General features: G+C 45.6%; 4 protein-coding genes across 7 annotated transcripts; 3 read left to right on the top strand and 1 right to left on the bottom strand.

The window, feature by feature from the left end:
* The first annotated feature begins 41,512 nt into the window (after positions 1–41,512).
* LOC141097756 (alpha-crystallin B chain) lies at positions 41,513–99,235 on the top strand. Of its 2 annotated transcripts, none has more exons than XM_073585142.1 (3): positions 41,513–41,560; positions 97,724–97,846; positions 98,889–99,235. In XM_073585142.1, the coding sequence occupies exons 2-3, from the start codon at positions 97,724–97,726 to the stop codon at positions 99,090–99,092; spliced, it is 327 nt and encodes a 108-aa protein (XP_073441243.1). In that variant the 5' UTR covers positions 41,513–41,560; the 3' UTR covers positions 99,093–99,235. The 2 variants fall into 2 exon arrangements, with proteins under 2 accessions (XP_073441243.1, XP_073441242.1); XM_073585141.1 differs by lacking the exon at positions 41,513–41,560 and adding an exon at positions 93,924–94,318.
* A 1,809-nt stretch (positions 99,236–101,044) lies between these two features.
* Positions 101,045–122,820, bottom strand: CFAP68 (cilia and flagella associated protein 68). 2 transcript variants are annotated; one of them, XM_073585145.1, is made up of 4 exons: positions 122,712–122,820; positions 105,575–105,779; positions 104,510–104,579; positions 101,045–101,656 (listed from the first exon to the last, which is right to left on the bottom strand). In XM_073585145.1, the coding sequence occupies exons 2-4, from the start codon at positions 105,776–105,778 to the stop codon at positions 101,547–101,549; spliced, it is 384 nt and encodes a 127-aa protein (XP_073441246.1). In that variant the 5' UTR covers position 105,779; positions 122,712–122,820; the 3' UTR covers positions 101,045–101,546. The 2 variants fall into 2 exon arrangements, with proteins under 2 accessions (XP_073441246.1, XP_073441245.1); XM_073585144.1 differs by lacking the exon at positions 122,712–122,820 and adding an exon at positions 122,588–122,700.
* FDXACB1 (ferredoxin-fold anticodon binding domain containing 1) lies at positions 122,793–140,672 on the top strand. The gene is made up of 6 exons (XM_073585140.1): positions 122,793–122,885; positions 123,601–123,777; positions 125,352–125,508; positions 134,477–134,680; positions 135,697–135,843; positions 137,201–140,672. The coding sequence occupies exons 2-6, from the start codon at positions 123,612–123,614 to the stop codon at positions 138,267–138,269; spliced, it is 1,743 nt and encodes a 580-aa protein (XP_073441241.1). The 5' UTR covers positions 122,793–122,885; positions 123,601–123,611; the 3' UTR covers positions 138,270–140,672.
* A 1,397-nt stretch (positions 140,673–142,069) lies between these two features.
* ALG9 (ALG9 alpha-1,2-mannosyltransferase) lies at positions 142,070–234,056 on the top strand. 2 transcript variants are annotated; one of them, XM_073585139.1, is made up of 15 exons: positions 142,070–142,370; positions 144,039–144,177; positions 153,023–153,157; positions 153,294–153,364; positions 154,511–154,599; positions 155,208–155,343; positions 156,465–156,552; positions 175,320–175,425; positions 184,741–184,863; positions 185,516–185,670; positions 190,395–190,524; positions 190,916–191,063; positions 191,745–191,874; positions 215,784–215,911; positions 229,847–234,056. In XM_073585139.1, the coding sequence occupies exons 1-15, from the start codon at positions 142,264–142,266 to the stop codon at positions 229,968–229,970; spliced, it is 1,809 nt and encodes a 602-aa protein (XP_073441240.1). In that variant the 5' UTR covers positions 142,070–142,263; the 3' UTR covers positions 229,971–234,056. The 2 variants fall into 2 exon arrangements, with proteins under 2 accessions (XP_073441240.1, XP_073441239.1); XM_073585138.1 differs by having other exon boundaries at positions 142,071–142,370; positions 185,513–185,670.
* Positions 234,057–258,678: the final 24,622 nt, after the last annotated feature.

Here is a 258,678-nt window from a genome sequence, read left to right as displayed (position 1 = left end):
TAAGGTGCGAGACTCAGCCGAGTTTCTCGCATGTGAGTATGAGTCCTTAACGTGCCAGAAGTTCCCCAGACTGTGACTCCTGCTGTGAAGTCAATAGTGCCAACGACTGTCACGTTGCTTATCCAGGAAGGTCCTGTAGGATCTGTCTTCTGGCGGCAACGGTCGGTCTCCGGTACCTTCCACTGAGCCCCTAGTCCATAAGCTGATGCAGCCGAGGCAATTAAGGCTGCAGTGCTGTCCGAGTCCAACATAGAACGGCAAGTATCAACTGGCAAATCAGGGTGCGTGTCTGTCCCGTACCCGATTTCTCCTATGTGGCACGTGCTCTGTACAGACACGGAACGTACAGCACCTTGCTCTCTGGTAGTCACTGGGCACCCTGCACCTCTCTCTCAAGTCCCCTCGATTGGCGTCAGGGGTTAACGGACGCAGGCCAGCGCAGCACCAATGCTCTGGGAACGGAGTACTCCTGAGCCTGCTGCACGCCGCTTGCCCGTGCCAAAACTGTCTCTAGGCCACCGGGTCTGTCTGCTTCAGGTGGTACGGGGGTGAAGCGCGCTGCCTGCTCTGCTGCTCGCATGTGGACGGCGGGGGCTTCTCTGCAGCTTCGCGCGCTTTCTACCTCAGCTTCCGGCCTGGTTCTCTCACCAAACCTCCCCCTCTTCCTGGGTCATGAGGCCTGTCCGGTTCCCTATTCCTTCCCCCAGGAAACAGGGAAGGCAGCCTCAGCAGTTCCGATCCCGGCAAGCAGGTACCTGCAGCCAGGTCTTCTCCCTTACACAGCAACACTGGAAAGAGGCGACGTGGGAAAGAGGCAGCCAGCAGCTCTGGACTATTCTCGTCTCCAGCTATGATCCCCAACTGGATATTTAAACTATACCTTCAATGACACACCGGAGCGTTTCAGAGACATATACCTGATAGTAATCGTGCAGCTGAGCTTTGATCCAAGCTGTCACTAGTTTGGGCAGCACAAAGCAGCCCAACATCTCCCTTTAAATGGGAATCTGCAGGTTCTTGCGGCCCGCAGTTAGGGGCCCCGACTACCATAAATTACTCTGAAGCAAATGTGGCAATTCCAAGAAAACAACCCCCCCCCCCCCCCCCGATTAATCATCCGCAGTTAGCTCAGAGCGACTTTTTTTGTCTTGTTTTATTCGCTGACTTTTCTTGGCGTCAAATTTCTCAAATTGCGCACGTAAGTTGATGACGTTTTCCAAAAGAAACAATCGTTTACTACTTGTTTTTTTATCTCTAAGATGCTCTTCTTTTTTCCCCATTCTCATTACCTTTTTTTGCAGCAAAAATCCTTTAAAATATTGCACGTTAATTTTCAACTGCCTAAAAATAAATCAGAACGATTTTCCATTCAGATACCCGGAGTACAATTGCACAAAAATGAAAAGTCGCAAACAAATTAGGATAAAACATCCAAATAAGTAATAGTATGGTCACCTCATCAAAACAAAAAAAAAGAAAACTTGATTTTTTTTCTCCCTTTTATCTTAAAAAAAAAAAAAAAAAAAGCCACAAATTAACCAGCGGATAAATAGAAATGACGATTAGAACCAGGTGCAAAAACAATGATGAATCAGGGCCATTGTGCAGCACTTGGGGAGCAGTGGCCATTAGGTGGCGCTCCTCACATTTCTCCCTACCCAGCGACTTCTTCTATTAGTGTATACAGATAAACCAGTCAGTCAATCATGCCAAGCAGGGCGGGGAGAAGCTATACGGCGACACCCAGCAAAAAATTATTTGTCGGCACTTTTTAATGCCTGTGTTTTGTTCCTTCTAATAAGATACAATTTAGACATGATATGAAATAAATCTGCAATCACAAAGGAGAAATTAGGAATGAGATATTTTATAAACACATACAGACAAATCTCCATACTCCTGTTCCCTTTCATGAAGGCTCTCGTCTTGGGTTGTATCATTAGCTTGTAAGCCGGTTATATAGATTATGCTTCATAAGGCATTTACACTGTCTGTAAACAGCTATAATCCGGTGCCAGAATACAAGACTTTACTCTTAGATTAAGTGCCGTTTACATTGTTTCCTTCATTATTAATCTCAAAGTTTATTAAAAAAAAAAAAAAGGTAAAAGAATCACAAAAATAACATAACTTTATAGATACAAACTGGAGGGATAATACACTGCATTGATGCGCGCATTGATTTAGTGCATAAAGATTACAGATCAAAAACTGAATATACAAAGTGCAGAATTAGGCCACATTCACAACTTGATCCAATCGTGGGATCTCCTGACCTCAGCTGAGTGCCTCATACGCGGTCAAGCTGGTTTTTCCGATCCATGAACATAGTGTGACACTGGCCTTATCCATAGGAAGCCCAGTTAGTTATAAAGACAGCATTTTTTAGCTAAAATTATTTTTGCATTATGGATTTCATTAAAGTGTAGATTATTAATAATTTTACAGCCTCTATGCATCAGCAGTCTGCAGAATGTACCACGTTCATTGACACATAGAGGCAGTAGAATGCAATCTGTCCAAATTTTTTTAATGAAAATAAAATAATGTCATTATTTAGCTTCTACAGCCTCAATGTATCACAGTACCCAGATTCTCAAATAGAATATGGTCACTAGATTCTACAGCCTCAATGTATCACAGTACATCGCAAACAGCAGAATGTACTACGGTATATACTGTGATACTCAGAGGCTTTAGGAGACATAAACCCCAAATTTTTAATGAAACTTTATTCTAAAATAGATTGTCACAATTTAGATTCTACAGCCTCAATGTTTCACAGTACATAGCAGTAGGGTTGATCAAATAGCTTCGGATAAGTGCTTATCTGAATAGCTATAGCGCTTATCGAATAGCTGCATCGGGAACCTGGAGCGCTCCTGATGACCAGCTGTTATGATGCCGCAGTTGCATGTGTCGCAGCTGTGTGACAGTCACAACACATGCATGGGAGAGCTTGTGTGTTGTGACTGTCACACAGCCGTGACACATGCAGCTGCAGCGCCAAACAGCTCATTATCAGGAGCGATCCAGGTATCCAAGATACCGAGGCAGCTATTCGGTAAGTGCTATAGCTATTCGGATAACCTCTTATCCAAAGCTATTCGTTCATCCCTACATAGCCGTCTGCAGAGTACCATTTACCGTGATACACAGTAGCTGTAGAATATGAAATGTCCACATTTTTAATGGAACCTTATTCTAAAATAAAATATGGTCACTACTTAGATTCTACAACCTCAATGTATCACAACACGTAGCAGTCTGCAGAATGCACCATTTACCGTGATACACAGAAGTAGAAGAGAAAATGTCCAGATTTTTCATGAAACACAATTCTAAGATAAAATATTATCGCTATTTAGATTCTACAGCCTCCATGTATCATATTACATCGCAAACTACAGGATGTACAACAATGCATAGAGGCTGCAGAAGACAAAATGTTCACATTTTTAATGAAAACCTATTTCAAAACTGTCACAGAGTATTGTCACTATGCCCAGGGGCTGTTTTTATGTACTGGCCCCCTTGCACTACAATTTTACATTTGTGTGTGTATTTTTTGGGGGGACAGTGGTTCAGTAATCATCAGGATGTAAATCCCAAATCTAGTCCCTTGGCATCAACCTACTTATACAAGTAGGGGAGATCGACGCATGGAGAATCAGGTCTGCTCAATCACATACTACCAAAATACCAAGATGTGAAATGCTCAACTAGATCTTATATCATCAAGGATCGCCAGTGGCTGATAACAGAGAATAACAGTTCAAAGTAGTGTACATATAATCACAACAACATAAAGGTTACTATAAATCTTCAGCCCTAGTTACACAATGACACCCAAATCATGTATTACAGGTCTGTGCCCATAAACGTGGGGATACTGCGGCAAAGGTCTACAACAAAAAATCTAAACGCTTGATTTTAAGGCACTTCTATTTCTAATGACGCTACAACGCTCAACATAGCCAATTTAGAAAAACCTTGTATTCCCCATGAAATAATAATTCTAATTGGTTTCAATGGGAAAACCTAAACTTTTAGAATTTTCATACATTTTCCCAGCGCAAAAACATCGTGCAACCAAACGGGAAGCCTGACCTGGGGCTTACTGAAGATGAAAGGGCTCCATTACAGAAGAGTCAATCCATTTGGACCTCAAATCGAATTTGCTACGAATTTCCCCCTAAAAAATTTAGATTTGCCAGAATCCAATTTTTTTTTCGGAATTCGATATGCAGAAATTCCAGCAAATTTCCAGTGGCCGACCTGCAGTTGCGAGGGGCATGACGCACATCACTGACGACCATGATGTACGTCGCACCACATGTGGGTCCCAGCAAATAACAGAAGCGCCGGAAATTGGAAAGAAGGTAATAGAACATCTGATGGAAGGACAGCCCTGTGAAATAAGTCACAAAATCTCAGTCAGGCCTAATAAAACCATGCATAAAAGTGTCTGAAGTCCTCAGAAGTCCTTGGGGCGGTGTTTAAAGGGGTCGTGTACCTTGTAGAACATTTTTTTTTTACCCAAGTATGTATTTGGGGCTAAAGGTTTTGCATCTGTTTTTCGGGTGCAGAATGAGTTATTTGAGCATCTGTCAGTGAGCCCGCAATGACGGCCTGTCAAAGTTTGTAACTTTTATCTGTCTTGTTTTCCGACTTCTTCTCAGCTGATTTATGACCACAGCAAAGTTGAAAATAAAAAGCCTATAAAAGCAAAATGGTGCAAAAGTTAAGAAAACCCAATTGCAAAACTAAGTTTTAGTCTTAAATACATGCATTTAAGTAAAAAAATAAAAAATGTCACCAAAGGTGGACAATCCCTTTAAATGTCCCAAATTTTTCAGATCACTCTATGGCAGATACAAAAAGATCAGTATGTCCACAGCACATAATGCCAACAGTCTTGGGCAATTTGGCGGTGTACCTTGGACGTTTAGGCTTCTACGTTTCAAGTCTTTGCTCTAAATATCGGCACGTCTGTGAATGTCCAAGTGTGCACTAAACAAGACAGAACCATCCAAGTCCTCCAGCTCCGCCACCTGCTATCCAGTCCAGCAGTTTCCGCTACACCAAGGTGCCATTGACAGAATTGTATCTCCGATACGGTGGTGCCTGCCCAGCATAGCCGCCATCATGGACAGGTTTAGGTGGAGGGAGATTGGCTCGTTTCCTGGCGGTCTCCTGTGGGATAAAGTTTATGGTAGCGTATTCGGTCACTTCCGGGTCTTGCCGGCCAGCGACTTTCTTCTGGGATCGGCTGTACATTGGCCGCCGCACCACCTCGATTTCCGCGTACTGCACATTGTCATCCGCCGGGATATTTCGTTTCCGAGTCTTGTCCACAACTGAATAGACTGGCACATCCGCTACCGTGTCGTACATTGGGGCTGCCTGAGGCGCGCTCTAAGAGACAAGAACATTAGATACGGGCATTATTACAGGCACCCCGGCATTACTGACGACCCCTGACGTTTATATGGCTGGGCATCTTCGCTTACATTTACACGTCTGACCTTCGATTTCTTGCTCTTTAAATCTGAAAAAAAAGACATTTTTTGACTGCTCTGTTTTACTGGTACTTTAACAAGATTTGTTCAGGTTGTTAAAGGGATTTTCCTATTCCTACTGTATTGTGAATGGTGGATCCAATGTTATCAACTGCATACAGAGGTGTTATCAGTCATTATACAGGAGGAGGTGAGCTGTGACAACACCAATTGTGAATGGTGGATCCTGTGTTATCTACTGTATATAGAGGTATTTATTATCAGTCATTGTACAGGAGGAGGTGAGCTGTGACAACACCTATTGTGAATGGTGGATCCTGTGTTATATACTGTATATAGAGGTGTTATCAGTCATTGTACAGGAGGAGGGGGGGAGCTGTGACAACACCTATTGTGAAGGTGGATCCTGTGTTATCTACTGTATATAGAGGTGTTATCATTCATTGGACAGGAGGAGGAGGTGAGCTGTGACAACACCTATTGTGAATGGTGGATCCTGTGTTATCTACTGTATATAGAGGTATTATCAGTCATTGTACAGGAGGAGGTGAGCTGTGACAACACCTATTGTGAATGGTGGATCCTGTGTTATCTACTGTATATAGAGGTGCTATCAGTCATTGTACAGGAGGAGGAGGGGAGCTGTGACAACACCTATTGTGAATGGTGGATCCTGTGTTATCTACTGTATATAGAGGTGCTATCAGTCATTGTACAGGAGGAGGTGAGCTGTGACATCACCTATTGTGAATGGTGGATCCTGTGTTATCTACTGTATATAGAGGTGTTATCAGTCATTGTACAGGAGGAGGGGGGGAGCTGTGACAACACCTATTGTGAATGGTGGATCCTGTGTTATCTACTGTATATAGAGGTGTTATCAGTCATTGGACAGGAGGAGGAGGTGAGCTGTGACAACACCTATTGTGAATGGTGGATCCTGTGTTATCTACTGTATATAGAGGTGTTATCAGTCATTGTACAGGAGGAGGGGGGGAGCTGTGACAACACCTATTGTGAATGGTGGATCCTGTGTTATCTACTGTATATAGAGGTGTTATCAGTCATTGTACAGGAGGAGGGGGGGAGCTGTGACAACACCTATTGTGAATGGTGGATCCTGTGTTATCTACTGTATATAGAGGTGTTATCAGTCATTGGACAGGAGGAGGAGGTGAGCTGTGACATATCGCATTCATACTCAGATTATAAATATTCTTATTCATGTTCTTTTTTTGTGTGCTGCAGTTGATATTAGGTTATTAAATTGCATAAAACATTCTGGGTCCCTTCTGACTTATGCAATCAATTCAGTCATTGTACAGGAGGAGGTGAGCTGTGACATCACCTATTGTGAATTGTGCATCCTGTGATATCTACTGTATAGAGAGGGGCCACCAATCTTGATAGTGATGATAATGAGACTGCTGAGAAGTGTAATATCAGTCCTAGTGACCAGTATGAAAATTGCAAGACGACTTCTTTGTTATATGTAATAAAAACTTGACAGTAAGATCATTCTCTGATAACACATTACCTTTATTTTAGATGCTAGGACACTGACCCTACAGTATGAGTATTGGTAACAGTGAGGTTATTATCCCTGTTAGTTATGGATGGTGACAGTCTCTGTACAGTGCGCTGGAATATGTTGGTGCTACAGTATATTGGTAACAGGAAATAAAATAAGTTCTCTATTCACTTCCAAAGCTTGCCAAGCACATCAGAAATCGGAGATAATTACTGTACAAATTATTTACCAAATGTAAAAACTGACAGTAGAGAGTATTTTAACCATGAGATAGATTTGTCAATGGTTTCGTGTCCCTTACAGCTCGTTTTCCACATACGGCCATAGCGCTATATCTTTACAGGAGCTTTTCCCTTCCAATAAAAATGACACCATTTTTTGTAAAGATCCAATGTGCCAATCATGAGAAACCTGGCTTAGAAGCTTTATGTAAAACAGGCTGGGAGTGCACTGGGGGCGTGACAATGAATTTCTTCCAACTGCAGTGACACGCCCCCAGTGCACTTCATTCCCAATTTGCATATAGTTTCTATTCTAGATTTCTCATGACTGGCACATCGGAGCTCTATTAAAATGGTGCCAATTTTATTGGGAGACAAGCTGCTACACAATTGGATGGAAAAATGTGCCGATGTGATTCATTAGAGGGAACCGCTCTGTGCACAATATGTAGAAGGACCAGAACAATGTTGCTAGGGGCAACTCATGGCCACCAGCCAAAAAGGAAGCAGAGCTCTGATTGGCTGCCGTAGAGAGCTAGGTTGTATGTGTATATGGGCGCATCTATAAGAGAAGCTATTCACCTTACCTTTCTTCTTGTTCTCCTTTTTAAACAGTTTTCTGTAAAGAAATAAAAATAAAATTAGCAAAATATTGAGAGGCAATGCATCTGGTGCGGGATTCATTTTCCTTCCTTTGCCATTTAATACCTTGTAAATAGCATGGACATATTGCGGAGCACAGTATGGATCAGTATAAATCTAATCTCAAATATCATATTCGCCCTCTCTCTTACGGGTATTTGAAGGGGTTTGGTTAAAAGGTCTGCAGTAGTGATGTCCGGTCCACAATATGTGACCACTGCGGACAATCACTGCTCATACGAGCCTAGTGAGAGACTGCAGCGGTCACATGTTGCAGACACGACATCACTGCTTGAGATAAGATCACAAAAGCTGTCAGGGAGCATCGGAGATGGAGCAGTAATATCTATATTGCCATTGTAAACCAATACCTTCCCATGGGCTCAGTTTTGGTTTATTTGGACAAACCATTTAAACTATAGTGTAATCAGAGACAAAATGAGCAAAACTGATCACTGTCTTACTGTGGATGTAACCCCGTCACGCTCCATGTATACATATATATCCGTCATGGTGCAGATGTATGGAGCTGGCGTTGTAACAGAGGCTGCACCACACAGGGCGTGGCTGCTAAACTGCTTAATTGCTTCTGTCAACCTCTGACAGCGGCTTTAAAGTGGCGCAATCCTAATGGAAAGACCGCCGATCTTCATACCCGCGACACAATCACAGGGTGCCGAAAGGATGTGATGCCTGCAATGGATTAATGCATGCACAAAATACGTACATTGGATGCCATAGATGGATGCATACATAAGATACCTGTAATGGATGCATGGATTGCCTGCAATGGATGAATGCATGCATGGAATCACTGCGATGGATGGATGCATGCATGGGATGCCTACAAGGGATACATGCATGCTTATGATGGATTGATGCATGCATGGTATGCCTGCTATGGGTGCATGATATCATATGTCATCCCCTGAAGAAGTGGCTTTTCACTTTGAAACGCGTTGGGAATAAAGAGTTAAAAAGATTCTCATGTGGTGACTTTATCTTAGTCTCAGCAGCGTACATTAAGCCTAAATATTTATCCAAAAGGAACTATGCTATGGGTGCATGGGATGCCTGCGATGGATGTATGCATGGAATGCCTAAAAGAGATGCCTACATGCATGGAATGCATAGCAGCCAATGACTAGCTGAAAATTCCTCTCTTGTGAAATCCGGCCACATGATGAGACATAGAAGATTGTGATTCTGTTTTTTTTTTTAGTACATAATGCAATACTGAAATATATATTGCAGGTGAAAAAAAATTTAAAAAGTATATATATAATGTTGTAATATATTTTTATTTTCCTATTCATTCTATATTAGAAATACTTGGCCTGAAAGGGATTAAAAATATGTTTGAATTTTTTTAAAATGTAGTTTTGGGAGAGAAATAAAGTGCACACTAGAGAGTAGGGACTGGACCAAAGGCTAAAGTACCATAATAGAAAGTGCAGGAATGAAGAGTGCACTGGTGCCCTCTACTGGCTCCACTGGAAATTGGAATGGTCAAGGATTAGGTAACCAAAATACACAAGATAAAGACAGAAATACATAAAAAATGTTAGCTATATGTTTATTGTTTAAAGGAATCATATCCCTGCTATCACAATTCAGACAGAATTTACTGTTCTAAGGGAATGTATAACCATTATGGAAAAAAAGTATATATACCGTACACATTAATAATATATATAATAAAATCCCACTGTCTTCTCTCCTCTACAGATTAAGCTCTGACGTTCCGGCGTTCTTCCTGGTCACTGTTCACAAGCGGTCAGCATCAGCGGCCATGAAAGTAGTATACCGCCCATTACCGCTGCTGCAGCGATCACATGATGACCAATTGTAAATAGCGACTATGGGACGGCTGGAGCGCTAGAGCTGGATCTGCGGGGAAGAGAAGAGGCAGGCTGTCCAAATGTTGGGTGAGCATGTTAGGCCCCAGCTTTTTGCAACCATTCTCCGCTCTAACAGATGATCTATAATGCGGTTTAACCCATTGGCCCCCACAAATAAGTAGCACTGGTTTGGGGATTTCTGGAACTCTCGGACTGGCACCAAATGCTTTTCGGTTAACATAGGTACTCCCAGTGACGGGGTACTTTCAGCTGCTGTAATATAACACCAGTTGCTTTTGCATTTATTGTATTTCGGGTTATATAAAGAATGAGGAAGTAAGCGGAGGATTAAATAACAAGTAACAGCTGAGGATTAAGAAACGAGCGACAGTGAAACCAGTCTGATGTACGGCCTGAAAAAAAAAATCCAAATGTTTTTGAAGTGACACATTTCTCTACCAGTTCCAGCATATACAGGTGCTTGGTACAAAAGTAGAATATCACAAAGTTAATTTATTTCAGTTCTTCAGTACAACAAGTGAAACTCATATATTATGTAGAGTCATTACACACAGAGTGATCTATTTCAAGTGTTTATTTCTGTTAATGTTGATGATTATGTACAGCCAATGAAAACCCAAAAGTCATTATCTCAGTAAATTAGAATAACAAAACACACCTGAAAAGGCTTCCTAAGCATTTGAAAAGGTCCCTTAGTCTTGTTCAGTAGGCTCCACAATCATGGGGAAGACTGCTGACTTGACAGATGTCCAGAAAGCAGTCATTGACACACTCCACAAGGAGGGTAAGCCACAAAAGGTCATTGCTAAAGAAGCTGGCTGTTCACAGAGTGCTGTATCCAAACATATTAATGGAGAGTTGAGTGGAAGGAAAAATTGTGGTAGAAAAAGGTGCACAAGCAACCGTAAAAACCGCAGCCTTGAAAGGATTGTTAAGACAGGCCATTCAAAAATTAGGGGAAATTTACAAGGAGTGGACTGCTGCTGGAGTCATTGCTTCAAGACCACCACACCACACACAGATGTATCCAGGACATGGGCTACAAGTGTCACATTCCTTGTGTCAAGCCACTCATGACCAATAGACAACGCCAGAAGCGTCTTACCAGGGCCAAGGAGAAAAAGAAGTGGACTGTGGCTCAGTGGTCCAATGTGTTGTTTTCAGATGAAAGTAAATTTTGCATTTAATTTGGAAATCAAGGCCCCAGAGTCTGGAGGAAGAGTGGAGAGGCACAATCCAAGCTGCTGGAGATCTAGTGTGAAGTTTCCACAATCAGTGATGGTTTGGGGAACCATGTCATCTGCTGGTGTAGGTCCACTGTGTTTCATCAAGACCAAAGTCAGCGCAGCCGTCTACCAGGAAATTTTAGAGCACTTCATGCTTCCTTCTGCCAACAAGCTTTTTGGAGATGGAAATTTCATTCTCCAGCAGGACTTGGCACCTGTCCACACTGCCAAAAGTACCAATGACAGGTTTACAAACAACAGGATCACTGTGCTTGATTGGCCAGCAAACTCGCCTGATCTTAACCCCATAGAAAATCTATGGGGTATTGTCAAGAGGAAGATGAGAGACACCAGACCCAACAATGCAGAAGAGCTGAAGGCTGTTATCAAAGCAACCTGGGCTTCCATAACACCTCAGCAGTGCCACAGACTGATCGGCTCCATGCCACGCCGCATTGATGCAGTAATTGATGCAAAAGGAGCCCTGACCAAGTATTGAGTGTATTTACTGAACATACATTTCAGTAGGCCAACATTTCAGATTTTATAATCATTATTAAAGCTGATGTTAAAGTATTCTAATTTACTGAGATAATGACTTTTGGATTTTCATTGGCTGTAAGCCATAATCATCAACATTAACAGATATAAACACTTGAAATACATAACTCTGTTTGTAATGACTTTTTGTATTGAAGAACGGAAATAAATTAACCTTTTGATGATATTCTAATTTTGTGAGAAGCACTTGTATACTGTATCACCCGTTTTTTCTTACTAGAATATTATTGTTTGTTTTGTGCCTTTAGCAGATATATTCTGCAGGCAGGTTCACTTTTTCTTCCATATTCCACAGTGATCTCTATCTGCACCTCATCCCTAGGGCCACTCTTAGATGTCAGGCTCCACAATAGATGCTGTGAGAGTGATATACACGAATAACTGGGGTAATTCATGAATTGCTATTTGCAAGAAAACTGGCATGAAAAAGTCACAAAATATAACATACTCCACCTTTGTGCCATAATTTGCGGCTTATTCCTGCTTCACGCCTCTCTAGACAACTTTTTAAAAAGTGGATAAGTAGTAGCATGGCATCCAGGGGCTTAATACAGTAACTATAATTCACACCTGAAAGCGGCCCGTCATCTGAGCTAGACCATTTACTCTATGGTGGTCTCAGCGTAACTTAACAGTAACGTAAAAGGGATTTTTCTACTTAAACAAAAAAAAAAAAAAAATGATTCCTGTAATATAAAACAACAAGGACTGGTCCCCATCACTGCTCTTTTCTGGGTGCTTTGGCTGCAAAGATGACGTCACGTCACCGCAGCAGACAATCAGGGAGCTCAGCGGCTTGTGCCATCCATATTGGTAGAGCCCCTGAGCTCAGTGACTGGCTGCAGCCAAAACAGAGACCGAAGCAGCAGAGGAGAAATGGCATTGGAATGGGGAAGGAGGGCAAGTACTATTTACTTAACATTACAGAAAACTTATTGGGGTCCACTCTTCTAAAAATAGAAGCCCCCTTTAAGCTAACAATGTCAGCCCCATAGATTTAAAACGGCAGTGCACATGTGCTACCTTTTCACCGGATGGTTCAAAAAAGTGGCTCGTTTGCGCTCCGGCGTTGCAGCCCCCAATGATCAGACATCAACAACCTGTCTTGCTGAAAATCCCACATTTAAGGGTAATTTCTTTTTATGCAAATCTTTTTTATTAAGTCAGATTTGATAGAACAGGGGCACACGTTAGGACTTTGGAATGCAATCGTTCTGCTTTTGTTTAGATGACGTTTCCGCAAAACATCACTAATATCCTGATATGAAGAGAGCCTTTTAATTATGCTGAAAGAATGGCTCATATGTTAAGTCGGGCTCGGCCCTCACAAAGGGCTGCATTGAGCAGAGCCACTCCTGCTGTCACACATCCAGGCTCGGCGTACCCTCATGGCTTAGTGAGGAAGCAGACTGCACAGTTTCGACTGAAAGAAACCAAACAACTTCACTTCCATTCACTGACTGACCCACCCCCGGAGAGCCGGAAATATCAGTTCTGCAAAAATTCACCCCAACATGGCAACTGCACCAAGCATGGCATGATGTGTGCAGGAAGCTGCAGGGAGGATGGTGATGCCCATGGATCGGTGGGGTCTGTGACATTGTACAAAATGCATCTCTAAGGACCAATCATGGCATCTCAACCAGTAAGATGGTGTGAAAGACAGTGCTGTAATGTCAAAAACCGTCCAAGAGAGGATATGGCAGGAAGGCTGATCCTTCCTTTGCCAGATTTAGGTAGGTAAAATCTAGCTAGCAACGTACCCGGTAGAACAGTCGCCTTTAGCCCTTAGTCGCCTGTTTGAGTTGCCGTGACTATAATTGTATATAAGGAAATACAAAAACGAATTGCCACATATCCACACTCCTAGGCACCCCTAAAAGCATGCACGCTCAATTTGACAAGGCATGCATGTTTCATTTCAATAGGATAAGAATAAAAACCAATGACAGACGCTTTTCAAAAGTGGGCATGTCCGATTCAACATGCCCGACTCTAGTCTCCGCAACATCAGACAGTCAGTGGTTGCTCCCATCATAGGAGCTTAACATATTAAGTATAAGGTCACCATCTCGCCTGCCCTCTCCCTTACACCATCAAGATGTAACACACGTCGTACTAATATCCAACTAATAAGATGGTAAAGTTTCTACAAGGTGTAACTAAAAACACAACTAAAAAGTAGCAGGTATTCTACAGGCCCTAAAGAGAAATGTGAAGCACGAAAAAGGACAGGTACAGCCGGATATGAAGCAGATGGGTGTGCAGCATACCACGACTAAGGGCTTGTGAGATAATGGGGTATGGACAGGTGTAACACAATAGGTAGCACCAACTACAACTAAATTATAGTTTTGCAGCTAAGGCCATTGCAAACACATCCTAACCAACACAACATAACAGCAAAAGAGTCATTGCCACCTCCTCAGTAATCTGCACACTAATCTCCTGCTGCTGTGAAGTTGTAACGCCACTCGGCTTCACACTAGATGAGTGCAGCACAAAGTGCCATGATTACTAGGGCTGCGTTCACACAGTCAGGTTTTTATATGCCGTTTTTGAAGGCAAAAGCCAGATCTGAATTCAAGATAAGGAAAACTCTTTGCATTTAGGACCCATTCCTGCCTAACAAGTCGTTTGGGGCAAATTTAAAGGCCATTTTTCATGGCTTGCTGCAATATATACAGGGATGAATGATCGGTCCCTGTACAGTTTCCACATTATTTCTTCAGGTGACATAAGTGATTGGCTATTTGCATGAAAGGGGCTTTGTAAGATCTATCTCATTGGCACTATACAGTACCTCTGATGGTATTTGTGCGCCCCTTTAAGAAGGACTTGGGCACATTGGGGCGTTTTTATGGTAGCTGTCGAACGTTGGGGGTTTTTAATGAGGGTCTAAGTCAGGACTTATTGAGTGAGGCGGTGATACACAAAGGGGTCAACGAGAGAAAAAGACACAAACTCTTGAGACAAATGGAGGGCAGATTCTTCACCGGGGGCCACCGCTCAAAACGCTCAGTTATGTTGGCGCTCGTCGCACCATGAACTTGTCACCCAGATTCAAAGAGAAAAGCATGACCATCTCTCTGCAGCCGCAGCCAACTCACACGGCTGGGATCCAAAATGGCATCTGCAGCCCGGGCAACCAGCCTGGCAGCCAAACAATAAGGTCTCATCTCCCAGGGAAAAGGGCGCTAATCCCAGCACTGGGGGAACAGCATTCTTGGCACCAGAATCCGACATTTTGGGAAGTTTTTTTTTTGGGGGGGGGGGGGGGTAAGTGATAAGGAGACAAAAAAAAAAAAAAAAAGCTAAATCTGAGGCAAAAGCGACGCGTACTAGGCGGAGACGCTCAGATATTTCTTATGGCCCCTAATACTTAAATGAGTCTGATCATGGACGCCAATGTCTGGACCAAGCTCCTCAGCTTCATAAGGGAGACTGATTTTGGTTTGAAGACCCTCGGTCATTCAAGATAACACGGTCTGAACACAGACCATAAAAGAGGATTGTGTGAATGTGGCTTTTAATAATTTTACACGCAATTTTGGGGCAGATTTATTAAAACGGTCTAGCGCCACAGTTGGTTTTGTTGCCCATAGCAACGCAGCACGCAAGAGGCTGACGAGTTCAGTTTAGGGGGACTCTTAGTCGGTCCGGACATCGTGGTCTGTGCTCAGACCGTAATATATGGATGTGTGAAGCCGACCGTTAATAATGTTGCACAAACTTTTGGGGGCAGATATATCAAAACTGTTAATCTGTCTTTGTTCCCCTTAGCAACCAATCACGGCGCTGCTTTCATTTTTCCACAGCAGCTTGAGAAATGAAAGCTGTGCTGTGATTGGAGGCAGATTCAGAGTAAGCAAGACTTAACAAATCTGCCCTAATAAAAAGACACATTTGCCGCATTTTAGATCCAAAACCAAAAGTGGATATATAATGACTTAGTATTCCTCCTCCCTTTATACCTTCCTTTCCTTTTTTTAACTCTTCACCTTCTAAGGGCTATAATGGGCCAGTTATGCATACAGCGAAACCAAATATGTTAAAAGAGTTGTCCACTACTCGGACAACCCCTTCTCAATCCCTGATTCTCCCTGGTAATAATAAGACTTATACTCCCTCCAGTGTCGGCGCCATTGAAGCGTTGTCAGCACTGGCTCTCCCTGGGATCGCGTGATATTGTTCCCCACGGCCAATCAGCGCTGGCTTCACACTTCCACTTAGGGATTGAGGAGTTTTCCCGAGGAGTGGACAAACCCCTTTTTTTTTTTTTTTTTTTTTTAGATTTTATTTACTTTTATCCACTTTATATTTTAAAAATATTAAGAAACGTTTTTATATCTTATTGTAGTTGAACATGTGATCACTTGATCATCTATATAAGATTACTGATCTACTATGAAGCCCACCATGTGCAGCAACATTTACAAAAATAAAAAAGAAACACTATATCAACCTGTCCTCCTTCTACTATCAAAGTGGTACTGTCCAGGATGTATAACTATGAAATGAGAATTTGCTGACGTTCTGGTACGCCCTCGCTGTAGAGAACAACAGAGGCATGCTCCACAGTAGACATGTACCCTTAAAATGGGATGGCCATTATTACTTTTAAAAAACGTGGGGGGGGGGGGGGGTGTCTAGGAATCAAGGAAATATATATATATATATATATATATATATATATATATATACACACTCACTGGCCACTTTATTAGGTACACCTGTCCAACTGTGTGTTAAGACTTAATTTCTAATCAGCCAATCACATGGCGGCAACTCAGTGCATTTAGGCATGTAGACATGGTCAAGACAATCTCCTGCAGTTCAAACCGAGCATCAGTATGGGGAAGAAAGGTGATTTGAGTGCCTTTGAACGTGGCATGATTGTTGGTGCCAGAGGGGCTGGTCTGAGTATTTCAGAAACTGCTGATCTACTGGGATTTTCACGCACAACCATCTCTAGGGTTTACAGAGAATGGTCCGAAAAAGAAAAAAAATCCAGTGAGCGGCAGTTCTGTGGCCGGAAATGCCTTGTTGATGCCAGAGGTCAGAGGAGAATGGGCATACTGGTTCGAGCTGATAGAAAGGCAACAGTGACTCAAATTGCCACCCGTTACAACCAAGGTAGGCAGAAGAGCATCTCTGAACGCACAGTGCGTCGAACTTTGAGGCAGATGGGCTACAGCAGCAGAAGACCACACTGGGTACCACTCCTCTCAGCTAAGAACAGGAAACTGAGGCTACAATTTGCACAAGCTCATCGAAATTGGACAGTAGAAGATTGGAAAAACGTTGCCTGGTCTGATGAGTCTCGATTTCTGCTGCGACATTCGGATGGTAGGGTCAGAATTTGGCGTAAACAACATGAAAGCATGGATCCATCCTGCCTTGTATCAACGGTTCAGGCTGGTGGTGGTGGTGTCATGGTGTGGGGAATTTTTTCTTGGCACTCTTTGGGCCCCTTGGTACCAATTGAGCATCGTTGCAACGCCACAGCCTACCTGAGTATTGTTGCTGACCATGTCCATCCCTTTATGACCACAATGTACCCAACATCTGATGGCTACTTTCAGCAGGATAATGCGCCATGTCATAAAGCTCGAATCATCTCAGATTGGTTTCTTGACCATGACAATGAGTTCACTGTACTCAAATGGCCTCCTCAGTCACCAGATCTCAATCCAATAGAGCATCTTTGGGATGTGGTGGAACGGGAGATTCGCATCAGGGATGTGCAGCCGACAAATCTGCGCCAACTGTGTGATGCCATCATGTCAATATGGTCCAAAATCTCTGAGGAATGCTTCCAGCACCTTGTTGAATCTCTGCCACGAAGAATTGAGGCAGTTCTGAAGGCAAAAGGGGGTCCAACCCGTTACTAGCATGGTGTACCTAATAAAGTGGCCAGTGAGTGTATATATATATATATATATATATATATATATATATATATATTATATACACACACACACATATGCACACACTAACATACTGGACCTTTGCCATTTTTCTGCGCCTCTGCATGTGTTCCCCGCTAATCTATTTGGTCCCTCATCTAGTGGGAAACATCACATTAGCAGCCACTGATTGGCTGCAGCGGTGACGTTCCATCCAAGAGACAGTCTCAAAGGTTTGACTCACGGATCACGGATCCGATGGACCGGAGCCAATCATTCACATTGATTGCAGCGATCACGTGACATCACCCGCTGGAAGATAAATCAAAAAGATCTATGAGTGACATCAGCAGCAGTATGGAGGGGCATCAGGCGTCCCTTGGGAGAAAATGTGTTTTCTTTTTTAATATTTTGCAATAACGACCCCATTGATCATAAAGGTAGCACAAGACACACCCGGTCAAATCTCAATATTACACCCCAAGATGAAAAAAAGAGTAGTTGACCTGGAGTTGTCTAATCAATGTTTAACAATAGGAGAAGGAAGGAAAAGGGGAGAAAAGTCATAACCGGTACGGAATTCTCGAATGATCTCCCAGTCACATTGCACAATGGCGTAACAGAGAGCAGAATGCATGATTGTCCTTCGACCCCTTCAGATCTTCTGTACGGATCGTTAGAAAGAATGAAAAGAGTACACTCATCAGACCTGTCTAACCAGGAGTGAAAGTGATCGGCCTCTCCACATCGATCAGATTTTGCATCTATATGGAACACATTTTTCTGACGTTTGACAAATGGGTCAATCCTGCATTTAGATTAGGACAGCAGGAAACTAGGGCACTTCCTTCTGCACGTCTTAGTTATTGATGAATGAATGACCAAAACTTGGGTAAAGTTCACAGGGACAAGAAGATATTAGAACCTTTGAGATTTAGAGGCTATAGACATGGGGCAGCATTACAGCACTGGGTCCTGTATGCCACCATGAACGACAACTGCATGTTTCTCCCCGTGTTTGCAGGAGCTATCCTCAAGGTGCTCTGCTTTTCTCTCCAGTTCAGTGAATGTTGCTTTCTACTTTTATTAAAGAGATCCAACCGGGTCAATGATGTTTGGGGGAAAAAAAATCAGCTCCCACAATCCCTCTCTCCTGACCCTGTAGTGTGCCCTATATATGTAGTAGTTGCTAAGGGGAAGCACGCAAGCATCCCATAAGCAAAGCATCACAGAAGATAAGCATCCAGCAAAACGGCAGTTATACATGGCAGTTAGTCAGGGCAGGAGTCAGGTAACCCACACTTTGCCTTCCCCTTTAACCATGTGCTTTATTTTTATCCTCCTGTGTTCCCTTGCCATCCACATTCATCACCCTATCCCCCCTCCATCACGACTCATACACATCAGCCCCTCTATACTTCCTTCTCCCATGTACAGCTCCCACACACTCCTCACCTTCCTGAGAAACCTCAGCCCATCTTGCCCAAACACATCGCAGAAAAAAAACTACTTACAATTCCAACAACTATTGGCTCTTTATCTTCCTTCTCCTACTGATTTCAGGGGACATCTCCCCCAACCCTGGTCCACCATCCCCCAACCTCAACCCCTACCCTACCTCATATCGAAACCACAATAATCTGATTAACATTACTTGCACTCCCTCATCTCAATCTTTTAATTGTGCCCTCTGGAATCCACGGTCTGCTTGTAACAAGCTTCCTTTCCTACACAACTACTTTCTGAACAACTCTCTTAATCTGTTGGCCCTCACTGAAACCTGGATTCAGGATTCTGACACTGTCTCTCCTGCTGCCATTTCCTACGGTGGCTTACAATTCTCTCACTCCCCGAGACCCACAAACAAACCTGGTGGTGGAGTTGGCATACTCCTGTCCCCACAATGCACTTTCCAGGTCATCCCCCCAGTCCCATCACTCTTATTCCCTTCTTTTGAGGTCCACACCATCAGGCTCTTCCGTCCCCTCTCCCTCAGGGTAGCGGTCATATACCGGCCCCCAGGCTCACCCACCCACTTCCTTGACCACTTTTCAGCCTGGCTGCCACACTTCATGTCCTCAGAACTACCAACCCTCATCCTGGGAGACTTCAACATCCCCATTAACAGCCCTAATTCCACATCTGCATCCCAGCTTCTATCACTAACCACCTCTCTAGGCCTCTCACAGCTTTCAACCTCTGAGACACATAAGGACGGTAACACCATTGATCTGGTCTTCTGCCGGCTCTGATCAATCTCCCACCTAAATAACTCACCGCTTCCACTCTCTGACCACAACATTCTCTCCTTCACGCTCACAAATCCTTGCCCACCCCAGCTCACTCCTATCTACCACACAGTCAGAAATCTACAAGCTATTAACCCTCAGACACTTTCAGATTCCCTACACTCATCTCTGTCCCCAATCTCCTCTCTTTCCTGTCCTAATCTGGCTGTTCATCACTACAATGACACTCTTAGAAGCACCCTTGACCAAGTAGCTCCCCTCACCCTCAGAACCTCCAAACACAGAGTAAAACAGCCCTGGCTCACATCGCAAACTCAACTTCTCCAGCGATGCTCCAGGAGTGCTGAACGCCTATGGAGAAAAACCCGCACACCAGAAGACTTCATCCACTTCAAATTTATGTTAAGAACCTATAACGCTGCCCTTCACCTTGCCAAACAGACCTACTTCACCACCCTGATCTCCTCACTAGCCAACAACCCCAAGAAACTTTTTGACACTTTTCACTCCCTCCTCAGGCCAAAAGCACAAGTCCCTATCACAGACATTTGTGCTGATGACCTGGCCTCCCACTTTACAGAAAAAATAGATAATATCCGTCAAGAAATCTGCTCCCAACCACCAAGTGCTGTGACTCCCATCCCTTCCTACATCTCCCCTGGCTCACTCTCCACATTTGATCCCATCACAGAAGAAGAAGTCTCCAGACTCCTCTCTTCTTCTCGTCCGACTACATGCACTACCGACCCCATTCCCTCACATCTCCTCCAATCTCTCTCTCCAGTCGTCACAACCCACCTAACTACAATCTTTAATCTCTCCCTCTCCTCGGGCATTTTCCCATCCTCCTTCAAACACGCCATCGTTACTCCATTACTAAAGAAACCTGCTCTCGACCCATCCTGCACAAACAACTACAGACCAGTCTCCAATCTCCCCTTCATCTCTAAACTTTTAGAACGCCTAGTTTACTCCCGCCTTACCCGTTACCTCTCCATTCACTCCCTTCTAGACCCTTCACAGTCCGGCTTCCGCCCCCTACATTCGACTGAAACTGCACTCATCAAAGTGACCAATGACCTTCTGACAGCAAAACGTAACGGTGACCACTCTCTGCTCATTCTTCTTGACCTATCTGCAGCTTTCGATACTGTTGACCACCATCTCCTACTCTCTAGGCTCCAGTCACTAGGCATTAAGGACACTGCACTCTCCTGGTTCTCTTCCTATCTCTCTGCCCGCTCCTTCAGTGTTTTGTTCTCTGGCTCCACGTCATCTCCTCTTCCTCTTGCTGTCGGGGTACCTCAGGGCTCAGTCCTTGGCCCCCTTCTTTTCTCTCTCTACACGGCCCCAATTGGACAGACCATCAGCAGATTTGGCTTCCAGTATCATCTTTATGCTGATGACACACAACTATACACGTCTTCCCCCGACCTTACCCCCGCTGTACTACAGAACGCCAGTGACTGTCTGTCTGCAGTCTCCAATATCATGTCCGCTCTCTATCTGAAACTCAACCTCTCCAAAACTGAACTTCTTCTGCTCCCGCCGTCTACTAACCTCCCTAAATCTGACATTTCCCTCTCCGTGGGTGGTACCACAATAACACCCCGGCAGCAGGCGCGCTGTCTGGGTGTTATGTTTGACACCAATCTCTCCTTCACATCCCATATACAATCCCTTGCCCGCTCTTGCCGCTTACACCTAAAGAACATCTCTAGAATCCGCCCTTTTCTCACTATGGAAACAACAAAAACCCTCACTGTTGCATTGATCCACTCTCGCCTGGATTACTGCAACGCTCTATTAATTGGCCTCCCCGTCACTCGACTACCCCCTCTCCAGTCCATACTTAATGCAGCGGCCAGGATCGTCTATCTGGGTAATCGGTACTCGGACGCGTCCGCTCTTCGCCAGTCCTTACATTGGCTGCCCATTCATTATAGGATCCAATTCAAAGTACTTGTTCTCACCCACAAAGCTCTCGACAGTGCGGCACCCCCTTACATCTCTTCTCTCATTTCTGTCTATCGGCCTAGCCGATCGCTGCGCTCTGCAAACGACTTTCGACTAACCTCTGCACTAATCCGTACCTCCCACTCCAAGACTTCTCCCGTGCTGCTCCTATCCTCTGGAATGCTCTACCCCAAGAAATCAGGACTATCCACAATTTGCATAGTTTTAGGCGCTCCCTCAAAACACACCTGTTCAGAGCGGCCTATCACATTCACTAATCAAAGTCATTCTCTGTGTAAGTGTGCGTGTGTAGCCCATTCACTATCTCCATCCATCCTTCACTCCCGCAAGATGGCTGGACCTTCATTGTAAATACACCATTGTAAATACACACCTGTACTCTGTATCTCCCTCACCTCATTGTAGATTGTAAGCTCTCACGAGCAGGGTCGTCTTATTTCGTCTTATTTTGCTTTAATTATTGTATTGTTAGCGTTGTTACTTATGACTTGTGTTTTGAAACTGTTAAACTGTAAAGCGCTGCGGAATATGTTGGCGCTATATAAATAAAGATTATTATTATTATTATTATTAAAATAAGCAAAGTAACTCATATCAGCCAAACCAGAGACCTATCTGTAGACAGCACCGTTTCACATTGATTACTATCAGCGCCCCCCCTGACGCGATTGCATTGTGCCGATGGGTTGTCATTAGAAATTGCATATAAATTTGCAGGCCCAGGTCACGTGGCTACGTCACCGTTCCGTGGTTGCTGGATGAGAGCCCTGCGAACCGTCCCCTACCTACCAGAATGTGAGCATCATGCCGTAATGATGGCCTACAGATCAGCAGAGGAACCAGGAATACCATGTAAGGTAAGAGGTTCACATGGATCCCTTTGGGCGGTTACTAATCAGACTTGACTCCTTGACCAGAATCATACCAATTAATCAACTGTATTTCTCACAACAGTTGGTGGTCTCCAGAAAATCCTTGTTGCTGCCATCATGGTCCTCTGACCTGATAGAAGCTACCCTTTGGCTAGACTTCATGGTAGAACATCAATATCTCTATATATTGCAATACTACAGTAATGCAGACTATAGCACAAATGATCAAACAATTGAAGATTCAGTTTCCCCATCAGAAAACAAAACGATAAAAACAAAAATGATAAAAAAAAGTAAAAAAATATATATCAGCATTTGAGTCACCCTCCATTCGCCCAGTTTAAAAAAAAATATATAAAAATATTAGGTATTGCCACATGTTCCACATCCGTAAAAATGTTGGTGGGGGTAATCAAACTTGGGCACAATGGAAAATGGTTAAACTTCTGCTTGTTTCCTGAAGCCTAGGAGTCCGGCGGGCTGAGCTGCTGAAGCCTAGGAGTCCGGCGGGCTGAGCTGCTGAAGCCTAGGAGTCCGGCGGGATGAGCTGCTGAAGCCTAGGAGTCCGGCGGGATGAGCTGCTGAAGCCTAGGAGTCCGGCGGGATGAGCTGCTGAAGCCTAGGAGTCCGGCGGGCTGAGCTGCTGAAGCCTAGGAGTCCGGCGGGCTGATCAGTGATTTACAAGTTTAAACTAATAAATGACGAGTTCTACCAAATCATTTCCTACAAAGCCATCACCTGCTGCTCATGGATCAGACGCCTGTGTGAGGTGCCACGTTCCCTTTAATTTGAGTAGTTCATGTTGTACCAGTTGCCTTTTTTGCATTTTGCACAGGCCAATACACCAAAACCATCCCAAACACATGTAACCAATAATAAAACATCGCTGATGTCTGGAAATAGTCTTCACGCAGTTACTGGAAAACATTTGGATTCATTACATAGACAGGCAGAAGGGGAGACAATCAGAAAGGCTAAAAATAAAACCGCAAACGGACACAAGTTTTCGCTTTTTTTTTTTTCCCCATACGTGAAAATTTTTTTTTTTTTTTTTTTTTTACTATATGCATTAATAATAAGAAAGTCTCCGCTAAAGGAAATACAAATGACGGAGAAAACTGAGCAACAAGTAAAAGTATTCATCCCACACCGAGGAAACCTCCCGAAAAATCAACAAGCAGGCGTTACTGTATCTGAACATGCCAAACAATAGAAGTGTTACACAAGCAATTCGCCGTGCTTTAGACTTTCTTTTGACAAAAGAACACTTTTTATGGAGATTTTTTTGGTTTAGTTTTTGAGCCAGATGTAAGTGCTTGTGACACTTTTGTGGTCAGAAGTCGAGGGCAACAGAAAGACAGATCCGCTCGTTGTCAAAATCAAAGGTGTCCCTACTTGTCCGGACCCCCATAACTCACCCTGTATGGCCTGTCTGAGCTCATTTACACAGCACCTCGATGGGAGGTGGGGGGCACATGTGGATTACACCCATTGAATGGGTCTGATCTTCACGCAACCCCATGGCTCAGACAGGGTCAGACTGGTGAGAAACTTGCACGTGTCTCAATACCCGGCACTGCCGCCGGCACTCGGACCGGAGCGCTCAGCTGCATAGAAATACATGGAGCCGTATGCTCTGGTCCTGAGTGCTGGTGGCAGTGACGGGTATTGAGACCCAAGACTCGTGCAAGTTTCTCACAAGTGTGACCCCGGCCTAAATCTGCTGCAGTAACAATCGGGTCGACCTTGGATTTCAACTACAGATTCTCTTAAAAAAAAAAAAAAAAAACACAACAACGTTGTTTTTTTCCGACAAAGTCCAAAGGATGGGGGATCCACCTGGGAATGATGAGGGTCCCCATCCGGATAATCAGGAGAATTAGGATGGGGTCCCATGTAGTGTTCAGAGAGCTGCTAAAGAGACGCTTAAGGTAGTAAATAGCCATTTTTATGTGGCACAATTATGAGTGGTATTTTCTTGGCATTGTTTCATTGTAATATAGAGCGTTTGAGACTTTGGGCAGCCACATCTAAAATCCATTTGTAACATATATGTGCTCTTTGGCACAACAGGTGACACATTTTTAGGGCGTTATTTTCCCTCTCGTTATTTTGTGTTTTTTACGCATCTTTACGCCGATTGGAAACTGATGTGAAACTTCCAAGTGTTGGAGGAGGAGTTGGAGAGCATGAGCGCAGCGTCTGCTCCAAACGGTCCTCAAAACCCGTAAGCTGTGCACTCCCCTAGAACACACGGTCAGGGTCCACTCAGGATTTTACCTCCGTGTCTGGAAGTGAAAACCCGGAGAGGAGAAGTCACCGCTTCTGCATCATCCCCGCTCCAGGATGCTTCTGCATCATCCCCGCTCCTGGCTTTGGCTACAAATCCTGAGTGTGAACGTGGCCTTACTATGGATTTGGATGCAGTTTTTGGCATTTTACCATGTTCGGGGGGAGCTTTCTTAATGCAGTTCTTCGCTTGGCTTCATCCCATCAAGGCATTTTCTTTGTGGCTATTGATCGCTTTTCGTGTTTTTTTCACCGTGGTTTCTGAGGCAGGCTTTAGCGTGGGTTTCGGCAAGGCTTTTGCACTTTTTGATGCGTTTTTTATCGTGGCTTTCTATAAGTTCACACATTTTTAGCTTGGTTTATGAAGAAAAATCTTCACCAAAAACCCCCCGAAAAGCAACGGAGGAGAACGAGCTATAGACCCATGAATCCGCCGCATACACCTGTGCTCGGGCTGTCTCCATCCGCGGGCCGGCCCCAGTCACAACTCTCCGGGAACAGGTGCCGGAGCTCCTCCCGCTCCGCGCACACCGAGTCCGGGGCTACTTACTGCGGCCACATGGGCTTCCCCCCGCCGCCACTGCTGCTGCTGTTCCCCATCTCGTCCCGGACTCCTCCATGGAGCGCGGCTGCTTCCTGGTCTGCGCTGCGCCCGGCACGGAACGAGTGGGCGGAGCCTGGCAGGTGGATGGAGGCGGGGATAGGCAAATGACCTCATAGTGAGCGATAGGAGGGCGGCGCCTGACGAGTGGCCGTGGGCGGGGATTCGCAAAAAGTTTATACTTAGACCAGAGCTGGAGACAGGTCAGAGGCGGGGATATGCAAATGAGCTACATCAAACAGCAATCTGATCGCGATAAGGGCGGGGATATGCAAATACACATTCATTTTTAACCCCTAAGGGGATCATTTTTTAAAACTTCAGAACGCAGCACTGTTGTCTTATTATGGAGAAGGCAGATTTTTATTTTTTTCTATTTTCTTAGGTGCATCTATTGAATTGACTTTTTTTATTATTATTATAAATTAGCAACTTATTTTGTATTAATATTTGCAATAATATTAATTTTATTAAAAAAAAATTGATTTGAATTAATTTGATTTTGGCTTTTTTTCGGGGGGGGGGGGAGAGTGGGTGAACATTGAGCTTATTATTTTTTTTAATTCTAATTATAGATTAATTTTATTTTAATTTTATTTTCATTAATTTTATTTTAATATTTCATTATTTTTGTATTTTTATTCCTATTAAGAATGACTGTACATTTTATTCATTATATTTCTTTTAACTGACTTTTTTATGGCCCCATTCTGAGGGACATTGAGCTTATTAATTATATTAATAAGAACCAACGCCCACCGGACCGGACTGAGGATATTTACATACAGCGCGGGAGCAATATAAAAGGTTTTTATGGGGGAGTCAGGGGGTTTCACAAGTAGTTGGGGAATGTATGGCTCACACTCTATGAGATGATATTTTTAGTTGATAGGCCAAACAACTGGTGACAGATTCCCTTTAAGGGTAGAGCAAAAGGGAATTTAGTCAGTTGGGGCCAGGGTGCCCGAAGTGTCCACATGGGCTATAGGCCCAGGACGGCTCGGCAGCCATGTAACGTTAAGCAGCTGTAGCCCACGTTATCCACGGCCACTGGACATCATTGCAGTGGGCCAGTACAGTAGGAAGAAGATGTGGTGACTCATAGCCTGGGCGGACGCCTTCAGGGAAGGAGTCGATTGGAGTGAGGAACAGAAGGAAGTTGGAGCTTTGCAGGGAACGGTACAGATGGCCCAGATGCTTTTCCAGAGGCAACCAAACCAGGTGGCAGATGATTTCGAGTCTGGGGCGAAACAGGCAGAACGAATTGTCATCATGGCGAAGTTAGGCCAGATAGGATCTGGGGAGCAGTCTAAGACGGTGTGGTCCGGACATGTGCCGCACAGAAGCGTCAGCAAAGTAGGGAAAGCTGAGGAAACAAGTGGTTGAATGTGAATTCCATGATGTGCCAACTGTGGATATATTGTGCGAAGTTCTAAGTAAAGAATACGTTCAAGTTATCCTGGACTGTGTCTCCATTACTGGAAGAAGGGCCGACGCCGCCTGGGAAGTGCCTGGGGGGACCTGAACCTGGAGACAGAGGTATGCTGAGCGATGGATTACAGGTTTCTGTGAGGGAAGGTCGGGACACAGATGCTTCAGTATCTCTGGCCATGACTACAGTCCTCGCTGACCCTTACAAAAACAAAGTTGTGCTGTGATTGGTTGCTGTGATAACATGAAAGCTGTACTGTGATTGGTTGCTGTGATAACATGAAAGCTGTACTGTGATTGGTTGCTGTGGTAAAAAGAAAGCTGCACTATCATTGGTTGCAGCCTGTGGTAAAATGAAGATCATGTTGTGATTTTGTTTAACCTTTGCAGTATGCGGCCAGACCCCGTAATGTTGGTGTAGGAAAATAGAGTGTCCCTGCGGGGTGCAGTGACATAGTGGTGGGCAGCCCGCCTGGACCTGATAGTATGGGCATCATTAATAGGCGAGTAGACACACCACTCTTTAGGCCATGTTCACACCTCGTCTTTTCGGTACCTGCGCTCTCCATTATTTTTGCGGATCGATGCGCCTTTTCATGTGTCCTTGAAAACAGAGAAAAGGGAGACACGTCCTACTGTGGTCCGGATTGTCACTCGCACTATTGCTAAATACTAAATTCAGAAGAAATTCACTGAAAGATGGATGTAATTACACTGTGTTCCAAATTATTATGCAAATGATATTTTTCTCTGATTTTCCTAAATAGTCGGTACAAATGACAGTCAGTCTAATAAAAGTCATCACCCGTTAGAGTATGCATCAAATTTTATTGAAGAAACCTCCCAATGATAACAATATAATCTCCAAAATGAATAAAAACTCAAATTGCACTGTTCCAAATTATTATGCACAGTAGAATTTCTAAACATTTGATGTTTTAACCCCTTCGTGACCGGGCCAATTTTTTAAATTCTGACCAATGTCACTTTATGTGGTCATAACTCTGGAATGCTTCAACAAATCCCAGTGATTTTGATACTGTTTTTTCGTGGCACATTATAATTTATGGTAATAGTAAATTTAGATTTATAAATAAACACAAAACATATCAAAGTATCAGAAACTTGACAAAAATGTAAAAAAAATTGCAGTTTTCAAACTTTGAATGATTATCCCTTTAATCCAGATAGTCATACCACAGAAAAACATGAATAAACCACATTTCCCACATGTCTGCTTTACATCAGCACAATTTTTTAAACAGTAATTTATTTTGTTAGCCTTTTAGGAGGTTTAAAAATGTAGCAGCAATTTTTCATTTTTTCAAGGAAATTTACAAAATTTATTTTTTTGAGGGACCTATCCAGGTTTGAAGTGACTTTAGGGGTGCTATATATTGGGAAACCCCAAACGTGATACCATTTTAAAAACAGCACCCCCTGACATATTGAAAACCGCTGTAAGGTAGTTTATTAACCCTTCAGGTGATTTTTAGGAATTAATGCAAAGTGGTATAGCCGGAATGAAAAAGTGTTTGTTTACCACCTAAATGTCGCTAACTTCTGAACTGACCGCTATAGCCGGGAGACTCTAAGGCCGCTATTTGGCCATGAACAGCTATGGCAAACATCAGGACCACACAATCATGATCTCGGTGTGTCAATTAGATTAAAGTGCAAGCCCCCACAATCTTTTAACCATTTATTTGATGTAGTCACTTTTGACAGCAGCAACTAAGGGGTTAAACAGATATGGACGGTGTCAACACCGATAATTTGTGATACGGCAAGTTGTCAGATATAGTGGACAGCCGAAAACTGCTGGATTGTCACCTTTATGGGGATGATATTCTCTTATATCTCAGGTCAGTATATATACGTATTGCAGTCTTGAAGAGGTTTTAAAGAACTGAAAATGCTCATTTGTGGAATTTGCAGCATTAGGAGGTCACATTCACCGAACAAAAAAGCTATTTAACTCCAAAACATCCTAACAGGCCAAGTTACATGGTAACATAGGAACCCTTCTTTGATATCACCTTCACAATTCTTACATCCATTGAACTTGGGAGTTTTTGGAGAGTTTCTGCTTGGATTTCTTTGCATGAAGTCGGAATAGCCTCCCAGAGCTGCTGTTTTGATGTGAACTGCCTCCTAGCCTCATAGATCTTTTGTTTGATGATACTCCAAAGGTTCTCTATAGGGCTGAGGTCAGGGGAAGATGGTGGCCACACCATGAGTTTATCTCCTTTTATGCCCATAGCAGTCAATGACTCAGAGGTATTCTTTGCAGCATGAGATGGTGCATTGTCATGCATGAAGATGATTTTGTTCCTGAAGGCATGTTTCTGCTTTTTATACCATGGAAGACAGCTGTCAGTCAGAAACTCTACATACTTTGCAGAGGTCATTTTCACACCTTCAGGAACCTTAAAGAGCCCTACCAGCTGTTTCCCCATGATTCCGGCCCAAAACATGACTCCTCCTCCTCCTTGCTGACGTCGCAGCCTTGTTGGGACATAGTGGCCATCCTCTACTCCATCCATCGGGACCATCCAGGGTTGCTTGACACTCATCAGTAAACAAGACTGTATGAAAATTAGTTTTCATGTATGTCTGGGCCCACTGCAACCATTTCTGCTTGTGAGCACTGTTTAGGGGTGGCTGAATAGTAGGTTTATGCGCCACAGCAAGCCTTTGAAGGATCCTACACCTTGAGGTTCGAGGGACTCCAGAGGCACCAGCAGCTTTAAATATCTGTTTGCTGGTTTGTAATGGCTTTTTAGCAGCCACTCTCTTAATCCGATGAACTTGCCTGGCAGAAACCTTCCTCATTCTGCCTTTATCAGCACAAACATGTCTGTGCTCAGAATCAACCACAAATCTCTTAACAGTACGATGATCACGTTTAAATTTTTGGGAAATATCTAATGTTTTCATCTCTTGACCAAGGCATTGCAGTATTTGGTGCTTTTCAGCAGCAGAGAGATCCTTTTTATTTCCTAAATTCCTTGAAACCTGTGCCCTGCTTAATAATGTGGAACATCATTCTTAAGTAGTTTTCCATTAATTGGGCTCACCTGGTAAACTAATTATCACAGCCGTTTGAGATTGATTTCAGTGATCCAAAGAGCCCTGATACACAATACCATCTATGAGTTTATTTGAAAAACAAAAAATTACATCTTTAGGACACTTAAATCCAATTTGCATAATAATTTGGAACACAGTGTAAAGAGATGCAGAGACAAACCCACAGCCGCACTTACCCACATCATGGATTAAGTGCAGGGTCTCGCACACTAGTGCTGGGAGGCGATGCTTCATGCAGTGATTATATCTACTTGCTGCACGCGGTCATGTTTTGCTGTGTGCAGGCCGGGCCCTTCAGGGGTGCTGGGCAATGTAGGGGGTCAGTCCTATGCGGGCACATGGGGCCCTGGGCAGCTGCTTGATCTAATAGGGGTGTTAGTTACAGGCTGGGATCCGGATAAAGGCCGGGGTCACACATGCGAGAAACATGGCCAAGTCTCGCATGTTAATACCCGGCACTCGGGAGTGCGGCCACATAGCAATACATGGAGCCTCACACTCAGCTCCCAAGTGCCGGGTATTAACATGCAAAACTCGGCCGTATTCCTCGCATGTGTGATCCCGGCCTAACAGTGCACCTCCCACAATGGTGTGAATGGCGACCTATGCAAGCCTGCGTGCGTTGACTACTAGGCAACTGCTCGTATTGTGGTGGGTTGGCATATGGATGTTTTATCAGTATTTTGTACTGTGCTGCCTCCATATTTATCATGGGGCTGCTGCATCCTGGAAACAGACCTCAGGCAAAGCGGATAAATCTGCCCCATTATGTTATGTACCCAGATCAGAAACCGCACAGGGCAAGAAATACATAATAATGGACACCAATAAATCATGACTCAGTAATTTATGAGAAGCAATAAGGACACTTGGATGATTAGCGAGTGTTTATTATTCAGCTTATGGTGCAGGTTATGGCCAATTAGGTTTTTAGGTGTCATTATCATCCGTGAACCACCTTGCTGACTGTTTCCATCTACAGCTCCATGGTCGTCTAGGTTTGTATTGGGGGATATAACAGGATGCTGGTGACCTCTAGTGGCAACAAATCAGTACAAGTTCGTAAAAACCGCATCCTATGTTTCATGCTTGGCGCGGTTAGTACGCACTGATTTCTGAACTGAAATCTGCTGCAGTTCTCCACACTTAGGCTAGGTTCACATTAGCGTTTGAGTACGCAGTGTATCATCCGCATGCACAATCACATGCAAAACACATGTTTACACAGCCTTTTTATGCGCATCATCTTACGCATGACGGGAACAACGCTGCGTGTGCATGCATTTGTATGCGTTTGCGTTGTTTATGCTCATGCGTTTGATATGACATCAGACAAAAATGGGCGTTTCTCATGGGATTTCTGTATGTATTTTGAATAACGCATGCATATCGAACGCATGTGTACGCATGTCCTCGCGCACGCATACATTCCCATAGACAGTAAAGCGCTTTTTTTTTTACGCACTCATCCGGATTTTTGTCCAGGTAAAAAAAAAAATTACAAATTTCTGACAAGTGACAGGTCCCCTTTAAACCATGGAGAGAAATAAACGTAGTACGGCCCCGGCGCTGCCGTGGAGAAATTGCCACAGGATCCCAGTAGGCTTAGGGATTTTATGGGACTATGCGTTTTAGGGATGATTCGTCCCCTTTAAGAGTGACCACCATAATATACATCGGAAGTGTCATCGCTTTGTATATACCTAAATATATGAGTGTAATGTAAGGGTTTCGGGTAGGTGTGACTACAATGTAAGAATGCTTTCAAAAATAGAAGTGTTAAAGGCAATCTGTCATCAAGTTGGGTTTTTGCCAAGAAATCTGAGAGCAGAACTCTTGATTCCAGCGATGTGTCACTTACTGGGCTGCTTGCTGTCGTTTTGATAATCTCCTGCTGATAAAACAGTAATTTTATCACTAGAGGATAAGTAAACCTGCTGCCAGATAGTTCTCTAAACTCATAAACTCTGTATCGGCACTGACTGGCAGCTTTCTGAGTACACTGTGCATAGTCAGAAAGCTGCCTATCAGTGATGTGGGCGGAGTTATACAGAGCTCAGCATTCAGAGAACTGCTCGATCTGCAGCAGAGAAGACAGTTATTTTATCAAAATGACAGCAAGCAGCCCAGTAAGTGACACATCACTGTAATCATGGTCTCAGCCCCTACAGCATGCTGCTCTCAGATGGGGAAGAAAAAACATGGTGACATATTCCCTTTAATTGCTTATTTTCATCAATTAACAAAATGCAAAAAGTGAATGAATAAAAGAGAAATCTATTGATCTAAATCCATCAATATTCGGAGTGACCGCCCTGTACCTTCAAAGCAGCAAGACAGCATCTATGCTGCTAATTACACTTCTACATAAAGTAACACCCATCAGGAGGCGTCTGATCAGCTCCAAATGTATTCTGCATCCGCACGACACCCAACGTCCAGCCAATGTCTCTAAGAACGATGAGTCCTGGAAGTGATGATGCAGCCCCGCAGAGCCCTGATCCCACATCATCCCGTCTGTCTGAGATCACATGAAGAGCTAAGGCACAGAAAAAACACACAGCATGACAAACGTGCATAAATACTCTGTTGTAAAATATATGTAACAGTAAGCAGCAAGTGCTAATAAAAGATGTTAACAAAACCAGGGTATTTTGTTGATACTTTTTTTTGCAAAAAAATGTACGCTAAGCCACTCCACCACGTCACGGTATACCCTTCTCGGAGCAGTCCTATCTAATATATTTAAAACCTGAACATGTGAACATTACCTTCATGAGCAGGATTCAGAAAGGTCCTGCCCGGTATGGGCTCGCTGGGCAAAATGGCTTTTTATGTGCATGTCCCAAAGAGAGAGGCAGGGATCTCCCAAAGCTTGCATAAGCAAGAAATCAATAGATTCAGAACACATGACACATGCACAAAAACTGAACGGGTCAATAAGACCCTGTTCACACCACCCAAGAACTAAGACACAGAAACAGAACACAGTATGACAAACATGCATAAATACTCTGTTGCAAAATATATGTAACAGCAAGTACTAGTAAAAGATGTTAACAAAACCAGGGTATTTTGTTGATACGTTTTTTTGCAAAAAAATGTACGCTAAGCCACTCCGCCGCATCACGGTATACCCTTCTCGGAGCAGTCCTATCTAATATATTTAAAAACCTGAACATGTGAATAATACCTTCATGAGCAGGGTTCAGAAAGGTGCTGCCCGGTGTGGGCTCGCTGTGCAAAATGGCTTTTTATGTGCATGTCCCAAATGAGAGAGGCGGGGATCTCCCAAAGCTTGCATAAGCAAGAAATCAATAGATTCAGAACACATGACACATGCACAAAAACTGAACAGGTCAATAAGACCCTGTTCACACCACCCAAGAACTAAGACACAGAAACAGAACACAGTATGACAAACGTGCATAAATACTCTGTTGCAAAATATATGTAACAGCAAGTACTAGTAAAAGATGTTAACAAAACCAGGGTATTTTGTTGATACGTTTTTTTGCAAAAAAATGTACGCTAAGCCACTCCGCCGCATCACGGTATACCCTTCTCGGAGCAGTCCTATCTAATATATTTAAAAACCTGAACATGTGAATATACCTTCATGAGCAGGGTTCAGAAAGGTGCTGCCCGGTGTGGGCTCGCTGGGCAAAATGGCTTTTTATGTGCATGTCCCAAATGAGAGAGGCGGGGATCTCCCAAAGCTTGCATAAGCAAGAAATCAATAGATTCAGAACACATGACACATGCACAAAAACTGAACAGGTCAATAAGACCCTGTTCACACCACCCAAGAACTAAGACACAGAAAATACTCTGTTGTAAAATATATGTAACAGTAAGCAGCAAGTGCCAGTAAAAGATGTTAACAAAACCAGGGTATTTTGTTGATACGTTTTTCACATGTTCAGGTGAAAACCTGAAAAAAACAGTGGCTTAGCGTACATTTTTTTGCAAAAAAAGTATCAACAAAATACCCTGGTTTTGTTAACATCTTTTACTGGCACTTGCTGCTTACTGTTACATATATTTTACAAAAGAGTATTTATGCACGTTTGTCATACTGTGTGTTTTTTCTGTGTGTTAGTTCTTGGGTGGTGTGAACAGGGTCTTACTGACCTGTTCATTTTCTGTGCATGTGTCATGTGTACTGGATCACATGAAGAGGCAGAAGGATCCGCACAAAATTCAGATACAGAAGATCTGGGGTCATGTCTCCAAGATGTCTGGCACAACTTCCTGACGGATTTTAAAAAACTGTGTGCAAGTGACCGAGAAGTGACAGAGGCTGCTGGCGGTCACCAGATACTGATGATGAAGGCGACGAGCGGTCACCAGATACTGATGATGGAGGCGACGAGCGGTCACCAGATACAGATGATGGAGGTGACCAGCCGTCACCAGATACGGATGATGGAGGTAGCGGGCGGTCACCAGATACTGATGATGGAGGCGGCGGGCGGTCACCAGATACTGATGATGGAGGCGACGGACGGTCACCAGATACAGATGATGGAGGTGACCAGCCGTCACCAGATACGGATGATAGAGGTAGCGGGCGGTCACCAGATACTGATGATGAAGGCGGCGAGCGGTCACCAGATACTGATGATGGAGGCGACGAGCGGTCACCAGATACTGATGATGGAGGCGACGAGCGGTCACCAGATACGGATGATGGAGGTGACCAGCCGTCACCAGATACGGATGATGGAGGTAGTGGGCGGTCACCAGATACTGATGATGGAGGCGGCGGGCGGTCACCAGATACTGATGATGGAGGCGACGGACGGTCACCAGATACGGATGATGGAGGTGACCAGCCGTCACCAGATACGGATGATGGAGGTAGCGGGCGGTCACCAGATACTGATGATGGAGGCGGCAGGCGGTCACCAGATAATGATGATGGAGGCGACCAGCCGTCCCCAGATACTGATGATGGAGGTGGCGGGCAGTCATCAGATAATGATGAAGGCGACCGGCTGTCATCAGATACTTATGATGGAGGCGATGGGCGGTCACCAGATATGGATGATGCAAGCGATGGGCGGTCACCAGATACCGATAATAGAGGCGATGGGCAGTCACCAGATGTTCATGATGGAGGCGATGTGTGGTCACCAGATATCGATGATGGAGGCAACGGGTGGTTACCAGATACTAATGATGGAGGTGACAGGCGGCATTTTTTCTACACTTGCCTGGGACTTCTACACATTCCTGTATTTGCACCTTCTGCACAGTCCTGTAATTGCACCTCCTGCACAGTCCCGTATTTGCACCTTATGCACAGTCCCGTATTTGCACCTTTTACCCAGTCCCGTATTTGAGAACACAAAGACAAACTGCGACCAAAGATTCCAATACTATATAAATATATGCAAAAATCAATGCTTTATTAAATACAAGGGTATCTAGAGGGGAAGGGGTCCACGAAATGACACATGTTAAAAGGGAAGTTCACCGGACATCGGGATGGTGATCATATTAATATGCACATACATATATCCATTCTTAGGGAACCACAAATAAGATAATATTCATCTAATCAAAGAATGTATTGCACATATCCCATATGGCCTAAGAGGAACTAAGAAGGCATGTAAACCCCGCATAGATAATTAATCATCCTTATGTAATATTACCAGATTATTGAGCGGGATTATGTCCAGGAACGTCCCGTATTTGCACCTTCTGCACAGTCCCGTATTTTCACCTTCTGCACAGTCCAGTATTTTCACATTCTGCACAGTATTGTATTTGCACCTCCTGCACAGTCCCATATTTGCACCTCCTGCACAGTCCCGTATTTTCTCCTTCTGCACAGTCCAGTATTTTCACCTTCTGCAGTCTTGTATTTGCACCTTCTGCACAGTCCTGTATTTGCCCCTTCTGCACAGTCCTGTATTTGCACCTTCTGCACAGTCCTGTATTTTACCCCTTCTGCACAGTCTTGTATTTGCCCCTTCTGTACAGTCCCGTATTTGCACCTTCTGCACAGTCCTGTATTTTACCCCTTCTGCACAGTATTGTATTTGCACCTTCTGCACAGTCCTGTATTTGCCCCTTCTGCACAGTCCTGTATTTGCACCTTCTGCACAGTTCTTTATTGGCATCTTCTGCCGTCCTGTATTTGCCCTTTCTGCACAGTCCCCTATTTGCACCTTCTGCACAGTCCCGTATTTGCCCTTTCTGCACAGTCCCGTATGTTCACCTTCTGCACGGTCCCGTATTTGCACCTTCTGCACGGTCCCGTTTTTGCACCTCCTGCACGGTCCCATTTTTTGCACCTCCTGCACAGTCCCGTATTTGCACCCATCTGCACAGTCCCGTATTTTCACCTTTTGCACAGTCCCGTATTTGCACCTCCTGCACAGTCCCGTATTTGCACCTCCTGCACAGTCCTGTATTTGCACATTCTGCACAGTCTAGTATTTGCACCTTCTTCACAGTCTTGTATTTGCACCTTCTGCACGGTCCCGTTTTTGCACCCCCTGCACGGTCCCGTATTTGCACCCCCTGCACGGTCCTGTATTTGCCCCTTCTGCACGGTCCTGTATTTGCACCTCCTGCACAGTCCTGTATTTGCACATTCTGCACAGTCTAGTATTTGCACCTTCTGCACAGTCTTGTATTTGCACCTTCTGCACGGTCCCGTTTTTGCACCCCCTGCACGGTCCCGTATTTGCACCCCCTGCACGGTCCTGTATTTGCACCCCCTGCACAGTCCCGCATTTGCACCTTCTGCACAGTCCCGTATTTTCACTTTCTGCAGTCTTGTATATATGCGTTGGTGAGATGAGTTTCGTGATCATATGATTCATGATTATATGTATGTAACTGTATCAAGTTTGATGGAACTGTGAATATTTTCTATCAAGGATATTTTCTATATTTATGTGTCCTTTTTCATGAATCTTGAAAATTATGTGTGATATCGCCAATGTATGTATGTGCTGGTGAAATGAGTTTTCGTGGTCACATGATTCATGATTTTTTATATATATATATGTAATTGTATTTTGATAGAATTATGATCATTTTCCATCATGGATATTTTCTATATTTATGTGGTCTCTTTTTGTATATTTCATGTGCAAAAATTTAAATATTTTTTACAAATTCGTTGTTTGTCTCAGTTGTACTGTTGGAACAGGACCTTCCATTCATGTGACTTTATCAAACTCCTGATTGGTTTCCGTTCCTTTTTAACCTGTGTGTGATTTTGATATGGTAGCTTTGATAAAGATCGCATGTAGCGATCAAAACGCGTCGCTTATGTCGCTCCTGTGTGAGCTGATGCAGTCCTGGAGCTGATTTGTACTTTGTCTTTATTGGAATAAATCCGAAAATCGATTTTCTCGTGGAGCTGGATTTATTTCCTTTTCTTCGTTGAATTAACCACTGCAGGATGGTGATCCGTGCTCCCACGGAAGTCGGTGAGCTGGCTTATACTCTTTGAGTCTTGTATTTGCACCTTCTGCACAGTATTGTATTTGCACCTTCTGCACAGTCCTGTATTTGCACCTTTTGCACAGTCCCGTATTTGGACATTCTGCACAGTCCCGTATTTGCACCTTCTGCACAGTCCCGTATTTGCACCTTCTGCACAGTCCTGTATTTGCACAATCTGCACAGTCCCGTATTTGCACCCCCTGCACAGTCCTGTATTTGCACCCCCTGCACAGTCCTGCATTTGCACTTCCTGCACAGTCCCGTATTTTCACCTACTGCACAGTCCAGTATTTTCACCTTCTGCACATTATTGTATTTGCACCTTCTGCACAGTATTGTATTTGCACCTTCTGCACAGTCCTGTATTTGCACCTTTTGCACAGTCCCGTATTTGCACATTCTGCACAGTCCCGTATTTGCACCTTTTGCACAGTCCCGTATTTGCACCTCCTGCACAGTCCTGCATTTGCACCTTCTGCACAGTCCTGTATTTGCACCTTCTGCACGGTCCCGTATTTATCCCTTCTGCACGGTCCCGTATTTACTCCTTCTGCACGGTCCCGTATTTGCACCTTCTGCATGGTCCCGAATTTACTCCTTCTGCACGGTCCCGTATTTGCACCTTCTGCACGGTCCCGAATTTACTCCTTCTGCACGGTCCCGTATTTGCCCCTCCTGCACGGTCCCGTATTTGCACCTCCTGCATAGTCCTGTTTTTGCACCCCCTACACAGTCCTGCATTTGCACTTCCTGCACAGTTCCGCATTTGCACCTTCTGCACAGTCCCGTATTTTCACCTTCTTCACAGTCCAGCATTTTCACCTTCTCCACAGTATTGTATTTGCACCTTCTGCACAGTCCTGTATTTGCACCTTTTGCACAGTCCTGTATTTGCACCTTCTGCACAGTCCCGTATTTGCACCTCCTGCAAAGTCCCGTATTTGCACCTCCTGCACAGTCCTGTATTTGCACATTCTGAACAGTCCCGTATTTGCACCTTCTGCATGGTCCCGTATTTGCCCCTTCTGCACGGTCCCGTATTTACTCTTTCTGCACGGTCCCATATTTGCCCCTCCTGCACGGTCCCATATTTGCACCTCCTGCACAGTCCTGTTTTTGCACCCCCTGCACAGTCCTGCATTTGCACTTCCTGCACAGTTCCGCATTTGCACCTTCTGCACAGTCCAGTATTTTCACCTTCTTCACAGTCCAGCATTTTCACCTTCTACAGTATTGTATTTGCACCTTCTGCACAGTATTGTATTTGCACCTTCTGCACAGTCCTGTATTTGCACCTTCTGCACAGTCCTGTATTTTCACCTTCTGCACAGTATTGTATTTGCACCTTCTGCACAGTATTGTATTTGCACCTTCTGCACAGTCCTGTATTTTCACCTTCTGCACAGTATTGTATTTGCACCTTCTGCACAGTATTGTATTTGCACCTTCTGCACAGTCCTGTATTTTCACCTTCTGCACAGTATTGTATTTGCACCTTCTGCACAGTATTGTATTTGCACCTTCTGCACAGTCCTGTATTTGCACCTTCTGCACAGTCCTGTATTTGCACCTTTTGCACAGTCCCGTATTTGCACCTTTTGCACAGTCCAGTATTTGCACCTTCTGCACAGTATTGTATTTGCACCTTTTGCACAGTCCCGTATTTGCACAGTCCCGTATTTGCACAGTCCCGTATTTGCACCTCCTGCACAGTCCTGTATTTGCACATTCTGCACGGTCCCGTATTTGCACCTTCTGCATGGTCCCGTATTTGCCCCTTCTGCACGGTCCCGTGTTTACTCCTTCTGCACGGTCCCGTATTTGCCCCTCCTGCACGGTCCCGTATTTGCACCTCCTGCATAGTCCTGTTTTTGCACCCCCTGCACAGTGCTGCATCTGCACTTCCTGCACTGTTCCGCATTTGCACCTTCTGCACAGTCCCGTATTTTCACCTTCTTCACAGTCCAGCATTTTCACCTTCTGCATAGTATTGTATTTGCACCTTCTGCATAGTATTGTATTTGCACCTTCTGCACAGTCCTGTATTTTCACCTTCTGCACAGTACTGTATTTGCACCTTCTGCACAGTCCTGTGTTTTCACCTTCTGCACAGTCCAGTATTTTCACATTCTGCACAGTCTTGTATTTGCACCTTCTGCACAGTCTTGTATTTTCACCTTCTGCACAGTCCGCATTTGCACCTTCTGCACAGTCCCGTATTTTCACCTACTGCACAGTCCCGTATTTTCACCTACTGCATAGTCCCGTATTTTCACCTTCTGCACAGTCCAGTATTTTCACCTTCAGCACAGTCCTGTATTTTCACCATCTGCACAGTCCTGTATTTTCCCCTACTGCACAGTCCAGTATTTTCACCTTCTGCACAGTCCAGTATTTGCACCTTCTGCACAGTATTGTATTTGAACCTTCTGCACTGTATTGTATTTGTACCTTCTGCACAGTCCCGTATTTGCACCTTCTGCACAGTCTTGTATTTTCACCTTCTGCACAGTCTAGTATTTGCACCTTCTGCACAGTCCTGTATTTGCCCCTTCTGCACAGTCCTGTATTTGCACCTTCTGCACAGTCCTGTATTTTACCCCTTCTGCACAGTCTTGTATTTGCCCCTTCTGTACAGTCCCGTATTTGCACCTTCTGCACAGTCCTGTATTTTACCCCTTCTGCACAGTATTGTATTTGCACCTTCTGCACAGTCCTGTATTTGCCCCTTCTGCACAGTCCTGTATTTGCACCTTCTGCACAGTTCTTTATTGGCATCTTCTGCCGTCCTGTATTTGCCCTTTCTGCACAGTCCCCTATTTGCACCTTCTGCACAGTCCCGTATTTGCCCTTTCTGCACAGTCCCGTATGTTCACCTTCTGCACGGTCCCGTATTTGCACCTTCTGCACGGTCCCGTTTTTGCACCTCCTGCACGGTCCCATTTTTTGCACCTCCTGCACAGTCCCGTATTTGCACCCATCTGCACAGTCCCGTATTTTCACCTTTTGCACAGTCCCGTATTTGCACCTCCTGCACAGTCCCGTATTTGCACCTCCTGCACAGTCCTGTATTTGCACATTCTGCACAGTCTAGTATTTGCACCTTCTTCACAGTCTTGTATTTGCACCTTCTGCACGGTCCCGTTTTTGCACCCCCTGCACGGTCCCGTATTTGCACCCCCTGCACGGTCCTGTATTTGCCCCTTCTGCACGGTCCTGTATTTGCACCTCCTGCACAGTCCTGTATTTGCACATTCTGCACAGTCTAGTATTTGCACCTTCTGCACAGTCTTGTATTTGCACCTTCTGCACGGTCCCGTTTTTGCACCCCCTGCACGGTCCCGTATTTGCACCCCCTGCACGGTCCTGTATTTGCACCCCCTGCACAGTCCCGCATTTGCACCTTATGCACAGTCCCGTATTTTCACTTTCTGCAGTCTTGTATATATGCGTTGGTGAGATGAGTTTCGTGATCATATGATTCATGATTATATGTATGTAACTGTATCAAGTTTGATGGAACTGTGAATATTTTCTATCAAGGATATTTTCTATATTTATGTGTCCTTTTTCATGAATCTTGAAAATTATGTGTGATATCGCCAATGTATGTATGTGCTGGTGAAATGAGTTTTCGTGGTCACATGATTCATGATTTTTTATATATATATATGTAATTGTATTTTGATAGAATTATGATCATTTTCCATCATGGATATTTTCTATATTTATGTGGTCTCTTTTTGTATATTTCATGTGCAAAAATTTAAATATTTTTTACAAATTCGTTGTTTGTCTCAGTTGTACTGTTGGAACAGGACCTTCCATTCATGTGACTCTATCAAACTCCTGATTGGTTTCCTTTCCTTTTTAACCTGTGTGTGATTTTGATATGGTAGCTTTGATAAAGATCGCATGTAGCGATCAAAACGCGTCGCTTATCTCGCTCCTGTGTGAGCTGATGCAGTCCTGGAGCTGATTTGTACTTTGTCTTTATTGGAATAAATCCGAAAATCGATTTTCTCGTGGAGCTGGATTTATTTCCTTTTCTTCGTTGAATTAACCACTGCAGGATGGTGATCCGTGCTCCCACGGAAGTCGGTGAGCTGGCTTATACTCTTTGAGTCTTGTATTTGCACCTTCTGCACAGTATTGTATTTGCACCTTCTGCACAGTCCTGTATTTGCACCTTTTGCACAGTCCCGTATTTGGACATTCTGCACAGTCCCGTATTTGCAACTTCTGCACAGTCCCATATTTGCACCTTCTGCACAGTCCTGTATTTGCACAATCTGCACAGTCCCGTATTTGCACCCCCTGCACAGTCCTGTATTTGCACCCCCTGCACAGTCCTGCATTTGCACTTCCTGCACAGTCCCGTATTTTCACCTACTGCACAGTCCAGTATTTTCACCTTCTGCACATTATTGTATTTGCACCTTCTGCACAGTATTGTATTTGCACCTTCTGCACAGTCCTGTATTTGCACCTTTTGCACAGTCCCGTATTTGCACATTCTGCACAGTCCCGTATTTGCACATTCTGCACAGTCCCGTATTTGCACCTTTTGCACAGTCCCGTATTTGCACCTCCTGCACAGTCCTGTATTTGCACCTTCTGCACAGTCCTGTATTTGCACCTTCTGCACGGTCCCGTATTTACCCCTTCTGCACGGTCCCGTATTTACTCCTTCTGCACGGTCCCGTATTTGCACCTTCTGCATGGTCCCAAATTTACTCCTTCTGCACGGTCCCGTATTTGCACCTTCTGCACGGTCCCGAATTTACTCCATCTGCACGGTCCCGTATTTGCCCCTCCTGCACGGTCCCGTATTTGCACCTCCTGCATAGTCCTGTTTTTGCATCCCCTACACAGTCCTGCATTTGCACTTCCTGCACAGTTCCGCATTTGCACCTTCTGCACAGTCCCGTATTTTCACCTTCTTCACAGTCCAGCATTTTCACCTTCTCCACAGTATTGTATTTGCACCTTTTGCACAGTCCTGTATTTGCACCTTTTGCACAGTCCTGTATTTGCACCTTCTGCACAGTCTCGTATTTGCACCTCCTGCAAAGTCCCGTATTTGCACCTCCTGCACAGTCCTGTATTTGCACATTCTGAACAGTCCCGTATTTGCACCTTCTGCATGGTCCCGTATTTGCCCCTTCTGCACGGTCCCATATTTACTCTTTCTGCACGGTCCCATATTTGCCCCTCCTGCATGGTCCCATATTTGCACCTCCTGCACAGTCCTGTTTTTGCACCCCCTGCACAGTCCTGCATTTGCACTTCCTGCACAGTTCCGCATTTGCACCTTCTGCACAGTCCAGTATTTTCACCTTCACAGTCCAGCATTTTCACCTTCTGCAGTATTGTATTTGCACCTTCTGCACAGTATTGTATTTGCACCTTCTGCACAGTCCTGTATTTGCACCTTCTGCACAGTCCTGTATTTTCACCTTCTGCACAGTATTGTATTTGCACCTTCTGCACAGTATTGTATTTGCACCTTCTGCACAGTCCTGTATTTTCACCTTCTGCACAGTATTGTATTTGCACCTTCTGCACAGTATTGTATTTGCACCTTCTGCACAGTCCTGTATTTTCACCTTCTGCACAGTATTGTATTTGCACCTTCTGCACAGTATTGTATTTGCACCTTCTGCACAGTCCTGTATTTGCACCTTCTGCACAGTCCTGTATTTGCACCTTTTGCACAGTCCCGTATTTGCACCTTTTGCACAGTCCAGTATTTGCACCTTCTGCACAGTATTGTATTTGCACCTTTTGCACAGTCCCGTATTTGCACAGTCCCGTATTTGCACAGTCCCGTATTTGCACCTCCTGCACAGTCCTGTATTTGCACATTCTGCACGGTCCCGTATTTGCACCTTCTGCATGGTCCCGTATTTGCCCCTTCTGCACGGTCCCGTGTTTACTCCTTCTGCACGGTCCCGTATTTGCCCCTCCTGCACGGTCCCGTATTTGCACCTCCTGCATAGTCCTGTTTTTGCACCCCCTGCACAGTCCTGCATCTGCACTTCCTGCACTGTTCCGCATTTGCACCTTCTGCACAGTCTCGTATTTTCACCTTCTTCACAGTCCAGCATTTTCACCTTCTGCATAGTATTGTATTTGTACCTTCTGCATAGTATTGTATTTGCACCTTCTGCACAGTCCTGTATTTGCACCTTCTGCACAGTACTGTATTTGCACCTTCTGCACAGTCCTGTGTTTTCACCTTCTGCACAGTCCAGTATTTTCACATTCTGCACAGTCTTGTATTTGCACCTTCTGCACAGTCTTGTATTTTCACCTTCTGCACAGTCCGCATTTGCACCTTCTGCACAGTCCCGTATTTTCACCTACTGCACAGTCCCGTATTTTCACCTACTGCACAGTCCCGTATTTTCACCTTCTGCACAGTCCAGTATTTTCACCTTCAGCACAGTCCTGTATTTTCACCATCTGCACAGTCCCGTATTTTCCCCTACTGCACAGTCCAGTATTTTCACCTTCTGCACAGTCCAGTATTTGCACCTTCTGCACAGTATTGTATTTGAACCTTCTGCACTGTATTGTATTTGTACCTTCTGCACAGTCCCGTATTTGCACCTTCTGCACAGTCTTGTATTTTCACCTTCTGCACAGTCTAGTATTTGCACCTTCTGCACAGTCCCGTATTTGCACCTTCTGCACAGTCCCGCATTTGCACCTTCTGCACAGTCCCGCATTTGCACCTACTGCACAGTCCCATATTTGCACCTTCTGCACAGTCTAGTATTTTCACCTTCTGCACAGTCTAGTATTTTCACCTTCTGCACAGTCTAGTATTTGCACCTTCTGCACAGTCTAGTATTTGCACCTTCTGCACAGTCCCGTATTTGCACCTTCTGCACAGTCCCGTATTTGCAACTTCTGCACAGTCTTGTATTTTCACCTTCTGCACAGTATAGTATTTGCACCTTCTGCACAGTCCCGTATTCGCACCTTCTGCACAGTCCCGTATTCGCACCTTCTGCACAGTCCCGCATTTGCACCTTCTGCACAGTCTTGTATTTGCACCTTCTGCACAGTCCTGTATTTTCACCTTCTGCACAGTCTTGTATTTTCACCTTCTGCACAGTCTTGTATTTTCACCTTCTGCACAGTCCCGTATTTTCACCTTCTGCACAGTCCCGTATTTGCACCTTCTGCACAGTCCCGCATTTGCACCTTCTGCACAGTCCACTATTTTCACCTTCTGCAGAGTCTAGTATTTGCACCTTCTGCACTGTCCCGTATTTGCACCTTCTGCACAGTCCCGTATTTTCACCTTCTGCACAGTCTAGTATTTTCACCTTCTGCACAGTCTTGTATTTTCACCTTCTGCACAGTCCGCATTTGCACCTTCTGCACAGTCCCGTATTTTCACCTACTGCACAGTCCCGTATTTTCACCTACTGCACAGTCCCGTATTTTCACCTTTTGCACAGTCCAGTATTTTCACCTTCTGCACAGTCCTGTATTTTCACCTTCTGCACAGTCCCGTATTTTCCCCTACTGCACAGTCCAGTATTTTCACCTTCTGCACAGTCCAGTATTTGCACCTTCTGCACAGTATTGTATTTGAACCTTCTGCACAATATTGTATTTGTACCTTCTGCACAGTCCCGTATTTGCACCTTCTGCACAGTCTTGTATTTTCACCTTCTGCACAGTCTAGTATTTGCACCTTCTGCACAGTCCCGTATTTGCACCTTCTGCACAGTCCTGTATTTGCACCTTCTGCACAGTCCCGCATTTGCACCTTCTGCACAGTCCCGCATTTGCACCTACTGCACAGTCCCATATTTGCACCTTCTGCACAGTCTAGTATTTTCACCTTCTGCACAGTCTAGTATTTTCACCTTCTGCACAGTCTAGTATTTGCACCTTCTGCAGTCTTGTATTTACACCTTCTGCACAGTCTTGTATTTGCACCTTCTGCACAGTCCCGTATTTGCACCTTCTGCACAGTCTTGTATTTTCACTTTCTGCACAGTATAGTATTTGCACCTTCTGCACAGTCCTGTATTCGCACCTTCTACACAGTCTCGTATTCGCACTTTCTGCACAGTCCCGCATTTGCACCTTCTGCACAGTCTTGTATTTGCACCTTCTGCACAGTCCTGTATTTTCACCTTCTGCACAGTCTTGTATTTTCACCTTCTGCAAAGTCTTGTATTTTCACCTTCTGCACAGTCCCGTATTTTCACCTTCTGCACAGTCCCGTATTTGCACCTTCTGCACAGTCCCGCATTTGCACAGTCCACTATTTTCACCTTCTGCACAGTCTAGTATTTGCACCTTCTGCACAGTCCCGTATTTGCACCTTCTGCACAGTCCCGTATTTTCACCTTCTGCACAGTCCCGTATTTTCACCTTCTGCACAGTCCTGTATTTTCACCTTCTGCACAGTCTTGTATTTTCACCTTCTGCACAGTCCTGTATTTTCACCTTCTGCACAGTCCCTTATTTTCCCTTACTGCACAGTCCAGTATTTTCACCTTCTGCACAGTCCAGTATTTGCACCTTCTGCACAGTATTGTATTTGCACCTTCTGCACAGTATTGTATTTGCACCTTCTGCACAGTCCCGCATTTGTACCTACTGCACAGTCCCATATTTGCACCTTCTGCACAGTCTAGTATTGTCACCTTCTGCACAGTCTAGTATTTTCACCTTCTGCACAGTCTAGTATTTGCACCTTCTGCACAGTCTTGTATTTGCACCTTCTGCACAGTCTTGTATTTGCACCTTCTGCACAGTCTTGTATTTTCACCTTCTGCACAGTCCCGTATTTGCACCTTCTGCACAGTCCCGTATTTGCACCTTCTGCGCAGTCTTGTATTTTCACCTTCTGCACAGTATAGTATTTGCACCTTCTGCACAGTCCCGTATTCGCACCTTCTGCACAGTCCTGTATTCGCACCTTCTGCACAGTCCCGCATTTGCACCTTCTGCACAGTCTTGTATTTGCACCTTCTGCACAGCCCTGTATTTTCACCTTCTGCACAGTCTTGTATTTTCACCTTCTGCACAGTCCCGTATTTTCACCTTCTGCACAGTCCCGTATTTGCACCTTCTGCACAGTCCCGCATTTGCACCTTCTGCACAGTCCACTATTTTCACCTTCTACACAGTCTAGTATTTGCACCTTCTGCACAGTCCCGTATTTGCACCTTCTGCACAGTCCCGTATTTTCACCTTCTGCACAGTCCCGTATTTTCACCTTCTGCACAGTCCTGTATTTTCACCTTCTGCACAATCCTGTGTTATGAATGAGTCACCGTAGGAGGCAAAAGCAGAAATACAAGCTAAGTCCAGAAAACCAGAGAAGTTGGCAACTATCAGATTGCAGACCCCTGAACCTATCAACACAACTAGCAGTAGCCGTGGGGGGTTCCTACTATGCCCTAGACCCCTTGATCACAGCCGGAGAAATACATAGGCCTAAAGAAAGAAAGGGCAAATCTAAACTGCCCCAGAGCAGACCCCAAAGCAATAGGCAGCCCCCAACATATAATGACGGTGAAGCAAGATGAAAATACTAACACAGACAGAAAGATAGACTGAGCAAAGACGGGGCCCCAAAACTACCTAGATAGGAAAGGACAGGAAGGCTGCTGTCTGCAATCTGCCAAAACCCTATCAAAGACATAAGCCAACCAGCTGATATGAAAAGGCCCTGAAGCAGCTAGGCTTCAAAACCTGAATCAGCACTCAGGTATTTTCAGAAGACAGAGCTAAATGAATTCAGCACACCCCAGCAGGGAATGGCCGAAATCCAGAAAAACAAAGCAAAAAACAAAGTCAAAGCACAAAAGCAAAAGGCCGAGCAGCAAACTTAGTTTTGGAGGAGCAGGAATTCAGACTGGTCTCTAAGGATCCCACAGAGAAATCACCCGCAGGGCAGAAGGGCGTCGGCAGCATTATATCCAGTCCGTAACTCCACTCAGCCAGTCACAATCATCAGCCTCAGGTGTTTGACAATCGGCTCACTACCTTTCTTTACCAAAAGAGGGAGTTCCTCGGGCCTCAGTAATGAAGGGGAAAATGAACTCACAACAGTACCTCCCCCTTGAGGAGGGGTCACCGAACCCTCAACTATGCCACCAGGGCGATCAAGGTGAGCCCGATGAAAGGCACGCACCAATCGTTTGGCATGAATATCAGAGGCGGAGACCCAGGAATTATCCTCCTGACCATAACCCTTCCACTTAACCAAATACTGGAGTCTCCGTCTAGCCAGACGGGAATCCAGTACTTTCTCTACCTCATACTCCATGTTACCTTCAACCAATACAGGGTCTGGAGGTGCCACCCCCGGAACAACAGGTTCAACAAACCTCTTCAACAAAGATTTATGGAACACATTATGGATTTTAAATGTGACAGCAAGAGCCAAACGAAAAGAGACCGGATTAATAATCTCCACAATCTTGTAAGGTCCAATAAATCTAGGCTTAAACTTTGGAGAAGCCACCTTCATAGCAATGTTTTTTGATGATAACCACACCATATCACCAACCTTAAACTGGGGACCAATGGTCCTATGTCGGTTGGAAAACCGCTGGGCCTTCTCCTGGGAGAGAGATAACTTATCCACCACTTGGTCCCAGATCTGGTGCATTCTCTCCACCACAGTGTCAACACCTGGGCAGGCAGAGGGCTTCACCTGCCCTGAAGAAAATCGAGGATGAAACCCAAAGTTACAAAAAAAAGGTGACATCAAAGTGGCAGAACTAGCTCTATTATTCAAAGCAAATTCGGCCAAGGGCAAAAATGAAACCCAATCATCCTGATCAGCAGAAATAAAACATCTCAAATATGACTCCAAGGTCTGGTTTGTTCTCTCTGTCTGCCCATTGGTCTGAGGGTGAAAAGCAGAGGAGAAAGACAACTGAATTCCCAGCCTGGAACAGAAAGTTCTCCAAAATCTAGACACAAACTGCACTCCTCTGTCAGATACAATGTTCTCAGGAATCCCGTGCAAACGAACCACCTGTTGTAAAAACAGGGGCACCAACTCAGAGGAAGACGGCAACTTAGGGAGTGGTACAAGATGAACCATCTTAGAGAACCTATCACAAATCACCCAAATAACAGTCATCCTCTGAGAGACAGGCATATCAGAGATGAAATCCATTGAAATATGGGTCCATGGCCTCTTGGGGACAGGCAAAGGCATCAACAACCCACTAGAGCGAGAACACGATTTAGACCGAGAGCACGTCCCACAGGACTGCACAAAATTCCTGACATCACGAGACAAGGAGGGCCACCAAAAAAACCGACTCACCAGATCTCTAGTACCAAAAGTACCTGGATGACCAGCCAAAGCAGAGCAATGAACTTCAGACATCACTCTCTTCTTCCACTGGTCAGGAACATACAACTTTCCACTGGGACAACGCTCAGGTTTGTCCTCCTGGAACTCTTCCAGAGCACGTCTCAAATCGGGCGAGATGGCAGAAAGAACTACCCCATCGCCTAAGATGGTAGCAGGCTTGGTCACCACAGGAGAATCAGCAAGGAAGCTCCTAGAGAGGGCGTCTGCCTTGACATTCTTTGTTCCAGGAAGAAAAGAAACCACAAAATCAAAACGTGTAAAAAACAAGGCCCACCTAGCCTGTCTAGGGTTCAAGCGCTTAGCCGACTCTAGGTAAATCAAATTCTTGTGGTCAGTGAGGACCACGACTTGATGCTTAGTTCCCTCCAACCAATGTCTCCACTCCTCAAATGCCCATTTCATGGCCAACAGTTCCCTATTCCCCACATCATAGTTACGTTCAGATGGAGAGAACTTTCGGGAAAAGAAAGCACAGGGATTCATTTTAGATGTTACAGGATCCTTTTGGGACAAAACAGCTCCTGCACCAATCTCGGAAGCATCCACCTCTACCTGGAATGGAAGTGAGACATCAGGTTGCCGCAAAACCGGGGCGGAGGTGAATCTTCGCTTCAACTCCTGAAAGGAAGAAACAGCCTCCGGAGACCAATTTAACACATCAGCACCCTTTTTAGTCAAATCAGTCAATGGCTTGGCAATACTAGAAAATTTTGCTATAAATTTCCGATAAAAATTAGCAAAACCCAAAAACTTCTGGAGGGCCTTCAAAGAAGTGGGCTGAACCCAATCGTGAATGGCCTGTACCTTGGCCGGGTCCATTTCAATAGTTGAAGTGGACAAAATAAATCCCAAAAAAGAAATCCTCTGTACTCCAAAAAGGCATTTAGATCCCTTGACATACAGGGAATTCTCCCTCAAGATCCAGAACACAGTCCCAATATGTTCCACATGAGAATCCCAATCCTTGGAGAAGATCAAAATATCATCCAGATAGATAATCAAAAATTTATCGACAAAATCTCGGAAAATATCATTCATGAAGCACTGGAAGAGAGAAGGGGCATTAGTGAGCCCAAAAGGCATCACCAGGTACTCAAAATGTCCCTCCGGGGTATTAAACGCCGTCTTCCATTCATCCCCATGCTTAATGCGAATAAGATTATACGCCCCCCTGAGGTCAAGCTTGGCAAACCAGCAAGCACCTTTAACTCTGGAGAATAGATCAGAAATCAGGGGTAACGGATACTGATATTTAACAGTAATTTTGTTGAGGGTACGATAATCAATACAAGGTCTTAATGATCCATCCTTTTTGGCTACAAAAAAAAAACCGGCACCTAAGGGTGATGAGGATGGTCTAATATGACCCTTCTCCAATGCCTCCTTAATATAGGATCGCATAGCCTCGTGCTCGGGTACAGATAAATTGAAGAGCCGACCCTTGGGAAATTTACACCCCGGGCTCAGTTCAATTGCACAGTCATAACTCCTATGAGGAGGCAGAGACGCAGACTCATTCTCACTAAATACATCATAAAAGTCCGCCAAATAATCAGGAACATCATGCGACTGAGGAGAGGTGGAAAACACCGGAGCCTCACTAAAGGCACACCGACAACCCCAACTCACCACAGACACAGATTTCCAATCCAAAACTGGATTATGAATCTGTAACTAGGGAAACCCCAGAACAACAGTATCATGCAGATTATGCAACATCAGAAATCTGCACTTTTCTTGATGGTCTGGGGCGACCCGCATTACCACCTGGGTCCAAAACTGGGGTTTATTTTTAGCCAAAGGAGTAGCATCAATTCCCCTCAAAGGGATAGGCGTCTGCAGAGGTGTCATCGGAAATCCACAACGTTTAGCAAAATCCAAGTCCATTAGGTTTAGGGCTGCTCCCGAATCCACAAACGCCTTGGAGGAAAATGTGGACAGGGAGCCGATCAGAGTAATAGCCAGAAGAAACTTAGGTTGACCACCCCGAACAGAAAACGTGTGTGCAAAGCGTTTCTCTCGTTTGGGACAGACAGAAATAATATGCGAGGCATCTCCACAGAAAAAACACAACTTATTACGCCTTCTGAACTCCTGACGCTGCTCTCTGGAAAAAACTCTATCACATTGCATAGGTTCAGACATTTGTTCAACAGGTGGCAACACCTCTCGTGCAGCTTTGCGTTCGCGCAAACGCCGATCAACCTGAATGGCTAATGACATAGAATCGTCAAGACCAGAAGGAACAGGAAATCCCACCATAGTATCTTTTACGGCTTCTGACAACCCCTTCCGAAAGAGAGCAGCCAAGGCATTATCATTCCAGGTAGTAAGTACTGCCCACCTTCGGAATTTTTGACAGTACAATTCTGCAGAATCACGACCCTGGCTCAATGCCAGCAGGGTCTTTTCAGCCTGATCAATAGCATTAGGTTCGTCATACAACAACCCCAAAGCTTGAAAGAATGCGTTCACATTAGTCAGAATAGGATCATCTGGTTTCAAAGAAAACGCCCAATCCTGGGGATCGCCACGCAGCAAAGAGATGACAATTTTAACCTGCTGCGTGGAGCTCCCTGACGAGTTAGGCTTCAAGGCAAAAAATAATTTACAATTATTTTTGAAATTCAAAAATTTAGACCGATCCCCAAAATATACATCAGGTGTAGGAATCTTTGGTTCAGCAGCATGTGAATGAGTAAGGTAGGCGGAAATTCCCTGCACTTCCGCAGCGAGCTGCTCCACACGATCAGACAATTGCTTTATCTCCATTAAGAGAAAAAAAAAATTCCCCCTACGGCCTCAGAGATATAGAGGAAAAAATATACACACTTTTTTTTTTTTTTACAATTCTTTCCTGCTATTGAGTACCCTAGAATCTGCGGTAAGGCGGGTGATTCTGTTATGAATGAGTCACCGTAGGAGGCAAAAGCAGAAATACAAGCTAAGTCCAGAAAACCAGAGAAGTTGGCAACTATCAGATTGCAGACCCCTGAACCTATCAACACAACTAGCAGTAGCCGTGGGGGGTTCCTACGATGCCCTAGACCCCTCGATCACAGCCGGAGAAATACACAGGCCTAAAGAAAGAAAGGGGAAATCTAAACTGCCCCAGAGCAGACCCCAAAGCAATAGGCAGCCCCCAACATATAATGACGGTGAAGCAAGATGAAAATACTAACACAGACAGAAAGATAGACTGAGCAAAGACGGGGCCCCAAAACTATCTAGATAGGAAAGGACAGGAAGGCTGCTGTCTGCAATCTGCCAAAACCCTATCAAAGACATAAGCCAACCAGCTGATATGAAAAAGGCCCTGAAGCAGCTAGGCTTCAAAAACTGAATCCGCACTCAGGTATTTTCAGAAGACAGAGCTAAATGAATTCAGCACACCCCAGCAGGGAATGGCCAAAATCCAGAAAAACAAAGCAAAAAACAAAGTCAAAGCACAAAAGCAAATGGCCGAGCAGCAAACTTAGCTTTGGAGGAGCAGGAATTCAGACTGGTCTCCATGGATCCCATAGAGAAATCACCCGCAGGGCAGAAGGGCGTCAGCAGCATTATATCCAGTCCGTAACTCCACTCAGCCAGTCACAATCATCAGCCTCAGGTGTTTGACAATCAGGCTCACTACCTTTCTTTACCAGAAGAGGGAGTTCCTTGGGCCTCAGTAATGAAGGGGAAAATGAACTCACAACAGTCGTGTATTTTCACCTTCTGCACAGTCTTGTATTTGCACCTTCTGCACAGTCCCGTATTTGCACCTTCTGCACAGTCCCGTATTTGCACCTTCTGCACAGTCTAGTATTTGCACCTTCTGCACAGTCTTGTATTTGCACCTTCTGCACAGTCTTGTATTTGCACCTTCTGCACAGTCTTTTATTTTCACCTTCTGCACAGTCCCGTATTTGCACCTTATGCACAGTCTTGTATTTTCAGCTTCTGCACAGTCTAGTATTTTCACCTTCTGCACAGTCCTGTATTTTCACCTTCTGCACAGTCCCGTATTTTCCCCTACTGCACAGTCCAGTATTTTCAGCTTCTGCACAGTCCAGTATTTGCACCTTCTGCACAGTATTGTATTTGCACCTTCTGCACAGTATTGTATTTGCACCTTCGGCACAGTCCCGTATTTGCACCTTTTGCACAGTCCCGTATTTGCACATTCTGCACAGTCCTGTATTTGCACCTTTTGCACAGTCCTGTATTTGCACCTTCAGCACGGTCCCGTATTTACCCCTTCTGCACGGTCCCGTATTTACTCCTTCTGCACAGTCCCGTATTTGCACCTTCTGCACAGTCCCGTATTTGCAACTTCTGCACAGTCCAGTATTTGCACCTTCTGCACAGTCTAGTATTTGCACCTTCTGCACAGTCTTGAATTTGCACCTTCTGCAGTCTTGTATTTGCACCTTCTGCACAGTCTTTTTTTTTCACATTCTGCACAGTCCCGTATTTTCACCTTCTGCACAGTCCTGTATTTTCACCTTCTGCACAGTCCTGTATTTTCACCTACTGCACAGTCCTGTATTTTCACCTTCTGCACAGTCCCGTATTTGCACCTTCTGCACAGTATTGTATTTGCACCTTCTGCACAGTATTGTATTTGCACCTTTTGCACAGTCCCTCATTTGCACATTCTGCACAGTCCCGTATTTGCACCTTCTGCACAGTCCCGTATTTGCACCTTATGCACAGTCCCGTATTTGCACCTCCTGCACTGTCCTGTATTTGCACATTCTGCACAGTCCCGTATTTGCCCCTCCTGCACGGTCCCGTATTTACTCCTTCTGCACGGTCCCATATTTTCCCCTCCTGCACGGTCCCATATTTGCACCTCCTGCACAGTCCTGTTTTTGCACCCCCTGCACAGTCCCGTATTTTCACCTTCTTCACAGTCCAGCATTTTCACCTTCTGCAGTATTGTATTTGCACCTTCTGCACAGTATTGTATTTGCACCTTCTGCACAGTCCTGTATTTGCACCTTCTGCACAGTCCTGTATTTTCGCCTTCTGCACAGTATTGTATTTGCACCTTCTGCACAGTATTGTATTTGCACCTTCTCCACAGTCCTGTATTTTCACCTTCTGCACAGTATTGTATTTGCACCTTCTGCACAGTATTGTATTTGCACCTTCTGCACAGTCCTGTATTTGCACCTTCTGCACAGTCCTGTATTTGCACCTTTTGCACAGTCCTGTATTTGCACCTTTTGCACAGTCCCCTATTTGCACATTCTGCACAGTCCCGTATTTGCACCTTCTGCACAGTCCCGTATTTGCACCTTTTGCACAGTCCCGTATTTGCACAGTCCCGTATTTGCACCTCCTGCACAGTCCTGTATTTGCACATTCTGCACGGTCCCGTATTTGCACCTTCTGCATGGTCCTGTATTTGCCCCTTCTGCACGGTCCCGTGTTTATTCCTTCTGCACGGTCCCGTATTTGCCCCTCCTGCACGGTCCCGTATTTGCACCTCCTGCATAGTCCTGTTTTTGCACCCGCTGCACAGTCCTGCATCTGCACTTCCTGCACAGTTCCGTATTTGCACCTTCTGCACAGTCCCGTATTTTCAGCTTCTTCACAGTCCAGCATTTTCACCTTCTGCAGTCTTGTATTTGCACCTTCTGCATAGTATTGTATTTGCACCTTCTGCACAGTCCTGTATTTTCACCTTCTGCACAGTCCTGTATTTTCACCTTCTGCACAGTCCTGTATTTTCACCTTCTGCACAGTCCTGTATTTGCACCTTCTACACTGTCCCGTATTTGCACCTTCTGCACAGTCCCGTATTTGCACCTTCTGCACAGTCCCGTATTTGCACCTTCTGCACAGTCTAGTATTTTCACCTTCTGCACAGTCTTTTATTTTCACCTTCTGCACAGTCCCGTATTTGCACCATCTGCACAGTCTTGTATTTGCACCTTCTGCACAGTCTTGTATTTTCAGCTTCTGCACAGTCTAGTATTTTCACCTTCTGCACAGTCCTGTATTTTCACCTTCTGCACAGTCCTGTATTTTCCCCTACTGCACAGTCCAGTATTTTCACCTTCTGCACAGTCCAGTATTTGCACCTTCTGCACAGTATTGTATTTGCACCTTCTGCACAGTATTGTATTTGTACCTACTGCACAGTCCAGTATTTGCACCTTCTGCACAGTATTGTATTTGCACCTTCTGCACAGTATTGTATTTGTACCTTCTGCACAGTCCCGTATTTGCACCTTCTGCACAGTCTTGTATTTTCACCTTCTGCACAGTCTAGTATTTGCACCTTCTGCACAGTCCCGTATTTGCACCTTCTGCACAGTCCCGCATTTGCACCTTCTGCACAGTCCCGCATTTGCACCTACTGCACAGTCCCGCATTTGCACCTTCTGCACAGTCTAGTATTTTCACCTTCTGCACAGTGTAGTATTTTCACCTTCTGCACAGTCTAGTATTTGCACCTTCTGCACAGTCTTGTATTTGCACCTTCTGCACAGTCTTGTATTTTCACCTTCTGCACAGTCCCGTATTTGCACCTTCTGCACAGTCCCGTATTTGCACCTTCTGCACAGTCTTGTATTTTCACCTTCTGCACAGTCCCGTATTTGCACCTTCTGCACAGTCCCGTATTTGCACCTTCTGCACAGTCTTGTATTTTCACCTTCTGCACAGTATAGTATTTGCACCTTCTGCACAGTCCCGTATTTGCACCTTCTGCACAGTCCCGTATTCACACATTCTGCACAGTCCCGCATTTGCACCTTCTGCACAGTCTTGTATTTGCACCTTCTGCACAGTCCTGTATTTTCACCTTCTGCACAGTCCTGTATTTTCACCTTCTGCACAGTCTTGTATTTTCACCTTCTGCACAGTCTTGTATTTTCACCTTCTGCACAGTCCCGTATTTTCACCTTCTGCACAGTCCCGTATTTGCACCTTCTGCACAGTCCCGCATTTGCACCTTCTGCACAGTCCACTATTTTCACCTTCTGCCCAGTCCAGTATTTGCACCTTCTGCACAGTCCCGTATTTGCACCTTCTGCACAGTCCCGTATTTTCACCTTCTGCACAGTCCCGTATTTTCACCTTCTGCACAGTCCTGTATTTGCACCTTCTGCACAGTCTTGTATTTGCACCTTCTGCACAGTCTTGTATTTTCAGCTTCTGCACAGTCTAGTATTTTCACCTTCTGCACAGTCCTGTATTTTCACCTTCTGCACAGTCCCGTATTTTCCCCTACTGCACAGTCCAGTATTTTCACCTTCTGCACAGTCCAGTATTTGCACCTTCTGCACAGTATTGTATTTGCACCTTCTGCACAGTATTGTATTTGTACCTACTGCACAGTCCAATATTTGCACCTTCTGCACAGTATTGTATTTGCATCTTCTGCACAGTATTGTATTTGTACCTTCTGCATAGTCCCGTATTTTCACCTTCTGCACAGTCTAGTATTTGCACCTTCTGCACAGTCCCGTATTTGCACCTTCTGCACAGTCCCGCATTTGCACCTTCTGCACAGTCCCGCATTTGCACCTACTGCACAGTCCCATATTTGCACCTTCTGCACAGTCTAGTATTTTCACCTTCTGCACAGTCTAGTATTTGCACCTTCTGCACAGTCTTGTATTTGCACCTTCTGCACAGTCTTGTATTTTCACCTTCTGCACAGTCCTGTATTTGCACCTTCTTCACAGTCCCGTATTTGCACCTTCTGCACAGTCTTGTATTTTCACCTTCTGCACAGTATAGTATTTGCACCTTCTGCACAGTCCCGTATTTGCACCTTCTGCACAGTCCCGTATTCGCACCTTCTGCACAGTCCCGCATTTGCACCTTCTGCACAGTCTTGTATTTGCACCTTCTGCACAGTCCTGTATTTTCACCTTCTGCACAGTCCTGTATTTTCACCTTCTGCACAGTCTTGTATTTTCACCTTCTGCACAGTCTTGTATTTTCACCTTCTGCACAGTCCCGTATTTTCACCTTCTGCACAGTCCCGTATTTGCACCTTCTGCACAGTCCCGCATTTGCAACTTCTGCACAGTCCACTATTTTCACCTTCTGCACAGTCCAGTAGAGTTGAGCGAAACGGGTCGAAAAAATTCAAAAGTCGCCGACTTTTGGCAAAGTCGGGTTTCATGAAACGAAACCCGACCCTAGGATGAGGTCGGCCACGAGGTCGCCGACTTACGCGCCAAAGTCGCGTTTCAAAAGTTTGTTTTGCTCTCTTTTTCAGCCAATCAGGATCCACGGACACTGTGGGCAACGTGATGACCTAGGCACGGGTCACCACCATCTTTCAGAAGGGCATGCAAGTGATTGGCTTGCTTTGGTGGGCGTCACAGGGGGTATAAAAGGGCGTGCACGCCGACCGCCATCTTACTTCTGCCGATCTTAGTATAGGGAGAGGTTGCTGCTGATTCGGTAGGGAGAGCGTTAGGCAGGGAAGAAGACAAAAAAACTGCTTCTGCTGCTAGCGATTTGGCCTGCACAACACACAAGTCACTGTGTGTGCAGTGCAAGGGGAGGCTATATTGTGGTGTATCAGTGGTGTTGGTTGTTGGGCTGCCTTTTAAGGCTTCCTGACACGCTGGCATTGCTGTTTACCCACTGCTACGCAAACTGCTTTTTTAAAAGCAATCCAATCTCCGTTATCCTCTAGTCACTTTTGTCACAGCTGTGCCATCGAGCGTGTCACATAGCGCTCAGATATCAGTGGGCCTCACACAATCCACAAGTGTCCAGTGTCCAAAAGTGTACGCAGAGATTCAAAATCTCCATTATCCTCTCGTCACTTTGGTCACAGGCAGCTGTGCCATCGAGCGTGTCACATAGCGCTCAGATATCAGTGGGCCTCACACAATCCACAAGTGTCCAGTGTCCAAAAGTGTACGCAGAGATTCAAAATCTCCATTATCCTCTCGTCACTTTGGTCACAGGCAGCTGTGCCATCGAGCGTGTCACATAGCGCTCAGATATCAGTGGGCCTCACACAATCTACAAGTGTCCAGTGTCCAAAAGTGTACGCAGAGATTCAAAATCTCCATTATCCTCTCGTCACTTTGGTCACAGGCAGCTGTGCCATCGAGCGTGTCACATAGCGCTCAGATATCAGTGGGCCTCACACAATCTACAAGTGTCCAGTGTCCAAAAGTGTACGCAGAGATTCAAAATCTCCATTATCCTCTCGTCACTTTGGTCACAGGCAGCTGTGCCATCGAGCGTGTCACATAGCGCTCAGATATCAGTGGGCCTCACACAATCCACAAGTGTCCAGTGTCCAAAAGTGTACGCAGAGATTCAAAATCTCCATTATCCTCTCGCCACTTTGGTCACAGGCAGCTGTGCCATCGAGCGTGTCACATAGCGCTCAGATATCAGTGGGCCTCACACAATCCACAAGTGTCCAGTGTCCAAAAGTGTACGCAGAGATTCAAAATCTCCATTATCCTCTCGTCACTTTGGTCACAGGCAGCTGTGCCATCGAGCGTGTCACATAGTGCTCAGATATCAGTGGGCCTCACACAATCCACAAGTGTCCAGTGTCCAAAAGTGTACGCAGAGATTCAAAATCTCCATTATCCTCTCGTCACTTTGGTCACAGGCAGCTGTGCCATCGAGCGTGTCACATAGCGCTCAGATATCAGTGGGCCTCACACAATCCACAAGTGTCCAGTGTCCAAAAGTGTATGCAGAGATTCAAAATCTCCATTATCCTCTCGTCACTTTGGTCACAGGCAGCTGTGCCATCGAGCGTGTCACATAGCGCTCAGATATCAGTGGGCCTCACACAATCCACAAGTGTCCAGTGTCCAAAAGTGTACGCAGAGATTCAAAATCTCCATTATCCTCTCGTCACTTTGGTCACAGGCAGCTGTGCCATCGAGCGTGTCACATAGCGCTCAGATATCAGTGGGCCTCACACAATCCACAAGTGTCCAGTGTCCAAAAGTGTACGCAGAGATTCAAAATCTCCATTATCCTCTCGTCACTTTGGTCACAGGCAGCTGTGCCATCGAGCGTGTCACATAGCGCTCAGATATCAGTGGGCCTCACACAATCCACAAGTGTCCAGTGTCCAAAAGTGTACGCAGAGATTCAAAATCTCCATTATCCTCTCGTCACTTTGGTCACAGGCAGCTGTGCCATCGAGCGTGTCACATAGCGCTCAGATATCAGTGGGCCTCACACAATCCACAAGTGTCCAGTGTCCAAAAGTGTACGCAGAGATTCAAAATCTCCATTATCCTCTCGTCACTTTGGTCACAGGCAGCTGTGCCATCGAGCGTGTCACATAGCGCTCAGATATCAGTGGGCCTCACACAATCCACAAGTGTCCAGTGTCCAAAAGTGTACGCAGAGATTCAAAATCTCCATTATCCTCTCGTCACTTTGGTCACAGGCAGCTGTGCCATCGAGCGTGTCACATAGCGCTCAGATATCAGTGGGCCTCACACAATCCACAAGTGTCCAGTGTCCAAAAGTGTACGCAGAGATTCAAAATCTCCATTATCCTCTCGTCACTTTGGTCACAGGCAGCTGTGCCATCGAGCGTGTCACATAGCGCTCAGATATCAGTGGGCCTCACACAATCCACAAGTGTCCAGTGTCCAAAAGTGTACGCAGAGATTCAAAATCTCCATTATCCTCTCGTCACTTTGGTCACAGGCAGCTGTGCCATCGAGCGTGTCACATAGCGCTCAGATATCAGTGGGCCTCACACAATCTACAAGTGTCCAGTGTCCAAAAGTGTACGCAGAGATTCAAAATCTCCATTATCCTCTCGTCACTTTGGTCACAGGCAGCTGTGCCATCGAGCGTGTCACATAGCGCTCAGATATCAGTGGGCCTCACACAATCCACAAGTGTCCAGTGTCCAAAAGTGTACGCAGAGATTCAAAATCTCCATTATCCTCTCGTCACTTTGGTCACAGGCAGCTGTGCCATCGAGCGTGTCACATAGCGCTCAGATATCAGTGGGCCTCACACAATCTACAAGTGTCCAGTGTCCAAAAGTGTACGCAGAGATTCAAAATCTCCATTATCCTCTCGTCACTTTGGTCACAGGCAGCTGTGCCATCGAGCGTGTCACATAGCGCTCAGATATCAGTGGGCCTCACACAATCCACAAGTGTCCAGTGTCCAAAAGTGTACGCAGAGATTCAAAATCTCCATTATCCTCTCGTCACTTTGGTCACAGGCAGCTGTGCCATCGAGCGTGTCACATAGCGCTCAGATATCAGTGGGCGTCACACAATCCACAAGTGTCCAGTGTCCAAAAGTGTACGCAGAGATTCAAAATCTCCATTATCCTCTCGTCACTTTGGTCACAGGCAGTTGTGCCATCGAGCGTGTCACATAGCGCTCAGATATCAGTGGGCCTCACACAATCCACAAGTGTCCAGTGTCCAAAAGTGTACGCAGAGATTCAAAATCTCCATTATCCTTTCGTCACTTTGGTCACAGGCAGCTGTGCCATCGAGCGTGTCACATAGCGCTCAGATATCAGTGGGCCTCACACAATCCACAAGTGTCCAGTGTCCAAAAGTGTACGCAGAGATTCAAAATCTCCATTATCCTCTCGTCACTTTGGTCACAGGCAGCTGTGCCATCGAGCGTGTCACATAGCGCTCAGATATCAGTGGGCCTCACACAATCTACAAGTGTCCAGTGTCCAAAAGTGTACGCAGAGATTCAAAATCTCCATTATCCTCTCGTCACTTTGGTCACAGGCAGCTGTGCCATCGAGCGTGTCACATAGCGCTCAGATATCAGTGGGCCTCACACAATCCACAAGTGTCCAGTGTCCAAAAGTGTACGCAGAGATTCAAAATCTCCATTATCCTCTCGCCACTTTGGTCACAGGCAGCTGTGCCATCGAGCGTGTCACATAGCGCTCAGATATCAGTGGGCCTCACACAATCCACAAGTGTCCAGTGTCCAAAAGTGTACGCAGAGATTCAAAATCTCCATTATCCTCTCGTCACTTTGGTCACAGGCAGCTGTGCCATCGAGCGTGTCACATAGTGCTCAGATATCAGTGGGCCTCACACAATCCACAAGTGTCCAGTGTCCAAAAGTGTACGCAGAGATTCAAAATCTCCATTATCCTCTCGTCACTTTGGTCACAGGCAGCTGTGCCATCGAGCGTGTCACATAGCGCTCAGATATCAGTGGGCCTCACACAATCCACAAGTGTCCAGTGTCCAAAAGTGTATGCAGAGATTCAAAATCTCCATTATCCTCTCGTCACTTTGGTCACAGGCAGCTGTGCCATCGAGCGTGTCACATAGCGCTCAGATATCAGTGGGCCTCACACAATCCACAAGTGTCCAGTGTCCAAAAGTGTACGCAGAGATTCAAAATCTCCATTATCCTCTCGTCACTTTGGTCACAGGCAGCTGTGCCATCGAGCGTGTCACATAGCGCTCAGATATCAGTGGGCCTCACACAATCCACAAGTGTCCAGTGTCCAAAAGTGTACGCAGAGATTCAAAATCTCCATTATCCTCTCGTCACTTTGGTCACAGGCAGCTGTGCCATCGAGCGTGTCACATAGCGCTCAGATATCAGTGGGCCTCACACAATCCACAAGTGTCCAGTGTCCAAAAGTGTACGCAGAGATTCAAAATCTCCATTATCCTCTCGTCACTTTGGTCACAGGCAGCTGTGCCATCGAGCGTGTCACATAGCGCTCAGATATCAGTGGGCCTCACACAATCCACAAGTGTCCAGTGTCCAAAAGTGTACGCAGAGATTCAAAATCTCCATTATCCTCTCGTCACTTTGGTCACAGGCAGCTGTGCCATCGAGCGTGTCACATAGCGCTCAGATATCAGTGGGCCTCACACAATCCACAAGTGTCCAGTGTCCAAAAGTGTACGCAGAGATTCAAAATCTCCATTATCCTCTCGTCACTTTGGTCACAGGCAGCTGTGCCATCGAGCGTGTCACATAGCGCTCAGATATCAGTGGGCCTCACACAATCCACAAGTGTCCAGTGTCCAAAAGTGTACGCAGAGATTCAAAATCTCCATTATCCTCTCGTCACTTTGGTCACAGGCAGCTGTGCCATCGAGCGTGTCACATAGCGCTCAGATATCAGTGGGCCTCACACAATCCACAAGTGTCCAGTGTCCAAAAGTGTACGCAGAGATTCAAAATCTCCATTATCCTCTCGTCACTTTGGTCACAGGCAGCTGTGCCATCGAGCGTGTCACATAGCGCTCAGATATCAGTGGGCCTCACACAACCTACAAGTGTCCAGTGTCCAAAAGTGTACGCAGAGATTCAAAATCTCCATTATCCTCTCGTCACTTTGGTCACAGGCAGCTGTGCCATCGAGCGTGTCACATAGCGCTCAGATATCAGTGGGCCTCACACAATCCACAAGTGTCCAGTGTCCAAAAGTGTACGCAGAGATTCAAAATCTCCATTATCCTCTCGTCACTTTGGTCACAGGCAGCTGTGCCATCGAGCGTGTCACATAGCGCTCAGATATCAGTGGGCCTCACACAATCTACAAGTGTCCAGTGTCCAAAAGTGTACGCAGAGATTCAAAATCTCCATTATCCTCTCGTCACTTTGGTCACAGGCAGCTGTGCCATCGAGCGTGTCACATAGCGCTCAGATATCAGTGGGCCTCACACAATCCACAAGTGTCCAGTGTCCAAAAGTGTACGCAGAGATTCAAAATCTCCATTATCCTCTCGTCACTTTGGTCACAGGCAGCTGTGCCATCGAGCGTGTCACATAGCGCTCAGATATCAGTGGGCGTCACACAATCCACTAGTGTCCAGTGTCCAAAAGTGTACGCAGAGATTCAAAATCTCCATTATCCTCTCGTCACTTTGGTCACAGGCAGTTGTGCCATCGAGCGTGTCACATAGCGCTCAGATATCAGTGGGCCTCACACAATCCACAAGTGTCCAGTGTCCAAAAGTGTACGCAGAGATTCAAAATCTCCATTATCCTTTCGTCACTTTGGTCACAGGCAGCTGTGCCATCGAGCGTGTCACATAGCGCTCAGATATCAGTGGGCCTCACACAATCCACAAGTGTCCAGTGTCCAAAAGTGTACGCAGAGATTCAAAATCTCCATTATCCTCTCGTCACTTTGGTCACAGGCAGCTGTGCCATCGAGCGTGTCACATAGCGCTCAGATATCAGTGGGCCTCACACAATCTACAAGTGTCCAGTGTCCAAAAGTGTACGCAGAGATTCAAAATCTCCATTATCCTCTCGTCACTTTGGTCACAGGCAGCTGTGCCATCGAGCGTGTCACATAGCGCTCAGATATCAGTGGGCCTCACACAATCCACAAGTGTCCAGTGTCCAAAAGTGTACGCAGAGATTCAAAATCTCCATTATCCTCTCGTCACTTTGGTCACAGGCAGCTGTGCCATCGAGCGTGTCACATAGCGCTCAGATATCAGTGGGCCTCACACAATCCACAAGTGTCCAGTGTCCAAAAGTGTACGCAGAGATTCAAAATCTCCATTATCCTCTCGTCACTTTGGTCACAGGCAGCTGTGCCATCGAGCGTGTCACATAGCGCTCAGATATCAGTGGGCCTCACACAATCCACAAGTGTCCAGTGTCCAAAAGTGTACGCAGAGATTCAAAATCTCCATTATCCTCTCGTCACTTTGGTCACAGGCAGCTGTGCCATCGAGCGTGTCACATAGCGCTCAGATATCAGTGGGCCTCACACAATCCACAAGTGTCCAGTGTCCAAAAGTGTACGCAGAGATTCAAAATCTCCATTATCCTCTCGTCACTTTGGTCACAGGCAGCTGTGCCATCGAGCGTGTCACATAGCGCTCAGATATCAGTGGGCCTCACACAATCTACAAGTGTCCAGTGTCCAAAAGTGTACGCAGAGATTCAAAATCTCCATTATCCTCTCGTCACTTTGGTCACAGGCAGCTGTGCCATCGAGCGTGTCACATAGCGCTCAGATATCAGTGGGCCTCACACAATCCACAAGTGTCCAGTGTCCAAAAGTGTACGCAGAGATTCAAAATCTCCATTATCCTCTCGTCACTTTGGTCACAGGCAGCTGTGCCATTGAGCGTGTCACATAGCGCTCAGATATCAGTGGGCCTCACACAATCCACAAGTGTCCAGTGTCCAAAAGTGTATGCAGAGATTCAAAATCTCCATTATCCTCTCGTCACTTTGGTCACAGGCAGCTGTGCCATCGAGCGTGTCACATAGCGCTCAGATATCAGTGGGCCTCACACAATCCACAAGTGTCCAGTGTCCAAAAGTGTACGCAGAGATTCAAAATCTCCATTATCCTCTCGTCACTTTGGTCACAGGCAGCTGTGCCATCGAGCGTGTCACATAGCGCTCAGATATCAGTGGGCCTCACACAGTCCACAAGTGTCCAGTGTCCAAAAGTGTACGCAGAGATTCAAAATCTCCATTATCCTCTCGTCACTTTGGTCACAGGCAGCTGTGCCATCGAGCGTGTCACATAGCGCTCAGATATCAGTGGGCCTCACACAATCCACAAGTGTCCAGTGTCCAAAAGTGTACGCAGAGATTCAAAATCTCCATTATCCTCTCGTCACTTTGGTCACAGGCAGCTGTGTCATCGAGCGTGTCACATAGCGCTCAGATATCAGTGGGCCTCACACAATCTACAAGTGTCCAGTGTCCAAAAGTGTACGCAGAGATTCAAAATCTCCATTATCCTCTCGTCACTTTGGTCACAGGCAGCTGTGCCATCGAGCGTGTCACATAGCGCTCAGATATCAGTGGGCCTCACACAATCCACAAGTGTCCAGTGTCCAAAAGTGTACGCAGAGATTCAAAATCTCCATTATCCTCTCGTCACTTTGGTCACAGGCAGCTGTGACATCGAGCGTGTCACATAGCGCTCAGATATCAGTGGGCCTCACACAATCTACAAGTGTCCAGTGTCCAAAAGTGTACGCAGAGATTCAAAATCTCCATTATCCTCTCGTCACTTTGGTCACAGGCAGCTGTGCCATCGAGCGTGTCACATAGCGCTCAGATATCAGTGGGCCTCACACAATCCACAAGTGTCCAGTGTCCAAAAGTGTACGCAGAGATTCAAAATCTCCATTATCCTCTCGTCACTTTGGTCACAGGCAGCTGTGCCATCGAGCGTGTCACATAGCGCTCAGATATCAGTGGGCCTCACACAATCCACAAGTGTCCAGTGTCCAAAAGTGTACGCAGAGATTCAAAATCTCCATTATCCTCTCGTCACTTTGGTCACAGGCAGCTGTGCCATCGAGCGTGTCACATAGCGCTCAGATATCAGTGGGCCTCACACAATCCACAAGTGTCCAGTGTCCAAAAGTGTACGCAGAGATTCAAAATCTCCATTATCCTCTCGTCACTTTGGTCACAGGCAGCTGTGCCATCGAGCGTGTCACATAGCGCTCAGATATCAGTGGGCCTCACACAATCCACAAGTGTCCAGTGTCCAAAAGTGTACGCAGAGATTCAAAATCTCCATTATCCTCTCGTCACTTTAGTCACAGGCAGCTGTGCCATCGAGCGTGTCACATAGCGCTCAGATATCAGTGGGCCTCACACAATCCACAAGTGTCCAGTGTCCAAAAGTGTACGCAGAGATTCAAAATCTCCATTATCCTCTCGTCACTTTGGTCACAGGCAGCTGTGCCATCGAGCGTGTCACATAGCGCTCAGATATCAGTGGGCCTCACACAATCCACAAGTGTCCAGTGTCCAAAAGTGTACGCAGAGATTCAAAATCTCCATTATCCTCTCGTCACTTTGGTCACAGGCAGCTGTGTCATCGAGCGTGTCACATAGCGCTCAGATATCAGTGGGCCTCACACAATCTACAAGTGTCCAGTGTCCAAAAGTGTACGCAGAGATTCAAAATCTCCATTATCCTCTCGTCACTTTGGTCACAGGCAGCTGTGCCATCGAGCGTGTCACATAGCGCTCAGATATCAGTGGGCCTCACACAATCCACAAGTGTCCAGTGTCCAAAAGTGTACGCAGAGATTCAAAATCTCCATTATCCTCTCGTCACTTTGGTCACAGGCAGCTGTGACATCGAGCGTGTCACATAGCGCTCAGATATCAGTGGGCCTCACACAATCTACAAGTGTCCAGTGTCCAAAAGTGTACGCAGAGATTCAAAATCTCCATTATCCTCTCGTCACTTTGGTCACAGGCAGCTGTGCCATCGAGCGTGTCACATAGCGCTCAGATATCAGTGGGCCTCACACAATCCACAAGTGTCCAGTGTCCAAAAGTGTACGCAGAGATTCAAAATCTCCATTATCCTCTCGTCACTTTGGTCACAGGCAGCTGTGCCATCGAGCGTGTCACATAGCGCTCAGATATCAGTGGGCCTCACACAATCCACAAGTGTCCAGTGTCCAAAAGTGTACGCAGAGATTCAAAATCTCCATTATCCTCTCGTCACTTTGGTCACAGGCAGCTGTGCCATCGAGCGTGTCACATAGCGCTCAGATATCAGTGGGCCTCACACAATCCACAAGTGTCCAGTGTCCAAAAGTGTACGCAGAGATTCAAAATCTCCATTATCCTCTCGTCACTTTGGTCACAGGCAGCTGTGCCATCGAGCGTGTCACATAGCGCTCAGATATCAGTGGGCCTCACACAATCCACAAGTGTCCAGTGTCCAAAAGTGTACGCAGAGATTCAAAATCTCCATTATCCTCTCGTCACTTTGGTCACAGGCAGCTGTGCCATCGAGCGTGTCACATAGCGCTCAGATATCAGTGGGCCTCACACAATCCACAAGTGTCCAGTGTCCAAAAGTGTACGCAGAGATTCAAAATCTCCATTATCCTCTCGTCACTTTGGTCACAGGCAGCTGTGCCATCGAGCGTGTCACATAGCGCTCAGATATCAGTGGGCCTCACACAATCTACAAGTGTCCAGTGTCCAAAAGTGTACGCAGAGATTCAAAATCTCCATTATCCTCTCGTCACTTTGGTCACAGGCAGCTGTGCCATCGAGCGTGTCACATAGCGCTCAGATATCAGTGGGCCTCACACAATCCACAAGTGTCCAGTGTCCAAAAGTGTACGCAGAGATTCAAAATCTCCATTATCCTCTCGTCACTTTGGTCACAGGCAGCTGTGCCATCGAGCGTGTCACATAGCGCTCAGATATCAGTGGGCCTCACACAATCCACAAGTGTCCAGTGTCCAAAAGTGTACGCAGAGATTCAAAATCTCCATTATCCTCTCGTCACTTTGGTCACAGGCAGCTGTGCCATCGAGCGTGTCACATAGCGCTCAGATATCAGTGGGCCTCACACAATCCACAAGTGTCCAGTGTCCAAAAGTGTACGCAGAGATTCAAAATCTCCATTATCCTCTCGTCACTTTGGTCACAGGCAGCTGTGCCATCGAGCGTGTCACATAGCGCTCAGATATCAGTGGGCCTCACACAATCCACAAGTGTCCAGTGTCCAAAAGTGTACGCAGAGATTCAAAATCTCCATTATCCTCTCGTCACTTTGGTCACAGGCAGCTGTGCCATCGAGCGTGTCACATAGCGCTCAGATATCAGTGGGCCTCACACAATCCAAAAGTGTCCAGTGTCCAAAAGTGTACGCAGAGATTCAAAATCTCCATTATCCTCTCGTCACTTTGGTCACAGGCAGCTGTGCCATCGAGCGTGTCACATAGCGCTCAGATATCAGTGGGCCTCACACAATCCAAAAGTGTCCAGTGTCCAAAAGTGTACGCAGAGATTCAAAATCTCCATTATCCTCTCGTCACTTTGGTCACAGGCAGCTGTGCCATCGAGCGTGTCACATAGCGCTCAGATATCAGTGGGCCTCACACAATCCACAAGTGTCCAGTGTCCAAAAGTGTACGCAGAGATTCAAAATCTCCATTATCCTCTCGTCACTTTGGTCACAGGCAGCTGTGCCATCGAGCATGTCACATAGCGCTCAGATATCAGTGGGCCTCACACAATCCACAAGTGTCCAGTGTCCAAAAGTGTACGCAGAGATTCAAAATCTCCATTATCCTCTCGTCACTTTGGTCACAGGCAGCTGTGCCATCGAGCATGTCACATAGCGCTCAGATATCAGTGGGCCTCACACAATCCAAAAGTGTCCACTGTCCACAAGTGTGTGCAGAAATTCTAAATCTCCCCTGTCCTATAGACACCTTGTACCTTGTTTTACATTACTATATAGTTTGTTGGATTTTGTCTACATTTCTACCAAAAATGAGGAAGGCTGGTGGAAGAGGCCGTGGAATTGGGCGGGGGTTGGCAGCTGGTAATGATGGTGTTGGTGGTGGATCTGATGGTAGTGGCAAGAGCAAAATAGGACCGAATGCAGGAGGTGCTGACCCTGCGTCATCGTCTGGCTACATAAGGCCTCGAACGCTTAGTTTTCTAGGAGTTGGCAAACCGCTTTTAAAGGCAGAGCATCAGGAAAAAGTTTTGTCTTACATTGCTGACTCAGCCTCCAGCTCTATCGCCTCCTCTTCTTCAGTTGTAAAAAGTAAAAGCACTGAGTCGTCATTGGAGGCTCATGTTCATGAACCACACCTTTCCTTGTGTCCTTCACCCCAACCAAGATTGAAGGATGACGCAGGCCATACTACTGATTACTCCATGGAGCTGTTTTCACATACCATGCCTGGATTATCAAGTCAAATGGTGAATTACCCAGGCCAAGATGAATCTGACATGGAGTGCACTGATGCACAGCCGCTGATGGATGATTCTGCTGGTACATTCACTCAGAGCACTACATTGTCCTCGCAGTGTACAGAGCCAGATTTTGACCCTGATGAGACTCAGGTGCCCCTTCCCGCACACTATACCACCATACACGGTGACACAGAGAAAGGTGCACATGACATAGAAGAGGAGGTGATGGATGACCCAGTTGTTGACCCAGATTGGCATCCATTGGGGGAAGAGGGTGCTGCTTCCAATAGCTCAGATGAGGAGCATCCACAGCAGACATCGACATAGCAACAGCTGTTATCTGGCAGGCCCGGAGCACTCCAAAGACAGGTTCCAAACATCAAAAGAGTTGCTGGACAGCTTGTCCAGAGGGTCAAAAGATCACAGCGTGCTAGGACGCAAAATGTCTGCCAAAGTAGGAAGAGTGCAGTGTGGCACTTTTTTGAACAAAATCCTCATGATCAGGCCAAGGTTATCTGTAAGAAGTGCGCAAAGACCTTTAGCCGAGGGAAAAATCTGAAAAATTTGAATACCAGTTGCATGCTTAGACATTTAACCAGCATGCACTTGCAAGCGTGGACACAACACCAAACCTCAAGTGCCACATGTGCAACTGATCACAACGAAGGTAGTCAGCAACGCTACATTGTTTCCCCCACTGTAAGCCCACCGGTTAGCACAGCAGCAAATGTTGAGGTGTCGTTGCAAGGCCACAGCAGTCAGGGAATCCCACTGTTATATCAACGAAAGACTGATTCTAGGCCATCAGAAAGAACACCAACTCCATCACCATCATCAACCCTCTCTCAGTCCGCCCTGTCCACCGCTACTTCCACCATATGCAGCTCTCAAGTGCAGCTCACCCTCCCAGACACTATGAGTAGGTCAAGAAAGTACTCAGTCTCTCATCCGCGTACACTGGGTTTGAACGCCCACATTGCCAAACTAATCTCGTTTGAGATGATGCCCTTTCGGTTGGTGGAAAGCACAGCTTTCCGCGAACTCATGGCCTATGCAGTACCACGCTATGACCTACCCAGTCGCCACTTCTTCTCTCGCAAAGCCATCCCAGCCCTCCACCATCATGTGAAAAGACCGCATTGTCCATGCACTCAAGCAGTCAGTGAGCGGAAAGGTGCACCTCACAACTGATGCATGGTCCAGTCGGCATGGCCAGGGCCGTTACGTGTCCATCACTGCGCACTGGGTTAATGTGGTGGATGCAGGGTCCACAGGGGACAGCGGTGGTGGGACAGTGCTGCCTAGCCCACGGTATAGGAAACAGTTGGCTGTAGGCGTTCGACCCTCCTCCTCCTCCTCCTCCTCCAGAAGCGAAAGCTCGTCCACAGAGCGCAGTCGTACGAGCACTCCATCTGCAGCTGCCACTGTTGCACACGATGTGTCAAGCAGCTAGTGGAAAGCGTCAGCAGGCTGTGTTGCAGATGATGTGTTTGGGCGACAGACACACCGCCGAGGTGCTGGCCGAGTACCTGAAGCGACAAAACTGAGTCATGGCTGGGCAGTGTACATCTTGAGGCAGGCAAGGTAGTTAGTGATAACGGCCGTAATTTTGTGGCAGCCATAGCCCTTTCAAAACTCAGCCACATACCTTGCTTGGCTCACACCTTGAACCTGGTGGTGCAGTGCTTCCTCAAAAATTATCCGGAGTTAACAGCCCTGCTCCAGAAGGTGCGAAGACTGTGCGCGCACATCCGCAGGTCGCCTGTACACTCCGTTCGTATGCAGAAGCTGCAGCGATTGCTCCACCTTCCCAACCACCGCCTCATTATCGACATTGCAACAAGGTGGAACTCCACCCTGCACATGGTGGAGCGGCTGTGCGAGCAGAGGCAGGCCATAATGCATTTGTGGGAGGATACACGGCCAGGCACTTTGAGAGCAGACATGGAGTTGACAGGCGTGCAGTGGTCGAAGCTGAAAGACCTTTGTAAAGTCCTTCAGTGTTTTGAGGAATGCACACGGCTGGTAAGCGCAGACGACGCCATCCTAAGCATGAGCATCCCACTTATGCGTCTGCTCATGCAAACTTTGACGCACCTTAAGGAGCAGGCGTCTGCAGCCAATGTTGATGAGGAGGAAGAGGAGGAGGGAATCCTTGATGACATTCAGCCATTGTCTGCTCAGGGACCTCTCCTGGACGAGGTGGAGGAAGAAGAGGAGGAGGAGGAGGAGGATGATGGGGATGATTACTTAGGGGAGGAGGATGCATCTCGTGGGGCAAGTGAAAATGTTGGCGTGGCAAGGTCTGGTACAGGGTTTGTGCGTGACTGGAGGGATGTGGATTTGCCAGAAAGTGCTCCTCCACCCAGCACTCGCAGTGCATCATTGACACCGGGAACATTGGCCCACATGTCAGATTATGCCTTGCGGATCCTAAAAAGGGACCCCCGCATTGCCAAAATGATGAACGATGACGACTACTGGTTGGCCAGCATCCTGGATCCACGCTATAAAGGCAAATTACAAAACATCATGCCACAGGAGAACCTTGACCTAATATTGGCTAATAAACAAGCAACTCTGGTAAATCGGTTGCTTGAGGCATTCCCAGCACACAGCAGCGGTGATGGTTCTCACACGAGCCGTACGGGCCGGGGGCAGCTTGGCAGAGGTGTTCGTGGTGCACACAGCAGAAGTGGCGTTGGAGACAGGGGTTTCATGACAATGTTGTGGACTGATTTTTCAAATACCGCTCACACAACTGGTAATACTGCATCGATGGAAAGTGACAGGAGACAGCAGTTGTCAACTATGGTTACAAACTACTTTTCCTCCCATATCGATGTTCTCCCACACAGGTCATTCCCCTTTGACTATTGGGCCGCTAAACTGGACACCTGGCCTGAATTGGCCCAATATGCCTTACAGGAGCTCGCTTGCCCAGCTGCAAGTGTGCTATCGGAAAGAGTTTTCAGTGCAGCTGGATCAATCCTGACAGAAAAAAGGACCCGTCTGTCAACCCAAAATGTGGATGATCTAACCTTCATTAAAATGAACCACGCATGGGTTTCCAAGGATTTTGTCCCACCTTCCCCTGATGACACATAGGGTGACAGAAAAATGGCTTGCTTTGGTCCACCTCTTCCTGGTACTTCACCTATTTCGCCTTTTGCATCAGCTGAATGTCCAACATCAACATATGCCACTTTCTAAAACTCCCTAACTGTGCTGCCTCCCCCCCATGGCCGGGGTAACCACCTAGCGCACGACACCGTGCGAGTGCCTTTGCCCTGGACAGGTGGGTAGGCTGACTCTTGGGCGCGGACTCTGGCACAGGGTCCCTCATAGTGCAATCAAGTGTCTCTGACGGTGGTGGTGCACACCCGCCGTCAGACACACCGCTGTACTATGAGGGGCCCAGTGCCAGTACCGACGCCCACGAGTGGGCCCCCCTTGCTTGGGCAGGGCCCCAGCATTTGCAATCTTTACCTCTCCCTGCTCCTCCGCTGTGTAATCTGGGCCGTCAAATCCATACTGTGCCTGACACCGTCTGAGCCTGCCTCCTGAGACATATATTTTGAATGTGTACGCTATCCATACATGTTATCCGGGGATACGGTACCCTTTCTAACCTTTGTGCAATCACGTGCAATCCATACTGGGCCTAACACCGTCTGAGCCTGCCTCATGCTGTATAGACATATATTTTGAATGTGTACGCTATCCATACATGTTATCCAGGGATACGGTACCCTTTCTAACCTTTGTGCAATCACGTGCAATCCATACTGGGCCTAACACCGTCTGAGCCTGCCTCATGCTGTATAGACATATATTTTGAATGTGTACGCTATCCATACATGTTATCCGGGGATACGGTACCCTTTCTAACCTTTGTGCAATCACGTGCAATCCATACTAGGCGTGAGAACGGCTGGCGAGCTGTTAAGCAAGCTACAGCACCTGTCCAGACAAGTACAGGGATTCCCTAGCGAGGAGACTTATTTGATTGTTTTCAATGTTGGGACAGCAATTTTTGGGGAGCACTATACTCTGGAGAATGATAGATGGGGCCCACCATACACTGGAACATTCCAAAGGTGGACATCAGACACTGGAGCAGCATTTACAGGGCCCATTATACACTAGAGCATTAGAAATGGGGCCCATTATGTTTGGAGTATTATTTGGGCCCATAAGACAGTGGAGCTTCATCCATGGGGACCAACATATACTGTAGCATTATGTGGAGCTCATCATATACTGTTTCAAACATTATATGGGACCAATGATTCTGTATGGAGAAATAGATGGGCCTCGTCATGAGATGTAAAAAGTGAGGTATTTTTCATTGTACTATACCGCTATTTATCTGCCGTATCGGAGCATGATGAGTTGTGGTATGTTAAAGGGGCGCTCTTTCGCCCAGGGCACATGAAAACCTGCAGCCAGCCCTCCCCCCCCACAACTTTAGCCAAATAACCCCCATTTTTCAGTGCGTAACTTATATTATGAAGTTAATTAAGGTTGACAAGCTTAAGTAAGAAGAATTGATGCTTTTGGCATTCAAATGGGCACTGTAGGTGTGTTTCCTGTCCTCCTCTCACTGCCGACTTTTATTCCCCATTGACTTACATTGGGTTTCGTGTTTCGGGACGACCCCGACTTTTCCCTATAATCGGACGATCTTGCTTTTGGAAAAGTCGGGTTTCACGAAACGAAACGCGACCCTAAAAAACCAAAAGTCGCTCAACTCTACAGTCCAGTATTTGCACCTTCTGCACAGTCCCGTATTTGCACCTTCTGCACAGTCCCGTATTTTCACCTTCTGCACAGTCCCGTATTTTCACCTTCTGCACAGTCCCGTATTTTCACCTTCTGCACAGTCTTGTATTTTCACCTTCTGCACAGTCTTGTATTTTCACCTTCTGCACAGTCCTGTATTTTCACCTTCTGCACAGTCCTGTATTTTCACCTTCTGCACAGTCTTGTATTTGCACCTTCTGCACAGTCCCGTATTTGCACCTTCTGCACAGTCCCGTATTTGCACCTTCTGCACAGTCTAGTATTTGCACCTTCTGCACAGTCTTGTATTTGCACCTTCTGCACAGTCTTGTATTTGCACCTTCTGCACAGTCCCGTATTTGCACCTTCTGCACAGTCTAGTATTTGCACCTTCTGCACAGTCTTGTATTTGCACCTTCTGCACAGTCTTGTATTTGCACCTTCTGCACAGTCTTTTATTTTCACCTTCTGCACAGGCTAGTATTTTCACCTTCTGCACAGTCCTGTATTTTCACCTTCTGCACAGTCCCGTATTTTCCCCTACTGCACAGTCCAGTATTTTCACCTTCTGCACAGTCCAGTATTTGCACCTTCTGCACAGTCCAGTATTTGCACCTTCTGCACAGTATTGTATTTGCACCTTCTGCATAGTATTGTACTTGTACCTTCTGCACAGTCCCGTATTTGCACCTTCTGCACAGTCCCGCATTTGCACCTTCTGCACAGTCCACTATTTTCACCTTCTGCACAGTCTAGTATTTGCACCTTCTGCACAGTCCCGTATTTTCACCTTCTGCACAGTCCCGTATTTTCACCTTCTGCACAGTCCACTATTTTCACCTTCTGCACAGTCTTGTATTTGCACCTTCTGCACAGTCTTGTATTTGCACCTTCTGCACAGTCTTTTATTTTCACCTTCTGCACAGTCCCGTATTTGCACTTTCTGCACAGTCTTATATTTGCACCTTCTGCACAGTCTTGTATTTTCAGCTTCTGCACAGTCTAGTATTTTCACCTTCTGCACAGTCCTGCATTTTCACCTTCTGCACAGTCCCGTATTTTCCCCTACTGCACAGTCCAGTATTTTCACCTTCTGCACAGTCCAGTATTTGCACCTTCTGCACAGTATTGTATTTGCACCTTCTGCACAGTATTGTATTTGTACCTTCTGCACAGTCCCGTATTTGCACCTTCTGCACAGTCCCGCATTTGCACATAATGCACAGTCCCATATATGCACCTTCTGCACAGTCTAGTATTTTCACCTTCTGCACAGTCTAGTATTTTCACCTTCTGCACAGTCTTGTATTTGCACCTTCTGCACAGTCTTGTATTTGCACCTTCTGCACAGACTTGTATTTTCACCTTCTGCACAGTCCCGTATTTGCACCTTCTGCACAGTCCAATATTTGCACCTTCTGCACAGTCTTGTATTTTCACCTTCTGCACAGTATAGTATTTGCACCTTCTGCACAGTCTAGTATTTGCACCTTCTGCACAGTCTTGTATTTGCACCTTCTGCACAGTCTTGTATTTGCACCTTCTGCACAGTCTTGTATTTGCACCTTCTGCACAGTCTTTTATTTTCACCTTCTGCACAGTCCCGTATTTGCACTTTCTGCACAGTCTTATATTTGCACCTTCTGCACAGTCTTGTATTTTCAGCTTCTGCACAGTCTAGTATTTTCACCTTCTGCACAGTCCTGCATTTTCACCTTCTGCACAGTCCCGTATTTTCCCCTACTGCACAGTCCAGTATTTTCACCTTCTGCACAGTCCAGTATTTGCACCTTCTGCACAGTATTGTATTTGCACCTTCTGCACAGTATTGTATTTGTACCTTCTGCACAGTCCCGTATTTGCACCTTCTGCACAGTCCCGCATTTGCACCTAATGCACAGTCCCATATATACACCTTCTGCACAGTCTAGTATTTTCACCTTCTGCACAGTCTAGTATTTTCACCTTCTGCACAGTCTTGTATTTGCACCTTCTGCACAGTCTTGTATTTGCACCTTCTGCACAGTCTTGTATTTTCACCTTCTGCACAGTCCCGTATTTGCACCTTCTGCACAGTCCAATATTTGCACCTTCTGCACAGTCTTGTATTTTCACCTTCTGCACAGTATAGTATTTGCACCTTCTGCACAGTCTTGTATTTGCACCTTTTGCACAGTCCCTCATTTGCACCTTCTGCACAGTCCCTCATTTGCACCTTCTGCACAGTCTTGTATTTGCACCTTCTGCACAGTCTTGTATTTGCACCTTCTGCACAGTCTTGTATTTGCACCTTCTGCACAGTATTGTATTTGCACCTTTTGCACAGTCCCTCATTTGCACCTTCTGCACAGTCCCTCATTTGCACCTTCTGCACAGTCTTGTATTTGCACCTTCTGCACAGTCTTGTATTTGCACCTTCTGCACAGTCTAGTATTTGCACCTTCTGCACAGTCTCGTATTTGCACCTTCTGCAGAGTCTCGTATTTGCACCTTCTGCACAGTCCCGTATTTGCACCTTCTGCACAGTCTTGTATTTTCAGCTTCTGCACAGTCTAGTATTTGCACCTTCTGCACAGTCTTGTATTTGCACCTTCTGCACAGTCTAGTATTTGCACCTTCTGCACAGTCTTGTATTTTCACCTTCTGCACAGTCTAGTATTTGCACCTTCTGCACAGTCTCGTATTTGCACCTTCTGCAGAGTCTCGTATTTGCACCTTCTGCACAGTCCCGTATTTGCACCTTCTGCACAGTCTTGTATTTTCAGCTTCTGCACAGTCTAGTATTTGCACCTTCTGCACAGTCTTGTATTTGCACCTTTTGCACAGTCCCTCATTTGCACCTTCTGCACAGTCCCGTATTTGCACCTTCTGCACAGTCCCGTATTTGCACCTTCTGCACAGTCTAGTATTTGCACCTTCTGCACAGTTTTGTATTTTCAGCTTCTGCACAGTCTAGTATTTGCACCTTCTGCACAGTCTTGTATTTGCACCTTTTGCACAGTCCCTCATTTGCACCTTCTGCACAGTCCCGTATTTGCACCTTCTGCACAGTCTAGTATTTGCACCTTCTGCACAGTCTAGTATTTGCACCTTCTGCACAGTCTTGTATTTGCACCTTCTGCACAGTCTTGTATTTGCACCTTCTGTACAGTCTTGTATTTGCACCTTCTGCACAGTCTTGTATTTGCACCTTCTGCACAGTCTTGTATTTGCACCTTCTGAACATGTAAGTTCTCTGGAATCTCCTGACTTCCCAGTCTCTGCCCATTTTGGTGTCCGCGTAAATAAATGAGAACCTGTGTAATCTGTGAGTCCCAGCATCATTGCCAGGGAGGCGAAACAAAAGCAGAGCAAGTCGTTTGCTTAGCAGCACCAGGGACAATAAAGAGACTATGAACACTGGCAGGAAAATGGGACATTTGGCCCGACACCTGCATTCCTACCATTTACAGAAGAAAAGAGGGGCTCCAGTCTGGATCTTTAACATGCTCAGTCAATTATCATTTCTGCTTAGAAAGCACGGGGGGCATCGAGGCTGGCCGCATGGGCTCGGACTTGGCGCTCTGATAAAAGGCTGTAAGATTAAATAGGATAACCCAACTCATTATTCCGTGGAATTCCTAAACGGTAGAATAGACGGCCTCTTCCTAATATCTTACTCCCGTGTGGTCCCGGCCTTGTAGTTACATCTCACTTTTCATATTTTTGTCCTTTCATGGCGTCAGGGTTGCTTTGATAAAAGCTTACACTTTGCACAGTAAGCGCCGCCTTCGTGCTGCAGGTTGCGTCACATTTGCTCTTGTTTTTCCAGAACACATGTTGTAAACAGGGATCCAGTAAGGGACACGAGGATACGGCAGCGGACGGAGGCAGGATTGTTCTAACGTCGCTCGTCCTCTAAAGAATGCAAAGTCATCTCAATAAAATGTCACTGCCCCGGCTCGCTCGATGCCAGCGGACAATCGGAGCCCAAACAGCTGCCTGACTATTAATACTCCTCTACCCCGCAGCAGGTACTGGGCCAAACAGACAAGCATCTTGTGTCAAGGGAAGCAAAAAGATTTGCAGGGGATGCAGATTTTTTTTGTACAAAACCATGAATACTTCTCCCAATATGTAACAGACTGAACTGTTACCATTTATAGCAATGACAATAGACATGTGATTGGGTGATAAACTTACACGGTTGATGTTTTCAACAAACTTCACGTAAGTTATAAGTACAGGCGAATAAAAAAAAATTGTAACATATCAAAGAAAATTAGCTTATTTCTCATCTTATAAGCCATTTCCTATCCCCCCGCCGACTCCTGAACTCTTCATCCACTCTGAAACCTGATAAAATCTGTCTTGCTCAAAGTAAGACATACTGCCAGATGACATAAGGGGAAGCAGGATAGAGAAGAGTGAGAGAGGGACAGAGAGACACACACAGATTATGCTGCTACTTTCTAGTATCTTATCACACTTCCAGAGCTTGAATCACATCTACACTGCTCAGTTCTACTGTCTAATATTTCTGTTGTATCAGAGCCTGAATTACATCTACACTGCTCAGTTCTGCTGCATAATATTTATGTTGAAAAACCAGGAGGAGCAAAAAGAGCATAAAGTCACATAATTGTAATAAAATATCAAAATTCTTTATTTAAATATCAACAATACAATACAGATCATAATGAGGTGCTCATGAATAAATATGGACATATATCCCAGGGAAAACCCCCTCAAACTCCCCAAGTTGGAAAAAACCCGGCAAGTATACAAAAAATATATATATAGATATAGCACGACGCCCCAAAAAGGGTCCTATTACCATATTAGTCACCAGAGGACTGAGTCATATCAAATCAGTAACAGAAATGGGGCTTTAGTGCTACCTATTATAAGAGCATAGTGGCAATAGATCATAGAAAATGCTCATAAAAGTTTTCACAAGAAGCCATGTGGCAACTTACCAGGAAGGGGAGAAGAGGGAGAGCCCAGCGTAGGTACCCCCGATGCGCGTTTCGCGACGTCCCCCGTCGCTTTATCAAGGAGGCGATAACGCTAAGTGTCCCAGTAGGGCCTTAAAATAACCCCTAACCCCGATCATGTGACCGATATCGGCCAATCACAATGGCGCTTGCGGCGCATGCGCCATGACGTCTGCAGGTCCTGCCCTGCAGCCTGGCGTCAGACACAGTGCGCACGCGCCGGGAAGACCCAGAGCAGTGCACACCATGTAAAGAGACACCGGCCACAGCGCGGAGCCGCAGATAGCATGGCGATGCGCTCGGCCATGAGGGCACAAGATAGTAAGGATGTAGGCACAATACCACGGATCAAGGAGAGAGAGGGAATTACAGTAATATATTTAATGGCCTTCTACCACCATGTAGGTCTATATGCCAGAGTAAAATTCATCTCGATAAGATATATAATTTAACCCTCTATCTTCCTACAAAAAATGGAAACCACCACAATGAAAAATAATATGACACATATGCAATGGGATCATTAATATAATGCAGACTCAATAAGCATATAATAGTGCCCATGGGTATACACAAAAGGAAATGAATACATTCAATGAACCTATAAACAATTCCATACAACATCCTAATTTAAGTGCACCCCAAATACAAAAGCCTACATCCCCATATTTACATAGAACATGGGGAAAGCATATAATCAGTTGACAAAATACATAATAAATTCCATAAGGTGTTTGATTGCAGTAGATGATGTATCAAATCCATGATAAGGTGCCACTTCAAGAAAGAACTGGGACACGCCAAATAACAACTGTAAAAAGGTAAGATGAGGAAAAATGAGAAAAATATAAAAACAATAAAAAATTAAAAACAACCACCGCTAAGCGGCCTGGGAGATATAGGGTCATGCGAGAACAATAAACAAGGAAAAAGCAGGAAGATGTCAATATATACAAATATATATACCTGCATATCAAGCTTAGTTAGAAAACATAATAATGTAATGGAAATCTGAAAAAAATGCCCTCGACCCTCTGGGGCGCCCTATTGTGTCGGGGATTGGTGGCATATGTGAACCCGTATGTCGATTTATCGACTTTTATTTAAAACCGTTAGTTGAGACATTACCATCTTATATTCGGGACACAACGGACGTCCTGGCTCGGGTCGATGGCATCCTTGTGGAACCTTCCACTCTTTTTGTTACTGCTGACGTGGAGAGTCTCTACACGTGTATCGATCATTCGGTGGGGTTGGATGCTGTTCGCCTGTTTTTGAGGGGCTCCGACCTGGATGGCCCTCTATGTGAGTTGGTCCTAGAGCTGGTCGACTTTATCGTAACTCACAATTTTTTTGTTTTTAAGGATCAGTTTTACTTACAGAGGCGGGGCACGGCCATGGGGGCGGCTTGTGCGCCCTCGTACGCCAACCTGTTCCTGGGCGCTTGGGAGAGGAACTTGTTTGGCGACGGGGGCCCGCGGGACATCTCCCATGTGCTGTGCTGGTACCGCTTCATAGACGATATTTTATTTCTGTGGGATGGTACTGTCGACCAGCTCGGGGATTTCATGAGGTCCTTGAATGACAATAATTTTAATATTCATTTGACATACAAGTATGATGATAGGAGTGTGGATTTCTTGGATGTCCGTCTGGAGGTCGACTCTTGTCGGCTTATCCAGACGGATGTGTTCAGGAAACCCACCTCCGTAAATGTTTTATTGCATGCCTCATTGGCCCATGATCCGGCCACGGTGAGGGCCATCCCGGTCGGACAATTCCTCCGCATGCGACGCATATGCTCCACCGATGATCGATTTGAGAGACAAGCCCATGACTTGAGTGATCGCTTCTCAAAGAGGGGCTATAGCCATAGGTGTATCAAAAGGGGCTATAATAGAGCGAGATACACCCCACGCAGCAGTCTTTTACAACCAACAAAGAGGAGTGGTACATTAAGTAGAGATGGACCTATACGGTTCATTTCTACTTTTAATCATGAATGGCGCAATATGCGTACCATCTTACAAAAATATTGGCCTATTTTGGAGACAGATCCATCCCTGAGGTCCGCTCTGGGGTGCTCCCCATCCATGATGCCACGTCGCTCAAAGAACTTGGGCGACCTTCTTGTACGGAGTCATTATGTACCCGCTCCTCAAAACTTTTTTGGATCCAGTGGTCCAATCTGTGGTTCCTTTCCATGTGGGCACTGCATGGCCTGCGCCAATGTCCTACGCTGCTTCACCTTCAGCTCCTCGGATGGTATGAGGAAATTTGAGATCAAGCAAAGAATATCATGTGGCACGACTAATGTCATATACTATGCCACATGTCCGTGTCCCAAAATTTATGTTGGCCTTACCACCAGGGAGCTGAGGGTGTGAGTACGTGAACACGTGCGGGACATTGGCGCAGCCAGGGCTGCATCTGACCCTTTTGAACTTAAGACTATCCCTCGACATTTTCGGGCACATCACAATTGTGATGCGGGATTGTTAAAAGTTAGGGGTATTGATGTGCTGCACATGGGGATAAGGGGAGGTGATTACAAAAAGGTTCTCGGGCAAATGGAGGTCAGATGGATTGTCCAGTTGGACACTATGAGCCCGAGAGGCCTTAATGAGTCTTTAAGTTTCACCCCATTTTTGTGACCCATTGTGCAACCTGACTTTGGACCCATTTTTTTCAGATTTCCATTACATTATTATGTTTTCTAACTAAGCTTGATATGCAGGTATATATATTTGTATATATTGACATCTTCCTGCTTTTTCCTTGTTTATTGTTCTCGCATGACCCTATATCTCCCAGGCCGCTTAGCGGTGGTTGTTTTTAATTTTTTATTGTTTTTATATTTCTCTCATTTTTCCTCATCTTACCTTTTTACAGTTGTTATTTGGCGTGTCCCAGCTATTTCTTGAAGTGGCACCTTATCATGGATTTGATACATCATCTACTGCAATCAAACACCTTATGGAATTTATTATGTATTTTGTCAACTGATTATATGCTTTCCCCATGTTCTATGTAAATATGGGGATGTAGGCTTTTGTATTTGGGGTGCACTTAAATTAGGATGTTGTATGGAATTGTTTATAGGTTCATTGAATGTATTCATTTCCTTTTGTGTATACCCATGGGCACTATTATATGCTTATTGAGTCTGCATTATATTAATGATCCCATTGCATATGTGTCATATTATTTTTCATTGTGGTGGTTTCCATTTTTTGTAGGAAGATAGAGGGTTAAATTATATATCTTATCGAGATGAATTTTACTCTGGCATATAGACCTACATGGTGGTAGAAGGCCATTAAATATATTACTGTAATTCCCTCTCTCTCCTTGATCAGTGGTATTGTGCCTACATCCTTACTATCTTGTGCCCTCATGGCCGAGCGCATCGCCATGCTATCTGCGGTTCCGCGCTGTGGCCGGTGTCTCTTTACATGGTGTGCACTGCTCTGGGTCTTCCCGGCGCGTGCACACTGTGTCTGACGCCAGGCTGCAGGGCAGGACCTGCAGACGTCATGGCGCATGCGCCGCAAGCGCCATTGTCAGTATTCCGGGTTTTCTAAATCACCTTGTGAATGAATTTGCCCTTTGTTAAGATGGAGGTTGCTGTTTTTGTGTGCCCTACTTCCTGTTCATGTGTATAAAACCGGCTCAGGTGCTACCTTTCCTTGCTGGAGTATTCTGCTTCCTTCAGCTGTGCTGCTGGTTTCTGAGTGTGCTTCTGCTGTGGCTCTGGGCATTCTCTGTTCTCTGTAGGAAAGCTGCGATCTTCTTTGGAACTTAACCCTTGGTTCATGGTATTTGGTAAGAACTGTGTTCCTGAACTATGTGTGGTTCTTAACCCTTCACTCTTCCTCAATGAGAGCAGTTGGAACTATCACCTACCGTATGCCTTAATGTGAACCTGTTTCTGGACTCACTTGTGTTCATGCAGCTCCAGGGATCAACGGGTGAATCAGCTTTTGGACTTTCCTGTGCTCTTGCTGCATCTGGGATTTACCTATAGACTTGTTCTGGACTTCCCTGTGCTTGCTACATACCTGATTGGACTCTCTCTGCATCACTACGTTGTGAACTGCACCACATCACCTGAGTGTTACACTCACCTGGGATCACATGTTTATGAGGACTCTGTTTTAGGAACTTTACTGAATTGCTATATAGCTTTAGGACTTGTCTCATTTCAGGTTATCAGCATATTGTTTTTGGGTGTCACTGCTGTTATAAAATACACTATTGCACTAAAGTAACCCGCTTCTGTCTGTTCATTGCCCCACGCTATCAGAATCCTCGAGTTCCTACAATAATATTACAGCCATTGTGATTGGCCGATATCGGTCACATGATCGGGGTTAGGGGTTATTTTAAGGCCCTACTGGGACACTTAGCGTTATCGCCTCCTTGATAAAGCGACGGGGGACGTCGCGAAACGCGCGTCGGGGGTACCTACGCTGGGCTCTCCCTCTTCTCCCCTTCCTGGTAAGTTGCCACATGGCTTCTTGTGAAAACTTTATGAGCATTTTCTATGATCTATTGCCACTATGCTCTTATAATAGGTAGCACTAAAGCCCCATTTCTGTTACTGATTTGATATGACTCAGTGCTCTGGTGACTAATATGGTAATAGGACCCTTTTTGGGGCGTCGTGCTATATCTATATATATATTTTTTGTATACTTGCCGGGTTTTTTCCAACTTGGGGAGTTTGAGGGGGTTTTCCCTGGGATATATGTCCATATTTATTCATGAGCACCTCATTATGATCTGTATTGCATTGTTGATATTTAAATAAAGAATTTTGATATTTTATTACAATTATGTGACTTTATGCTCTTTTTGCTCCTCCTGGTTTTTCATATCAGTTGCAGAGCTTATGTTTATGGTGTTGGAGCAGGGTTGTCCCTTGTATCCACACCATTTATTTCACCTATGGGATTTTTGTTGCTAATAATATTTATGTTGTATCAGAGCCTGAATCACATCTACACTGCTCAGTTCTGCTGCATAATATTTATGTTGTATCAGAGCCTGAATCAAACGTACACTGCTCAGTACTGCTGCATATTTATGCTGTATAAGAGCCTGAAACACATCTACACTGCACAGTTCTGCTGGCTAATATTTCTTTAGGTAGTGAAGTGAGGAAAGACGGTAAATCGCAAGTTTCTAAGATTAAAAATGAAATCTTTATTATTACTATGACATTGTAAAAGAAAATTTTTAAAAAAAATTCAAGCTATGGAACACGAGGAAGCATGCTAACACGGAAATTAATCATTAAGAATGACCATCAGGGCCGGACTGACCATCTGGCAAATGCCAGAAGGGCCTGTCTGGTGGTGGGCCACCTTGTCTGCTATGTTGTTAACAGAATCGGTGTTCTCAAGATACCCATACTGCTAAGAGTTGTAACAGAGGTATCATTAGAAATATTGGTCTTGTAGTAAATCTTGCTTTCCTCCATCCAGGGTAATATTAGTATTATATTCCCATCTGATGCTTGAGGACGGGGACAGCATGGGCCTGTGTGATTTCAAATGTCAGGGCTGAATTTTAGCTCCAGTCCGTACCTGATGACCATGGTTGCACAATTATGACTCTGATGCTTATTCAAAGCAAAGAATGTGAAAATATTGCAGACTGCACTCAGAATATATGGAGAATGTAATGTCCGTTTGCTGTGTAAATCTCAAGAGTATAAAGCATAAGTGATCCACAATATAAATATAAAGTGCAAAGTGTGTATGTAATAATGTGGACCACTAAATTGCCACTATAAATATCCCAGCAAATATGTAGAGCTGTGTTTTAAAAGTGACTGGTGCAGGTCACAAGGTAGAGCATAGTGCAAAAAAAGCATAGAGTGTGTGGGGAAATAAAGTTTTTCCAAGGTTCAAAGATAGTACTTACAAAGTGGCATGTGCATGATTCCTGGGTGCTGCGTTCTCCTACCCCGACAGCGCCATTTTGCATATGTGATTCTTCCAAAGAGGGCTGCTCTGTTCTGCTGCACAATATTTATGTTGTATCAGGGCCTGAATCACATCCACACTGCTCAGTTATACTGTATAATATCTATGTTGTATCAAAGCCTGAATGACATCTACACTGCGCAGTTCTGCTGTCTAATATTTCTGTTGTACCAGAGCCTGAATCACATCTACACTGCACAGTTCTACTGTTCAATATATGTTGTATCAGAGCCTGAATCACATCTACACTGCTCAGTTCTGCTGTATATTTGTTGCATCAGAGCCTGAATCACATCTACACTGGTCATTTCTGCTGTACAAGATTTATGTTACAGTCATGGCCAAAAGTATTGACACCCCTGCAATTCTGTCAGATAATACTCAGTTTCTTCCTGAAAATGATTGCAAACACAAATTCTTTGGTATTATTATCTTCATTTAATTTGTCTTAAATGAAAAAACACAAAAAGAATTGTCCTAAAGCCAAATTGGATATAATTCCACACCAAACATAACAAAGAGGGTGGACAAAAGTATTGGCACTGTTCGAAAAATCATGTGATGCTTCTCTAATTTGTGTAATTAACAGCACCTATAACTTACCTGTGGCACCTAACAGGTGTTAGCAATAACTAAATCACACTTGCAGCCAGTTGACATGGATTAAAGTTGACTCAACCTCTGTCCTGTGTCCTTGTGTGTACCACATTGAGCATGGAGAAACGAAAGAAGACCAAAGAACTGTCTGAGGACTTGAGAAACCAAATTGTGAGGAAGCATGAGCAATATCAAGGCTACAAGTCCATCTCCAAAGACCAGAATGTTCCTGTGTCTACCATGCGCAGTGTCATCAAGAAGTTTAAAGCCCATGGCACTGTGGCTAACCTCTCTAGATGTGGCCGGAAAAGAAAAATTGACAAGAGATTTCAATGCAAGATTGTGCGGATGTTGGATAAAGAAGCTCCACTAACATCCAAACAAGTTCAAGCTGCCCTGCAGTCCGAGGGTACAACGGTGTCAACCCGTACTATCCGTCAGCATCTGAATGAAAAGGGACTGTATGGTAGGAGACCCAGGAAGACTCCACTTCTTACCCCGAGACATAAAAAAGCCAAGCTGGAGTTTGCCAAAACTTACCTGAAAAAGCCTAAAACATTTTGGAAGAATGTTCTCTGGTCAGATGAGACAAAAGTAGAGCTTTTAGGGCAAAAGCATCAACATAGAGTTTACAGGAGAAAAAAGAGGCATTCAAAGAAAAGTACACGGTCCCTACAGTCAAACATGGCGGAGGTTCCCTGATGTTTTGGGGTTGCTTTGCTGCCTCTGGCACTGGACTGCTTGACCGTGTGCTTGGCATTATGAAGTCAGAAGACTACCAACAAATTTTGCAGCATAATATAGGGCCCAGTGTGAGAAAGCTGGGTCTACCTCAGAGGTCATGGGTCTTCCAGCAGGACAATAACCCAAAACACACTTCAAAAAGCACTAGAAAATGGTTTGAGAGAAAGCACTGGAGACTTCTAAGGTGGCCAGCAATGAGTCCAGACCTGAATCCCATAGAACACCTGTGGAGAGATCTAAAAATGGCAGTTTGGAGAAGGCACCCTTCAAATATCAGGGACCTGGAGTAGTTTGCCAAAGAAGAATAGTCTAAAATTCCAGCAGAGCATTGTAAGAAACTCATTGATGGTTACCGGAAGCAGTTGGTCGCAGTTATTTTGGCTAAAGGTTGTGCAACCAAGTATTAGGCTGAGGGTGCCAATACTTTTGTCTGGCCCATTTTTGGAGTTTTGTGTGAAATGATCGATGTTTTGCTTTTTGCTTCATTCTCTTTTGTGTTTATTCATTTAAGACAAATTAAATGAAGATAATAATACCAAAGAATTTGTGTTTGCAATCATTTTCAGGAAGAAACTGAATATTATCTGACAGAATTGCAGGGGTGTCAATACTTTTGGCCATGACTGTATATCAGAGCCTGAATCACATCTACACTGCTCACTTCTGCTGCATTTTTATGTTGCTGCTGCTTCTGAACACGTTTTATAATAACATTATAATCCTGTATGACAAAAGAATCTGCAGCTTTGTACTATACTTTTCCTTTAGTTTCATATTGTTTTCAGTAGATTTGCTGTCAGTAAATGAGAAAATTCCTGTTTACATCCAGAGGCAGGAAACCCATGAAAAAAAAATTAATTAACCCATGAAAAAAAAATTAATTAAGCTTCCATCTGATAAGCATGATGGCATTCAGTCTAGATACCTGTCTGTAAAGCCAATACATCAGCACAATTCTATTAAAGTTGCGTATCACTGAAGATGCATAGCATAGACTGGAAACATAGTTTAATAGCCGCCGGAGACTGAGACCCAGAGGAGACTAGTCGGATGGGCAGGTCCCTGGTGGCTTCTCCCGAATTGCCCCGCTGCTAGTGACTGACAAGTCTCTCGCTACAGGCACAAACAGGGAGAAGCCATGGTCTTATATGTGCCGCCCGTGGATCAAGCAGCATGTATCAGCTGTCAGGTTGTCTTTAATATCATTTTAAAGGGGTCTGTACCAAGTTGATATGGAAGAGAAACAGAAACAAACGAACATGTGAAACAGAGCCTAAGTAATACAGAGGCTTGCTGGGGGTCCCACCACTGATAAGATGCTGATGGGACCGCCAGTGCAGGCCATCTAAATTCCGCCAACATTGATTGACAGCAGCATTTAAATGGCTAAACAGAAGCAATGAGAGCAGCTCCAATCGCTGTAGTTATAGGCGGATACTGGCTTTACGGCACACCAGCATCTGCCCACTATAATGCGGGCTCAACACCTGAGCCTGCTCTGTACTCCGAGCACCCAACCTGCGACCAAAATGTACATCACTGGTCAGTAAGCGGTTAAGATAAAATCTTCCAAGGTGCTATTGAACAGGTCAGCATTACTGGATAAATTAGATAGGTTTACAAGGAGGCACACTGGTTTGTTTCCCAAAAATCAAGCAAAAATCAACAAATGATGCCACAGCATATATTAAGTGACAGCTCGATATACAGGTGTATGGCTGCGGCCCAGGGTCTATATATAAAAAAGCCTGTGCAAGAATCTAACATTCCTGTCTCTTTATAGTTCGTTCTGGCACAATGTCCGATCCGCTCTATATAACACCACAATAGCTGTAGCTTTGGAATCCGCTGCCCCACTTACACATACCAAAACTCGCAAAATCAACAGACAGCCCTGGCACACCAGCCTGACCAAAGAGCTGAGGCGAGCTTCCAGGGCTGCTGAGCGCAGATGGAAAAGATCCCACTCCAACGAGCATTTCATCGCATTCAAACAGTCCCTCACTACTTTCAAGACCACACTCGCCACAGCTAAACAAACCTACTTCTCATCTCTCATATCCTCCCTGTCTCACAACCCTAAACAGTTATTCAACACCTTCAATTCTCTCCTCCGCCCCCCAGCACCTCCTCCCTCCCCACTCATCTCAGCTGAAGACTTTGCCTCATTTTTCAAGCAGAAAATTGATAACATCAGGGACAGTTTTGGTCAACAACCCCCAGAGCCCTTCCTCCCGACTTCCCAGCCCTCCACCTTCAAAACCAACTTCTCCACCATTACAGAAGATCGACTCTCCACTCTACTCTCAAGATCACATCTCACCACCTGTGCACTCGACCCGATCCCATCCCACTTCATCCCAAACCTCACCACAGTCTTCATCCCAACCCTAACCCATCTCTTCAACCTATCACTAACAACTGGTGTTTTCCCCTCAAGCTTTAAACATGCCTCCATCACACCTATCCTCAAAAAGCCCTCTCTTGACCCATCCTCTGTATCTAGCTATCGCCCTATATCACTTCTCCCATACGCCTCCAAGCTACTGGAACAACACGTCTACCTTGAACTGTCCTCCCATCTCTCTTCTTGCTCCCTCTTCGACCGCTTACAATCTGGCTTCCGGTCACACCACTCCACTGAAACTGCCCTTACTAAGGTCACCAATGACCTCTTAACTGCCAAGAGCAAGCGACATTACTCTGTCCTCCTCCTCCTGGACCTGTCGGCTGCCTTTGACACAGTGGACCATTCCCTATTATTACAGACCCTCTCATCCCTCGGCATCACAGACTTGGCCCTCTCCTGGATCTCATCATACCTAACAGACCGGACATTCAGCGTCTCCCACTCACACACCACCTCCTCACCTCGCCCCCTATCTGTCGGAGTCCCACAAGGTTCAGTCCTAGGGCCCCTGCTGTTCTCTATTTACACCTTTGGCCTGGGACAGCTCATAGAATCTCATGGCTTTCAGTATCATCTTTATGCTGATGACACACAGATCTACATCTCTGGACCAGATATCACCTCCCTACTAACCAGAATCCCTCAATGTCTGTCCACTATTTCATCCTTCTTCTCCACTAGATATCTGAAACTCAACATGGACAAAACAGAATTCATCATCTTTCCCCCATCTCACGTGACCCCCCCTACGAACCTATCAATTACAGTAAATGACTGCCCACTCTCCCCAGTCCCACAAGCTCGCTGCCTCGGAGTAATCCTTGATGCTGATCTCTCCTTCAAACCACATATCCAAACCCTTTCCACTTCCTGCCGACTTCAACTCAAAAATATTTCACGCATCCGTTCATTCCTCACCCAAGAATCTGCAAAAACCCTAGTCCATGCCCTCATCATCTCTCGCCTTGACTACTGCAACCTCATGCTCTGCGGCCTCCCCTCAAACACTCTCGCACCCCTCCAATCTATTCTAAACTCTGCTGCCCGACTAATCCACCTGTCCCCCCGCTATTCCCCAGCTTCTCCCCTCTGTCAATCCCTTCACTGGCTCCCAATTGCCCAGAGACTCCATTACAAAACCCTAACCATGACATACAAAGCCATCCACAACTTGTCTCCTCCATACATCTGTGACCTCGTCTCCCGGTACTTTCCTGCACGCAACCTCCGATCCTCACAAGATCTCCTTCTCTACTCCCCTCTTATCTCCTCTTCCCACAATCGCATACAAGATTTCTCTCGCGCATCTCCCCTACTCTGGAACTCTCTACCACAACATATCAGACTCTCACCTACCATCGAAACCTTCAAAAAGAGCCTGAAGACCCACCTCTTCCGACAAGCCTATAACCTGCAGTAACCACCGATCGACCAAACCGCTGCACGACCAGCTCTACCCTCGCCTACTGTATTATCACCCATCCCTTGAAGATTGTGAGCCCTCGCGGGCAGGGTCCTCTCTCCTCCTGTACCAGTTATGACTTGTATTGTTTAAGACTATTGTACTTGTTTTTATGTATACCCCCCTCACATGTAAAGCGCCATGGAATAAATGGCGCTATAACAATAAATAATAATAATAATAATAATAATGCTCGAAGCCAGCGGCTGGAACGGTGACCACATTTTCTGCATATTTGTCTCAGAAATCTGTTATAGCACAAAAGCGTCCATTCCTATAAATGATACACACAAAAATGATTGAGGATTAAAACAATGAAAACGCAAAAGATATAAAGATTCAAAGAAATCTTTATTGAAGATTAAACGCATAAATAAATTAAAAAAAATTTAACATGATCAAGCTATAGGAACAAAAGAGAAAAGGAGCATGGGAGCACGCCCCCACAGAAGAAGCATTTGCGAAACGGCGCTGTCGGGGTGGGAGCACCCTTGGTGATTTTGATGCACGGGCCATGTGCAACACTGTTCTACTAATGAGGGCTAACCCTGGTGTTTCTGTCTACTCCTGAAAGTCGTTATGTCACATTTATATTTTATATTGTATTCTAATAAAAATTGAACTTTTTATTCACCGGTGCACTCCTTATTCTCCTAAATGTTTCCATTTCTTTGGAGTTGGTGTATATTGTAATTGTGGGTGGACCACCACGGTGTGGTACCACCCTGCATATAGCATGCAACTGAGGTTCTTGTTTGCAATTATACGGACATTGTATGTTTCCCTACGTGTGAAAATGACAAACTTCTCAGGGAAACTAAAGTGATCACACGACCTTGGGATGTTTCTCCACTTGGAATGCGCTGCGGGAACAGAAATAAACACGGGCAACAGAGGAGACATTGTTTCCTGCCAAGATCTGGCACATTGAGCCAAACTTGTACAAGTTGTTCAACTTTTACTATTTTTTTTTAAACAGCTGCCAATGTAATAAGATAATAAAAAAAACCCACTATTGACCTCCAGGGGGAGTGAAGGGTGACCACAGGGTCACCAAATACTAACACTAGGGATTCACTGTATGAAAGTGTTAAAGGGGTGATCTAATCACAACAGCCCTATGCAAATTGAGAGCTGTTTTTATAGCGGCTCTACACTCTGGGGGTCCCCTATGACATCTATATCCCCTAATAAAGCAAATATTAAGGGGTTGTCCTGGCCTAAAGGATCTATGAGCACTTACTCTGTACTATCCAATGCTGTACATTATCCATTACCACCATTGGTTTATTCTGTAACTTCCAGATTAAATTTGTGCCTCTGCTTCCAGCTGGATCTCTGGGATCATTCAATGGCTTTGTGTCTTTCTTCTTGGTTCTGCAAGGCAATCTCTTCTCTTAACTTTTTGGACCACCCACAGATATTATTGGCCTGGAGACCATTTTACATGAGATATTGGCTAAGGTTACTCAGGAATCAAGACACTGGTGTCTGGCTATGCATAATTTTTGCATCAGGTGATAAGAGCCAGAGGGGCAGCAGGTCATACCAGCCAGAGGGGAAGCAAGTCATAACAGCCAGAGGGGAAGCAAGTCATAACAGCCAGAGGGGAAGCAAGTCATAACAGCCAGAGGGGAAGCAGGTCCTAACAGCCAGAGGGGAAGCAGGTCATAACTAGAGTTAAGTGAATTTGTTCGGGTTCCCTCTCATTCGGCAAGCTGTAGCGCTTACAGAATAAGCTGCAGGGGGAATTCGGATTCCTGGATGGCTGATCAGCTGATCGGCGCCACAGCTGCATGTGTCGCGGCTGTGTCACAGTCACAGCACATGTATGGAGAGCCCAACAAACAGGCTCTCCATGCATGTGCTGTAACTGTGACACAGCCGCGACACATGCAGCTGTGGCGCCAATCAGCTGATCAGCCGTCCAGGAATCCGAATTCCCCCTGCAGCTTATTCGGTAAGTGCTATAGTTTGCCGAATAAGAGGGAACCTGAACAAATTCACTCAACTCTAGTTATAACAGCTAGAGGAGATCTACTAAGATACTGAATAATCCTGAACGAGTAAATTTAGCATTTTGTGCTGAATTTGGAGAAAGCACTGGTTATATTAGTTGTGTCGAGCGATTTCCATTGTTTTATTGCAAACATCAGAAAGTTGGCAAATTTTGCTAATAAAGCTGAATAATTTGGTTTGCACTGGTATAATAGTTGTAATTATCTCAGGTCTTATATAAAGATCACTTCAAAAGAGACACATTAATAAATATGATACACACAACCTAAAAAAATTGTTGAGGATTAAGACGATGAAAATGCGGGACATGTGCAATACTGTTATACTAATGAGTGTTAACCCTGGTGCTTCTGTCTACTCCTGAAAGTCGTTATGTCACATTTATATTTTATATTGTATTCTAATTTATATTTTATATTGTATTATAATAAAAATTGAACTTTTTTTATATCCGTGTAATGCAGCTCTCTGTGCATATACTGCTCATGCTGAACACACGGATCTAATGGCGGTAACCGCTAGACATCACAATGGTCAATTCCATAGGGTTAGACTGAGGAATAGTATCCTGTGCTGCATTAACCTTTGGAGAGAGCTCAGGAGCTGCGCTCTCTCCACAAGCCTTTGTATATTACATAGCTTGCATGTGTATCCGAGCTCCAATCGCATCTCTGACATTGGCATCTAAATGACGCCATTGCCACCAGCTTCCATTGGCCATCTGAGATGTAGCTGATGAATTACTTTGGAAGGCCACCGTCACTGCCATCTTGGTCCTTCAATGAAGCTCAGCCACAGGCAGGACTTCATGGAAGAACAGTGACTTCACTATGCAGTATACTGCAACACTGAGATATTTCATTTTATAGTATGAGATCAAACGATCGAAGGTTCAAGTCCCCTAAGGAGACTTATAGGTAAAAATAGAAAAAAAAGTTTAGAAAAAAATATATAAAAGTATAAATCGCTCCTTTAATAAAAAATAAACATGTTCGGTACTGCCATGTGCAAAATGTCAGATCAAAAAATAGCAAATGATTTAATCCATAAAAAAACAGAATTTTTTCAGTCTCTGCTCCTCAAAACTGCAAAAAAAATGAGATAAAAAGCTATCAAAAAGGCACAAATACCAATAAAAATGTAAAAAATACGGACCTCAGAAAACGGTGACCAATTTCAGAAAAAAATGTTTACCACTAAGATGAAAAAAAAGTGTGGTTCATAGAAGATCCATAACTATTAGCATATACTGCAATGTTGAAGCAATGCAATATATACTGTAACATAAGTAATGCTACAAATATAGAACGAAAAATATAGGAAAATGTAATATAGATGGTTTCTGAAAATATATAAAAAAAATCAAGTTTGAATCACACCCTCCCCCTTTTCTACATCCAAAAATAAAGAGATTAAATTAAAAATAATACTTGTTCAATATAACAGTGTCCATAAAGTTTGTCTATGAAAATCTGAAATTAAACTATAAAATAACAAAATCCAAAAACTCAAAATTGCCATTTTTTTGGCTGCCGAACTGCTCCCAGGAATACAATGTAAAGTGATTAAATATTGCCAATAAAAACTATAGCTTGGCATGCAAAACACAAGCCCTCAAATAAAAAGGTACGGGTCTCAGAAAATATTGACACAACCCATTATATTTTTCATTTTCAAAAATTTGTTTAAACCACTAAAATAGTAAAAAAAAAATAAAAGTTCTAAAATAATAATAATTTTTCAAAAAAGTTTGGTATCACTGCAATTGTACTCATCTGGGGAATCAGATTACCAGGTCAATTGTACCGCACAATGAATGGCGTAAAAATGAAACAAAAAAAATGGAGGAATTGTTTTTTGTTTTTTCTCACCATTTTCTCCCACCTGGAATTTTTTTTTCTCTATTTTTCAGGACATTATATTTAAAGCTGCAACTGCAAATACAAATGTTCTGACTCTTGGAAAAAGGGGAGAAAAAAAAAAGCAGAAAAATGAAAATTGGCCGAGCAAGTGTATGGGACCGTAGTGGGGTCCGTACCCGGACGCTCGCACTATATCACACAGGTGGTATTAATGTTACAGCTATTATGTAACAGTAATGTGACACACAGTAATACAATTCGGCATGTTGTATGCTGACGGAGATGGCGGAGAGGTCACAATACATATTTCTTCATCCCACTTCATAAGACGTGGACCCACAGAAGGGCAGTGGGCCAGAGCTGGATTATTCAGGTCTATGGCAGGAGGAATACGCTGCTCTCTGCGGCTGGGATCACATTATCAGCTGTCAGATCTCAGAATGAACTCATCCCTTGTCATGTCGCAGTACGGTAGCTGAAATGATCCTGCTGTCCGCTAATCCAATGTGCACAGAGATAATCAGCATCTCTATTACTTGCTGATCCAATGACTTGTCCAGAGAACAGAAGATTTGTCTTTTCTCATATCCTCCGTCTATCCACTGAATGGGGGCAGACAGGCGTGCTGGGATAATGAAACCATCTGACAGCACTTTTCCAGAAAGTTCAATGTTGGGGTGCCGGGGAGGAGCACAAGAGCCGCCACTCTGTATATAAGGCCATTGGATTTTGGTGGGTGAATCAAACACTGAACAGTTCTGTCTGACAGCTACCACCAAACGCCTGAAGAACATGGATGTGACAATCCAACATCCCTGGTTTCGCCGCCAATTTGTCTCCTTCTTTGGCCCAAACAGGATCTTTGAACAGAGTTTTGGAGATCACCTTCAGGAGTCTGAACTCTTTCCCACCATGCTGTCCCCTTTCTACTTCAAATATCCTTTCCTTAGACTTCCATCCTGGATAGAAAGTGGCTTCTCAGAGGTAATTCTCTACTTGTTTTGTTCGTTTCATGTAGTACAATCTATAGGGACTGCGACTCCTTAGCTGTTGTGAGATTACAACTCCCAACATGTTCTGTTAATTCATCCAGGATATGGGCTAAAATTATGAAAAAAAAAGTCAGAACGTCGTTGTGGGAAGTCAGTAGATGAAGCTTTTAACTGTTTAGGTTCCAGAGGGTATAGCGGTAAAATATATGTTACTATTTGGGAGTAAAATGGCAATTAATCTTATAATAAAGGGACAAGGCGGATAAAAAGAGGAGGGACTGAGTGTAAATACTTGCATTTTTGGTTTTGTAATGCATGCTTAGGAAAAGGTTTTTGAGTAATTGTTGGGTCATCTCACATGGGATATCCACTACATCTAAGGACTGTAAGCTATGACCATTCTCTGCCCTGGAGGAATCACTATGATAGAGGAACAATATCTGATATTCCAGTTGTATCTTTCTGTATGTGAATGGATTTTTATTAGGAACTATAGGGGTGCAACGTAAAACCCGACAGTATTATTTAAGAGCATATGGCGGTATTATGCTGGGAATTATAGGGCAGTATTGCTTTTGGCTTAAAAAACATATATTAGGATGGGGTTTGCATAACCATAAAGATGTGTGTGTGTTTTGATGGAGGTTTTCGGTCACGCATCTTTGCACATTTTGGGAATGAGTCGTACGTGATGTTGGACATACAACACTCAAAAAAAAATTAAATTGCAGACAATTCGCAAGGGAGTCCTAATCACAGTCATGTGATTTACAGTAACGTCTAAGCTGGCAAAGGTGCAACCAAAAATCTTGCAGGTTTGCAGCTGCATTATATGATGTCTTGCAAACTGACCGCATTCGCAATCAGCGCTTGCAATGTTGTAATGTGACGCTCATGTGGCGTTTTGTTACGTGGACGCTATATGGTGTCAGTATTTGGATCGTATATTGTAGTATTATCAAGACACGATATGATATGAGCTTGGGAGGCATAGCCTTTCATGCTTTAAAGTGCTAAAATCTGTCATGATCACAACTAAATGGACTGCCAGATCACTGAGGGATTAGATTACAGCTGTTTACTGAAGTCTATGGAGAGTGAGGGCAGATAGTAAGAGCAGAACAAAAATCAAAAAGACATACACAGACTCTGATGCTTCTTTTTATTAAGTGCTTTATCTCACTTTCCATAGTGTTACACACCTGTCCCAGGTATCCCAGGCTCCACTTCCTTCCTCTGGGTTCGCTGCCCTCTGCTGTGCTCGAAGTTGGGTTTTGCAGGTAGCCCGTAGTGGATCAATGATATCATCTCCCTAGACCTATTTAAGATACATTTAGACACATGTGAGTTTTGGGATTCAGACTCTAGTAGATCCTTGTTTGGTTTACTCCATTACTTGTGCTTGCTGTGTTTTCAACTTGCATTCATCCTTGCTGGATTCCACTTTGTTCGTCTTCCTTCTCCTGAGATTCCTATGTGTGCCCAGTCCTCCCTGCCCACGTGCCTTCCTGCTTGCTGCATAAATGCCCAGGGTCTGTGTGCTCACTTGGACATGAGGCTTAGAGGATCCACTTTACCTGTGGATTCAACTCAGAGCAGGATTCACAGCTACACTGCTCAGTACTGCTGTATAGGTCTCTATACTGATGCTTCTGGACGTGCTACATAGAAACAAGTGAACAGAAATCCCTCATGTCCCTCATACACATCACACACAGACATCAGAATGGCTACTCTCCTCGCACTAGCTCAGAGAAATCTGAAAATTAGAGCTATATTCTGTATTTTCACCAGTTTTCCCTCTTTCACTAATTCAGACTTTTTAAAATAAAACCAAAATTGTTTCCCCTAAAGATCACTGATGATATAAGGTGTCTTGGTTTGGTCTCTGTGTGAGATCACAAGTACTGTACATTCTTGCCCCACAGTAATAAATCAGTTGGCGCAAAGAGATTCCCTTATTAATACGTACATATCCTCTTACAGTACAGACATGTAGTCAACAGCTCTCCTTGACATGTAATTCGTTTTCCTTATGAAATGCAGAAACACGAGCCGTCGTACAGTGATGTTATGGGAGATTGAGTTATGCAATCATGTTTATTTTCGAGTTCTTGTATTTCCTCTTGAAGCAGATGGTATTAATTTGGGATCTTCACTGGGGTTGCATTAATACCAATACTATCCTGGTCCATCTCCTGCCAGTCGTTAGCTGTCCCGCAGTGGTGCCGTTCTACCTACATGACATCAGCGGTCATGCACCACCATCATGGCTAATACCACGGCTAGAGCAGTCAGATGACTATAGTCGGGACAAGGCAACCATGAATGACCAACATGACCACCAAAGCGGCAGCACGGGAACTATACTTATGACTTTATTTAGGAAACCATCTGAGGGATGACCTAATGTTCCTGGTCATGTTGAAAGGCTAACACATTGCCCTTCAGGGTAGCTACTTCCAAATCGATGACACTAGAGAAGTTCCTTTTGTTCCAGGAGAGAGAGAATGGATGATTACCAAAAAAGACTCAACTTCTTATTAATGGGCCCAGGGAGGTGGGAAAAAATTAGAAAAAAACCTGTTACTTACCTGCCGGACTAGAGGTGCTCCACCGTACACAGCATTGTCACTTACCGATCTGTTGGGATCAACATTTGTCGGGGACGTTACGTGAGCTCTAAAGCCTCCTAGCGGAAGAAACAGTATTGATGGTGATCCAATCTGTCTGGCAGGTCACGTTATGCTGAGTACAGAAGAGTGGCGCTGGTATAAGGGGTTTTCCAGTAATGGACAACCCTTTAAAGAGTGAGTACCTATAAGGCAGAATCGAAGGTATCTTATTTAGACAGCCAACCCTGCACTCATAAAGAGGCAATGAATGCCTGACTTGGCTAATATCCCTGGTCATGTTACAAAGCTCAGTGAAGGGTCGGACATTGACTTACAGAGTAGCTGCCTCCAATGGGAGTATCGTTTTCTTTCCTTCCAGTCTAAGCCTTAATATTATATCAACTGGACAACCCTGCAAAGAGATGTAACCAGGCAGGTAGACACAGCAGGACTTAAATTATGCCTAAAAACAGACTCAATTATCCTGTACATTTTCGGGAACCAGACTGTAAAAGCAATGAAGTCTTGCAAAACCATATCTGAAACTTGGGCTTTTCAGGGGCTTTCCTGGGAGGAGGTTGGGGCGTTGGCTTAGATGTCCTCAATATTGGTGTACATTGTGGTAAGTACAGTATGATTCAAATATGTTTTAGTTTTATGTTCTCAAATGTCAAGATACATTTTGGAGGAGAACCTCCATATTTAGGTGGTTTTCTAGGACCACTATAGTGATGGCCTATCCATTCTACCACAGTTATGACACGCTCTATCGTCTTCCACAGATGAGAATGGAAAAGGACAAGTTTTCTGTTAACCTCGATGTGAAACATTTCTCCCCAGAAGAGCTGAAAGTGAAAGTGATGGGAGATTTCATTGAAATCCATGGAAAGCACGAGGAGCGTCCGGTAATAATTGGGATCCTCCTATTGGACCCTTCTTTATTTGGCTTTGATGCCACTTGCACTACATTACTCTCCATTTTGATTTCCGTCAAGCTTTGTTGTATATTAGCTGTATTATTGCTGTCAATTTTAGCCAAATCAAAAAAAGTCAATCATTTTTCCCCGGGAGTCCATTTGGAGCCATTATAAAGATCTGCCACCACATTTGGTGCTTGTTGTCCTTCTGTAAGCAATTCCTTCTTTCCACCAAGTGACCCACCTGTCATGTGAGGCAGAAAAAAACTGAAGCAAGACTTTTCCCAGGGTTTTTTGGTGCAATGAAATCCATAATTCTGTAGTATTTAGCTTGGTAAATGCCTCTGGAATTACTAGTCTACAGTTGGTAGCTATAGCACACGACCATCCTTAGTATGGAGGTCCCTTGACCCCAGCCCATTTATCTTGGTCTAGACGCATCATGCCTTTTTGTCCATTCCCAATAATGGATCATCTTAGCTTCACGTAGTAGAAACTTTCTATATGAGATGGTTTCTGAAGGTTTCAGAAGCTCCCGGAAGATCTGCAAATTCCTCCAGGAGGACCGAAGTTCTTCCCTTTTCCATGAGGCTTACAGATGTTCCAGGAAAGTTAATAAGTTTGCTAATTACAGATAGCAGACTAAATAAAAGTGGCCTTACATTTTCAAGTTCCCAGCTTAAAGCTATTCCCATGGCTTAGACATATGCCATACATATCTCCCTTAAAAACAAAAGGATTGGGCATGTTGACTTGTAACATGCATGATTCTTTTCTCCTCTTGAAAGTCAGCTGAACTTTGAAGCTTATGAACCCCAAGGCAAAATGTCCAACAGTGCCCCCAAATATTACAGATCTTCAATAGTGCAAGTCTTCTTCTTTTGGTCCCCTCCAAGGCTCCAGGATTGGGTGAAACCGCCACTTTTACACCCCCAATAGATGGCAGGTCTTGCTGAAATCTAATATATATGGTCACTATGCGTCAACGTTATCCATTAATCTTACAACTGGCTATTCTCTCACTTCCCAGGATGAACACGGCTATGTTTCCAGAGACTTCCAGCGTAGATATAAAATCCCTGTGGATGTTGATCCTCTCTCCATCACTTCATCCTTGTCCTCAGATGGAGTTCTGACCGTAATTGGACCAAGAAAACTGGCTGACGTTCCTGAGCGCTCCATCCCCATCACCCGTGAAGAGAAGGTGGCCATCGGTGCTGCTCCCAAGAAGTAGAATCTCTCAGCATTTCCAGCTAGAGAAGACACCTTTCCACCCTGCCAGAGAGAGTGCGCGCGTACTACACTGCTACATGTATTTATTTGTGCTGTCCTGTGACCAAACCAAATTACTAATGAGAATAAAGATAAAGAGAAGCATCTGCAAGTGGATTATTACCGATGAAATCATTACATAAGTCAGAAGGGACTCAGAATGTTTTATGCAATTTAATAACCTAATATCCCACTCAACTGCAGCACACAACAAAAGAACATGAATAAGAATATTTATAATCCAAGTATGAATGTGATATGTCACAGCTCACCTCCTCCTCCTGTACAATGACTGATAACACCTCTATATACAGTAACACAGGATCCACTATTCACAGTAGGTGATGTCACAGCTCACCTCCTCCTCCTGTACAATGACTGATAACACCTCTATATACAGTAAATGATCCGCCATTCACAATATGTGATGTCACAGCTCACCTCCTCCTCCTCCTCCTGTACAATGACTGATAACACCTCTATATACAGTAGATAACACAGGATCCACCATTCACAATAGGTGATGTCACAGCTCACCTCCTCCTCCTGTACAATGACTGATAACACTTCTATATACAGTAACACAGGATCCACCATTCACAATAGATATCACAGCTCACCTCCTCCTCCTGTACAATGACTGATAACACATCTATATACAGTAGATACGGGATCACTATTCTCAATAGGTGATGTCACAGCTCACCTCCCCCTCCTGTACAATGATAACACCTCTATATAAAGTAGATAGCACAGGATACACCATTCACAATGGGTGATGTCACAGCTCCCCTCCTCCTCCTGTACAATGACTGATAACACCTCTATATACAGTAGATAACACAGGATCCACCATTCACAATAGGTGATGTCAGAGCTCACCTCTTCCCCCTTTTTTCACAATGACCATTGCCAGAATACAGCACACTCAGATTAGAAGCTCCGCAGTTTTCTATATAGAAGATTGTTTGTCGATGCTAATGTCCACGTTCGCACTAGGAAGTATGCATCTAATTTTTGTGCTAGTTTCTAGTATGAAAATTGTAAGATTTTTTTTCATATAGATTTTTTTTTTCATATACATCAATAACACAAAAAAACATTAGCAAACAATTTTTAAAATTACATTTGAAGGGAATCTGTCAACCCATTTTTGGCCTATAAGGGTATGTGCACACGGTGCAGATTCTGCTGCGTTGTACAGTACCTTTATTTCCTATGTAAATAAAAAAACGCAGTGCACATGGCTGCGGATTTTTCCGCGGTTTACAATCCGCAGCATGTCAATTGTTTGATGCAGAAACACTGCAGTTTTACACCTCATCCATTATGAGGTGTAAAACCGCAGGGCAAAACCGCAGATAAACCGCAGGACTTATCAGGGCGTCCGGTCTGGTCCGATAGGTGTCGCGGTTCCGTTAGGCGCCTCCCATCTTCTAGAGATGACGTCCTCCTCCTTGTTTCCCTCGTCTGGGCTGTGCTACATCTGCCCCGGTCCGTTGAACTTTTTGGTGCTCCATGTCGGACTGTGCAGGTGGCCTGGTGTGCCTCCATGTGATGAACTGCCAGGGCCTATTTAAGAGTTTCTAAGACTCACACCCGGGCCTTTTTATTGAATTGAGTCCTGTACTCCACCTGCCTGTGGTTTCCCCACATCCTCTGCCTGCCTGCGGTTTCCTGACATCCCCCGGCTGCTTGCGTTTTCCTGACATCCCCCACGTGCCTGCACTTTCCACCATCCCACCTGTCTACCTATGGTTTCCAGTCCCTCTACTTACCAACCTTGGGCTTAGATGATCCACCTCACCCAGTGGATTCCTGGAACTTCTCATAGCAATACATTTTTCCATAGATATCCTAGACCTGATGAATTTGTTGTACTCACTGAAAATTTAAGACATAAAATCTGTGTAATCCTGATATTAAAATGAGCACTTTATTAGTCAAGGAATCGAGTGAGGGAGCTGCAGCTTATACTAAGCAGCAGAAGATTTCAGCAGCAGGTAGGACACGTAGGAGCTGTCAATCAGAGTAGGTGGGCAAGATAAAGCTGGAGAGAGGAGACTCAATGAGATTCAGCAGGAAGGAGGAGATTCCACGGGGGGGGGGGGAGACACAGAGGAACGATCAATCAGGTTAAGTGGGCAGAGGTTCAGCAGGGGGGAAGAGAAGCTGCTAGGTGAGTGGAGATTCAGCAGCAGAGAGGAGGGACACTGAGGAGCTGAAGAATCTTTCAAAAACAATTATATTCTGATTCTAACATGAGTTATCAAAGAAAGTATACCAGTGTCATCAGGTTTAAGAGATGATTAAATAATGTAAACAGTTCATACTGTGAATTCTGATGACAGATCCATGTTAATAATTACATTTACATATAGCAAGAATTAGCTCCAGAATAACAATGAGTTTATAGTTAAGAGCTGCCGTAGTCGATCATATAGCAGGATTTTTGTTGAGGCCGGTATTGTGGTGGGTTTAGTTCAGGTTGATGTCCTGGGAAAACATGAGGCTCTCTCCTGAAAACTGAAAATAAAGGAATACTGGAGTTAACATCCATACAGACATCAATCAGTATGTGTTGTATATGTACTGACTGAAACAATCAATAGATTTGGTTTCCAGTACCATCTCTATGCCGATGACACTCAGTTATACACCTCTACTTCTAACATCATGCCTGCATTATTACAAAACACCAGTGATTGTCTTACCGCTGTCTCTAACATCATGTCCTCCCTCTATCTGAAACTGAACCTGTCAAAGACTGAACTCCTTGTGTTTCCTCCCTCTACTAACTATGCCCACATTGCCATTTCCGTGTGTGGTTCCACTATTACTCCCCAACAACATGCCCGCTGTCTTGGGGTCATACTTGATTCCGAGCTTTCCTTCGCCCCCCACATCCGATCACTGGCTCTCTTGTTATCTCCATCTCAAAAACATTTCTAGAATTCAACCTTTTCTTACTTTTGACTCTGCAGAAACTCTTTCTGTTTCTCTTATTCATTCTCATCTGGACTATTGTAACTCTCTTCTAATCGGTCTCCCTCTTACCAAACTCTCCCCCCTCCAATCTGTCTTGAATGCTGCAGTCAGGATCATATTGTAACAATTATATGGGTACTACAGAATCTGATTGCATGGGATAACATGACACTGAGACCAAAGTTGATGCAAATAAGTATATTTAACAAGTGTAACAAAACTAACAATGCACTTCCTGCAATAGTAACGAAAACACAGCACAATATGGAATGATGGAAGTTAAGTAAAACGAACAGAGCACTTCCTGCAATAGTAACGAATGCACAGCTCAATATAGAAATGTCCAGAGTAACTGAAGAGCGGGGCGTGACCGCTAATATAACCAGTCCAACAGTAATATAACGCAGGTGTGTACAAGGCACTAAACGTAGAAGTCCAGCAGAACGTATGTGAGTTATCACACCGCATTTAATGAGACAGTCCAGCGATATTAAGAATGAGCATGCACACAGCACTAAAGTGTAGAAGTCCAGCAATTATAAAGGTGGGAATGCACTAGGCACTTAAACGTGGACATCCAGCTTTATACCGGAGTGGCATTAACAAGAGAAGGTCACCTGTGTACCTTTTGAGCTGTAAGTCCCGCACAGCAGCCCACACAAACACAGATCTAGAGGAGAAGATGATGTCAGGATTCCTTATAGTCCATCGCAGTTCCAGGGGTGAATAGCTCCAACTAGCAGTCCAGACAGTAGTTAAACACAGACAGCATCAGGGAGATGCACAGAGCACTGTAGGTAGCAGAACGAGGAGAGGCAGAGCACCGAGTAAAGAGCAGCAGCAGGGAGTTCACCAGCAGAACAGCAGGAGCTCGGGAGCCAACAGCAACAAAATACTCAGGCAAAGAGGAGCACACGACCTGGACTTAAATAATCAGGACAGACAGGAATTCCATGGCAGGAAGAGATACAAGACTCCATCTTGGATCAGGGCGAACAGGCACAAAGGAAAGTCCAGAATTCTTACACCTATTCCTCACCAACCATTACACCGATGCCTCTGCCCTGCGCCAGTCACTACACTGGTTACCCATCCACTCCAGTTCAATATAAACTTATCACTCTCACCCACAAAGCGCTCCATGGTTCAGCAACCCCCTACATCTCCTCCCTCGTCTCAGTCTACCACCCTACCCGTGGCTCTCCGTTCTGCTAATGACCTAAGACTAACATCCTCAATAATCAGAACCACCTCCCACTCCCGTCTCCAAGACTTCTCATGTGCAACCCCCTACATCTCCTCCCTCGTCTCAGTCTACCACCCTACCTGTGCCCTCCATTCTGCTAATGACCTAAGACTAACATCCTCAATAATCAGAACCTCCCACTCCCGTCTCCAAGACTTTTCATGTGCTGTGCCAATTCTTTGGAATGCACTACTCAGGATAGTTTGATTAATCCCCATTTCCTCTTGGTATCTGTTGTTTATGTGACTATTGTTAGGCTGTAATGTCTTTTACTGTCTGTACAAGTTCCCTCTAAGGTAAAGTGCTGTGGAATATGTTGTCGCTATAGAAATAAAATTATTACTACTATATATTCCAAGAGACCTAGGCTGCTAATTATTGCTCGGCCTGGAGATGACTTACGATGAGGCATCAGCGTTGACATCACATCATTACCCTATCTACTAAACATAACCCCGGCAGCAGCTACAGTGGACGCAGCCTTGTCCGAGGCTGAAACGTTATAATTCCCTGCTCAGTGATGCAATAAAACTAAGATACCGTGGGACATGGGTAAAAGTAAATTCAACAGGTGTCTTTCTCCACTACAGTGGGTAGCACACAGGTATCCACTCACCCCCTGCCTGGATTGCTTGTTAACCTTAGGGTCTATTATTCTACTCTTCCAAGTCCCAACTTACAATCACAAACCACTGGAAAGACGGGAGCCCTTAGTCCAATTTATAAGCTGGACGGTCATCTCCAACATGGATGGCAGGACTATTTTTCCATGAGGGTGACAATCGGCCTAGGAAGATGGTACATCGATGGTTGCCTGTTACGCTGTATTGTGGAGTTAAATAACCCTATATCTGGGGGCTGCATTATTATTTTTCCATATGTCTATACATCTATCCACCACAACTTTTGGAATTGAGACTATACCAGCATTCTTCAATTTGGAGGTCCCTTGATCTGACATATATTGCATTGGATTGCTTGTCAGCCACACTGACCCATAGATGTAAGGGTGGACGTTCATTGGCAATTGTTGTAGGAACCTGAGAAAGGCTCTGTATCTCCGGGAAATAAGAGAAAACCCTTCTTATGAGTATGCGCAGATATGAACTGGTGGAAGAGGCTGGACCTCATGTGCAGTCCCCTACCTTGTCTCTCTGCAGGAACATCATTTCTGAGATAGTCCGCGTTATACGAGGTCTCATAGTAATGAGCGTACTGAAAAAAAAAAGAAAATAGTTTGATTAGTGATCTAACTTGTGATTACTTTCTCATGCCGCCTTCGCCTGGGCCAAAATCCAAGAGGAGGACGTTGTGCTGATACTGGACAGTTATCTTCTGGTTACTTTTATTTTTGTTTTCCAAATGTACCTCACATTTCTGATAACTTTTCAGAATGTGCCCTGTGTAAACTTGAGGAATAGCATTATTTCTGCATTTTTTTTCAGCATCTTCAGGTTCTGTCTCCAATTTTCAGCTGTCTCTGAGCTAGAGGGTAAAGACTAGCTGCTATGGTGTCTGCAATACACAGCGCACACAAACATGAGGGATTCCTGTTTCCCCATCTCTGTGTAACAAATGTTCAGCAGCAGCATGGAAGATAACATACAGCACTACTGAGCAGTGTAGATGTGAATTCAGCTCAGGGTCAGATACAAAAACTTGTTAAAAAAGAATTAGCATGATCGCTCTCTGAGATAGTAATACTAGCTGTTATGGTGTCTGCCATACACAGGACACATAGACAGGGGGATTCCTGCTCTTCTATCTCTGTGTAGCACATAGTCAACAGCACCAGCATGGAGGACAATATCCTGCAACACTGAGCAGTGTAGCTGTGAATCCAACTCAGGATCAGATTTAATTTTTTTTTTAAAGGAGTAGCATGGTTGTTCTCTCTGCTCCTCCCCTTCTCCATAGACTTCAAATGGCAGCCACAATCTGATTAGTCACTGAGCGGGCATTAAATGTTGTTTTTAGAATAATACATATTTTAGCCGTTTTTCTGAGTGGATAAGGTGTTCATAAGACAGGGGCAGGAAAAGAAGTGACTCATAATTGAAGAAAGAAGCAGATTATTATGGTAAAATACATGACAAAGTTTCTTAGATTTGCTTGTATTATGGATGTACATAAAGTTTTTTGAAACAACAGCAACCATTTAAGAGAAGTAGTGAAATTCCACATAGGTCTTGGCCTCCCTTCATCAGTACCTGGGATGGCGGCGGTCTCCTCTGCTCTAGTTTACACAGGTCGTAACGTTCCTGATTCCAGTTGCCGATGAGCGTCTTGTTGCAGTACGCGTCCTCGTTGGTTGTGCACCTCCATCCGTACTGCTTGAATTTGGTCTCGGGTCTGATGTCTAGCCATACCTCACCATGTCCGTTTGCTTTAAGATTGGAAACAAAATGCGACATTCTGCAGAAGGAGAAAAGTCGTGTCACATAAAGACATGTCCATTGTCTTAAATTCTGAGAAACCCTGTGTAATGTTTTGTTATAGGATCCTACACAACCAAACGTGAGCAGTTATTTGATCACCATGTAAATGCCCCATATACGTACTACTTCACCATTAGAAGGTCCAATAAATATGGCTGTGAGATAGCTATTGTCCTTATGAGGTTCTCCCACCATTTACATTTAGGGCATCAATATGACGGTATATATATCACCAGTATGGTATATACATCACCAGGACGGTATATATATCACCAGTATGGTATATACATCACCAGGACGGTATATACATCACCAGGACGGTATATATATCACCAGTATGGTATATACATCACCAGGACGGTATATATATCACCAGTATGGTATATACATCACCAGGACGGTATATATATCACCAGTAAGGTATATACATCACCAGGACGGTATATATATCACCAGTATGGTATATACATCACCAGGACGGTATATATATCACCAGTATGGTATATACATCACCAGGACGGTATATATATCACCAGTATGGTATATACATCACCAGGACGGTATATATATCACCAGTATGGTATATACATCACCAGGACGGTATATATATCACCAGTATGGTATATACATCACCAGGACGGTATATATATCACCAGTATGGTATATACATCACCAGGACGGTATATATATCACCAGTATGGTATATACATCACCAGGACGGTATATATATCACCAGTATGGTATATACATCACCAGGATGGCATATTCATTATCAGGATGGTATATTCATCCCCAGGACGGTATATACATCACCAGTACAGTATATTCATTACCAGTACGGTATATTCATCCCCAGGACGGTTTATTCATCCCCAAGACAGTATATTCATTATTCATTATCAGTATATACACCATCAGGACATTATATTCATCACCACGATGGTATATACATTACAAGGATGGTATATTCATCACCAGGACAGTATATTCATTATCAGGACGGTATACTCATCACTAGGACGGTATACTCATCACCACGATGATATATACATTATAAGGATGGTATATTCATCACCAGGACAGAGTATTCATAACTAGGATGGTATATTCATCACCAGTATGCAGGGCTGGTTTTAGGTAAAGTGGGGCCCTAGACAAAGTTTAAAATGGGGCCCCAAATGCTAACATATTGCTCATCACAGAAGCATTTTGATTGTATTTACATGTGCTGAGTTCAGGCCGGTAAATGAGATCGACAAAATTGAAGAAGTCGTTCAACACTTGTTTCCCGGCCTCTTTCCACCATCTGAGAAAGAATGATGGGGACAGAACAATCAGTAATGGATCACTAAGGGTGTGTGCACACGTTGCGGTTTTTGCTGCGGATCCGCAGCGGATTTGGTCCTGCGGATCCGCAGCAGTTTCTTTGCGGTTTACAGTACCATGAAAACCTATGGAAAACCAAATCCGCCGTGCACATGCTGCGGAAAATACTGCGCAGATTAGCTGCGGTTTATTTTCCGCAGCATGTTACTTCTTTTTTGCGGAACCGCAGCTGCAGTGTACGTTCTGGGACATACAAATCAATCAATCTCTCTCTCTCATCCGCACTGCCAAACCACACTAGAACCTGCATCAAATCCGCTGTACACATGCTAGGAATCCGCAGGAAAAATGCATGTGTTTTACCCTGCGTTTTCTGCCAAGAGATATGGATTCTCTGCAGAAAAAGCCGCAGACTAATCCACAACGTGTGCACACACCCTAACGGATCACAGTACAGTATCATGTTATCAGCAGCACATCTACAGTTTACACCCCATAGTCCTCCAAATAATATAATCTGCCCCATAGTCCTCCATATAGTATACTACACTCATCAGTCCTCCATATACTAAAATACACTCCTCATAGCCCTCCATATATTAAAATACACTGCTCAGTCCTCCATATAGTATAATACACTCCTCATAGTACTCCATATAGTATAATGCACCGCCATTGTCACCCATGTAGTACAATTCACTTCCCATAGCATAATGCACCCCATAGTTCTTCATTTAATGTATTCCCCATAGTCCTCGATACAGTATAATGCAGCCCACATATAGTATAATGCCGCCACCCAATAGAGCATAATGCAGCCACCCCACAGAGTATTATGCAGCCCCGCCATACAATATAATGTAACCCCCAAAGAATATAATGCAGCCCCCCTCTTATAGTATAATGCAGCCACCCCTTAGAGAATAATGCAGCTACCCCAGAGTATAATGCAGCCACTCCACAGAATATAGTGCAACCCCCCATAGAATATAATGCAGCCCCACCCCCCATATAGTATAATGCAGCCCCTCCATAGAATATATGGCAACCCCCTCATAGGATATAATGCAGCCCCTTATATAGTATAATGTAGCCCCTCCATAGAATACAATGTAGCCCTCATCATATAGTATAATGCAGCCCCCATCGAATATAATAAATATAATACAGTCCCCCATAGAATATAATGTAGACCCAAATAGAATATAATACAGCCCACCTTCCCATAGAATATAATGTAGCCCCCCATATTATATAACACAGCCTCCCCCTATAGAATATAATGTAAAATCTACCCCCCATGGTATATGACACAGCCGCATAGTATATACCCCAGCACCACATGGTATACAGCCCAGCCCACCAAGGTATACAGCCCAGTACTCACAATGATTTTAAAAAAACAAAACAAAACACTCCTCACCTTCTCCTCGTGCCTGCGCTGCTGGCTGCTCCTGTCTCCTCCTGCTCCGTCTGGCACATAGTGAGAGCGCAATGACGTCATCGACCCCCGCTGTGTCAGAGGCAGAGCGGGGAATGATGGGAGAGGGAGCATCAGGTGACGCTCTCTCTTCCACCACTGCCTCCTTCAATGCGGCGGCGGTGGGAGTCGGCGCTGGGGTCAGGCGGGCCCCCCTGCCTCACAGGGGCCCCATAGTGGCTGTGTGATGTGCCGCTGGCTGGGGGCCCCTGGAGGAGCGGGGGCCCTAGGCAGCTGCCTGGTCTGCCTGCCCCTAACGCCGACCCTGCCAGTACGGTATATACATCCTGTGAGATATGGGAAAATGACATATAAATGATACAATTTTGATTTCTGATGGAATTCCCCATCAAGAGACAGTTGGGCCCAAAAATACTTGCTTTATACCACTCAGCCCCCCTCCCTTGGCATTCATTCCCCAGGATCAATGTTTATCTTTAATTAAACCACAGGAACAGAACAAGCCCTTTGATGCTCGGTGACTAGCAATTAGCACAAGGGTGTAAACTCTAGTGCAGCTACAGCTGGATTCCTTTGTCTGCCTCAAGCACATGGTGACATTGTGGCACCACAGGCCACAGCAAGGCTCTGAGGTATTGAAACTGGAAAATGACCTATAATAACAGAATGCAATATCTCTGAGCCTAGTCGAGCACAGTCTCGGAACCAGCATTCTTTCCCCCACATGCCCGTGCCCGGCAGCCACCTGTAGCACTCTGCATTATGGAGTTATGAAGCATAGCTACCTGGGATTACATACGTAGACATATTTGGTCTCCCTGTGGAGATAAAATCCAGGGAAACCCAGTTGCGGCGCTGCCGACCCATTTGGAGCTACGGGCGGAAAGTTAAGCGCCATCCATTGTTATGCCTGAAAAAAATCATACTCTCAGAGATGGGAGGAAAGAGGCTGCACAAGCCCAGGGGTGGGCACAGAGTGGGGAGGGAGCAGCCCAGGAGAAAAGAGGCAGCTCCTCATTTTGAGCTTAGTTTTCTACTGGCAGGAGGAACCGTTAGCTGACACAGCCAGGAAAGCCTGTAACTATGATTTGTACCTGTGATCACATGCTACATAACACAGTAATTGCAACCTATCTATACCCTATCCGTACTACACTCCTGACTGTATACTTGTATATTGCTCTGTAAATATATACTTGTATATTTCTTGTGCGCTTTTCGGTGATTAAATATAAAATTAATATCGGGCTGCTCTTTTATCTTGATACCCAAATCCCCACGTCCACACGATCGGTTGGTTATATTATACGCTACCCGAGATGTTTCCTGACTGCCTGCTGCCAGACGGGGCTTATGTCAAACAAGGAACTGGTGGCAGTAGACCGTACTGTTTTAGTGAGGAACTCTGGCAGTGACGGCTGGGAGAGGTTTATATATGTATCCCCAGCCTGGACTTGTGCTATGTATCCCCCTCACTGGGAGCGCCTCAATAACTCGTCCCTATAAGGAAAGCCTTTCCGGCAACTATTTGCCCTCAGTGCAGTTCCCTGACTGACCTGGAGTAAGTGGTGGCGCCAGAGAGACGATCCCCGCTGGGTCCTTCTCTCCCCTCCCCCGGGGTGAGCGAAGTCGACAACCCCTTTCCCTGTGTGATTCGTCACACATCCACATGACGGTATATTAATCCGAAGGATGGTACAGTGCCTTGCGAAAGTATTCGGCCCCCTGGAATTTTTCAACCTTTTCCTACATATCATGCTTAAAACATAAAGATATCAAATGTAAATTTTTGGTGAAGAATCAACAAGTGGAACACAATTGTGAAGTTGAACGAAATGTATTGGTTATTTTAAATTTTTGTGGAAATTCAAAAACTGAAAAGTGGGGCGTGCAATATTATTTGGCTCCTTTAACTTAATACTTTGTTGCACCACCTTTTTCTTGCGATTACAGCTGCAAGTCGCTCGGGGTATGTCTCTATCAGTTTTGTACATTGAGAGACTGAAATTCTTCCCTTTCTTCCTTGGCAAACAGCTCGAGCTCATTGAGGTCTGATGGAGATCATTTGTGAACAGCAGTTTTCAGCTCTTTACACAGATTGATGGAATTCAGGTCTGGACTTTGACTTGGCCATTCTAACACCTGGATACGTTTATTTGTGAACCATTCCATTTTAGATTTTGCTTTATGTTTGGGGTCATTGTCTTGTTGGAAGACAAATCTCCGTCCCAGTCTCAGGTCTTTTGCAGACTCCAACAGGTTTTCTTCAAGAATGGTCCTGTATTTGGCTCCATCCATCTTCCCATCAATTTTAACCATCTTCCCTGTCAATGCTGAAGAAAAGAAGGCCCAAACCACGATGTTGCCACCACCATGTTTGACAGTAGGGATGGTGTGTTCAGGGTGATGAGTTGTGTTGCCTTTACGCCAAACATATTGTTTGGTGTTATGAATGAGTCACCGTAGGAGGCAAAAACAGAAATGCTAGCTAAGTCCAGAAAACCAGAGAAGTTGGCAGCTATCGGATTGCAGACCCCTGAACCTATCAACACAACTAGCAGTAGCCGTGGGGGGTTCCTACGATGACCTAGACCCCTCGATCACAGCCGGAGAACTGCCTAGCCTAAAGACAGAAAGGGAAATCTAAACTGCCCCAGAGCAGACCCCAAAGCAAAAGGCAGCCCCCAACATATAATGACGGTGAGGCAAGAAGAGCACTAACACAGACAGAAAGATAGACTGAGCAAAGACGGGGCCCAAGCTAACTAGATAGGAAAGGACAGGAAGGCTGCTGTCTGCAATCCGTGAAAAACCCTACAAAAATAAGAGCCAACAAACTGACAGTGAAAAAAGGCCCTGAAGACGCTAAGCTTCAAAAAGCTATGTCAGTACTCAGGAATATTCTGAAGACAGAGCAACAGGCAAAAGGAGATTCAGCTCACCCCAGCAGGGAATGGCAGAATCCAGAAAAGCAAGGGAAACAAAAAACAAAACACAAATGCTAACAGGCAAAGCAGAAAACTTAGCTTTAGAGGAGCAGGAATCAGACTGGTCTCAAAGAAGTCCACAGAGAAATCACCCGCAGGGCAGAAGGGCGTCGGCAGCCTTATATCCAGTCCGTGACTCCACTCAGCCAGTCATCATCATTAGACTCAGGTGCCTGATAATCAGGCTCATTACCTTCCTTTACCAGAATAGGGAGTTCACCAGACCTCAGTGACGAAGGGGAAAATTAACTCACAACAGTACCTCCCCCTTGAGGAGGGGTCTCCGAACCCTCATCCACGCCACCAGGGCAACCAGGGTGAGCCCGATGAAAGGCACGCACCAATCTTTTGGCATGAATATCAGAGGCAGAGACCCAGGAATTATCCTCCTGACCATAACCCTTCCACTTAACCAAATACTGGAGTCTCCGTCTAGCCAGACGGGAATCCAGTATTTTCTCTACCTCATATTCCATGTTACCTTCAACCAATACAGGGTCCGGAGGTGCCACCCCAGGAACAACTGGTTCAACAAACCTCTTCAACAAGGACTTATGGAACACATTATGGATCTTAAATGTGACAGGAAGAGCCAAACGAAAAGAGACCGGATTAATAATCTCCAAAATCTTGTAAGGTCCAATAAATCTGGGCTTAAACTTAGGAGAAGCCACCTTCATAGCAATATTTTTTGATGATAACCACACCATATCACCAATCTTAAACTGGGGACCAATGGTCCTATGTCGATTGGAAAACCGCTGGGCCTTTTCCTGGGAGAGAGATAACTTATCCACCACTTGGTCCCAGATCTGGTGCATTCTCTCCACCACAGTGTCAACACCTGGGCAGGCAGAAGGCTCCACCTGCCCTGAAGAAAATCGAGGATGAAACCCAAAGTAACAAAAAAAAGGTGACATCAAAGTGGCAGAACTAGCTCTATTATTTAAAGCAAATTCGGCCAAGGGCAAAAATGAAACCCAATCATCCTGATCAGCGGAAATAAAACATCTCAAATACGACTCCAAGGTCTGGTTTGTTCTCTCTGTCTGTCCATTGGTCTGAGGGCGAAAAGCAGAGGAGAAGGACAACTGAATTCCCAGCTTGGAACAGAAAGTCCTCCAAAATCTAGACACAAACTGAACTCCTCTGTCAGATACAATGTTCTCAGGAATCCCGTGCAAGCGAACCACCTGTTGCAAAAACAGGGGCACCAACTCAGAGGAAGACGGCAACTTAGGGAGTGGTACAAGATGAACCATCTTAGAGAACCTATCACAAATCACACAAATAAGTCATTCTTTGAGAGACAGGCATATCAGAGATGAAATCCATTGAAATATGGGTCCATGGCCTCCTGGGGACCGGCAAAGGCATCAACAACCCACTAGTGCGAGAACAAGATTTAGACCGGGAGCAAGTCCCACAGGACTGCACAAAATTCCTGACATCATGAGACAAGGTGGGCCACCAAAAAGAGCGACCCACCAGATCTCTAGTACCAAAAATACCTGGATGACCAGCCAATGCAGAGCAATGAACTTCAGACATCACTCTCTTCTTCCACTGGTCAGGAACATACAACTTTCCACTGGGACAACGCTCAGGTTTGTCCTCCTGGAACTCTTGCAGAGCAAGTCTCAAATCGGGCGAGATGGCAGAAAGAACTACCCCTTCGCCTAAGATGGTAGCAGGCTTGGTCACCACAGGAGAATCAGCAAAGAAGCTCCTAGAGAGGGCGTCTGCCTTGACATTCTTAGTTCCAAGAAGAAAAGAGACCACAAAATCAAAACGTGTAAAAAACAAGGCCCACCTAGCCTGTCTAGGGTTCAAGCGTTTAGCCGACTCTAGGTAAATCAAATTCTTGTGGTCAGTGAGGACCACAACTTGATGTTTAGCTCCCTCTAACAAATGTCTCCACTCCTCAAATGCCCATTTCATGGCCAACAGTTCCCGATTCCCCACATCATAGTTACGTTCAGATGGAGAGAACTTTCGGGAAAAGAAAGCACAGGGATTCATTTTAGATGTTACAGGATCCTTTTGGGACAAAACAGCTCCTGCACCAATCTCAGAAGCATCCACCTCTACCTGGAACGGGAGTGAGACATCAGGTTGCCGCAAAACCGGGGCGGAGGTAAATCTTCGCTTCAGCTCCTGAAAGGAAGCAACAGCCTCCGGAGACCAATTCAACACATCAGCACCCTTCTTAGTCAGATCAGTCAATGGCTTGGCAATACTAGAAAATTTTGCTATAAATTTCCGATAAAAATTAGCAAAACCCAAAAACTTCTGGAGGGCCTTCAAAGAAGTGGGCTGAACCCAATCATAAATGGCCTGTACCTTGGCCGGGTCCATTTCAATAGTTGACGGAGACAAAATAAATCCCAAAAATGAAATCCTCTGTACTCCAAAAAGGCATTTCGATCCTTTGACATACAGGGAATTCTCCCTCAAGATCCGGAACACAGTCCGAATATGTTCCACATGAGAATCCCAATCCTTGGAGAAGATCAAAATATCATCCAGATAGATAATCAAAAATTTATCGACAAAGTCTCGGAAAATATCGTTCATGAAGCACTGGAAGACAGAAGGGGCATTAGTGAGCCCAAAAGGCATCACCAGGTACTCAAAATGTCCCTCCGGAGTATTAAACGCCGTCTTCCATTCATCCCCCTGTTTAATGCGGATAAGATTATACGCCCCCCTGAGGTCAAGCTTGGTAAACCAGCAAGCACCTCTAACTCTAGAGAATAGATCCGAAATCAGGGGTAACGGATACTGATATTTAATAGTAATTTTGTTGAGGGCACGATAATCAATACAAGGCCTTAAAGAACCATCCTTTTTGGCCACAAAAAAAAAACCGGCACCTAAGGGTGAAGAGGATGGTCTAATATGACCCTTCTCCAACGCCTCCTTAATATAGGATCGCATAGCCTCGTGCTCGGGTACAGATAAATTGAAGAGCCGACCCTTGGGAAATTTACACCCCGGGCTCAGTTCAATTGCACAGTCATAACTCCTATGAGGAGGCAAAGATGCAGACTCATTCTCACTAAATACATCATAAAAGTCCGCCAAATAGTCAGGAACATCATGCGACTGAGGAGAGGTGGAAAAAACCGGAGCTTCACTAAAGGCACACCGACAACCCCAACTCACCACAGACACAGATTTCCAATCCAAAACTGGATTATGAATTTGCAGCCAGGGAAACCCCAGAACAACGGCATCATGCAGACCATGCAACACCAAAAATCTGCAATTATCTTGATGGTCTGGGGCGACCCGCATGACCACCTGGGTCCAAAACTGAGGTTTATTTTTCGCCAAAGGAGTAGCATTAATCCCCCTCAAAGGGATAGGCGTCTGCAGAGGTGTCATCGGAAATCCACAACGTTTGGCAAAATCCAAGTCCATTAGGTTTAGCGCTGCTCCTGAATCCACAAAAGCCTTGGCGGAAAATGTGGACAGGGAGCAGATCAGAGTAATTGCCACAAGAAACTTAGGTTGAACACCACCAACAGAAAACGTGTGTGCAAAGCGTTTCTCTCGTTTACGACAAACAGAAATAATATGCGAGGCATCTCCACAGAAAAAACACAGCTTATTACGCCTTCTGAACTCCTGACGTTGCGCCCTAGACAAAACTCTATCACATTGCATAGGTTCAGACGTATGTTCAACCGGTGGAAACACCTCTCGTGCAATCCTGCGTTCACGTAAACGCCGATCAACCTGAATGGCTAATGACATAGAATCGTCCAGACCAGAGGGAACAGGAAATCCCACCATAGTATCTTTTACGGCTTCTGACAAACCCTTCCGAAAGAGAGCAGCCAAGGCATTATCATTCCAGGTAGTAAGGACCGCCCACTTTCGGAACTTTTGACAGTACAACTCTGCAGAATCTCGACCCTGGTTCAATGCCAACAGGGTCTTTTCAGCCTGATCAATAGCATTAGGTTCGTCATACAACAACCCCAAGGCTTGAAAGAATGCGTTCACATTAGTCAGAATAGGATCATCTGGTCTCAAAGAAAACGCCCAATCCTGGGGATCGCCATGCAGCAAAGAGATGACAATTTTAACCTGCTGCGCGGAGCTCCCTGACGAGTTAGGCTTCAAGGCAAAAAATAATTTACAATTATTTTTGAAACTCAAAAATTTAGATCGATCCCCAAAAAATACATCAGGTGTAGGGATCTTTGGTTCAACAGCATGCGAACGAGCAAGGTAGGCGGAAATTCCCCGCACTTCCGCAGCAAGCTGCTCCACTTGATCAGACAATTGCTTTATCTCCATTGAGAGAAAAAAAATTCCCCCTATGGCCTCAGAGATATAGAGGAAAGAATATACACACTTTTTTTTTTTTTTTTAACACAATTCTTTCCTGCTATTGAGTACCCTAGGATCTGCGGTATGGCGGGTGATTCTGTTATGAATGAGTCACCGTAGGAGGCAAAAACAGAAATGCTAGCTAAGTCCAGAAAACCAGAGAAGTTGGCAGCTATCGGATTGCAGACCCCTGAACCTATCAACACAACTAGCAGTAGCCGTGGGGGGTTCCTACGATGACCTAGACCCCTCGATCACAGCCGGAGAACTGCCTAGCCTAAAGACAGAAAGGGAAATCTAAACTGCCCCAGAGCAGACCCCAAAGCAAAAGGCAGCCCCCAACATATAATGACGGTGAGGCAAGAAGAAAGAACACTAACACAGACAGAAAGATAGACTGAGCAAAGACGGGGCCCAAGCTAACTAGACAGGAAAGGACAGGAAGGCTGCTGTCTGCAATCCGTGAAAAACCCTACAAAAATAAGAGCCAACAAACTGACAGTGAAAAAAGGCCCTGAAGACGCTAAGCTTCAAAAAACTATGTCAGTACTCAGGAATATTCTGAAGACAGAGCAACAGGCAAAAGGAGATTCAGCTCACCCCAGCAGGGAATGGCAGAATCCAGAAAAGCAAGGGAAACAAAAAACAAAACACAAATGCTAACAGGCAAAGCAGAAAACTTAGCTTTAGAGGAGCAGGAATCAGACTGGTCTCAAAGAAGTCCACAGAGAAATCACCCGCAGGGCAGAAGGGCGTCGGCAGCCTTATATCCAGTCCGTGACTCCACTCAGCCAGTCATCATCATTAGACTCAGGTGCCTGATAATCAGGCTCATTACCTTCCTTTACCAGAATAGGGAGTTCACCAGACCTCAGTGACGAAGGGGAAAATGAACTCACAACAGTTTGGCATTGTTGCCAAAAAGTTCGATTTTGGTTTCATCTGACCAGAGCACCTTCTTCCACATGTTTGGTGTGTCTCCCAGGTGGCTTGTTGCAAACTTTAAACAACACTTTTTATGGATATCTTTGAGAAATGGCTTTCTTCTTGCCACTCTTCCATAAAGGCCTGATTTGTGCAGTGTGCGACTGATTGATAAAGTAACTTGGCACTCAACTGAATGATCCTTTACAAAATAAGTTTTTATTTTATATGCAGTCCTAGAAGACGTTTCTGTCCACAATCGACCTTCGTCAGTCTGCCGACTGCTAACACGGTATAATGATCAGATATAGAACCAAGAATCTATGTGGATTCCTGCTTTATGGTATAATGCAGATTTGTGCTGCACTTCCAGCTGTCACTAGAGTGTGCTGTGTTGTGCTGTTAGTGCTGTCTGTGTATAGCATGCAGTGGTATGATACTCCTTCCATTTCAGTATGATCGCTTGCACAGTGCTCCTTGGGATGTTTAAAGTTTTGGAAATCATTTTGTATCCAAATCCGGCTTTAAACTTCTCCACAACAGTATCACGGACCTGCCTGTTGTGTTCCTTGGTCTTCATGATGCTCTCTGTGCATCAAACAGAACCCTGAGACTATCACAGAGCAGGTGCATTTATACGGAGACTTGTTTACACACAGGTGGATTATATTTATCATCATTAGTCATTTAGGACAACATTGGATCATTCAGAGATCCACAGTGAACATCTGGAGTGAGTTTGCTGCACTGAAAGTAAATGGGGTGAATAATATTGCACGCCCCACTTTTCAGTTTTTGAATTTCCACAAAAATTTAAAATAACCAATAAATTTCGTTCAACTTCACAATTGTGTCCCACTTGTTGTTGATTCTTCACCAAAAATTTACATTTGGTATCTTTATGTTTGAAGCATGATATGTGGGAAAAGGTTGAAAAGCTCCAGGGAGCCGAATACTTTTGAAAGGCACTGTGTATACATCACCAGGACGGTATAGTCATTACCAAGATGGTATATTCATCTCCAGGACGGTATATTTATCACCAGGACGGTATATTCATCCCAGGGCGGTATATTTATCACCAGGACGGTATATTTATCCCAGGGCGGTATATTTATCACCAGGACGGTATATTCATCACCAGGGTGGTATATTTATCACCAGGACGGTATATTCATCCCAGGGCGGTATATTTATCACCAGGACGGTATATTCATCCCAGGGCGGTATATTTATCACCAGGACGGTATATTCATCACCAGGGCGGTATATTTATCACCAGGACAGTATATTCATCCCAGGGCGGTATATTTATCACCAGGACGGTATATTCATCCCAGGGCGGTATATTTATCACCAGGACGGTATATTCATCACCAGGGCGGTATATTTATCACCAGGACGGTATATTCATCACCTGGGCGGTATATTTATCACCAGGACGGCATATTCATCCCAGGGCGGTATATTTATCACCAGGACGGTATATTCATCCCCAGGACGGTATATGTATCCCCAGGGCGGTATATTTATCACTTGGACGGTATATTCATCCCAGGGCGGTATATTTATCACCAGGACGGTATATTCATCCCCAGGACGGTATATTCATCACCAGGACGGTATATTTATCCCAGGGCGGTATATTCATTACCAGGACGGTATATGTATCCCCAGGGCGGGATATTAATCACCAGGACGGTATATTTATCACCAGGACGGTATATTCATCACCAGGGCGGTATATTTATCACCAGGACGGTATATTCATCCCCAGGACGGTATATTCATCACCAGGACGGTATATTTATCCCAGGGCGGTATATTCATTACCAGGACGGTATATGTATCCCCAGGGCGGGATATTCATCACCAGGACGGTATATTTATCACCAGGACGGTATATTCATCACCAGGGCGGTATATTCATCCCAGGACGGTATATTTATCACCAGGACGGTATATTCATCCCCAGGACGGTATATTTATACCAGGACGGTATATTCATCCCAGGACGGTATATTTATCACCAGGACGGTATATTCATCCCCAGGACGGTATATTCATCCCAGGGCAGTATATTCATTACCAGGGCGGTATATTCATCCCCAGGACGGTATATGTATCCCCAGGGCGGGATATTCATCACAAGGACGGTATATTTATCACCAGGACGGTATATTCATCACAAGGGCGGTATATTCATCCCAGGGCGGTATATTCATTACCAGGGCGGTATATTTATCACCAGGACGGTATATTCATCACCAGGGCGGTATATTCATCACCAGGACGGTATATTTATCACCAGGACGGTATATTCATCACCAGGGCGGTATAGTTATCACCAGGGCAGTATATTCATCCCAGGGCGGTATATTTATCACCAGGACGGTATATTCATCCCAGGGCGGTATATTCATTACCAGGACGGTATATGTATCCCCAGGGCGGGATATTCATCACCAGGACGGTATATTTATCACCAGGACGGTATATTCATCACCAGGGCGGTATATTCATCCCAGGACGGTATATTTATCACCAGGACGGTATATTCATCCCCAGGACGGTATATTTATACCAGGACGGTATATTCATCCCAGGACGGTATATTTATCACCAGGACGGTATATTCATCCCCAGGACGGTATATTCATCCCAGGGCAGTATATTCATTACCAGGGCGGTATATTCATCCCCAGGACGGTATATGTATCCCCAGGGCGGGATATTCATCACAAGGACGGTATATTTATCACCAGGACGGTATATTCATCACCAGGGCGGTATATTTATCACCAGGACGGTATATTCATCACCTGGGCGGTATATTTATCACCAGGACGGCATATTCATCCCAGGGCGGTATATTTATCACCAGGACGGTATATTCATCCCCAGGACGGTATATGTATCCCCAGGGCGGTATATTTATCACCAGGACGGTATATTCATCCCAGGGCGGTATATTTATCACCAGGACGGTATATTCATCCCCAGGACGGTATATTCATCCCAGGGCGGTATATTTATCACCAGGACGGTATATTCATCCCAGGGCGGTATATTCATCACCAGGACGATATATTTATCCCAGGGCGGTATATTCATTACCAGGACGGTATATGTATCCCCAGGGCGGGATATTCATCACCAGGACGGTATATTTATCACCAGGACGGTATATTCATCACCAGGGCGGTGTATTCATCCCAGGACGGTATATTTATCACCAGGACGGTATATTCATCCCCAGGACGGTATATTTATACCAGGACGGTATATTCATCCCAGGACGGTATATTTATCACCAGGACGGTATATTCATCCCCAGGACGGTATATTCATCCCAGGGCAGTATATTCATTACCAGGGCGGTATATTCATCCCCAGGACGGTATATGTATCCCCAGGGCGGGATATTCATCACAAGGACGGTATATTTATCACCAGGACGGTATATTCATCACAAGGGCGGTATATTCATCCCAGGGCGGTATATTCATTACCAGGGAGGTATATTTATCACCAGGACGGTATATTCATCACCAGGGCGGTATATTCATCACCAGGACGGTATATTTATCACCAGGACGGTATATTCATCACCAGGGCGGTATAGTTATCACCAGGACAGTATATTCATCCCAGGGCGGTATATTTATCACCAGGACGGTATATTCATCCCAGGGCGGTATATTTATCACCAGGACGGTATATTCATCACCAGGGCGGTATATTTATCACCAGGACGGTATATTCATCACCAGGGCGGTATATTTATCACCAGGACGGCATATTCATCCCAGGGCGGTATATTTATCACCAGGACGGTATATTCATCCCCAGGACGGTATATGTATCCCCAGGGCGGTATATTTATCACCAGGACGGTATATTCATCCCAGGCCGGTATATTTATCACCAGGACGGTATATTCATCCCCAGGACGGTATATTCATCCCAGGGCGGTATATTTATCACCAGGACGGTATATTCATCCCAGGGCGGTATATTCATCACCAGGGCGGTATATTCATCACCAGGACGGTATATTTATCCCAGGGCGGTATATTCATTACCAGGACGGTATATGTATCCCCAGGGCGGGATATTCATCACCAGGACGGTATATTCATCACCAGGGCGGTATATTCATCCCAGGACGGTATATTTATCACCAGGATGGTATATTCATCCCCAGGACGGTATATTTATCACCAGGATGGTATATTCATCCCAGGACGGTATATTTATCACCAGGACGGTATATTCATCCCCAGGATGGTATATTCATCCCAGGGCAGTATATTCATTACCAGGGCGGTATATTCATCCCCAGGACAGTATATGTATCCCCAGGGCGGGATATTCATCACAAGGACGGTATATTTATCACCAGGACGGTATATTCATCACAAGGGCGGTATATTCATCCCAGGACGGTATATTTATCACCAGGACGGTATATTCATCCCCAGGACGGTATATTTATCACCAGGACGGTATATTCATCCCAGGACGGTATATTTATCACCAGGACGGTATATTCATCCCCAGGACGGTATATTCATCCCAGGGCGGTATATTCATTACCAGGGCGGTATATTTATCACCAGGACGGTATATTCATCACCAGGGCGGTATATTCATCACCAGGACGGTATATTTATCACCAGGACGGTATATTCATCCCAGGACGGTATATTCATCCCCAGGACGGTATATTCATCCCAGGGCGGTATATTCATTACCAGGGCGGTATATTTATCACCAGGACGGTATATTCATCACCAGGGCGGTATATTCATCACCAGGACGGTATATTTATCACCAGGACGGTATATTCATCACCAGGACGGTATATTCATCCCCAGGACGGTATATTCATCCCAGGGCGGTATATTCATTACCAGGGCGGTATATTTATCACCAGGACGGTATATTCATCACCAGGGCGGTATATTCATCACCAGGGCGGTATATTTATCACCAGGGCGGTATATTCATCACCAGGACGGTATATTTATCACCAGGACGGTATATTCATCACCAGGACGGTATATTCATCCCAGGGCGGTATATTCATTACCAGGGCGGTATATTCATCCCAGGACGGTATATTCATCACCAGGGCGGTATATTTATCACCAGGACGGTATATTCATCACCAGGACGGTATATTCATCCCAGGGCGGTATATTCATTACCAGGGCGGTATATTTATCACCAGGACGGTATATTCATCACCAGGGCGGTATATTCATCACCAGGGCGGTATATTTATCACCAGGGCGGTATATTCATCACCAGGACGGTATATTTATCACCAGGACGGTATATTCATCACCAGGACGGTATATTCATCCCAGGGCGGTATATTCATTACCAGGGCGGTATATTTATCACCAGGACAGTATATTCATCACCAGGGCGGTATATTCATCACCAGGGCGGTATATTCATCACCAGGACGGTATATTTATCACCAGGACGGTATATTCATCCCCAGGACGGTATATTTATCACCAGGGCGGTATATTTATCACCAGGACGGTATATTCATCCCCAGGACGGTATATTCATCCCAGGGCGGTATATTCATTACCAGGGCGGTATATTTATCACCAGGACGGTATATTCATCCCCAGGACGGTATATTCATCCCAGGGCGGTATATTCATCACCAGGGCGGTATATTTATCCCCAGGGCGGTATATTTATCACCAGGACAGCACATTTCCCCCTTTCCCTCCTCACACTCTGCCATCAGCCTCCACCATGTCCATCCTCTGTACTGTACTCCTCCCAGTACTGTACATTATTACAGCCAGTCAGGATTCTCCCCCATCACCACAAGCGCTGGAAAAACGCCTGCACGTACCCGGGTATCGGTTGAGGAACCCAACGCCGGTTTTGTTGCTGTGTTGCTTAGTAACAGATCATGACGTCATCAGCGTGCGCCGCAGAACCCGGAAGTAGCTGCAGGAAGGAGTCACGTGGTTGTAGCCGTCCGCCGGTGACTGCGGCTGTGTGCGCTGCAGGGGGTGACTGGCAGGTAAGTGACGTTACTGTGTGAACAGATCCCTGCAGACAGCACGAACATTGCATTAAAGACACATTTAATTCCCACTTCAGTGTCTGCACAATGTTCCTTCTGTGGGAATGGTGGTCACTGATACAAACTTTGCACTAAATTCACACATTGCGGAAGACACGCTTTTTTATATTCCTTGCATTGCCAATTTTGCTTTTAATTAGCCGGTGCTGATTACATGGAAATCTGGGAGGCCGTGGGCCATGGCCGGTCCGTGCACCTCCTCTTGTCGCCCTTGTTCAGGGTCGGACTGGCCCATCGGAGAACCGGAGGATTCTCCAGCGGACCTTGGCTCTGACACTTGTTGGCATATTGGCCAGCAGCTGCCTAGGGCCCCCAGCCAGTGGTGTGTCGCTAATAGCGGCACACCCAGCTGCTATGGGGCCCCTGATGTTTCCTGCTTTATGACCGTTTTGGAGCCACAAGCTCCACCAGAGACCAGACAGACATCAGTCGCTTCGGGAGGAGGCGGGGCTGCGGTTCTGACTCTTCCTGATTTAGACTCTGCCCACATGACTATTGCAGCGTTGTTATTAGTGAGCTCTCTGATTAGCCTGCATTGGATTTCCTATTGCGAGGGAGATTTAGAAATCTCATTGGTCCATATAATATGGTGGCAGTTTAGGGGCAGAAGAAGAGCGGACAGAAAAAAGAAATGTTCTTTTTTTTCTTTCAGATCCAGAGACGATGGTTTCTATTCTGTTGGTCGGAGAAGGAAATTTTTCATTTTCTGCTTCACTCTGTGACACCGGAGAAGACGCTCATCACATCACCGCCACCTGCTATGAGGCGGAGGACACGGTCCGTCAGCAGCACCTCTCTTGGAGGAACGTCCAGCATCTTAGAAGTAAAGGTCAGTTAGTACCAGATTCACTGTCTGCTGATGATGGCAGTAACTGCCACTGACAGCTGTAAAGTCGCTGAAATGCCCCCCATTATATGGGGCTCTGCATCCTAAAACAGCAGCTCCCATCTGATATTTGGTGCTGTCACAGCCAGCTGCCTGGTTAGCAGTCACATTTGTTTTGCTATATGGCAATATCTTACAGTACAACTTGTTAATGTCTAGGCTTAAAGGGGTATTCCGACCTCAGACATTTATGGCATATTTATACAAACTGTTACATATGTCTGATAGATGCAAGTCTCACCTCTTGGACCCCCACGGATGTGCAGCTCTTTACAGTCACCTCTGTGGGAGTACTGAAATAGAAATGAATGGAGAGAGTTGCACATGCGCAGCCACCACTTCCCTTACAGTGATGTGAGACCACACTCCTTTCTCAAGATAGGAGCAGTACCTATCACAGGTTTTGACAATGTGTGAGATAGGAATACCCCTTTTCAGTTGGGCATACACTTAGAAAGCTGTTGGCAGAACGATCATAAAGCTGAGAGCTTATTCTCCCAACCTCTTCATATGCATGCATGCTCCTCTATACCCTCCTTGGCACCTTTTCTCTCACCCCCTCCCAACCTTCCTGCTACCTTCCCCTTCATGGTCCCCTTTGCACTTTTCCGCGTCCCCTTCCGCGTCTCTCCGTGTCCCCTTCCGCGTCTCTCCGTGTCCCCTTCCGCGTCTCTCCGTGTCCCCTTCCGCGTCTCTCCGTGTCCCCTTCCGCGTCTCTCCGTGTCCCCTTCCGCGTCTCTCCGTGTCCCCTTCCGCGTCTCTCCGTGTCCCCTTCCGCGTCTCTCCGTGTCCCCTTCCGCGTCTCTCCGTGTCCCCGTCCGCGTCTCTCCGTGTCCCCTTCCGCGTCTCTCCGTGTCCCCTTCCTCGTCTCTCCGTGTCCCCTTCCTCGTCTCTCCGTGTCCCCTTCCTCGTCTCTCCGTGTCCCCTTCCTCGTCTCTCCGTGTCCCCTTCCTCGTCTCTCCGTGTCCCCTTCCTCGTCTCTCCGTGTCCCCTTCCTCGTCTCTCCGTGTCCCCTTCCTCGTCTCTCCGTGTCCCCTTCCTCGTCTCTCCGTGTCCCCTTCCTCGTCTCTCCGTGTCCCCTTCCTCGTCTCTCCGTGTCCCCTTCCTCGTCTCTCCGTGTCCCCTTCCTCGTCTCTCCGTGTCCCCTTCCTCGTCTCTCCGTGTCCCCTTCCTCGTCTCTCCGTGTCCCCTTCTGCATTCCTTTGCGTTCCCTTCCGCGTCCATCAGCGTCCCCACTCTGCACACCTCTGTCCCCACTCCGAACTCTTCTGGCGGTGAAGTCTCTCCCTTGAAAACAAATCCAACCTCACCAATCTTTTTTTTTTTTTTTTTTTCTTGGGCATCTGCCATCAGGTTTGAGTCAGTAAAATCATCGCAAAACATCCTACTGACCTCTATATTCCACAATAATTTCTTCATGGTTATTTGGTGATGAAAATAAGCATATTAATGCCATGAAATTATTTTCCCGTTTCTAACATTTGTCCATGCCATGTTTCTCCTGCGATATATTATAGGAGCCGAGGTTCACTTTGGTGTGGACGTGACAAAACTAGATGAATATGGTTTTATCACTAATCAGTCTTACGACAGAATTATCTTCAACTTTCCACATTGCGGCAGGAAGGCAGGAGTCAAGAAGAACAGGGATTTGCTGTCCAATTTTTTTAATAGGTAAGTGAGAAGGGTCGTCTCTATGCCTGATGCGGGGTACAAATACTATTACATGGCAGCCTACTCATAACAGGCAACACATGGCTCGATGTATCAGAGAAGGAGCCGCTGGTAAGTAGATTTGGCTTATAGAAGGAGGTTCACAGAGGACTGTCCTCAATCATGCCTGTTTATACCCCAATCATTAGGATTTTTTATATTTCACCTACTATACTTTACCAGCATTGCATGAGGAAAGGCAAGATGGTGGCCTGATGGTACACCATTTCCCTCCATAGTAGATGGGCCAAAGCAAATTACTCTGTCGCCTTATTGGGGGACACAGAACCGTGGGTGTTATGCTGCTGTCCACTAGGAGGCGACACTATGCATAATCTGAAAAAGATTAACTTTGGCTCCTCCTCTGCAGTATACACCCCTGGACGGCGTCAGCCTTCTCCAGTTTTTGCTTAGTGTCGCAGGAGGCACACCTAAGATTTTTTTTTACTCCGTCTTTTTCCTGGATTTTTTTCCAAAGGACTACAGATGAAGAAAAGAGGGTCTCCAGCGAGACTCCCGGCATGGCTCCCTCCTCGGTTCCCTATTAGGGGTACCCGGTTGAGGTCGAGGTGGCTATTCCCCATGTCGCTCCCTCACCAGTCCCTCGGGTACTGGTTTGAGGTCGAGACCCCCCTCCTTCCTCAGTTCCGTCCGGCTCTGGGTCGAGGTCGAGGCGACGATGAAGCCCCCTGACGGTGACAGCAGCACCCCCCCTAATCTGGGGGTATTAGGTTGAGACACCGCAGGTAGGGCCTGTACCAGGCACCAGGGACCCCAGTCCACCTGTGGACTCCTTTAGGGACCGGGGGAGGTGCAGCGAGGCACGGCACTTATCAGAGACCGGGCTCCCTGCGCTCCGGTCTCGGCAGCAATGGCACCCCAAGGGACCCTCCACAGGGCCCCAGTCACATATATGGCCCCACCGCCAGCCCTCCTTTCATTCTGGGGGGGTCTGGTTTAAATCCGACCCCCCCCCCCCCCCCCCGCGGACGACCGCGCCGTCCTGGAGCCCTGCTGGGCAGGAGACCTCAAATTTAGGCCGCGGCTTCGGCCTAGCCGAAGTCGCCGCCCCATTCCCGCCCCCCGGATGACGAAAATGACACTGTAGTGTCATAGAAGGGGCGGATCGAGGCAGGAGGGGCGCGCTTTTACATGGCCCAGCGCGCCCTTTTCCAGCTCTCCGCCCCCTTCCCTCTCCACCTCAGAACCCGGTGGCCATCTTGCTGCACCTGGAAGAACGCAGCACAGCAGTCTCCGGGGGGCACAGGACGTGGGACTTATCAGCGCTGGACCTAAGGGGGAGCACCAGTGGGGTAAGATCACAGCTGGGTCCTTGGTACTCAGCTGTGAATTCCTATACCATATAGCGCTCTCCTACTCCTTTCCTCTGCGTAGACACCCCTGTAGGGCCTCCACTAATCAGCCTAGGTACTATGTCGGGCTCAAGGAAAAGAACCAGGCAAGACTGCTTTTATGCAGTCTGCACAGCCTGCAAGGCCACTCTCCCCAGCAGCAGCACGTACCCGCACTGCCGGGATTGTACCCAAAAAAACAATCAATCAATCAAATTTATTATCGCCAAGTACATATTACATATATACAAGGAATTCTTTGTGGCAAAGAGGCAACATAATATATAACAACAGATACAACAAGTAACATCTAACAAGACAGATACAGTATATAGTCTACACATGACGATTTAATTGTTGAACAGAGAGTGGATAGAAGCTGTTCATATGGCGGTTGGTGCTGCATTTGGGGACTCTGAAGGGAGTAGTTGGAATGAGGAGTGTCCCGGGTGAGAGGGATCGGATGAAATTTTCAATGCGTGGGATCGAATACTCTTATCATAAAGATCCTGGATTTTAGGCAGGGGGGAACCTATAATTTTCTCTCTGCTGTTCTGAAAGTCCTTTGTAAGCGGAGTTTGTCATGCGCAGTGGCTCCCCCATACCAGACTATCAGAGAGGAACAAATCACAGATCTGATGACAGCATTAAAGAATAAGATCAGCAGATTCTTAGACAAACCATATCTTTTCAGCTGACGCAGGAAGAACATCCTCTGTTGTGCTTTTCTTATAACAGCATCCACGTTTTTCCCCCATTTAAGATCATGAGAGATGATAACACCAAGGAATTTGGTCTCTGTGACCCTAAGAACCACTTCGTCATGGATGTAGATTGGAAGTATCTCATGTTGATCTTTCCTAAAATCCACAACCATCTCAGCAGTTTTTTTAGTGTTGAGTACAAGATTATTGGCTTTACACCAGTCACATATTCTTTTCACCTCACTCCGATACAAGTCTTCAGCATTTCCCCCGATGAGACCAATCAGTGTCATATCATCGGCAAATTTCAAGATTTTTACTGAGTCTGCTGAAGAGATGCAATCATTCGTATAGAGAGAAAACAGTAACGGGGACAAAACACACCCCTGAGGTGCCCCGATGTTTGTGACCAAGGTGTCCGAAGTGAATGGTCCAACTTTTACACTCTGTATCCTGGCTGTCCGGAAGTTATAAATCCACAAGCATAAGTTGAGAGGGACTCCAAGAGCTACCATTTTCTTATGAAGTAAATTCGGATCAATGGTATTGAACGCTGAGCTAAAGTCCATGAAAAGAATCCGGACATACGAGTGCAGTTCATCTGTATGATCCAAAATGTACTTCAGTGCCAGATTGACAGTGTCGTTTGCCGAACGATTCTCCTTATAGGCAAACTGAAGCGGGTCCCATAGCTTCTGCCTGAATTTTATCAGGTGGGACATCATAATTCTTTCAAAGACTTTCATAGCTACAGATGTGAGTGCTACTGGTCTATAGTCGTTCAACTCAGAGGATCCCACTTTCTTGGGGACAGGGATAATTGTGGAATTTTTCCAACACTGAGGTACAACGCACTCTTTCAGTGACACATTGTATATATTTGTCAGTATAGGGGCAAGCTGGGTAGCACATACTTTCAGACACATTGGAGATACACCATCAGGGCCAGGTGCCTTTTTGACCTTAAGTCCCTTCAGGATGCGTATCACCTCTGCCTCGGAGATCACTACTTGGGTGTTGCACAATGAATGATCTTTATATGAACAGACTGAGGAGCTTAGAGATGAATAGCCACTGTGTGTAGAGCTTGCCTCAAATCTGCAGTAGAATTCATTTAACTCTGCTGCCAGACTTCTGCTGGGGTTCACTATAGTGGGGTGGCTTTTATAATTGGTGACCTCTCTTAATCCTCTCCATGCAGATCTAGTATCTTTTGATGAGAACCTTTCCTCCAGAATCTTTGCATACTCGTGTTTGGCTAACTTGATCTCTTTAGATAGCGAGTTCCTAAGCTTCTTGAATTCAGTAATATCGCCTGCTTTATAAGCCTCCTCTTTTCTCTTACGGATCAACCTGACTTTATTTGTAAACCACAGCTTGTTGTTTCCCCGAAAGTGGATAGATTTGGATGGAATAAACGTGTCTTCACAAAAACGGATATATGAGGACACTGCATCAACCCATTCATCCAGACCCGAGCATGTTTCCTGGAATACCTCCCAGTCCGTGCATTCAAAGCATGCTTGTAGTTGCAATTTTGCCTCCTCAGACCATGTCTTCTTTGTATAAACTGTAGGTTTGGATGTTTTCAACCTTTGCCTGTAGGCTGGAATTAAATGAATTAGACAATGATCTGAAAAGCCCACTGCTGCTCTCCTCACTGCCCTGTAGGCCCCTTTTACGACTGTATAGCAGTGATCAAGCGTATTGTTCTCTCTCGTGAAGCAGTTTATATGTTGAGTAAATTTGGGGAGATCCAGGTTGAGTTTTCCTTTGTTAAAGTCCCCCATTACGATCACAAATGCTTCTGGAGATCCTTTCTCCCATTTCTCCCAAACAGGATCAGAACCCCAAGAAGTCCCTACCAATGCTTCTGCGACCGCTACTGCGCCGGAATGGGCGACTCAGATGTCGCAGTCTATGACACAATCTATAGATAACCTGACCTCCACATTACTGCAGGCTCTACAGGGTCATGTCACGGCTATGAACGTTACCCAGCAAAGGGACGTCCGGTCTCATGATCAGGGCGCTTCCGACAGTTCGAGGCGTAAGCGGACCCACAGGTCGCATTCATCTGCGTCCTCACATAGCAATAGGTCTTCCCCCTCCAGGGAAAGACACAGTGGCCTCAGGTCACCGAGGCCGTCCCCTGATAGAGAAGGACAATGCGGATCTCCACAACGATCCCAGACCACGGGAAACCTCCGCTCTAGTTCGCCCGCTAGGGAGCTCCTTAGCGATGCGCAGGACTCAGAGGGCATATGTGACTCCAATTCAGATAACGAAACAGAGAACGCTTTGCTACCTTGTCCCCCTAGCAATACTGCGATAGTTGAGGATATCGTCTCTTCCATCCTTCGGGTGCTGGACATTTCAGATCCAACCCCGGAAGCACCAGAACACAAGATTTCCTTTGAAAGTCTTCAGAAACCATCGAAGGTCTTCCCTAATCACCCGGAATTTCAAAAAATCCTTTCTAAGCATTTTTCGCAGCCTGAGAAAAAATTCGCCCATCACAAGTATTTGGAAGCAAAATACCCCTTTCCACAGAAAGACACCAAGGATTGGACAGATCCGCCTGAAGTGGACCCTCCAGTCTCTAGGCTGGCAGCACAAACGCTGCCGGACAGTTCAACCCTCAAGGACACAGCAGACAGACAAGTCGAACGCATGGCTCATTCAATCTTTGAAGCGGCAAGTGCCTCTTTGGCTCCCGCATTTGCTTCAGTTTGGGCAGCCAAGGCCATCATGGCTTGGGCTGATCTATTGCAAAAGGGCCTTCAAGCTTCAAATCCTCAGCTGGCGGACCAGGCGGTGCAAATTGCAGTGGTGGCAGATTACATGGTCCATGCAGCGTTGGACTCTGCAAGAGGAATAGCATCAAACGCCATCACAATCCGGCGTATTCTCTGGCTAAGAGAATGGAAAGCGGATGCGGCCTCAAAAAAGTCCCTAACAAATCTCCCGTACTTCAGTGGCCGTCTTTTCGGTGAAAAGCTGGATACAATGATATCCAAAGCTGTCGGGAGGCAAAAGTACTTCCCTCCCTCAACTAAGACCAAAACGCACGTTTAAAAGGCGTAATCAATCTCGTTTCTTCAGGCTGGTCTGTCTCACGCCCAGCACAAAACCGTAATCGTTCCCCCCGCAGGGACAACACACGTGCGGCACAGAGGCCGGACAGGAACTGGCAATCAAAGGCAAGCCAGGCAAAACCTAAAGGAGGAAAACCTCAGACTTTTTCCTCATCCTGACTCATGCCCTCTGGAAGACACCCCACTTGTAGGCGGACGACTGCTACTCTTTCAACAGGTCTGGCTGCCTATTACAGAAGACAAGTGGGTCAAGGAAATAGTGTCTTCAGGATACAAAATCGAGTTTACTACCAGCGCACCGCACAGGTTTTTTCCCTCTGTCCCTCCAAAATCCCCGCTCAAAGCTCAGGCCTTCCGTCAAGCGGTTTCTTCTCTCGCAGGAGTCATAGTGCCAGTCCCAGCAGAAGAGCGCTTCCGAGGGTTCTACTCCAACCTGTTTGTGGTGCCCAAGAAGGGAGGCAGCGTCCGACCCATACTAGACCGCAAGCAACTCAACAAGTACGTTCGAGTTCGTCACTTCCGCATGGAATCCCTCCGGTCAATCGTTGCATCTATGGAAAAAGGAGAATATCTTGCCTCCATAGACATACAGGACGCATACCTGCATATACCGATTGCTCCCGCCCATCAGAGGTTTCTCAGATTCGCAATCAACCAAGACCATTACCAGTTTGTGGCCCTCCCGTTCGGTCTCGCCACGGCTCCCAGAACATTTACAAAGGTCATGGCAGCTACCATGGACGTTCTGCACTCCAGAGGCATAGTAGTCGTTCCATACCTGGACAACCTTCTCATCAAGGCCCCCACCCTCAAGGACTGCGAGGTCAACGTCTCGATCACGATCGACACTCTGACGCGCCTGGGATGGCTAGTCAATTTACAGAAGTCCTCGACTACCTCGAGTCAGTCTCTGACCTTCCTGGGGATGCTATTCGACACCTCCAAGGGTCTGGTGATCCTCCCCAGGGACAAGGCACTGGCTCTCCGTCTGGGAGTTCACACACTCCTCCGCAAGTCCCCCAGATCTCTCCGATATGCCATGAGAGTACTTGGCAGGATGGCAGCAGCAGTGGAGGTGGTACCATTTGCCCAGTTTCATCTCAGACCCCTTCAACTGGCCATCCTCAAGTCCTGGGACAGGAATCCGTTCTCCCTCGACAGGGAGTTCCGGTTATCAGCAAACACCAGGAGGTCCCTGCACTGGTGGCTCAAGCCAACCTCGCTTGCAAGGAGAAAATCCTTTCTCTCCGGTCAATGGAAGGTTTTGACCACCGATGCAAGCCTTATGGGTTGGGGCACGGTGCACCTACATCGCAGAGCGCAAGGCAGGTGGTCACCAAGGGAATCGACCATGCCCATCAACATCCTGGAAATTCGGGCCATCTTCCTGGCGTTGAAAGCCTTCCATCACTTGCTGGCAGACTCTCATATCAGAGTACAGTCGGACAATGCCACGGCAGTGGCATACGTGAACCATCAAGGCGGCACCCGCAGCATCCAGGCGATGACCGAAGTAACGCGTATCCTACAATGGGCGGAGGCTGCAAGGTCAGTACTCTCCGCGGTCCACATTCCGAGTGTGGACAACTGGGAAGCCGACTATCTCAGCCGACAAGGAATGGACTCGGGGGAATGGTCTCTCCATCCCGAAGTCTTCTGTCAGATCTGTCATCGTTGGGGGACCCCGGACGTGGATCTGATGGCATCCCATCTCAATGCCAAGGTTCCCAATTTCATGGCCAGGACGCGCGATCCGCGGTCGCTCGGAGCAGATGCCCTGGTTCAGGACTGGACCCAGTTCCAGCTTCTGTACATTTTTCCACCCCTCCCCCTGATCTCCAGAGTCCTGAGGAAGATCAAACAAGAGGGTGTTCCCACCATTCTGATCTCTCCAGACTGGCCCAGGCGTACATGGTACGCCGACGTCGTGCAACTCACAGCAGACGCTCCCTGGCGTCTCCCCACACGTCCCGACCTCCTGTCACAAGGCCCGTTCTTCCACCAGAACTCAGGGGCTCTCAATTTGATGGCGTGGCCATTGAGACCTGGGTTTTGACCCAAGCAGGTTTTTCACCGGACGTTGTTAAAACCACGATCAGGGCTCGAAAGCCAACTTCAGCCAGGATTTACTATCGTACCTGGAAGGTTTTCTTCACATGGTGCGACTCTCGTGGGCAGATTCCACTTCCCTATTCTCTTCCAAAGGTCCTCGGTTTCCTTCAGTCAGGCCTGGACGCCGGGCTATCCCTGGGCTCGCTGAAGAGCCAGGTGTCAGCGCTTTCAGTGCTCTTTCAGGGGCGTATTGCTAACAAGCCGCAAGTGAAGACTTTTCTCCAAGGGGTTTCCCGATTGGTTCCCCCCTACAAACGTCCGTTGGAGACGTGGGACCTCAACCTGGTCTTGACAGCACTACAGTCACCTCCTTTTGAACCCCTTAGGGTGGTCTCACTCCGCTTTCTATCACAGAAAGTGGTTTTCCTGGTGGCAATCACCTCGTTACGCAGGGTGTCTGAACTTTCAGCTCTTTCCTGCAGACAACCCTTCCTGGTTTTTCATCAGGACAAGGTGGTTCTCCGTACAGTACCATCCTTCCTTCCGAAGGTCGTGTCCAGCTTCCACCTCAATGAGGAAATATCACTACCGTCTCTTTGCCCGGCTCCCGTTCATAGGGTAGAGAAGGCTCTGCATACGCTTGTACGCTTGACCTTGTCAGGGCATTGCGTATTTACGTGTCTAGGACTGCTCCCTTCCGGAAGTCTGATTCACTTTTCCTTCTTCCAGAAGGCGTTCGCAAGGGCCTACCGGCTTCCAAAGCCACCCTTGCTAGGTGGATCAAGTCCACCATTCAAGAGGCTTAACGCCTCAACAATTCTCCCCTTCCGGCCGGTATCACGGCACACTCTACGCGGGCGGTAGGGGCCTCTTGGGCCATTCGGCATCAAGCCTCGGCACATCAAATGTGTAAGGCAGCCACTTGAACTAGCCTGCACACATTTACAAAACACTACAGAGTGCATACCCAGTCCTCAGCGGATGCGAGCCTGGGTAGACGGGTCCTGCAGGCGGCAGTACCCCAAGTCTAGGGGACTGTCAGCACAATATTCGTCCACTGCTTCCCACCCAGGGACTGCTTTGGGACGTCCCACGGTTCTGTGTCCCCCAATAAGGCGACAGAGTAAAGGAGATTTTTGTGTACTCACCGTAAAATCTCTTTCTCTTAGCCTTTAATTGGGGGACGCAGCTCCCACCCTGTTGCCCTTGCGGGCCGTTGTTCTGGTTTTCTTCTCATATTGTTGTTTGAGCCTGTTTATAGTAGCCTTTTTTTACAGGCATGGTTATGTTTCTGGTATATTCCTTCTAATGCTTTTGCACAAAACTGGAAAAGGCTGACGCCATCCAGGGGTGTATACTGCAGAGGAGGAGCCAAAGTTAATCTTTTTCAGATTATGCATAGTGTCACCTCCTAGTGGACAGCAGCATAACACCCACGGTTCTGTGTCCCCCAATTAAAGGCTAAGAGAAAGAGATTTTACGGTGAGTACACAAAAATCTCCTTTATGCCACCTTCCTGGCACCCAATATTGAGCTAGTTTGCACATTTTGGATTATGTTGTCTATTGCATATGTGGTCTCAGTCTCATGTTAATATTATTATTAGATCACCGAAAAATAATTTTATTCTACATATATAATAAAATGTAAAACTTGCTAGAGGCTGTTTCCGTCACTGTTCTTATAAGAACTGTTAATCCGTTTTGTTTTTATAATATTCCAGCTGTACATGTGTACTTTCAGCGAAAGGTGAAATCCATGTAGCCTTATGCCAGGGGCAAGGTGGCACTCCTGCTGATCAGTCAAAGAGGGAATGGCATAACAGCTGGCAAGTGGTGGCCATGGCTGCAACGGCCGGGTTCATCCTGACATCAGTGGTCCCGTTTGAGTCTGATAAACACTACGGCTACCAGAGCACCGGGTACAGGTAATGAGACTGTATAGCAAAACTATTATCTTACAGGAGTATTATAGGGTACGAAGTAGGGTTTTTTTTTTTTAAGAGATGAGCAAAAATATTCACGGCGTCCATTTTAGTTCAATGTTACGACGTTTTCTTACATTTTTCTCGATACTTTCATTATCAGTTTTTCATGATTTTTAAGATTTCTGCGTGCAGTCAATTAGTATGAGGAGCAAACTTTTCCGAGACTTGCTATGATCATACTTGCCTTGTAATGAGCAGACCACCTGCGTGATCATCGCATGGCCGGTACAAAGTTTACATCTCCCCCAAGTAAATGATGAGAATTCCCATTGAGTGACAGTAAGGCTGGTTTCACATTAGCGCTTTTTTAAGCGCACGCACGGCCGGGGGTAGCTCCGCCCCCGAGCCGGCTCTCTGCCCGGCGTGCCCGCCCCTTGCTTGTAGCGCCGCCTCCTAGCGCACAGCGGCGCCTGCGATCGGCGCACCCTATCTTTAGCATAGGGTGCGCAGATCGTGCGCAGGCCGTGCGCTAGTTGCGCTTTGACCTGCGCTGCGCACTTTTGACGGTGCGCCGTGCTCGCCAAAATCCGAAAAGTTTGATTTTGGCGCGCACGGCGCACCGTCAAAAGTGCGCAGCGCAGGTCAAAGCGCAACTAGCGCACGGCCTGCGCACGATCTGCGCACCCTATGCTAAAGATAGGGTGCGCCGATCGCAGGCGCCGCTGTGCGCTAGGAGGCGGCGCTACAAGCAAGGGGCGGGCACACCGGGCAGAGAGCCGGCTCGGGGGCGGAGCTACCCCCGGCCGTGCGTGCGCTTAAAAAGCGCTAATGTGAAACCAGCCTAAGCAGTGATCTTGAAAGTTGCAAGGATTGAGACAGTAGCTAAAATGGAAACTTTAACTGTTTTATTGCATAATGAATAACCTTCATTTGCTGAAACTAGAACTTGTATTATTACATTATTTTCACATTATATCGTAATAGTTAAAATGAATATTTCTCTCTTTCTTTTGTAGGAGCCAGGAGAAATCGTTCCATGTTATCGGAGCGTTGAACCACGTTTTTACCAGAAGTTTACCACTGGAGAACTTATCAGCATTGCAAATAATTGAGAAGTTAACTTCTGTCCAGGAACCGAAGTGCATTGATGATGAAGTTGATGGGTGATTACTTGGGATAAAACTTTTTTGGTTACCATACATTAGTCTCCGAACCCCCATTTTTCCTTAACTCATGTACAAGAGTAAAGAAAGTAAGAAAGCTTATACATATATTCCAGTCATTGTCTCCTGTAAGTGCCGGTGGTATTGATTATTCTTCTGTTCTGACAAATCTTTATAGGAGTTTGCAGATCTGGCCCCTTTACTATGCTGCAGGGGTCAGCAACCTGCAGCATTCCAGCAATTGTGAAACTGCAACTCTTAACATGCCATGATAAACTTTGGCCATTAGGACTTGCTGGGAGTTGTAGTTTCACAACAGCTCGAGTGCAGCAGGTGGCTGTTGCCAACTCCTTTACTATCATTTGTGAACAGAACTGGGGAAAATCTATTTTTTTACAGGTGTTTCTTACTATAGGACGTGCACACCTTTTCATCATTGCATTGCATGCGTGTTTGCAAAAGAGATTTGTATTAGTGATGAGCGAACATGTTCAGATAAGGTGTTATCTGAGAATGCTTGGGTGCTGAGTGCCTTCTGTGTGTTCGAAAAATATGTTCATGTCCCCGTGCCTGCCTGACTCGTGGCTGTTCAACAGCCGCAACACATGCAGGGATTGCAAAACAAACAGGCAATCCCTGCGTGGGTTGTGGTTGTTGAAGAGACATAAGTCATGCAGGCACGGGGACTCAAACATATTATTTGAGCACGCTGAAGTCACTCGGTTAGCACTCGAGCATTCTCAGATAACACCTTATCCAAGCACGTTCACTCATCACTAATTTTCAGTTGTAAATATTTGGCTTGTAGAGCTTGCAGGTAATACAGAACAGTGAAGGCTGCTCAATCCCATTTGGTCCCAGGTCATCAAAGTATTTCTCCAGCCCCTCTCTGAAGCATGTTTTATCTCTTGCTGGTTGGGTGGAAAGCTCACAGCCATATAGTCCTCCCTGCCTTGTCTTGATGTAATTGATCTGTTCAGCAATGGAGCTCAGTGCACCCTTGGAGTGGCCAAACATTTTAATACCGTTTTCCATCTTTCTCTACCCTCTTCTGGCTCACGTAAACCCAGAGCTGTCAAATAAGAGAGGTCAGAAATAGATTTAACAAAAGTGGGAAGGAACCGATTGCACGCGACAAGTATGCACCCGTGTACCTGTGCTTGGTTTGAACAGTCGTTTTGTTCTGACAGATTCCTATCCATTATTCTAGACTAGAAAGTCTGAATATTTTTTATCTAATAATTTTTTCTAAAAATACAGTAAAAATATGGTGTGAAAATTAATTTACTTTCTATTGAACCGAGAGCCTTGAAAGAATGTAAATTGTATTAATTCTGTATTTTTTTTATTCTTTCAGGGGTTTCCTAGGTAAAACATCTCTTCACCCCATCGGTGTAATCTATAAAGAGCTGGTGAAGTGTTTTCATCAGAAGCTTCAGGTGAACGTTTTGGAAGACACTTTTCCTCTAATTTGTCGCAATGATGCTTGTTCTTCTCGTCCCCCATATTTAGCGTCTCACTCCAAACTTTACACTGTGACTGCTGGTACAGAGAAGGAAGGATCAGAGATTTCTGATGATTTACACACGACACACTTATGTTCTGTTGAGGCAGCTCACCCAGATAATAATCGGACGGCGGGGCTCCATCATCTGAGACCGACGCTGACGTGTTTTATCAGCGACATTTCTCATAAATCCAACTGCAGACCAAATTCTCTGACCGTCGTGAGCGGCCTTGTCTTTAGGAAGTGTCTGATATCTCCGCAGTCCATGCCGATTTATCATGAGATGCTCATGTTGTTGGATTGCCGAGAACAGCTCCAACTGGTGATGGACACCATGAGCACAGTGATGGCGTCCATCATATCTATGGAAACTGTAAGTAGTGAGAAAATAACGTTTCATCTGGAAAAAGATTATATCGTCACCATGTCACCTGCTAATCCTGACTGGATGATAGGGACGATCAAAGAGGTCCCCGCCGGAGGTCAGCCCAAAACTTTCATAGTATCCCTGAATTTAGATTTACTCGCCATGTGTCTGCTCAGGATTGAAGACTGGCGACTGCTATGGACAGAGGATGACAGATTCGGAGCCCAGTTCCATCATCGTGACCTAAAACCTCACCAGACGTTCTCCCTATATCCCCCTTATTATATCCACGATGTTAGTTTTTGGGTGGAGGAGAACGCCGCATTTGATGACGTCGAGTTTCACACCGTAGCGTTGCAAATGTCAAAGGGAAACATCATGGATATTCAGCTTCTGGATCTGTATAAAAATACTGAAACTGGGAGAACTGGTCTGTGTTACCGGCTGAAATATCAGTCCTGTGACCGAGCGCTGAGTTACAGATCGGCGCTGGCGATGCAGCTGCAGCTTCGGGATGAGCTGCCAAGGCGTTTACACGTTGTTCTCAGATAGCGGCTCGTAGGGGTTATCTGGAAACCATTTCCAGACATCTGAGGCCGCATTCACACTGCGTATAAGTAAGCAGGTGGTTTGGCACGTACGCGCTGAACACGTCCGTACAGGGACTGGAAGGGTCGGCTTTTCACCCTTTTCAAAATTAAATCCATTTGAAATGAAAGAAAATAATCATTTTCTTGTCGCCATATTCTGGGAGCCATTACTGTTATTATTTTTCCATTCTTTTACATCATGATCAGTGATGAGCGAGCGTTCTCAGATAAGATGTTATCTGAGTATGCTCGTGTCCTAAAAGACTTTGGTGTGCTCGAAAAAATTACTGGAGTCCCCGCGGCAGCATATCTCGCGGCTGTTCAACAGCCGCAATGCATGCATGGATTGCTTGTTTGTTATGTAATCCCTGAATGTGTTACGGTATATCTGCTCTTCTCCATTTACACCTTTGGCCTGGGACAGCTCATAGAATCTCATGGATTTCAGTATCACCTCTATGCTGATGACACACAGATCTACATCTCTGGACCAGATATCACCTCCCTGCTAACCAGAATCACTCAATGTCTGTCCACTATTTCATCCTTCTTCTCTGCTAGATTTCTGAAACTTAACATGGACAAAACAGAATTCATCATCTTTCCCCCATCTCACGTGACCCCCTCCCCAAACCTATCCATTACAGTAAATAGCTGCTTACTCTCCCCAGTCCCACAAGCTCACTGCCTCGGGGTAATCCTTGACGCTGATCTCTCCTTCAAACCACATATCCAAGCCCTTTCCTCTTCCTGACGACTTCAACTCAAAAATATTTCACGAATCCGTTCATTCCTCACCCAAGAATCTGCAAAAACCCTAGTCCATGCCCTCATAATCTCTCGCCTTGTCTACTGCTACCTCCTGCTCTGTGGCCTCCCCTTGAACACTCTCGCACCCCTCCAATCTATTCTAAACTCTGCTGCCCGACTAATTCAACTATCCCCCCCGCTATTCCCCAGCTTCTCCCCTCTGTCAATCCCTTCACTGGCTCCCCATTGCCCAGAGACTCCAGTACAAAACCCTAACCATGACATACAAAGCCATCCACAACCTGTCTCCTCCATACATCTGTGACCAAGATCTCCTTCTCTACTCCCCTCTTATCTCCTCTTCCCACAATCGCATACAAGATTTCTCTCGTGCATCACCCCTACTCTGGAACTCTCTACCACAACATATCAGACTCTCACCTACCATCGAAACCTTTAAAAAGAGCCTGAAGACCCACCTCTTCCGACAAGCCTACAACCTGCAGTAACCACGGATCGACCAAACCGCTGCATGACCAGCTCTACCCTCGCCTACTGTATTATCACCCATCCCTTGTAGATTGTGAGCCCACGCAGGCAGGGTCCGCTCTCCTCCTGTATCAGTTATGACTTGTATTGTTTAACATTATTGTACTTGTTTTTATGTATACCCCTCCTTACATGTAAAGCGCCATGGAATAAATGGCGCTATAACAATAATTAATAATAATCTGTCGAACAGGAGCGAGACATGCAGCCGCAGAGACTCCAGCATTTTTTCGAGCACACCAAAGTCACTCGTTTAGGACAGGAGCATGCTCAGATAACACCTTACCCGAGTACGCTCGCTTATCACTTATCATGAGTTAAAATACTTATTGGTGCATGTGGTTTTTTTTTTTTTTAATTTATCATCTGTTGGGATAAGTCAAATAAAAAGCAGCAATTCTGACATTTTTTATTTTTTTTCACCATTTGGGTTATCTAATGTTTTTATTCAGAGTTGTAACTAATGTGGCGCCTCCAGTAATGTGATTTTTATTATTATTATTTAATTTATTTATATTCTAGGGAAACAAGTACAGGGGAAAAAGGCCATTTAAAAATAATCTTGTTTACATTTTTCTTTTACATTTGTAACAAAAATTTCTTTTTGGATTAGTCCCACTTTAGGACTTGAAAAATCTTTGTCTCTCTTTTTTATACATATACACATAGAAAAAAATATGTAAACAAAATACATTTTTTGGTTTATACATAGAATATAAAAATATGTTATTTACTATATATACCGTATGTTTTCTATGTGTATAAATAAAAAAAGTTTTATTTTTTTTTTAATCACATGTAGAATATGCCCCAACGTTCTGAAAAAAATAAAAAAAAGCTGCCAAAATAAACTGTGGCTTTAAGTAAAAAACTCACAATTTGTTTTCATATATCTGCCAGTAGTTTTTGGATTACAGATGTTTGTCTTTCTCGACTGGACAGTGTGGCAATCACACTCACCTACCGATGCGGAAGTGACAACTTTTTACTGGAAAACTATTGTGCAGAGCTGTACATCATGTATTTGATATAGAAAAATATTGACTATAAATATTTTTTTACATTATTCTGGTGTATTTTTTTGTGTCCATATAAAAAGGAAATATTCTGCATATATTTCCATTTTTTCCACTACCGGAGCAAACAATAGAATACAAGTTTCTGTTTTCTGCTGACCTTTTTTTTAGGCTTTGCTGTGTAGCCTGGGACAGAGTCAGCAGAAACATTTATATCCCAACCCAAGGTTGTAAACATCTAATTCAGTCATGTATGCACTGTGCGCCGTCTGTGAGGATGATGAAATACAATATGTGAATGTTTCATGGTGTTCGCAATATGGATGTACCGAGCTGTATGTTTATCGCACGTAATGTCCAAATCCTGGACAACCCCTTTTGGCGGAGTCCACAGATTTCAGCAGGCCATGATGTCATGGAAGAGAAGGATGGTGTTCCTCTCGTGGATCCAGGGTTCGGTGCTGTGCCCTCCTCTTCGTCATCGCTCAGTTATCTCTGTTCAGGGCCGTGCCAGCTCCACTGCGTTAAACCTACTATGTAGCGCAGCACTGCTACTCAGATTCCTCCTCACTTTGATGGCTCTGCTGCATCGCACTGCTGGCCAGTCCTGACTCCGAACCGCCACTGCAAATACATGTCTGCTACACCTGCTTCATCAGTTGCCGTTGTTCTAGGTCTGCCACATCGGCCTCCTTTGTTCCAAACAGATCTCTGCTGCGCCATCAGTCTGTGCCAACCGCTTCGAGGATCCACATCACCAGGCGAGACATAACAGATCGGACACATTGAATATTGTGTATGGCGAAGTCAAAAGCGATAGCGGTTTAGCTTCCGGCCACAGCTAGCTAGGGTATATGGGCACCTGTAAAGGGCGGAAGGTTTAAAGGGGAACTCTTGTATGTAAACAGGTTCCCCCATGCTATGGTTTTTGGAAAATTAAGTGCCACTAATAAACAAATAAGTGGTGTGACCGCCTAGATGCTGTGGCTACTGACTGCAACAAGCAGCAAGCATTTCCAGTAGCATCAGTGCTGCTATTACAGCGCCACCTGGACGAACGTGTAAGTCGTGACGCAGAACCTAGCACCTGTGATTTCCATTTTTGGCACACTATTAAAGGGTTAACTGCACTAGGTGATAAAGTACATTGGAGAGAAGTGAGGCTATGTGCACCGGAACCGCAGCAGTTCTGCAGACATGTAACCCTATGGGTTTTCAAAACCGCAGTGCTCACGCTGGTTTTTTTTCCGCAGCATGTCAATTGTTTCTGCGGATTCCGCTGCGGTTTCACACCTTTAACATAGTAGAGGTGTGAAACCGCAGGTCACTTTACCTGCGGTTCCGCGGGGAAAAACCTGCAGGTGAATCTGCAGCGTGTGCACATAGCCTAAATGAATAGAAGACGTATGTAATAACCGCAGCACAGGGAGGTGCGCAGACCCAGCAGACGGTGATCTGTTCCACACAGAACCTCCATGACGGATTCTCTGCCCCGCTCACATCTTCCCTAAGTGGCACACGGCATTCTACGCACCGCGCATGCGCAATAGGACGTCAAGGCGCCAGTAGTAAACGTGGCGTCTGCCAATTCCTCACTCTTCACCCGTGCGCGGAAGTAACTTCCTCCTGCCCACAGTAGCAATGGCGTCCAAGGGAACTCGACACCGATGGAAAGGAACCGGCGGAGAAAGGGAGGAAAACAGCGGAAAACACAAGGAAGAGAACCGGGGACCGGAGCAAAGAACAGAGTGAGGACAGCGCCGGGAATAAGGGTGGTGGTCTGTGTATAGGGGCGTGTAATGGAAGGGTGGCGTGTAGTGAGGGGCTGCATGTCACAAATAGGACCCAGACATCTGTCCCTCCTAGATGGGACCCTGTATATCTGTCTTCCATAGATGGGACCCCGTATACAGTATATCTCTCTGTATATATCTATCTTCCATAGATGAGACCCCATATATATCTGTTCCCCATAGATGAGAATCCGTATATATCTGCTCCCCGTAGATGGGACCCCGTACATGTCTCTTCCCTGTATGTGGGACCCCGTACATATCTCTTCCCTGTTTATGGGACACCCATATATCTGTTCCCCGTAGAAGAGACCCCATGTATATCTCTTCCCTGTATATGGTACCCCGTATATATCTGCTCCCCGTAGATGGGACCCCGTACATGTCTCTTCCCTGTATGTGGGACCCCGTACATGTCTCTTCCCTGTATGTGGGACCCCGTACATGTCTCTTCCCTGTATGTGGGACCCTGTACATATCTCTTCCCTGTTTATGGGACACCCATATATCTGTTCCCCGTAGAAGAGACCCCATGTATATCTCTTCCCTGTATATGGTACCCCGTATATATCTGCTCCCCGTAGATGGGACCCCGTACATGTCTCTTCCCTGTATGTGGGACCCCGTACATGTCTCTTCCCTGTATGTGGGACCCCCATATATCTGTTCCCCGTAGAAGAGACCCCATGTATATCTCTTCCCTGTATATGGTACCCCGTATATATCTGCTCCCCGTAGATGGGACCCCGTAGATGGGACCCCATACATCTCTCTTCCCTGTATATGGGACCCCATACATCTCTCTTCCCTGTATATGGGACCCCGTACATGTCGCTTCCCCGTATGTGGGACCCCGTACATGTCTCTTCCCTGTATGTGGGACCCCGTACATGTCTCTTCCCTGTTTATGGTACCCCCATATATCTGTTCCCCGTAGAAGAGACCCCATGTATATCTCTTCCCTGTATATGGTACCCCGTATATATCTGCTCCCCATAGATGGGACCCCGTACATGTCTCTTCCCTGTATGTGGGACCCCGTACATGTCTCTTCCCTGTATGTGGGACCCCGTACATGTCTCTTTCCTGTATGTGGGACCCCGTACATGTCTCTTCCCTGTATGTGGGACCCCGTATATATCTGCTCCCCGCATGTGGGGCCCCGCCCGCGTCTCTTCCCCGCTTGTGGGGCCCCGCCCGCGTCTCTTCCCCGCATGTGGGGCCCCGCCCGCGTCTCTTCCCCGCATATATTCCCCATTGATGGCTGACCGCCACACGTACAGGATCTGTATATCGGACCCCATATATCTGTGTTCCCATACGTAGAGGTCAGTCATTTGCAATCTGCTGACTTTGCCCCGGGGGCACATTTTCCGCTGTGGGTTTTCTGGATTTTATTTGTGCATTGCAAGGGTAAAATCCGCAGCAGAAAACCACATGTAGCGAATCCACAGTCCACGCCCGGGTCAGATTTTGCTGCAATATGTGGGTGAGATTTGGTAAATTCATCAACACCTCTATTTACTGCCCAAATACAAGTATTGGCCACACACAGAGTTTTGGCCTGTACAGGATCTCTGCCGTGTTCTTTATTAATGGTGACGTCTTGTGTTCGTTCCCCAGATCTGCGTGTAGTAAGGCCGGACAAGTGTGGGCACCTGAAGGAGCCACTGCATTTAAATGCCTGATCTCTGCCCGCTTCTGTGCCGCATTACTGAGCAACATCTCCGACTGCGATGAAACCTTCAACTACTGGGAACCTGTAAGTAACGGATGGAAGAGAATTAGGTCTAGTGCACACAGTGTTATCAGCTATTACAAGGTGTACACGCTCATGTTGTGCCTCTGTGACAGCGGGCACAGCCTGGATAGACGCTGTGGCATCCATCCACCACTGCAGGGAAGATGTGGTATCACATGGTCCCAATTAAAAAAAACAAACTATGGTAGATTTACCAAAAAATTAATATGTAATATATGTTGATTTTGCTGTGGATTATTTGCAATATCTCTGGTGGAAAATGTATAACCTGGCTTTAAAGTAAAGGGTTATGGAGAGGAGAGAAAGTAGGGTTATAGATAGGGGAGAAAGTATCTACAGTCTCAGGGAGAGCAGAGAAAAATGGCTAAAAAGAAGGAAGAAAGCACATTAACAAGTAGAGAGTGCAGGATAGAAGCTGTGTTGATATATGAGCAATTGAATACTGCAGCACCCTGGATATACACACAGCTCACATCCAACCAAATTACATAGAGAGACACTCACAGCTCGCATCCACCCCATATTACAGGGAGCGACACAGAGCTCACTTTCAGCCTATATTACTGGGGAAGACACACAGAGCTCACATCCAGCCTATATTACTGGAGGAGACACACAGAGCTCACATCCAGCCTATATTACTGGAGGAGACACACATAGCTCATATCCAGCCTATATTACTGGAGGAGACACTCACAGCTCGCATCCACCCCAAATTACAGGGAGAGACACAGAGCTCACTTTCAACCTATATTACTAGGGGAGACACACATAGCTCACATCCAGCCTATAATACTGGAGGAGACACTCACAGCTCGCATCCACCCCATATTACAGGGAGAGACACAGAGCTCACTTTCAGCCTATATTACTGGGGGAGACACACATACCTCACATCCAGCCTATATTACTGGAGGAGACACACAGAGCGCACATCCAGCCTATATTACTGGAGGAGAGACACAGAGCTCACATCCAGCCTATGTTACTGGAGGAGACACAAATAGCTCACATCCAGCCTATATTACTGGAGGAATGAGGATGAATGAACTCATGGAGATCAACATCCAACACTGCGGAGACACCATCGCATGTTTCTCAACGCAGTGATTCTAGAGCAATGCCCCCATCCCTTATGGGAAATATGCAAAAACATGCAAAACACAAGCCGTGGAGACACCATCACATGTTTCTCAACGTAAGCAATGACTAGCCAGGTCTTTCCCCGGAAAGGAACAACCACGGGAAGGGCAGTCTCCAATGAAGGAAACCACCTATGCCAAAACATGGTATTCATCCACAGACTGCTGTTTCGGGGTATTGCCCCTCATCAGTGTGGCGTAGGAAACTGGCCAGTAGGAGCAATGCCTAGTAGAAGACTGTGAAAAATGAGGATGAATGAACTCATGGATATCAACATCCAACACTGCGGAGACACCATCACATGTTTCTCAACACAGTGATTCTAGAGCAATGCCCCCACCCTTATGGGAAATATGCAAAAACATGCAACACACAAGCTGCGGAGACACCATCACATGTTTCTCAACGCAAGCAATGACTAGCCAGGTCTTTCCCCAGTCTTTCACAGTCTTCTACTAGGCATTGCTCCTACTGGCCAGTTTCCTACTCCACACTGATGAGGGGCAATACCCCGAAACAGCTGTCTGTGGATGGATACCATGTTTTGGCATAGGTGGTTTCCTTCATTGGAGACTGCCCTTCCTGTGGTTGTTCCTTCCCGGGGAAAGACCTGACTAGTCATTGCTTGCGTTGAGAAACATGTGATGGTGTCTCCACGGCTTGTGTTTTGCATGTTTTTGCATATTTCCCATAAGGAATGGGGGCATTGCTCTAGAATCTCTGCGTTGAGAAACGTGATGGTGTCTCCGCAGTGTTGGATGTTGATCTCCATGAGTTCATTCATCCTCATTTTTCACAGTTTTTTACTAGGCATTGCTCCTACTAGCCAGTTTCCTACTCCACACTGATGAGGGGCAATACCCCGAAACAGCTGTTTGTGGATGGATACCATGTTTTGGCATAGGTGGTTTCCTTCATTGGAGACTGCCCTTCCCGTGGTTGTTCCTTCCCGGGGAAAGACCTGGCTAGTCATTGCTTGCGTTGAGAAACATGTGATGGTGTCTCCGCGGCTTGTGTTTTGCATATATTACTGGAGGAGACACACATAGCTCACATCCAAGCTGTATTACTGGGAGACACACAGAGCTCACATCCAGCCTATATTACAGGGTGAGACACAAAGAGCTAACATTATTATTTTCATTATTTATTTATGTAGCACCATTGATTCCATGGTTCTGCACATGAGAAGGGGGGTTACATACTAATGTGCAGATATCCACTTACAGTAAACAAACTAACAATCACAGACTGATACAGAGGGGAGAGCGGACCCTGCCCTTGCAGGCTTACATTCTACAGGATAGTGGTGAAGGAGACAGTAGGTTGGGGGGTTGCTACAGCTCTGGTGTTGGTGATGCGTAAGTTCCGGTAGTGGTGAGGAGGCAGCGGGGATCATTGCAGGCTGTAGGCTTTCCTGAATAGATGGGTTTTCAGGTTCCGTCTGAAGGATCCAAAAGTGGTTGATAGTCGGACATGGTGGGGTAAAGAATTCCAGAGGATGGGGTCTATTCGGGAGAAGTCTTGGAGGCGATTGGGTGAGGCGCAAGTAAGTGTGGAGGAGAGGAGATCTTAGGAGGACCGGAGATTACGTGAGGGAAGATATGGGGAGATTAGTTCAGAGATATATGGAAGAGACAGGCTATAGATGGCTTTGTAGGTCAGTGTTAGTAATTTGAACTGGATACGCTGAGGGAATGGGAGCCAGTGAAGAGATTTGCAGAGGAGTAGCGAGGAGAGAGATAAATTAGTCGGGCAGCAGAGTTAAAGATGGACTGAGAGGTGCGAGGGTGTTAGCAGAGAGGCTACAGAAAAGGATGTTGCCGTAGTCAAGGTGGGAGATGGTGAGGGCATGCACAAGCATTTTTAGTAGATTGAGGAAAGGACGGATTCTGGAGATATTTTTGAGCTGGATGCGACAGGAGGAGGAAAGAGCTTAGATGAGTGGTTTGAAGGACAGGGCAGAATCGAGGGTTGCTCCGAGGCAGCGGACTTCTGGTATGGAGGGAAAGCGTGATGTCGTTAATTGTCATAGGTCAGGTAAGACTGGGTTCATATTGTGTTATGGCGCTGCGTTTAACGCATCCGTTATATAGCAGCATTAATGCTATGTAAGGATGCGTTAACGCACCCATAGACTGCCATAACGTAGTGCATCGCTAACGCATGTCATAATCGGCATACATTAGCGATGTGCCATCATTCTGTGATGAACCCTTGGACGCAGTCTGCAGCCTTCGAGGGTCCGTCACTGCTAGCGCATGGATGGAGCATCTGCGCTAGCGCGATCGCATAACACGATCAAAAATAAAGAGTTGCGTTAGTGCAGTCTGTTTAACGCATGCATTGAACGGACTGCTCTAACGCAATATGAACATAGCCTAAGGAAGATCTGTGAGATGGAGGAAAGATGGTGGTTCAGATTTGTCCACAGTGAGTTTGAGGAAGCGAGAGGAGAAGGAGGAGGATATGGCTCCAGCCTGTATTACAGGGAGGGACACACAGGCCTGGCATCCAGCCTATATTACTGGGAGAGATGCACAGAGCTCACATCCAGCCTATATTACTGGGAGAGACATGCAGAGCTCACATCCAGCCTATATTACTGGGAGAGATGCACAGAGCTCACATCCAGCCTATATTACTGGGAGAGACATGCAGAGCTCACATCCAGCCTATATTACTGGGAGAGACATGCAGAGCTCACATCCAGCCTATATTACTGGGAGAGACATGCAGAGCTCACATCTAGCCTATATTACTGGGAGAGACATGCAGAGCTCACATCTAGCCTATATTACTGGGAGAGACATGCAGAGCTCACATCCAGCCTATATTACTGGGAGAGACATGCAGAGCTCACATCCAGCCTATATTACTGGGAGAGACATGCAGAGCTCACATCCAGCCTATATTACTGGGAGAGACATGCAGAGCTCACATCCAGCCTATATTACTGGGAGAGACATGCAGAGCTCACATCCAGCCTATATTACTGGGAGAGACATGCAGAGCTCACATCCAGCCTATATTACTGGGAGAGACATGCAGAGCTCACATCCAGCCTATATTACTGGGAGAGACATGCAGAGCTCACATCCAGCCTATATTACTGGGAGAGACATGCAGAGCTCACATCCAGCCTATATTACTGGGAGAGACATGCAGAGCTCACATCCAGCCTATATTACTGGGAGAGACATGCAGAGCTCACATCCAGCCTATATTACTGGGAGAGACATGCAGAGCTCACATCCAGCCTATATTACTGGGAGAGACATGCAGAGCTCACATCCAGCCTATATTACTGGGAGAGACATGCAGAGCTCACATCCAACCTTTATTACTGGCAGAGACACACAGACCTTGCATCCAGCCTAGGTTACTGGGAGAGACACTCTCACAAGAGAAAAATCAGAATTTTAGATCGGGTTTCAAACAGCACATATTAAACTATTGTTTTTTATCTTTTGCCTAAAGTATCACTCTGCAAATTCTTCGGAATAAAAGAAAATTTACAGGGCTGTGGAGTCGGTAAGCCACAGTTGCGACTCCGACTCCTGGATTTTATCAGGCTCCGACACCTTCATAAATGGCCAATTCATAACAACAAATTTACTGTTGTAAAATATTAAACATCGTGCTTATTCAGTTTCTCACCATCATATAAGTAATCAGACCACTTAGAGCAAAAACTACATTTATTAGAATACAATTAGAATATAGCAAATAACTTTTATAAACTTTTCTAAACTGGAAGTAAATATGCAATAAACACTTTTATGCAGTTAATAAGAAGAAATCTATAAATTTGTCCTCAGAAAAAGTATTGCCTCTGTCAGATCCTCCTTCATGGATGCCCTCAAATCTGATCTAATTATTTTGAGAGCAGAGAACAACCTCTCTACACTAACTTGTGTTGGTGGCAAAGCAGTAACCACTCGGGCAACATCTCTGACAATGTCAGGATACAGAGGAATCGCTTGTTGCTCTGTTATTTTTGATGAACGGTCAAATTTCTCAATTTCTTTTAGTGCACATGAAAAATTCTGCTGAAATGTACTGGCTGTGTTCCTTGATGGGGATGACTCTTCTATGCGGGAACGCTTTGCACGGTTCTTGTGATCCAAATATTTTTCGAAATTAAATTCTTCATCAGTTGATGATGAGGGTGAAGATGTGGCAGGACAACCAAAGTCGTCTTGTTCCTCCTGACTGTTCTGCAACCCTTTCATTCTTACTGCTATTTCAAACAGAGCTTCTTTTCCTTTACTTAGCTGTTGATCATCTAGAAGAATCCGATGCATTGGGTCTACATAAACAGCTGCCAAAAGAATGTTATTTTGTAATAGTAGCTCCTCTCTCCGTTTCATTGATGTAGCAATGCCACTTGCAATTAACCCTCCTCTTTGGGACAGGCGAAAGATCAGGTTCTTCCACTCCTTTAAGAAAATACCTGGAGTTAAGTCCTCTGCTTGTAATTTTTTAGTCACTGTAAATGGGTGCTCTAGCAATTTTTCCAGCTCAGTCACCTGATTCCATTGACTTTCATTTAGCGTCAGTTGTGGGTTAGCCATGTCTACAAGAAAGGTTTTCAGTTCAACCAAGCGCTGAATCATTAAGTAAGTACTGCCCCATCGTGTGGCTTGATCAATAATTGCCCCTTTTCCAGCACGTCTCTTCAAAATTGAGTCAACTTTAGGGGTTCTGGCAACAGTAGCCAATTTTCTCACCTTGCCAATCAGTGCAGCAGCATGTCCTTCTTGCAGACTGTCTCTTATAGCCAGCTGTAGCGTATGCACAACACAGCGCATGTGATGAATGAAAGAACATATTGACACAGTTTCAACAAGATCATCTAAACTATCATGTTGCTGTTCATCTGAAGCAACTTCAGTTTGCTCCTCAGTTATAATACTGTGTTCCTCTATTTCAAACATTTCTGTGTCTGTGGACCCAGAATGTTCTTCTAGCTGCTGGTCACCATCATTACTCTCATTCATTAGCTTAATAGTACTTATATTTGAAGCATTGTCAGTTACGACAGAAAGAACTTGCTCTTTTTTAAGTTCATAGTCTTGCAGAACCTTTTCCACCAAGACCTGGAGAAACTCACTGGTGTGATGAGCTTTGGTGTATTTTACTGCCAATGTCTTGGTAACTATTTCATTTTTGTCGCAAACAAATCGGACATTGATGGCAAAATAGTTCACTCTGTGACGTGTGCAGGCATCCATTTTAAGAAACAGAAAGCGTCCCTTGAGAGTTTTTTTAAGTTCTTCCTTTTGTTTAAAAGCTTCTTCGATTACTAATTTTCTAATACTCTCTCTCTCCAGAGAAACACCAAGCTTGCGGGCCATTTCCCCATTCAGACACATAAAAGCTGGTCGTGAAAATAATGAAATAGGCACACTATCCTTTACAACAAGCTCTATGATCTGTTTTTTAAATGTATCTACTGTCATTGTCACAGTAACTTTGTCACTGACAAAATATCTTGCAACTGATGGCTGCAAAGTTCTCTGCTCCTTTGTTTGGCTGGAAGAGCTGGGCACTGGTTCATTGGTTTGGATGCAGTCTTTCTCATCCACTGCTTTCAGTACTTCTGGATGAAAGCACTGTAAATGTCTCTTTAGATTAGAAGCTCTGGTAGGAGCATTTTTATCTTTGCCTGAATATGCACTCATCTTGGCTTCACAGCATTTGTTTTCGTCTGGATCATTTGTCATACACTGACAGACATAATGTTTTCTATCTTGAGTGATGGTGAAATGTTCAAATACAGCTGATTTAATGTGATGCTGCTTTGACATTCTCAGGTTTTTAATTCTGCATTCACAATCCAAATGACAATTGTTTTTCCTAAAAACAATTGTACAAAATTATTGCCAGGTCGTACAACTGATATAGTGGTCAGTAATACTGTTACTATTCCTCATGTACTCACAGTTAACTGATGCAAAGTTTGTTGAAAGGATAATACTTCTTACAGTCTTCCTCTTCTGAGTAGCAGGCAGCTGTGAGATGCTTGGAAGACGCACACCTAGTATGATCTAGTCTAGAGGAGGAGCTTTACTACTAAGAATTTGCAACACATTTTCACTTTCAGTTTCATACATTGTAAGTAGGGGGGTTGGGGCAGCATGAGGTTAACCAAGTATAAGATTAGATAAGGGCAGTGGAGAACAGTGACACACAAGAAGTAAGAAATGTCTCTATCTCCAGCAGAACTGCTTATCACTGTTGTGATAGTTTGATAGAACATATACACTCACTGGCCACTTTATTAGGTACACCTGTCCAACTGTGTGTTAAGACTTAATTTCTAATCAGCCAATCACATGGCGGCAACTCAGTGCATTTAGGCATGTAGACATGGTCAAGACAATCTCCTGCAGTTCAAACCGAGCATCAGTATGGGGAAGAAAGGTGATTTGAGTGCCTTTGAACGTGGCATGATTGTTGGTGCCAGAAGGGCTGGTCTGAGAATTTCAGAAACTGCTGATCTACTGGGATTTTCACGCACAACCATCTCTAGGGTTTACAGAGAATGGTCCGAAAAAGAAAAAAAATCCAGTGAGCGGCAGTTCTGTGGCCGGAAATGCCATGTTGATGCCAGAGGTCAGAGGAGAATGGGCAGACTGGTTCGAGCTGATAGAAAGGCAACAGTGACGCAAATTGCCACCCGTTACAACCAAGGTAGGCAGAAGAGCATCTCTGAACGCACAGTGCGTCGAACTTTGAGGCAGATGGGCTACAGCAGCAGAAGACCACACTGGGTACCACTCCTCTCAGCTAAGAACAGGAAACTGAGGCTACAATTTGCACAAGCTCATCGAAATTGGACAGTAGAAGATTGGAAAAACGTTGCCTGGTCTGATGAGTCTCGATTTCTGCTGCGACATTTGGATGGTAGGGTCAGAATTTGGCGTAAACAACATGAAAGCATGGATCCATCCTGCCTTGTATCAACGGTTCAGGCTGGTGGTGGTGGTGTCATGGTGTGGGGAATTTTTTCTGGGCACTCTTTGGGCCCCTTGGTACCAATTGAGCATCGTTGCAACGCCACAGCCTACCTGAGTATTGTTGCTGACCATGTCCATCCCTTTATGACCACAATGTACCCAACATCTGATGGCTACTTTCAGCAGGATAAGGCGCCATGTCATAAAGCTCGAATCATCTCAGATTGGTTTCTTGAACATGACAATGAGTTTACTGTACTCAAATGGCCTCCTCAGTCACCAGATCTCAATCCAATAGAGCATCTTTGGGATGTGGTGGAACGGGAGATTCGCATCAGGGATGTGCAGCCGACAAATCTGCGCCAACTGTGTGATGCCATCATGTCAATATGGTCCAAAATCTCTGAGGAATGCTTCCAGCACCTTGTTGAATCTCTGCCACGAAGAATTGAGGCAGTTCTGAAGGCAAAAGGGGGTCCAACCCCTTACTAGCATGGTGTACCTAATAAAGTGGCCAGTGAGTGTATATTTGAGTAACATTTATAAAATTCATATGAAAGTTCAATTATGAAATATTAATACATTTTTTTTTAAAGCTGGAGTCGGTACATTTCTTCCGACTCCGACTCCAACCAAAACTAACTCTGACTCCACGACTCCGACTCCACAGCCCTGTTTACAAATTATAACTTATGTTGATTTCAATTATTTTTCCTTCACACCGTTTTCTTTTATAGACTCACTACCTCGTATACGGAAAAGGATTCCAGACGTGGGAATATTCTCCAGCCTACGCTGTCCGCTCCTATGCCTACCTGTGGCTGCACGCTTTACCCGCGTGGTTCCATGCCAATGTTCTCCAGACGAACAAGGTAGCTGGACGAGATTAGTTGCCTTTTCTTTTTTTTTTGTTTTTGATATCTTATATACTTGTCATTTGGTCTCCAGTGTCCTCTTGCTCATAATATGTCATTTTGGTGGAAAGTAATTTTTTTTCCCCTTTGTTAGGTTCTGGTCTTTTACTTCATCCGGTGCTTTTTGGCTTTCTGTAGCTGCATATGCGAGCTTTATTTCTATAAGTAAGTATCTAATAATTCTTATAAATGAGTTACCCAGCGCCTCTCATTACACGCTGCTGTGGCTGTTGGCCGTCCGCTAGGACTCATGGAGCTTATGTTCATTGTTATGCATTGCCATTACCCATTGCAAAAAGAAGTTCTGTAGCAGCTGGGGGTATATTACGTGCCAATATTTTATTACTGGTTGCATTTGAGCGCAAAAATGTGATTATGTACGTCTCTATCACTGGGGCATTGTAATGTGACATGTCACTAAAAGGAAACTATTAGGCTTCAAAGCAAAGGATTATGGAGAGGGGGAGAAAGTATCTACAGTATCACGGAGAGCAGAGAAAAAGGGTTACAAAGAAGGCGGAAAGCACATTAAGAAGAAGTGAGTGCAGGATAGAAGCAGTGTTGATATGAGCAAATGAAGGCTGCAGCACCCTGGACACACACACAGCTCACATCCAACCTATATTACAGGAAGAGACATTTCCAGAAGAGAAAAATCTGTATTGAGTACTGCTGATGAAACTGTGGGCAGTGTCAAATCCTGGCAGCATGATTGCAACCATAAATATATTCCATAATTTGCTCCTGCTTTTCAGAGAAAGTATACTTTGAAGATTTGGAGAACAGACTCTGGTCCAGGGCCATTTTCAGCCAATTCTTCCTGGCGCCACTGCAGGTGATTGATAGATCTTTCTCTCGCGTGCACATAGAGACCTGTCGGCAATGCCAGGAAGAGGCATCCAGGAGCACCACCGGACTAGTCTGTTCTCCGAATATGTGATCCCTGGACGGATCTTAAAAGTATTGTTTCTCTGAAATTCCATCGCTTTTTGGAGAATATTACACGTTGGCTGCAATCGTGCAACCAGACTGCAGTGATTCATGCCGCCTGCAGTTTGGGCCAGCAAGACTCATCTGACAGATGTCCTTTGAGATGTTGCAATAGATCACAAAATACAGTTTGTAGCACCAACATACACCGCAGCGCTGTACAGAGATTGTCATCCCGTCATTTATATCGCTTCCTGTCCCCCATTAGAGCTCACAATCTAAATCCTATATTGCCCTATATCTTGCCATTTCGCTGTGTGATATGTATGGGCCACAGACGACCGCAGTTTTACCACACTTATAGTTTTTCTGTCTCTCTAGGGCTGTGTGCAAAAGATTTGGCCTCCATGTTGGCCGTCTGATGTTGGCGTTCCTTGTCCTCAGTACGGGAATGTTTTGCTCGGCTGCCGGTAGGTGATGATTACATGGTCGATATATCTTCTCTTGTTATGATATTTAGCGGATCGATTTGCAGGATCCTGGTACAATGGCCACATTAGTAGTCCATGGCCTCCAGACCAAAGTCCGCCTCCTCTTCTGATTAGTAGGGCTGCCATGTATGACTTAATGCCAAGTCTAATAATCAGAAGAGGTGTCGGGGGCTTTGGCAGGGAGGAGGAAGCTTGCAGGTCTCCCACCTGTCCACCACAGACTAGTGACGTGACCGCTGGAACAGAGTCCTCCAAATTGATCCATCTGCAGAAATAATCTCTCTTGGAAGTTTCACACGTTGCACATCCGGTGAGGATCATGCGATCGTACAGTCAGTGCCTGTCGGTGGCATAAAAGTGGTTAACAGCAGCAGCGATCAGAGCTCGTGCCGGTTGCTGCTGGTAGATGCAGGTATCGGCTGCATAACACAAGCTCCTAAGATCACTTGGTGAACTAGTCGGGAAGTGATTGATTTAAAGGGGTATTCCCATCTTGTGCATTCATGACCTGTCCACCAGTTCAAAGTTAAATTTGGTGAATGTTGGATGTGCAGCTTTCCTTAATGATTCCCCCTTTCGTCCTACAGCGTACCTCCCCAGCAGTTTCTGCATGTACACCACGATGATCGCCATGACGGGCTGGTACATGGAGAAGGTCTCGGTGGCCGTGTTGGGTGTGGCGGCCGGGGCTTTTTGGGGCTGGCCTTTTAGCGTAGTACTGGGGTAAGAAGCACTGTTTATTCTATACTTATACAAAGCACGGCTCTCTGTTTTATGTACAGCAGACTCCTTTGTTTCTGCACATGCTGTAGCGTATGCTCTGCTGAAATAATCCCACATAAGTCCATATGTTCCTCTCTGTGGAGCTGCTGTGAAAGCTCACATTGACGTCTACATCAAACACACAATGGACATAGAGATCTCAGCCCGGTCGTGCATTTATGGCCTGTGGTGCTCAATTAAATTGGGAACATAGAAATCCCTTGAAGGAGTTAACCCACCACCACCACTGGATAGATGATGTAGGTGACATCAGTGCAAGACTGACCACTGGGACCACCACCGTTCCTGGGAATGGCGGTCTTATGTCCCCAGTGTGAATGGAGCAATTGTGCGCATACATGAGCACTTTTTCATTCACTGTGTGGTCGTACACGTGTGTCACCCACACACCTAGACCCAAAGAAGGGATCAAGCAGTGGTCACTTATGGGTTATACTGTTTAATATAATAGCACGGGACCCCTGTTGTTGGGATCAATTGGGTTTCCCAGTAGTCAGAACCTCATTAATGGGTCATTAACCGTCGGAAAATTTTGAGCTTAGTGACTTTTTTTCTATCTCGGAGAGCCCATTTCACCATTAACGTCCATCTTTACCTTTGCGTAGTTTTCATTAACATTTTCCCATAGTTTTCTGCTCTAGAGACTATGCAGCTTCTTTACTAAGCTGGTTGTCCTGGTGTTACTGACTCCTGGTTGTGTCAGCCATATTTGCTCTCCTCCACCCTTCTATCAGTGTTAGGGCGTAGTCAGACGACAGTCACATCGCAATGCTCGGACAGGCTAGCTGCTCTCCTGACCCAAACTTGACAGCTGCATAGAAGTACATGCTATCACACTCGGGTCAGGAGAGCTGCCAGTCTGCCCAAGATATGGGATGCATGTTGGCCCGTGATATACTGCCGTCTGACTGCGCCCTTAGAGACACCATCAGGATGGGGGCAGAGGGCAGGATATGACAGATCAGAGTGTGGAGAGGTACGGAAGTATTCAAGTCATAAAGGAGGGCAGAAAATGAATAAAGTAGTGGTTTGCAGACTGACATTTTTTTCTCCTGTTTTAGTGTGCCGATCGCCTTTGATTTTCTGTTTCTGAAACACAAATGGAAGAGTTTTATTAATTGGTGTCTAGTGGCAATAATATTATTACTGGTGAGTTCTGTCAGTTGGTGAGTATGCAAAGAAGTCTAGACGTCTTAAAATTTTTATATATATTTTTTATTTAGATTTTTCCTTTTTGGGCTTATGTGCTGACAATAAACCACCATGACCACTAATGATTCTAAACAGTCTGTAGAAACACATGAATCTGTAGTGCACCGAGGGAATGATGTTGGCATGTCGCCTGGCATCCACCCTGGCAGTTTGCAAGCTAGCCGTTTTTACTTTAGTTGGTTGCCCACTTTATAAACTTATATGTGCAAAAAAAAAAATCCTTGGGATTATTTTTTCTCTATCGCCTCATTAGGGGACACAGGAACCATGGGTCTATACTGCTGCCACTAGGAGTCTGACACTATGCACAAAAAAAGTTAGCTCCTCCTCTGCAGTGTACACCCCACCGACTGGCACTAGGCTACCCAGTTTAGCTTAGTGTCAGTAGGAGGTGGACACGGGTCTTTCATTAGACCCATATCTACCTCAGTGTGCGTCATTCCTTTTCAGGTTCCGGAGGGATACAGTGTGAATAGTCATAACTGTACTCCCACAAAAAGACTGCGTACGGCGTGTACTGCCACCCCGTATCTTTATACATTTAGTCGGCAGGACCCCAGCCCCTAACACAGAAGCGTGTTTAGGCGACCCCGATTCGGTCCTTGCTCCTGTCTCCTTACCCACTCGCCCACCAGAGCCTGTCAGTACTCGGAGGCGAAGACGTCCCAAAACGCAGCAAGTTCGGACGTCTTGCATTTCCGGATAGAGAGGTGCTTTTCGCCTCTCTCCACCAGGTTCCAAGAAAGAAGAAAAGATGAAGGACAAGAAGAAAAAAAAAATTGGGAAAATTAAGGAAGTTTTTTTTCCTTTATTGTGGCCTTTTTGGAGTGCTGTGGCGTTTTTAATGTCAAGGGCCTTTATCCCTTAGTTTCTAGCATGATGGGGCGCTGGGCTGCCTTTTTGGCGCTTTCTTAGTGACCTTCGTGCCGCTCCCCCCTGCTCCGGCAGTCAGGAGAATTAATCTAGGCCCTAGCTTTTCGGGCCTAGCATTCTGCGTTGGCTCCGCCCCCATTTTCTCTCTGCATCCGGGCAGGCTTTTCTCCCGCCCGTCTTGTTTCTTCTGGCCCCAGCGGTTAGCTCAGCCCACACCCTCGGCCACTGTCTGAGCGCAGATCACCGCCATCTTGCTCCTTCCGGATATGGCGGCTGGCTCTACCTCTTCCCCTGGGTCCCTGAGAGAGAGTATACGGAGAAAGTGCGCTCTTTTCTCCTGCTGCGTTGGCTTCTTTCATTGCCTCCTGAATGCCCCGCAGACTGCCTGGTTCCTGCAGGGACTTGCATCAGCCTACTGTGTCTTCAGCCTCCATAGCTTGTGAGTAGCTGCTCTGCAGCCTGACACTCTCCTCAGCGCCTTCCTGTCCCCTAACCTTCTGGCACCTGTTAGTGGATCTGTCTCATCATGCCTAAAGGAGAGCGCTCTCGCCCTCCTAATTCTTCCTCCTCTTCTTCTTCTGCTCTGGTTAGTCATTTTGTTTGCTCTTCGTGTAAGTGCATGCTTCCTTCGGGTCAGTCCTCTCCCCTCTGTCAGAGCTGCAGCAACCCCACTGTACCCACCGCCCAGGAGCCCCTTTCTGTTCCGGGCGACTCTGAAGTTCCTGTTCCAGGCTGGGCTGCCTATCTGTCACAGTCCGTGGCGGACCTCACCAAGGTGTCACAGACCCTGGTGTCCTTACTTGACAGGTTGCCCCTTACTATGCCTGCAGCTGCTAGTGGGTCACAGGAATCATTGTCTGGGCCTACTAACACGGGCCCCAAGGGATCCAGACAAGAGCGCCTTTCTAGGTCCTCATCCCGCTCCATCTCTCCCCCCGGGCCTTCCCGGTGGTCTTCCTCTCCCAAGTCAGGCGAGACATTCTCGGATGCGCCATTTGAACATGAATCAGATCTGGATTCGGACCGAACCTCTAACATGAGAGATATGGTCCAGAGCCTCATTGTGGTGGTCAACCAGACCTTTAACATCAAGGACAACTCTACGGAACCCGCAGATCAGGTGGTTTCGTTTAGACGGTCAAAACCATCTTCCAAGGTTTTCGCCCCTCATGGAGAATTTGAGGAGATACTTACCAGGGAAAGGGAGAACTCGACCAGTCGCTTTCAGAGAGCAAAGCGCATCGGAGTCCTATATCCCTTTTCTCCTGAGCTCACCGCTAATTGGACAGCTTCTCCTACCGTGGACTCGCCAGTGTTCAGACTGTCCACCAGCACGGTGCTCCTGCTTGCTAATGGAGCGTTCCTCAAGGACTCCAATGACAGGATCATAGAATCCTTTGCAAAATCAGCTTTCGAAGCGGCCGCTTCCACATTATGCCCGGCTTTTGCTTCCACCTGGGTCTCGATGGCCATTGCCAAGTGGGCCAAACAACAGCTTTGTGCTGGAGTTCGTCCGGATGACTTGGTGGATCTCACCGACCACATTTCGCATGCAGGAAAGTACCTGGTCTTGGCCTCCCTGGACGCCACTTCTTGCGCAGCTCAAGCATCTAGCAATATTGTGGCTATTCCCCAGACTGTCTGGCTTAAGGCCTGGCAGGCAGACTTATCTTCAAAGAAGTCACTTACCAGTTTGCCTTTTCAGGGATCTCGTCTATTTGGCTTCCTGCTGGACCAGATTATTAAGGACGCCACTGGGGGCATGAGTTCTTCCCTCCCCCAGTCCAAACCCCGTCGGCCACCTCCAAAGCGGCAGTTTCGGTCCTTTCGTCGTTAACGGCGACAGAGGCTTTTTCCCACCAGTAGAGGCCGCAAGCTCGTCAGGATAGGAAGAAGGTTTCTTTTAAAGCCACCCCGGTTGTGAATTCGCTTTCTGGCCTACCTCTGGTTACTGCTGAAGGTGGTGGAGCTGGTCAGGTTGATGGAGGGGTTGCGAGTTCTCTTTCTGGGCTCCCTCTGGTGGTTACTGGAGGTAATGGAGCTGATCTGATTAACAGAGGCTTGCTACCTGATAATGAGGACGACGATTGGAGATCTGGGGTTTCTGATTGGATTTAAGACAGCCAATGCCCTCTATCCCTGCTGGTGATTTTTTCCTGCCTCCTGAAGTCTTAGTTTCCAGCTCAGTCCCTGCATGCTCAGCTAAGTGTTCTTCTGCTATTCTGTTCACATTTGATCTGGTTTTGTCTATTTCAGTGTTGTGTGGGTCAGCCAGCTCCGGCTGGGGCTGTGCTGAATCACCATCCATATGTTACTGCTTGTGCCAGTTTGTTTTTGTCCCTTATTAGATTGGCCTCTCTTTGCTCTGCTTTCAGAATATACCAGAGTGCTGATATAGTGGGCGAAGTCGTGCGACTTCAGTATTTTTGCATCAGACGTTTGGGCCTTTTTGCAGGGTTTTTTTTGCATGATTGCAGACAGTGTCTTTCCTTTCCTGTCCTGTCTAGTCAGTGTGGGCCCCATCGTTTGCTCAGTCTATTTTTCTGCCTGCGTTTTGTGTTTTCATCTTGTCTCACCGACAATATATGTTTGGGGGCTATCTATTCCTTTGGGGTCTGCTCTGGGGCAGTTTAGATTTCCCCTTTCTTGCTTTAGGCTTAGTTAGCTCTCCGGCTACTACTAGTTGTGTGGATAGGATCAGGGGTCTGCAATCCGCTTAGTTACCAACCTCTCTGGTTTTCTGTGGCTTAGCTTGGGCTTGCTCTCCTCCTCGGTGACACAATCATAACACACCCCTTTCTGGCGTTCCCGTGGCGTCCAGGGTAGATCCACCAGGTCTATACCTGGCAGATCTTCCTCGACATGACTCGTGTCAAGATCCCAGCATATCTCCCAAGCTGGGCGGTCATCTTCTCTTTTTCAAGGACGTTTGGCTAGCTTTGGTGGAGGGCGCATGGGTCAGGAAGATTGAATCCTCGGATACAAAATGGATTTTGCTTTGCGGCTCCGAGATCGATTCTTCGAATCCCGTCCCCCAAGGCATCCTTCCCTGGTCTCAGGTTTCTTTGTAGCCATTGCCTCCCTTCTCAGTTCAGGGGTAATTGTGCCCGTCCCGAGGCGAGAACACTTCCCAAGTTTCTATTCAAACCTGTTTGTGGTTCTGAAGAAAGACAGCACGGTGCGACCCATCCTGGATCTCAAGTTGCTGAACAGGAGAGTTCGCCTGAGACATTTCAGGATGGAGTCCCTTAGTTCTGTAATTTCTTACGTGGAGGCACAGGAATTCCTGTACTCCATAGACATTCAGGATGCCTATCTTCATGTCCCTATTTTACCAGGGCATCAGAGGTTGTTGTGTTTTGCATTACATCATCATCATTTCCAGTTTGTCGCCCTGCCGTTCGGTCTTGCAACCGCCCCAAGGGTTTTCACCAAAATCATGGCAGCATTGATGGCCATTTTGAGGATCAGAGGTCTTGTCCTCATCTCGTACCTTGACGACCTCCTCATCAAGACTCCGTCCTTTTATCAGGCCCAAGACAGCATCGCCATTGTTCTCGACACCCTTTCCCATTTTGGGTAGCTTGTCAACAGGTAAAAGCCCTGCCTTGTTCCGACTCAGCGCCTGATCTTTCTAGGCATGCTGTTCGATACCCGTCGGACAAGGGTCTTTCTCCCCAAAGAGAAGAGAGTAATCCTTCATCATGGAGTTCGCTCTCTACAAAGCGCTCTTCCTTCCTTCCGCTCAGCCATGAAATTTCTAGGGAGGATGGTGGCAGCGTCGGAAGCGATCCCATTTGCCCAATTCCACTCAAGACCTCTTCAGCGTGCGTATCCTTTCACAGTGGAACAAGTTGGTTCTCTCCCTGGATCGTCCGTTTCGGCTCTTACAAAGTCAAACGATCTCTCAAATGGTGGCTGGACTCCCCTTTCGTCTTCCAGGGCAGGTCCTTCCTTCCCATCCACTGGCAGGTGGTGATGACGGATGCCAGCCTTCTCACCTGGGGAGCAGTATTTCGTCATCTGACTGTCCAATGACGTTGGTCAGTGAAGGAATCCTCTCTGCCGATCAACATCCTTGAGCTGAGAGCTATTCTTCTGTCTCTCCTCCACTGGGAAAATCTTCTCAGGGGCCTGCCAATCTGAGTTCAGACAGACAGTGCCATAGTAATGGCATATGTCAATCACCATGGAGGGACCCGTAGGTAGCCAAGATTCTTCTCTGGGCAGAGTCGACGGTCCCGGCGATATCTGCAGTTCATATTCCCGGCATGGACAACTGGGCCGCCGATTTTCTCAATCGCGAGAGTCTCGCAGCAGGAGAATGGTCCCTGCATCAAGAGATCTTCCATCAGATCTGCATTCGACTCTGGACGTGGACCTCCTGGCTGAACAGGAAGGTCTCACGGTTCGTCTCCAGGTCCCGCGGTGGGCGCCGACGCTCTGGACAATCCCTGGTCCCAGTTTGTGCTTCGCTATCGGTTTCCTCCCCTCCCCCTTCTTCCCAGGCTGTTGAAGATCAAGGTGGAGATGGTGCCGGTTCATTCTCATCGCATCGGGACTGGCCCAGAAGGTCTTTGTTCGCAGACATCGTCAATCTTCTCGTGGATGCCCCCTGGAGGCTCCCAGACAGACCGGATCCTCTGTCCCAAGGTCCGATCTGTCACCAGGATTCTAGGTCTCTCAATTTAATGGCGTGGCTGTTGAAACTGCGGTGCTAAGAGCGTCCGGTCTTTCAGATCGGGTGATTCTCACTATGATCCAGGCTAGGAAGCAGTCATCTTCCAGGGTCTATTATCGCACCTGGAAAGCCTATTTCCGCTGGTGTGAGTCTCAACGCATTCCGCCTATGTCCTTGTCTCTTCCTTCCGTTTTGGCCTTTCTCCAGGCGGGATTGGATGCTGATCTGGCCCTAAGTTCCTATGTCAGGTGTCAGCACTTTGCATCGTTTTCCAGAAGAATCTATCCTCCCGTTCTCAGGTCAGAACTTTTCTTCAGGGGGTTGCGCATGTACAGGACACCGGTGGACCCCTGGGACCTCAATCTAGTTCTGGAGGCTCTGAGGAGTCCTCCCTTTGAACCGCTCCGAGAGGTTTCCCTGTCCCTTCTGTCTTGGAAGGTGGCATTTATGGTGGCCATCACCTCCATTAGGCGCGTTTCAGAGTTGGCGGCCCTTTCCTGTTGCCCTCCGTTTTTGGTTCTGCACCAGGATAAGGTGGTTTTGCGGCTTCCTCTTTCCTTCCCAAGGTGGTGTCTGCCTTCCACCTAACTGAGGATCTCGTCCTCCCTTTTGTCAGGCTCTGGCTCATCCTCTGGAGCGTTCGTTGAACAAGCTAGACCTGGTGAGGGTCTATCTGGCCAGGACAGCCCCCTTTAAGGAAAACGGACTCTCTTCGTCATTCCTGATAGTGCTTGAAGAGGTCTTCCGGCCTCTAAGGCTACGATTGCTCGCTGGATCAGAATGGCGATTTTGGATGCTTACCGGGTCAAGAACAGAGTGCCTCCCCCTGGGATTCAGTGCTCACTCTACCCGGGCAGTGGGTGCCTCCTGGGCAGTGCACCATAGGGCTTACGCCCTACAGCTTTGCAAAGAGGCAACTTGGTCTTCCATCCACACGTTGCCAAATTTTATAAGGTCCATACCTACGCTTTAGCGGACGCCAGCCTAGGCAGAAGGCTCTTGCAGGCGGCAGTGGTGAGTTCTCCGACCTCAATGAAGCTTCAGCTATTCCCTTCCGAAGGGACTGCTTTGGGACGTCCCATGGTTCCTGCCAATAAGGTGATGGGGAAAATAGGATTTTTGGTTGCTTACCGTAAAATGTTTCTTGGAGCTTTCATTGGGGGACACAGCACCCTCCCATGTACTCTTGTTCTTTCTTCTGTGTTCTATTGTTCCGGTTTGAGTTGTCTGTTTGTTCCTTTTATCTTGTTGCTCCTACTGCTTTCCCACTAACCCCACTAACCGAGTAGCCTAGTGCCAGTAGGTGGGGTATACACTGCAGAGGAGGAGCTAACTTTTTTGTTTTTTTGTGCACAGTGTCCACCTCCCAGAGGCAGCAGCATACACCCATGGTTCCTGTGTCCCCCCCCAAAGAAAGCTCTGAGAAACAGATTTTACAGTAAGCAACCAAAAATCCAGTGTGTATGTATGTGTATATATATATATATATATATATATATATATATATATATATATATATATATATATAATTTCGCTCATAAAAAGAGTTTAGGACACTTTACCTGAGCTGATGATCTTCTGATTAATAATAACAATAAATAAATGAACAACCAGAGAGAATGCATGTTCTTTGTTGATTAAACCCTATATGTGAAGCTAAAACCCATCATTGTTCAGCAACAAATCCTGCTGAGTAAATAGGGAGATGCAGTCAGGAGGAAGCACTTTGGACTTTTGCAGTACGGATCGTTCACTTTCATACATATTGCACAAAGTGATCATCAGATTTGTAGGACCCAGGTTCAGCGGTCATGTTGGTAATCCATGAGCCCTGGCAACTGCTTCCTTCCTCATCTATTCTTTGGGTAGGTAAAGTGAGACATCATGTCAGGCCCATCAATCAGAGTTACCAGGGCTTAAGTTTGGTGGGCACGGAATACCAACCTTACATATCTTACGGCCTTGCGTATCTTTCGTTTTGCCTGATGGACACCATCAACGTGTGACACTCTATTGATTTGTGCAGGGCCGGTTTCAGACAAAGTGGGACCCTGGGAAAACGTTTAATGTGCTAACATATCGCACAGGAACATGTCTGTTTTATTTACATGCTCAGATCTCAGGTTGCTAAACAAGTGTGATAGACTTTTGAAGTTGTTTGATGCCTGTTTCCTGGCCTCTTTACACCGGCTGATGAACAATGATAGAGATAGAGACAGAATGATCACTAGTAGATGAATCTGTCCCCATACAGTATCATGTTATCAGCAATTTTCACCGGGCGATGTGAAACTGAGAACAATGATTTTTGTTCTGGCATAAACAATCCAATCACTAGATAAATAGGCCTCCCAATGGTATAATGCACTCTCCATAGTCCTTGACAGAGGTATAATGCAGCTGTCACGACACAGTTGTCAGGTGACCTGAGACCAGGGGTCCCTTCCCTGTCCCTAACACTAGGGGGCGCCCTACCTCACCCTGGGATACTTCAGATGGCGAAGATGCCGGGGCCTCCACCTTTGCCCTATCTCCTAAGATAGCCCTTTGTCTGTTCTCCTCTCCCACCCGTGGAAGAGGGGAGCTACTGTGCATCGTAGTACACCAACCCGACAAACAAGGCAACATAGACAAGGGTTAACAGAAAACAAATAAAATAATCACTCACATGTAGGGTAGGAATGCGCCGGGGTGTGCAGGGAGGGGAATAAACAAAAACAGAGAAGGATAAGGAATTACCACGCATACAAACCAAGCACCAGTCACTAATAATTCCTCCAACTCTCCTTCTCATATGTACTCCTCTCCCACCGTTAGCCATGCAGCAAGTGCTAGCTCTGATGAGGATTAGTAACAGAGCTCAGATTATACAGGGAAAAGGAATGGCTAAAATAGCTGAGTTGTGAGCACAGAGATTTCCAATATGGCCGATTAACCCCTGTTCTACCAGAAGAGGTAAACCCATTTAAAATGAAGAAGTGCTTCTTCTTCTCAGCGCCGCAGTGGGAACAGTCAGACTCTGTGGTCTTCTGGCTCCACACTGTCGCAGTAACCCCATGACAACAGCCCCTACAGTCCTCAACAGGTATAATGCAGCCCCCACAGGGGTATAGTGCAGCCCTCACAGGGGTATAATGCGGCTCCCACAGGGTTATAATGAGGCCCCACAGGGGTATAATGCAGCCCCATAGTCCTCCACTATTGTTGCCAACATGTACTCACTGTTTTAACAAATAGTACAATACTCCCCTCTCCTCGTTCCCCCGCTGCTCCGGTCTCTGCAGCAGTGTCCTCACCTCAGCAGCTCCACTACCCGACAGAGTGGTGCGCGATCAAGTACCCGCTACAGCAGAGTGGGGATAATGGGATAGGAAGCGTCAGCTGATACTCTCTGCTCCATTATTGCTTTCAACTGTATTGGCTTCTATGATGCTGATACAGTTGACTGCAGGGAGGGGGCGCTGGTGCCGGGCCCCCTGACTCAATATTACATCAATGCCACAACTGTAAGTAGCTTCACCTCTTAAGCCCTTTTTGGCTTTTTGCAGTGCATTGGGCCCCCTCTTACATCCGTGACTAAATCGGTCTAAACACATCTCTCACTTTTGGCCATTTTTACTTGGGTTCCTAGCCAGCCATTATGTTAGGACAAATAGTGTTAGGACTCGGTATACTAATTGTGAGGACCCAATTAATATGTGTATTTGCTATTATGTGAGATATCTAGGCACTGCTGTTTGTCAAATCTATACGAATATACTGTGATTTTTTTTTTTTTTTTGGCACTATGCACTTTAGTTTGCTAGTCTTTTACTCTGCCGTACTTTGCTTAGCAGTCTCTGTATTTTATTATAGTTGTATTCTAAATTCAATAATATCATTTTAGGACTACTGTTGCACACTTGTTGAGCCTGAAGCTCCTTTCTAATAGTGTTAATACCCCCTTACTCAATACCTATAGCGGCCAGGTAATCTGCTGTTATTAGCGGCCCGTCACTGGCTGGGAGGCCTTAGGAAAATGCCATGTTTGCCTGCCTCTAACGCCAGCCATGGATTTGGGATCTGTTATAGTTCATAGTTTTTACAGGAATTTCTTTCCTCCATTCAACACTTTTTCTCCTACGCCTCATTGGGGGACACAAACCGTAGGTGTTATGCTGCTGGCCACTAGGAGGACACTAAGTGAACACACAAAAAAGTTAACTCCTCCCCTGCAGTATACACCCTCTCGCTGGCTGGGAATTCCCCAATTCTTGCTTAGTGTCTGGTCTGTAGGAGGCACTTGGGTCTTGCTTCAGACCCAGAGGCGTAGCTAGGGTTTCGGTTCGGGGGGGCGAAACTTCTGAGTGGGCCCCTAACTAGGTAACTTTGATTACAACTCGGTGACGCACCCTAATAGTGGATGTAAGAGATGACTGCGCTGTTACTGAAAATAATCCCTATATAAAGACCGACATTGATATTACCGCAATATGGTCAGTGGTAAATACCAGTCCTACAAAACATATGTGATTACTGCACAGGTATAGTTGGTGTCTTACCGCTGACGTTCTTTCTGATGGAATCGGTCACTTTTCACGTCTTTTCCATCTGGCCCAGACCGACATGACAACTCCTCCAGCCAGGACTCGTCTACAGAGAATACAAACCACTTGCACCAGTGACCCATTTCCGTCACATCTCCTCCAGTCCCTTTCCCCTGCTGTCACCCATCACCTAACTAAAATATTTAACCTCTCTCTCTCTTCTGGTATCTTTCCCTCCTCATTTAAGCATGCCATCATACATCCACTACTTAAAAAACCATCCCTCGACCATAACTGTGCCGTTTACTATAGACCTGTCTCTAATCTTCCCTTCATCTCTAAATTCCTGGAACGCCTGGTCCACTCCCATCTGATCCGCTATCTCTCTGATAACTCTCTTCTCGACCCTCTCCAATCCGATTTCCGCTCTTTACACTCTACTGAAACTGCCCTCACTAAAATCTGTAATGATCTACTAACAGCTAAATCAAATGGTCATTACTCCTTGCTAATTCTCTTGGATCTCTCTGCAGCATTCGACACTGTGGATCATCAGCTCCTCCTCACTATGCTCCGTTCCATTGGCCTCAAGGACACCGTTCTCTCTTGGTTTTCCTCCTATGTCTCTGACCGCTCCTTTATTGTATCTTTTGCTGGTTCCTCCTCTCATCTTCCCCTTACTGTTGGGTTCCTCAAGGATCGGTTCTAGGCCCCCTCCTCTTCTCCTTGTACACTGCCCCTATTGGTCAAACAATCAATAGATTTGGTTTCCAGTACCATCTCTATGCTGATGACACCCAATTATACGCTTCTTCTCCTGACATCACTCCAGCCTTTCTAGAAAACACCGGCGATTGTCTAAACGCTGTGTCTAATATCATGTCCTCACTATATCTGAAACTGAACCTGTCAAAGACTGAACTCCTTGTGTTTCCTCCCTCTACTAATGTACCTTTACCCGACATTGCCATTTCTGTGTCTGGTTCCACTATTACTCCCCAGCAACATGCCCGCTGTCTTGGGGTCATACTTGACTCCGAGCTTTCCCTCACACCCCACATTCGATCACTGGCTCGCTCTTGTCATCTGCACCTCAAAAACATTTCTAGAATTCGACCTTTTCTTACTTTTGACTCTGCAAAAACTCTTACTGTTTCTCCTATTCATTCTCGTCTGGACTATTGTAACTCTCTTCTAATTGGTCTCCCTCTTACCAAACTCTCCCCTCTCCAATCTGTCTTGAATGCTGCAGCCAGGATCATATTCCTCACCAATCGTTACACCGATGCCTCTACCTTGTGCCAGTCATTACACTGGCTACCCATCCACTCCAGAATCCAGTACAAACTTATTACCCTCACCCACAAAGCCCTACATGGCTCAGCACCACCCTACATCTCCTCCCTTGTTTCAGTATACCACCCTACCCGCGCCCTCCGCTCTGCTGATGACCTGAGGTTAGCATCCTCAATAATCACAACCTCCCACTCCTGTCTCCAAGACTTTACACGTGCTGTGCCAATTATTTGGAATGCACTTCCCAGGTCAATACGATTAGTCCCCAATCCCCCAAATTTTAAGCGTGCCCTGAAAACGCATTTATTCAGACTGGCCTATCACCTCAACACATTAACCTAATCTATCCCAGTGTGACACAGCCAAAAGTTTTACCATAACCAGGTTCCCCGCATCATGTTCCCACATGCTTTATGCATCCTTTAGCCCTCTGTGTCTGTATTGTTACACACTTAACATTATGGCTGGTCCATACAATCAGGGCAACTGTTACCACCCACCTTTTGTGTCTACCTTTTTCCTCATAGATTGTAAGCTTGCGAGCAGGGCCCTCATTCCTCTTGGTATTTGTTATAATCTATGTGATTATTGTTATGCTGTAATGTCTATTGTCTGTACAAATCCCCCTCTGAAATGTGAAGTGCTGCGGAATATGTCGGCGCTATAGAAATAAAATTTATTATATTATTATTACAACAATGACACGTTTCACTTCTCATATTCCAGCCCCATCACCATGTATCCCCAACCTGCACAAACTCCTCATCCTGCTGATACCCCAATGCTGAACCGCTGCTGCCGCATGTGTCCCTATTGCTGCACCTGGTACCCCAATGCTGAGCTGCTGCTGCCGTATGTGTTCCTATTACTGCACCTGATACCCCAATACTGAGCCGCTGCTGCCGTATGTGTCCCTATTACAGAACCTGATACCCCAATGCTGAGCCGCTGCTGCCGTATGTGTCCCTATTACAGAACCTGATACCCCAATGCTGAGCCGCTGCTGCCGTATGTGTCCCTATTACTGCATCTGATACCCCAATGCTGAGCCACTGCTGCCGTATGTGTCCTTATTACTGCACCTGATACCCCAATACTGAGCCGCTGCTGCCGTATGTGTCCCTATTACAGAACCTGATACCCCAATACTGAGCCACTGCTGCCGTATGTGTCCCTATTACTGCACCTGATACCCCCTATACACACACGGCTCTGCTCCGTACACGCTGTACACATGCAGCTCCGCTCCGTACACCTTGTACACACGCGGCTCTGCTCCGCACACCCCATACACACGCGGCTCCGCACCATACACCTCGTACACATACGGCTCAAAACCGTACACCTTGCACACACGGCTCCACTCCGTACACGCCGCACGCACACGGCTCTGCTCTGTACACCCCGTACACACACACTGCTCTGCTCTGTACACCCCGTACACACATGGCTCTGCTCTGTACACCCTGTACACACTTGGCTCCGCTCCGTACACAAACAGCTCTGCTCACCCCATTCACACACGGCTCTGCTCCTCTGTACAACTCATACATGCATATCTCTGCTCCGTACACCTTCTACACACACGGCTCCGCTCTGTACACCTCAAACACACACAGCTGTGCTACATCCCTCCTGAGCCCACACAGAAACTTACTTCACCTTATCCAGCACCATGACAACCAGCACAGCAGAGGCCTGCAGCAGCTGAAGCCCCTGATCATGTGACCCCCTGACTCCGCCCCTCCCGTGACCTCATCACAGGTCCTGTGCACACAGAAATTAAAGCCCAGGAGTCCAGGACGACATTGCTGGCTGTGAGGTTGGGGGCCCACTGCTGGCACAGGGCCCCCCACCGCCTTCTCAGGTGCCCATAGCGGCTGGGCGGCAGAGTAGGGAGGTCGATTCTCCCTGCTCTGCCGCAGAATGTAACTGTATGGGCGCGCTGTGCACGCAGATACAGTTACAGTAGCGTAGCTCGGAGGGGCCCGGGGCGACTCCCCCCCCCCGGTAGCTATGCTACTGTTCAGACCCCACCGTTTTTATTTTCATTTTTTAATTTTCTGTAAATTTCTATTTTTTAATTAACGGAGTGAAGGGGGACAGTTCCTTTCAACGGCCCGCGCTCCCCTGAACCAACAACAGGCGAGAACGCAGAGTATCTCTCCCCGTACCCTTTACTCCGACGACTGATGCATACCTGATTCTTCTGGGCGACGGTTCCTTTACAGTCCCGATCTCCCCACACGGACCGGACAGCGGCAGTTTACATACATCTGAACCGATATAAACAAGGTATTTATGCATGAAAGGTGCGTTGTCAGGGGGAAGCAAATGTACTAAGAGAATCCTTATGTGACACACAATTGAATGATATCATGTGATATCTCAAAGGGGTGACAGATTCCCTTTAACCCCTTCTCTGCACATTCCCTGCAGCTGCAGCCCAGGCTCTGCTTGTAACCCTTTCAGGGGCACTATGTCTCAATCTAAGGAAGCAAAAAGGGGGCTACTAAGAAGCACACTGCGTTCTTTACCGCTTGTACTACTTGCAAGACTGCCTTGCCCAGTGCCCAGACTAATCTGTTGTGCTCTGATTGCGACCTGGCTTGTGCTCAAACGCCATCCGCTGCCACTGCAACTGTGCTCCCTGCGTTTAGTCCCCCTGAGTGGGCTATGTCCCTGTCACAGTCTGTAGAGTCACTGACCATGGCTATAGACTCCCTCCGGGAATCCTCTTTAAGTCAGAACGCGTCTTTACCGCCGGAGGAGGGCTATGGCGACGGCCGGGAACCGTCCACCAGCAGGGGCCGTACTCGTTTAAGGAATCCTCAGGTCTCTAGAAAGCGGACCCATGACGCGTCCCCTAGTCATGCTCGCGCTTCAGCATCGGCGAGTTCTGTCTCTCGCTCTCCCTCTCTTAATGTTCGCAACAAACATGACTCTGAATTCGAGTCTGACACGTCAGTCCCTCAGAATCCCGCAAATGACCAAGAGTCGCTTGATTCTCTTTATAGAGTCAGTCAACAAGTTTCTGACGTTGGACGAGGAAAATATTCCTGCTCCGGAACAACGTATCTCCTTTAAGAAGACTAAACTTGTACGCATGGTATTTGCCAGCCATCCGGAGTTTAAGGACATTGTCCAGAAACATAGGGACCGGCCACATAAACTGTTCCCAGGGCAAAAGCCTATCAAGGCTAAATACCCCTTTGCTCCAGATCTAACGAAGGATTGGTTACAGCCCCCCTCGGTGGATCCTCCTGTATCGCGTCTTGCTTCTAAAACGCTTCTATCCGTTTCTGTGGGCTGTTCAGTCAGAAACCTCTCCGATCGTCAAATTGACTACCTCGCTCGCTCAGTTTTTGGAGCTTCAGGAGCGGCACTTTTCCCATCTTTCGTGGCGACTTGGGTGGCTAAGGCAGTGGCCGCTTGGGCATAAGTCTTAATTACTGCCTTCTAGGGTAGCAATATTCCTCCGGATGCAACCAGTGTCACCAGCCAGATAATTCACGCAGGGGATTTTGTAGTGGACGCCTCTTTAGATGCCGCTAATTACGCTGCACAGGCACCCGCTAATGCAGTCTCTATTAGAAGAGCCCTATGGCTACGCGACTGGCGGGCAGATTCCACCTCCAAAAGATCGATGACTTCCCTGCCCTATCAAACTGGTCGCCTATTTCGAGAGAAACTGGACCAGCTCATTTCTGACACTACCGGGGGGGAAGAGTAAGTTTCCTCCCCAACAAAGGGCTGTCCGGCCGTTTCGGAATCAACGGCAGACTCTTTCGACCTTTTCGCAACAGCTCTAGCTGTTCCTCCACAACCTTCTCTTCCGGATCAGGTCGGTCCCCGCGTAGAGACAGAGGTTCCCACGTCTCTTACAGACCTAACCGCTCTTGGAAACCCAGGCCAAGAGCATCTGAATCTAGGGGAGCCTGATCCCATAGATCCTCTCCTTATTGACTTATTGTGGTATCTGGCGGATACCGACAAAGTAGGCGGCCGTCTGCTTTCATTCAGTCACATCCTTCCTTCGGGCCGTTGATGCACCGCAAAGGGACGGAGTCATCATTCCGGTCCCTCAGAACAAATGGTTCAGGGGTTTTTATTCAAACTTTTTTGTGGTTCCAAAGAAGAACTGAACGATGTGGCCCATACTGGACCTCAAGCTGTTAAATCAGTTTGTCAAGGTTACGGCAATTCCGAATGGAATCTCTCCGATCAGTTGTCGTCTCCAAGAAAAAGGAGAGTTCCTAGCATCCATCGATATCAAAGATGCTTACCTTCACATCCCGATTTGCCCGTCCCACCAGCAGTTCCTGCGTTTTGCAATTCGAGAGGAACACTTCCAGTTCGTTGCCTTGCCCTTCGGACTCGCCACCGCCCCCATGGTCTTTACCAAGGTCATGGCGACAGTCATGGCCATTCTTCACGCTTGGGGAGTGGTGGTATTGCCGTATCTGGTCGACCTACTGATCAAGGGTCCGTCCCTTCCAGCCTGCGAGGGATCCGTGGATATCACAGTAAATACACTTTCTCGCCTGGGACGGAAGATAAACTTCGAAAAGTCTTCCCCCAACACCGGCCCAGCAGATTTCCTTTTTGGGAATGATCTTGGACACTTCCCGCGGGTTGGTCATTCTCCCTCCCGAAAAGGCCCGAGCATTACAACAGGCAGCGCGGACTCTTTCCCGACCGGTTTCTCACTCTATACGTTTCAGCATAAGAGTTCTCTGAAAGATGGTGGCCGCGATGGAAGCAGTCCCATTCGCACAGTTCCATTTCCGTCCTTTACAACGTGCGTTGCTGTTAACTTGGGACAAGAACCCGTTCTCCCTGGACCGTCGGTTCCTTCTGTCCCGGCGGGTCAGACAAGCCCTCAAGTGGTGGACACTGAAATCCTCCCTGAATCAAGGGAAGTCCTTTCTCCCAGTACGATGGTCGGTGGTGACTACCGACGCCAGTCTTCTGGGCTGGGGTGCGGTTTTTTCATCACCACACGGCACAGGGTCGTTGGTCAATTCGAGAGTAACGTCTCCCCATCAACATCTTGGAGATACGAGTGATCAGAATAGACCTACTGAGTTTCCACCATCTCCTCGAAGGTCACCCCATCAGGATCCAATCCGACAATACCACGGCTGTGGCGTATATATATCAACCGTCATGGGGGTACTCGGAGCAGGATGGCCATGCACGAAGTGAGTCACATCCTCCATTGGGCCGAGACCAACCATTCGCCCATCTCAGCAATCCACATCCCGGGGGTAGTCAATTGGGCGGTGGATTTTCTCAGTCGCCAAGGCCTTGCCTCAGGAGAGTGGTCTCTTCATCCGGAAGTTTCTCAGCAGATTTGCCATCGCTGGGGGACTCCGGATGTGGATCTCATGGCCTCAAGACTAAACAATGAGGTTCCTCGATTCATTGCACGATCCATGGGCCATCAGAGCGGACGTCCTAGTTCTGCCGTGGCACCGGTTCTGGCTCCCTTACATTTTTCCCCTCTTCCCTTGCTCCTGAGGGTCATCAAGAAAATCGGAGCAGGAGGAGTACCAGTGATCCTAGTCGCACCAGATTGGCCGCGTTGGCCATGGTACGCAGAACTAGTACAACTATTCGCCAACGTTCCCCGGCGACTTCCAGATCCCATGGATCTACTCATAGGGCCCGATTTACCACCAGATCTCCGGGGCCCTGTCTTTGACGGCGTGGCCATTGAATCCTGGTTGTTAGCACAGGCTGGTTTTTCCTCAAGATGGGATCTCCACTATGATTAGTGCTAGGAAGCCCGTGTCCATGCGCATTTATCACCGCACCTGGAAAACCTCCTCGTGGTGCAAGGACTATGGTCGATCCACTCTGGTGTTTTCCATTCCTTCCATATTGGAATTCCTACAATCTGGATTAAAGTCAGGCCTTGCGCTTAGCTCGCTCAAGGGCCAAATTTTCAGCCTTGTCAGTTCTATTCCAATGCAAAATTGCCACCAAACTACAGGTGAAGACGTTCATTAAGGGAGTTTCCCATGTGGCGCCTCCCTATAAAAGGCCATTGGAATCATGGGACCTTAACTTGCAGGATGTACCACTAGCTGTTCTCTCTTGGAAGGTGGTCTTTCTAGTGGCAATTACGTCAATCAGACGAGTTTCGGAATTGGCGGCCCTGTCCTGCCGTCCTCCGTTCCTGAATTTTCATCAGGACAAGGCAGTTCTCAGGACGTTCCCGTCTTTCCTGCCCAAAGTCGTGTCTTCCTTTCATCTCAATGAGGAAATTGTTTTGCCTTCCTTCTGTCCGGCACCAGTCCATTCCATTGAGAAGGCCCTCCACACCCTGGATGTGGTTAGGGCTCTGAGACGGTACATCTCGCGGACGGCATAGGAAGGGTCTAGCCGCTTCAAAGCCACGCTAGCCAGGTGGATTCGCTTGACTATTCAGAAATCCTACCATGTCAGGGACACCCCTGTCCCAGCATGGATTAAGGCGCATTCTACCCGCTCAGTGGGCGCCTCTTGGGCCATTCAGCACCAGGCATCGGTAGAACAAGTCTGCAAGGCTGTGACTTGGTCCAGTCTGCATACCTTTACAAAACATTACCAAATTCATTCTCAGGCCTCTGCGAATGCAGCTCTTGGCAGATGCATGTTGCAATCGGCAGTACCACAGTGCTGAGTCAGTGGTACATGGGTTATTAGCAATTGTATGTTCCCCACCCAGAGACTGCTTTAGGACGTCCCACGGTTTGTGTCCCCCCAATGAGGCGTAGGAGAAATAGGAATTTTTGTGTACTCACCATAAAATCCTTTTCTCCGAGCCAATCATTGGGGGACACAGCACCCACCCTATTTAGCCTATTGGCTCACTGTAGCATTCTTAGGTTTTGACAGAGTTATGGTTATTGTTATTTGTTTAATGCTCCTACTGCTTTTTCACCGAACTGGGTAATTCCCAGCCAGCGAGAGGGTGTATACTGCAGGGGAGGTGTTAACTTTTTTCTGTGTTCACTTAGTGTCCTCCTTGTGGCAAGCAGCATAACACCCATGGTTTGTGTCCCCCAATGATTGGCTCGGGGAAAAGGGTTTTACGTGAGTACACAAAAATCTCTATTTTTTCCTCTCTACCCTACAACAAAGGCTTCAGGGCAGACTTGGCCCGGTCACTGCACTGAGCTTCTACATTATCGATCGCATATTGTCCATCAGTTAGGGCCAGTGTTCCCCTTGTCTTGTCTGTATGTCATAATTATCGTCAGTACAGTATCAGATGGCTCCTGCGGTGCTGTCCTGTGTGCTCTATATTTGATGATCCATTCTCTTTTTCTGTGTCACAGGTGCCATTGGTGGCCATCGATAGTTATTATTATGGGAAGCTGGTGATAGCACCTCTCAACATCGTCCTGTATAATGTCTTCACTCCTCACGGACCAGACTTGTACGGTACGTACCAAATGTTTGGCGAGGAAAGTTGCCGGAGCACATGATGAATGTATCCATAGACCTCCATATGCTCGGTGTATGCCTGGAGAAAAAGCCACCTTCATTCCCTGACCAAGCGATGGCGCTGGCTCCTTCATTCTCTACTCGGTGAGAGTCTGGGTGGTCTAACATTCCCCAGTCTCACTACTTTTAGAGTCTCCACCAGAGGCTGCAAAAACAAAAAACCTTCTGGAAAAAAATTTCTTCTAAAACTCAGGAAATAAAAAACTTCCCCAAAAGAGGAGAGTTTCCTGAAGCAGTTACACTAGAAAACTTTGTTTTTGGCACCTCTACGTGCAAATACCCAGTTTCCTGCAAGGCACCGTGCACACTTGAGATTTTCAAGGCGATCACAAATGAGTTTTTTTTTTTTTTTTTTTTATAGTGTAAACTGCTTCTCTGGGGTGATTTTGGAGAGGTATTTCTTTTCCTTCATTGATTTTGATGAGTTTTTCTAGCGTTTTTGCAGTTTTTCAAGAGGTTTTTTTTTTTTTTGCATCCTCTAATTGGATGGTACCTCGTTTTGGAGCGGATTCCACCAGGAGACTCTACAAGGTAGTGATGTGCACTTTCTTTTTCATTTCTCCACCGGGTGCTTTTAAAAACTGGAAGTGGGGGAAGCTCAAAAGGCTGAACATAAAAGCAGCAAAAAATTTTTGCAATAGAAATTGGGAAAAAGTCTTTCAAGTTGTTTTGACTTTTTTAGGATTTTTCTTAATGCAAACGCTCTACTAAAAAACCTCCCCCAAAACCAAGTATGTGCACACCTAAACAGCTCACTCCATTCAATGCTCTTTAATCTTTGAAATGCCGCTGAGAAGCATTTAAATAGCGCCATTTTGGGTGCCCTTGTGCATCGGTTCCCATGATTATCCTCTGCAAAGAGTGCCAATGGTTTACCATAGTAGGCTGATGGCCCACAGTGCTGCCATGCTGGTCCTGGTATGGGCGATCATAAGATCTATAGGTCAGTCATGTAAAATAAGCCAAAACAAAAACCTGGGTTCTTTTTTTTGGATGCACCTGCTGCGTGCGGCCAGCTGGGGGCGCTCTTGTACCACGTTCATTGTGATGCATGGCTAAATTACATCTTCGCTGGTGGATGTTATAGTGGAGGGGATGTTTATCAGTGCGTTTCCTCCAAAAATAGTTGTGCCGATTGTGACGTTTCATTCTCGTAGATACTAAAGCCAAATGTGCATAAAAGAGGGCACGGTAAAGCTTTTGGGGTGAGGAAAGCCATATTTTTGATTTGCTTTTCTGTATAAAAGTGCTAAGTCAGTCGCACATTTTGGGCAAGGTCGTTCCTTACAAAAGACGAGGAACAAATGCATTTACGATGCAAGCTGCTTTTTTTTTTTTTTTTTTTTTTTTTTTTTTATTTAAATATGGCAAAGTTCTACATTAAGGTGCGACATTTGACGCTTGGCCTCTTGCTCTCATGTAATGCTGGGAGGTTTACTGCTGTGATTAAAAAGTTGCGCTGGTAGAATTTGCACTAAATGAATCGTTAAAGGGGTCCTCTCATCCGGTTTCCCATTCTTAAACCACTGTCAGCACATCAGGTCCTTCATCAGGATCCTAATGATCCGTTCCGTGCACCCAGCACTCCTCCGAAAAATGACCTTTAGTCACTGCCCTCCTTCGTTGTATTTGGCGCAAAGTGGTCCGATCCATGGCTCATGCAGTGAGATCACTAACCAGGACCCTCTCCCTTTGATAGATGGGACCTAAATATTCATCCTCATGTATTGTTAAAGGGTTTGTCCACTACGTAGACTAGCCCTACTTATCGTACTTTCTGATGTAAAATATTAGCCTGTGCCAACGCCGTCAATATCGGCCTGGGGCTGGCATAATGTTATGTGATGTGAGCACTTCAGCCAATCCGCTGCCACTTCACTCTTACTTTCTTTGGATGAAACTGACATCTGGAATTAGTGAGAATTGACGCAGTACTCTCTCACCTTCTCCGGTGCGGCTGCCGCGCTACGGCACACCCAACGTTGCTGGAACGGACCGGAGGTGAGTATAAGGTGTTTGAGTATTGGACAACCCCTTTAAGGGGCGGCACGGTGGCTCAGTGGTTAGCGCTGTAGCCTTGCAGCGCTGGAGTCCTGGGTTCGAATCCCACCAAGGACAACATCTGCAAGGAGTTTGTATGTTCTCCCCGTGTTTGCGTGGGTTTCCTCCGGGCACTCCGGTTTCCTCCCACATTCCAAAGACATACTGATAGGAAATTTAGATTGTGAGCCTTCAGGGACAGCGATGCTAATGTGTGCAAAAAACTGTAAAGCGCTGCGGAATTTGTTAGCGCTATATAAAAATAAAGATTATTATTATTAAGGGTACAACTAGATACCAGTGTCTTTATCCAGCTTTAACAGAGCTTGTCACGTTCATGTCGCATTTTGCGTTCTCTCAGTTGGCCGTATGGTGGAAGAGCTGAGGAAGTTGAAACATAATTTTGGGAGAAATCTCTACTCATTTGGGGCTTGAGAGTCCAGTGGGAGGCGGTCAGTCATTGCTTGGCACCACCCACTGGACTCTCAGGCCCCAAATGAGGAGATTCTGCTTTGCAAAGGCCACTCCATAGTGTACTGTGCTGTGCTCCTAATTGTTGAGGGGGTTTCTAATGTCGGACTCCCATCATTCTGATATTTTTGACCGATACTGAGGATATACTGACTCCTGACAAATTGGCGGCGTTGGCTTTTGTTGAAAAATAAAGATGATGACTAAAGAGCTAGCTGTCCACCAACAGCGTGCGACACGGACCCCTCCTCAAGATCGGTCCGGATCCCACCTCTGGGACCTGCATCTGTGAGACATTTATGAAATGGGATAAATGTTGGAGATGAGCTCTGAGTATGGCCTCCTTTTGCAGTTGGAATAGTCTCTGTGGGGATTGCTTCAGATGTAACCAGCAGGGTGCAGTAACTGAGAAGAACCATCTAGCTGCAGCGGAAAGAGAGTGCTCAGGGGCCATTACAACCTATACATGAAAGCTTGTGTTGGAAGCCCTGAATGCGCACAGTAGTCCGTATATGTATCACGGACCCCCGGAGCGCTATACTATGCAGTCTAGGCCTCGACGGTGTAAATGACCCGTGAATTGCAGGGCCGCATGCCTTTTAAACATGACTCACTGTGAACATTCCTGTACCTTATTTTTTTTCTGCCTCCTCTCCACAGACACCTTGCGTCATCAGCCAACAGATCTGGTCTCCAGTGACGCACTGTGTCCGTCCACTACAGCTGTGAGACACGTAGGGGATCGCTGCAGATTACTGCCCCGCGCACAGATAACGGCTGCTTCTGCTTTTTCTTAATGAGCTCACCAGGGGAGCAGCCGCGGAGCGAGCACACGCGGAAAAGCAAAAATCCTGTCCTCCGTGCGGCACAAACAAGAAAAAGAGAAGTGCTTATCGGCCGGGGGCTGATCAGACTAATCGCACACTTATTAAAATCTTCACTATAAAATATTGAGCGTCTTGTCCAGCGCTCACATCCACGGGTATAAATGCTCGGCAGCGTCAAGGTTCATAGTTGTAGGTTAAGTCTGAAAAGAAGGATGCCAAGTGTAGAAATTTTCTTTATTATTTTATATATATATTGTTAGATTTTACTTTTACATCTTTTCCAAAAATATCTTCTATATATTTTTTAGATGTTAGACTTTTTGCTATATTTTATATATATTTTTTAGTTGCCTTATACTTTTTACTGTATTTTATTTTTTTTACTTTTTACTGTGTATATGTATGTGTGTGTATATGTGTATGTGTGTGTGTGTATATATATATATATATAATAATTTGTTAGATGTTATATTTTTTTACTAATTTTTATACCTTAGATATGTTTATTTTTTAGGTTTTTATATTTTTAAGATTTTTAATATAATTTATATTGGACTTTTGTAGTTTTAAAGAGTACCAGTCATCACGAATTAACCTGTTAAAGATTTGGCCATATTGACCCAGATATACTGATTTAATGGATACCTGAAGTCAAAAAATCCATAGCCTTATTCTTGTTTAATTGTAGAAGTTTTGGTGCAATACTCTTCATACATCGGGGCAGGACTGTGGGTAGGATCTTCAGCTTTGCCATGGCCCCTCTATACTTGTATGAGACTCTTTTTTTAAAAAAAAATAAATTTTGCTTTAGCGCCGCCCGGTCACATTCATGTGTCAGTGGTCTCCACAAAAATGGCGCCAAAAGTGTCGCATGCTAAGATCTACCTTATAGTCTCCAGCAAAATAGAGCCAGTGACTGCGCATGCACAGATTGGGTCCCTGGCTCAATGGAGAGCCTAGATTTCGATCTGCGCATGTGGGGCCAATTTGCTGAAGACTGTAAGGCAGATTTTAGCATGACCGCCTTTGGCTCTATTTTGCTGGAGACAGCCAGAGGTTATTCTGAGCATGCACAGCCTATAGCTCTATATTGCTTAACACCTCCGGAGGTTAATCTGAGCATGCGATGCCTCCAGCTCTATTATGCTGGAGACTTCCAGAGGTTAATCTGAGCATGTGCCGCTTTCGGCTCTATTTTGCTGGAGACCGCCAGAGCATGAACTAGCGCAAAATTTTAAAAAGCAGGCTCATACACATGTGGAGGGGCCATGGCCGAGCCGAAGACCCTATTGACAGTCGCGCTTCCCTCCCCCCCTTTCCTTGTGGGTCCACATGATTACTCCCCACCTCAGGCTGGAAGTAATGTGCTCTGCAAGCACAGTGGCACAGATCAGGCAGAGCGATGACTAGTCTGCCCCATCATTAAGTAGATTTGAGCAGTTTTATTTTTCTTTTTGCAATTTCTTGTTATTATATACAAGCAGTAATAAGTGGTCGCATAGTGAAGGTACTTTTTTTGTTTTTTATTTCAATGACTTTGTCATTTTGATGCTGATAGATGAGTGCGTGTATATTATTTGCTACCTCCCCCCTTTACATCTCGGTGTCTCTCCCCTCTTCTCATTCCCCTCTGTTCTCGCCTTCCCCTCCCCCCACCACTTTTCTGTGCTGTACCCTTTTTAAGTGGCATTGATTGCAGCAAATTGCCGTAGCTGGTAGCAGCTGTCACAACAGTGCGGTGATTAAGAGCAGCGCTTGTGATTTCCCGGCTGATTGCATCGATCAGATAGTAGGGGAGCAGGGGGAGCGGATGCACGAAGGAAGGTGAACTCCTGCCGGCGCTGGCATCGGCAGGGCGGTGATGTTTGTCGTCTTAACTCTGTTGATGCCAGCGCTTGTAATATGTTGTCAAGTGGGCACGGGACTGCTTCCCACCGTCCTCGACTTGGATTCCTATGCATGTGCATCCAATGGACATAGCACCATATAAAAATAAAATCAAGAGTCAGAGGGTCCGACCTGACAGCATCAGTCACATGGATGTACTTCTGTCTAAAAATAATTTTTGCAATAGGGTTTCATCAAAATTGTTGTACCATTTTGTCTTCTACATCCTCTGTGCATCAGAATACATTGAATGAGTTAACGGTAAATATGTCAGTGAGCTCTTTCTGATGAGGTCTCTTACTGGAAATAGGCAAAAAAAAATACGAGCTACATCCAGTTTGGTCCAGGGCAGTGTTCACTTCTGTGGCCGCTACCAATCCTGGCCACCTCTGCCACTTTCCCAAAAGAGGCACCCAGTATTTTGAGTAGAAAATACCCAGTCCAGAAATGAACGATTGACCTGGTCCAGCTGCTACATATGAGGTCCCAACTGGACACAAAACCAGATTTGGTTCCGCTCTTTTTGCTCATCTTTATCTATAACCCTTATCTCTCTTCTCCTGAAAATGTTGTTTTATAACCAAATCAAGCATCAACTTTAATAAATTAGAAGGTGATTCAGGAGTAGAGAGCTGTGGATTACTCACTGACTGATTCACGGATATCTCATTCTGCAGTCTGCTATGTACCATGATTCATAGAGGCTGTAGAAGCCAAACAATCCATTTTTCTAATGAAACCCGACAGCAAAAACTGTAGCCAAAAATAAATTCATTTAAGTACAAAACAAAGCTGATTTTTTAAAACAAAACTAAAGGGTGGAAAAGTTTCATGTTTTTGGACTCCAGGTAAAGCCTATGTGACCTGGGTCTTAGATTGACAGCCGTCAATTCTGTTTAATCATTGACTTTTTCTTTCTGAAACCTGATACACATAATTTCCCTTTTGGAGTGTGAAGCTGTCACTTCTGCTTGTCCTATTCAGCGATCTCTGTTGTTCACCTGGAGCCATTATTCACCGCAGCAGAGAAATGACTGGTTTATCGTCAGCGATCAGAAAGTGTTTGTTTTCTACAGGAATGTTAAGTGGCTTGTGTCTTGTCTGACGCATGTTGTCACTCACACGTCAGGACGTCCACTCACTGATGAGAGCTCGCCTTCCTACGGAGGCTGATGAGTAAAGGACGGACCGCCGTCTCTTCACTGCAAGTTCTTACTCGTGCATTCAGGTCATTGTTGATTTACTTGTTGTGTCCTCCTAATCAATATTGGCCATAAATCAATCATGGCCGAGATCCCAGCTGTTAAAGGAGTCATTCATCCGCATCTTTTTTTTTTTTTCTTGTTGGTCCTATCCCAATATATAGTAGGTGTAATAATAATATTAGCAAATACCTCCAATTAGAAATGTAGTATAGTTCTTCTGATTTGCTTTGCGCTTACCCAATGTGCAGAACATTGCAGTAGCTAAGGTATCCAGTTACGACCACTCATATAGTGAAAGTTAGCTAGTTGCTTGTCGTAACTGGATACATAAGCTGCTACAATGCCCTGCACATGGGGTAAGCAGCATAGCAAATCAGAAGAACTATATTACATTTGAACTTTGTTGTCAAAGATCAGCTTAGAAGACTGTTCTGGAGAAGAGAGAAAAGTGTTACTGATGGATTTATAACTAGCTCAGTCTATGTACCATGATACATAGAGGATGTAGGAGGCAAACGCTCCACATTTTATAATAAATCCCTTTTGCAAAAGTGTTTGTTATCCAAAAATACATTCCCTTAGAATAAAATGTCTTCCCAAAGATATCCATATTATTTAAAAGGAGTTGTCAAGCTAGAAGAAAAATATCTTTGGGTGTCATTAAAATAGAAACACAACTTGCTCATACACTTTCATTACCCACTACATGCCCCATTCTGGGCTGTATTTTTGGCTCGGGATTGCTTCTGTTGTTGGCATGTCACCATTACTGTGACTCAGAAGGGGGCTTGCTTGGCTATTGCAATGACAGTCAGCCAGTCCCCTTCATACTCTGCTCTGGACACGGGAAGCTATCTCCTGAGCCGGATCCGGGTCTGCACAGGTAATGGTTATACATGTATCGAAAGATATTTTTTCTATCAGGACAACCTGTTAGTGTACTGAGTGTATGCATCCATCTTTCCTGCATCTGCTGCCCCTATTCCACTTGCCTTCACCGTATATAAAGCTGAAGCCCAAAGTGCAATGATCGGGTCGCGTTTCTCCCATCACCGCTCGTCTCGGAGGAGCTGAAGTGATAGTCGAGAGCCCTCAGGCACTAAACAGCGGCATTTGAAGTTAATGAAAACCTGCAGGCGAATAAATGGTATGAAGCACGGATCCGTGGCGTTCTGTCCGCCTCCGGTGAGGACACTTGACATGTTCCATCACAGATGGAGTGTTTAATCACCAGGAGTGTGCGGACACCGTGTATGCTCTCGCCGTGATTGGAATCAAACGGAAGAGCCATCCGTGCAGAGAAATGTCTCCGGCACCGACCTGACGGCCGCTCACTTCAGTTCCTACAAGCTTAATTATCTCGGGGAGGTGGATAATAACATCCGCCTCGCTTCCTCTCTGGCAGTTTACTTTTCAGAACTCGGAGCTGAGAGAAATTCCCATTTTTGCTGTGACATCTTGGGTACATATCAATCAAGCTGACGACATTTCTTATTTGTGGATCTGGTGCCCTATGGTGGAATAACAAGTAACGGCACTTGGAGTTCTCGTAGATGCACATCGAAAGTTGCCTAACTCTTTACTTACGTGGAATGAGCCTTTTCGAGGATGATGTGGAGTGTCTGGGTTGCTTTAAGCTAAATCAAGGAGAAGGAGACTTAAGCTTTCTTACCGATGAATCACTGTTTGCAGATGTGGACTTCGCTTCAGGGAGTATACCAGGTCGCTGCCTCCCCCTCCCCTCTTGAGTAATCGTCATTACTATAGAAGAACCCAATGCATAATGTAAAAGTGTCGTCAGACCGGCAGAAGGTTCGGGCAGGTGAATTCCTTTCATAACGGTGGATGGGCAAAGGGTCAAGTTAGGTAGAGATGAAGGTCAGGGCGGGCTTTGGACAGGTGACCAGGAAACGGTCCAAAAACATGCAGAGCTCCATTTTACAGTGTAAGAACTTATTAGGCTTTATTGTTTAGGCCCAGAACAACAGGGGCCGGTGATAGGAGACTGATCATCCTATAGGGAGATAAAAGCCACTTGTGCCGATAGTAAAGGAGAACGGCTCAGACACAAAAGGATGCAGGGGGGCTGCACAGAAAAAGGAAACTATGCAGCAGGAACCAGGGATGTTGTGCTCAGAGATTCTCATGTTTGATCACCAGCTGCATTGTCTACAGTTGCATTCACCATGTTGTACCATTTGACTTGTTCCCAGAGTCTTGAATTAGTCTTAAAGAGTAGAAATGCACCAAGGGGCTGACAACCACGGCAGCTAATCGCTTGTCAAATAATCACTCGATTTTGCAGGGGAGCATCTGTTTCATTTGCAGAACCGTGCTGTAACAAGTCTGGTGCTTGGTTTTGCTGGTGAAATGTCGATTCCCCTGGAGAAAAAATCAAGCTGATCAGTCTAAGGCTATGTGCACACGCTGCGGTTTTTGCTGCGGTTCTGCTGCGGTTTTGGCCGCAGCAGAACTGCAGCAGTTCTGCAGACAGTGTACAGTAGCATGTTATCCTAAGGGATTAACATTCTGCTGTGCACATGCTGCGGATTTTTAACTGCGGAAAAGCTGCGGTTTTTAATCCGCAGAAACAATTGACACGTCAATTCTTTCTGCGGATTCTGCTGCGGTTTGCCACCTATTCCATTGTCCAGGTGGCAAGCTGAAGGCCAAACCGCAGGTATTTTACCTGCGGTTCTGCAGATAAAAATCCGCAGACCAATCCGCAGTGTGTGAACATCCCCGAAGCCATCCGGCCAGCTTCTTGGTTGTGTGATATCTTTTATCTTAGTAAACTGACCAAAAATCTTTTTTCCGTTCAGGCACAGAACCTTGGCCTTTCTACTTCATCAATGGCTTCCTGAACTTCAACGTCGTCTTCATCATGGCTCTGTTGGCTTTGCCGTTGACGTGGCTGATGGAACATCTGCTGCAGAAAATTAACAGTAAGGATTCTCCAAATATCTTTTTAGAAAGTGCAAGGACCATACTTGCATTTTGACATCAATCCTCCCACATAGCCGGTGGATTTGCTCAATTTGGGCAACCACTTCCATATTTCAGCCAGTTCCTGCACGGCCCACGTTTTCTCCTCGATGTCTTAAGATGCCGGTAGGGAATGTTAGTCGCTCCCGTGACGCATGAGTGCAGCTACTGGGGCTGGACTGGCCTTCCTGGACTAGTCCAGGATCATTTGAGTGTGACTGCTTCTCAGTGAGGCCTCTGTCACACGTGTGCACAACTTCGTCCATAGACCTGAGTGTAGTGGTGGTGACGCATGAGTACTCACATGGGACTTGGGAACCCCTGTTCTCATGATCCGTTCGGTTCCAACCACCGGGACCTCCACCGATCATGAAAACAGGTTCTCAAGAATGAAGCGTTAGTACTCACCCGTCACTGGGGGTCTATGGGGGCAATAGTGCGCACATGTGACCACCGCTGGTTTAAGAAGCGGTGATCACGCAAGAGCCGTACTGTCCCACTCACGCAGGGAGACATGGAACCTTCGTTATCTGGTATTACTGCAAGACATCTAGAAAACTTTGGGCACCTCATAATGCCTCATGCTGACCCTATTATTGTTTGCTCTAGCAGTTCAGAATCTCGGCAGACCGTATTGGCTTACACTGGCGCCAATGTACATCTGGATACTGATTTTCTTCACCCGGCCACATAAAGAGGAGAGGTTTCTGTTTCCGATCTACCCGCTCATCTGCTTGTGTGGGGCCGTAGCGCTCTCTGCTCTGCAGGTAATTGGAGTTTACACTAATATTCGTTCTCGGTGCATCACTCATTCCCCAGTACCGACCACAAGACGATAAATAAGAAAAACACTCGTTCTTCAGCTGATTGGATCATTCATGCACAGGAGATGTGCTGCCTAGAACATGGTGCTGTACAGGGACCGAACGATTACATTAGTGATTGTTCTGCCCCGTACGCTCTTGTTTTCTTGTGTGAATGGACATGTATGACATAAGTAAAAGATCATTTAAGAGCAGTAATCCGCCCATGTAAACAGGCCTTTATAGAGTTGCAGGTGTGAATGAATGATTTGAGACACAGATCTAAATAAAGGGGTAAAAGCACAAAATCAGGCATGGGTCCGACAAGGAAGCAGCTGAGTGAGTTTCCAGACAGGATCCTGACAGACTCTTTCATCCAGCCACTGACCTACCCTGTTGTTAGTTTGTCTGTCTGTTTGTCAGCCGTTTACATGCTCTCTTATGCATATTGCAAATACAGCTCTGTGTTGAGATTTGCGATCACCTTATTTGTAAAATGTAAACTTTAAATTAAAAAAATTTATTGTTCAAAAAAGGAAAGTGATACAAAAAGATATCCAAGGAATTGATAATGCCAGTCAGCAGCGTTCAAACTGTGATTAACAAATGGAAAATCAGGGGCTCTGTAAAAACAAAACCACAGTCAGGTAGACAGCAAAAATATCGTCCACAGCTTCCAGGAAAATTGTTCCCACAAATAACATCAGCTGAAATACAGGACTCTTTGAAAACTAGCGATGTGGCTGTTTCAAGATGCACAATAAGGAGACACTTGAAGAAAAATGGTCTGCATTGCATGGCCGAGTCGCCAGAAGAAAGCCATTACTGCGCAAATACCACAAAGTAACTCGTCTACAATACGCAAAACAGCATTCACAAGCCTCAAAACTTCTTGAGTGATGAGACCAAAATTGAACTTTTTGGCCACAACCATAAATGTTACATTTGGAAAGAGGTCAACCAGGCCTGTGATGAAAGGAACACCATTCCTACTGTAAAGCATGGAGGTGGATCACTGATGTTTTGGGCATGTGTGAGCTACAATGGCACAGGAAACTTGGTCAAAGTTGAAAAAAAATGAATGCAGCACATTATCATCAAATACTGCTGCGCATGTGACGTACTTAGACGTTCCAACATGACAACTATCCAAAAATCGAGGCCATGTCGACCTGTCATTGGCTACAGCAGAACAAAATTAAGGTTCTGGAGTGGCCACCTCAGTCTCCTGACCTCAATATCATTGAGCCACTCTATGGAGATCTCAAGCGCGCAGTTCATGCTAGACAGCCCAGGAAGAGTGGGGAGCTTTACCGTCTGAGAAAATAAATAACCTCATCCACAGTTACCACAAAAGACTTTAAGCTGCCATTGATGTTAGAGGGGGCAATACACGGTATTAAGAAATGGGGTATGTGAACTTTTGATCAGGGTCATTTGGATGTTTTGGGTTGTCATTGGGACTTAAAAAGAGAAAACTTAGTAGTTTGACAATAAATGGCTTCACCCACCCACTAACCATGAGTGCAGAAAAAGATTTGGTATTATCATTCATATTCTCTAAATAAAAAAGGCCAAGAAAGCAAAAATTTTGCCAGGGTATGTAAACTGCTGTACTTTGTGTAGCCATTGTAGTGTGTATGACGTGTTACAGACCTGTACGGGCATCAGATCGAAGACGTTTCAAGAACAATAATTTAGATCATTTGCAATTTTCCATGACCCAGGTGAAATTGCTGCTCTTTTTCTGCACAGAGTTAACATGGAGCCGAACAATACATTGTTTTCCAGTGGAGAATGAGTGTCTGGCGCAGCGAGGCAATTGTCTCCTCCGCTGTGAAGCTCGTACAGAGCTCGCAGACTGTGGACAGAGAACAGATCCTTCACTTCATGGATATAAATCACTTGTAGTGAAAATATGTTTCTGTAAAGTCTGATAATCTGGCAAGTGTAGGACTGCCAGGACTTATGACATGATATGATCTCTGTGGGGGTCCAATATTCGTCCCCCCACTGTGGGGCTGTTCTGCAAAGATCTTATAAGCTGATTCACTGAAGACCAAGTGAACGTTAAAACTTTCGTCATTTCATTATAAATCTGCATCAAAGATGGTTCAGGTGAAAAGAGACGAGTTACATACACTGCCATCAGAAGGAACTCACTGACACATTCGCCGGTAGCTCATTCTACAGTCTGCTGTGTACTCTGATATGTGCAGGACAAACTGTCCAAAACTTTTAATAAAATCCATATTGCAAAAATGATGTTTAGTGGGAAAAAAACAGTAAAAAAAACCCCTAATTTATCCCCAAGTGTGTCCATTTTTTGGGCAATGAAAAATAGTTTTTAAAACAGCTTAATTCAAATGGTATAGAAAATAATCCACCCAGAACCTGTAATATTTTTTTTTTTTTTTTTTATTACAAAAAAGACCACCTTGATCTTGTTCAATGGATCAGCCATTATATCATGTGACGGGGGGAGTTCAATAGTCTCACTGTTCGGACAGTAAAAAATCCATAGCCTCCGTGCTTGTATGGTGATAGCCTCCCTGCTTGTAAGGTGAAGAATCCATAGCCTGCCTTCTTGTAGGGTGAAGAATCCATAGCCTCCCTGCTTGTAGGGTGAAGACTCCATAGGCCTCCCTGTTTGTAGGGTGAAGACTCCATAGTCTCCCTGTTTGTAGGGTGAAGACTCCATAGTCTCCCTGTTTGTAGGGTGAAGACTCCATAGTCTCCCTGTTTGTAGGGTGAAGATTCCATAGTTTCCCTGTTTGTAGGGTGAAGACTCCATAGTCTCCCTGTTTGTAGGGTGAAGACTTCATAGTCTCCCTGTTTGTAGGGTGAAGACTCCATAGTCTCCCTGTTTGTAGGATGAAGACTCCATAGCCTCCCTGCTTGTAGGGTGAAGACTCCATAGCCTCCCTGCATGTAGGGTGAAGACTCCATAGCCTCCCTGCTTGTAGGGTGAAGACTCCATAGCCTCCCTGCTTGTAGGGTGAAGACTCCATAGCCTCCCTGCTTGTAGGGTGAAGACTCCATAGCCTCCCTGCTTGTAGGGTGAAGACTCCATAGCCTCCCTGCTTGTAGGGTGAAGACTCCATAGCCTCCCTGCTTGTAGGGTGAAGACTCCATAGCCTCCCTGCTTGTAGGGTGAAGACTCCATAGCCTCCCTGCTTGTAGGGTGAAGACTCCATAGCCTCCCTGCTTGTAGGGTGAAGACTCCATAGCCTCCCTGCTTGTAGGGTGAAGACTCCATAGCCTCCCTGCTTGTAGGGTGAAGACTCCATAGCCTCCCTGCTTGTAGGGTGAAGACTCCATAGCCTCCCTGCTTGTAGGGTGAAGAATCCATAGCCTCCCTGCTTGTAGGGTGAAGAATCCATAGCCTCCCTGCTTGTAGGGTGAAGAATCCATAGCCTCCCTGCTTGTAGGGTGAAGAATCCATAGCCTCCCTGCTTGTAGGGTGAAGAATCCATAGTCTCCCTGTTTGTAGGGTGAAGATTCCATAGTTTCCCTGTTTGTAGGGTGAAGACTCCATAGTCTCCCTGTTTGTAGGGTGAAGACTCCATAGTCTCCCTGTTTGTAGGGTGAAGACTCCATAGCCTCCCTGCTTGTAGGGTGAAGAATCCATAGCCTCCCTGCTTGTAGGGTGAAGAATCCATAGCCTCCCTGCTTGTAGGGTGAAGAATCCATAGCCTCCCTGCTTGTAGGGTGAAGAATCCATAGCCTCCCTGCTTGTAGGGTGAAGAATCCATAGCCTCCCTGCTTGTAGGGTGAAGAATCCATAGCCTCCCTGCTTGTAGGGTGAAGAATCCATAGCCTCCCTGCTTGTACCAGTGAAGAATCCATAGCCTCCCTGCTTGTACCAGTGAAGAATCCATAGCCTCCCTGCTTGTACCAATGAAGAATCCATAGCCTCCCTGCTTGTACCAATGAAGAATCCATAGCCTCCCTGCTTGTACCAATGAAGAATCCATAGCCTCCCTGCTTGTACCAATGAAGAATCCATAGCCTCCCTGCTTGTACCAATGAAGAATCCATAGCCTCCCTGCTTGTACCAATGAAGAATCCATAGCCTCCCTGCTTGTACCAATGAAGAATCCATAGCCTCCCTGCTTGTACCAATGAAGAATCCATAGCCTCCCTGCTTGTACCAATGAAGAATCCATAGCCTCCCTGCTTGTACCAATGAAGAATCCATAGCCTCCCTGCTTGTACCAATGAAGAATCCATAGCCTCCCTGCTTGTACCAATGAAGAATCCATAGCCTCCCTGCTTGTACCAATGAAGAATCCATAGCCTCCCTGCTTGTACCAATGAAGAATCCATAGCCTCCCTGCTTGTACCAATGAAGAATCCATAGCCTCCCTGCTTGTACCAATGAAGAATCCATAGCCTCCCTGCTTGTACCAATGAAGAATCCATAGCCTCCCTGCTTGTACCAATGAAGAATCAATTATGTCACTGCTATTGCTATGCAATAAAGAATCCATAGTATCATTGCTTGTACAGAAAGAGAATTCCTTGTCTTATTGCTCTTACAGTAAAGAATCCTTCGTCTCACTGCTCCTAGAGTCAAGAATCCTTCGTCTCACTGCTCCTAGAGTCAAGAATTGCGGTTTCTGATGTCGAAAATTTTTCTTTTATTTATATTGATGAAATGTACTTGTTTTTTTTTCTCGTTTTAGAAATGTTACCATTTTTTATTCCAACGGTACCGACTAGAACATTACACCGTTTCTTCCAACTGGCTCGCTATCGGTACTGTCCTGCTTTTCGCTCTCCTGTCCTTTTCTCGCTCCATTGCCTTGTTTAGAGGTGAGTGCATACTCCCAGTTTCAATGATCGATGGTGTCCTTCAAGCAGGGTGATATCTTTGATTGTGACATTAACGGGTGCCCTTTTAAAGGGGTTGGCCCCCTCATTGGACAACCCCTTCTTGATAGCTCAGCGCTTCAGCACTTTATAGGAAAACAGTATGTATTTTTACCTGTCAGCATTCCAACAGATAATATACCACCCTGTAGTAATTGCGAGATGACCCTGCTCACTCTACCCCAGACTATACAGCAAATTCAAGCTGCAGAAAAAGGCTATTATATCCACTCTAGTGGCGAGTTTGAAAAATGAAAAAATTTATAATAAAATCATATGGAAATTTCCGATTCTACCCCCCCACCCCACCTTGACCACTTTTTCTGTTTTTCAGGCTACCATGCACCGCTAGATTTGTACCCTGAATTTTACAGAATAGCCAAGGACCCAGCAATTCACACTGTCCCAGAGAGCAAGACTGTGAATGTGTGTGTGGGGAAAGAGTGGTATCGATTTCCAAGCAACTTTCTTCTTCCCGAAAAGTGAGTCTGATCATTGCTTCACCTTTTGCTGAACATGGGGGGGGGGGGGGTTGGGGTTAAAGGGGTATTCCCATCAATGTGGACGAGTGATAACTCCCTGATCAGTGAGGGTCTCACCACAAGGACCCCCCAGTAGTAAAATATCCCATCAGAATGGACGCGCAGGTGCAACACTGCTCTATGCTCTCCCTATGTACTGGCAGTGCATGCGTGGCCACCGCTCCATTCCAATGATACATTTTTAGAACCCAACCCCGTCCTCAAAAATTTTTTATATTTTCTATATTAGTTAAATGTCTCCCAAGATGACACATTTTCATTTTATTGGGGCCGGTTTTGCATCTCTTGTATATGTGGGAAGATGGCATTGAAAGGTCGGATCAGGCATGTTGGATTTCAACATGACCAATCCTGTGTTAGAAATGGAAGAGAGGCAGCCAACAGAGGAACCTACAGAAGTCGTGTTTGCTCGGCTGAGCGTGCATATGTTATGGGAGGTCATATAAAATTAAGAGTTGCCCCCTTTATAAGTATTTTTTTTGGGAGGGCACGAGGGAGGCTATAGGGGTTGTTTTTTTTTTTTTTTTTTTGCGCTCTTGGCCTGTACAGAGAGGGTCACAGCCTCCAGGGTCCTGCACGCTCCTCTAACTTTTCTCTACTTCTTTTGATTCTTATCTTTAGTTGGCAACTTCAGTTCATTGAATCGGAGTTCAGAGGACAACTCCCGAAACCGTACGGCAAGGGGCGGCGAGCAACAAGGACGCACCCCAAGGACATGAATGATCAGAATCTGGAAGAGACGTCTAGATATGTGAGTTCATACCCAAGTGGTGGTCTATCCTGAAATAAGCTGCCCCCATAGAAGTGAGCGGAGGTCACACATGTATTATTACCTCCATAGAACTGAGCAGAGTGGAGATCTCACATGCACTACTGCCCCCATAGAAGTGAGCAGATCGGAGGTCACACATGCACTACTGCCGTTGCATCACCTTCCCTTCCGTCCCCTGCCCTCACCTGCCATCCAAAACCCCTTTCCCTTATTTTCAAGTTTTTGAAGTGTCATATAACATCACCTTTTCCTTTGATCTTTCATTTACTGTTTTGCCTCTTGGAAATTAATAAATTAGCAACCGGAAGTTCTCTTGACAATGCAGCCTATCTCTACACACTCAATCCATCAGACTGAACAATCCGCACGTGTGTGACCGCGCCACTCATCACAAGGGACATGGTAACATCTAGTTGTCGTGTCCTGTTAGACCTTTCCAAGAGGTATAGCAGAGGTACGGAAAAGCAACGTTGTATTCCATGGGTAAGCACTTGCTAATAAGTAAGATTATGTTGGGAAAACTGTCGGATCTGACTTAATGTCCTAATCCCGAAAAGAGGGACCTGATTGGTTGGGCTTGATGTACCTCTGATCATGGCCTCTGGACTGTGAGCATCAATCATTGTACCTGGTATAACAGACATGAGAATAATCCTGACCATTTTTGGTTATGTCTTCATTATTAGTGGTTGTTCGTCCAGTTTCCGTCTCGTGCTCTATACATTTTATATATTATCCCCCTTTTTAGCAGCTTGATTATCGTGCAGTGCGGTGCTGATTTTAGGGGGCATCACGCTGAGGTTCGTGCAGACCTGCGGTTCTGGATGATTTGCGTTGACGTCAGTAATTTTTTTTCTAGATGAAGTGTTGCTGTGATCCGCACTCTTTCTTGTTAATCAGTATCAGCCCCTTCTGTTTGCAGACCTGACTCAGAAGCCACGTCTATTTCTGACTGCATTGGCTGATGACATTGCACCGCAAGCCGGCTGCACTCACACTGTAGCTACTTTTACCTGTGGGGAAAGCAGGAAATTACATTTTTAGATATTTCTATGAAGAATCTGGACAGATATAGAGCCACGTGGAATTGCTAAATAGGTCCCTGTTCATTTAATAATGTGCATATGTAGATAATCTGAACACCACTTAATTCAAAAATTGCTCCCAAAAATCACTCCAAACAGTTAGCCACCATGTGTCTGTCTTCCATATAGCTTTCTCTCTACGGGAAGTGGGGGCGGATCTTTGTCCCTCTGTGGGAAGAGTGTGAGGCTGTTTGTCTCTACAGGAAGTGGGGGCAGGCATTTGTCTTTACAGGAAGTGCAGGAGGCTCTCTGTCTCTCTACAGGAAGTGGTGACGGATCTATGTCTCTACGGGAAATGGGGCAAGTTTTTGTCTCTACAGGAAGTGGGGGCAGGTCTTTGTCTCTCTACAGGAAGTGGGGGCAGGTCTTTGTCTCTCTCGAGGAAGTGGGAGCGGGTCTTTCTCTCTACAGGAAGTGGGGGCAGGTCTTTGTCTCTCTACAGGAAGCGGGGGCAGGTCTTTGTCTCTCTAGAGGAAGTGGGAGCGGGTCTCTGTCTCTACAGGAAGTGGGGGCAGGTCTTTGTCTCTCTCGAGGAAGTGGGAGCGGTCTTTCTCTCTACAGGAAGTGGGGGCAGGTCTTTGTCTCTCTACAGGAAGTGGGGGCAGGTCTTTGTCTCTCTACAGGAAGCGGGGGCAGGTCTTTGTCTCTCTAGAGGAAGTGGGAGCGGGTCTCTGTCTCTACAGGAAGTGGGGGCAGGTCTTTGTCTCTCTACAGGAAGTGGAAGCTGGTCTTTGGCTCTTCAGGAAGTGAGGCGGATCTTTGTCTCTCTACGGCAGGGTTTCCCAACTCCAGTCCTCAAGGCACACCAACAGATCATGTTTTCAGGATTTCCTTTGTATTGCACAGGTGAAGCAATTATCACCTGAGCAATACTAAGGAAATCCTGAAAACATGATCTGTTGGTGTGCCTTGAGGACTGGAGTTGGGAAACCCTGCTCTACGGGAAGTGGCAGCAGGTCTTTGTCTCTGCATGAAGTGGGAACTGGTCTTTGTTTCTACGGGAAGTGGGGGCGGATCTTTGTCTCTCTACGGGAAGTGGGGGTGGGTCTTTGTCTCTCTACGGGAAGTGGGGGTGGGTCTTTGTCTCTGTATGAAAGTGGGGACAGGTCTTTGTTTCTTTTCAGGAAGTGGGGGTAGGTCTTATGGGAAGTAAGGGTGGGTCTCTGTCGCTTTACGGCATGTGGGGACAGGGCTTTGTATTTCTGCTGCTTTTCTGTCTGCCAAACTGCATACAGACGTAATAGCTGAACTTTAATTCAGGGCTGATGAACCATTGGACAATCAAACTAAATATTTTAGAGGATTGCAGGACTCTGTAAATTCTAGGTAGTTACTTTTTTTTAATTTTATTTTTGCTTACTGGCTCTAGTTTATTGACGTATGGAGACAAGACTTCTGAAAGTGTCTCGACAGTGTCTCGATGTAAGTTTTTTAACTATTTGTTCTACAGTATCCGTTTTTCAGATCAGGCAAATTGGACCTGCCTTTATTACCCATGTAGAACAGTCTTCGGCACTCATCAAGAATTGTATCACTTCTGTGTACTAGCCATTGACGAGAACACATTATAGGACTTGCTATGTACTTGGATCACCCTGCAAGACTCTCCGCATACCAGGAACGCCCCACAAGACCCGCCACCTACTGGAAATGCCCCACAAGACCCGCCGCCTAACGGAAACGCCCCACAAGTTCTGCCGTCTACTGGAAACGTTCCACAAGACCTGCTGCCTAGTGGAAATGCCCCACAAGACCCGCCTCATACCCGGAACATTCCGCAAGATTTGCTGCATATTGAGAATGCCTCTGCAAGGCCTGTCACCTACCGGGAACGCCCCACAAGATTTGCTGCCTATTAAGAACGCCCCTGCAAGACCCACCACTCACCTGAAACGCCCCACAAATTTTGCTGCATATTGAGAATGCCCCCTCAAGGCCTGCCACCTTATTGGGAATGCCCCACAAGATTTTCTGCATATTGAGCAAGGCCCGCCACTTAGCGGGAACGCCCTGTAAGTCCTATCAGGAACACACTTTAAGATTTGCTGCGTATTGACAATGCCCCTGCAAGGCCCGCCGCCTACCTGGAACACCCCCACAAGATTTACTGCATTTTGCCAACACCCCGGCAAGACCCGCCACCTGCTTGGAACACCCCACAAGATTTGCTGCATATAGAGCAAGACCCGCCGCCTACCGGGATCTCTGGGAATGCCCCAGAAGACCCGCCACATACCCGTAGCTCTCCACAAGATTTGCTGTATATTGATAATGCCCCTGTAAAGCCCACCGCCTACCTAGAACACCCCACAAAATACGCTGCATATTTAGAACAGCCCTGAAAGGCCCACCGCCTACTGGTATTGCCCCACAAGATTTTCTGCATATTGAGCAAGGCCCGCTGACTATGGGGTACACCCCCGGAAGGCCCGTCTCCTACCGGAAACGTTCTCCGGAAGGGCCCGTCTCCTACCTTGAGCGCCCCCTACAAGGGCTGCCATCAAAACCAGAGTCACCTGCTATTTTGGTGATTGTTTCCAGTCTACCCACTTTTGTCAGACTCCCTCAGGTCTTTACCATTGCTTTTCCTGCTTCTAACACACCGTTTAACAGATTCTCTGGGGAAAAAGACTAATTTCCTGATTTTGTAGTAATATAGTCACAAGTGAACTGATCTGGAACATAACTAGTTAAGTTTGAGGTATTATATATAGATCTTAGATCCTTGCGATTTTCTTTTGCCAACCACTCACTTAGTTAATTGTGATATGTTATAACAAGAAGTGCGGCTAATGAGTCTTTAATAAGCTTGCTAGTGGGGACAAAAGAAGCCAAAAAGTACCAGTGTGATATTTTTTTTTTGGCCGGCGGTCTCTCCTCATAAACGGGGCTTTGTCTTTCTTCCACCCGCTCTTCCATTGTGATGGGTAATAACGCAGCTCTTGTCCTATCTTCCAACAACCCCATTTCCCAAAGGGTGGGCTGAGCGCAGGGAGAAGCCGAGCTTGTTACCATCCTATTCAGGACCCATCTTGCGAGTTTAGTACGGAGCGCCGCACGCTGCCATCAGTAGCACATTCAGGCGAAATCAGCGCGGGCTGCGGCTCTGAAAAGCTCGTCAGCTCTATTGTCAGCGGCTATTAGAGGAATGGTACAGATTGGATCAACGTGGAAGGGAGTAATAACAACGTGCGCTTTTTGGCTTGAAGTCTGCCGCCTGAACGCTGCAGAACAAAAAAACTTCCAGTAGGTTGAAAATTTCCGAAACAATTTTAACTATTTGTAGTGATTCCTCGACTTAATCTGAGGCTCGTCCTCGTGGAGCGACTTTTCATTTTTTTTTTTATTTTTAGTATATGCAGAACGCTGAAACAAATGATGAAATTAAACAAGAAGAATAGTCGTCCTCGCTGAAAGCTCCTAAGCTGGTTGATGGATAAAGCCTTTTTTAATCCAAGGGGCAGGGGTTTGTCCTGTAGACAGTGCAAAGAGGGGGGAGCCTCCTCATGCAGCTAGTTGTCTTACAGCCACAAACAGGATAGAGAAGAAAAACTTAGACAGGATTGATTAAACTTATATATAAAAAAAATAGTTGTCCTCACTGTTTTAGTCTGTATCATTTTCATGTAGAAATCCCGCAGAGAACTCAAGAGTTCATCTCCTGCTCATCTGTTACATTCTTGACTGGTTGACCTCTCTGAATCAAGGGGATGGAGCTTACATACCTATTACCTGCAGAGTGGGGAGAGGATCCTGCTGCAGCCAGCTGTCCTTCTGTGACACAATGACCGGTGAAGATGAGAGAGGAAAACCTAGAAATAAGTGTCGAAATGAAACGAGAAATATAATTTTTGCTAAGCCCCCATTCATATTAATGACTGTTCGCCGCTTGACGCCATCTCTCCCATTCACTAGAGCACTCTTTCAGTGTTATCTATGAGAAAGCCACAGCTTATTCATAAGAGAAAGCAACCGTCTGTCAGAAATAGGACTTGCTTGATCAACATCTCCCCGGATAAATCAATTGGCCTATAACACCATACACGTGGATCTCAGAAATCCCACATTGGATAGGGGTTAATCTTACAAATTATCTAGTAGATGGACAAGGTTCTATCCACCTAACCAAGAGAGTGGGTCTTTGCTATCTCTTGTCTGCAGACAGTAGAGGGGGGGGGGCTCCTGCTGCAGAAGGTTTCCTTAAAGCCACACACAGGAAAATGACAAGGAGAAGACATGCCTGAGACACAGATGATTTACCGTCTCCATATTAAAGGGAATCTGTCACCCTTTTTTTCGACTATGAGCTGCCGGCACCGACATCAGGGGCTTATCTACAGCATTCTGCAATGCTGTAGATAAGCCCCCGATGTAACCTGAAAGATGAGAAAAAAGTTAGATTCTACTCACCGGGGGGGGGGGGGGCGGTCCAATGGGTGTCACGGTCCGGCGCCTCCCACCTTCATATGATGCCGTCCTCTTCTTCCCTTCCTGTCGTGGCTCCGGCAGTGCGCAGGCACCGGACCTCTCCCGGTGCCTGCGCACTGCAGGACTCTGCTCTGCCCTCAACAGGGCAGAGCAGTGCACCTGCGCCGGAGCCACGACAGGCAGCAAAGAAGAGGACGTCACCGTTAGAAGATGTGCGGCGCTGGACCGCACGGCGACACCCATCGGACGCCGGGGTGAGTATAATCTAACTTTGTTCTTATCTTTCAGGTTACATTGGGGGCTTATCTACAGCATTACAGAATGCTGTAGATAAGCCCCTGATGTCGGTGCCGGCAGCTCATAGTCGAAAAATGGGGTGACAGATTCCCTTTAAGTGTAACATGATACAATCGAGTAGGTGCTGGGATTTATTTTTTTTATTTATAGGATATGCCACCACTTTTTGCTCCGTGGGAGAAGACAACCTTCATGGTCCCTTATAGATACTAACAATTAGGAGGATATCTCGTGTTCCCATGCATTCAGTACATGATGGATCCCAACAGAGCCCATTCACAGTAAATGGGGTCCAGTGGTGTCAATCATGTGACTGATCCTAAAACTGGAAATGACAATGCACCTTCAGAATTGACTATAGGGCCACCTGCACATTTTCTTACACTTTCGGAGTCCTTCTTGAAATGTTCTGCAAAGCGCTCTATTGGATTATTTCCTGTTTTCACTCGCTCCAACTGTTTAAAATTGCCAAAGCTATTAAAAGAAGTCACCAAACGCCAGGAAGCTTGGAAAGACGCAAAATGGGATGAAGTCTCCAAATTGAATGTACTGTAATTGCTTCTTTCACATCACGCAGGTTCTCCTTTGTGCTGATCTCGGCTCGGTACAGCCGAGTAATTCAGGCATGTGATTTATTTCTTCTGAGCTCTGCGTGAGACATATTTATAGTGAAGATAATATCCCCGACTGGAAGTGGCCTCCGTGACGTCAATCCTCAGTTTTTGTTGTCCCTTGGAGAAGCGTCCCGCATGCACACACTGCCTCGCTTTGTGCCTAACCTGCCGCCGTGTAGCTGCCGTTCTGGGCACGGACCTGGGGAGATGGAACGGTCCGTGACAAGGCAAACCTAAAAGGATGAGACTCCTCTAGCAAAACAGCAAATTGTGGTCCCGGAAAACGTGTTCTGCTTGGAAAATTAGTACTGCATCTGCTGCCAAAATGTACAAGGATAGCAATGTCTTTCCTCCTACTAATGCATGGCACACTTGGACATGGGTGCAAAAATAGAGCATGCATAGCAGGCAGTCCAACGTATATTTTTGGGTCAAAAAAGGAATGGCAAGATTGTATCTGCTAAACCCTCCAGATTTCTTCAAGTTATCAGATAAATGTGTCTGTAGCTGTTTGCAGCGATCCACGCAAGGTCTCTGAGTGAAATATTGGTAGGTCTGCACAACCTCTTCATCCACCTTATACTGCAACTTCTAATTTTTGCCTTATACAGATGTGCTCAAAAGTTGACATACCACGGCAGAGTTTTTGCTTTCTTGGCCTTTCTTCAGAGAATATGGTTGGTTGAAGCCATTTATTGTCAAACTACTGTGTTTTCTCTTTTTTAAATTTTTGGCTTCACCCAACCACTAACCATGGATGGAAAAAAAGTTTTGGTGTTATCATTCATATTCTCTGAAAAAAGGCCAAGAAAGCAAAAATTCTGCCGGGGTATGTAAACTTTTGAGCACAACTGTAGGTGGAATTTTCTGTGCATCATATATGGCTGGGGGTCACAGTTGAGTCCCCCTCCTGGCGTACGGATACTTATAGGCTAAAAAAAAATGTCCAGGAGGAAGATAGTTGGACTTTCAATACGATTATGTCCAGTCCTTATACGAGCACCGACCACTGGATATTTAGCCAAACCATCAAAAAAGAGGGAAAAGGAAGCTATGTCTAAAATTATATAATACTTTTAGAATCAAGTAAAAAATTTGTTTTTTTCAACAAGAATAAGCATACTTAAAATGGGTGCGGACACAATGAACAGCCGCACTGTGATAGTAACGTGCAAGACAGAATACATGAAAGCGCCTATGTATTATAAAATATACAAATGGATATCATATGGAGTATGCAAACATATGAATAAATAGATGAATAAATAAAATGCCATAAAAATGTACTAGGGGTTAGAATAAAAACCTCCTATTAAATAAGGACAGCCAAAGCATTAATAAGCTATGATACAACAGATGAAAACCATAATCAAAAAGGACATCAGTACATAGTGCAAATATATTAATCATATGTGCAAATTGCGCAATTGCAGTGCATATAAGATGCTAGTAATGGTGAAGAGGTGAAAAATCCAAAGCCATATCGAGAAAACCATATGCGAAACGCGCATCGGGGTCTTCAGCCTGCACTAGTGCCCCACTTTGCATTCATTTCTAGGTTGCTTACTTCCATTTTGGATTTTTCACCTCTTCACCATTACTAGCATCTTAAATGCACTGCTTTTGATCATTTTGCACATATAATGATTAATATATTTGCACTATGTACTGATGTCCTTTTGATTATGGATTTCATCTGTTGTATCATAACTTATTAATGCTTTGGCTGCCCTTAGGAGGTTTTTATTCTAACCCTTAATACATTTTTATGACCCCTTATTTATTTATTCATCTGTTTATTCATTTGTTTGCATACTCCATATGATATCCATTTGTATATTTCATATTACATAGGCGCTTTCATGTAATCTATCTTGCACGTTACTATCGCAGTTCGGCTGTTCATTTGTTTATAGTGTCCGCACCCATTTTAAGTAGGCTTATTCTTGTTGAAAAATACAAATTATTTGCTTGATTCTAATAAAGTATTTAATTTTAAATATTAGCTTCCTTTTCCCTCTTTTTTGATGCTTTTGTATATTTGAAGCTGCCTTCCCTAGGCATTTGATTTTGGATATATATTTAGCCAAAGCATATTCTTCTCCAAATAAGAGAAACCCCCCCTCCCCCCATCTCATCCGTAAATTGTAGGGTAACTTGGCTGGTTGAGATCTAGAAGATACTGCCTGAAGCAAGTGTCCTTCCGATCTTATCCACAGGCGTCTCAGCCACTCGACCACTTTCCTGCTCTGCACTGATGAGGAGTATGAACCTCAAAACAGCTGCTTTCAGGTGGTTGTTCTTTACTTTTGGAGAAGATTTTTTGTTTGTATAAATATCCCTCATTAAAGGGTTAGACAATGACTTTTTGCTTCCTCCAGCTGCCTGACCCCCTGGAAAGACTTTTTTTTTCCAGTTCTCCGCATAGCAGGGGGTGCATCCTGTATTGATTGAGCTGTCCTCAGTATGTAACCCTGAACGCCTTTCCCTTATTTCCCACAATGCAGTGCAAAAGTCGGGTTACAACAGCTGTTTTAGAGCGAGTGAAGCTGTAATTCATCTTTCCCAGAGCTCTGCAACAGTGACAGAATACCCAACCTCATAATACAGAGCAGCGGGAAAGCTGGGTTATAGCGACTTTCAATATGAGCACGGCCGCTGTAACCAGCTTTCCCACTGCACAAAACAAACCAATATGCAAGTAAAATAAAGATGGGGAGGGTAACAGTAGTAGACTTTTAAAATCAGTCTGGGGTGGGGTTTAGAACTGTTCTGCTTAATCTGATGTGAAAAATGAGACCGAAATTGAACATGACAAGTGAACGACTGATGTAAACGGTAAGAGACAAATCCAGACAAGGTAAAAGTTCAGCCAAGTTCCTACTCTGTGCTGACGTCCTGTGTCTGGGCAGGAGCCCCCGGGGAACAGCATGAGGCTTATGACAGCCCCCCAATTCCTGTAATCTGTCCTGCTTGTTTGTAACTGTAGACGGATGAATTTTTACAACAGGCAGCAGCTCCAATGGGAGACACTTAGCAGTCAGACATATTAGGCAATTTTCAACTTAAAAAAAACAAACATTTTTGGTAAAATTATTTTGCGCTTTTGTTCATGGCTCCATTGACAACCTAATAATAACAAGTTTGTAAAATGGACACAGAGCCGTCATCAAGAAAATTACTGGGGTACGTTGTATTTGGAACCTACAGTATGTCGGCCAGGAGTTTAAAAGTTTTCTGAGCCCAAATTATTGAGCTTGGCTGCTGTAGGTTCCAGATCCGTGTAGGAAATCCCAATATTTTGGGTTTTGCCACCTGTTCGAGCCCCAATGAACGCTAGTTCGTAATCCTTCTGGGTTCGGAGGGAACAGATTACATGTCACATACACAATCACATCATAGCAGATCGTGCCGGGGTTTCACCCGAGGAAATTGTAAGGAGATAATTGGGAATTTATTGTTTCAAGCAGAACTCCTTACTTCGGACCCTCACGGCTTCTGGAAGGATGATCATTTCTTCTATCTCAGTGGCTCTTACTTCCCGCGAGTTCTTCTTTGTCTTCCATTTACCTACCAGCAAGCCAATTATTTTGTTTTGTGCCTATTATATCTGGCGCTGTGTCTTTCCCCGGAAGCATCCTTGTAGGTCAAGACTTAACTGTTTAGTAGACGATCGCATTACTTGCGGCACACTTCCTCTGCCTACAGAACAGGGGGCACCGCTTTCCAGCTTGACATTATTGGAGGCTGCATGGCCTCTGCCGGTGAAGATGCCCTGAATGCAGCAGCGAGTTTCTTTTGTAGCTCGGCAAGAAACCTAATGAGCAGGGATTGTCTCACACATGCTAAACATTGTAGTGGTTTATACAAGTTATTAACCATTTAGACGGGTTGATATCCATTATCCTAAGGACTGGTAATTATATAATGGTGACGATCTGACCAATCAGCAGAACGGGGCACTATTAATCCCTTCATGCCAGACTACCACTCAATTCACTACCCATGGGGCCGCCAAGTGGTGGGCTTAGCTTTTTCCAGTGTGACGTTTGGGCATGTGCACTGTCTCGCGCCACACCGAACACAGTGGCGCACGCTGTGATATATTTCCTAGACATATTTCCTTATTCCTTGTTTGGCTTACTTTAAGTCAATATTTCTCTAGTCACCTTCCACGACCGCAGCATCAGAGGATGTCTCCCTGCCCTAATGGGGGACCAGAAACACAAAGAGGTTAAATACCCCTCCCCTTCCTACAACCACCAGTGTTTTTCCTGTCCCCTATGGGGAATGAAGATTTCCTGATGGTGCTGCCATGGCCGGCGATATAGGGCACACAGTACTACTTATTGCCAGGCATCTGAGGTCGGGGTCTCTCCTCTCCGCCTCCATGACCTACTCCCGTCTCCATGTTCTTCATGTGACTCTGGACCTTTTTTCCGCCCCTCCTGTGCTTCCTTGGGGGGTAAAGCGGGGTGGTGACATGTGGCCGGGGTCCTCTTGCATCTCCCCAGCATGTTCCTCTTCTCATGCCGACGGTATCTGTATGTTGTGCGTACCGGAAGTGACCTCAGGCCGAACTTCCGGTTCACTTCCTATTCATTCCACGGTGGAACGCACGCGCTCCCGGCATGTGTTGGGTTGGCTCTGGATCTGCTGGCTTGTTGGGGCGTTCCCTTCGGGGTTCCCCCCTGTCGACCTGGGGGAGGAGGAGCACAACTGTGAAACGTTGGGACCTCTGTTATTTAATACTGTTCAGGGGATGCCTCCAGGTAAGGCCCATTGTCTGTTTCTCTGTGTGGCCACGACGGGATTGACTATGCAAAGTGACAAATCCTCCCTTTCTGCTTCTGCAGAGTCCAGCGTCCAACCTCTTAAGCCCCCGTTACACACTGCGATATCGCTAGCAATATCGCTGTAAAGTCACCGATTTTGTGACGTTGCAGCGATATTGCTAGCGATATCGCTGCATGTGATACTTACCTCCGACCGGCTCCCCCGCTGGTTATCGCTGATCGCGCGAGAAGCTCCTGGACCATTCCTCGTCGTCAGCTTCCTGCGGCGCTTCCTGCTGTGACGACGAGCGACGCGTGGAGCCGGGCGGGAGGACGCAGGATCGCCGCGTCTGACAGGTAAGTAGCGATCCCCGTCCCCAGCGATGTCGCTAGTGAGATCTGCCTGTGTGGCATCTCACTAGCGACCACCTAGCGATGCACCAGCGATCCTGACCGCGTCATATCGCTGGTCGGGATCGCTGGTGAGTCGCTAGGTGTAACGGTACCCTTACTGTAAGTAGTGGATGAAGGTCCCTTGCTCTCTGGGTATGTCCTAATGGGAGACTTAGTCAACTTTTCTCTCTCTCTTTAGGTAGACAGGATCCCTGCCCCTAAGAAGGATAAAGTGCCCAGCCACAAGTGTGGTGTATGTACTACCAAGCTTCCCTCAGCATATAAGAAGCAACTTTTCCAGCCCTGCACTGACGATGTGTTGCATGCCGACCAGCCATCCCTGTTGGACAGCATTAAAACCCTCATTAAACATGAGGTTCAGTCCTCTATGTCCGCACTCTCCCAGGCTCCAGTACCTCAGCCGCCTCCTCCTAAGAAAAGGAAAATGGTATTTGTGGAGTCTGATTCAGACTCTGAAGAAGTCCGTATCTCCTAGTTCAGAGGATGTTTGGGAGAAAGAGAGTTCCACTTGCATCCCCAAGTCTGATAATAAAAAATATTGACGAATTAGTATGGTGAGAAGCACCATGGGGGTTGAGGAAGTGATGAAATGTTTGGGGGGGTTGAAACCTAAGAAGTACAAGGGTTTCCCCGTACATGAAAATATCCAGAGCCTTATCCATCATGAATGGGACCTTCCCAAGAAAGGGTTTAGCGTTCCGTCAGATTTAAAAAATCGTTTTCCCCTAGACAGATTGTTCTCTATGGGAAACTCCCAAAGTAGATGTGCATGTATCCAGAGTGGCAAAAAATGCGGCTCTCCCCTTTGAGGACTCATCTCAGCTCAAAGATCCCATGGATCGTAAAATCAAGAGCTTAAGAAAATGTGGCTTCCACCTGTGTCGCCAGATCTCTATTCCGCTGGCTCCGTACATTAGAAGATCACCTCACTCCGGGAACTTCCAGTGAGGAGATTCTTGACTCTCTTCCCCTCCTTCAAAAAGCAACAGGGTTTCTTGCCAATGCTTCTGCGGAATCTGTACGTGTAGCAGTTAACACTGCAGTCCTCTCCAACTCAGGTAGGAGGGCTCTGTCGCTGAAATCATGGAGTAGTGACGTCACCTCTAAAGCAAAGCTTTGCGGCATTTCCTTTCAGGATCGCTATGTTTTCGGTCCAGCTCTCAATGAGCTCTTGGAGAAAGCTACTGACCAAAGAAAGCACTCCCTGAACAGAAAAACCCTAGGAACGGTTTGCTCGTCCCTCCCGAGACCTGTCTTCCCAGATGCAATACAAAGGGAATGGCAAATCGGGCTGTTGGAGCTATCGAAAAAGTGGTAAGAGCAAAAATATCCTTGTCCCCCACCTCCAGCAAGCTCCTGACAAGCAAAGTCTGCTCCCCTGTTGGGAGTCAACTCTCGGGTTTCCTCACTCGGTGGCAGTCCATCTCCTCAAACCAGTGGGTCCTCTGTACCATTCAGGACGGATTGAAACTAGAGTTCGAGAGTTTCCCCCCTCAGTGCCTGAGAATTACCTCACTACAAAATGTACACCTACAAGACTGCTTGCTGTTAGGTCTTCAAGGTCTGCTTCAAGTAAAGGTGGTCTCTCGAATACCCCTACAAGAAATAGGCAGGGACCACTAGTCTCACCTCTTCCTAGTCAAGAAGCCCTCAGGGAAGCACAGAATTCTCTCAATCTGAAAGCCCTGAATCAAGTGATCACATACAGACAGTTCAAGATGGAATCAATCAAATCGGCAATCCCACTCATTGGACAGAATTGGGCAATGGCTACGATAGATCTGAAGGATGCCTATTACCATTTACCAACCCACCCAGATCATCGGAGGTTCCTCAGATTTGCAGTTTCCCATGGTCACCGCGTCAGCCATTACCATTTTATCACCACCACAGGTATTCACCAAGATTATGACAGAAGCAGTAATCTTCATTCGTCATTAGGGGATTTGCATCATTCCGTATTTAGATGACTTCCTCATTGTCACACCATCTATTCCCCGTCTAACTTTGGAAATTCTGGAATCCCTGGGCTGGATCCCAAATCTGGAGAAGTCGAATCTTCATCCTTCACCAAGGAAGAAATACCTGAGAATCCTCCTAGATTCAGAAAAAAGAGCATCCTACTTGCCCAGAGATCATCAACTTGATCTTTTTCAGAGGATCCCAAAGTTCAGAGACCAGACGGCTCTTAGCCTGAGGGACTAAATATCCATCCTAGGATTGCGGACATCATGCATCCAGGCAGTGTCCTGGGCCCAAGCCCATACACGAGTCCTTCAGACTCATGTTCTCTCGTCTTGGGACAGGCATCAAAATTCTCTGACGAGGAGAGTTCCTGTTCCCGGTCATGTGAAGTCTTCCTTTGCATGGTGACTAAACTACCGGAACCTCCAGCGGAGGTTCAGCTGGGATCAGCTTCCCCTGAAGATACTCACTTAAGACATGAGTCAGAGGGTCTGGGGCGCTGTGATAGAGATAACCCACTTCCAGGATTTATGGTCCCCAGACATAAGATCCAGTTCCTCAAACCTCAGAGAACTCAAGGCGGTAGCATTGAAAGCCGAATTTGCCCTTGTCCAAGGTCATCATGTACGTGTTTATTCCGACAATATGACCAGAGTGGCATACCTCCGTCACCGGGTGGGCATGAAGTCAGATTGAAATCGGTCGCTGCAAGAATTTTTTCCTGGGCAGAGAAACATCTTCTGTCCATTACAGCAGTCCATCTGAAGGGGTCTGCCAATGCTCAGGTGGACTTCCTCAGCAGAAGGGACATCCATCCGAGGGAGTGGTGCCTCGACCAAACAGTCTTTCTATCCCTAGCAACAAAGTGGGGCATTCCGGTGGTGAATCTATTTGCCAGTGGCCATAACGCAAAGGTGAAGACATTCTTCTCTCTGAATCCCGCAGACCAGGCAATGGGCATAGACATCTTTTCGCACCTTTGGAGATTCAACCTGGCCTATGCCTTCCCACTGATCCCGATTCTCGACATAACAGAAGATACGGTCCGATCAGGTTACCACGATTCGAATCGCCCCCATGTGGCCGGGAAGAAGTTGGTACAGTTCTGTGATGGACATGGCCCAGGAAGGTCCACTACTGCTATGCCAGAAAGAGGACATCCTTCACCAAGGTCCCCTGTTACATCCGGACCTTTACAGGTTGAACCTTGCGGCCTGGCTACTGAAGCCAGAATCTTTGCGCTGTGGTCTTCCCCCTCCCCGAGTTATAAGGGCCCTTGTTTGCTGCTCGGAGCCGGACATTGTCTCCCTACGTGGCCCTACAGATCTGTGTCACCTTAGGGGCTCTGCTGCCACTATATGATAGCCCTGCTACGCCTATAATAGAGGACTTCAGAGTGTACTGTTCTCAATATCCGGCTGTGCCATATTGCTATTAAAATGAATCGCTCTAAGGGATCAGGAGCAGCTGAAAGACTGAGAGTATGCCAGAATAGATCATTCTGATGTTTCACGACCCCTTAAAAATAACCCCTCACAGGCTCAGCGTAATAGCCGCTCATCTGGAGGCGAGGAGGAGAGTGAGCAAGAGGAATTAACCCTTAAACAGGCGTCTGAACAACTGATGCAGGACATCTCTGACTGGGAAGATAGAGGATATGTGCACTGAGGTGGGGCGTCTCCGACAAGATATGCAAGCCATGAAGGGCCGCATTACGGAGGTGGAGACACGGGTATCCCAGGTAGAAGATAATAATAATAATAAATTTTATTTTTATAGCGCCGACATATTCCGCAGCACTTTACATTTCAGAGGGGATTTGTACAGACAATAGACATTACAGCATAACAATAATCACATACAGTAGATTATAACAAATACCAAGAGGAGTGAGGGACCTGCTCGCAAGCTTACAGTCTATGAGGAAAGAGGTAGACACGAAAGGTGGGTGGTAACAGTTGCCCTGATTGTATGGACCAGCCATAATATTAAGTGTGTAACAGTACAGACACAGAGGGCTAATGGATGCATAAAGCATGTGGGAACATGATGCTGGGAACCTGGTTATGGTAAAATTTTTGGCTCTGCCACACAGGGATAGGTTAGGTTAATGTGTTGAGGCGATAGGCCAGTCTGAATAAATGCGTTTTCAGGACACGCTTAAAATTGTGGGGATTGGGGACTAATCGTATTGACCTGGGAAGTGCATTCCAAAGAATTGGCGCGGCACGTGTAAAGTCTTGAAGACGGGAGTGGGAGGTTCTGACTATTGAGGATACTAACCTCAGGTCATCAGCAGAACGGAGGGCGCGGGTAGGGTGGTATACTGAAACAAGGGAGGAGATGTAGGGTGGTGCTGAGCCATGGAGGGCTTTGTGGGTGAGGGTAATAAGTTTATACTGAATTCTGGAGTGGATGGGTAGCCAGTGTAATGACTGGCACAAGGTAGAGGCATCGGTGTAACGATTGGTGAGGAATATGATCCTGGCTGCAGCATTCAAGACAGATTGGAGAGGGGAGAGTTTTGTAAGAGGGAGACCGATTAGAAGAGAGTTACAATAGTCGAGACGAGAATGAATAAGAGAAACAGTAAGAAACAGTAAGAAGATACCATCAGACCTATGGAAGCCAAATTAACAAAAGTGGCAGGCTCTATGAATGCATGGAGGCAAAAAGCAGATGACCTGGAGAACAGAATGCGTCGGAATAATATCCGAGTTATTGGGCTCCCGAAACGTTCGGAAGGTCAACACCCGGAGCAATTTCTTGAAGATTGGCTCAAAACTACTCTGGGAGATGAATTCTCCCCAACATTTGCGGTGGAGCGGGCCCACAGAGTCCCCACTAGGCCTCTTCCTCCTGGAGCCCCACCTAGACCTTTTCTGGCACGTCTTCTTAACTGCAGGGACCGGGATGTGGCTCTGCGTTTGGCACGGCAAAAAGCCCCATCAAGTTCGACAACGCCACGATCTCGATTTTCCCAGACTTCTCCATGGAACTTCAGAAATAACGGGCACAGTTCATAGAGGTCAAAAAGAGTCTCCGGGAGAGGAATGTTATGTACTCGATGATTTATCCGGCCCGGCTTCGAGTGGTCCATGAGGGTTCCACCTTGCTTTTTACGGATCCAGTGGAGGCGACTGAGTGGCTACGGTGCCACAAAGGGTCTGCTGCAAAGGAATCCTAGTGCATATATTGCTAGTCAGTATCTTTGCATTAATGGTCTGATTGGAGCTCTATCCGCAAGCGTCCAATTACCAACAATAGCGGACACTATGCTCAGTGATGGTATCCCCTTGTTTGCTTCATGACGGGAGTATAAGACTTCGCTCCCATATTGTTTGTTGTTTATTTACTTTGTTTTTTCTCTATAGTGGTTTTATATGTTTTTTAGGTAAGATTCGCAGCAAACGACAGTTTTCATCTTTAGGTGATGTCTCCAAATTTTACCTGGGTAATGATATGCCCCATATTCAGCGGAGTAAAACATGGGGTCTGAGTTGATATGTATGACATGGAATGTGAAGGGTATAAAAACTCCCTGGAAAAAGATTAAGGTTTTCTCGCAGGTCAGATGCTATCACCCTCACATTGTGGCCCTGGTGGAGACGCACCTGACCAGGGATACAGTTCGGTGCGTGCAGAAGCCTTGGGTACAATGGTCTGTTTATGCATTCCACACCAGCTACTCGAGAGGGGTTCAACTGTTGGTGCATAGAGACATTAGATGGGAAGCCAGGGAGACCCGGAGGGATCCTGAAGGTCGCTTTGTTTTTGTGCATGCACTGATAAATGCCAGGGAATATGTAATCCTATGTGTCTATAACCCCCCTCCGGCTAGTATGTCCCTTCTTCAGAAGGCAATGAGTTTTGCCCTGGATTATCCAGATGCGGATGTTATTTGTATGGGAGATTTCAATATGGTTATGAACAACTGCCTTGATAAATTGAGATTGGATGATGGAATGACTGGGAAGGGCTCTTCGCTGACTACAACTTCGCTGTCGCTGTTTATGGGGGAGGGCGGGTGGCTGGATTTGTGGAGGATGCGTCACCCTGAGTTAAGGGAATATACCTGTCACTCGTCCACTAAACACTCTCTGTCGCACATAGATTACATATTTGGTTCCAGCAGTATGGCGATGTGGGTGGATAACATAGAGCATGGCAGTAGGGGGATCTCAGACCATAGCCCGGTCATTCTTAAACTTAAATATGGACAATTAAACAATGGGATAGTTTGGAAGTTGAATCCTTTCTGGTTAAAGTTAATATTGTCTCCCGATAGAACGATCGATCAGTTGCATTGTTTCATCGCGTCTCATCCAGATCCTCAAGATATTAATTTATTTTGGGATGCCCTTAAGGCATATTTGAGGGGCTGTCTGTTCTCCACGATCTCTTATATTAAGCGGGTAACCTCAAGGGAGTATGAGGAAATGGAGTGACAATTGAAAGACTCAGAGGCTACATATATATCTAACCAAACTAGTGGCAATAGGATTGAGTGGTTGGCTGCCCAGAGGTTATACGCCCAGCATATAGACACCAAATCTAAGCGTAAATTATTCTTCACCTGTCAATCTTATTTTGAACTGGGAAACCAGGCAAGTAAGTTTTTGGCCTATTTGTGCACCAACACAATACCTCCAATACAATACTGCAGATTCGTAAGGCGGATGGTTTACTGGTGTCTTCGACCGAAGAGATACTTGGTTGTTTTTACGACTACTACAGGTCATTATATGAATCTAAAAGTGACTTTGATAATTTGGGGTGCTTGGATTATTTGTCAGATGTGACATTCCCTACATTAGATCCTGAACAGCGAGCCCTTATGGACGCTGCGTTCACCGCCGAAGAGATAGAAAATGCTATAACTGACAAGCCTTCTGGGAAGGCCCCTGGACCAGATGGGTTTCCCATTGAATTGTATAGGAAATACCGGGATATACTGATACCACTTCTGGTGAAGGTATTTCGTGGAATTTGGGAAATGAAGTCTATGCCTGATTCTTTTTATGAGGCTAATATCATAATGCTTAGGAAGGAGGGGAAGGACCATTTGGAATGTGGATACTATCGTCCTATTTCATTAGTAAATGTGGACTATAAAATTTTTACCAAGATCCTAGCTACCAGGCTGAATTCAATTTTATTGAACCTTGTACATCCTGATCAAACGGGTTTCATGCCTGGTAAGCGCACTTCCATTAATATCAGACGGGTCCAGTCAATAGTGCAATATAGCTTCCTAATACCCGACAAAAAAATGGGCGTTGGCATCGTTAGCCGCCTAGGCTTTTGACTCTCTTGAGTGGCCTTTCCTCTCCGCATGCTTGCAAAGATATGGTTTTGGTGACAAATTTATAAAATGGATCAAAATATTATGTATGAAACCCAAAGCCCGTATCATAGTAAATCTATATCTGTGTCTTTTCCATTACATAGGGGAACTCCTCAAGGTTGCCCTCTTTCCCCCCCGTCTTCTTCGCTCTTGCAATTGAGGCACTGGCGATACGTATAAGGTCTTCCCCTGGCATTAAGGGAATAGATGTAGCGGGTCGGGTGGACACTATAGGTCTTGGGAGAAGTCGACTCTGCTACCCCTTTCCCATGCCCCGATGCCGCAGCTAGAGGCTCTCCTCACTGTCTATTGTATCTAATTTTAAATATCTAGGTGTCTACATATCCCATGATAGTGCGTTTGATTCACAACTTAATTTCCACCCACTGCTGGAACTAGTTAAAGTTAAATTTGCATCCTGGAGCAAACTTCCGTTGTCTGTAGCCGGACGCATTAACCTGATTAAAATATTACGGTACTTCCCAAGCTTAACTACTCCCTTCAGCACAGTGCTGGTGCCCAAATCCTTCTTTGTGAATCCCAACTCCCAGATCACGTCTTTTATATGGTGGAAAACTAGGCCCAAACTTAAATTGGCCACCTTACAAAGACCTAAAAGGGGAGGTGGAGCGGCGCTACCAGATTTTTTCCTGTACTATTTGGCTGGGCAGGCTAAAGCTTTAAGTAAATGGATGCCGGGTATTTGCCTCCCCAATTCTGAATGTCACTTGCTTCACGCTGCACAGACTGATTGCCCATTGGGTTTCCTTGAGTTAGAGAGGACTAATACCCCTCGTCTGCTACCCTTGCTCCGATTGGCACGATTAACATGGAGGCAAATTAAGAAAGTGACTGGGTTTAAAGATTTTATTGCTGAAATACCCCTGTGGAATAATGATTATTTTCCGGAATTGCTAAACCACCCGTCAACCGATTTTTGGATTCAGCATGATGTCTCTTCGATGGGAGACTTATATGATCAGGGGATCTTAAAGTCTTTTCAACGATTACAGGTTATGCATGATGTCCCAAAATCCCTATTTTTCTGCTATTTACAACTGAGATCAGCTCTTCAGTCGCATGTGAGATGTAAGGGTGTAGGCCGTACTATTTCATCTCTACCTCTGATAGGAATCCTTAAATCGCAGGGCTCTCAGGGTCTCATGTCCTCTTTATACACGTACATGCTGTCAGTGGGAGCAGAATCTGCCATAAGTTCTATTAAGAGGAAGTGGGAGCGACTCATCCCTAATACGCAAGAAAAGGAGTGGGAAGGGATTCTGGAATCTCCGATTGGAGTATCACCATCTATTAACAACAGAATGATACAATTATATATAATTAATCAATCGTACTTGACTCCGACACGACTTTTTAGGATGGGTCGGTTCCAGTCATCAGAATGTTTACGGTGCCACTCTCCAGACGCAGATTTTATTCATATGGTATGGCAGTGTCCCACTGTCCTGCATTACTGGAAAGGGGTGACATCATTACTGTCATCCCTAGTACAAGCCCCGGTCCCTCTAGAGCCACTGGTCTGCTTGTTTGGGGTATGGGATGAGGAGATCTGGGATCGATATAATGGGGTCTTCCTGTGTGAGACATTATTTATGGCACGGAAGATACTGGCACTACGGTGGATGGGAACTTCATGCCCCTCCCTTAGAATTTGGATTGACTTGATGATTTCGATTGTTCCATACGAGCGCATGTTATACCAAAATAGAGGATGCCCGGGTAAATTTAAAAAGATTTGGGGGAGGTGGAATTCCTCTCATCTTACCCTGCAAGGTTGAGACATCACATACGAGATAATATGCTGTAGGATACTAGGCTGCAAAATAGTAGATATTAGTTGATGTAGTGGTAGTTGTAGTTTAATTTAGGAATTTCTGATTAGATTTCATTATCCGAATAATATGTTAAAGGCTTGTGAGATTTGATCGATATACATGTTTTATAATGTATAGCCAACTGTCCTTTGTGCATGCTTGGAAGGTTATGTACATGCTACCTTGTATTTTTTTAGAAAAAAAAGTGTGCAATGTTTCGGCTCTATATTTTATAATGGATGAAAACCTGCATGCTCTGTAAAAAATGCTTATTATCATAGGCCAATTGTATGTCCTGAAGTTCAATAAACGAATAAAAAAAAAAAAGAATATGATTGCCAATCGGATCAAACAAGCTATCTGTCTCGAATATTCATCATAGAATTTATCTCCTCCTGCATCATTGAGGGCTCATTCTACATGTTCAATATCAGCATCATGGGCAGAGAGAGGGGACACATCTACTGATCAGATATGCAGAGCCGCTACCTGGTCTTCTGTCCATATGTTTACTAGATACTACAGACTAGATTTTTATTAGGGATTGAACATTCAGCATACGAGTGCTGCAGGCTGTGGTCCCTCCCTAAGAAATTAGTTGTTGGTATAAATGCCCCGTCTCACATAACGAGATCGTTAGCAAGATCGCTGAAACGTCGCAGGTTTTGTGACACAGCAGCGACCTCGCCAGCGATTTCGCTACGTGTGACACATAGCGGCGACCGCCCCCCCGCTGGATATTGCTGATCGTTCTCAAATGACCCAGGTCATTTTTGATTGTTTGCATCCCGCTGGCCAGCATGCATCACTGTGTTTGACGCCGACGAGCGACCTCATTGGCAACACAGAACTCAGGGACGCAGGCGTGAGTCATCACAATAGCTGCTGTGTGACAAGGTCCCAATGACCGCCAAGGTCATTATACAGATCGCCGTGTCGTTGAATAGATCTGGCTATTTGACAGCTTACTAGCGACCATGTAGCGTCGCACCAGCGATCCTTACCAGGTCGTATCGTTGTCGGGGTCGCTGAAGCGTCGCTATGTGAAACGGGACCCTTACTCCGATGCTGCTGTAGTGGAAGGTGACTAGAGAAAATAGAATGTCTTACCGATAATTCGGTTTCTGGGAAATTTCCATGACCGCACTAATTTCCCTCCCTATCTGATGATCTTATTGGATGATTCCTGCACTTTGGTGGTAACTATTCATACTAGTGTGTCCGGAAAACCACTGGTGGTTGTAGGAAGGGAAGTGGTATTTAACCTTTGTGTTTCCTGTCCCCCATTGGGGTGGGGAGATATCCTCTGATGCTGCTGTCGTGGAAGGTTCCCAGAAACCGAATTACCAGTAAGCCAAATTCTATTTTCCTGCTTCGTTGTCGTTTGGCTCCTTTAAAGACAACCTGTCACTTGCCGTAATTTTTTTTTGCTTTTTTACCCTAGTGTAAATTGTGCTGTTCTCCTGAATTCAACACTTTTTTTTGTTCCTGTTCCTCTCTTCCTGAGATATGGCTTCTTTATTCTCTGTATAGAAATCTAGTCTTTTTTGCCTTGCTGACATATTTCTCAACTGCTCTTCATGGGAGTGGTTTTCAACTCCTCGCCGTGGGAGTGGTTTTCAACTGCTCGCCGTGAGAGTGGTTTTCAACTGCTCGCCGTGAGAGTGGTTTTCAACTGCTCGCCGTGAGAGTGGTTTTCAACTGCTCGCCGTGAGAGTGGTTTTCAACTGCTCGCCGTGAGAGTGGTTTTCAACTGCTCGCCGTGAGAGTGGTTTTCAACTGCTCGCCGTGAGAGTGGTTTTCAACTGCTCGCCGTGAGAGTGGTTTTCAACTGCTCGCCGTGAGAGTGGTTTTCAACTGCTCGCCGTGAGAGTGGTTTTCAACTGCTCGCCGTGAGAGTGGTTTTCAACTGCTCGCCGTGAGAGTGGTTTTCAACTGCTCGCCGTGAGAGTGGTTTTCAACTGCTCGCCGTGAGAGTGGTTTTCAACTGCTCGCCGTGAGAGTGGTTTTCAACTGCTCGCCGTGAGAGTGGTTTTCAACTGCTCGCCGTGAGAGTGGTTTTCAACTGCTCGCCGTGAGAGTGGTTTTCAACTGCTCGCCGTGAGAGTGGTTTTCAACTGCTCGCCGTGAGAGCGGTTTTCAACTGTTCGTCTTCATGAGTAACAATGCCCAGTTAGATAAAACTATATTAATATGCTGGGAAGAGAGGGCCGTATCTCAGGAACGTAAAGGGTACAGTAAGAAAAGAAACCCCCTACCCCCCCCCCCGGATTCAGAAGAGCAGCGGCATTTACACCAATTTAAAAAAAAAAAAACTTATTTATAACAAGTTGCGATTCATTTTCTAGACACCTTTCTAAACTTTCTATTTAAAAAGTATCTAAGACGTATAATAAATCTGGTGCTTGTAGCTTAGTAGATCGCACCCATAGTCTCCAAGAAGGTGCCTATGTCTCTGCCCCTTGGCACTCGATGTACTTAGTGCACTGAAGTCCTGGCAGTCAGCGCTCGTACTTCTCACAGATGACAGACTTGTCTTTATCAGGAATCTTTATACTCTTGGCTAAATCAACAAATGATTGCTTTCTGGGAAGAGCTGACACTCTCCCTGTCACTGACCGAGAGTGATTCGTGTTTGCGTTTTGACTATTTTCTGTTTCCTATCTGCAGACCGAAAAGGCGAGAGAGAGTGATCACAGCCGTCACACTTCATTTAGAGGATAATTTGTTGCTTCGTCTTCAGGTTTATAGACATCGTACTCAACGTTTATAGGAGACGGTCTGATTAATTCCAGGAACTGATGATACTTTGTCACGTTCCCCCCGAGACCTGATTACTCTGCTCCCAAGGATTTAGGATGACATCCGAACAACATCCTTGTCTAAGTTGATATTACTTATTACTGTTTTTCTAAATCGTCATCAAAGGAATAAATATCCACCTTCAAAGTCATCAAAAGCTAATAACATTGCTAAAATGTGCACTTTGGGTGCACTGTGCATTTTTTTGCAGGCCCGAGCAATCAATCCAATTAAAATCTAATTTCCAGGCCACATTCTCATGTTCATTCAGTATTTGGTCACTTTTTTCTGTGGTGTAATGTATGTTGCCTTTTGTTTCCTTACAGGTGGACATTGCCAAGTGTCACTATTTGGTTGATTTAGATACAGCAACTAAGACGACACGGGAGCCAAGATACTCTGTAAAGGAGGAATGGACGGTTATAGCTTACAAGCCGTTCCTGGATGCTTCGAGGTAAGAAAGACTGGGTTCAGCCACCATGCCAGAGGCAGCAAAAACTGCAATAGTCGTGGCCCTTTACTTTAGCTGTTACGGTCAAAAATTTGCAAATTTGTTACATATGGAACCTGCTCAAAGTATTGCAACTTTTTGCTTTTTCCCCCAGCGTTGGCACTTTTCGGAAAACTGGGCTTGAGGGTTAGCAATGTGGCGCTTATCTTAGGCTTGTTTCACACTAGCGTATTTTCCACGCAGCGCTCGACGCCGCTAAGCCCCGCCCCCTGCTGGCTCCCTGTCCGCCCCATCTGGACATTACCGCCTACTATCGCACACAGCTGCATGCGATCTGCGCACCCTATCTTTAGCATAGGGTGCACATACCGTGCGCTAGTAGGATTTTAGCGTGCGCAGCACACTTTTGAAGGTGCGCCGAATGCACCATGTTGCATTTTGGCGCGCTCGGCGCACGCTAAAATCCTACTAGCGCACGGTCTGCGCACCCTATGCTAAAGATAGGGTGCGCAGATCGCATACAGCCGTGTGCGATAGTAGGCAGCGATGACGATGGGGCGGGCAGGGAGCCGGCAGGGGGCGGGGCTTAGCGGCGCCGAGCGCTGCGTGGAAAATACGCTAGTGTGAAACTAGCCTAAAAAGTGGGTGTGAGGGTTAGCAAAGGGTCAACGGGCAACACACGTACTACAGTGTGGCGCTTATCTAATCTTTATTAATCTTTATTTTTATCTAGCGCTAACATATTCCGCAGCGCTTTACAGTTTGCTCACATTATCAGCGCTGTCCCTGATAGGGAATTTAGATTGTGAGCCCCATCAGTATGTCTTTAGAATGTGGGAGGAAACCCACGCAAACACGGGGAGAACATACAAACTCCTTGCAGATGTTGTCCTTGGTGGGACTCCATCGCTGCAAGGCTGCAGTGCTAACCACTGGGCCACCGAGCTATCTAAAAAGTGGGTGTGAATGTTGGCAAAGGGGCAACACATGTACTACAATGTGGATCTCATATAAAAAGTGGGTGTGAGGGTTAGCAAAGGGGCATAGCCTGGCACTGTGCAACACGTACTACAATGTACTACAGAAAACTTGTGATCTGCAGCAGCTTATGGATGGTGTAAACTACATTTTTTGGCACACGGGTAACTCATGGCCCAAAACAACAAGACCGGGGTTTTGTACCCCAGTCCTAATGAACGTAATGCATCTTTCAGCTGCATGAAATGTGCTGCAGTCCGTGACTACTACTTTACTGTCTAATTTTGTGACCTGAACCATATTGAGTGTGTGGGCCGTGCTTCACCTTGCCCCCTTCCCGCAAAGTACTGCTTACTTTGCCAAAAGTTGCCTGGATTGGTGCAAATCATTCATCCACTCATTGCCGACTTTTATTTCCCATTGACTTGCATTGGGGTCGGGTTTCGGACGAAACTCCGACTTTTTTTGCCCTAGTCGGACCAGTTTCATCTGAAACAAATTTTGTTTCATGAAACCCGATCCGACCAAAGTCGCTCAACTCTAATTGAGATATTTCAAATAGGTTTACACCTGAATTCTGGTGCAAACTGGTGAATCCTTCCCTCCCCATGACTGGTTGGTACATAATCGGAACTATTCAGTTTCTGGAAATTGCATGGTGGCAGGGACACGGCAAAGCAAAGACATCACCCAGCTCTAACAGCCAAAATAACTCCAATCTCAGACATTCAGGACAAAAGATGCTCGGAATAATGTGGACCATGACATCTTACTGATTGCATACAAAGGTTGGAGTCTCCTACTGCCAGCCCATGAGCCCCCCTCCGGCCTCTCCCATCTAATGGCGTGAAAAGGCAACCTCAGGCCATTCAATAACTCCTAGTCTGCCATTTAGCATGCCTACGTCAGACCCTGCCAACGATGTGCCACAAAGCCGAGCGCCATCTCCACCAGTCCTATAGAGAATGAATGGCGCGGTGGCGCACATCTCCAATCTGGCATTACAGGGTATCTTCATACTAGCCATAACTTTTATTAATGGTAATAATGATTTATTGCAGTGCTGCCAATGAAGTCTCCAACTAATCCTGCAAGAAAGACAATCCTTCATAGACTACAGAAAAATGAAGTCTTTCTCCTGGTGTCAGTTTTATCATGGCATCACACAAGATATTAATAGCGCCGACGTTGCACGGCTGAACGCTTCTGTCCCCAAACCTGTTCTCTTCATAAAGGGCACCTTACCTTATCTCTTCTCTCACGGGAGATAGCGAAGAAAGTTATCATGCCTACTGTGACTGAGGCGGTATCTATCCCCCCTAAGGACGTCATTAAAAGCAGAGCCGGCACCTCCCCCCCATCATGCACTTTTTGGTTTTTTTTCCTGTCTTCACTTGCGTCATTAGCAGCCCCTCAGGTGCGGAGGATGGGATTCACAGTCCCAAGGTTAGGACATTATCATTACATATGTGCGTCCCAACACTTGGACAGCTCTGCGTCTCCCTCCGGTTGGGGTTTTTTTTTTTTTTTTTTGCTTTCTCGTCCCAAGGGCTCATGGAAAAAAAAAAAAAGCTTGGCTCAGCAAGGCAGGCATTGTTCTTCTGCCATTTGTCAGGTTAAGTCGTACAGCATTGACGTCAAAGACAACGTCTCCTTTTAGGCTAGGATGCAAGGCAGACGGCTGCGAGGATTCCATCAGTCCCCCTGCTTCAATCCATACGCCCGCATGCAGCGCTAACTAGCCAGATTAATTCATTTTCTCTGCCTTGTTGCAGCCCAAGGCTTTCATTACTACAATAGAGATAAAAAAGGTTATGATCAGAATAATTTGAATCATGTTTTTCGACGACCTGTTGTGTGCGGCCATGGCTTTTATAATTTATATCTGGATTTAATGATTTCAAAGCCTTGTGTAGCCCTCTGTAATGAAATCGCATCACGTGCAGCAGGAGCCAATTACAGGGAGCACGGCACATTGTTTGACAGCAGCTTGCAATGCATGCACGCTCAGCCTGTGAGAGCATGCAGGTGTAATGTGGGGGGTAGGATGATGGGCTCTGCAGAAAGACTTTAAGTTAACCATACAGAAGATGTCAGCAGAAGCTCATTAAACCAGCAGATATCTCGTTTGTGTGGTTTCATCAGAGTCATTCTGCAGTGACCCTCGTCGAGCGCTGAGACCTGCTGCAACAGGCCCGGCAGGACAGTTGCTGGAGCAGCCGACTGACACCGAGCAGGCATTGTGCATTTGTCCTGTTAGCATAACACATGTGCGTGATACCTGCTGGGTGTAGGATGGTTGCTTCGGGCAATTGCACGGCCTGGTGTGCGGAGTCAAGAGAGATGCCACAGAAGAGCTGCATCCCCCCAAACTGTACATTTGTGAAAACACCTGTGTATTCCAACCACAATCCGATCCCGCACTGTGTGAAATGTAATATTCCTAAACTTAATTGTCAGCAGCGAGCTGAGCAGTAACAAGAAGTTGGCGAGCTCCCCCAGGTATCAGGTGATTAGCGAGCCTGGCGCTATCAGGGCACACACCACCGCTAATAGGCTTGTGCTGTAGACTGTGCCGGTCCGGTCAAAACACAAACCAACAGATATTAATATGTGAAAATGGGATTAGCACACATTCCGGGGCTCTCATTGATTGTGGCTAATGAGCACGGCTGCAGCTGTGCCAGCTGGTGCTGTAATAAGCTGGGAACGCCAGCTACTTCTTGGATACTTCTGCTGGATTCAAGGTTTTTTTTTTAGCATTAAGAAGAACCTATCGGGACCCTTTTACTACTGAAATCAGTGGTAAGGCTGGTTTAGTACAACAATAAAAATGATACCTGTCATGTAGTAATCTAATGTACCAGACCTGAGGAACTAGAAAGCCACATGAATATTGGCTTTAAACCTGATGAGGCCTGATGACTGTGTCAAGCTGATATTAAGATAATCGTTTTAGGACTCCAGCTAAAGAGTTATGAGTGAGTTAATGAATCCATATGTACTCCGTCTCTGCCCACCCTACCAAACAGCTGCAGCTTGTACTGAGCAGTGTGAGATTGCAGGGAGGAGGGACACTGAGGAGCTGTCACGCAGTTTCAGTAGGCAGAGATTGTTTGAATGTTCACTAAGCCATTTTAATATGGATTTTCAAAGTAAATACACCAGCCTTATCCGGTCCGACAGATTCCAAAGAGAGATATAATGAATACAGTTTGTATTGTGAAATCTCATCACCAATAACTATTTATAGAGCTTTGCAACATGGCTGGGGACAATAAGATTTTGCTGCTCATGCCCCGCTGAAAGCTGAGTCAAATTCCGTCAGCCGGACGCCACTGTGCACTGGTGAGGGGCAAGTACCCCAAAACAGCTGCGCTTAGATGGGTGTGTGACTTGGCTTGCATCGCTGTGTCCTCTACTTGCCACTAGTGAGTGCGTATTCTTTCCTCTTGGAGCTGGTTTGCATGGAGTCCTTAGATGAAACCCACCTAGATTGCAACCCGGGACCCCAGCTCTGCAAGTACAAACTACAGAACCTGCGTGCAGTGACGGCAATATTCTGCATTAAACCTCCAATCGTCCTACAATTACCTTTTGTTGCTCACACTGATAACTTGTGCCATCCCATCACCTCTCCTCCAACAAGTAGACACGTGTGTGCCCGCGGACAGCAAGTTCAATCAACCATTGAGAGCCGCTATCAGGAAAAATCGAGCCGTTAAAGTGTGTGAAGTGCGTCCCACGGCGGCGCAGCCAAGTCATTAAGTGCACTTAAGCTCCGCTTTGATGATGACTTTTATCGTGTCGGCTCGATGCTGAGGGATTACTGTCAATAAACTCAAAAGTTTAACACGTGGCTATTGAACCAGCGCCGTTCTCCGGAGACCCATCCAACGTAAATTCATCCAGTACAACTTTGTTTCACATTTTCTGTAGCCACAAGTCTACTTGGTGGCTTCTACCCAGAAAAGTTCAATAGTTCCCATATTTGTGTTTTTCTGCATATTTTGGATGCAAATCCCTGAAATGTATAGAAATAATAATCCGTCCTGATATGGACCATTATTTTGTCATGGGTTTATTGCGACAGAGAGGGGCAAGAAGACCACAGTGTCTGACTTCCCCTGATTAGAAGCACTTCACCTTCATACTAAACATTACAGGTTTCTGATAGCAGTGCAGGGGTTAATCTGTTCAGTTTAGAGTCTCTGTAGCTTTCCTGCTTTGTTGCTAGTTAGTCTTATACCGCCTGGTGTGGAGTGGAGGAGTCAATTGTCGGTAGAGGTGTTTGGAGTGTTCATATGTGACTGTTGCTTGGGGTTTCCACTGTGTGCGATTCCTTATCGTCTCCTATTTGATTTTCCTTTTCCCGGTGTTCCCCTCTGTTGTTTGTGAGTGCATATTGGTATTTAATTTATCCCTGTACATCTTCCATTGTTAGTCTGGTTTGTGTATATACATACACTGTTACTCCCCACTTCCTTGGCTGGGAGAGGGGGACAGATAAGGGCTGATTCAGGAGCTTAGCAAGGCACATGGCCCTGGCATCTTCACCATCAGAAGTAATCCGGGGAGCAGTTTACCAGGGACAGGGAAGGAGCCCCTGGCCCCAGGTTATCAGACAGCAGAGTTGTGACACATTCGTACCAAAATCCTGGAGTATTAAAGGGAATAGTCATCAGAAAATGACCTGTTCTTTACATTAGGTTTGAGTGTTACATGTATTTTTTTTTTTTTTTTTTAAATGTTGCCATTGGTTGTTTTTTCTTTTTCAGATCACAAGCCTTATTAAAAAAAAAAAAAAAAACACAATTGGCAATCTTGCAATTTTTAAAAAAGGTCACTGTGGCTCTTTTAGGCTGAGTCCACGCGTGGCGTTTTTTTCGCATTTCCGCGGCGGTTTTAACCGCGCGATTTTCCCGCGAAAACGCGAAAAATAAGCATCCCATGCATTCCTATGGGATTCCGCAATCCTGTGCTAATGCTGCGGTTTTTACCGCGGCGGAATCGCTTCGCGGTAAAAAACGCAGCATGCTCATTAATTTTGCGGAATCGTGGCGATCCCGCACCCATAGGATTGCATTGTTCCGCTTACTTCCCGCATGTGGCTGTGCACACCATGCGAAAAGTAAACAGAACAGTTGCGGATGGTACCCACGGTCCGGAGGAGAGGAGACTGTCCTCCCGGCTTTGGGTACCATATCCCTGTAAAAAATAGAATTTAAAATAAAAAATATTATTTTCACCTTCCGACGTCCCGCGCAGCCTTCCCGCCTCTCTCCACGCTCCCGTTCCCAGTAAGCTTTTGCGAAAATGCCCACGATGACGTCCGTTCTCGCGGGATCGCCAAGTCTCGCGGTCATTCGCGCCACGTCATCGCGAATGACCGCGAGACGTCGCGATCCCGCGAGAACATACGTCATCGCGGGCATTTTCTCAAAGGATTACTGGGACCGGGAGCGTGGAGAGAGGCGGGAAGGCTGCGCGGGACGTCGGAAGGTAAGAATAACACCATTTTTTTTTTTTTTTTTTTTTTTTTTTTTTACATTTTATCTTTTACTACTGATGCTGCACAGGCGGCCTCAGTAGTGTAAAGTTGGTCACACTTGTCAAACACTGTTTGACGAGTTTGACCAACCTGTCAATCAGTTCTCCAAGCGATGCTACAGATCGCTTGGAAAACGCTAGCATTTTGCAAGCTAATTACGCTTGCAAAATGCTAGTTTTTCCGCGGGAATTTAAAACGCAATTTTCCCGCGGAATGGAATTCCAGAACTCTCGCGGTAATTTCCGCGAGAGTTCCGCTACGTGTGAACTTAGCCTTATATTTCCCATTTCCAGTACACTCTGGAAGAGTTTTCAGCAGTTTTCTTATCAGAGGCAGGATTATATGGATAAGGTAACACCTCTATACACAGCTAGTAGCATAATCACAATAGATGTCACAGCTCACCTCCTCCCCCTCCTGTATAATTACTGGTCACACCTCTATATACAGTAGATAACACAGGATCCACCATTCACAATAGGTGATGTCACAGCTCACCTCCTCCTGTACAGTGACTGATAACCTCTATATACAGTAGATAACACAGGATCCACCATTCACAATAGGTGATGTCACAGCTCACCTCCTCCCCTCTTGTACAATGACTGATAACACCTCTATATACAGGTGTTATATTCACTGTAATTGATATTACAGCTCACCTCCTCCCTTCACAATGACCTTTGCACATGCGCATTAGATACGTCAATAACAAAATATAGGGGGTGTCTTCATTGCTTTTAATGACTCATTTTTATAAAATATTGTGATATGGAAAAAAAACCATGGCATTAGACACGTGAATGTTATTTTCAGATGACACATTCCCTTTATAAAATTTGTATCTTCTTGTTAAATGTGTGAAATTGCAAAGTGCTTGTAGAAACAGGCAACGTATGATTTAGATTTCTGTATTGTCCAGCTCATTACCTTGGTTACTGCTTACCGTTGCAGTCTCAGCAGTGGCTGGTCTCCTAGTCAAGGAGCACCATGATTGCAAGCTCTTTATTTTAGAACTTGTGAGCGCTGGTCTGTAGCCGGACGAGTTGCTAGATTTGGCCATCTTCAGTGCTCCTGTGTTCCTCTGAACCTGCAAAGACAAACCTGCCTCTGCTCGCGGCACACGGACCAGGCAGGACAAGCAGCACCCGTGTAAACCTAGAAAACGAGACCTTTCAAGAACTGCATAAATTAATACTATAGATACAAACACCCTTAAATGCTACTGCAAGCAAAAAGGATCAGCGAGTTTTAGGAATAAAATCAATTACATTTTATTAAATCATTATTAAAACATCATAATGGAACAGAGCAAAACACTATGCAGGCAAAAATACAGGGATGAAAAAAGATCAATCAATATAAAAAAGGCCTAATATCTATATCACCTATTTATGGGCAGAGAAAGTGACATGTGCTACACTTATAAATAATGCTAATAGGCCACACTAGTAAGTATTAAATATTATGAGCCCAAATTAGGGGTTTCAATTCACCCAAACTAGCCGATCAAACTTTGAACAATAATAAAGTGCTTATTAATACATAATCAGTGCATAGATGCCCGAAATAGATAATGGCCAATAACTTACATTAAATTGTATGTAGAAATCCCCCTGGCCTGCCGCCTCAATGCGCGGTGATATAGATATTAGGCCTTTTTATATTGATTATTGATCTATTTTCATCCCTGTGTTTTTGCCTGCATAGTGTTTTGCTCTGTTCTATTATTATGTTTTAATAATGATTTAATAAAGTGTAATTGATTTTATTCCTAAAACTCATTGATCCTTTTTGCTTGCAGTAGCATTTAAGGGTGTTTGTATCTAAATCCATCCTGCTACAAATGAACTGCTAGATCACTGTTGGATTAGACTGGAGACAGGAGCAACATGATTGTAGGGACAGAAAAACACAGACTGATGCTTATGTACATGTGCTACCTGGAGACTGAAGACCAGGAGTCCTTCATGTCTGTGTGTTGAGAGCTTAGTCCCATTCTCATTTCTGAAGCTGATCTGCCACATACACGGCCCCCTAAAAAAAAAAAAAACAGACCCGTCTTTCTCATTTCAGTACTGCTCTCTAAAAGGGATCTGTCGCTCCTCTGACAAGTCTGCGTTTGCAACCACTTGCAATTCCCATAATATGAAATATTCTTAGAACTCTTCCCTGTATCGTTCCTATGTTGTACTGTCTGGTAATGTATTGGACATGAAGGCCGCCGTACACATTAATGGTGGCCGAATCCTCCCATTTCTTTCCTGTCCTGGCCAACTATCTTCCCGACAGATGGAGTTGTGAAAAATAAGTTTTTGGGAAGTTAGAAGTGTCTAAACGCAGTTCTCTCTGCGCTCCCCATTGAGAACAGGCATGAACGTGTATGGGGGAGTCTGGAGAAAGAACACTCAGCCTACTGCTATATGAGGGACTCGGGTCATTTTGGTGTTTTGGGTTCATTCCCTTTTGACAAAAGTAACGGTAACATCCAGTTGTGATTTTTAAAATCCTAATTTAACAGGAGGCGCAATGGAGGGGAACGGTACAATGAAAATGTGAAAAAAAAAAAAACCCTGCATCCATAATATGGCATCCAAACCGCATGCCTACGATACAGCATGGTGACATCTTTGGAAGACCTAATAATGCAGTTCGGCTCTGATGCCGTCAGTAAGGTTTTCTCTGAGCGGCGAGCGGAGCGCACAGGCATTGGAGGTTTTGTGCATTGACATCAGTCAGCGGTTTACTAATATATATGGTGTGTGTTACTCATCGCCCCTTCAGCATTCAACTATAAGACACACGTCTGCAGACGGCCCATGCTTCATTAGTCACTTGTCACAGTCGGGCTCCCTCCCAGGCTTTGTGCTGCAGCACCGCACGATGCCGCTTCGCTCTCCAGCCTCTGCAGGCAGCTGCGCTCCCTAATCCCTTCTGACGCACTTGCTTACGTACACGTTCCATGGAGGAGACAAACTCTTACTCTAGGCTGCTCTCAGCAGAAAAAAAAGCCATCCTGACATCTGACAGATTTAACCTCTAGTTTTGTTCTGCTGCTATCTTCTGTTGCTGGAATTTTGCATGAATTTCCAGAAGTGGCCTCCTCTTCTTCCAATCATTACTTTCCGCCACTTTAGGAACTGATGCATTGCAAAGGTTTTGCAGCAACAAAATTCTCACCAAATTGTATATTCATTTTTTTTTGGCTAAGAAATGCTGCCTATTTCATCCATCTCTCTGGTGTTGTCAAAAGGCAACAAAAAGCCATCAGTTGCTGCAGATTTAAAATCCGGGTCTGTTTTTGCTTTTGGTTGAAATTCTGGAAAAATCCCATCCACCGTGCTGCGACTGTGATACTGTTTAGTCTCCGCATTCCACTCCGAGGCAGTAAATCCTCAGCGTATCAGTCTTGTGGCTACATACCCTTAAAATTAGCTGCGGAGGATTCATTAAAAGGTCAAAACCAAGTCTGTAAATTGATTAAAGTGGAGATCGAACTCACGAACCGCAGCTCCATGAGTTGTGTATGAGACTTTACTAGGGACCCCTGTAATTCCAATTGACCCATGGAGATCGAGCTCACAAAGTACAGCTCCAGAGATTGTATGAGACAGCAGAAGGGGACATATGGTACCTCCGATGGCGCCGTGGAGATCAAGCTCACAAACCACAGTTCCAGCATTTGGATATGAGATTGCAGAAGGGAATCCTGGTATCTCCAATTGACCTATGGAGCCCGAGCTCATGGACCGCACCTCCAGAAATTGACTGCAGAAAGGACCTAAGGTACTTCACTTTCTCTGCCAGCCCCATGGAGAATGAATGGAGCTGTGATGTGTATGCTTGACTTACACTGTATCTGTTTTTAGGATCATTGGGGGTCCCAGTGGTCAGAACCCCCAACGATCAGTACATTTTTATCCCATAAACAGCCTTTGTCTGTAGCACGACGACAGAATGCAGACTGCCATAAACAATATCTGTATTGTGTCATAAGCCATTTTGTAAATACCTCTCTTATGCACATTAGGGAGCTGCTATTTAAACAATCTTCTTATATAAAGTGTCTTCAAAATATAGCTTTAAGGTCTCGTTTTATTGCACTTTTTGTGTTTATTACATATTCACTTCTGGTTTTTGCTTTTCTCGTGCAATTAGAGCAGGGGTAAGAGACTTTAAATGTCATCTGTTGGCCCAAAGCTGTGCAGCGTAGAAAAGGTTAATGACGGAAGCGATTCCGAAGGCACAGCGGCCCAACTTGATCCTCTGGGGGGGTTTCATAGAGCTCCATTGACGTCAGGTCCTGTACCATCGGAGATGAGCTCCTGATACTCTGAGATGGTAATTGAATTTGAGAGCAGCCACCTAATTACAGCGAGCAGACACTTCATTGTCAGGAACCATTTCATTACAGATAAGGCGAGAGCTCGGATTTCAGCAGATCATGGAGGGGACGGTTCTGCTCCCGGCTATGACACACTCTTCTCTTGCGTAATTGGTCTCCTGAGACACAACTACTCCAACCATCCCGGCTCCTTGGCAGAGCTGTAGACATTACCGGAGATATATCGGTCTTTTTTCGCCTTATCGCTGGAATGGTAGGAGGTGTTTCATGGAGGATTACCGGGATAAGATTTATAACTTTTTACTGCTACTGATAGGTGCAAAAGAGACACTGTAAAATTGGCTTGTGACAATGATCTACCCTTCAATGTCCAATGTCTCCGGGATGGACAAATATTGTGACGTCTCATCTGCAAAACTTAGTTTTACATTATGCAACTCTCTGATATACTTCAGGTCTTAAAGATCATGGCGATCTTGAGCTACGAACTCTGGGCAAGGCTAGTCCTTTTCCGGTTTGTGTTCAACACATTGTTGGAGACCAAAGCCAACCCTTTTGAGGAGGCCATAACAGATGATGACTTCCAATGTCCAGGCCTGGCAGGTCCTCTTCCGGTTATTGGCCAACCCCTTTGAGGATGCCTAACAGATTGCCACAAATGTTCAGGCATGGCACGTCCTCTTCCGGTTTGTGTTTAACACTGCACAGTGAATCGGTACATAATCAGAGCCGTGTATTAAGGGGACTAGCTGACTGTTAATTGTGAAGGCTAAGTCAGTCCTTTTCTGTCACTGCTGATACATAAAGTAGGGGCTGACACAGTGCAGTGGACATGCCAAGAGCTGTGTGAGGAGACATGGGGGGCGGGAGGGGTCGGCGGGCGCCCTGATCTACTAGCCGAAACCGCATGGATCAAGGATCGGCCCACCGAATGCCCGCTCTCCCTTTTAACGTGGGCATAACGCTACTCGGACAACACAGGGTAAGGGTAAAACTGTGTGGCAATGCTCTATAGAACCACAAAACAGTCACATAACAAGTAGAACAGTCCCAGCAAAATATACCCCAAGATGATGTACATTAGAGTCTCACCCTTCCGCTGACTCGCAGGGATAATGACAGCTGTTACTTCAGAGCTTCCAGGGTCAACCACTCGACCTCTGTCATGCATACAGAGAGGAAACAAGCGTAGGAAGATGACAGTCCATTCCAGTACAAGGGCCAGTCGACTGATGTCCTATGCAAGCCCTATTTGTGTGCATTTTTTCCACTAGGCAGCCAGACCCTCTTGGGTTACTGGCTGTTTTTCATCAGTGGTTTGCACCTGTGCTGCCCCAGCCTTTATCAATGGAGGTCTGCTGCATCCTGCTAGTACATTAGTCAGGATTTTAGTGAGTCAACCTTTCAAATGTGTTTTTTTTTTAATTTTTGGGAATTTTTTCCTTATGTGCACTGGCCAGTCGACCGAAGGGTCACAACCTGGCTTCTCCGAACATCTCCATGGAGCTAGGCGACTGGCCGGTCCCAATCCTGGCTTTCTCCAAATGTGTCCATGGTTCAGCGATGGTCAGTGGAGCAGATCTGCATTTTTACAGTAGGGGCCGAAGATCCCTAAGCTGGCATCCTGTAGAATAATAAATCTGTGTCCCTCATGATGGAGCCATGATGTCTTGGCTGCAGTTATATGGAGTCCCTGGATGTTTGTATGTGTTGCCTGAATCTCTGTCTCTCTCCAAAGGCATGTAACCTCTTTTTATAATTAAAAAAGTGTCCTTCATCCAGTATTCACAAATAAAAGGGGAAGAATGGAGATCTATTTGTATAGTTTTTCCTCCTCTAAAAAGTTAACAAACTATCTGGCCTAGACCATGTATAATTAGCATATCAGTAAACATCACTAGTCATCAAGGATAAGAGCACAATGTTACATCAAATGTCAACTATATTACAGGATTACGCAAGCAAATGTCTGATTTCTTGACCAACCAGAAAGAAATACTTAAATTCCAAAGTCAACATATAGATAAGTCTATTCTTTTTGGCTTGCTAAAAAATTGTCATCTGGTTAATTAAGATACATTGCGGTGTCTCCACACTGTGTATGAAGGCAGGATGGCTGGTTGTCTCATTTTACTATCTGATCCTACTTTGTTGAAGCCAATATAAAGTGGGGCAGCATGGTGGCCGCACTGGATTCAAATCCCACCAAAGACAACATCTACAAGGAGTTTGTATGTTCTTCTCAGGTTTGCGTGGGTTTCCTCTGAGTCCTCTGGTTTCCTTTCACAATCCAAAGACACACTGATTGGGAATGTAGATTTTGAGCCCCAATGGGGACAATGTTTGCAGCATTTGCAAAGTGTCATGGAATAAGATGTACAAATAATAAAAAAAAGAGTGAAATGAGCAGTTGGCCAGGCCCCTTCACACACAGGATCCATTATACTTTGTCAGCCAGTCCCTTCATCCAAGTATATTACAACTGTGATAAGAAAAAGGGTCTGAATTAGTTATTAAAATGATTGCACAGCCAACGCCCCTTTAGACACCGATCTTTAGGGGGCCATTTCAGAGAATTTCCTCACAATCTGTACTTTGTCATGTGCCATTGACCTGCCAAGTAAAAATTTTGTAAAGTGTGGCCTTGAAACTTTTTTCTTATTATTGCTATAGTAGATCAAATAAATTTCCACTGCCCTGTTCTAGTGCTCAGTCTAGTCCACCGTGGCAGCTGGATTAAGGCGGTATTCGCTTTTGCGGCAGGCCTCCTGGGTGTCTCATGCATTTACGAGGGCTAACAACTGGTTTTCACGTGACCCCATGATGTCAAGGGGCCTGGAGGGTATGACAGGCACCCAGGGCGCTCGATGCAGAAATGAAGACTGATATAGTTCAGTCCTCGATGGCAGCTGAACCAGGGTGGTCTGGATTTCTGCATCCAGCATCCTGCTGTTATTTTTTTTGTTCAACCCCACTCTTTGCTGATATTTCATTTTTCATCACCTTTTGTCTCCTGGAGTATTATTATTCTGTTTGCATTAACCTTCTCCTTGTCCTTTTTCAGGTCTTCCAAGCTGCTTCGAGCCTTTTTCATCCCGTTTGTATCCAGTTGGCACACAACATACTCCAACTATACCATTCTGAAGGCCCGTCGGCCCAAGCAGATTAAGAAGAAGAACTTGGGATAAGGAAAGTCTCAATGGCACTGTGAGATCTCCTAACGTTCTCCTGTTCCAGCCATGGAACCTTTCATGGTGGATCTGTTTGATCAATATGTTCGAGCCGTGCAGCTTCCTGACTGTATAGAACGGTCATACAATATGTTCTGCACAGAGAAGTTATACAAAGATGTGAATTTTGGTGCCTTCACCGAGACTTGTGAAGGTCATCTCCATTCCTGACTCCAATAGGTGTCTACATATGATAAATAACAGATTCTGTATATTGTCCATCAGCCCATGTGTATATAAGCCTGACATCTGTCCGCGGGGGTGGGAGGAAAGCTCTCAGATCTATCCGGACAAGGATTCTTTTTTTTTTTTTTTTTTGGTGGTGTATCTGAAGAGTTCTTGCCATCTTCTCTGGAGCTTGGACATTTCTTCTTGGGCTGGGATTGTTTCTTGTCTGGAATATCCCACCAATTGCCCCTAGATCATCTCATCCTATGGATATCTTCATTTACCATGGTCATTTCCATGGGAGGGCCAGTATGTATTTTTGGTCTGTGCAAGTTCTATGAAGAATGGTTCATCAGTGTTTTATGACCAAAAGTGGATTAGTCCATAAACTGGAACTTTGTGAAAATTGACTTCTGTGGGTTATCTGCGATGCATGGAGCAAAATCAATATTAGTGTGGATCTGTAGCAGAAAATTTGCGTGTGAAAGGGAAATATTGCTTTGCTTTTCTTGGCTAAAAACCTGTAGATTTTCTGCACGTTCCACCCGATGCATCGCCCGTTTCCACTTATGTAGAGTGCATGTCTTTCGCCTAGCTAGCTCCTCAGCAAATTGCGACCCAAATCTCTGCACCGTACCTGGCCCTGACTGCTCCCTCTGCTCACCCCATCCCTTCTCTCTGTTAGGGTATGTTCAGACAGTAATTGTAAAACTGGACCATCAGATCTACAAATTGCAGAGGTGACTGGCTCCGTGTGCTCATCTGCATAGCAGGCTGGAGCAGCCTACTATTTACATGCCGTTGTAAGATAAGTTTTTGCCAAATAGGCTAATATTCAGTCCTTCTACTGTTGTTTTATACACAGACTGAAAATGCTAGTCTGATTGCACCCTTAGAGATGGCAGCAGGAAGGTGGAGAAGGTTGAATATGGCAGAGCAGGAAGGGGGAAAGCATTCAAGTTATCAGGGTGGCAGATCACTCTGGCTGTAGCTAGGGAGGATAGTGTGCGCTGTTCTCGAGATGTAGAAGGGGAAATCATTTGAGGAATGAAGCTGTGCTGAGAGTTAATGCATGAGAGCTAGTGATGATGACTGCAACATACCTAATCACTCAGGCTATAGCTAGGGAGGACAATGCACTATGCTTCTTAACATGTAGAAGGGGAAATCACTTGAGGAATGAAGCTGTGCTGAGAGCTGGAGCATGATAGCTCGTGATAACTGCAATATATATGATCACTCAGGCTGTAGCTAAGGAGGACAGGGACAGTACATGATGTTTCTCAAGATGTAGAAGGGGAAATCACTTGAGGAATGAAGCTGTGCTAAGAGCTAGTGCATGAGAGCTAGTGACAACTGCAACATACATGTGCACTCAGGCTGTAGCTAGGGAGGACAGTATGCTATGCATCTTGAGATGTGATGTTGACTGCCACATGCCTGATCACTCAGGCTGTAGTTAGGGATGATAATGTGTTATGCTTCTTAAGATGTAGAAAAGGAATTCACTTGAGGAATGAAGCTGTGGTGAGAGCTAGTGCATGAGAGCTAGTGATAACTTCAGCATACTTGAACACCTGATCACTGAAGCTTTAGTTAGTGAGGACAGTGCATGATGCTTCTCGATATGAAGGGGAAATCACTTGAGGAATGAAGCTGTGCTTAGAGCTAGTGATGACCACAACATACCTGACCACATGATCACTCAGACTGTGGATAGGGAGGACAATTCTAGATGCTTTTTGAGATGTAGCAGTGGAAAATCGCCTTGAACATTGAAGCTGAGCTAGTGCATCAGAGCTAGTGAACACACAAACCTTATATTCAACATGTATTACAGACGGGCACAAAGTCAAAAACTAGGAGCAGGTTGGCAAATGCCAATGAAGAGATCTAAAATTGAGTAATGGAAGGAAGATTGCAGACTGAAACTTAGTAACTTAGCAACTCCCCCCCCCCCCCCCCATGCGTAATATGTAAAAAAATAACCTTTTCCGCATGAAAGTCGATAATCGATTTGTCAACTTATTATGTTGCATACAAATAATGGACTACGCCACTGCAATCAGTCCCAATTATTTATTTTGTGAGCATCAGAATTTAGGAGCTGGGAAAAAAAACACAAAAATGTAAAGGCAGGGTTAAAACATTGCTCATATTTGTGTGAATTACGGATTTCTTTGTTACATTTTTTGGAATGAACGTGTTTTGCTCTATATTTATCGATGGTCAGCGTCTGCATGGCTCCCGGCTCTACTCCATGAACTGTTCCCGGGATGTGTAAGGCTGTATGCACACATTGCGGATTCTGCTTCGGAATTTTACGCGTGGATTTGTCTAAATCCGCAGGTCAAAAGACCTGCAGTTTATCTGCAGATTTCTTGCGGATTAGCCTGCGGTTTTCCTCTGCGGTTTGACACCTGTCATGGAGCAGGTGCCAAACCGCTGCAGAATCTGCACAAAGAATTGACATGCTGCGGATTTAAATCCGTGTGGAAAATTCCACACCGTGGGCACTGCGTTTTTCGATTTACATAGACTGAAAGGGTACTGTACAACGAGAGCAGAAAATGCTGCGGACTTGCAGGGCCAAATCCGTTGCAGATCCGCAGCAGAATCCGCAACGTGTGCACACACCCTAATGGTGATTGGACTTATAAGATCCCAAAATAATAAAATAAATCGGGATTTGTGAAGATTGAAGACATTGATTGTTATTCATGCACATGTTGGGTGTTCCCCAACAGCATCCCAACTCATACAGATCTGACTTAAACTGATCACCCATTTTAGTATAACCGCAAATTTATTGATGTCAGAAATTAGTATAACATTATTTTATGTGGTTGGGTTTAAAAAATGGTACAAATGAAGTGATTTTTGTGCAATACATCGTAGGCTCATCAACATGGTGGACATAAGAGTCTCACACTCATCAAAATAAACCTGTAGATTTCAGCAGAAGCAGTTGACCATCTAACAGGTATGTATATGAGGACCTTCCGACTCCTCCATAGGTAATGTTGGAGGACAGGAATGATTAGACATGCAGAATTACAAATCGAATCCTTTTGACGAGCCATTCTCAAAAAGGTCTCCCCATTGAAAGGACGTGCGTACTCAGTCGAGCCAAGCATGCATGTGTATGGGGGAGTTGGGAGAGTGAACTTTTGGCTAGTGATGAGCCAACGTGCTGGGACAAGGTGTTATCTGAGCAAGTTCGGGTGCTGACCGAGTGTCTTTGGCGTGCTCAAAAAATGTCTCGCGGCTGTTCGACAGACACAATACATGCTGGGATTGCCTGTTTTTTTGACAGCCACAACACTTGCAGGGAATGTCTAACAAACAGGCAATCCCTGCATGTGTTGTGGCTGTCGAACACTCCCGAGATATGCAGGTGTGTGGACTCTAACATACTTTTCGAGCATGCCAAAGTCACTAGATTAGCACCCGAGCATGGAGGATAACACCTTATCCCAGCATGATCGTCATCACTACTGTTGGCCAAATAATACCTTATTGAGTTATTTAAAGGGTTTGTCCATTTATCTAGAATACTGGTGATAATTTGCTGAATGGCGGGAACTGCAACAGGAAGTTTGTATCCTTGTCACAAAATGGTGCAGCAACCGGTCTTGCAACCTTGTCTCCATTCCTTCTCTTTGGAGTCTCTTGAGAAAACAGTGCATGACCTACCAGCCCTATAGGGAATTAATAGAGCAGCAGTCGGGCATGCGCATTACCAGGGGTAAAAGATCCCCGTTCTGTCGATCAGTGCAGGGCCTGGTGGTTGGACCATCACCGATCGAATGGTTATCAATTATCCTGTACATAGGTGTTGACTTGTTTTCACTGAATAAACCCTTTAAGTACTGATTGGTTTGCACTGTGTAATCAACTGGAATTCTTCCTTGTGTTCTTGAATTGTATTTCTGTTAATACTTTATAAAATACTGTACGGTTGCCATACTCAACCAGTTTCTGGTTTGATGAAAAAAAGGCAAGTTAATAACTTGATCTTATCTCAGAAACTTGTCACCTGTTCATCCATGACAAAAGTTGATGAAAAGGGATGATTTTGGAAGAAATGTAACAACAAACAATCTTTCTAGCTGATCATCTTCATCCGGACATTGGGAATGTTTTCGTCAGATGAAAATTCTTCCATTCTTATGAACGATCTTTGTTCCTTGGTAGACCGTTCATCTTTCTTCTGGTTTCATCGAATACTTATGGTCTGGTTGGACATAAAATAAAATGTGTGGCTGCATTGGCGAAACAAACGTTCACCATGCAATCGACATTCTTGAGGCCATACTCTTTATACATGTCTGTTGATTGTTCCATCAAAGCCTTGCACATTTTAGTTGATTTTGTCAAGTCCCGATGCTCCAAGCAGCCATACATGTTAGATGGCAATGAAAGAGCAACGAACGAGCTTTCACTCTTAGATTTTTTTTTTTTTTTACATTATGAACAATCAGTTGTGTATTGAACACATTTTTTAAGACCGACAATGATGTCTTAAATTCCTCCTGAATCGTCCATTTTCATCAACTTTAGTATGTGTGTTTGAAGTGCCGAGGTGCTTGGAAATCGCATTTTTTTGTTGCCAAATATACTCTTGATTTATTTAGTAGCGGTATGTCAAAATCAACCAGACTAGTCTTGACTTTGCAGTTGGATGTCACTTTGGTACCACTTTTTTAGGTGGTTCTCCTGTAAGTCAACGTATTGACCTTTTAAAGGCTTGAACATTGACTTACCTGGTGGCTACCATCTTGCTGATGCCACCTTTGTAAATGGTTCTCCAGTAAGTCAACTTATTGCTTCTTATAGGCTTGAACATTGACTTACAAGGTGACGACCATCTCGCCGGTGCCAGTTGTAGGTTTTCTTTCCTTTCAGGACAGAGCTAATTTCCAAGAATATCTACAATTGCAGATCACTGATTCCTAAGAGCCAACAGTTTCTGTTTGACTTCTGAAGATTCAGTAGGTTTTTTTTGGAAGGCTTCATGAGGTCATTTCTCTGTCTCCTTAAAAATCCAGCTGGTGCCTAGGTTTGGCTGCTGGGCTTGTAGATTTTGCACTGTTTTGTCCTGGTTTTAATTCTAAACAGTGACTTGATAATGTCGACATGGACAAAACTGCTAATGGTAATCAAACGAGCTTTCATTTTCTCCATCACAATGACTATTAGAAGAAACTAATGGGGATTGCAGCTTAGTCTCACAATTACTTATTCACTAAATTACCATTTGCTCTATAAGGGTACATACCCATATGCAAGAAAAAAAGATACGATTTCCAGACCGAAAAAGCAGACGAGTGCCATGCGAGCGTCATGCGATTTTTGTGCAATTCTTAAATGGAACATCCATAGGCAATCCGTATGTAATTCAATTTTAACATGAGCTTTTACATACAGCAGTTCTCTGTCCTTTTACACATCGTTTTAAAACGAAATATTCTTCAAAACAAGCACACACATATATATTAAAAGCCGGCAAATGACACTGTGCAAGAAATTTCAGGGAAGTTCTAGTCCCCTGAGAAAATTTTATTGTATCTTATAGCTTTTGATATTCTGAACATGAATATGTGCTCCAAAAGTCTGTATCACGTTACGTTTTTTAAAAACAACAGTTTATAGTTTACATTATGACGTCCGAGACACTACATACATGTACATCGATATCAATAGTAAAAGCAATTGTTCAAGTGTTTTGCAGACGACTTTCGTTAATAATCCATGTCAGGTGCTTCTCAAACAAGATTCCAACAATAGTCAGCCAGCATTGACGTACTCCACTTTCCCTGGTACTTTTTCCTCCATCAGCGCAATGTCTTGGTGAAGTCTTTCACCGTGTTCATTGCTAACGGCAACAAGATTGGCTGGAAAAAAGTGAGAATGTAGAAAATGCATTTTTAGTGACATTGCATTTCATCAAATGATATGCTGTGAGCATGTTGTCCACGAGTTGTTCAAAGTTTGGTGCACTGCTGTTGCCATGGAAGTTGAAGGTCACATCTTTAAAGACTATGCATGCCACTTGTTCAGCACCTTGGAAAAGACCATCAAAGCTACGGTCATTCATTATATCTCTGATCTGTGGGCCAATAAAAATACCTTCTTTAATCTTTGCATTACTTATTCTTGGAAGTTTCTGTCGCAAGTAAGAAAAGGCTTCCGACTCTTTGTTCATTGCTTTGACAATTCTTCATAAGCCCAAGTTTAATATGCAAAGGAGGGAGAAATATCTTTGCTGGATCAACAAGAAGAGTATGTTTAACATTCTTCTGTCCAGCAACCAGGTTTTCGCGGAGTGGCCAGTCCTTTCTGAAATAGTGCATTTCTCATGCAAGACTGTCCCACTCACGAATAAAACAACAATACTTGGTGTATCCAAGCTGCAGTCCAAGAAGAAGTGCAACAACTTTTAGATCACCACATATCTTCTAGTTATAATTTCTAGAACTAATGTGGGTCAACAGTAACTCCATATTCTCATACGTTTCTTTCATGTCTACGGCATGTCCAATAAGTATAGAAGGATAGATGTTTCTGTTGTGTAGTAAAACAGCCTTCAGACTTAAAATCAATGAACAGTCGCCATTCCTCCGCATCCAAGAGCACCAAACAACCCCAAGTCGTTGTTGCAAAAGGATAAACTTGTTCCTGGTAATAAGAGATTCCGTTCTTGTAGCCTTGAATCCAATAATTCTGCCTGCCTCTTGACAATTTCAAATCTCTGACCAAGTCACTCAGATCAGCTTGACTGAACAGAGGTGGATTAGATGTAGAAAGCTCAAAGTCTGGGTCTGCAGCAGTTTCATTTTCCACTGACATTGTTAGTTTATCTTTGTCGTCCTCCATTGTCCATACTTTGAGCGGCTTTGGAACACCAAGACTTTCTACGAGTGGCACTGGTCTTATGGCTGAAGGAAGATTAGAATATTCTATTGATTTCTTGTTCTTTGCTGAATATCCTGTTACATTTGCAATTTGTTACATGATATCTCGGCTCTCTCCATATCATTGGAACAGCGAACGGCTTTGAAGGTTGTGATCCATTCAGCCATGCTCTAAATATGTCAGTACTGTCTTTTGATTCCTCCCCTGCCCAGGAGATGTGTATGCTCCGTACACGGTCATCCGAATGATTCACTGCGTCTGCGCGGAATTCGTATAAGTGCATGCATATGTGTAGATCAGCGATTTATTTCAGTGGAAAATTCAGAATATACTGTTTCAGAAAAAGTTCATATGAGTTTTTAGAATTATAACAGAATATTATAATGTTTCGTATTATTTGTCAAAAACCTTACGTGATAGGAAAAATCTGAAGTCATTTCTGAAATCAGCATGAAAAAAATCTATCAGGAATACTCAATATTGTCCGAGAGACAAAATCTTGGTAACAGTGTGATCTGCCGCGTACAGTATAATCACAGAGTGACAGGTTAGAATAAAATAGATATATACACATAGAATAGATGTGTGTGTGTGTGTATATATATATATATATATATATATATATATATATATACACTCACTGGCCACTTTATTAGGTACACCATGCTAGTAACGGGTTGGACCCCCTTTTGCCTTCAGAACTGCCTCAATTCTTCGTGGCAGAGATTCAACAAGGTGCTGGAAGCATTCCTCAGAGATTTTGGACCATATTGACATGATGGCATCACACAGTTGGTGCAGATTTGTCGGCTGCACATCCCTGATGCGAATCTCCCGTTCCACCACATCCCAAAGATGCTCTATTGGATTGAGATCTGGTGACTGAGGAGGCCATTTGAGTACAGTGAACTCATTGTCATGTTCAAGAAACCAATCTGAGATGATTCGAGCTTTGACATGGCGCATTATCCTGCTGAAAGTAGCCATCAGATGTTGGGTACATTGTGGTCATAAAGGGATGGACATGGTCAGCAACAATACTCAGGTAGGCTGTGGCGTTGCAACGATGCTCAATTGGTACCAAGGGGCCCAAAGAGTGCCAAGAAAAAATTCCCCACACCATGACACCACCACCACCAGCCTGAACCGTTGATACAAGGCAGGATGGATCCATGCTTTCATGTTGTTTACGCCAAATTCTGACCCTACCATCCGAATGTCGCAGCAGAAATCGAGACTCATCAGACCAGGCAACGTTTTTCCAATCTTCTACTGTCCAATTTCGATGAGCTTGTGCAAATTGTAGCCTCAGTTTCCTGTTCTTAGCTGAGAGGAGTGGTACCCGGTGTGGTCTTCTGCTGCTGTAGCCCATCTGCCTCAAAGTTCGACGCACTGTGCGTTCAGAGATGCTCTTCTGCCTACCTTGGTTGTAACGGGTGGCAATTTGAGTCACTGTTGCCTTTCTATCAGCTCGAACCAGTCTGCCCATTCTCCTCTGACCTCTGGCATCAACAAGGCATTTCCGGCCACAGAACTGCCGCTCACTGGATTTTTTTTCTTTTTCGGACCATTCTCTGTAAACCCTAGAGATGGTTGTGCGTGAAAATCCCAGTAGATCAGCAGTTTCTGAAATACTCAGACCAGCCCTTCTGGCACCAACAATCATGCCACGTTCAAAGGCACTCAAATCACCTTTCTTCCCCATACTGATGCTCGGTATGAACTGCAGGAGATTGTCTTGACCATGTCTACATGCCTAAATGCACTGAGTTGCCGCCATGTGATTGGCTGATTAGAAATTAAGTCTTAACACACAGTTGGACAGGTGTACCTAATAAAGTGGCCAGTGAGTGTATATATATATAAATATATATATATATATATATATATATTACACATCAGTGTACAGAGGTCACAGAAGTTCTGCCCGACTGCGAGAATAGCTTCAATGACTAGTTGTGACCTCACTGAAGCTGTTCTAGCAGCCAGGCTGAACTGCTGTGACCATGGGAAAATGGGAACCATGGGAAAATGCCAGTGATAAGGTCATGGCAGCTCAAGCTCAGTGTCTTCATAGCAGATCATTGTGAGAATTTCTCAGGGTGATCAGCTGTGAATACACTGAGCATGATCGGCCTTGACCTCATCACTGGCATTTTCCCACGGTACAGAGGTCACGGTAGTTCAGGTTGTGAGAGAGCGCAGACTCAGTGACATCACCGCTAGTCACTGAGGCTGCGCTGGCAGCATCTCATTCACCAGTGTTTTTCAGCTGGGACGGTCACATCTTAGTACATCCAGGTTGAAAAATGTATATCCCCGAGATATGGATTACAGCGTGGGATACAACGATGGACAGGTGTATGGTATATTGTTGCTTTTTTATTTTATATTTATTGCAGGAGAATGAGGGCCTGCATGGATTAGGTGTGGTTGTAAGTATGGTTTAATTAAGAATGATAAAGGAGTCTGTGTTTTTAGTTCAATTAAAGGATTTTTTAATGGGTGTCTGTGTTTTCTTTACATTTTGACTATGGGGTTAATAAAAGGGGCACCTTGGTCCTGCCACATCATGCAAAAATTTTGGACCACCATATCTCAAATTTTAAAAGACGTGGTGCATATCCATATGCAATTAACACCGGAACATGTTTTCCTTAACTTCCCAACGGTTCCAAATAACAAATCTATATCTAAATTGGTCTCTTTAATTCTTAAGCCCCCGTCACACACAGCGAGATCGCTGCTGAGTCACAAGTTTTATGACGCAACAGCGATCTCCCCAACGTTCTCGCTGTGAGTGACACGTATTAGCGACTGGCCCCCCGCCGGGTATCGCTGATCGTACTCAATATCCAGGACTTTTTTTTTTATCGTTGGTCTCCCGCTGCCCAGCACGCTTCGCTGTGTGTGGCAGGGGGAGACCATCGATCAGCGAGCTACCAGCGCTGTAAGCAGATGCTGGGAGCTGCTATCCAAGGTAAACAGTGGGTAACTAAGCGCGCGCGTTGCTTAGTTACCCGCTGTGTACCTTGGATACCAGCGTGCTCACGCTGGGAGCTGGTATCCAAGGTAAACAGCGGGTATCTAAGCGCCGTGCACGCTTAGTTACCCGCTGTTTACCTTGGATACCAGCTCCCAGCGCAGGCTGGTATACAAGGTACACCGTGGGTAACTAAGCGACATGCGCGCTTGTTACCCGCGTTGTCGCTGGTCCTGATCACTGGTGAGATCTGCCTGTTTGACAGCTCATCAGCGATCCTGACCAGGTCATATCATTGTCGGGATCGCTGGTGCGTCACTATGTGTAATGGGGGTTTAACAGCTGGTAAGCTTATATCTACATTATGGCATTCGCCTAATATGCCAAGCACAAACCAGCTGTTGCTTAAGGTCAACCAACTGTATCATACCTAAGAATTAGCAGCACTTTCGATGCACAGTCTCTCCTTTTCGCATGTCTGGAGTCTCTGGGTAATGTTCATGAAATCAGATAAATTCTTACAGTTGTGGCCAAAAGTATTGACACCCCTGCAATTCTGTCAGATAATACTCAGTTTCTTCCTGAAAATGATTGCAAACACAAATTCTTTGGTATTATTATCTTCATTTAATTTTTCTTAAATGAAAAAACACAAAAAGAATTGTCCTAAAGCCAGATTGGATATAATTCCATACCAAACATAAAAAAGAGGGTGGACAAAAGTATTGGCACTGTTCGAAAAATCATGTGATGCTGCTTTAATTTGTGTAATTAACAGCACCTGTAACTTACCTGTGGCACCTAACAGGTGTTGGCAATAACTAAATCACACTTGCAGCCAGTTGACATGGATTAAAGTTGACTCAACCTCTGTCCTGTGTCCTTGTGTGTACCACATTGAGCATGGAGAAAAGAAAGAAGACCAAAGAACTGTCTGAGGACTTGAGAAACCAAATTGTGAGGAAGCATGAGCAATCTCAAGGCTACAAGTCCATCTCCAAAGACCTGAATGTTCCTGTGTCTACCGTGCGCAGTGTCATCAAGAAGATTAAAGCCCATGGCACTGTGGCTAACCTCCCTAGATGTGGACGGAAAAGAAAAATTGACAAGCGATTTCAACGCAAGATTGTGCGGATGTTGGTTAAAGAACCACGACTAACATCCAAACAAGTTCAAGCTGCCCTGCAGTCCGAGGGTACAACAGTGTCAACCCGTACTATCCATCAGCACCTGAATGAAAAGAGACTGTATGGTAGGAGACCCAGGAAGACCCCACTTCTTACCCATAAAAAAGCCAGGCTGGAGTTTGCCAAAGCTTACCTGAAAAAGCCTAAAACGTTTTGAAAGAATGTTCTCTGGTCCGATGAGACAAAAGTAGAGATTTTTGGGCAAAGGCATCAACATAGAGTTTACAGGAGAAAAAAAGAGGCATTCAAAGAAAAGAACACGGTATCTACAGTCAAACATGGCGGAGGTTTCCTGATGTTTTGGGATTGCTTTGCTGCCTCTGGCACTGGACTGCTTGACCGTGTGCATGGCGTTATGAAGTCAGAAGACTACCAACAAATTTTGCAGCATAATGTAGGGCCCAGTGTGATAAAGTTACATCTCCCTCAGAGGTCATGGGTCTTCCAGCAGGACAATGACCCAAAACACACTTCAAAAAGCACTAGAAAATGGTTTGAGAGAAAGCACTGGAGACTTCTAAGGTGGCCAGCAATGAGTCCAGACCTGAATCCCATAGCACACCTGTGGAGAGATCTAAAAATGGCAGTTTGGAGAAGGCACCCTTCAAATATCAGGGACCTGGAGCAGTTTGCCAAAGAAGAATGGTCTAAAATTCCAGCAGAGCATTGTAAGAAACTCATTGATGGTTACCGGAAGCGGTTGGTCGCAGTTATATTGGCTAAAGGTTGTGCAACCAAGTATTAGGCTGAGGCTGCCAATACTCTTGTCTGGCCCATTTTTGGAGTTTTGTGTGAAATGATCAATGTTTTGCTTTTTGCTTCATTCTCTTTTGTGTTTTTTCATTTAAGACAAATTAAATGAAGATAATAATTAACCAAAGAATTTGTGTTTGCAATCATTTTCAGGAAGAAACTGAGTATTATCTGACAGAATTGCAGGGGTGTCAATACTTTTGGCCATGACTGTATCTCTTTGTGTGCCTGATCCCAATTCTTGTGAAAATTGAGGATCAACATCCAACACTGCGGAGACACCATCAGATTTTTCTCAATGTAGTGATTCTAGAGCAAGGCCCCCATCCCTTATGGGAAATATGTAAAATATGCAAAACACAAGCCACGGAGACACCATGACATGTTTCTCAACGCAAGCAATGACTAGCCAGGTCTTTCCCCGGGAAGGAACAACCACGGGAAGGGCAGTCTCCAATGAAGGAAACCACCTATGCCAAAACATGGTATCCATCCACAGACAGCTGTTTCGGGGTATTGCCCCTCATCAGTGTGGAGGAGAAAACTGGCCAGTAGGAGCAATGCCTAGTAGAAGACTGAAAAATGAGGATGAATGAACTCATGGAGATCAACATCCAACACTGCGGAGACACCACATGTTTTGTGACGCAACAGCGATCTCACCAACGTTCTCGCTGTGAGTGACACGTATCAGCGACCGGCCCCCCGCCGGGTATAGCTAATCGTGCTCTAATGTCCAGGACATTTTTTTTGATCGTTGGTCTCCTGCTGGTCAGCACGCCTCGCTGCGTGTGGCAGCGGGAGACCATCGATCAGTGAGCTACCAGCGCTGTAAGCAGATGCTGGGAGCTGCTATCCAAGGTAAACAGCGGGTAACTAAGCGCGCGCGTTGCTTAGTTACCCGCTGTGTACTTTGGATACCAGCGTGCTCGCACCGCGCTGGGAGCTGGTATCCAAGGTAAGCAGCGAGTATCTAAGCGCCGTGCACGCTTAGTTACCCGCTGTTTACCTTGGATACCAACTCCCAGCGCGAGATGGTATACAAGGTACACCGCGGGTAAGTAAGCGACGCGCGCTTGTTACCCGCGTCGTCAATGGTCCTGATCGCTGGTGAGATCTGCCTGTTTGACAGCTCACCAGCGATCCTGACCAGGTCATATCGTTGTCAGGATCACTGGTGCGTCACTATTAGAGTTGAGCGACTTTTGGTTTTTTAGGGTCGCGTTTCGAGCAAGATCGTCCGATTATAGGGAAAAGTCGGGGTCGTCTCGAAACACGAAACCCAATGTAAGTCAATGGGGAATAAAAGTCGGCAGTGAGAGGAGGACAGGAAACACACCTACAGTGCCCATTTGAATGCCAAAAGCATCAATTCTTCTTACTTAAGCTTGTCAACCTTAATTAACTTCATAATACAAGTTACGCACTGAAAAATGGGGGTTATTTGGCTAAAGTTGTGGGGGGGGAGGGCTGGCTGCAGGTTTTCATGTTCCCTGGGCGAAAGAGCGCCCCTTTAACACATACCACAACTCATCATGCTCCGATACGGCAGAGAAATAGCGGTATAGTACAATGAAAAATACCTCACTTTTTACATCTCATGACGAGGCCCATCTATTTCTCCATACAGAATCATTGGTCCCATATAATGTTTGAAACAGTATATGATGAGCTCCACATAATGCTACAGTATATGTTGGTCCCCATGGATGAAGCTCCACTGTCTTATGGGCCCAAATAATGCTCCAAACATAATGGGCCCCATTTCTAATGCTCTAGTGTATAATGGGCCCTGTAAATGCTGCTCCAGTGTCTGATGTCCACCTTTGGAATGTTCCAGTGTATGGTGGGCCCCATCTATCATTCTCCAGAGAATAGTGCTCCCCAAAAATGGCTGTCCCAACATTGAAAACAATCAAATAAGTCTCCTCGCTAGGGAATCCCTGTACTTGTCTGGATTCCTCGTCGTCCCCATCTTCCATCTCACTGCACAGTATTTCAACTTTGCAAGTGCTGTGATCCTGAGCAAGCAGGGGGGGCCCACTCGTTGGCGACGGCACTGGCACAGGGCCCCTGATAGTACGGTGGTGTGTCTGATGGCGGGTGGGCCGAACCTGCACTTTCATCTGCAGCTTCCTCTTTGTCACCGTGTAAGATGGAACTGTATATGGGAAGGGTAACCTGAGTTTCATCAGGGTCAGATTCAGGTTGTGTAGCGTGCGAGGGGAATGTAGTGGTCTGGGTCAATGTACCAGCAGATTCATCGAGCAGTGGCTGGGCATCAGTGCACTTGTGTCGCCCCCAGGAGTACGGTCGCCACAGTGGCATTACCTTCTTCCTAGGAAGTGTGATGTCATGCTTGGGAGCAACGAAGGATCTCTAGCAGGTTAACTGATTGGGCGGCGTTATTCCCACGAGTCATGACCCTCCAAACAGCGTTCATGAAGGCAAAGTGTTTGTTTTACGTGGGCAGTATGGTTGCAAAGCTGAACCTTAAAGGAATGTCCAGAAGGGCACCACCAGGAGTGCAGCCTACGGTTAAATTCGACTCCACCTGGGAAACCTCAACCATGCCAGCTACAGAACAGATGCACACATTGCAAGCTTAATTCCGTTAACGAACGAGACTCCGTCATGCCCCGCGGTCCGAGTCCGGCCTACTAGAGGGACACGTGAGGCTCTGGCACATGAGATTGGCCAATAACTGGTGTGTCATGCCCTTACATGTCCGTGGCTGCATGTGCGCTACACTGAAAAGGCCAGCGTTTGTCGCTTACAGGTGCAGATAACCCGCTGAACAACGTTAGTGATGGGGATCACTGATTACAATTATTACCCGCGAACAATGATTTCCCAGTAAGTGCAGGTCAACCGCAGTTCCGGAATTAGGCCTAACCGTCATTCCTGAAAAAATGAAAAACTTACGTGTGCAAACCACAGGTGCTGTAGCTTGCTTAACAGCTCGCCAGCCGTTCTCACGCCCAGTATGGATTACACGTGATTGCACAAAGGTGAGAAAGGGTACCGTATCCCCAGATAACATGTATGGATAGCGTACACATTCAAAATATATGTCTATACATCAGGAGGCAGGCTCAGACGGTGTTAGGCCCAGTATGGATTGCACGTGATTGCACAAAGGTGAGAAAGGGTACCGTATCCCCAGATAACATGTATGGATAGCGTACACATTCAAAATATATGTCTATACATCAGGAGGCAGGCTCAGACGGTGTTAGGCCCAGTATGGATTGCACGTGATTGCACAAAGGTTAGAAAGGGTACCGTTTCCCCAGATAACATGTATGGATAGCGTACACATTCAAAATATATGTCTCAGGAGGCAGGCTCAGACGGTGTTAGGCCCAGTATGGATTGCACGTGATTGCACAAAGGTTAGAAAGGGTACCGTATCCCCGGATAACATGTATGGATAGCGTACACATTCAAAATATATGTCTCAGGAGGCAGGCTCAGATGGTGTTAGGCCCAGTATGGATTGCACGTGATTGCACAAAGGTTAGAAAGGGTATCGTTTCCCCGGATAACATGTATGGATAGCGTACACATTCAAAATATATGTCTCAGGAGGCAGGCTCAGACGGTGTTAGGCCCAGTATGGATTGCACGTGATTGCACAAAGGTTAGAAAGGGTACCGTATCCCCGGATAACATGTATGGATAGCGTACACATTCAAAATATATGTCTCAGGAGGCAGGCTCAGATGGTGTTAGGCCCAGTATGGATTGCACGTGATTGCACAAAGGTTAGAAAGGGTACCGTATCCCCGGATAACATGTATGGATAGCGTACACATTCAAAATATATGTCTCAGGAGGCAGGCTCAGACGGTGTTAGGCCCAGTATGGATTGCACGTGATTGCACAAAGGTTAGAAAGGGTACCGTTTCCCCGGATAACATGTATGGATAGCATACACATTCAAAATATATGTCTCAGGAGGCAGGCTCAGACGGTGTTAGGCCCAGTATGGATTGCACGTGATTGCACAAAGGTTAGAAAGGGTACCGTTTCCCCGGATAACATGTATGGATAGCGTACACATTCAAAATATATGTCTCAGGAGGCAGGCTCAGACGGTGTTAGGCCCAGTATGGATTGCACGTGATTGCACAAAGGTTAGAAAGGGTACCGTTTCCCCGGATAACATGTATGGATAACGTACACATTCAAAATATATGTCTATACATCAGGAGGCAGGCTCAGACGGTGTCAGGCACAGTATGGATTTGACGGCCCAGACTACACAGCGGAGGAGCAGGGAGAGGTAAAGATTGCAAATGCTGGGGCCCTGCCCAAGCAAGGGGGGCCCACTCGTGGGCATCGGTACTGGCACTGGGCCCCTCATAGTACGGCGGTGTGTCTGACGGCGGGTGTGCACCACCACCGTCAGAGACACTTGATTGCACTATGAAGGACCCTGTACCAGTGCCCGCGCCCAAGAGTCGGCCTACCCACCTGTCCAGGGCAACGGCACTCGCACGGTGTCGTGCGCTAGGTGGTGACCCCGGCCATGGGGGGGGAGGCAGCACAGTTAGGGAGTTTTAGAAAGTGGCATATGTTGATGTTGGACATTCAGCTGATGCAAAAGGTGAAATAGGTCAAGTCCCAGGAAGAGGTGGACCAAAGCAAGCCATTTTTCTGTCACCCTATGTGTCATCAGAGGAAGGTGGGACAAAATCCTTGGAAACCCATGCGTGGTTCATTTTAATGAAGGTTAGATCATCCACATTTTGGGTTGACAGACGGGTCCTTTTTTCTGTCAGGATTGATCCAGCTGCACTGAAGACTCTTTTCGATAGCACACTTGCAGCTGGGCAAGCGAGCTCCTGTAAGGCATATTGTGCCAATTCAGGCCAGGTGTCCAGTTTAGCGGCCCAATAGTCAAAGGGGAATGACCTGTGTGGGAGAACATCGATATGGGAGGAAAAGTAGTTTGTAACCATAGTTGACAACTGCTGTCTCCTGTCACTTTCCATCGATGCAGTATTACCAGTTGTGTGAGCGGTACTTGAAAAATCAGTCCACAACATTGTCATGAAACCCCTGTCTCCAACGCCACTTCTGCTGTGTGCACCACGAACACCTCTGCCAAGCTGCCCCCGGCCCGTACGGCTCGTGTGAGAACCATCACCGCTGCTGTGTGCTGGGAATGCCTCAAGCAACGGATTTACCAGAGTTGCTTGTTTATTAGCCAATATTAGGTCAAGGTTCTCCTGTGGCATGATGTTTTGTAATTTGCCTTTATAGCGTGGATCCAGGATGCTGGCCAACCAGTAGTCGTCATCGTTCATCATTTTGGCAATGCGTGGGTCCCTTTTTAGGATCTGCAAGGCATAATCTGACATGTGGGCCAATGTTCCCGGTGTCAATGATGCACTGCGAGTGCTGGTTGGAGGAGCACTTTCTGGCAAATCCACATCCCTCCAGTCACGCACAAACCCTGTACCAGACCTTGCCACGCCAACATTTTCACTTGCCCCACGAGATGCATCCTCCTCCCCTAAGTAATCATCCCCATCATCCTCCTCCTCCTCCTCTTCTTCCTCCACCTCGTCCAGGAGAGGTCCCTGAGCAGACAATGGCTGAATGTCATCAAGGATTCCCTCCTCCTCTTCCTCCTCATCAACATTGGCTGCAGACGCCTGCTCCTTAAGGTGCGTCAAAGTTTGCATGAGCAGACGCATAAGTGGGATGCTCATGCTTAGGATGGCGTCGTCTGCGCTTACCAGCCGTGTGCATTCCTCAAAACACTGAAGGACTTTACAGAGGTCTTTCAGCTTCGACCACTGCACACCTGTCAACTCCATGTCTGCTCTCAAAGAGCCTGGCCGTGTGTCCTCCCACAAATGCATTATGGCCTGCCTCTGCTCGCACAGCCGCTCCACCATGTGCAGGGTGGAGTTCCACCTTGTTGCAATGTCGATAATGAGGCGGTGTTTGGGAAGGTGGAGCAATCGCTGCAGCTTCTGCATACGAACGGAGTGTACAGGCGACCGGCGGATGTGCACGCACAGTCTTCACACCTTCTGGAGCAGGGCTGTTAACTCCGGATAATTTTTGAGGAAGCACTGCACCACCAGGTTCAAGGTGTGAGCCAAGCAAGGTATATGGCTGAGTTTTGAATGGGCTATGGCTGCCACAAAATTACGGCCGTTATCACTAACTACCTTGCCTGCCTCAAGATGTACACTGCCCAGCCATGACTCAGTTTGTCGCTTCAAGTACTCGGCCAGCACCTCGGCGGTGTGTCTGTTGCCCAAACACATCATCTGCAACACAGCCTGCTGACGCTTTCCACTAGCTGCTCGATAGGGGGACACATCGTGTGCAACAGTGGCAGCTGCAGATGGAGTGCTCGTACGACTGCGCTCTGTGGACGAGCTTTCGCTTCTGGAGGAGGAGGAGGAGGAGTAGGGTCGAACGCCTACAGCCAACTGTTTCCTATACCGTGGGCTAGGCAGCACTGTCCCACCACCGCTGTCCCCTGTGGACTCTGCATCCACCACATTAACCCAGTGCGCAGTGATGGACACGTAACGGCCCTGGCCATGCCGACTGGACCATGCATCAGTTGTGAGGTGCACCTTTCCGCTCACTGACTGAGTGCATGGACAATGCGGTCTTTCACATGATGGTGGAGGGCTGGGATGGCTTTGCGAGAGAAGAAGTGGCGACTGGGTAGGTCATAGCGTGGTACTGCATAGGCCATGAGTTCGCGGAAAGCTGTGCTTTCCACCAACCGAAAGGGCATCATCTCAAACGAGATTAGTTTGGCAATGTGGGCGTTCAAACCCAGTGTACGCGGATGAGAGACTGAGTACTTTCTTGACCTACTCATAGTGTCTGGGAGGGTGAGCTGGACTTGAGAGCTGCATATGGTGGAAGTAGTGGTGGACAGGGCGGACTGAGAGAGGGTTGATGATGGTGATGGAGTTGGTGTTCTTTCTGATGGCCTAGAATCAGTCTTTCGTTGATATAACAGTGGGATTCCCTGACTGCTGTGGCCTTGCAACGACACCTCAACATTTGCTGCTGTGCTAACCGGTGGGCTTACAGTGGGGGAAACAATGTAGCGTTGCTGACTACCTTCGTTGTGATCAGTTGCACATGTGGCACTTGAGGTTTGGTGTTGTGTCCACGTTTGCAAGTGCATGCTGGTTAAATGTCTAAGCATGCAACTGGTATTCAAATTTTTCAGATTTTTCCCTCGGCTAAAGGTCTTTGCGCACTTCTTACAGATAACCTTGGCCTGATCATGAGGATTTTGTTCAAAAAAGTGCCACACTGCACTCTTCCTACTTTGGCAGACATTTTGCGGCCTAGCACGCTGTGATCTTTTGACCCTCTGGACAAGTTGTCCAGCAACTCTTTTGATGTTTGGAACCTGTCTTTGGAGTGCTCCGGGCCTGCCAGATAACAGCTGTTGCGATGTCGATGTCTGCTGTGGATGCTCCTCATCTGAGCTATTGGAAGCAGCACCCTCTTCCCCCAATGGATGCCAATCTGGGTCAACAACTGGGTCATCCATCACCTCCTCTTCTATGTCATGTGCACCTTCCTCTGTGTCACCGTGTATGGTGGTATAGTGTGCGGGAAGGGGCACCTGAGTCTCATCAGGGTCAGAATCTGGCTCTGTACACTGCGAGGACAATGTAGTGCTCTGAGTGAATGTACCAGCAGAATCATCCATCAGCGGCTGTGCATCAGTGCACTCCATGTCAGATTCATCTTGGCCTGGGTAATTCACCATTTCACTTGATAATCCAGGCATGGTATGTGAAAACAGCTCCATGGAGTAATCAGTAGTATGGCCTGCGTCATCCTTCAATCTTGGTTGGGGTGAAGGACACAAGGAAAGGTGTGGTTCATGAACATGAGCCTCCAATGACGACTCAGTGCTTTTACTTATTACAACTGAAGAAGAGGAGGCGATAGAGCTGGAGGCTGAGTCAGCAATGTAAGACAAAACTTTTTCCTGATGCTCTGGCTTTAAAAGTGGTTTGCCAACTCCTAGAAAACTAAGCGTTCGAGGCCTTATGTAGCCAGACGATGACGCAGGCTCAGCACCTCCTGCATTCGGTCCTATTTTGCTCTTGCCACTACCATCACATCCACCACCAACACCATCATTACCAGCTGCCAACCCCCGCCCAATTCCACGGCCTCTTCCACCAGCCTTCCTCATTTTTGGTAGAAATGTAGACAAAATCCAACAAACTATATAGTAATGTAAAACAAGGTACAAGGTGTCTATAGGACAGGGGAGATTTTGAATTTCTGCAGACACTTGTGGACACTGGACACTTTTGGATTGTGTGAGGCCCACTGATATCTGTGCGCTATGTCACAGGCTCGATGGCACAGCTGTGACCAAAGTGACTAGAGGATAAGGGAGATTTTGAATCTCTGCACACACTTTTGGACACTGGACACTTTTGGATTGTGTGAGGCCCAATGAATATCTGAGCGCTATGTGACAGGCTCGATGGCACAGCTGTGACCAAAGTGACTAGAGGATAAGGGAGATTTTGAATCTCTGCACACACTTTTGGACACTGGACACTTTTGGATTGTGTGAGGCCCAATGAATATCTGAGTGCTATGTGACAGGCTCGATGGCACAGCTGTGACCAAAGTGACTAGAGGATAAGGGAGATTTTGAATCTCTGCACACACTTTTGGACACTGGACACTTTTGGATTGTGTGAGGCCCAATGAATATCTGAGCGCTATGTGACAGGCTCGATGGCACAGCTGTGACCAAAGTGACTAGAGGATAAGGGAGATTTTGAATCTCTGCACACACTTTTGGACACTGGACACTTTTGGATTGTGTGAGGCCCAATGAATATCTGAGCGCTATGTGACAGGCTCGATGGCACAGCTGTGACCAAAGTGACTAGAGGATAAGGGAGATTTTGAATCTCTGCACACACTTTTGGACACTGGACACTTTTGGATTGTGTGAGGCCCAATGAATATCTGAGCGCTATGTGACAGGCTCGATGGCACAGCTGTGACCAAAGTGACTAGAGGATAAGGGAGATTTTGAATCTCTGCACACACTTTTGGACACTGGACACTTTTGGATTGTGTGAGGCCCAATGAATATCTGAGCGCTATGTGACAGGCTCGATGGCACAGCTGTGACCAAAGTGACTAGAGGATAAGGGAGATTTTGAATCTCTGCACACACTTTTGGACACTGGACACTTTTGGATTGTGTGAGGCCCAATGAATATCTGAGCGCTATGTGACAGGCTCGATGGCACAGCTGTGACAAAAGTGACTAGAGGATAAGGGAGATTTTGAATTTCTGCAGACACTTGTGGACACTGGACACTTTTGGATTGTGTGAGGCCCACTGATATCTGAGCGCTATGTCACAGGCTCGATGGCACAGCTGTGACAAAAGTGACTAGAGGATAAGGGAGATTGGATTGCTTTTAAAAAAGCAGTTTGCAGAGCAGTGGGTAAACAGCAATGCCAGCCTGTCAGGAAGCCTTAAAAGGCAGCCCAACAACCAACACCACTGATACACCACAATATAGCCTCCCCTTGCACTGCACACACAGTGACTGGTGTGTTGTGCAGGCCAAATTGCTAGCAGCAGAAGCAGTTTTTTTTTCTTCTCAGCAGGACAAAAAAAAAAAAAAAATGGGATTGCTTTTAAAAAAGCAGTTTGCAGAGCAGTGGGTAAACAGCAATGCAGGAATGTCAGGAAGCCTTAGAAGGCAGCCCAACAACCAACACCACTGATACACCACTATATAATAATAATAATACTTTATTTTTATATAGCGCTAACATATTCCGCAGCGCTTTACAGTTTGCACATATTATATAGCCTCCCCTTGCACTGCACACACAGTGACTGGTGTGTTGTGCAGGCCAAATCGCTAGCAGCAGAAGCAGTTTTTTTGTCTTCTTCCCTGCCTAACGCTCTCCCTACAGAATCAGCAGCAACCTCTCCCTATACTGAGATCGGCAGAAGTAAGATGGCGGTCGGCATGCACGCCCTTTTATACCCCCTGTGACGCCCACCAAAGCAAGCCAATCACTTGCATGCCCTTCTGAAAGATGGTGGTGACCCCTGCCTATGTCATCACGTTGCCCACAGTGTCCGTGGATCCTGATTGGCTGAAAAAGAGCGCAAAACAAACTTTTGAAACGCGACTTTGGCGCGTAAGTCGCCGACCTCGTGGCCGACCTCATCCTAGGGTCGGGTTTCGTTTCATGAAACCCGACTTTGCCAAAAGTCGGGGACTTTTGAAATTTTTTGACCCGTTTCGCTCAACTCTAGTCACTATGTGTGACGGGGGCTTAACAGCTGGAAAGCTCCTTATATCTACATTATGGCATTCGCCTAATATCCCAAGCACAAACCAGCTGTTGCTGAAGCTCGACCAACTGTATCATAACTAAGAATTAGCAGCACTTTCGATGCACAGCCTCTCCTCCTTTTCGCATGTCTGGAGTCTCTGGGTAACGTACATGAAATCAGATAAATTCTTATCTCTTTGTGTGCCTGATCCCAATTCTTGATCTTGGACACGACCATTACGCCATTGGACTACTTTCCCTTCGTCCCCTTCCCTCCCTTTCCCCGTGATTCTCTTTCCTCAGTTTACCCACTCCCTTTGAGTGCTCTTATTCTAGTTAGTGAACATACTATGTTTGCTTATCTGTTATTTGTAATCAAGAATCACTCATTCTGCATATTAATGATATTTCGTCGGGGGCGTTGGCATTTTCATTCTTGTAACTTAGACAAATTGTTAGATAACACTTATTTCTCTGAGGCCTGTGTGCCTTTTTGAACAATGTACTTTTTGCCTAATTTGCTTTTCATGTTTGCACTTATGAACCTGTTGACGCTGTTGTCATTTAACCAATGAGTCTTAATAAATAAAACATTGAAAAAAAAAATAAAAGGGGCACCTTATTGACGCCTCTCCATTACTTAGAGATGCGCCTTTTCTGGGGCGGCTGAGAGCTGATGTGTTTAGTCCGGGGGGGCAGTATTCATGGCCCCTTTCTAGGCTATTAACATCAGCCCTTAGCTGTCTGCATAGCCATTGCTGGCTATTAATTATAGGGGGACCAACATGGCTTTCCCTCTGCTGGTTACGAAAATTGCACGGAAGCCCACACCATTTTTTTCTGTAAAGTAATCTTTTAGTAATAAAATACATGTCCAGTATTTTGCACACACACTATACTAATTGTTTTTGTCACAGATATGTATTTATCTGCCTACTCTATATGGATTAACTGTATGTAATCCATCTCTCCTATCCTGTCGGCTCCTGCAGTGATTTTACAGAAGGCGGCAAATGAATTATCGGCTAATCTTCTATATATCTCTCTCTGCAATATAAATACATATGTATGTGTATGTATATATAGATATATATATAATGTGTATATATAGTTATTCTTTTCTAACCTGTCAGTGTGATTTTACTGTACACCACATATGAATTACTGGCTTTTCTTCTATCTATGTAATATAAATACATATGTGTGTGTAAAGAGTTAAGACACATGGTCACAGGAGCGCTAGAAAACACCAAGACACAACTATATTGTTTCAATCCACAACATGTTTCGACATCGAAACATGTTGTGGATTGAAACAATATATCTGTGTCTTGGTGTTTCCTAGCGCTCCTGTGACCATGTGTCTTAACTCTTTATGCTTTTGTCCTCCTCTGGAGGTGTACGGCTAGAGCTGTGGTGTTCTCCTTTTGACACTTAGCCCTTTCAGATCTACCTCCCAGTGCTCCCACAGTGACCGCTTTTTTTCTCTCTCCTACGTATGTGTGTGTGTCACTGACGTGTATATATATTAGGGTGTTTCATTTTTGCGAAGTTACAATTTTCATATGACTTTGCTTGAATCCTTGGTCTAAGTCATCTAGATCCATGTAAAAAATTTTAGCGAAATCGATTAATATTTAGGGGTTGCACACTTTGATCACTTTTATCTGAAAGTACTGAAATTCATGAAAGTGTATCATCGACATCACACTAATGTGTATGTTGTGTTTCTACTATGTTTGGCAGGTAGATAAACTGAAAATGAGTACTAGAAAGGGAATTTGGTTACTTGAAAAGGTGCCTGGTGGTGAATTTTTGGGAGCTTGACTCCCTTCCAAGGAACAAGTGCTTTTAGTTTTTATTTACCATCACAAGGAAATGAAAGAAACACTCTCGTGTGCTGCTAAATCCACAAGGATTGTTATGGCAAGGATGCAGGAGAGGTTTTCTTGTGATGATTCTTCCATGATGGCTATATTTGTGCAGGTGTCTCTGAACAGCAGAGCAATGTACTACAACTCCAGAGTTTTCTGAGCACACAAATCTCCAAGGGTGCGCAAACTTTTGCATTGCAATTTAAAATGAAAAAAAAATGACTAGTTTTTTTTTCCGGACTACAATAGAAAGGAAATGTGTCATCTTTAACTTTAGGCCTTTTAGAGATAATTTCATCTTCGATATGCTTAACTGTTCACAATAACAGTAACTTTGACCAGATGTGCCCAAACTTTTGCATGCCACTGTATATTTTATTGTTTTTTTTCATGCAAATCTTAAACTATAGCAACTTTACATAGGCCAGGAAAATTACAATATATCACACTATCCTCTTATTGACACTTTTTATGCCACATTTGGACATGGCACAAATTTTGCAGCACGTTTTTACCTCTTACAAAATGTGACTTTTTAGACAAAATTTTGCAACAACTCAGCATGACAAAGATCATACTGCATATAGAAAATCCACAGCCTTCCCCACCGTCTGCACAAATGTCTCCTGCCACCTAGAAAAGGGGTTTCCTAATACCTGGGTTACTAGCCTTATGATGTACTTGGGGGGGACTTCAGTGCAGAGCAGACAATCTGAATGTGGCCTCGGTGTCGAATAATCAATATTTCCCCTTTCTTTTCTTTACTTTCCTACAACAGATTCATACTCTTGTTCCCATTTAGCAGCTTTTATTATCCTCTCCATATCTTTTCAATTTTCTTTTTTTTGAACAAGGATGCAGGAAATAAAAAAAACCAAAAAACTGGATTTTTAAAGGTGCTATAAAAAGCAGAAGTTAGGCTAGTTTCACACTAGCGTTTTTTTTGCGCTGCGTTAGGAGTGCACATGAAACGCATGTGAAAAGCGCATACAAACGCTTGTAAACGCTGCGTTTTTTTGTAGCATTATTGTGCGCATAACGACCAAAAATCGCAGCGTTTTTCATGCGTTTGCATTTTTTATGCGCAATAAACTAGAGAAAAAATCCTTGGAAAATTCTTGCAACACACTCCACCAATGGGACACTAGTGGGCGTGTCTTATGGAAATTCTTTATATAGCCCCTTTTTACAGCTGAATTCTTCACATTTGCTTGCATTTGACTTGAGAAACATGGATCTGCACTGGAAGAGCTTTTACTTTGACTTGGATCTGGACTTGAGGACGGCTCAGGCTTATGCCGTTGCTTGCCATGAACAGAGGGAGAGAGAGAGGCAGCGAAGACGGCAGCAGCGGCGTATGTGGATACATCCGATTATTGAACTCCAGGAGAGCCATGGAGTGTACCACACTCTCTACAGCGAGCTCCAGGCAAACCCGGAGAAAATTACGGATTATACCCGGATGTCCAAAGAAACCTTTCACTATTTGCTTGTTCGGGTAAAAGAAGTCATCCGGAGACAGGACACGCAGCTCCGGCGTGCGATTACTCCTGAGGAACGGCTCCTGGTCACACTAAGATACGTAGTTTTCATAAACCAAAGGCTGCAGAATTTTTTATTTTTGTTGTTTTTTTAATTAAACGTGTGTAAAAAAATTACATATACACAAATATTAATTATTGTTTTCTTTGTGTCACAGATTCCTGGCTAATGGTGAGACCCTCTCGTCACTGCACTTCCAGTACCGGATTGGAATCTCCACGTTGTCTGGAATTGTAGCGGACACCTGCCGGGCTCTCTGGAACGTACAGTACTTTGTCCCGAATTCATGCCCATGCCCACTGCAGCAAAGTGGTTGGAAATCGCCAAAAGATTCTGGACTGTATGCAATTTCCCAAACTGTTTAGGAGCGGTGGATGGGAAACACATCCGGATTATCAAGCCCAAAAGAACTGGCTCTGAGTTCTATAACTACAAAAAGTACTTTTCTACTGTACTGATGGCCATTGCGGATGCAGACTGTAAGTTTATTGCAGTGGACATTGGTGCATTTGGCCGTGGGAATGACTCCCAGGTTTTTAAGACTTCAGAGATGGGCAGGAAGTTGTATGGCAACAACTTCGATTTCCCCATGCCACGGCCTCTTCCCAACACCGAAGGTCCGCCACAGCCATTTGTAATGGTTGGTGATGAAGCGTTCCAGATGTGCCAAAACCTCCTCAAACCCTACTCCAGCTGGGACTTGGACCTACAAAAAAGAATTTTTAATTACAGGCTGACCAGGGCCAGGAGAACAGTAGAGTGTGCTTTTGGTATACTTGTATCGAGATGGCGCATTCTTGGCACAGCTATTAACCTTAAAATGGAAACAGTGGATGAGGTGGTCAAGGCCTGTGTTGTTCTACATAATTTTGTAATTTCTCGAGAGCACCCGAACTTTGATCTTGATGATGTTGCTCCTAATCCTTTGCCAGAATTTACACAGCACCCTCTCAGGTTATCCGTTGAAGTTGGCCAAATGTGGGACCAATTTGCGGCCTACTTCAACTCAGCTGTAGGACGGGTGGAATGACGAGAGCAAATGTTGTAAAAAAATTTTATTGCATGTTGTTGGTATGTTAATAAAAAAAACTGTTTTGATACCTGTACTGACTGCATTCTCAGTTTTTACACTCCCAACACCATTAGCAAGTAGCTAGGTGTATCAGTGAATTTATGATGCTGTGTTTTGTGCATCATGAATTCACTAATACTCCTGAGTCGGTAACTCTCTACATTCGTGTAATATTGCACAGACTGGATCCACCAGGGTTCCCCAATTTCAGTCCTCAAGGTCCACAAACAGATGATGTTGTAATGAAATAAAAAGAGGATTCCATACAACATGATCTGTAGGTGGCCTATGAGGACTGGAGTTGGGGAACCATGCAATATTACAAGAATGTAGAGATTGCTGTGGAAAAGACAAGTCATGTAGATTTGTTGAGTTTGTGTCGCCCCCAGGGGTATGGTCGCCACACTGGCCTTGCCTTCCTCCAGGGGAGGGTAATGCCAGGCTTGGAAGCAGTGATGGGACTCTCCAGCAGTTAACCTAATGCATGCAACACAGTTCCACTCTGGGCCAGCAGGGGGAGCTCTGAACCAGGATTGAGGAGCAGAGTGCTCTCTGAGGGTCAGGAGGAAGGAGTAGTCAGATAGTGTGAGGAGGTCCACGTGTGCAGACGTGTGGAGCGGGGTGGAGGTTGAGCTCCGGGAGGAGAGATTCCTCACCGCTAGAGCGCAAAGACTGGAGCCTGGTCTCCACGGTGGTACGGATACTAACGGTCCTGCCACAGATACCAGAGGAGTAGGAGGCTGTAGATGCCCTGCTCTCACCAAAGACTTGGGACACAACAGCAATTGAATAGAGAGCCAGGACTCAGGAGAGGAGTTCCCGAGAGAGGCTACAGCTGTCTGTCATACAAGTAAAGTTCTAAGAACATCTGAAGAGAGGCATTTCAGAGTAACTAAGTACTGGGGTGCTTCACACTACAAAGCGCTAGGAAGGAGACTGCACAGCCCTTCTGCTGAAAGAGAATCCTGATCTGCTTCCAGGCTAACCTGCTTCAATACCATCTGTAATCAGGACTCTGGACTGCATATACTCAGTAAAGGTACAAAAACTACAACCGCTGTGTCTTGTCTGTTCCCTACGCTTTCGGCACTGCTACATCCCCGTGCCAGCTACATCTACATTGCCCTGGTACTACAGCTCCACCTGTGGGGAGCTTTACCATCTAAGCTGCACCTACCATCAGTCCCAGCGGATCTGTATGCAGCGTTGGCCTAACACCATATTTGCCAAACACCACGGGTGGCGTCACAAACTATTCTACCATTAACTACATCTCCCCATTGCTTGGGCGCCCAGGGCCACGGACCAGGTCACCGCTGCTGTGACACATCCCCCTGACACCGGCCCGGTCCCGAGTACCCCACAACCCTGGGAGGGTGACTCAAGTTGACAACACATATCTCCAAGACTGACACAAGAAACATGTCAGTAATGGAGATATCTGGTGTCAAAAACGCTAAGTGTACGGCGCAGTGTGTACGGCACAGTGTGTGTAGTTGGCGATAGACACAGTAACCAATCCAGATTTTTTGAAAGCACAAGTGCACATTTATTTTGTAACAAAAAAAATATATATATATTTTATTAGGAATGACGTTAGGGGGAAGTTTGGGATACTTTGGGTGTGTGGAGAGACGATGAACGACTGGAGGTTGAAGAACGGGTTCTAGGAGAAGGGGCGACGAAAGTACTGGGGGAAGGGAGCTCTGGAATGGACAAGGAGGCATGTTGAGAGACATTAGGAGGAGAGGGTGGATGGACGAACACAGTTTTTTCTTTTTCTTTGGCGCAGGAATATCCTGCCCGGACCGACTGGCAGCCT

Source organism: Dendrobates tinctorius, unplaced genomic scaffold (assembly GCF_039654945.1).
Source record: "Dendrobates tinctorius isolate UK_male_01 unplaced genomic scaffold, ASM3965494v1 ptg000086l, whole genome shotgun sequence".
Taxonomy (NCBI): Eukaryota; Metazoa; Chordata; class Amphibia; order Anura; family Dendrobatidae; genus Dendrobates; species Dendrobates tinctorius.
Note: the sequence above shows the minus strand (reverse complement) of the source record. Positions and strands in the feature narration are given on the sequence as shown.

What these genes read in the sequence shown, in the direction of transcription:
- LOC141097756 (XM_073585141.1), top strand. Translation starts at nt 94,127, where the DNA reads ATGGATGTGACAATCCAACATCCCTGGTTTCGCCGCCAATTTGTCTCC. An exon ending in TAGAAAGTGGCTTCTCAGAG is followed by an intron (nt 94,319 to 97,723) that starts GTAATTCTCTAC and finishes CGTCTTCCACAG; the next exon opens with ATGAGAATGGAAAAGGACAA. An exon ending in GAAAGCACGAGGAGCGTCCG is followed by an intron (nt 97,847 to 98,888) that starts GTAATAATTGGG and finishes CTCACTTCCCAG; the next exon opens with GATGAACACGGCTATGTTTC.
- CFAP68 (XM_073585144.1), bottom strand. Translation starts at nt 122,649, where the DNA reads ATGTACAGTACTGGGAGGAGTACAGTACAGAGGATGGACATGGTGGAG. An exon ending in GTGGAGGCTGATGGCAGAGT is followed by an intron (nt 105,780 to 122,587) that starts GTGAGGAGGGAA and finishes CTCCTTCTGCAG; the next exon opens with AATGTCGCATTTTGTTTCCA. An exon ending in GGAGACCGCCGCCATCCCAG is followed by an intron (nt 104,580 to 105,574) that starts GTACTGATGAAG and finishes TTTTTTTTTCAG; the next exon opens with TACGCTCATTACTATGAGAC.
- FDXACB1 (XM_073585140.1), top strand. Translation starts at nt 123,612, where the DNA reads ATGGTTTCTATTCTGTTGGTCGGAGAAGGAAATTTTTCATTTTCTGCT. An exon ending in CCAGCATCTTAGAAGTAAAG is followed by an intron (nt 123,778 to 125,351) that starts GTCAGTTAGTAC and finishes GATATATTATAG; the next exon opens with GAGCCGAGGTTCACTTTGGT. An exon ending in TACCAGAGCACCGGGTACAG is followed by an intron (nt 134,681 to 135,696) that starts GTAATGAGACTG and finishes TTTCTTTTGTAG; the next exon opens with GAGCCAGGAGAAATCGTTCC.
- ALG9 (XM_073585138.1), top strand. Translation starts at nt 142,264, where the DNA reads ATGGCGTCCAAGGGAACTCGACACCGATGGAAAGGAACCGGCGGAGAA. An exon ending in GGACCGGAGCAAAGAACAGA is followed by an intron (nt 142,371 to 144,038) that starts GTGAGGACAGCG and finishes TTCGTTCCCCAG; the next exon opens with ATCTGCGTGTAGTAAGGCCG. An exon ending in TCTGCTGCAGAAAATTAACA is followed by an intron (nt 184,864 to 185,512) that starts GTAAGGATTCTC and finishes TGTTTGCTCTAG; the next exon opens with CAGTTCAGAATCTCGGCAGA.